General features: G+C 41.1%; 6 protein-coding genes across 15 annotated transcripts; 3 read left to right on the forward strand and 3 right to left on the reverse strand.

Annotated features, from left to right (window-relative positions):
• The first annotated feature begins 7,334 nt into the window (after positions 1-7,334).
• Positions 7,335-98,680, forward strand: cttnbp2 (cortactin binding protein 2). Its single transcript, XM_010739159.3, has 23 exons — positions 7,335-7,868; positions 16,377-16,484; positions 51,775-52,005; positions 58,762-60,196; positions 64,113-64,421; positions 70,447-70,546; positions 73,046-73,196; positions 73,981-74,181; positions 74,851-74,968; positions 77,262-77,552; positions 82,793-82,888; positions 86,291-86,370; positions 87,109-87,195; positions 88,499-88,598; positions 90,120-90,281; positions 91,019-91,191; positions 91,521-91,699; positions 92,652-92,890; positions 93,022-93,216; positions 93,954-94,005; positions 94,197-94,296; positions 95,774-95,881; positions 97,125-98,680. The coding sequence occupies exons 1-23, from the start codon at positions 7,740-7,742 to the stop codon at positions 97,500-97,502; spliced, it is 5,022 nt and encodes a 1,673-aa protein (XP_010737461.3). The 5' UTR covers positions 7,335-7,739; the 3' UTR covers positions 97,503-98,680.
• Positions 98,681-100,019: 1,339 nt separating this feature from the next.
• cftr (CF transmembrane conductance regulator) lies at positions 100,020-133,398 on the reverse strand. The gene is made up of 27 exons (XM_019261484.2): positions 133,059-133,398; positions 131,744-131,854; positions 128,270-128,381; positions 126,995-127,210; positions 126,369-126,458; positions 124,942-125,105; positions 124,684-124,809; positions 123,376-123,622; positions 123,137-123,229; positions 120,606-120,782; positions 120,218-120,409; positions 116,672-116,766; positions 114,715-114,801; positions 113,278-114,067; positions 112,997-113,125; positions 112,873-112,910; positions 112,069-112,355; positions 111,438-111,517; positions 111,137-111,287; positions 109,015-109,242; positions 107,685-107,785; positions 106,384-106,614; positions 105,357-105,512; positions 104,765-104,854; positions 104,312-104,484; positions 103,658-103,763; positions 100,020-102,691 (listed from the first exon to the last, which is right to left on the reverse strand). The coding sequence occupies exons 1-27, from the start codon at positions 133,109-133,111 to the stop codon at positions 102,476-102,478; spliced, it is 4,539 nt and encodes a 1,512-aa protein (XP_019117029.1). The 5' UTR covers positions 133,112-133,398; the 3' UTR covers positions 100,020-102,475.
• A 2,702-nt stretch (positions 133,399-136,100) lies between these two features.
• asz1 (ankyrin repeat, SAM and basic leucine zipper domain containing 1) lies at positions 136,101-165,234 on the forward strand. 4 transcript variants are annotated; one of them, XR_003463075.1, is made up of 14 exons: positions 136,105-136,372; positions 138,973-139,075; positions 140,156-140,278; positions 145,168-145,279; positions 150,243-150,354; positions 150,503-150,637; positions 150,821-150,939; positions 152,679-152,751; positions 153,225-153,281; positions 153,821-153,933; positions 158,720-158,825; positions 159,306-159,419; positions 160,262-160,418; positions 164,808-164,918. XR_003463075.1 is itself a non-coding variant. In XM_010739162.2 (13 exons), the coding sequence occupies exons 1-13, from the start codon at positions 136,268-136,270 to the stop codon at positions 164,973-164,975; spliced, it is 1,440 nt and encodes a 479-aa protein (XP_010737464.1). In that variant the 5' UTR covers positions 136,111-136,267; the 3' UTR covers positions 164,976-165,234. The 4 variants fall into 4 exon arrangements, 3 of the variants coding, with proteins under 3 accessions (XP_027139597.1, XP_010737464.1, XP_027139596.1); XM_010739162.2 differs by lacking the exon at positions 160,262-160,418 and having other exon boundaries at positions 136,111-136,372; positions 164,808-165,234; XM_027283795.1 differs by lacking the exon at positions 160,262-160,418 and having other exon boundaries at positions 136,366-136,413; positions 164,808-165,234.
• An 83-nt stretch (positions 165,235-165,317) lies between these two features.
• Positions 165,318-182,626, forward strand: wnt2 (wingless-type MMTV integration site family member 2). 2 transcript variants are annotated; one of them, XM_027283797.1, is made up of 5 exons: positions 165,318-165,628; positions 168,331-168,551; positions 173,451-173,728; positions 173,920-174,184; positions 181,684-182,626. In XM_027283797.1, the coding sequence occupies exons 2-5, from the start codon at positions 168,335-168,337 to the stop codon at positions 181,887-181,889; spliced, it is 966 nt and encodes a 321-aa protein (XP_027139598.1). In that variant the 5' UTR covers positions 165,318-165,628; positions 168,331-168,334; the 3' UTR covers positions 181,890-182,626. The 2 variants fall into 2 exon arrangements, with proteins under 2 accessions (XP_027139598.1, XP_010737463.1); XM_010739161.3 differs by lacking the exon at positions 165,318-165,628 and adding an exon at positions 167,285-167,412.
• A 2,882-nt stretch (positions 182,627-185,508) lies between these two features.
• Positions 185,509-236,554, reverse strand: LOC104925523 (suppressor of tumorigenicity 7 protein homolog). Of its 6 annotated transcripts, none has more exons than XM_027282733.1 (16): positions 236,223-236,554; positions 222,934-222,969; positions 204,627-204,709; positions 202,141-202,300; positions 197,574-197,628; positions 196,787-196,902; positions 196,179-196,254; positions 194,701-194,855; positions 194,401-194,498; positions 194,052-194,181; positions 192,331-192,403; positions 191,485-191,587; positions 190,378-190,528; positions 190,127-190,219; positions 188,498-188,637; positions 185,509-185,969 (listed from the first exon to the last, which is right to left on the reverse strand). In XM_027282733.1, the coding sequence occupies exons 2-16, from the start codon at positions 222,953-222,955 to the stop codon at positions 185,874-185,876; spliced, it is 1,551 nt and encodes a 516-aa protein (XP_027138534.1). In that variant the 5' UTR covers positions 222,956-222,969; positions 236,223-236,554; the 3' UTR covers positions 185,509-185,873. The 6 variants fall into 6 exon arrangements, with proteins under 6 accessions (XP_027138534.1, XP_027138533.1, XP_027138537.1 ...); XM_027282732.1 differs by having other exon boundaries at positions 188,498-188,640; positions 236,223-236,553; XM_027282736.1 differs by having other exon boundaries at positions 194,052-194,166; positions 236,223-236,552.
• Positions 236,555-237,591: 1,037 nt separating this feature from the next.
• Positions 237,592-256,782, reverse strand: LOC104925524 (capping actin protein of muscle Z-line subunit alpha 2). The gene is made up of 10 exons (XM_019261500.2): positions 256,629-256,782; positions 245,006-245,069; positions 243,610-243,661; positions 243,327-243,390; positions 242,104-242,310; positions 240,732-240,811; positions 239,568-239,646; positions 239,240-239,311; positions 238,984-239,046; positions 237,592-238,751 (listed from the first exon to the last, which is right to left on the reverse strand). The coding sequence occupies exons 1-10, from the start codon at positions 256,668-256,670 to the stop codon at positions 238,611-238,613; spliced, it is 864 nt and encodes a 287-aa protein (XP_019117045.1). The 5' UTR covers positions 256,671-256,782; the 3' UTR covers positions 237,592-238,610.
• Positions 256,783-267,842: the final 11,060 nt, after the last annotated feature.

The following is a 267,842-nucleotide window of genomic DNA, read 5'->3' on the forward strand; positions in this document are numbered from 1 at the left end:
TGCCCTGTGACTGCGTAGATCAGCAGTCAGGCCAGTTACAGCAAACATAATTGACCACATTTGGTGTTCGGTTAGATCAAGTGAGTGAGATCAGTACTTCCCCTCAGCTGATTGTAACTAATACAGTCTGCATCTGAGGTCACTGACAGTGTATGCTGACTTTGACAACGGAAGGACACAGGTCAAGATGTGATCTAATAATGGAATGAGTATGGCAGAAGTCCCATCATACAAAAAACACAAATCTTTAAAACTGGGTCTCAAAGCTCCTTTGTGTAACTTCTATAAAAAAACCTTCACTGATATTGGTGAAACTGGATCATATTTGGAGAAAATGTTTTCTGGTTTTCCCTCTAAAACCGTGCTTCAACTGATTTACAGAGTTTTACTGATGGACAGTAAAATAAACTGCTGCAAACTATAGCTGCTGTTAGTTCAGTTTGTTAGCCAGGATGTCTTCACTATGAGCTCAGTGCACCAGGGGAGTGTTAGTGTTTGTACTACAGGTGTTTTGGGCCATCAGGTAGAAGGGGTTTTCAGGCCCAGGGTACAGGGGAATGCTGACCGGAAATGGAGCCAGATCCAAAGCTTGGGAATGTAATCTGACTAAGCAGGCTGTATAGACATAATAACAGAGGCAAAGACGCCAAAGAGGACGGAGTAAGTTAAGTTGGGAAAAGGATAAAGTGACCTCCAAGAAAGCAAGAAACCTCCAAACAAGAGTAACTCTAGGACTGACTTATAGTCACTGGCAAGAGTTTGTGCAACTGTTCAAATTCACATACTAATTACCAGGCACGGACTGATAATCTGGCATACCGTGCATTTGCCCGGTGGGCCAACGTGCTATTTGGGCTGACAAGTCCCGATATATATATATAACCAGTAGATCACACAGCCCAAACACACTGTTGGGCCGGTCTTAGCTATGGGCAATGCGGGCGGCCGCCCAGGGCGCAGTCTCCGTGAGCCCGCGGAGCGCACGGCTGGTTGTGGGCTGGTCTGGTCCAAAATGCCAGTGCCGATTTTTTGTCCTAGTCCGCCCCTGCTAATTACATAAGACTTCCTACGTAATGTTGCTTTAAATATATAATTTTATTTTAAAAAGTTTGATAGAACAGCAGGCCACTTGTCTAGCAAACATTTCTTAATCAGGAGTACACTGTGCATTTATTTTCTAGTGGATTAATATACATTTGGTGCTCCAGTGAGTATTTGGAGCAGCAGGATGGTGCAGTGAGTTTGTTTGTGTTCATGGTAATGAATAAACATGTCACCCAGCCCAGCAATACCTGGGGTAAATTAATTTTGTTAGTTTTCATAGGATTGTGTCCATACTGTAGGTCTGAGAGTTTCCCTCTGTCTGTGTTTATGAGCAACTTGTCATGATTGTTACAGTTGGCTCCAGCCCACTGACTGTGTGAACAGGACCAGGCAGGTAGAGAAACCTGAGCCTACACTGGAGATAAGGTTCAACCCAGCTCAAGTTACTGTACAGAAACCGAGTATATTTACAGGTAATACAGTCCTGTACTCACAACATATTAGAGTTAGATCATAAGAAATACATGTTTAAAAAATAGAAATATGAATTTCCGTTCTTCATGGTTGGACCTGCCTTTAGCAGACGCTTTTACGCCGATGATCAGAATGCAGTAACACAGGAAAGACCTTCACATTTCTTTCTGTTTCAGGTGTGTTAGCATGTGTTCAGCATGACATCAAACATTAGACAGCTGACATGCCAACTTGTGTTTCTGGCCCAACTACTCATTTATATTTCTGTGACTTCAGTGCCTGCCAAGAATATATTATGTTGCACAAGTATCAGTAATACTCCCAACAGCAGCATGACTTTGACAAAATAAAACAGTTGACTTGTGGTAAACTGTCATTCTCACACTAGTTTCAAGTCAGTGCTTGTTGATTTTCAAAGTGCAAAGAAGTCAAAGAAGAGCCCAGTAATAATCCAAAGCACAATTAAATTAAACCATACAAAAGCAATTGTGTAGAGGTTTAAGTTCATTCTAACACTTTCCACTCTAACATGGTCCCCATGAACTGAAAATAGATGTTTAAGTGTTTTTAATCACGTGTCTTGTGCTATATGTCAATATATCTGGTACAACACTAACAAAAAGAAAGTCAGAGAGGAGTTAATAAGACCACTCTACAATCACCCTACAAGTGGGACCACTATTGATGCATGGTGGTAGGGGGGTAACACACATTTGCCAATTTGCTAATCAATATCCACAAAAGATATCCCATTCGCTGCCTGTTTTTGGGGAAACATAAAAATGTGGAAGCAATAAACGTTGCTAGATGTTCCATGGGAACTGTACAATAGTTTCCTTTGTACAAAGGAAAATAGTAAAAACAAATAACACCACTAATCATCCACTTCTTAGTGACACAATGTCCCCTTCCTGAACTCCAGTGCATCTGGAAAAATAGCTTTTCGTTTCCAATGTCTCTTTTTAAAAGAAGGATTTCTTACTCACATCATATCAGGTTATATTCTTTGTGCAATTCAACAAAAGATACCAAAATGTTCAAATATTACCAACATTAGTCTGTCAAAGCAGCGTACCGGCAGAATATCAGCTTTTATTTCATCTTTTTCAGTAATTTTATTGAATTTTTTGTAACTATAAAACATTTATTCAACCTTATTTGCCCATTTCCATCTAACCATGTGAAACACTCTCAAAAGGTTTTTTAGAGAGAGAGACTTTTTTCAAAGACTTTTTTGAAATACGTGGTTCTCACAGGGCAGCGATGCTTCAAATATGATGATCTTATAGACCATGATGCACTGCTGTATATTAAACTAGCCAACAGTGTATAAAGTAGTTAAAATGATCTCAACCTTGAACATCCACAGCAGCAAAATACACACTGTACTCCAGTGAGTAAGTATTAGCGATTATTATTAGCCAGTGAGTTACTAAAGTAAAGGGTCTGAATTCTTCTTCCAACACTGGCTTTTACATGCTTGTCCCTCCAATGTTACTGCATTCATTCATAACACGACCATACAGGCATTTCCCCTGAGATGTTACAAGGTCTTAAGGTGGGAAATTGGAGGTACAGATTCCACTGAATATTGATTAATGTCCCTATTCACAGACAACCCTTTACAGAAAATGTTCCTGAACATTTCATGGATAGACTGCATGTGTGAAATGGGTCGAAGGGACCAAAATCAATACGAATCTCAGCAATCTAAAGAATGAATCTTTAAACTGATTTTTACAGCACATATTATACATTGTCCCCCAGGTCAGTTGGTATCCCATATATTTCTTGCCTTTGCACAGGTAGACAATGATATGCTTCCAGTCCTAACTACCATACAGTCTGATAGAAGACATTATTTTCATGTTTTGGTAGAGAGCCTCAATTTTTTCTGTAAAAAACTTGAGTAACAGTCGCAGTGAGAAATCAGTTGTAGAAAAGATGCCGTTAGAAACCAATTTCTTCATTCACAGCATGAAAGAAAAAAAAGGTCAGAACGCAACACGGCCTCAAGACATGTACTGTCTGTTCAGTAAAGGGGCATGACTTTTTCTCAGCTTTCTCTCCTCTCATCACTTTCGCTGTTGCACAGAGAGACTCTTTCTCCGGGAAGCTCTCAGGAGAATGTTTTCACCAAAACAGCAAATTACTACGGATAATCAGAAAACTTCCTGGAAGTCACTGAATGAATGTGTCTCAGGGGGAAACTTTTTCTTTTAAGGTCACACAACTTCAGCTGAGGAGCGGAGGAGGAGGGGAAGGAGGGGAGGTGGTTGTTTCCAAGCTACATCTCCGGAGTCCCCCCATAATCACCGGCTAATGACAAGCTTCCTTTCAGAGAGGAGGATTATCTCCACATGACAGCTCCATCTCTGCCGATCTGACTCAAATTTAGTCATGGGTATGGGATTTGACACATGACAAGACAGTAAGAAAAACAGATCACTGTGGGAAAAAAGGAAATTCACATCTGAAATGGATGAAATTTCTGTGGATAATGGAAAATTCACATCTGAAATGGATGAAATTTCTGTGGATAATGGAAAAATTAGATATAATATAAAAGTGTGGGATCAAGGGAATGTAACAGCATATATAATATAAAAGTGTGGGATCAAGGGAATGTAACAGCATAAGAAAAGATTTTGAAAGCATTGAGCTCTTTACACTTTTTTTAATTTTTACATCGGTGCTACAATACAGCTGTTGCAGGTCAAAGATGTGAAAAGATCAGGAAGCAAGAACACTGCTTTGTCCTTATCCTAACCGCTGTGGATTTCTAAGTCAGAAACATCTTCATGAATGTTGGGAAAGTTGTTTTTTATTAACCCTCAGAAAGCTAAAAAACACTACAAACAGCACATTTTATTGTAAATGCAGTCAGGTCAACCACATGTTGCCATTACACAATGTGTAGAGTTTACTATCCCAAATTCCAGAGTGCAGTATCACTGTCGTAAATATGGGCCGCTGTACACGTCTATTTGTCTTGATTACATTATTTATGATTAAAAAAATGAATGTGTTGACAACTCAAACAGAAAACAGCAAGAAGCCCAGGTTGGCGTCTGTTTTTCAGACTTTTATTTCACCAAGCTTTCGTCAATGACTAAAGGTCTGTCCCAGATTTACTCTTATTCAACGGCCTGTTCTCGGTCATTCTCTCATTTTCTCTTCTCAGCTTCCTCCGTCATGCCTCTTCCGGTGTCATGCCAGAATGGGCTCTGCTGCCTGTTAGTATTTCCCTGTGCCCAAGGCCTGAAAACCTTCTCTCCTGGTGGTCATAAATGCCTGTGGTACACACAAAAACTAACCATCACTGCTGCTTTCAGCATTCAGGGCAGCCCAGCTAACAAACTGAGCTAACATCTGCTAACAGCAGCTGTAATTCACAGCAGTTTTCTTAACTGTCTATCAAAAATCTCTAACCAGCTGGAGGACATTAGAGGGAAGCCAGTTTCATCATAATCATAATCAGTGAAATAGTTGGTGCTGTGTGACTTAAAGCTTTATAAAGTTCTCCTGGTGATTGTACCCAGAGTACAACGTTACATAGTGCAGAAACAGGTGCGAGGAGCACAGAGTGGCTATGACACCATTCACCTGATTACAAGTCAGTCTAACATCAAAATGATTTAAAATATCTTATTTTATGTTGAACAATGTTGCCTTAAATCATCAAGCAGTTTTGTTCTCTCATTGTTGCCAGTGAATGTGGACCATGCAACATTTGACCTAAATAGGGACTTAATAACCTCATTCTGAATGACCAGGCCGGATCAGCGTCAGTTAATCCTAAATGCCACATCTGGGAGCTGAGAGGGCCCCTATCCTTGCTCTGGTTTTCTGGGATAAACAGACCCAGAGCTGAGAGATTTGAACTCTGAGCATCGACTCGTGTAAGATCAACACTGGGCTTTTGGTTTGAAACCTTCGCTTTTTGGTCTCAGTTTATAGATGTAGGCTGTCCCATAACTTGACCCGCAATGTGAGTTACAAAAAGACGTCTTGTTGAAGGATGCATTTTCAGATATCCATTAAAAACCTACATGAATGTTTAGCTATAATGGGTTATGACAGGAGGTGCCTGTCATAGTTTGACCTGGTTCGATGCCATCTGATGAGATATGTGATTACATGATGTGAGGTTTTAAGTTTCTATGAAAGCACAGATGAGGAAATGCTCTCAGACTTTTGAACAAAACAATGAAACACGTGTGTTTTTTATTTTTATTGTGATGAAGGTGCCCAGTAAAATTGCCTGCATTGACAGAAAATAAGACAATAGGGGAATGTAACTAAGTGCATACTACAGTAAAACGTTGAGGTCAAATCAATTGATTATTCAGTTGTTAGCAGGATGGGAAAAAATAGCTACCAACTAAATGGTTAAATGTGAGAGTGGCTGGTTTTTCAGACACAAAATGATGACTTGTGAGTAATACTTCTACTCCACTGAAAAATTGCTGTGGCTATTTTGTTTTGAAGATTCTACACATAAAACCTATAATCAGCTATTAATATATGATGCATTGTTAAAGCTTAAACTATCCAACAGAGTTAAAAAAAGATTAGGTCCACCCTGATTTGCAGCCACTTTATGGCTATCCTTGTTTTATTCATTTAGATTGACCTCTTATCTCATCATCTCTCTCTTTCCTTAGTCTCATCCTTTTCCTCTTAATTCTTTCTTTCTCACATTTATTGATGATGATGATGATGTACCACCACAGATAACCATCCTCCCACTCAATCGATTAGTAAAACACAATAGCTCAGTCTGCAGTTTGGGTTTGGGGAGCCGGAGGATGGGAGCGCTGACCACAGTATGGAGCATGTGGTATCTGGAGAGGTGCCAGTTCACCTCCCTGGCACTGCCTACAGGTAGCTTCTCACAGGGCGCCTCTACATGGCAGCCCATCACTCTACCATCTCTCCACAGTAGGATGTCTATAAGCCCTGTGCCTGTGTGTGCGTGTGTGTGTGTGTGGTCGTATTTTGTTCATATGTATGTAAAAAAGAGGATTAATAAAGTTAATCTTCTACTGGAGGTGTGTAAGCTACTGCTGACACTGACCCTGATAAACACTTTTAGGTCATTTAAAAACATTAGCGTAAAATAAAAGTATTTTGTCCAAACCTGACAGTGTGCCTTAAATAGATTTTGAAGGAGACTTTTTGTGACACCTTATTTTACCCATGTAATCAGCCTTTCACAAGATGGAATAAGCAACGCATATGAAGTATCCAAAGAGCTCCTTCTACTTCTCCTACTCCATGTCTTCAGTATTGAAAGGAGCTCCACCTCAAGTAAATTAAAATGTAGGCTATAATTATTTCTTACAGGTTACATTAATGCATCAGTAACAACAACTTTACTTTGAACCAACATACTGCAACATGCATAGACAGAAAGGGGTGTGCTTTTATTTTGAAGTAGATTCTGATGGTGATGCTTATTTGTATGGGACTATTTCTTACCTAAATGAAAAAGTTGAATTCCTCCTTTAAAAGGATGCTGCCCCTCAAAAGCCTGTGATGCAGTCAGTTGCTTGTCTGTTGATACAGGTGCCATTCTGTGTATTCATGGAGTAGATATTTGTAGAGAAAGGAGTCATCATTTTGTTTTCGGGCGCATGACTTCAGTATTTCTAAAACACTGGCTACGACGTTGCATGATTGCTTTAATAAGCTAAATGAAATGAAATAAAGAAACAACAACGGGAGTGTGTGATTTACAATAAAAGGCTCCAAGACATTCAAACAACGTCCTTTGAACATGTTTTATTCACATATTTTGAAATCACATTTTTTACCTTTGTCATGTTATTGGTGCAGCGGTCCCTGAAGGCCCATGAGTCACAGTTTTGATACCGCTCACCGGCTTATTTTCTAGCTACAGAAGCCGACAAATGCTGTTGTCAATCAGCCTGTCGAGACGCACCTCCTTTCCAGTTGGGAGCGCACCGGGGCTTCGCATCTGGATTTTACGCGTCGGTCGGTCCACGCCTACAAAGACTTGTCGCCTCCCCCGCTGCAAGCCCGCACACTCGGCTCCGGGCTTTTTCACGGCGGAGACCTGTCGTCCTCTCCCCCACCCCTCTCCTCCTCCTTCCTTTTTTTTTTCTTCTACATCTCCTTTAATTTGTCAAATCTCGTCTCTCTTTCCGTTCAATGGCCGTCCGTGGCGTGATTTGCATTCAGCAGCGCAATAGTTAATGAGTGCCGGATGCGCCCTCACTCCAGCAGACCGCTACAGTACGAAGATGGCGTCGGAGGGAGCCAGCGGAGAGCAGCCTCCTCCGGTACAAACACTGGCAACCGCCGTGCTGGGAAGTGTCGACACGGTAAGACATGAGGGTTCAATAAAACGCAAAAGCGGTGCGGGTGTTTTTGTCGGTGTGGCGGTGATGTAGTCTCGAGCGGGGAGCGGGAGAAATGCAGTGCGCATCTATTTCGCTCGTGAAGCAACAGCGGTGGCCAGCGGGAGCCTCGCGACACTGTCTGGAGAAAAACAAGAGGCTCGTGTTCGTTTTTTTTTGTTGTGTTTTTTTATGGGGTTGATAAATGAGTCAGAAATGCGCTGCCACGGCTCCCAGCCAGGCAGACTGAGGTGTTTTCTTAAATATGAACATCACTGCTGATTCTTTTGTTCGCCTCCACCGGCTGCTTTGAGCAGTCATCCCGCCGTTGTAGCGTTTATCCTGCGCCTGCTTTGGAGAGGAACCGTCGCTGGCTACACACAGGTTGTAGCTCATACAGTAAATGGGTTAATACGCAGAGACTTAAAGCGAGCCGGCTGCAGGGGGGTTAAATCTGACAGAGGGTTTCTGAAGGCTGCTGGTTGATGTATGCACCCTAAAGGTGAAATCCCAGCTTTTTTTTTTTTTTTTTTGGAAATGTTATAAATGATATTCACCTGGCCTGCGGGGCTGATGCTGGCATTAAAATGGTTAAATGGTCCATCTCCATCACTGAATCTTACATGGGTGCGATTCCTTCCACAGTTTTACACTGATGGTCAGTATTTCTTTCCAATGAGTCCTATTGTGGTCACTAACTTGGTTGACTTCACTTGTTTATACACACCTACTTGTGATGTCTCACACTTTGACCTTTCGCAGGTTGCAGCCTCCTCCTCACTCGCCACTTCCTCTGTGCAAATTGATCAATCTGTCGCCCAAATCGCCGGGAGGTCACAGAACCTTTTCCTTCCCGTGGCCGGCACCCATGATGCAACCTGTCACACTGTTGTTATCGACCCGTAAACCCAATGCAAATTGGGCCGTGACGCTTTTGAGTTTTTGTCCCCGCTCTGCTTTATTGAACTTAACCTCCGCATCCCTGAAATAACAACAACAACAACCAAAAAAGAAAGCACTTGTTTGGATGTGAGGTTGAAGAGGTAGGCTGGTGTAAATGCCTGGTGGAGGTTCTGGAGTAGAAAGCAGCCACAGTCCATGAAGTAGGTGGGTGGTGGTGGTGTGGGTGTCGAGGTGGGGAGGGTAGGTTTGAGCGGTGAGCTGAGGAGATGGTAGAGAAAGAGGTGGGAGAAGAGCTGCGGGGGTGGATGGAGGGCAGAGGCAGCATGGTGGAGGACGGTTGGGTGGGGGAAGTGGAGGCCCTGTTCACCAGACACCTTTCTAAATTGGTCTTAATTTCAGTGACTCAGCTGGCATAGCTGGGAGTACCGTGTCAGCCCCCCCCCACCCTCCTTTCCTGAGCGCACTCAGAACTGCCTTGAGGCTGCTTTACATGTAGCGTTGAGGTGAACAGGTGCTCCAGAGACATGGGAGCTGGGCAGCCTCCTCATCTCACCCGTCGCTCTGCCAGTGCACTCTTCCTTCTCCAAACGAAAGGGGGCTTCCGTCTCCATGGCCACCCGCCCCCCCCCAACCATCATGCCTGCAGTGGTTAAATAAAGCACTTTGCTCTTTGCTCACCCCTGTCAGACTCTCTGTTGTTGGCCCGAGGTGGGGGAAAGTTTCTCGTTTGTGAAAACTCTGAAGGACCGACCCCTCATGGTCCATGGGGGGGTCACAGGTCGGTGAAAGGCACTCAGCTTGTCACCTCCCATCCATTTACGATAATACATGTGTGTGTGCCACCCAGCACGTTTGCAGGCTGTTCTGTTCAAGTTAAAGGGAAACAATCTGGATATTAGTTTTGAGATTTGAGACCTGAGGATGTGGCAACAAGATGATGAAACATGGTGTAAACAAGCCTCTAGTTAGGGATGGGTTTGGCGGCATTTATCAGGTTTAAAAACAACTCACTGTTTACAACGTTACTCAAAGATGTCTGATCATCTGGTGTTGGATGAGAAGGCAGAAACTGTTTTTAATGTATGTTCCTATAACTTGAAGATGTAGGAATGTTAATTAAATGTATCTGACACATTAGAATAACAACTGTACTGACCAGCTACTTACTCCAAATGCTGAAGATCTTGATTCAAGATCTGATATGAACCCCTAGAGAAGTTGGTCTCTGTTGAACTGCAAAAACACACATTCGTGTTACAGAATGCCGTGTCTTTTCACTCACTAATACTCTTTGGCAGAACACCGCTGAGAGAGAACAGACAAAGGCTTTGTTCAGACCGTCTTGAAGATCTGATTTGGGAAACAAATCTTATTTGCCTGCAGACCGTCCACACCGTTATCACTGTGAGTGCGGTCACATCGGATTTGTGTATCCAGGCATCACCAACCTCAGCATGGGTGGTTGTTGTAACGATGTAGGTGTCAATAACTACGGTACTCTGATTCTGTCACTCTGGATTTTGTATTGCAATTGCGTGTTGCATTGCGAGTGTCGATTCCATTGTCAGGTCTGTTTGGAATCACATTTCAACTCTATAAACGTGGCTTTGATTTGCAGAAGTCCCATTTCATGTGTTCTTTCTAAAAATCAATCAATGCCAAAAAAAACAGCTTTGGCTGAACAAGGCCCCTGATATCTGTCAGCAACGGCTAAAATATAAAGCTGCTACCGCTGTTTTCCATTGCTCTTTGCTCATAAAAAGAGTGACGAGAGAAAATGCTTGATTAAAGTGTTGTTGCCTAACAAGTCCATGTATCTTGCTGGATCCAAAATGAAACTAGATATTGGAACCATTCCTTAGTGTAAACAGTTACCAAGTTTAGCCATATTTAGGTGAAACAACAAGTGAGCTGCCCCAGTTGGGTCAATCTGTGTGTGCACACAACTAACAGTTTTCATTTTTACTCTCGATTTCACTTCCACATAAGTTCATCAATATAGCACTATCATAACAGATAGGAACGATTGGTAAAACTCACACTCTGTGAGAAAACAGACCTTTAAATGTCGCTGAGCTTCTCGCTCTGCTCCATCTTAAGACCTTTCTTTAATGTCTGGCAGGACTATTGTGTAATGGAAGCCTGAGAGTGGTCACCGGTGGTTATGTGGGCTATGCTGCCATGTTGGAGGAGTGCCATCAACATGAGTGGCTGTAATGTCACCGCTTCATCTTCCTGACAACAAAATTTCTGTGCCCAGATACAGGGGGGGTTCAAATGACCGTGTAAACAAGTTGGAGAGGTCAATGAAGAAGATTAATTATAATTGAACAAGTTAATTAAAGGTCGGTCACCCAAATGAAAGAAAAATGCATCTTTTCAAATTCACCCCTCGTGCTATCTAACCCTGCAGAGCAATTTTTGCTTTAATATGTCCAGATTTAGAGATACGTCTCTGATAGTAACACTGCCACCACAATACAATGGAGGTGAATGGGGTTTTATTTGCTCTCATACAATGGTTGGTGTTGGTGCTGATGCTAACAGGATTAAGTGGCTTGGGTATCGGCCATGATGTAACTGATTGCATTCATTTATTCAGTTGCACTCATTCATTTAGAGAGGACTAGTTTTTAGTAGGTTTGGAAAATTCCAAGAACTTTCAAAGTTAGAAACTTTCCATGGGAATTAATGGGAATTTAGGGTAATTAATGGTAATAAACAGGAATGAACTGGAAATTTGAAGGTTGGCCCTTAACAGGGAATATAAAAATATATTTTAGCACAATCTTGAAAAAAAAACAACCAGATTTCATGCAAGTACACTTAAATAACAATGCTATTCCTCAATCACATGCGCATAGCGTACTGCTTACTGCAGGGCTATTGAGGCCATCAATCTTCTCTTATGATGCTAGCTTACTGCCAATTGCTAAAGTATCCCCAATTTCCAGTTAATTCCCATAAATTCCCATGGAAAGTTACTGGAAATTTGCTACCCCTTTGCAACCCTAGTGATGAAGCAATCCCAAGTCTGGTCATGTTCCTTATGTCAAAATTGCTCTAATGAAGTATTCACATTTTGTATGTGTTATTCTAGAAACAACGGTGGGAAAGTGTCTCAAAACCTGGACGAATTAAATCAAACCTGCCTGCACCAGGCTGGCCTCTAAAGAAAACAGTATATTTCATGGTAATTTAGTTAAAATGAAATGAACTTGGTGGCATTTCCCTCGTAACCATTGATAACCCCTCACAGTTGTCTATTTCCAGGCTGTCATATCACACAGTTTTGTGCTCGCAGTAGCAGGACGAGTGTGTGAGGAACTTACAGGCCAAAGAAAGCCAGCAGAGCACAGTAGAGGAGGAACTTGCACAGAGCGAGCGGTACCCTTCCCTCATGGCTCAGAGTGAAATGACACAGGCCTTATTAAGTGGACCGGGGCTAACAGCGAGCCTCTGAATGCTGGCCAGGCTGTCCGTGCCCTTGGCGCACGGCACATGGCTCATGGAACAAATTAGTGCTCGCTTCCCTCACCTGCTCACTGTGCAGAAATGCCAGAGAGAAGCAGCCCTCCACCACCCACCCCCCACCCTCCATTCACCTCACCTCACCCACCACCCGAGGCCCCATGACAGGACAGCGTAGCTCAGGGTTGCCGTCCATCAAGGCTGTCTGTGTCGTGTAATTCTCAGAGTGGTGAAAATGCTGCCGGGAAAAAGAGGGGGCTCAGGGATCGATTGGAAGGCTCGATGCGAATGAATCAATCCCTTGGAATCTCTCCTGCTTTTATTTCCAGACTCGGTGTGATGGCATCAGAATAAAAACGTGGTTTGACTAAACTGAAACATGTGATTGACGCAACACTTTCCAGCTCCTTCTTCTGAAAAGAAAAGGGTCCATATTTGAGACACAGACACAAATCTTCCTTTGTCTGAGTCTGAAGATAAAAACGTGAAGTGATTTTTCAGCACCTGTCTCCAGCTCTGGCTTTTCTGGCTAAAAAAATTCAATTTCTAAAGAAAAGCTTTTAAAGTAGAGAGTGTCCATCTGTATGTTCATGTGGATTTATTACTTGTGTTCTCGTTGTTGAGCATGAACTTTTCCCCCCTCACTGTGAGACGTCACAGGAGCATATAAAGGGCATGTAGAAGGCAGCAGCTTGTTGAATTCTCACAGCGGACTGTTTAAAGTTATATTCTGTGCCTTGGACCTCTGGAGACATGCAGGACTCCTTGATAAAATGGAATAATTCTGGCTGAGGTTTTGATGTAGGCTTAAATCAGACCTAAATAGCCGTCTGACAAGTGAATATTACCAGAACGAGCAGGTAGCAATCCGGCTGATGTGCACCAGAGGCCGGCCGCTCTTCGCCTCCTCCATTTGCTTCTCCCATCTTTGGCTTATTAAGGTTTTATTGAACAAATAGCCTGGTGAAAAGCTTCCAGATATTGGTAATGCAGCTGGATGTGGCTTTCCCAGCAGATGGCTGCAGTAGTCGCCAACACAGTAATTGGAAATTCTTCTTCTGCTGGGCTTGAGTGTTATCTTTTGGCTTCTCTATGTGAAGTTACATCATTTTTTTTTATTTTTTTTTTCTTCTACTGTACAGCCAAGAATTTCACTCATTTTCCTCACTTAGGTTTTGCTTTGAATGAGTACAGTCCCTTTTAAAGGTCCCTTAACACAACAATTTGACGCTGTGCTTTGGAATGCTGACTAACCAGACGCTGTTGTGAGATGTTCAGGGATGTGACAGGGGGAAAAAAAGCTGTCTTACTCTTAGGATACGGAGATGAATAAGATTCACTGCATTCTCTCAAAGTCATGCTGTCTTGAGAAAAATACCCTCTTGGTTTATTGTTGAATTTTACATCTTAACTCTAGAAAAGCCAAGCTGTCAAATTTCTATTGTTTTGAGTTAGTCACTAAACTCTTTGTCTATTTTTAGACCCATACACGCCATTTTAAACTCTAATCTTATTCTTTAAATTAACAACTAAACACTTATACAACAACTTGGTATTGGCAGTACTTGTTGCAAAATTAAGTGAAGGTAGCAATACCAAAACGTTATATTGTTATGTAGTTTCTGAAAACATGTGAAAAGACTTCACCAGTTTTCAGTCCCGGATTTTGTGGGCCGTCCTAAAAGGTGGCTTGATGACACGTTGACGCCACCCTGAGCATACCCCTGCACCCCTAGCAGAGAGATAATTAAGATTAATTCATCTCACTCAGTGTTTCAAAATTAGTCATGTCATTTTCTGAACTCATCTGATACGTTTCACTCACTTCAAAATGGCTGCTTGACTGCTCCTGTGTCAGTAAAACACATTTTTACTGATTTTTGACAGCTAATTTTATAAACTTATATTTTTTAATTTAAATTTGTCTGGGTTGTTAATAACACTTTCTTCTTTGGTCTAACAAACTCAGAACACATTTATTCTCTCATGGACTTGAAATGATTGTCATTATCAGTTATTGATATACTGGTGGTTTCACGTCTACATCTTGAGTAATTATTGTTGGTGAATTAACATGTAAGAAGTCTTTCAATGCAGATGGAACAATTTCTCATGTCTCACTATATACTTTTGAGAGTTGAGCTACAATAATGCAGCATTCTTATAAGCTAACCATGTTTGTTATGTAAAGTCGTAACTTGCAGAATAACTACTGACTTAAATTGTCACACACTATTACACACAAAACTGGCAGCCATAGAGATGTTTAAAAAATGTGGCTATGCCCCTCAAAATCTAATTCTGTAAATACATTTACTGTATTGTTATTGCAGAGTCAACATGTAAAGTCAGATGAAAAGAGAAATTTGGAGATCAAATTGACTTTACCCAAAAGAAGTCATGCCTTTGTCCTGTGACACACATACCAGAGGCAACACAGCCATTTTGCTTTTCATAAGTAGACCGGAAAAAGCTTTTAATTGACATGAAAGGAAGCACGAAGTGGTCTGGTCACTCCCAATTACAGTCATCTCCACTCGCTAGCCCTGTGGTTGCAACTGACCAAATAGGTGCTTAATGACCTAGCTTAATGTAATTAGACCTTAATAGCTTCGAGGAAGGACGGGACATCTAGCCAAATCTGAGGGCTGTACAAGTGAGACTGGTGGAGAATATGTGGTGCATGTAAGCAAATTTTCTTTGTGTTTGCTGGTGGAGGCTACCCATCATGGGTGCAGTATTTGTAGTTGTACAATCATTGTGTACAGTGTATAAGAATTTTAAGTGTGATGGGCAAATCTTTGAAATCAGACACTTGAGAGATAAAACACATACAAACTAGCCTCTGAATAGGACGTAATTTTTAGCAAGTGTCATGGCTGCAGGCCTCTGGGTTTGTTAGTTGGTTGATGACATAGTCCATAGTTAATTTGGTAGTCTTACATTTTGGTCCAAAGCGAAATATCTTTGAAACAACTAACGGATTGCCATGAAACTTTGAACATTCATAATCAAAAAAGGATGATCCAATTACATTTTTTTTTTTTTAAATGTTAGCATGGTGCACACCAGCAACAAAAGTTTAACTGTAACTGTTTAAAATACTTCATGAGTGGAAATAAATTCAATCTTTATTCAAAAATCTTTTTTTTTAATCCCTGCATCCTAAAACCTGGATATGCTCCAGAACAGTCATGGACAGCAGCACAGACAAACATAGTACTGTTTAATCTGCGTTGGGTTCTTGTGCGCAAACATTTCACTCAGGTGCCGTCAGCACATATATTTTATATTGTACAGACAGTAGCAAGGATGTTGTTCTAATAATACAAGCTGTAAGCATATTAGCGTGCTAATTTTAGCATGCCAATGAGCTAAATGCCAACATGTTAATGCAAGTTGTATAATATCAAATTAAAATGTAGCTGCAAGCAGCGATGGGGGGCCTAGCAGCATAGCAGGCCAGCCTATGCCTGCTCAGGAAGGTGTCATGAGTCCATACACCAAGTTTCGTGTCGATACATCAAGGCATCGCACAGATATTGGCGTACTTCCTGTTTGGCAGCTTTTCCAACGATTTGGATTGGCTGCTACGGGCAAACAGAAGTGAAATGAAAAGATCCACATGATAACTTTTGTGCGGCTTGGTCTGAAGATTCTATGTGTCAAGTCTCGTGGAAATCGGACAATGCTTTTAGAAGGTTTTTTGATAAAATTCAAAATGGTGGAAAATCCAATATGGCGCAAATCGACGTCATAGAGTTCGCTGAACTCGTCTTGAGCCAAGAATTCCAACGGTACCTTATTGGACCAATGGATCCAAAGTTATGAAGCTGAATGCACATGCACTAGAGAGTTCAATGTATGGGCATGACAATTCTTGAGGATGAATACGTGTGCCAAAACTTTTCACCATGGCGTTCTAGGGGCTGCCATAGACTTCAATTGCAGCGGAAATGGATCAATAATAATAATGATAATAATAATAATAGGAAAAGATACTAACACAATAGAACAGTTAAAAACTCAACGCAAGCTATATCTAATTAGAAATGAACTGTTGGTTGTCCTGTATTGTCCTGTATGAGTCTGACTATTTGCTTCTGGCCGGTTTTGCAGAAATGTGAGTTCAACATGGATAACCTGAGCAAGCCAGAGCTGCTCACCCTGCTGAGTATCATGGAAGGAGAGCTGGAGGCCCGCGACCTGGTCATAGAGGCCCTGAGGGTGAGTCCAGACAACACACTAACACACTTCTGTACTCATTAGCTCAGCCTCCACCGTCTTAACCTTTTGTTTGGTTAAGTAAAATACAAGCCATTGGAGGAGCCTGCCTTTGTGAAACGCTTGAGATGAGACGATTAGCTGCAATTGTGACCCAGAATTGAGTTGGTATCACTTGGTTTAATGAATGATGAATGGTCACGACTGCCGCCAAATGAATGATATCAGAAAATCTGAATTGCTGGCTTTTCCCCAGAAATGTGCAGAATACTTGTGTGATCACGATGAAAGGCTCTGTCCCACTGTTTCTTTTTTTCCCTTTGTAATTACCCGCTGATAAGCAGACTCTCTAATTGCCTTTGTTGAATGGGAGCTGGCTGAGCGACTGGTTAGCATTTAGTTTCTTGCCAGAAAGGCCAGTGTGATCAAATGCTCGTGTCCACCCAGCACCACCTGCTTAGATAGCAGCGATAAACGGATGATTGATGTCCCTGGTCTTGACTCTTGTTGTTCCTCTGTGACTATTGAAAACCAATTAGGGAGGTGATGCTAGAAGGTGAAATAGTGTTTATTTGTGGCGAATGTTTGTCTGATAAACAAGGAAAGTTATTAACACTGCGATCACTGCTAAACTGTGTTTAGAGAATTCTGAGGATGGTAAGTTGATGCAAAAGTTGATGAGTTTAGAGAATTAAGAGCTGCAGCAGCTGATCCATAAGATTGACTTTTTTTACCCTTTTACCCTTTTTTTTTGGTTTCCAAATGTTTTATAGATTATTTTTGGGGCTTTTGAACCTTTTTTTTTTTTAAGATTATTTTTTTGGCCTTTTTATGCCTTTAATGATAGTACAGCTGAAGATAGGCAGGAAGCAGGGACAGAGAGAGGGGGGATGACACGCAGTAAATGGCCGTCCGATGCGCGATTCGAACCGGGGCCAGCTGCGGCGAGGACTGTGGCCTCCACACACAGGGCGGCCGCTTAACCCACTACGCTACCGACTTCCCTGCTTTTGAACCTTTTTAATTTAGATAGTGACAGCAAGGTAAGGAGAGAGGGGGGTGACATGCAGCAAAGGGCCACAGGTTGGAATTAAACCTTTATACATGGGGTCCAAACATGTTTCTAAATGTTTTAGCCAGTTTGACCTGTCTTAGTTGTTTGAGGATGACTTGCAGAACATCATAAGTCTTATACCAGGTGCAGCACTAAGTATTTTGAACTGCAGCAGATAGCACTAATAAAATGTCTTCAAATTCAGCAATATTGTGACAAGCCACATCATCTTTACCAAGACAACATTCCTACTTTTTAATTAGTTGAAGTTGCAGAAACACCTGTAGGACGTAGGATGATTAGAATCAGGTTTATTGCCAAGGACATTTTCACATACACAGTATTTGCCTTTTGGTGTATGACGATGAACTAACTTCAGTCATGGTTTTAAAGCAGAAATCCAACATCCTGCCCCAGTGTCACATCTTTTCAGTCATCATCCTAATCACTCCTTCTTGGTCCCAGGCCGATCTCCAAACCTTTATAAATGTTTAGACACCAGACCTGTAGGACAAATAAGAAATTGAAGCAGATGGTGTCATCAGAGCTTCCAGTGGTCACACATTGCAGGCCGAGGTGAGTGTTGAACTAAGCAGCTGACAGTCGGCAGGTGGACTTCCTCTCATTATGCTGTAGTCAGCTCTGCGTGGCGCGTTCTGCACTTCGTTTAAAACGTGTGAAATAAGACATGACCTGCTGTTAGTGCTGTCAGACTGCGACGTTATGAGAGCGTCTGAGTATTTACTGTCTACTGTCTTGGTGACTGAAGCCATTCTGCAGCGTGTGTGTGTATGTGTATTGAACGACCTACATAATGGCAGAGCGATGAAGGTTGGGATGAGTTTAGATGGATGATGTATCGATCTGTGAATGCTGATGTCACACAGGGGATGACTCCGTGGCGTCCTGGAGAGCCTGCGTGGCCCTCGTGTTAGAGGTTGCACGTTCTCCGAGGGGCGGGAATGCCGAGTTATTTCCGAACAAACTCTTGCATGTCTCCTCTCTCTCTGCAGTTCTGTATTTAGGTCAGGATCTGCGCCTCAGTTTGTCCACGCTCTACTTTAAGGCTGTCCTCTCAGGCTTTTTTTAATAGGCTGTTAATGTGCACTTGTTCAGAGAGACGTTCTTCTCAAATGCTACACCTTCTGTTTGAAGGATTGCTGCCTCAGTGTCTTAACTTTAACCACTATACACATGTTGTAGGGGTCGAACGGGTGACCTTTTGGTTGCATAACAGCAGTTCAAAGCTGTCCCTGCCTTGCAGACATTTTATTACAGTTTTCTTAATATTGAGCCCATGTGTGGCTTTACAGTCATCGATCTTGCTGATATTGAACAGCACTTTCTTTCTACAGCTTCTGCTTCAGGCAGTGAATTAAATCTTTATACTTTCTTTCTCACTTGTTTGCTCGCCCTTCTTTTTTCACTCAGGTTTATCTGTCTGTCCTTTTCGTTGCCTCGCTTTATTTAGATTTAGGACAGTCTGTGCCCTGATGTCACCTCTTTCAGGTCCCTTTGTGTTTCTGGTATTGGTTGTTTTTCTGTTCCACCCTCACCGCCACTTCACCCATGTTTTCTGCCGGCATTAAGAATCCCTGCAGACCTCATCTCCCCCGTGAATGGATATCCTATCCAGGTTTCAAAGAAATAAGCCTCCTCTCTGTGCCCTGACGGCTCTCACAAACACAATGAGCCTGTTTGTTCTGTCGCTGATAAGCCCCATCTGAAAGCGGGAGAGACAGAGGCAGGCAGGCAAGCAGGAGGAGGGACAGGGGATGAAGAATGGGGGGTAGAGAAATGAGAGAAAAAAAAAAAGCTGAGTTCAGAGTTATGTATATCTAGAGTGGGATGGCCAGATCGTCGGTTCAAATCAGAGCAAAGGTGATGGAGGGGCGGTTGAGATCCAGAACGAGAGGGTGAAAAACGGAGGCCTGATATCGTCTCTGACAAAGCGGGACAGTGTGTCAGAGACGATTAAACAGACTTCCTCATCCACTCGCTTTCCAGTTCTCTATCCACCACCACCCCTAAATAGCCAAAAGGAAAGCATCATCTGGCCACCAGCTGCAGGCATATCACTGTCACTGCACAGTGCTGTTCCTTTTTATATAATACAAATCAAAACCACAAATCAAGCTGTATAGCCTTATTAGTCAGCAAGTCCAAAGCACCTTGCAGTGGCACAGTTGCACAGAGCTACTCGGTGAACCGAACCATCAGGCCTGACAGTTTTATTGCAGGTCCTCAATCTGTAAACCAATTACCCCACCGTACCACTTTACCCCCCCACACCAAAAGCTTGGACCAAACTTTCATGGCTTGGCATGATCACAGCGATTGTTTGTTGTGGCGTTGGGGCTTTTATTAGTAGGCTTTGGTGCTGCAGATTAATTAGCGTGCGTGGCTAGAGCTGAGCTACCGTATCAGGTCTCATCCTAGAGAAAAAAGAAAGCCTGTAAGCAGATTAGCCAAACGACAGCGATATCACATGATTAGCACGGCCGACGGCTACACAAGTCACCCGTTCTTCTGTACCAAAAGAAAACATCTTTCAGATCAGTTTAACTTGTGTCAACAAGTCATACTTTTGAGGTGCATTTTCAAAATGCATGATTCAGGTGCAGATTTTGATTGTGAGTGATGGCTGATTACCCGCTTGAGTCTCAGTGGATAAACTCGCCAGCCAGAACCAAGAATAAGCCTTTGGCTGGTGGCCAATTACACAAAGAAATAGTTAGTAAAAGACGTGTGTGAAGCCTCTTCAGTGTTGATGTTGTGCAGAGAATAAAAGGAGAAAATCTCAAGGTCATTAAAGCTCTTTTTTTTCTTCATGTCCTTGATATTACAAAGACTCTGCCATTCCCACACAGACGAGAAATAAATCTTTGTAAGCCACTGGGGAAAAAATAGCCACCAGTCAAGTAACATTTTGCTCCGCACAAACATTTGTCCTTTTCTTCACCAGTTAACTCTTTACTTCTGCTGTCGGCTTTGTTCTCAGGTAGTTGAGTTGTCTGCCCTGGCATGCTTGAGATGTCCCCCTTTAATTCTATAGGGGAGGGTTGAAAGCTTTGAGGTTCAACCAAACAGTCGATGTGCAGATGAAGAACCAAAACAACAAGCTAATAGAAGCTAAAAGATACTAAAAGCCAGAAAGGGCTGCAAACATTGGTGTTAATTTTCACTGAGGTCAGGATTCCAATCATTTCATTGAATTATAATATATAAAAATGAAACTTAAGGGAGGTATAACAAATGATCTAAGCAAACTAAAACACAAACTGTGCTTTAAGATGTCCTGCACAGTTGGACAGTTTGTAGGTGTTGGGTAGTTATGTTCTGTGAGCCTTGGTCTCAGTAGGAGAGGAGAACCGTACAGACGGAGGTGTCCAGATTGGACGTCTGTGCTTTTGTGAAAAAGACCTGATGGGATGATTTCACTGGCAGGGAGTGTTCAGTGGAAGGCCAGTGGAAATCATCTTGTCTGTAGACGAGCACTAGATGAGATACAAAAAGGCAGCCTCTTGCCTTGCATGAGCTCAAAGCTTTGTGTTGAGCACATCATTTCCATACTTATTTACATCATTACACATGGTGCAGTTATTTTCTGACTTCGCCTATATGCTGTCGCACGATGGCGCAGTTGATTAGATTTGGAGGCCATTAGACGATCAGCCTTTCCACCATTTTGTTTTTCAGACCTTTTAGATGTAGTATTCGGAGGAGCCGGTAATATGGTTTGTCATGTTTAGAGCTGAAACTGACAATTATATTTAGTATCAAAAAAATCTGTTGACTATTACTTTAATTAATTGTCAGAAAATCGTACAAAAACGCTTGTCACAAGTTCCCAGAACCCAACATGACGTCTTTAAATTGGCCCAGTTGGTTGTTGCCCTGCTGTTTCTCTAAAATTGAATCTTTCTTGAACATCCCGTGCCCCTCATGTCCTTGAGAAATAATGCGCAGCGCCACTACTTGATGGATGGCATCTTGTTGCATTTCCAGTACATTAATGGTTCTGTTCAGCTTGACAAGTAGCAATAAGCACTTTCAGCAACACTGTATTGACTATATAAAGTACTGGTAACTGTGCAATGGTTGGCGGTAGCATTTTTGTTGCAAGTGCATGCTTGATATATTACAGCCAGTGTTTTTAGTCCTGAATAAACCATAAACAAATGTGTTTTCTCTGTCTTGAGGTGCATTGGGGTAACATCCCCACAGACTGGGAATCCAGATGGTCCAGGTCAGTGTTTATGCCCACCAGCGGGCAGGCCTCCACGGGAGATCATGTGATCCGCTATATGACGACTCAAAGAGCCTATGGAGCTGCTGTCAGCACGGTGCTTGTACACGCTTAGCACAACACAACACATGCCCCGAGCCATCAGGCTTTCTCCAGCGTCACGTTATCTCCGACCATCTAGCTATTTAAGGCATGCCCTGTTGCTGGGCTTTTCCAGCTCTACCACCCCCTCCCAGCAAACACACACTCAGCAATGTTTGACTTCTTCTATATCTCTTGTTCATCTCTTTTTGTTCCCGTAAGTCTTTGTTTTTTGGGCGCCGTGCTTTCACTCAGCGTTGCTTACTCCCTCTTTCTTTCCGTCTGTCTGTTTTATCTCATCGGGCAGACAGAGTGGCAGCTCATTGCTCATCATTACCGTCTTTCTTGCGGCCTCTCTTCTGCCACATAAATCTTTTGAATCTTCTCTTGCTGTATCTCTCTCCCTTTCTCTGGGCTGCACAGCTAATCCGAAATATATTAAAAAAAAATCACAGTGCACTCCCTGAACCACAAGACGCTGCCATTTTTTTTTTCACTCTTGTAGAGAGGGATGTTTTAGAGAGTTCAATCATGTGCTGTGCAACATCTGCGACCCTCCAGAAAAAAATCTTCTCATTTCATTCAAACATAATACCGAGCAATGTTATCATCATCCACACCTGACCCATCTTTTTGGGGAGATTTTGGAAATGAAATTGGGATGAGAAAGCCCTTCAACCGAGACCTTATGTCTGCTCCCTGGAAGGGAGTGTGTTATGATTTCTAGTCAAACTATTGTCAAGGTAGTTTGCCAAGTAGATTTTTACTGTTTGACAATTTGGAATAATTTTGTTTTCAAAACCTGACACTAAGAGCTCACGACTATCAATATCTGTATATCTGAACATGCAAATTCTTACATAAAAGACGTCCTTTGTACACATTTATGTGCATCTTTGGCCTTCTCTTTTTGTCGTCTTTATGGTCCAAAACCAAGTCTTCACTTCTTGGATTAACCCTCTCTCCAGACACACACACAGGCCAATCAGCATCTTCCTCTGATCGGTCAGCTGCCTAGCAACCAGACCCCCTCTCAGCCTTCACAAGCTCCTAGGCTCGTGTTTCACTGCCACCCACTGACATGACACTAAGGAATGAGGCTACAAAGACTCAGAGAGTCAGCCCCCCCCCCAATTTTCAGGGGGAGTGGTGCGAGCCGTTAGTGGACGTCTCTGGAAAACCCGTTTTCTGTCTTTTCTTTTCGGTGGGGTGGTTTTTCAAGTGCTGTCAGTCAATTCAGAAGACGGGATTAGTCCCAGTGGGGTGGACTGTCTCAGAGTTGAAAGAGCATGTCTGAATGTGGGTATGTGAGTGTGTGTTTGTGTGTGTTTGATACATGTATAATGCATGTTGGGCTGCAAGGATTATTTTCATATTGGTAAATCTGTCTGTCTCCACAGGGTTGTGTGGTGGTGTGGGGCGATGCTGGGTTGTGTTTTTTTTTTTTTTTTTTTTTTTTTTTACTGCTATGAAACAATGAGAAAACAACTTTATTTCTCCAATTTTCCCTGACCTTTGCGATATCAGAGCTCCCTCACTCTCATTCGCTGTTTACATCGCTTGACCACCACTCTGTCTCTTTCTCTCTATTTTGCAGCACTAACTGTGAGCCAGACACTGACGGCAAATTAAAGGCAATTAAAAACATTTATGAATCTTAGCTCAAACTGTCAAACCAGGCGGTGTTCATCAATCATGAATCAAGATTCTGTTACTGCATTAGTTAAGAACTCTCCTCAGATGTGCACAGCTACAGTGCACTGTTTGATGGTGCCATCCTTAATGTTTAACTCAGGGTATTAAAACGGTTGTCCGCAAACCAGACATGAGGTTTGGACCAAGTCTTCTTAATTTTGACGCCATATTTCTGCTTTATATTTTGTGACCATTGCAACAGAAATAATTGTCACTCTAAAAACTTCAGTTAATATTTGTGTCTCATCAGCCTTCAGACTCTTTGATCTGTTACTCAAAGTGGATTTTCTTGATCCTGTTTCATTGCCCCACCGCAATCAACACGCTGCCATTGCTGCAGCCTTTCACATTATTTTAACATGATGTTGTTTTTTTGCAGTATGTGTATGTGGCTGCAAAAATAATGGTTCTTCAGGCACTCTGAGGCAGAGGTAGGAGAAAAGGTATACTATAAAGTCTTTATTAAGTCTGTTGCTCAGGGAGCCAAACAAATTTGACGCTTCATATGTGGGCATGTTTGAAGCAAGAAATAAATTGTTATCTATAATTATTATAAACAGCAAATTGCTATTGCACCTGTTTCTGGGATGGCATCATACTGTATGATATCAAGTGGTAATGGTTATTTATTTATGATGCTCATTACATTAATGTGCAATCCATCTGTTTAAATTATCACCACCTTGACGAGGACTTGGTGTGTTCTATACTGGATGGCATTTTAAACCATTAACCTGCTCGACTGGATAAAAGCTTCGACGTAATTGACTTTCTCTTCGCTCAGCGTACAAGTGCCTGAAGAACGTTTCCTGTGACTCATTTTTTTCATCTCAGAGAGCAACCGAAGGTTCTGAAAGACCGCAACATCTCCCCTCTGTTTATTTATATATATATATATATATATATATATATATATATATATATAATATATATATATATATTATATAATATATATATATTATAAATATATATAATATATATATATATATATAGTATATATATGTGTCCATGCTATGTGTGTGTCCTGTCTAAAAATCTTCACCATGAGTCGAAAGGATTGGTGAAGTGCTTAGGAAGTAGGTCATAGCAGCCATCTCTCTTAATCCTCTCTCTCTGACTGTAAACCCCCCTCCTCTCCCCTTTTTATAGAGGCCTATATTTCACTCTTCAGCCTCCCCTCTCTCTCTCTCTCTCCTCATTGCTGACATAATTATATAACATGTGCCGTTAGGTGGAAGCTTTTATCTTAAGTGCCTCACGGTGCTGCGAGTGCACACGTCTATAAACATGTGTGGCCCCGGTGGGAATCGAACCCCCAACCCCGACAGCAATCAACGCTTTTTGCTCTGCATGTTTTCCTCACACGGGGAATCTGTGGCACCTGACTGTATGTTTCTGTGTTTCTGGGTCAAAAATAAAATGAAGCACAGGAGTTTTTCCGGCCGGTTAGTTCTTTCAGAAAAACATTCACAGCGTTGTTGGTTATTTACTGTCGGAGGGAGAGCAGCAGCAGCAGCAGCAGCAGGAGGAGTAATGTGCTATGATCTGTCATGTTTAGAGCTGAAACTGACAATTATATTCAGTATCAATAAATCTGTTGATTAGTGCTGTAATTGTCAGAAAACCCAACATGACGTCTTTAAATTGCTTGTGTTGTCCAAAGTCGTGAAACAGAAAAGCAACAAATTCAACAGTTCTGGTCGGAACAAGCCTGAAAAAAGAAAAGAATCAACAACAAATGAGTGATAATTGATAAATACTGTCCTGTTGATTAACTAATTGATTAATCAACTCATTCTTTCCTTTAATAATCGAGTTGAAAGCTGCTATTTTGAGCATCTCTGTGGAAGAAAGTGATTATAGAAAGGACGTGAGAGCACCAATTTATAGGATAGAATAGGATTAACGCAGGGGAACCTATTGCGGGACAGAGTTGATACGACATTGTTTGGCCGACTTTCCTGAAGGTAGTTTTGATTTGCATATTTGATTGTTAATTATATTATCTGCTGGTCTTGAAAGTACCCTACATTTGAATCTAGTACATGATTAATGACTTTGAAGTAACACAGTTTGATTTAATGTTTGTGATATAGTATCTTAAATATTGTATTATTTCGTCATTCTGCTCAGCTCTTGCTCCTCATCTTTACATAGTGGATATTTTGATTTTTTTTGGGGGGATTTATTTCATGAAGCAGTCCACTTTTCTTTCTCGTCTTCCTCTTTCATCCTCTACCACTCTCTGTAACCCCCCTCCCTGCTTCTCTCTCAGAGTCTCTCGGCCAGTTGATTTAATGACATGGCTGCTGTTTGATGTGGGCTGAAAGCGCCATGAACACTCAAACTTACACACACACACACACACACACACACACACACACACACACACACACACACACACACACACACACACACACACACACACACACACACACACACACACACACACACACACAGCAGCTCCACGTGATGAGGGTGGGAATGAAACGGGAGATGGTGACACAGACGCAGAAATAGTCAGCTCTGCTTGCCTTACCTGATCCTGTATTATTGGAGCAAAACCTCTGAAGTACTCGTACAATGGAGTTTAAAAAATCGTGGAAAGAATTTGCACTCCTGTGAGAGGCATGAAACTGAATTTGGAAGATCTGGCCTGATCTAACCACTTTATTAGATCCACCTGTACAATGTAATGCAGTACAGTACAGCAGCTCTGCAAGAAGGTCGTATCTCAATGGTAACCCTAGATTTGTACACATTATTTCTGCATGTGGGAGAAGCCTGCTTTCAGCTCTTACTGCCAGAAAGCTGCTGTTCGTGTCCCGTGTCCCGCCAGGACATGAACCTGAGTAGTCTCGCATTTTCTCCTCATATGACTGCAGAGGCGCTTCAGACTCAATTAGATGAATATTTTGAAGCAGCTCCTGGTACTGCCAATCCAGTGGAGTGTTTCTGTGCAGAATCAAGTGCACATGCACAAGACCATCTAGCCACGAGCGTGCCACATAGCCTTTCTTTATGAAGCTTATAATGTTCAGTCTTTGTTAGAACTTTCTGAGAGGTGTTATTTCAACTAGTTTATAACTGAGGTTAAAGTTTGTTATGGCGTTGAACTGGACTACAAACGTGTTTCAAATATATTGACCCTTTCTAAATGGGGTTAGAAGAGTATCTCTGGAAGGCTGAGCCCCCAATAAAGTGGCCACTGAATGTATATCTATCACATAGCTCGACCCCAGCAGGTCCCATTTCAATTTTAGCTACTGTACATTTTGCTGCGGTGTGACTGACTGGTATACAGGAAGTAGTACAGGAATACTGTGAACACACACAGTGTAAAAATTTACTCACATCCATTTACACTCACTCCCTCACTCAAACACACTAGTACACAGTGCCTTTTAAGAGTGTGTGTGTGTGTGTGTGTGTGTGTGTGTGTGTGTGTCAGTCACACACTAATAGAGTGTGGGTGTTCAGCTGGAGCAGAATGAGAGCAGCAGCTGTGAGTGGCGGACTTCAAGTTACCAGAGAGAGAGCGAGAGAGAGGTGAACACTAAAAATATGAGGGACCCCGTTGTTCAATTTTTTAAATTTTTTTTTAATCTTTTCAGTGCGATCCTCTTTTCTTTTCATGATTTCTGCACATGAAATAATATTTGGTTGATCTGCTCGGCCTGTCCACCTGCTGCTGATGTTGCCAGAGGCAGCAGAGAGGAGCGTGGGAGTTTTCCAGCTGCAGCAGGAGCAGCTCAAAGGGAACACGGCAGATAAAACTTGACTGCTGTTAGTCATGGCAGAAATGAGAACAGATGCAATTAATATATAATCGTAAAATAAAACCTACTGTGACACTATGTCTGTCTGTAATGGTGTCACTAGTGACACAAGTGAGGTTTATTGCACCTCAAATGCAGCGTGACTGTATGTCTGATTGAATCTTTTCAGCTCAGCATCCCGTTTCCAATTACAATTTTTATTTATAAACACATTTCCAGATTAGTTTGAAGGGTTGTTAAACATTGATGTTCTAATTATGTATTATATGTTCTATGAATTGGAATAATTACCATAGAGCTAATCTGATGATCTGGCCGATGTACAAGTGTCTTTGTTATAGTTCTTTAATGAGCAAATTGAAGAAATTCTCAGTAAATAATCAGCCTGTATGTAGTACTTCGGGGTCAGCTTTACATGTTCAGTCTCTACACTTTACTGCAAATCACCTTTTTCAAATCTGTGGATTGCTTTATGGCACAAAACAGGAAGAGGAGGCCGTTTGTCTTAAGTAAAGTTTGTCTGAAGAAGTCATGGAGCTGATCATCAGTATACACATTTTTCAGTAACTGCAAATGAGGAGGCAACATCTTTTTTTCATGACTGGATATGCCGAGGATTATGGGAAATGTGCTAGGCCATAACAATGGGGGGTTAGGATTAGTACTGAGACGGTACCGATTTGTCACCCCTAACACATATCAGTCACGTGTAGCTGTAATTAAAATCAAAATGTTATGTTTTTTGTTTTTGCCAAAGCTAAAGGTTTCATTCACATGAGAGTCTAAACAAAATACACTTGTTAGATAATCTGTCATTTGTTCAAGTGCAGCATTTGTTCTAATCGCTGTATTAAGATAAACATGCTTTGGATATGTAATTTTAGCTGACTGGAAGCTATCCTAACTCGTTTTGTTACTTGATTCCTGTTTACAGACGGTTTCCTTAAATGATATCACAGATAATATCAAGGAGTAGTAGTCTTTTTATGCCTTAACTTTTTCAATAATGACCTCGTTTTCACAAACCTAAATGAGGACTGGATTCTTAGTTTTGTTCATAAAAAATCATCTCAATGATTTGGTGATGTTTCTTGTGCAATCGTTAGAGGCTTAAAATAGACGGGGAAATGAGAGAGTCTTGTGAAAGGTATACTTCAGGGGCTCTCAGCCTGCATCTGTTATCAGGTTCAAATGTTCATCCTCATCCCTGTTAAAGTGCCTCAGAGCACAAATGACCTGAACCGCCCACCCAGAAGTAGTCTAACACCTCAGGTGAATGTACTGTTTATGTGTGTGTCACAGAGCGGTTTGCCAAGAAGCACATTCGTTGAGTTTGTGTGTGAGATGGCGGCTGAGTCTCAATGTGTGAAATGATGGGAGGGTGTGTGTGTGAGGCTGCGAGAGGAAGAGATGCTCTAATCTAAATGTCAAAGACCGGCTTTGTTTCATTTCAAAATGGAGGATGTCACTGGTGTGGACTAGTGGGCTGAAGCCAGGTGAACACAGGATGTTCAATAATATGAAGTCTTTAAGCAATGCTAGCAGCCTGGCTGAAGGGATCCATCACTTTGGTTCAGGGTGAAATATCACAGCAGCTGTTGAGTGGATAATCATAACAGATATTCATGTATTAGCATATCTTAGCATGTCAACATGCTGTGTTAAGATGGTGACATCAGCGTGGTAGCATTAGCCTCACGGAGCGTTCCTGTTTAAGCATCAAATTCCCCCCAATATTTCTTTTGTTATAGCAGCTCCAAATCCCACAATTGACCCTTCCTTTGTTGCTCAGTGTTCCAATCACAGTGGAGCAAGCCACGGCATGAATCTCGGTCAACCTTCTCCTTTTCTGTACTTGGATGTGCTGCGTGCTAGACTCATCTGTGTATCTGAAAATACAACTGGATTTTCCAAAACGGAACTGAATCAAAACATTAGAGTCCCCAAATATATGGCCATATGGCCCCAAAATAAATGTGGTGGCACCAAAACGGTTACTTATTATAATCCAGAAATTTGTCAGAGCAGTACAAAGTCCCATCCACTGTGGTCACTTTGGTACAGTGTCACGTTATTGTACCAAACTTCCATATAACGCTCACAAATACGAAATGACTGAATTAAAGCATGTAACCTGATTAAAAAACTGGGTAAGTGAATCTGCTTAAATGTGACATGAGCTGTGGTTTACAAAGAGCACTCAGTAAAACAGACTAAATGTTGGACGCATGTTCAGTTTCTAGGATACTCAGCAGTGTTTTAACCACCATCGAATCCTGAGCTTTAGTTGAGTCAGTATGGGAACAAGGGCCTCTACCTCTTTTTCCTTTTCAGCCATTAATCGATTACACCTCCCTCCAGCACGGCTTACTCTCTCCCTGTTGACTTCACAGTAATGCATTGTAGCGAAAGCAATTAAGTTTACAAGCATTCAGCAGCTACTACAGCACTTCATCTGCGTTTCTTTGCTCTCATATTGGCCAGGCCTCTCCAAGGCAACCGCAATAACAAAACACCCTGCCCTCCTCTCCAGCTCCACTTTTTTTTTCGTGGTGCGATGTCTGTACTATTCTGTTCGGGGTGAACCGGAGTACTTCGCTCTGGGAAGGGGCGGGGACTGGAGGTTGTGACTTATGTGGGTGAAGAAAGTGCTGTCGAGGGGGTTGTGAGTTCTGCTTCAACACAGCTACTGCTTTGTCTAGACGTCAGGATCCTGAGAAACATTGGCTGCTCTGTTTACGCCCTTGACAGCAATTTCTGGACAAAATCGACAGAAAACGAGGTTTGTGCATGGAAAAAATGCACTCCTACGTATCTCTAGCTTCCCATCCTGAAGTATTTGTACCTGACATCAGAGATTGGGGGCAGTGGGTCACACCTCTTGGACTGTTTAGACCCGGGTTTGTCTTCTTGGTTACATTTTCACCCAAAACAATTGAAATACAAATAAATATTGAGGCGTGAAATAAAGAAAACTAGCAGATCCTCATACTGGAATTGGTGCATGTTGGACCTTTTGCTTGATACTTGACTTTAAATAATGAATCAGTTTGGAAAGTTGTTAATATTCTGCTCATCAGTGAATTAATTAATGCAGTCATTGTTGCAACAAATGCTGAAAGCAGGCAGTTTTGATAATACCCAGTAAATTTCTCTTTAGCTACATTCCTTTTTAGATCGAATGTGACATATCTGAGCAAAATCATCCAATCTCTGTGCTCCATTTCTTTAAGACAGTCGTTCTCGTCCTGGTGTCATTGAGGCCTGACTGTGCACCGGCTTTTATTCCATCCAACTCATTTCGCTAATTAGTTCTTTCTCCCTGGATGAGGACTCGCTAATCAGCAGAATCAGCCACTGTGGTGGTTTGTTGGAATGAAAACCTGCAGACTCCGAGGGCCTTAATGGCACAAAATAATTGTTTTAGAGAGTGCCAGCTCTTCTCTGTACAACAGACGCAGAATAGAGGGCGTCCCTGCTGCTGCTGCCCTGCCGGTGTGCCAGTGACCCTCTGTTTCACACCAGAGCCGGTTCTCACCTCGCCAACCGGACACGTGGCAGGACCGGACTGTGCCAGAGTTGTTTAGATTCCCAGGTCCTGGCAGTAGTGTGAAAGAAGTCCTTCATCCTACGGGAACAGTTTGAACCCAAAATGAGATGAGACACACTTTTTGGCAGAAAAAGGGCAGATGAGGCATATTTTGAGTTTGGCTTTTAAAAATCAGAAATCACCTCAGAACATTTTTGGAGATAAAATCTGCTAATACTGCTAATATTTAAGGTTTATTCTTAATGCAAGAGTTGGCACCAGTGGTCAAGTATTAATGCAGGAGATGGCTATGAAAATAAACTATATATCAATAGGAGTTAAAGTAGTAAAAGCACCAAATTAGTGCTGAAATGATGGTAGATTAACATTCATATGTGTTTATGTAACTATATGGATTTTTTTTATCAAACAACTCTGATAATTTATGAATTGGTTAAGTCATTTATGAAGCAGTGTTTTCATCTCAAATGTGAGAATTTTCTGTTTTGACGATAAGAATGTAAAGGTTTCCTGCAGCTGCACACCAAATGCCTTTCTATCTATAATATACACTCAAGGCAATATGAAACATTTATGATCTAACAGACCCAGATCTAATCAAATTGTTCTCCATGTTTACTGTTTTCCGTCGAGCTGAATTCTGGAGAAGACGTTAAAACCAGTTTATGGTCGAGCCAACGCCTTTTTACTGCTCCGTTTACACCGCAGGCCTTCATCGGTGGGGTTGGTTTCATTCAGCCCTTCCCAGGCTGTTTTAATTCAGCTCTGCGAGATGTTGTTTTTAACAGAGCCAGGAGGCACCGCGTCATTACAGCGCGGCCTCTTTATGGGAAGCCCTGGTATGTACATTAGAGGTTTTGGGAAGGGAGGAGGCATTAGAAAGGGATGAGGGGGTGTTTGGAGCTCATGTTGAGTTAATATTGAGTCACCAAGGGTTGTCTTCTGCGTGTGTGTGTGTGTGTTCCAGTATTCCTATTAGATTAGGTGGAGGTACATAATGTAAAGTTGTGGTTGTAAGTAAAAGAATGAAAGTTGCCGGAGAGTGAGTTTTTCCAGAGTCGTGGTCATAACAATGTGTGTGTTATGCATGGATGATGAAAAGTGTGGTGACACAGAACACATTCATACAGCATGTACTAATTAGTCTTTTCCTGAAAATTATGCACTTTACTGAATGTGTTTAACCCTCCTTTGACCTTATTCATATGTGGCAGCTGCCGCAAGCCATCATGTAGAAATGTAGTTCCACACACGTCACTGCTAAAACAAAACATTACATACAAATCACTTCATTTGAAGAATAGTTTTCAGCTTAACGTCACGTCATCTCACTGCTCACTTGTGTATGTTCTAAGTCTTCTGTCTGCGTGTCTCCATAGTACAATGTTCACCAGAGATGACAGGTCTTATTCAGGGGGTGTCACGTTTAGACTTCATGCTATCACTTCCGGTTGGATTTCTAACCAGTATGGAAACCACAGCACTCTAGCTACCTGTTGAAATGGTTTGAATGTGTCCAGTCAGTGTATCTCCAGACTACTACAAAATATTTTCCCATATGGACCCGTGTTTGGCTTTACCTAGATTTGTATCTAGTGGAGGATATCCATGATGGATGCACTCTTTCATTAGAATGTTTTTAGTGGCCTGAAGAGGTAAAACTACAGTCTTTAGCTACAAAAAAAGAGCAAAGAATAGCAGTCAAATCTGATCTATGATTTGGTGGAGTTATTCATTTTTTTATGATTTCCTACTTGAGAAATCAGTTTGTGACCAAAAAAATAAATAAGAAAATACAGAAATTTTTGAGGAGCCCAAATCAGAAAATTTGGACATTTCTTCTATCAAAATGACTCAAAAGATGAATCGGCTATAGGAATAGTTTTTTTTACAGTATAAGGTGTCAAAACTCCACAAAATACTGACAACAACACTACACAAACAAAATGTGATCTTCTCTATTGATTTTATGATCTTGTATCCGGCTCAAATATTCAGCTGACATGTGATATAAGTTTAAGAAGCACCCTCTCCCTCATCCAGTCTTCTTTTCTCTCCTTTTGTGTTGCATTCAGATTTCAGCTCAGTCACACTTGGCTGACCAAACCAAACTTCTTGTCCAGCAAAAAATCCTCCCCAGTTTTGAGCCCTTTTACACTTGAGGAGACTCTGACAGAGTGACCTCTCCTGAGGATGGAAAATGTTCTTCTGTCTGCACACTTCATCTCTCGTACTTCCTCTCTTCCGACTCTAATAACCCCTTATCTGAGAACAAAGAATCCAGTCCTCTGCTGTTCTTGCTTTTATCCCTTGTCTTTGTACTGCTTTATCTTACATGGTCATTTTAGTCTAGTCTTATGTCCTGATTTCAATCTAGTGACGGAAGCATAATCTACTATGGCACTCATTAGCAGTTATCACGAATTAATCTGTTAATTAACCTTAAATATTCACCTTTTTCCTCATATATTGTATATCTAGTTGGAAAAGTCTCTACTTTCCTACTTAGTGTTGTTTGTCTTTTTGTTTTATAGGTGTCCTCTGGGCTAATATTTGACATTTTCTGAGAAGCTGGAAGGGACATTGGGGTCTACTGAACAGTGCAGTGATGTGTAGAAGTGATGGTCTAGTCTCTTTCATGTTGAGGACACACAAAGCTGCAGAAAATCCTGCTTTTAAAGATCGGTTGAGAATTAACCTTTTTAAGCGCAAGTACTGATTCACTGAGTTTGTAAATGATCAACCACCTTTATTTGCCACTTTAGTGAGCTGCAGTCAGCTGTTCTCTCTCACTTAAGAATCATTCACATTGTTTTTTTTACAGATCAGAGGCCTCATTACAGAACAAAACATCAGAATAGCTTGACCTATCATAACTCAAGTTTCAAAGATAGGATTCCAGAAGTAATTCCTAAAGTTGTAGCAGTGTCCTATCTTAATAAATCTAACTGTCAAACTGTAAACTAAATTTATTGAGACTTCCTGTATCCTTGACAACGGATGTCTTACTTCACTTGTCGCTAACTAGCTGGTTTGTTAAAATGAGCAGATTGAGTTAGCACTGTGAAGTCAGCAGCTAATAGTTTGTTTCCACCAATGAGAAAGAATGGACAGCATATACTGTATGTGATGTTAACCACGGGTTTCTGAAGAGCTGCTTCTTCTACCTCCTGGCTAATCTAAGAAATGGCCAAAACGTGGATCATCAGTGGACCTGAGGTGGACTGACTGACACCTTGGTGCTCAAACAAGCCATCTATACCGACACTTAGCTGTCAGTCAAAGTGGCCCCATTGTGCACAACTTTAAGCCTCACTATAATTTGAACGGGTGAGATAAATAGAAACTCAGGGAAAATTAGCTATAGACACCAAAAAACAGTGTTTTTGTACCAGGCTGTGAACATTTCTGCTGTGAAGTTGGACATTTTAACATGGGAGACTTATTCTGTAGCCAGCCTCAAGTGGCCGGGTGAGGAACTGCAGTTATTGACACTTCAGAGGTTATTGCTTGGTTTCCACATAGTAAAGGAAATACTGTATACACCTTTTAAGTATGAGCACATGTTGATTCATGTTAAGCATGTAAAGCAAAGTAGATGTTTTAGCGCTATAGCGCTTTCCATAAAGGTAATTCCCATTACATGTTAACATCCAGCTAACACACTAATAATTATAAAATAATTCCTAAAATATAAAAAAAAAACCTAACCTCCTCCCACACCTACTTACAACAGTGGTGCTAGTTCTGGCAGTTTTAACTTAGGTAGTTCATCAGTCAGGACACTTCAATAATGGCCAATTCCTATCATAGGTCCGATTGTAAATGTCATCCTAAACTGAGATGAAACAAAATTTCAGACTTGTAGACTCTGTAATGAGGCTCCAGGTAAATTTGATTCTGGTGGGGAAAAAATCTGAATTCTGCGCCCTGATGACGACCAAACGATTCCAGGGCAACAAACCCTGTGAAGCTCACATCTCCTGAACTCCTGCAAATGTGTTTATGTATAACTAAAAGGCAAATATTCTACCAAAGTGATGTCTTTGTGAGTGCTCGCATTCCCAACTTGCTTGATTTGTCTGAGTGGGCGGACGGTTATGGACACAGTCAGTTCAAAGTGTTTCATTTCATTTCAGTCATTATCTCAGCCTTCAGCCCACGATACACTGCTGCTCTTTTCTCTGACTTGTAACTCATTGACTATGTTTTACAGGTAGCGTAATGATCTGTCAGTTTCACCGGTTTTCATTTCATCACCAAAGAACTGCAAACTTCTCTGAGCCAATAATCTGAATTTGCTTCCTCGAGAGCCAGCGTAAAAGCAGTGAAATGGCTTGAATGTAAAAGGCTGGTGGATAATCCCGTCAGTCCACATGAGAGCAGGCAGGTTCTGTAGAGTCGGTGTCTGTTCAGGTCTGTCTGTCACTGGGAACTTCAGCAGGAGACCACACCTGTTGCTCCAGACATATCATGGCTAATAGCTGAAAGGGACTGAACCAGACTCTCTTTTATGGTCTTTCTCTTATGACACAGTTCCATGGTGAGCCGGAGAATCCTCTTGATTTCATCAGTGGGTTACAAACAGCCAGCAGCTAGAGGATCACACAGCCGTTGTTTGCTGATTAAATACTGCACAAAGGAAAGGTTTTATAAAAGGCTCTTAAAGTCCAGGGCATTTGTGTTTGTGCTGGTGAAGATTGTTGTGATTTACTGAATGAATTCAGAAAATGTTACAAAATAATTAGCAAACAGACTAAGAATTAGTCCTGAGTTTAAATTTATTTTGGATATTGCATCACCTCTCTGATAAATACATGGTGTTTTTCACAAGTTTAATAAATGTCAGTATTTCATTAGCTCTTTATTTCACACACCTTGACTGCAAAAGTCTGCAGGAAACTCTTGTAAATTATAGACTAAATGATTCATAAACAAATGAATCAGCAGATCACTAATGGAAACAATCATTACTCACTGCCCCTCGAAGAATCTTACCAATCATCCTGCTGTTATTTGCTGCTGTAGACACTTTCTGATCCGTACTTAAAAAGCTGATGTTCACGGCCCTCCTGCTGGGAATCGAACAGTGATGACACACTCAGGCCTCAGAGCAGTTTTGAACACACAGTGTTTCCCAGGGTGAGAAGTGACCACTAACCATAACTAATTGTTCTATAAAAAGAGGTCGGTTGTGGCTGTGGCATTTAGTAATCCCTTTGGCAAGTGGTGCGTCATTCAGATGCCCGGTTTTCTTCCAATTGTCATTTCTGGTAAAATTGTCAAAAGGCCTCAGTAGTCCGTAAACACTCAAGTTTGACTAACTATTTCACCTCCAGACAAGACCCCTGCAATAGACCATATTCTATATAGGCCTGTTGTGTTTCATCATTTTAAAATGTTTCATGAGTATTTGTTGGATAATGTATCATAATGTCCTAATTTTATATTTGAAACACAGTTGTTTCAAATTTTACTGTCTAAGACAAATATTAACCGGATTTCGATTTGGAAAAATGGATAAGCATGAAACTAGGAAATGACACGTTAAGGCTTTACCCATAGACCTAATGATAGAGTCACCATTGAAATGAGCAAAGCTTCAGTGAAACAATATCTAGATCTGCCGAACGATCAGTATCGGAACTTTGAGCAAAAAACAGACGGAAAGAGGAATGCGTGGCCTGAAAGCTAAGCTTAATGAGGCTCAGGTAAAAAAAAAATGTCCGGTCATTAGAGGAAACTGGCGATCTGAGATCTGTCAGTGTTGCTGCAGTAAGCTCAGTGTGAGCTTGAGCAGCAGACCTCTAATGGCAAGGATTTTGACAACAAACCAGACAAACTAAAGACAGAGAACGAGGCCCTTCAAAATGATCTGGCATTGGAGAGGAATCGTGTCAAGAAGCTGGAGGAGAAATTGAGCACAGTGGAGGAAGCTTTCCGAAAGCAGGTAGAGGAAGCTAAAAACACTCTGGAGCAATCTCAGGCTTCTCACGAAGCTCACTTGGTAGGGCTGTAGCGATACACTAATCTCGATACGATACACGATATTCAGCTCACGATATGATGCATATCACAATATAATTTGATACACTTACATCATTTTCTGACAGATTTTAAAGGGACAGTGTGGTTTTGGTGACATCTTGTGAGTGTCCCATTGACTTGAAATGAATTAATTGAACTGAAAACTGAAAGCATCAATTACACAATATATGGCTCTGACTGGGCGGAGAGTGTCCTGTAAATGGAGCGCCTCTGTCTAGAGTAATAGACAATCCTCCTGGAAGAGGCCGAAAAATCAAAAGCTTTCCTTGTGGCTCAGCTTTAGGAGCAGAAACAGGTGAACAACACTGTTGTTGTAATGAGTGGCAGAATGACAAGACTTCAATCATTCTGGCCTCAGACGCCCTCAGGAAGAGTCTTCAGGAAAAGGAGGCAGGGTGGAGGGTAGATAAGGAAGTTGCCCTGAGGACCGATATTCAGGAGCTCCTGGACTATATTGCCAAAGTAGTGGTGGAGAACGTTTTTTAATACCCACATTTACAATTCTACTATCACGAACAGAGGCATACACAAACATCAATGCACATTCTTGCGTACACCCAGCCATCTCTCTTTGAATTGCCTTTCCCGAGGTTTCTTCCCAAGCAGAGTTTCTCTTCGTCATCTTAGAGAGTTTGGTCTGGGAACCTGTCCGTGATCGGAGTCTGGGTCAAAAAAAAAAAAAAAAACTAAAGTAGACACACGTCATCTCCATGCATGGACAGGGCATGGCCTAAATAGCCCTGCAGTAAGCAGTGTGCTCTGTGCATGTGATCGAGGAATAGTATAGATAATTTCATTTAGCTGACGCTTTTATCCAAAGAGACATACAGGGAGCAATTTGGGTTCAGTATCTTGCCCAACGACACTTCGACATGCAGACTGGAGGAGCTGGGGATCGAACCCCAGATCATCTTATTAGTGCACGACCCGCTCTACCTCCTGAGCCACAGCCGCCCAATATTCAAGGGTACTTGCATGAAATCTGTTTGTTTTTTTTCCCCAACTATATGTAAGTTCCCTGTTAAAGGCCAGCCTTCAGTTTTGTAAATTCCCAGTTTATTCCCATAAATTCCCATAAATTCCAGATAATTCCCATAAATTCCCATTAATACCCAGGGAAAGTTTCCAACTTTGTCTGTGTATGTGTGTGTGCGTGCATGTGTGTGGTCAGGTGTCCAGGGTTGCTGAGCTCTGTGATTTTTAACTGATGCGTGATATTAGAGGAGCTGTTGGATACGAGCCCTTTTGGCTCGTACTTCTGCCTTTTTCATCTCCCCTCTCTTGCCAAGCCAGTGGTAACACACACGTTCAGGTTCTGTGTGTGTGTGTGTGTTTACATCTACTGAGGTGCGTGTGGTTGTGTACTAGCTCCTGCTTAGTACCTTAAATTTCATATTTATTCTCAATCCAGCCATGAAACATTTCCTTATTTTATTGTCCAATTGCTGCATGTATTTGCATGTTTCTGTGTGTGTGTGTGTGTGTCCATGCTAGCAGGGGGTATCCACTGTTTTTTGGAGTTTTAGAGTGTGCGTTCATGTCAGTGTGTGTGTCTGTTTTTGTGCTTGCAGGATTTTTCTTCCAGCATGGGGTTAAATCAGCCGGATATAAAGTGCTGACACACATTTAATCAGAAAAATAGATATGCATGCACATGACTGCACAGCACAGCGTGACACATGTGCACGAACACACGCACGCATGCATGCATGCACACACACACTAGCTTGAGAGTAAGTCATAAACACACTTGCAGCCTTATCAGATGTTAGGGGGCTTTTTGTGTCTCTGCCCAGAGGGACTATGAGGTTTAATCAAGCAGCGGGCCGTGTTGGTTTACTGTGGCATTAAGGCTAAAAAATAGGCTGCAAGGAGCTGACTCGACTGGACAGCACAGCCACACAGAGAACGGCAAGCCAGCCCCTGAGGACTACCCACTGTTCAGAGGCGTCAACCTGGCTGATGGCAAGTCAGTAACCAGCACCAACCAGTTTGTGACTGGTTGAGATGACACGATTGGGGTTGTGTGTGTGTGTGTGTTGATTGAAATGTATGTTTATGTGCTTACTCTGAAACGTTTGTCTCAGTGTGTTGTTTCTGAAGTCTTTCCAACACTGTGTATTTAATAATAAAAATATTAGCACGTAGCAGAGAGACTAAAAAGTTCTTAATGTGTTTGTTGATCTATGTGTGTTTTTATGTGTTTGTCTGTTTGTGTTTGTGTCTTTGTGTTTGTGGTAGTGTGTGTTTGTGTGTAGGTGGTTTGTTGTAGAGCCTGAAGGGCAGATATGCATGAAGAAATCTATATCTTACTTTATGTGATTCTATATTTATCTATTGAAGCTGTTCTCTTATTTACTGTTGGATAGTATAGAGTATCATTTGATTTTTCATATCTGTGTGTCCTCTTATCACAGAGCCACTGTGTTTCTACAGAAGCCCAGAAAGGACGGACAAACTAAAGACTAACTCCAGAGAGAGCCTGTTGTGTTTGTGCACCATAGTGCCACTTGAGGCTGGCTACGAAACAAATCAGCCTCCATAAGCCTCCATGTTAAAATGTCTAACTTCACAACTTCACAGCAGTAATAAACATGTTCACAGCCTGGTACAAAAAACTGCTTTGGTCTCTATAGCTAATTTCCCCATGCATGACAAATATACTGAGGAATATATTTTTTTTTAATAGGTGGAAGAGGCAGGACTCTTCAGAAACCTGTGGAGGATGTCACGCATATTGTGGCGCCCATGCTAACTGACCATTAGTCTGCGTTTCCCTCCTGTCTGGGAAAAGCTGCTGTAACAGCACTCAGACCATCACGGGACACTCGGCACATTCACCTCTGAAGGCTGGAGCCATTTAAAGAGCATGACCAACAAAAAGTCGAGTTGAAGGAGGAACCTCCGTCTGAATCAGTGGGTGATTGGCTGATATCCAGTGTCTCATAGGAACCCAGAACCATTCAGATTTATTGTGCGTGTTGCATTGTGTGTCAGCGAGAGATTTAGGATAGGAGGGTTAGGAAGTCCTGGGAATGTTTGAATGGTGATTTTCATTGTCTGTTACTGTGTGTAGGAGAGAGAGGCTTGGTGTGACAGATGAAACCTCACATGACAGTATAAAGTGGGTCTCTGTGCTCATCCACACGAGGATTACTTATCATTAGATCATAAGCTACTTTTTCATACAGCAGATAACTCAGCATCAGGCTCTGCGAATATGGGTTTGTGTGTGTGTGTGTGTGTGTGTGTGTTTTCTGTCCCCTGTGGCTCTTTGAATTGTGTTATGTTTTCCTGTGTGCGTACGTATGTGTGTCTATACTGTGTGTGTGTGTGTGGGCATACAGTATCTGGGACTTCATCAAACTTTCATTGAGGCTGTCAGCTGAGCTCATTAAACATGAGTGGAGAAAACTGCCACAGCGTGGGATTCTGGGTAAAAATATCACCACATTAGGCCTCTCTCAGCCTCTAGTCTGCATAGTAACACATAATCAGTAGAAGTGTGTGTGTGTGTGTGTTTGTACTGTTTTTAAGCCAGTGTCTTTATGGAAGGAAGGAAAGGAAAATCCTCAAAGATGAGAACATCTGGCAGCTTCTTACTTATGAATCTTTCTTTGTTTGTTTTCATATTTCTGACACAGAATAATGTTTTTGATAAACCTCACTGACCTGCACCGTTAAATTATTAAATGATAAAATCTATAAATAATAATAAATATAATATTATTCTATTGTTACCCATAGAAACCAAAGAAAAGCTGCAAATTCTCACAGCTCAGAAGCTGCGACCAAAGAATGTTTGACATTTATCATCTTTGAACTTTGATTTCATTTTTTAATTCTTTCCCCTTCAAGTTGAGAAGATGTGGCTTCTTTTCATCTTTTTGAAAAAGAATCCGTCACAAACTGAACACTGACTCTGCATCGGGCCTTTCATGTTTTTTGTGTTTTGTGGCCACTGTATTTTCTCCTTCACTTTTGGATGTGTCGTGTGAGTGGAAGAGTAATGGCTAGTAATCTTTATTTTGCTTCTAGTAACCCTTCAGGTACGAGAACACCTTTTGTGCCTGTAAATAAAATATTAAATTGAAGTGATCATTCACACTTTGATGGCCTCAAAAGCTGAATTAAAGCTGGAAACATCAGGAGTGAACACCTCCTTTCATGTTGTTGGGTTGGTTATATAACAAATGTCCTGGTTCATCACTGATGTCAGAGTGATGTCTGTGCCTCTACCGACAGCACCAGTGCCTTCCGGGGCTACACACTGACCGATTCCTCCTACCACAGACACAGAAAGATAAATGACTGACCACTAGTGGGGGCGATCAAGTTTAACAGTTTGCAGACGTGACGTCACAAGCCTGCACTGAGGTTTTAGACTGTACAGCCCGACCACCACCATGACGGAAAAGCAACTGTTTTACAGTATACTGTTTGTTTTTCTTTCTTTTTTCTTTTAGAAAAGCAGTTCGACTTCTGGCTACAACATTTACTTAATCTAGAAAATCTAGTATTTGTGTCCTGAAGCTGAATTTCTTGAGCTAGACGCACTGAGTGCTATGTCTCACTTTTCCACTCTCACTGAGAACATTCTGTCAATACTAATCCACTGCATTCACTACAAGGAGAGTTTGGTGGATATTATCGTGAGTTTTTCGCATCCTGTTTAGTCTGAGGTCAGGATGGGGTTTAGTTTATTGAGTCAGTCTGGTCAAAGAGAAATGCATGTGCTACGCATCACGGGAGAGTAGCAGAGTTTTGAGTTTTTGCAGAGCCGCAAAGAGATGACTTTTCTTTTATGAAGCAGGTGAAGGTTGTTTTGATTTGCCGTGACGGGTGGATGAATTCACGTACATACCTAAGCTGAACTGTGTGATACACACAGGCACTGACCGTGGTTTTGGTGAACCTCAAACCTCCATAATTGTCGCAGCAGTACACACAATTATGTTTTGGTTTTTGACATGTCGTATGCAGCTCTACACTCGCACTTTATTTATAGCAGCCAAAAGTGAGCACTGCAATTAAAAGCCAAAGGCTGTTCGCTATTCACATTCAACTACAGTGGAGGAAAGTAAATATAGTACAGTAGGTAGCATACAGGCAATCTGTGTGATCATATATCCAACAGCAAAATGTGCGCCAAACAATATATAGAGAGGATGAACAAGCATTTCTCAGGGATGTGTGAAGATCATGACAACAGCTGTACTGCTGGTTTTTCAGGAACTGAGGGTGGACCCGTTAACTGAACACAAACTACAAAGAATTTTATTCAGAATCCTTACCGCAGTGACCCGGGTTTGATTCCAGCCTGGGTCCTTTGCTCCACGTCATCCCTTCTCCATCTCCTCTCTCTGATTTCCTGTCTATCTCTCTAACTGTTGCCCTCTAATAAAAAGCAGAATATCGTGGTGTGTGTAGTTAAACCTGTTAAATCTGTTAATGGGGGTGGCATGCCTTGCTCAAGGGCAACTCAATAACTGTGGGAGTGGAGTCAATTCATTGAATTTTAGTAATCAATCAACGAATAAAGTTAATTATGTATGAAGCAAAAATGCCACATTTGAACTGATTCCTTTCCCGCAAATGAAATGAAATGATCTCCGTGTTGGACGAGTTTTGGGTGATTAAAAAGATGATGCCGTTCAGGCTCGGTGACACTTTTGAAGCGTCAACTCGTTGCGTAACGCTGAGAGGGTCGTGCGTGAACGCTGCTTGGCAGAGGAGGCAGTAACTATCTGTTCTGCTCTTTCTCACCTTTCATTCCCCCTTTCTCTCGCTCATCCATTTCCCCCGCTCTCTGACAGTCTTTCCTGGCCTTTTTCTTTCTTCCTGCCCCCCCCTCCTCTCTGAACCTCTGTTCTTTTCTTTTATCTCGATCTAATTTATACCGTGCCTCCCCCTCCCTTGTCCATACTGTAGCTCACGCTTGGTTATCCGTTTCTCTTTGTCAAATCAAATCCTTTTGCTGTTATTGATCCTTCCAGCAGAGTGAAATCCCTCAGTGATTGCAGGTCATTGAGTGTCAGATGCTCTCTTTCACTCACTGCCGGGATAGATGGATGGGTAGATAGATATCTGATTCACTGTTACAGTAACCACCAGCCATCATCACTCTGCATACTGATGGAGATTTATGTGATGTGTTTGAGAGGTATCCCTCACATTTGAACACACAATGTGTTCTGCACCTACGTATTGCCTACTGCTGTTATCATACATGAAACAACTGTTAAATAACACTATATTATTATTTCTCTATATTGTAAATTAATGTCATGGTATATTTTAGTGAATACTATTTATATGTTTACTAAGCTGTTGAAATACTAAAGTCATATACAAAGAACAGCATAGAAATAACTAATTGTGATCAAATATATATTGACTTTTGTTGTAGTTGCTTCGCATTGTGATGATACGTGGCCAGATTTACCCGTTAGTGGCAACTGGAACTAAACTGATCACAGTGACTGAGGAATAGAGCTGTAACTAACCATTCTTTTTATTATCGATGAATATGAAGATTATTTTTTGATAAATCAATTAGTTCTCCGGTCTATAAAATGTCATAAATTGGTGAAAAATGTTGATCAGTGTTTCCCAAAGCCCAATTTGACAAATGTTTTGTTCACAACCTAAAGAGCTCCAGTTCACTGTCATAGAGGACTACAAAAAAAAACAGAAAATAATCACACCTGAAAAGCTGAAATTGGATAATTTTGACACTTTTTTCACAGGAAATTATTCAAAGTGTGGATTAATTTAATAGTGGACAACTAATCTTAGCAGCTCTATGCAGGAGTGTGTAGTAATGTTATGCTTTGTAAGTGATTCATCCGCTCACTCTGTGCAGGTTTTCTAAGAACTACCACTATTGTTACTGTAGTTTGACCTGCTGATTTGGGTCATTCACCAACACCGTCAGCAGTTGGAGCTCCAGTAAAAGCGGTGGCAGCTCAGAGAAATAATTAGAGGGCCTTTAGCACTTAGTGTGTGGTAATTCCAGGCCCTGTTTTTTCAGGATTAGTTAACAGTATACGAAGTGGGTATACTTGTCAGTCCTGTGTCTGAGGTTTGTTTTTATGTTTATTGAGTTTAAATGTCACTGGGGATCACAGCTCCCTGACTGATAATTTGGGAAAATGCGCATCAAAGCGAAGAGGGGTTAATTGGTGTGTGTGCGCATGTGTGTAAATGACAGATGGGGGCTGAGGATGGTTGCCACCATCCTCAGGGTCAGAGCATCCTGCGGGACTAACCACCCCCTGCTAAGACACACACGCACAGACCGAGAGAGTCCTCCAATGTTTTGAAGGCTTTTATATCTCTAGAGACCAGTAATGGATCCAAAATGATCACCCCGCCCTCCACCTCAGCCAATCCCTGCTCTTAATTCGCTCCTCGATCGATGCTGTTTGTCAACTTGTCGTTGCCCTGACCTAGAAAACCAAATCAGGATTGGAGTCAATGAGGAGGCACCTTAAGAGTGCAATGTAAATCAGGTCGGTTATGATGCAGAGAAGATGCAGAGTGTTGATGCTCTGATGTGTCATTTCTTACATTTGTACCCTGAAATTTTCTGTGGTCGCGATGGCACAGTTTGTGAGTATGTGGAAGTCTGTAAGTTGAGCATTAAGAGGGTGCGCTGAATTGTTCCCTGTATATATGGCGAAGCAGATTATGCACTTTGTCTTTTATTTTCAACTGAAAGAAACAAACTTTTTTTTATTTCAGTCAGGAAATTGAGGACTATACAATATACAGTATAATATACAATTTGAACTATCACATGGACAAAAGTTTAACTTGTGATGCAAGGATATAAATCTTTCATGATTCTATCTCTGCACCTCTCACAGTATCTGTATTCTTTAGTTGAGTCAAGTGTATTTGTACCTGTAACTGAGTTAAACAACCTCACCCCTCAATGAAAAGAAAAAAAAATCTCTCAGCAATAACGTGAATAACAGCACTTGAGCGAATGTTCAAATGCCAAGTGTCCTTGAGCAAGGCGAGCCCCGCAGACACACTCCATCGGTCACAACACATCACAAAAAAAAAAAGACAGATGTGAGAGCTGCTCCAGCTTGAAGGTAGGGGTTAGGCTGAACGGTTGACAACCTCGTCACACTGACCCGACCCATGTGCGGCTGAAACAGGAACCCACAGAGGGAAAGGTCGATATATATTGACGCGACTGGCAGCACAGCGAGGCTCGGCAACAAAAGCGACCGGCAGCACAGCAACTGACAGGAAGTGTTGATTAAAAAGCCCAGCAGCAGGAAACTGGCACCGCTTATGAAAAAACACTTAAGCTTTAGTCGCTGTGATTAGGCTTCTCGGGGCACACATGCATTCCCAAAATATTCAGGACATTTACAGGCTCTTAAACAAAATAAAAGAGTCAATACTCTGAAAGAAATATGGCAATAACTTCAGTCTAATTTAGATTACTTTGCACTTGTAGATATACCATGATGCTGAACCTCTACACACACGTTAACACATGCACTTTCAAGATATTTGTACCAATGTGTACCCAAGATAAAGTCCTGAACATTTCTCTGGCTGAGCGAATAAAAAAACACTTGTGTAATGAACTACCGGCTGCTGGCAGAGAGAAGCAGGAAACTGATGTCGAGGTGTGATTCATCAGAGCGTCTGTTTGGAACGAAACACCTATTAGACTGAGTGCGTCTCAAGTTACGACCGTCTTTATGCTTCCTGCATACACGACAGTAAGAGCAAGTTGCTCCTCCTCACCTCATTTCTTAATTATTTTCTCTTTAATCATTCGGAGCAGAGCCAGCTGACCGTGAACACTCCGTCAGCAGCGTTCCTCTCATCACTTCGAGGTGTTTTCCTCATTTCAAGGATTTCTCAAAACGTTCCAGCTCTGCTGTTGGACACTGAACTAAGCATCAGACCACTTGAATCGAGCCCCCTCGAGCGCAGGCTTCTCTTGTGATCTGATGTTTGCTTGTGTGTTTTTCCCGGACATGAACAGCTCCTCTGTTTGATCTGATGATTTCTGTATCTGTATCGGAGCTGTATTGGCACACAGCCACTGACTTGACATTCACACAGTCCCGAATGGAGTCAAATGAGACACTTGAATACACGCTGCTCTTTTCTCTGCCATGTGAAGTTTGGAGTACCCTCCGCTTCTTTCTGATGAGGGCCTTTCTGTGCCTTTCGGTTGCTAGGCATTTTTCTGCTCCACTGCTCTCTCTTTCCTTTCTCTCTGATTTTATTTGTTGTTGCCGTCCTTCCTCGCAGCGTTTGTCATTTCTCCACCTCTATCATCCGTCTTCCACTTTCTTCCATCTCCTGCAGAGATTTATCTTTTTGCTTTTCTGCAAAGACAAACTGCGTTTCTGGCTGCTTTCCCTGAACCCTCTCACCCACTGAGTGCAGCATGCCTGTAAAGGTTGATGCTAATAATACTTGGGTCTCTCTCAGAAGCCTCCACCACTGCTGCACTTGTAAATACTATAGTATTACTATAGTATTACCGTTGCTCCTCTTGTAATACAGTACCTTCCCTCCAAACGAGTAGGTAAACATCTTTTTAAATCTGTTATTGCCGGAGGCCTGCGGTGAAACTGAAACGTGGGCATGTTGAACTTAAATCCTCTCTCTTAAAATCTGACCTTGATCAGAAGTATGTGGGCCAAAGAAATGTAATGTTAAGTATATCTGTTTAAAATTGTGCTGATAAGGCGACAGGTAATATAACTGTATATCATGTAACGGTGGAGGTTTGGCAGTGCAGTGTTGTCATGTGAGGTAGTTGTTTTTGTTTCACGTGTTGATGTGTGGTTATTTTAAACAACTTCTTTATTGAATTCAAAGAACAGTTACTGTATCACAATGCCGTTATCACAATAGAAAAGTACGTATACTGTGACAGATTTTGGTCGTGGCACCCAAGTCCTCGCATCCTTGAAACGGTAATTTTGTATGTTAATGCAAAGTCTAAGCGCCAAACACCTGCCTCATGTGATTACACGGTGTTACGTGACACCCGTAGCGGATACGTTACACAGACAGCTTTTATAGTCAAGATGAGTGAATGTGATAAAACTGGGAGAAAAAGACAGTAGTGTGTTTTCACACATAATAAATCAGATGCGTTCACGCCAACGTATCCTTTCTCAAGTCCTGAAGCTGTAAAATACTACAAAAAAGGGGGGACACAACAATAAAAACTCACTTGTGATCATCAGTCACTCTGTCAAATTCCGGGTTCTTTAAATTGATGAATGGGGAAGTCAGTTAATAAAGTTTAACACAAATGATTGACAAAGAATTTAATTTACCCGATAGATGAAGCTTTCTAAAATGAATAAAAAAATGTCATGGTCTGTTTGTCTAGCTTTGTTTTCATTCAAATGTCTCAATTCACCTGTGAGAATCTCAGGACGAAAAAAGAAAATGGATATTATAAGATGATTTCATTAACATAGTATCCCTACGCACACATCAGTAAGATCAAATATAAAGAAAATAAAAGCAGAAATGAAATGAATTAAACTCCACTCTGTGTGCGCTGTAGCTTTCTTCTAACAACAACCAATGGATCTATGGGATCAATAGAGCCTTAGGGGATCTCAGCGCCTGACAGCTGATGAGGTCTCAAAGGATTTATCTGTAACCCGGACGCTGTAATAGGATGACCCATGACCCTGAGCCTCACAACCAGGAAATATTGACGAACCTTTCCATAGCTCCAAACAGGAAGAGAAACAAGGCAAGCTAAACAAATGGAGAGGTTTAATTATGCATATAGAATGGAGGATCAGAAGGGATTACTGTAATAGCAGTGGATAACAGAGGTTAAACTTTTAATAATTAGATCTACATAACATGAAAACAAGAAAGGAAAAAACAGGAGTGGGCTAGTATGACGAGTTGAGGCCTGTAAGATTTTTTTTTTTTCCTTCTCTTTGTATATTCACCCAGGAATACACTCAACCAAAAACCTTCAATCTGATAAGTGTTCACCCTAATGTTAAAGCTGAAGAGCAGCAGCCGGCTGATTGAGAGCTGTAATGGTCTCTGGTCCGTTGTAAATATTTATGTGAAGATCCCGGGAGGTGAAGGCCAGTTTAAAGATGTCACCGCATTATTTACTCCAGAGATTTCCAGATTTCCTTCAGACGCTTCAGACGGTGCCTTCAGGGGATTTGTTGAGGGATCTATCTGTTGAGTTTAGAGCTGAGAAGTTGATGAGTACTTTGATAATGTAATATTCGTATCGAGGATTGACTTGTTTTAATGCAGTGGTTCTCAAAATGTGGGGTCAGCCACACTGGTGGAGGCAGGAAATATTATGTAGTGATACTAGCCACACTGGTGGAGGCAGGAAATATTATGTAGTGATACTAAGTTAGATGAATATGACTTATGTTGGGGGAAAAAACTAACAAAAAGAGTGTTTTAATGTTGTTCTGCTGAGCTTTGTTTTAACCAAAATTCAAAACACCGATCCTTTTACATTCAAAATAATTATTAATTATTGATTTCAGCTTCTGAATTTCTTTCTTTTTTCTTTTTTTTTACTTTTATTGGACAAAGGTGTGTGTGTGTGTGTGTGTGTGTGTGTGTGTGTGTGTGTTTACGACTCCAATTGGATTCCCACCTTTCCGATCTTTCAACACCGACTTTTTCTTCCTCAGCATCTATCTTTCCTGTTGTTCCTCTCTGTCACTCACACATGCACACCTTTCCTCTGCGGTGTGTTTATGTTGGCCTGCTCACAGTCAGCCATCACCATCAAAGAGCTGCCTCAGGTCTTCTCTGGATTCACCATCAATCTTTCTGCTCTGTGTGTGTGTGGTGTGTGTGTGCGCGTTTTGTTTGACTCTCCAAACTCCATCTCCTTCTTTGGCAAAGCATCTCGAAACACCTTCCTGTCCGTTCCTCTCTTTGTCCCTGCTGTCTGTTCTTCAGTCTCTCACACTCTCTGGCTCTTTGTCTTCTTTTCTCGCCTCCACATTTAATTTAAAATGTCTCTCTCCCGGTTATTAAATATTCCTCCCTCACCAACCTTCTGCTACTGATAGATATGAATCATGACTCTTTAAATACAGTCCTCTAAAACCGTTTAATATCCACGCCTGCAGTGGACATTGTGAAAGAGAAAGTGGCTCAAAGATTAAATATGTGTTATAATATAATAATATAGACACTTTATCTCCATATCAAAGCTAGGTGAAGTGTTTCCTGCAGGTTTGTAGCTGGTTTATCTCACTATATTATTCTTCTCATACTCCTATAAATTGTGCCTTTCTGTTTTGGATATTTTAGAATCATCACACTCTCATCTTCTTTCTTTCTTTCTTTCTTTCTCTCTTTCTTTCTCTCTCTCTCTCTCTCTCTCTTTCTTTCTTTCTTTCTTTCTTTCTTTCTTTCTTTCTTTCTTTCTCTCTCTCTCTTTCTTTCTTTCTTTCTTTCTTTCTTTCTTTCTCTCTCTCTCTCTTTCTCTCTCCACTTATAGTCAGAGGGTTTGGTCTCCCTCCGTGCAGCTGCTGTGCCACAGCCAAGTGGGTTTTGGTCTGGTATTATTTGACCGTTGGATTAAGGCGAGTGGTCATCTGGTTGTGGTCAGAATGATTAAGAGCAGAGGTTTGACGAGGCAAATTTTACTGTAGCTGTACTGATGGGGCCAACCGATGTCAGTTTGAAGCTGCAGTTTGGATAACACTGGACTTTACGGCGGCTTTATCCCATTTACTAATCCAGTGGATCTGATGAAACGATCCCTTCAGCTGTTTACTGCAAGCACCTATCTAGGAACCTGGCTGGGGTGAAGAGTCGGAGGTTGGCGAGTTGGAGAGTGAATATGTTGTTGTGGTATCCAACCAGCAGGACAAAATAATTCACCTATTTTAATACTTTTATCTTCAAAAAAGACAAGAAGGGATATTAAATATCTACTGCTTTAAGTCAAATAAATGTTTATTCTAAAACAAACCAGTCATGTTTTTTGACACAGTACCAATCTCTGCTATAGTTGGTATTCTGCCGACTTGAAAACATTAATCCTGATCTTTTAATAATATTTGATGATTCATATGATGTGGACAATTAATCTGTGCATGTAAATGCAGGTTTGGGTATAATTTAATTCAGCTTTATCATCAATGAAATACAACACGCTACAAATATATCTGGCACTAGACAAGAGTAGACCCGTTTTAAAGGTTAAACATGCTCATTTGATCCACACAGTGGATGTCGGTTTTCATCTTCTTTTGTCTGTCGATCTTTGTCATGTTTGTATTTTGACGGCGGAACACCTGCTGTGCGTCGCCACATGGAGATGTTGTAAACCTTCACCCAAACGGCAGCATCCAGTCATCTGAGGAAGATGAGGGGCGGTCTGCATGAACTTATGATGCCGCTCATGGTGTTCAGCCCAGTGAATGTGTAAAATCACAGAAAACCAAAAGGCTCAGTGTGGTTGATATTGCGTATAAACACATATGAATGCAGGAAAATTAAAGTGAAGTTTGATTCTCCACTAAAAGTTGTGTGTGCCATTTGCTGTTTGGAATGTTTGCCACCCCGTGCTTCCGGTTCATCTGCTGAACATCGTTCTATTTACATTCTCTTGGAAGTCAAAGCAAGAAGATGAATGATAAACATCAGAGGCTGCAGCTGTGCAGCTCAAGATTTTTCATCCATGGTGGAGGTTTACAGTCAGTCGAGACTTGTGTAGTTAAATTAAGCATTTTGCAGGTAAAAAAACACGATATACGATCTGGCTGTGATCCCCATTTTGAACATTTTGCTGTGATCACACCACCTCTGACCAGCTCTGAGGACTCCATCTCCCATTGCCATCTGTCTGTGTAACCTGAGAGCAGCCCTGCCTTCTGCAGTGTTGAGTGGTTGTGGAGTCAGGCAGGCGGTCTCACAGCGGTGGTGGTTGGGGGGGCGTTCAGGGTCCGCAGCATGGTCTGATGGACCGGACTTCCTCTTAAACTACAAAGCATTGGGAGGGAGTTGAGGCCAGAGGCATGAGGGCGAGGCAGGGTGCTGATGCTGCAGGGACTAGTAGAGTAGTAGCACTGTTAAAGCCTGATTATAGCCACAAATATCGCTCGCTCTGTCATTATTGGTTGTTTGATGTCAAGAGATGCTCTTCTGCAGCTGTTCGGGAACCTGAACCTTTCTTGAGCTAAAGCTGGGTGAAGTCCAGAAACTTAAGTGTATTGACTGCCTTGAATAGCTTTTGTACTATGAGCGATGGGATTCCACATGAACACACCTCTGTCAACGTTCATATAGTTTTAGATATTCTACATTAGACGCATCTCTCTATGGTCATCTCACTGTTTTGTAGTTTGCAAGGTTTAATCAGAATTAAGCAAAGTTTGAATCATTTTATTAAACAATACTTTTAACATTATTGTTGCTGATTTAGTCCTGAATACTTCAATCCTGAAGACACATTTTCTGAGGGCTATAAAACGCAGCAATGTCTTGCCTTGTTATTCCTCATTGACCATATTCTTTGATTAGTTGTGGGCAGTTCAGCTAAAGAGAAATTTTTTCCTCTTAGTTCATCTCACTTGAATGATTTTTAGAGTTCTGCAGATAAAACAATCCATCCAGAAAAATTCAATAATTGGAGAAAGTTCAGTTGCAGTATATCACACAAACACTTATACTGGCGTAAGTGATGAGCAGGTTCTGAAACATTGTGCTCCTTGTTTATTCCAGTTTGATGTGGTGATACAAATTTTTAGGATTTATCGTCTTCATGGAGTCAAAATGAACCCTGTTTGATTCTCCCCTCCTCTTTTCTTCTCTAGGCTCAGAGGAAGGAGGTGTTCCTCCAAGAGCGGTACGGCCACTACAGCCTGACCGACCCCTTCCTGGCACTACAGAGGGACTTTGAATGCGGGGTCCCCGGAGGAGACAAAGAGCGGCGGCCCCTGGGCTCCAGCCCTATCTCTGTCCTGGAGGCCGTCATGGCCCACTGCAGGAAGATGCAGGAACGCATGTCAGCCCAGCTGGCTGCTGCCGAGAGCCGCCAGAAGAGAGTAAGACCCCGAGGAGGAGGGAGGAGGAGGGTTTCTATTGGTGCATGTTACTTTGATTTGTGAACGAAAGACACTAATATTGATTTTTAAATTGACATTCGTCGAGTAATCCCTGCTGTGTTTAAGACTTCATTCATATATTGTAGTCAAGGAATATTAGTTTCCCATAATGCTGTTATTAGTCAGTGGACACTCAGTTTTCAGTCTATGACCAACAAATGCACTGCAGGTTCAGGCAGGCACACACATTACAACCATTGGGTCAATAATTATTATGCTTTGGCGCCACGACTGCACTGACTAAGATGGCTAGAATCCGTTAGAGTCTGGACCAGTTGGGACTGAGTCTCAGCAGAAAGAAATCATGTAGTATGTGGTGTTTGATCATTTGTATGATTTGCCTTCTGATCCAGTCACTGCCCAGCGTCCTTATCAGATCATTTTAAAAAGTATATAAATTAGAAATGACTGTCCCTTTTGAAATCCGAAAATTTGAATCATCAGTTAAATACCTGTCAGTCGACTGAGATTCTTCAAGTGGAGCTGTGTGGTTTTATTTATTTATTTATTTTTTTGAAGATATTTGGGGTGCACACTCCACCAGGTGAGCTATCAGGGGAATACTTCAGTCCTTATTAGTAGCTGCAAAGTGAGCGCTCATCGCTTTTTACTCTGCCCTCTGGGTAACATCAGGTTGTCCTCTCCTGGCAGAAGTCCAGTGGAACAGAGGCCTTGTCCAGTCAAGCACTGAGATAACATTATCTTCTGTCTTCTGCTCAGAAATGGTGAAGTTACGGCTCAATAACATCCTACGATATAGACTCTTTTGTTTGATATACTATCATAACTTGGCGTATTTATGATATCACATGACCGTTGCTGTCAACCTGAACGTCTTGCCAAACCCCAGTTCAATAATAAATTGCTTGATAGTCTGTATGGAAAAAATGGGAATGAATAGTTGAATATTCATGTTGAGCAGCCAAATCTGATTCAACTGACAAAATTTGGGTTCAGCCCTAAAATAAACATTTTCGGGGGGGGCGGTCGGTAGCGTAGTGGGTTAAGCGGCCGCCCCGTGTGTGGAGGCAACAGTCCTCGCTGCAGCTGGGCCCGGTTCGAATCGGACCATTTATTGCGTGTCACTCCCCCTCTCTCTGCCCCTGCTTCCTGTCTATCTTCAGCTGTACTATCATTAAAGGCATAAAAGGCCAAAAAAATAATCTTTTAAATTAAAAAAAATTAAAAAAAATTCTGAATGACATCACTTTGTGGAAGATTAATGACGGGTACAAATGGACAGGGGACACAGGGAGTTAATGTCTGAAGCACATAAAGATTCAGATATTCTTTGACAACCTCTGAACTCACATACATAATGTGCCTCTTGACTGCCGAGCTAGTTAGTAAAGTGAATCTTTAAGTGCAGGGGAGGCTGACAGGAGGTGGCGCTAGAGGAAAGTCAGTGAGTCACCACCCCTGTTTATCGTGAATGTATGTACTAGCTTCAATGCGAAACCATTCACAATAGATTTTGCACTCTATATTATTTACAACCATACAGCTAAAATGACTCAACTCAAAAATATATTACATTTTTACCAAATAGATAATTCTGACCTTGTGTTTATGTAAATCAAGCTTAATTGCAGAGAGTCTGATTAAATGAACATAAATAAGACATGACTGAAATGACATACATAAAAGACATCTGGGTGTTTACATCAGCAGGGATTTCCTCTGTTTGACCACAGATTGTGTTTATTTACATGCAAGTCAAATCTCTGTGGTGGAATTTCTCCAGAGGACAATATGGGAAAGACAAAAGTGCATGTTTGTTTGTCTGCATTTGTGTTTTTACAGACTGAATGGGCATTATTGGGTGTGTGTGTGTGTGTGTGTGTGTGTGTGTGTGTTTGTTCCAGGTCTCTTTAGGATTATGCGGCCATGATTAACTGGACAGCCAGATGTCAGCTCTGCCCCATATCTCATTTCTTCTCTCTTCCTCCGCCCCTCTGTGTTGAAGAATATGGATGTGTGAAAGTGTTTGGATGAGAGGCAGGCAGAATGAATGTGGCTGAGTAATAGAAAAGAAAACACTGTGTGTGTGTGTATGTGTGTGTGTGTGTGTGTGTGTGTGTGTGTGTGTGTGTGTGTGTGTGTGTGTGTGTGTGTGTGTGTGTGTGTGTGTGTGTGTGTGTGTGTGTCCCGTCCCTGAACTCTGTAATAATAACAAAGATGATATAGTTTTGAGCCAAATGGAACCTTTAACCACGCACGCACACACACACACTCTCTTACACACAGATGAGAAGGAGGTATGGAAGAAGGAAGGGAGAGGTAGGAAGTGGCTGTTTTGACAGGAAAGCTGGTTAAACAGATTTTGGTGCTGTGGTTTGGTGTGTCATCCATCAAATGTGGATGTACAATATCTCAGCTTTTTTATTCCAGTGACTTCCGGCCTGAGCGTGACCACGTATCATAGTTCTTTCACTACCAAAATGTTTTGTTAACATAGCCTGTGCTCAGTGCATCAATATTAAAGAAGTTAGCCTAATTAAAATATAGCCCAAAGTTAAAAAGTTATTTTGATTAGGAAGTCTGCTCAATAATAAATAAACAAGAATCTGACCAATTATTTGATGCCAACTTTTAAATCTTTTCAATACCTAGCTCTACAGACACATTTCAGTCGATACTTTTGCCAGTGTTAGTAGAGGAATGCTGCAGTTGGACTGTGTTCAGGTGTTTTAAATCACAATAAGCAGTCTGATACAAAGACTTTAAGACTTTTTTGGATATGGAAAAATCAACCGTTATATTTTGAAGGTTTGCTGGATGAGGTTCATCTCAAGGCCAGTTCAGACCAAAGATTCATGATGAGACAAGTAGAAACTTGCAAGTACCTGAACCTGCATTCTGACAGCCTGCCAGTTTAGACCAACGCCACTAGTCAAGATGATGTGTTGTCTGTCTAAAAATGACTTTTTTGTTGTTGTATTTGTAGCATTGATGAAATGGGAGGGTCGAGAATTCAGAAATGTTGCCAATCGGACTTGGTGGTCAATCCAACAAGAAGCTAATATAAAAAAGTGTCATTTCAACCATTTAACTTGTGTTTGGGCAGTGCTTTTACTAGGCGATTTATTTATCCTCAAACTATTTGATTGCCATTTCAGCCAGCTGACAGTTTGTAACTGACTCGATCATCTGACTTCACTACAAGATGTCTAGCTGTTTAAAAAAGGTGCCTTACATTGTAAAACCAACCAATGGAAATTTGACAAGCTGAGTTGCACGCAACGCCAAAAATGGTTTTGTCCTGTTGTGAATCACTTTCAAACTCTGAGGCAATTCAAATGACTTCACAAATTAGAAGAAATACATCAGTGACATTTAAAAACACAAGAAAATATGAAAAATAACATCAAATGAAGTGTTGTGTACAGTATGTTGTATTCAAAAGCAAAAAAAAGACACTAAGCCATACATTATACTGTATGTTTTGTGTTTGCAGACATGGTTCAACAAAAGCATGACTTTCACGAAGTCATAGGATCTGATTTAACCGTGTCCAACAACTGTTTTCTTGTCCACATGTGGATTTTCTCATTTGATTATTGCTCACACAGTGACAATACAATAGGATAATTATGATCTCCGTACAGAAGCAAGTGATCACAGAGACAGCATATTTCTGCACTTCACCATGTCTTATGTATTGTCATTTTGGAAACACTTTATTTTCTCTCAAGTACAACTTGAGAATAGCATTTTTGATTTGGAGAATATCTACAAAGAGCCACTTAGGGACACTGAAAACAAAAACCTGAAATCCTGAGTCAGATGTTTGTTGTTAGGATTATTCAGGGCGCTCATCACAGATCTCACTCTACAATCACTCTCAACAGGGATCAGAGTCACAGCTATGCAAGGCAACTTTGACTTTGGGAGGTTTTGCTTCATTTGACAATGAAAATGTGCGTAAACAGAGAGGCAGCAACCACAAAACAACACTTTACTCTCTTTAAGACACAATAAATCACCATGTCACCACTGATTACACAGTTGTACCTAAATTGTCAACAGCAAGGTACAAACCTGTCAGGCAGGGATAAATGGTTTTGTTGGAACCTTTTTAAAATGACTGAAGGCACAACAACAAAGCAACACTGCTAAAGACAGGCTCAGGGTGCTCAGAGGGATCTTCTGGTTGCTGGGTAGAGTGAATTTCACCAGGATTGTCCGTGCTATCTTTATCCCCACCATCCGTTTCCACTCTTGTCGTTCTCCTGTGAGTAAGTTGTTGAATTATCCATGAGGTCTTAGGCAAGCTGAAGGCAGGCAGTCAGCTCTATGTAACACACTCTGAATCGGTTTATAGGCATAATGAAGACACCCCCACTCCCTCATCTCCTCCTCCATGACGTTGGGAGGAAGCCCCCCTTCAGCAGTGACGAAAAAACCCTGTATTTGTCAGGTTTTGTGGGTAAACATGCTGCCAAAGTGTTGTTGATGTTGTGCTATGAAGCTGAAATTGGAGGCAAGGTCATGACCGCCGGTGCTGAAATTCCTTTATCTTAAAATAGTCTTCAGGCCTCCGCCTTCGCTTCCTTTTTCTCACATCCCCAATCCTTCACAGTAGCTGAATAGGCTACTTCATACTGGGGATAACCCTGGTGCTGCAGTTTATCAGCTGTAAGGTTGGACCTCTAAGTAAAGATTGTAAGCTTTATTTAAATATTTCATTAGGCGGTGGGGGATCCCAGGATCAGGGAGCACCGGTGCTACCTGAGGTGCCTGCAAGGTATCTCCATACAAATGAGTTTAATATCATTATTATTTCACTGTGTAGATGATGGCAGAACGAGCTCATGGATAATAAGTACGAGCAAAGGTTTTACACACTCTGCACTTCAGGAAAAAGTCTGCACAAGAAAGAAGTCTCAGAAGAGGTTTGTCAGACCACAACCACGCTGCTGTCTTGTTCATTTTAACGAGACCACTGGGTTGACATGAAGAATTAAATCTCAGGGTCATCCAGCAAAAGAGCTAATCCTGGCTCGAATTTTTTGAGTTGATCCAGAAAGAAAGACCAAGTAGAACAAAAAAGTGTCAAGATGGAGTTCAAATGACCTCTGCTGTGAAAAAAAGTTCATGCCCTGCTTACTTTTTCATTGCCACACACAAGACCAATCACGGTGGGACGTGGGATGATTGTCGATTATCAGTTTTGGAAAGTTACAAAAATGACTGCACTTAATCCACAAACTGTTCCATCCAATGGGCAATTTTGTTCAAGTGTACTGGTCCCTATTAGAGGTGAAGAAGTTGAAAGCTTTTCCAGCACCACATTTTCGTCATAGCATTTGTTATACTTAATTGCCATATATAATTGAAACTTGTCCTACTCCTGCCTGGTTTAAATCTACACTGCCCAGCGTGTCACCATCTCTACAACATCCCTAAACATGTTCTTCTGAGGCATTAGGCTGACTTACAACAGATATAATCCTCACCCAATTAGCAGCTTGTTTGTAGCACCTCCTTTTGAGTAACGACTGGCGTTCCCTTGGTGCTTCCCATTGCTTATTAACCCTTCGCTCCTCCTCAGCATCAGCTGGTGGTGATATAAACTCCCTGATGGTGTTGGGGAGGTGGTCTCATTTGGGACAGTGGAGGCAGGGGTTGTCGACTCATTTCGTTTGAGGCTCGTTAGAGCGATGGGGTCTTGGCAATTGGGTGGAGAGCCCCGGTTAAGCCTCGTTACCCTCTGTGAAGCCAGCTCTGAGCTAACAATAGCAGCAACACTCCAGATTTAGAAGCCAGGGCTTTGACAAGTCATCGAAATTCAATCGTATACACAGATACTGTGTCTCTCTGAATACACAGATTAAACTCTTTCCCCAAGCCACCTCATGGATTAAGAAAGTGTATTTGTGTACCCATCTATCTCGCCTGTCTGTTTAATCAAGCTATTTTGTCTGGCTCATTTGATTTATCTGGCCCCTCTATAGTCATCTTGAAAATTGTTCCTTTGAGATTCCAGGAATTCCAAAATTCCAGGTAAAGTTGAAACACTGTTTGTGTACCCAAAGTTTTGTGTTATTCGGTTCGATTGACGATATTCTCAGGATTCACGCGATGTCCCATGTGCTATAATCGGCACCATGCTGTGGGTGTTGAAATGTATGAAATATGACTGAGAGATGTTTCACATACATGCAAGCTTCTTAGAGGTCATCGTCAGTGTAGTCGTGCAGGGTGGTTAATTCTTTATGTATGTGCTCACATGTAATGTTAAGGCTAGGGCAGTTAGTTTTAATTAATTGTTTAGTAGATAAAATATCAGAATATTGTAATAAAAGATTGACAGTCATTAAAGAGATTTTTTTTTCATGCAAAGATGGCAGGAAATATTCTTTTTAGCCAATTGTGTTTTTTTTTTTTTTTTACCTGTTTGATCTGGTTGATCATATTAAACTGAACATCTTGACACATAGAAAAGCAAATTGTAGCTGCTGTTAGCTAGTTAACTTTTAGCTGTACCCGGGACTGGGTTGTACCATGGGAGTGTAGAAAAACTGGGATCACACTTTCCTGATATTTTATGGAACAATTAATTAATTAATCCAGAAGACAATCCACAGATGAATCAATAATGAAAATACTGCGTAGTTGCAGTCCAAGCTGTGTGTTTGTGTCTACCAAGCCCAACTCAGATAATCAATGTTCTGATTTCTTTCTTTCTTTCAGCTGGAGATGGAGAAGCTGCAGCTCCAGAGTCTGGAACAGGAGCACCGCAAACTGACGGCACAGCTGAAGGACGAGCGCGAGAAGAACAAACACATTGTCATGATGTTGGTGCGCGAGTGCAAACAGCTTGCCACGCGAGTGGTAGAGGAGTCGCAGCGCTTTGACGAGCTCCAGGCCCGGATGGATGAGGAGAGTCGCACCTCTGGCCGGCTGCAGGAGGAGCTGAGCACGGAGCGGCAGCGTAGCCAACAGATGGAGGCCAAGATGGAAAAGCAGCTGTCAGAGTTTGACACAGAGCGGGAACAGCTGCGTGCCAGACTGGGCCGTGAGGAGGCTGAGAGCCAGAGTCTGCGGCAGCAGGTGGAGCAGCTCAGGACTGAACAGGGTGATGGGAAGGATGGTGCTGCTGTTGCCCAGCGTGCAGCTGCTGCTGCTGCTGTAGCAGAACCTGCCACCAGCCCACCACCCAAACCTAAAGCTTTGACGTCTGTTTCTGTAGCCACAGAGCCCATTAGCTCTCGAACAGCGTCTTGCCAAACGGACATGCCCCCCACTGAGGTAGAGGGTCCCAAGAAGACCCCCCTCACTATACCCGTCAAACCAACCCCTGCCAACTATGTGGGCCTGAGTCTGCCAAAGACAACTGGCCGTGGCATCGTCCACAGCAGCTCAGGAGGACTGGCACAGACAGAGAATGGCTCAGAGGGCCAAACCCCTCATGGCTTGCCCAGCGGAGTGAGCCCCCGTGTCCAGGCGGCCCGCTACAAGTTCCAAGAACAGGACCAAAATGGCACGGCTTCCCAGAGTCCTCCGGCCCGTGACCTCTCCCCCACCAACCGGGACAACTTTGCGGCTAAGCAGCAAGCACGCAACACCGTCACACAGGTCCTCTCACGCTTCACCAGCCCTCCCGCAGGAGGCGTTGGACCTCTGCGTCCAGGCCTGCCCCACTCTGCCTCAGAGGGAGGCCCTTTTCCCGGTCGCCTGAGCCATCCCATTGGCATCAAGTCGCCCACGGTGGCCAGGATCGACCGGGGAAACCCTCCCCCTATCCCTCCCAAAAAACCAGGGCTTTCCCAGACCCCCTCTCCTCCTCATCCACCCATCAAGGTGGTGGGGGACAGCAGCCGCTCTCCTGGGGCAGGGCTAAAACCGGCCACGCCCCAGCTGCCGCCAAAACCCGCCCTGGACCTGGTCCCAGCCCTGACGGCCTCTCAGGTGGGTGCCTGCTCCCCCTCCCGCTCCCCGGGGCCTGGCCGGGGCCCTCAGCGGCAGCCGGCAGCAGCATGTGCAGAGTGCCCCCCAGTCATCAGCCCTGCCACCACTATCAGTAGCCCCTCCTCCATAAACCCCCCCTCCACCTCCTCTTCCATTAGTGCTCCATCCTCCCGTAGTGCCCGTGCCTCAGCAGGCAGCCCCCTGGCAACAGCATCAGGTAAAGGGGCTCCTCCATGCTCCATCTCCCTCCAGTTCTCCCCACTGCCTCTTTTCTTCAACTGTCTTTCTACAGCCTAGCCTAGCGATCAGGTCACAGGGAAACTAGTGTAACCACAACAATGTAATGCAGAGTAGCACATCTATTCAGTTTATGCCACTGACTCTGTCCCTCGACCTTAAATTACCTCACAAGATCCGATGACGCTCACTGCATTCTCTCTCTCTGCTCGTCTCACTTTCTCTGCCCTTAATATGTCCTCCCTCTGGGCACCTTCTATCTATTCTGTCTGTGTTGTCACGTTAGCCCTGTCATCTCTATCAACAGCAGTGACAACATGTCACTAACACGTACCTGACTGTTGCTCAGAAACTAGAGGTTAGCCATGTAAGGGTGCACAGAGGCAGAGCTGTATACACATATTTGTAGGCCTTCCTACCAGTAACCCCCCTATCCTCCTCTCTGAAGCTGATGCCAGAGGCTGCACTCTCCTCCCCTTCCCTTTCCATCCTCCAGTAGCATGCCACCATCACTCTCCTGCTTCCTGCATTCTTCTTGTTTCAGCTTCTACTAACCTGTCCGATCTGCTTCCTGTTACACTGACAGCTCTCTGTACGTAACTGTTGTCTTCATGTAAATGTTGCTGTTTATATCTTGTGATGAGCTTTTAGTGATATGCTCGGTTGTACTGTGTATGATGAATGAATAATAATAATTCCAGTTTATTACAACTGTGATTTTGTTTCCACAGTTTTGGCCAAGTCTGTAATAATGTTGTGCTCACGATGATCTCCCACATATCAGCAAGTGAATTTCTAAGACCAGGAACCATGGCAACAACGGGAAAGAAACATGAGCAGTCAGATGGTCTGACAGGTTTGGAAGAGAAAACATAGGTCAACAGCAAGCACCAAGCAACAGTTTTTTGCAAACTCCCATCGCAGTTTACTAAATTACTTGAGGGATTATTAGTTGCACTCATTTAACAGTGGGCTGCCTGTCATCTGGCTGCTCATGTTTGTTGTCCAGTCTTCTTGTTAGTAATGGTGCTGTACTCTTGTCATTATATCTGAAAGAAATCATCATCAAACTCGGGACAACAAGACTAAGTTGTAATAAAATGGAATTATCCTTAAACGTTCCTCTGAAATGTGACAAAATAGATTTACACATCTGTAAATCCTGTTCTTTGCATGCAGATGTCATGATTTCAAAATATACAACTGCTCTATATAGTCACATGACCAAGAACAAAACAATTTTTTGCATTTTGGTTCCTCTTTCACTGCAATTTACTTACACCTCATAAATCATAAATAAGGACAGCTGCACAGGTGTATTTGTGATGATTATATTACTTCTGATCAAAAACTAGCAAGAACATCAAGTACAACAACACAAGACACAGCAGCCAGCTAATATCCTAGTTCAACAGCAAGAAGCCCAGCTCGGCGTCTTGCTCAGTCACTTTCCTTTTCCCCCTCTGAGTTTCCTCCGTTAATGTCCTCTTCAGTCTCATACCCTCTGCCATTATGTCCATAGAGGCTGATGAGCCCGGTTACGTTACCCAGCTCCTCTTCTTCATGCTGCCAGTGTAAACATAAACACTCCCCCGGTGGTCCATTCACCCAGTCCTGGCAGTACAGATAAAAGCTAACTAGCTAACAGCAGCTACAGTCTGCAGCAGTTACTTTACTGTCATCTATTGTCTACTATCAGGAACCTCCTGAATCACAGAGAGTTGATGTGCAGCAGCCAGAGGACATCCGAGGGAAAACCGCATACTTATTTACTGTGTGTTATTTACTGACATTTTAAAGATTTTGATATTTTAGATGTAACCCTCTGTACTGTACAACCAAAATATTGTTTGTTATTGCACATTGATCTCATGCTTTTGGATTTCATTGCAGTCTGTCTTACAAATCCGATAAAGCTGTGCAGAGTTTTCTGGGAATTCTGCTCCTTCCCAGACTTATTTATCACAAACAGGTCTACAATCTAACCTGCCAGCAGCTAGAAATATTTTTTGTAGCCTTTGTACTTTTCCTATTCCTCACCACCACCCACTCAAAGTGCAGCCATAACGACTGCCATTATCATTATCTACAGAGTGTCCTTGATTTTCACTTTTCCACTTTTTTTTTCACGCTTTCTTTCTCTAATTTCACTCTTTTCAGTCTATGAGCCACTGCACTGAAATTCTCAATTCTGCCTTTTTGTAATTCATTTTTGACTTTCCTTCCCAGTTCAGCATAAAACCATGGTTAAAAGTAGCATGTCTAGCATTTAGCATGGCACCTTTCAGTAGAGCCAAAGCCTAGTTAGTTAGCAGTTTTAGCAAAGTAGTTGGATTTGGTAATTAAGTCTTCTTGTCTGTTCTGTACTTCATCAGTTCGTCTGTTTTGTTGTGTTTAATCATTTCTAATAATGCTGTATAATTGCAGCCATATCCTTTTGAATAATGTATGTATTTTTATTTGTCTACTCAGTGAATATTGTGGATGAATGATTGGACTGAAAGATGAGTGCTATGTATTCATCTCGCTTTTAATAGGATGCGATGACGGACTCTTTTGTCAGCAGCACACTTCACATAAATTAAAAACATTTTATCAGAGGGTTCCTGCATATTGAGAAACCACTTGAAAAGCTTTGCATATCCCAAAGTTCAAAAATATATAGATGGAAAGTACAAATATGAAAGTAAACTATTTATTTTTGGGATTTTATAGTGTTCTAACACAAACTAATTTAACAGTTGAAACTCAAGCTGGTGTTGTGTAATGTCCAAAGGATACCAGATATATCAGGCTGAATAAAATCATAAATAACACATCTTAAATATCTGTTAAATAGTCAGCCGTGAAAAAACATGTCATAAAAGGTTTGAATGTAAACATCACTTTACTTTATTGAAAAATGATATTTAGTGCCCAACATACATGATGCTATGATTCAGTGTGAGATTTATAGATATTAAGCCTTTAAGGAACTTTTAAGGAGCTAATTAAAGAGGTTGAATAAGAGGGGAACCAGAGTTGTAATTTGGATATTATTTTGCCGGAGTTCAGAGTTTTGGTTAAACACATGTTTCTAGCTGCAGATCTGAAGGGGAGAGATAATCTCATTGACTGGGTAAAGTGAGTAATATCTCGACCGCAGCTCTGCCGAGGACTTCCAGCCAAAGCTGAAACAAAACCTCAGTGTGTCGCTTAACCTGTCTACCTATTTTCTCATAATCCTCCCATAATCCTACTGATTTGTTCATAACATAACCAACCAGCACGTGGGATTTAGCCAAGAATAGCTTCAGGCTACACTGGATAGCTTCTTTTTTAGAGCTTTGATATTTCTGTGACTGAAATAAGTGCACACCTCGCCTCATTAGCAGAGCAGTTAGCGACTCAGCACAAATTTATGGATGTTAAAGCCACTCAGGTTTCCTGCTGAAGGGCAATGACAATCTGTGAAATTTCACTGTGATTGCAGTGAGTTTAAGATCAAACCCCAACTGCTTGTTTCTTATGGCTCTATCACATTGTCGATTTCTCTTTCCTCATTTTATAAACACCCAAATTCAGCCTGATACATCTGGTATCTTCCAAACTTTGGGATGTCCGTGACAGTTTAAAACAAAATGATGGGGGTCTAAACAATGTTTGGCTGCACAACATGACTTGTAAATCTCAATTAAACTCAGTCTCTTATTTTACTCCAGCCTGTTGCTCAGACAAACGAGACTGGACTCTACAGTATGTATGAACTGAACTGTGCTCTCCTTCGCCTCTAACCGTCCTACCTCCATACACCCTTCCTCTCCCACGCTCAGCACTTCTAGAAGCTTCCTCTTCCCCCTGCTCTTCCTCCTCCTAGTTTTAACCTGTGCTGCTCCTGCTCCTCCTTCCCCTTGCAGGCTGGTGTCCCTCCGTAGTCTCCTCTCTAAGCGGCGGTGGGCCTGCTGCCCTGGACGGCGGGCGCCCCCTGCTCCCCCAAGCTGCTTCCCAGGGAAATGTCACTTTATTGTCAATGCTGCTTAACCAACCAGACCCGACCACCACCACCATCACCACCACCACTACCACCACCTCCACGTCCACCAATACCACCTCTACCACCACCGCCATGGAGAACAAACCCAATCATCTTGACCAAGACCACCACCTGTACCACAACCACAACCAAACCTCTGCCTTGTTTGCTGCTGCTCAGAATGGACACACGGGTGAGTGACACTTGATTGATTAATGCTGGTTGGCTGGTTGACTTGAGGTGTTTAAAATTCAAGATGCTGTATGTATTGAACATAAAGCTAGAAATAGACATGCTGCTGTCATGATGCAGAGAAGGCTGTAGGACCACAGTGAGGTCATGTCCTCTGGATTTGTTCTGGCCTTTGGGCTCTTTATTTGCGGTTTACAGTTTTAAAGATTTTCAAGCTTTATTTTGATAGAGACAGCTGAAAAGTGACAGGAATATGGAGGGAGAGGGAAGGGGAATGACATGCGGGAAAGAGCCACAGTTCGGATTCGAGCACTGGGCTTCCGCAGCAAGGACTGAGCCTCTGTGTATGGGGCGGCTGCTCTACCAACTGAGCTGAGCACGCCGGATGTGGTTTACACTTTTAAAGGCAGATGCTGCTATTTTTAGTCTCTTTATTGTGTTTAAATTGTTTAGACCAACAGAAATTAAATAAATGATTCAGCATTTTTCCCAAATGATTCAGCATTTTTCATTCCTGACATATTGAACAGAGCTCAATCTGAACGCTTTAGATAGAAAATGGAAAATATGAACATTTCAAATAATAAAAACATGGCACACACTTAAGTTTAGGTAAACAAAGATTTTACCTCTCACAAAGACGCCTCATTTTTCACACTCTTGTATACATAACGTTTGGTTGAATGACATTTTGCGGTCGCAAAAGGGTTCTCTACAGAACTCCAGAGAGGCTAATGAGGGGAAAAAAATCCAGTGATCCATTTTCTAAGTCTGAACCAAGTTGTTGTTTTTTCTTTTGTGACTTTACAAGTTTGCTGGGATCAAGTTCCTTATTATTATTATTTTTTTAGGACCAGAAGCATTTTCATTTCTTCCAGTTGAGTTTTAATTTCTCTTAGCACTGATTTAAGACAAAAGAAAAACATGGCCGAGATATTAGATAGCTTGCTAACACACAGTTCATGTACTGTGTAATGTGTGTAGAGTGCATGGAGATATTAAATGTTTTCACAGATGAAAAAAAATAACGTAGAAATAATGAAAACCTTATATAATAAATCTCCTTCTCACCCCGGCGGGGTGATATCCGTGTCATCCTCAAGCTCGGGTCCTCTACCAGAGGCCTGGGAGTTTGAGGGTTCTGCGCAGTATCTTCGATGTTCCTAGGACTGCACTCTTCTGGACTGAGGCTTCAGATGTTTTTCCTGGGATTTGCTGGAGCCACTCTCCCAGTTTGGGGGTTACTGCCCCAAGTGCCCCCACTACCACGGGGACCACGCAACCCTTGACCTTCCACATCCGTTCCAGCTGCTCTTTCAACCCTTGATACTTCTCAAGTTTCTCATGTTCCTTCTTCCTGATGTTGGCGTCAGCTGGGATCGCCACATCTATCACCACTACCCTCTTCTGCTCTTTGTCCACCACCACTATGTCTGGTTGGTTAGCCAGGACCTGTTTGTCAGTCTGGAAGCTGAAGTCCCACAGAACCTTGGCCCTGTTGTTCTCAGCCACCTTCTGTGGTATGGCCCATCGGGATTTAGGTACTTCTATTCCATACTGGTTGCAGATGTTCCTGTATACTATCCCAGCCACTTGGTTGTGCCTCTCCATGTACGCTGATCCAGCTAGCATCTTACACCCTGCTACTATGTGCTGGACTGTCTCAGGGGCTTCTTTACACAGTCTGCATCTTGGGTCTGGTCTACTCTGGTAGATCCTGGCCTCTATGGCTCTTGTGCTTATGGCCTGTTCTTGTGCTGCCATGATTAGTGCCTCTGTGCTGTCTGTCAGTCCTGCATTATCCAGCCACTGGTAGGATTTCTTGATATCAGCCACTTCCTCTATCTGACGGTGGTACATGCCATGTAGGGGTTTGTCCCTCCAGGTTGTCTGTTCCTCCTCCTCTGCACCCTCATCAGGGTTCTGCTGCCTGAGACATTCACTTAGCAGTTCATCCTTTGGGGCCATCTTTCTGATGTATTCTCGTATTTTCGATGTTTCATCCTGGACCGTGGCCTTGACGCTCACTAGCCCTCGGCCTCCCTCTTTCCGCTTAGTGTATAGTCTCAGGGTGCTGGACTTGGGGTGGAACCCTCCATGCATGGTGAGGAGCTTTCTAGTCTTGATATCTGTGACTTCTAGTTCTCTGTGTATCTTCAGCTGAATCAGGTGCTTCTCTGTGCGAGTTCAGACACGTGTGTGTGTAGGTGAAGCCAGTAGGAATGGAATGGCTGTCTACGGCCGCTGTCAGTGGTTGGCTGGTTGATTTGGAGAGCGTTGGTCAAGCAAAGCCTAGAGGCTCGTATTGACTGATAAAGAGAGTGTTGCATCAAAATACAAATATAGGTTTCATATAAAATATATGATGCATTCCTTACAGGATCTTCTTAGATTTGCTCTACCTGTTAAACCTTTCTCGTGTCTTCGATTATGTTCTTCCACAAACTCACAGTTCTCTTAAAGCAGTGGTCCCCATCAATCAGTACCGGGCCGCACAAGAAGTAATTAGTTATTTCTGTTTTATTTAATACGGTCATTTCGAAATAAAAAAAACGTTTCAAAATAAAAGACCGCTCGACTGGGACTATAATAAAGGGGGACTTACTACTTCATCCACAGTTGGTAGGAGAAGAAGAAAATATTACTTAATACTTAATATTTTCTTCTTCTCCTACCAACTGTAGATAGAGTAGTAAGTCCCCCTCTATTATAGTCCCAGTCTAAGTCGAGTGGTCCGCATTAAAATTGTCAAGCGTTGACCGGTCCGCAGTTAGGAAAAGGTTGGGGACCACTGTCTTAAAGGACTTCTTCACAGCTACTGGTGAGACCTGCTTATGTTGTTGTCACCTCTGTAAATAAATGAATGGCTTTTAATGTCAAATTAACTGCTGTAAACAAACATGTGATAATACTTTCTTACGTAAGCCCATTATTTTTTCCCCCTGTGATAGCAAGTTAATTTGATTTGTTTTTCCAAGCTCAGTTTATTATTTTCTGAATATCTCAAAATAACAGATTTTGGCTTTCCAGGATCTTTTTTTTCCATCTTGTAAATTAAATGAAATATGTCAAGGCTGTTGTGTTCCCTCTACACTGAAGGATGTCATGTAACGAAGAAAAATAATCGTTATCTCAGGAAAATATTCATTTTTATTGTCATACTTCAACAGGCATTTGAATGAAGTGTGATGATGTGATATAAAGGTCATTGCTGAAGAAGAAACAGTTTCTCAGATGATTATTATTAAATGAAGAGTAGGAAGGAGGTTTAAATTGATTAGAGAATAGACTCGATGGTTAGACACTACACGCCTCCACACAGGAGATTTATCTGTTTCTGTCATTTAGTTGTCATGCTGAGTGATACAAGGTTGAATACTGCAAAGAAACATTCAGAAGGAACATGACTCAGATGTCCCAGACATCAAACCTGTGACATTTCTGTTTTTAAGAGACATTTTAACTGCACCCCCGCCACAAACCACCTGACTCACCACCACAACCAAAACAGTCTCAGCAGAACGCGGTCTGACATTGTTATTTCAGCTAAGTCAGACGTGATTTTTAGGATTTTGTTGCTGTTCAATGAGAAGAAAATTTCCCCCTTCATGCAGCTTGATTTGTATTACATGCTGCTTTAGTGAATAAAATTCAATAATGTACGGTACCAGTCAAAATGTTGTAGTGATATTCATTTATTTATTTGTTAAAAATGGAGTTGACCTCAAATCATCTTAAATCTGCAGCAACTGTGTTTTTTCCTGTTACTTTGATGGCAGTGTTAAACTCAGAATTAACAATTTATTACCTTGGAAAGTTGATACGGTTTGCTAATATCATCTGATTTACATATGCAGCACATAATGAACAACATGAGCATCCATTTAGAGTTGCTTTGTGTCCACCTGAAGAATCCAAGTCTGTAGTTTTACCTCTGTTTTGGTCTTTACCAACACTTGCTCAGGCAGCAGGTTTCTGGAGATTTGCAGAAACGACACTGTGAGGGTGGACCAAGACAGTAAAGATGTGGGCCGAGTCTCTGATAATTCTCTGTGGGTTTGTTATGAGGAGCACCGCCTTTCACACAGAAGTAGTCAGGTGATCCAGTGTTTTTAATATTTAAGTGTTGCTTTATAGTAGCTTTATATTAATTTGATTAAGTTAAAAGATTTAGATTAATTAAAAAAGATGAACTTATCTTGCAAAAATGTTCATTGTTTCCTGATTTATGCGACCACTTGAAAACATCTCATGTTATGGTGTAGTCATTGCCAGGCGGTTACCTGAATGTGTCTTTCGCCGCTGATGAAGATGCATTGAGAGGACAAAGACGTTGGTAAACACTGTCTTTGTGCTGTTGTAAATCCTGTAATTGTATGAGCTGCGGCTGATCCCATTATGTTGGCTGCCATTAAATGAGATGGACTGTCATGTCAGGGCTGTAACCTCAGCACGGATCTCGACTATGAGACAAACACACACTCAAAATTACCCACACCGACAGTGCCGAGCATGTCACGCACAGAATAATTAATGCATGTAGACTCATGAACGCACACAGACACACACACACCCACTGCAGGTCTGTCAGGATCTGCATCCCTGCTGAGATGTTTAGTAACACAATGTCAGTCGTGGAGCGTTGATCCATGAACACGACTAATGCAGCTGAAGGACAGCTGTGCTGAAGGCTAATAGATGGACGTACATAGCGAGGACACACACACACACACACACACACACACACACACACACACACACACACACACACACACACACACACACACACACACAGTGTAGTCTTTCTCCCATCAATATTTCATCATCCTTTGCTTTTCCCAAGAGTTTTTCTTCTCATCTGATCCGATTGTCTGAGCCCTGTTCACCTCAAAGATTTGCATAATGATAGAGAAATGTATTTCTATTTTTACTGGACAATGGTTGTCCAACAGCACAACTTTACAAAATGTTGACTTCAGTTTTTTTAATTTTTATTTTATTTATTTTTTATAAAAAAATAAAAATAAAAATCTCATTCATCAGTGAAGTTGTAGTGTGTGGTGGTGTTGTACTGGAGTGCATTGTACTGACAGGTGTTTCTAATATTATGGCCCACTTATGTATATAAATGCAGTAGCCAAAATATTAACAACCACCTCTTAATATAACGCTGTCCAGTTTAACACCACTGCAAACCACAACCTCAATGAAGCATGGTTAAATTTATACCTCTCTGACTGTCAATCAAAACGGAACATTATTATATTTCATAGCAGAGCTGTTGTATTGAAGCACATTAGATTGCACCTAATGGAGTGTACATGTAAAACTATTCCTGTCTGGGTTGATGTCACATGCAGCAGAGAGCTGAAGTCCTGCCTCACTTCTTTTAATGTTGAGTGTAATTCTTCATAAAGGTTGTTTTTTTTGTTTTTTGTTTTTTTTATGAAAAGCTGAAAGATGTTCTTGGGGGTTTCTGTTCATATTCTAAGATGAATGTACTGGAGATGAAATTTTAGACAAGTTGTCGTATTAAAAAAGATAAAAGACCGTGGCTGTAATGGGAACCGTAGCAGTTGAGACTATTATTGCTGTTACGAGAAGGCTGAAATTTTGCTCTCCAGTTGAGAAGCAGATATTTATTTCAAAATATTGAACAGATGAAAAAGCTGCACTGTTTCATGTTTCATCTTTTTAGAAGCACCACTGAAATCAAATCCAGGCCGAGGCAGCTGGAACAGAAGCTACATTAACAAAACGGCACTTTTCAAAAACAACACATGATCTTTGATGGCAGCGTATGCTACGACGTGATTCATAGAAAGCTCTTTCATAAATCGACTTACACAAATTTCGGAGGATTTTGCCCACAGTACTATATCTACTACACTAGTTACAGTATCCATGGCAACAGAAGAAATGGGTTACTCGGCTCTGCTATGTGTGAGTGTGTTTTTGTGTCTATTTTCTCTGACGCAGTTAATTTTCAGACGCCTTCAACGTTATTATCTGTGTTTCTCTGTCAGAATGTGTGAAGCTGCTGCTGTCTTCAGGATCACCTGCTGATGTAACGGATGAAAATGGATTCACGCCTTTACACTTTGCTGCCGCCCACGGCCACAGCAGGTGAGCTCATGAGCATCTCCCTCTTGTGCTGGAACTCCTCCGTCCTCACCTAAAACACACACACACACACACACACTCCACGTTTTTTTTTTTATTTCCCTTCCTACTTCCTGTCATTCCCCAGAGACTTAGAGTAACTGAAACCACTACATGACTAACCCACAGCTATGAGCCTAACCTGAATCTACACTGGGAGAATGCAGAACAATATATGGAGTATGATGGACTAGAATAACACTTTCATTCCTTTCCCAAGGCCTAACCTGCATCTTTTAAATATTTTATAATGATCCTTGGGATGTAGTTCATCCATGAGATGGAGTTGGAGCATATCCTGACCTGACCAACCTCAGTTTTTTCTATGAAGTAGTGAATTATTTAAAATATCAGATTCGTCTAAATAATAAAAGATGCCAATTCAGATTTATAAACTAGCATCTTCAGACCAGCAGTCCAAAAGATATTTAATTCAGGATCACATCAAACAGAAAGAAAATCGTCACATTTGAGAGGCGGGACCTGTTAAATGTAATTAATTGTCAAAATTTAGTTTTGCATATTTTTTCCACCGATTGTCTCATCAGTTAATGAGCTAACTGTTTCATCAGTCTGGGTAGTGACTGCAGCACTAGTGTCTGCCAAAAGCGGAGCAACCTGCAGTGAATAAGTTGAACCGGATCTAACTTTTAGAAGAAGAAAAAAAATTTAGCCAGATGTCACACTGCAGCCGCCAGAACGGTCAAACCTCCACAGTCAGCCTGAAATGTCTGAAACTGAGACTGTCCAGGTGGATTCACAGACTAAACTCTGACACTCTGCCTGTTGTGTTCTGGATTTGTTCATTTCTATACCAGTTTCTGAATCTGAGTCTGACTCGCAATTTACGCTGCAAAACAGAGACACAAAGAAATTTAATTTGCTGCACATCCAATCGTTTGAGAGAGGGAGAAAGCGAGCTTCGATCAAGAGACATGGACAGTAATTCAATCCTTAACTAAAAACCAAGTCTTCTCCTCAGAATACACAGATAACCAAAAGTATCATGGTGTCATGTTCCAACAGGCTAAGTGTTAGCTGGATACCTTCCTGACTCACATTTCGGGCACTTGACCTCTGTTTTCGTGTATCACAGTAAATGTTAGTGATTCTGATGATGTTAGTGACTCATCACATTTCGCTGCGAGCCGAGCACAGCTGGAACCTCCCATGTGTGAAATGTGACCGCTAGACTGATGCCGGTAACCATATTGGGTTACGGTGCCAAAAGCAGTGCCAGCATGTCTGCGTAGTATCAACTGGTGGCTTTGTGGCTTACAGTGCAGACTGTCAGGTCCAGACTAGTTCTGCATCACTTGTGAGACTTTATGGGGTGATTTCCCACAGCTAAAATAATCCCAGTTCATGACTTCAACTGTGCCGATGTCACTGACTTCATTTCCTCTCCTCAAACGTCACCAGAGCTCTCATTATTAATTATTTACAACAAGGGAAGCATCTGCTCCTACACTCCTTCTGATCACACGTATTGATCCCGATGTATCGGTGGGGCGAAACCTCAGAGAGGCTCTGTCAGCTGTGTGTTTGTGTGTCGATGTTGCCAAAAACACGATGTCCAGGACCAGCTGGGGAATGTGCAGTGTTGTAATATCTGATCACAGTGTTATTAATAGAGAGGGAATATCCAGAAGGCATGCTGACACACACACACACACACACACACACACATTCGCAAACACATACCCCCACACTGACACACACACACCGACCCACACTGAGAGTTTATTTTATGGGGTTAACAGTTTTTGCAGGGGTTGTGACTCAGTGGTCGCCTTTGCAGTCGAGCTCAGTTTTCCTCAGATGATCTGCTCTCTTAGGGCTGATTGATGTCTTCCCTTGTCTTTGAACAGGTGCTGCTCAGAGAGTGTGTGTGTGTGTGTGTGTGTGTGTGTGTGTGTGTGTGTGTGTGTGTGTGTTATTATTAAACATATTTTTCTAACGATTTCTCTTGTTGCCTTCGTAAAAGCACTTCATCTTGTTAAAGAAAGTTGTTATTATTATTGTTAGATGACTGCAAATACTGTAAACTAAGTATTATAGTAGACAATTTATAGACAAATTCAGAAAAATATATGAAACTTGAAGGTAGGTTAAGATGAAAATGCATGACTAAAACATTTATTTCTTCAGTTTATAGCACTTTTATTGCTCTGGCATCAGCCCACATGCACACTGATATAGATGACACCAATATCTTTAATTAACGTGCACCTAATTTTAATCCTTGACTTCAGTGAGATAAAGTTGAAAAACACGTCTACTCAGACTCAGTCTGTTTACTGCATTATAATGGGGCATGTCACAACAAATAACAGTTAAAATCACAAACGTTATTGACCACCAATGTATTGTTCAGACTTCCAAATGAGTCCTTATGACTTCATATGTACATCATTATAAGTTTGTTTGTATATGTTTGGTAACGTTGTCCCCGTCCCCCAGCGGTGTGGAGGTGCTGCTGGCTGCAGGAGCTGCTGTGGATTTTGCGGCGGCGGGGGGACAGACTCCCCTCTTCCTTGCCTGTGAGGCCGGCAGGCTGGACTGTGTCCAGGTCCTGCTGAACGCCGGAGCCGACCGCTCACGCACCACCACGGTGAGTCTGTGCCACAGAGGTATCACAGATTTGATCTTTAATTTTAAAAAGAATAAGAATTTCTTGATGATTGTTTATTTCCATTTGATATTATTATAATAAAATAGAGGGAATAAAATGAAATGAAGACACATGACTGTAACTTTGCAATTAAGATTTTTTTGGCTCTTACATTAGTTACCGCCACATGCTCGAGACTTTTGCTGATTTTCACTATTTTTTTATTTTATTATTATGAATTTGAATGCATTTTTTTAGACTATATGAGCAAATACTAGGTAATGAATGTATTACGTTGGCTTTGCTGTGGTGTTTCTCGCACTGTGTCACTCGTCATTGTTTCACACTTTCACTCTGCTTCCTGTTAAGGGTTCGAGTTGTCTTGATTGGTGCAAGCTTTATTGATGCATGGGCTTCCTGGGGTCTCCATGGTAACCATAGGAACCCATTAGTTAGTTGCCATGGCAGCATGTGATGAGACCCTATATTTAGTTACCTGCTTTGTTCTACATTTAGCCTGGCTTCCCTGCTGAGCCAAAGAGCTGCCACAGTCTCTATAGCATATCTGACCTCTTGAGCACAGGTTTATTTTTAGACCGCAGAAAATGTTGGCCAGTGTGTTGAGTCAAACGTAATGATTTAACACAGAGGAGCTTGGTTTAAGAGAGGACAGGCTGAACGTGCAGCACAGAGAACACTGACACCTGCAGTATGAATATCGCGTGTATGATAAGTTGATGGACGCAGCTGAGAAGGTTGTCAATTCACCTTTGTCTTCCTGCAGGACGGCTGCATGCCCCTCCACGCGGCGGTGCGTTCGGGACACGTGGACATGCTTCGTCTCCTCCTCTGCCACCCAACTCGGGGTGACCCCACTGTGACCCCTGACCCCCCCGCCACCCTGGCTCTGCCTGCTGCCCTGCTGAACCAGGCCAATAATGATGGCTGGACTGCTGCACACATGGCTGCCGCCCTGGGCCTCAAGGTGCGAAAAAGCCACCAAAACATGCGATCCAGAAAACTGCCTTCACATTCATCAAATGGAGAAGATCTAAATTAAAACTAATGCTGCTCTGTTAGCCCAGTGTGTGTCTCCTGTCCCCTTGTGGCCAAACATTGTTTAGCGGCTTTAATGCCAGTGGTTCTACATTCACAGACAGGTCAAGCTCCTTTAGCTTTCACTACAGATTTACAGAACTGTGTCTGTGTATATGTGTACACTACACAGACTCTTAATATACACTTATCATGAATCCATTCTGTCTTCCACTGTGTCCAGCCCCGCCATCAGTCTCCACAGTGGCAGGCTAATGGGACAGCTGACCTTGGTGGCTGAAACACCCTGCTCAGCTTTAACGAATGCAGGAGACACCAGACTAGACTGAGAGTGTGACTTGAATATAAATGAACAGCACTCGTGGATGCATGCTTCCACAACACACACACACACACACACACACACACACACACACACACACACACACACACACACACACACACACACCAAAGCCTTTGTTGCAGAAATACTTGATGTGCATGGTTACACATCCTTTGTTATTTTATTGTACATGTTTATAAAGGTAACTAGTCTTTTTGTCTTGTTATCAAATTGTGATCTGTGTGTGTGTGTGTGTGTGTGTGTGTGTGTGTGTAGGAGTGTCTGGAGGTGCTCTGCAGCCACAGTGAACAGGACATCGAGAGGAGGGATAAGTGCAATCGCACCATACATGACGTGGCAACTGATGACTGCAAAGATCTACTTGAAAACCTCCGTGAGTGAGTGTGTCTGTGTGTCTGTGTGTGTATGTTCGCACATGGATTTAAACTTCTGTATTTTCCAGCCTTATTTTCCTGTGTGACTAATGTGGACAGCAAGTTTTGAATTTGGTTCAGTTTTGAGAATTGTATTGATAATTCTGCAGCCTGAAGCCACAGAACAGGCTTCAGTGTAAAACCTTGCGATGTGTGACAGTGTCTGACAAGATTATGGAAAGGACCCTACAGAAAAATGTAACGTTTTCTGTAGCTTTTGCTTGATCCGGTCTGTGAAATCTCCTCCCACCCACAGGAGCTGTCTCTCTCTTTCTCTCTCTGTCCTTTTGGGATCTTCACTTTGTAGTCTTATCTGTATACTCCAGCTCAAATAAGTACAGGCAGCACCTCAAATGAAATGCCCTCATTCCCATTATGAAATCGTCTAAATATTCAGCCCTGACATTGAAGATCTTTTACATAACACTAAACTACACTTTTATACTCCAGCGGAACAAACTTGCCTCACCTCACCTCACCCGAGATTTAATAACAAGACATGTCCTTGAGCGAGACCCGGTTAGACACAGAGTGGATCAAGCGAAAGGAACAGAGAACCTTTGATTTCTCTGCAGGGCTGTGTGGTCAGACACGTATAATAATCTGAGTCGGTCAGGAGAAAAAACAAGCACTTTTAATAGACATATTTGACAGTGTGTAATTGCCCACAAGAAATATATTTGTAGCCTGTTTTGTGGCTGCAGACTGAAGTACTCTCACTCAATGCTGAACCAGATTTAAAACTTGTTGCCCCCATTAGTCCTTTAAAACAAAAACTGAATAAGGTCCAGGTTGAAAAATGTCAAATTTTCCCTTGAAGGATGAATTTTCTATCAGTCTTCCGGGTCACAATATAACTTTACTGACCTTTTGTTGATTTGGGGACATGGCGCTGATGAAATAATTGAACACAGTCCAACTTTGTAACAACATCCGCAACACAAGCAGTCCAACCGATCAGACAGGTTGGGATAGATGTCCACATGCTGAGATCACAGTGTTTGAGTTACGGACATAGTGACAATATGAATCAGGGACAGTGCAATCTTTCACAGTGGTTTGTTAGATGTGTCAATCATCGTCGACGCTGTTTTCGTTTCTCTCTAAACTGTAGTTCATTGAAGCACCGCTCAGTCATTTTGTTTTCTTTTAACAAATACAGCATGAAATATTATAATAAACTGCAACATGGAGATTTATTACATAAAACGGTCCTAATCGATTGTAAACTACTGATCACTGTAAATAACAAGGTAATTACCGTTAAATAACTATCTACAACTCCAGTATCAATTTTATTATCATAACCTAAAGGTCCATTGTATTTAAAGCTATTTAAAGAGCTCTATTCACTGTTTTTACTAATTACTGGTGTTGGATGAAAAACATGCAGCTGTTATTTTTTATTTATTTATTTGGAATCACATATTATAAGCACTTTACACAGTTAGTATTACTTTATAATATTAGAAGTCGATCCAACTTTACACATTTTTATAAAACAAACAAATATAAACAGAACATGGGTGGTTATTTAACACAAAAAATGAGACAGAAAGAGGGGAAAAAAATCAGAAAAAGTTGAACATAAGAGAGATGTTTCAGGGTCAGTTTTCTCAAATTTAAATTTAATCCTACAGTCTCAGGGAGAAGGTGATTCTTTCCATTACAGATTTCATAGATAATATCATACCATTCCACCACAGATGGGCCGTCTGGCTTAAGCCATTATTTTGTAATTGCTTTTCTAGCAGCTGCTCTCCGTATACCAAACAGGTGTTTTGTTTGAATATTTGCAGATGTTAGGTAGAAACCCAACAAGTAGTTCATCCCAACTGAAGCATCGTCACTAATTCTGTGTAGATCTTAAGCCAGAAAACATTTACATTTGGACAGGTCCAGAACAAGTGATAATGGTTCGCTTCCCGGGAACCACATTTTCTCCAGGAACCTGAGTGATGAGTCTCCTGAACCAGTGTAATAAATCTGTTAATATTCTCTAAGAGGCTGAACTAGATATCTAGATAGACATATTATTTAATTTAGCTTGAAGTCCCTTATAAATTATTATCTTGAGATTATTCTATATAAGACAATCACTTCCTGTACTGATCCATTAAAGAAAATCCTTGATTGGCTCCAAACTGGCTCCAATAATTGCAAAGTTTAACACTAAATCACTATTACATGGACATTATTTCATGATTCTGAAGACTTTTCCTCTCCCCCTCGATTCCTTTCTTCTTCCTCCAGACTTGTACCGGGTCCTGGTGCACCTCCAGTGCTCCGGTGGAGGCGGGGCGGGGTCCATGTGTCCCGTGGAGGCCCTGGAGGACGAAGCGAAGGGCGTCACCAGCAGCCAGTTGGTGCTGGGCAGAGTGTCAGTGGACCGGTCGATGCGTTGGTCTCAGCTGAGCTCCACCCTCAGCCACACCTTCACTTCCTACCTCCAGACTCTCTGTGGAGAATCTCAGACTGCCAGGGAGGAGGCGCAACGCCCACCACTGGGCCTCAGCCCTACCAGTATTGCCTCCATTCTTATAGGTGAGGACTCTCTTTCTTGTCCTTTCTGTCCCTTCTCCACCCTTTACTCCTTCCTCTGCCCATCTCTTGCTTTCCTTCTTTCTCATATCTCTGTCACTCATACCTTCCCTTGTCTTGTCGCCCTCGTCCTTCCCTCCTAATCTTTCTTGAATCCTGTCTTTCTCGTGTCTCTCCTTCATTATATATTACTTTTATTATCTCCTTGATAATCCTCCCTCCTTCCTAAGTGACCTCTGTGGGCAGGAAGGACAGATTGAGCCAGAAGCTTAAGAGATTAAGTACATCTGTCTGTTGATGTTTAAGCTGCAACTCTTTGTTTACTCTGAGCATGTGCCTGTTCGCTTACTGTAGCTGACGGCACCTAAATGCGATAAAGAGAAGCATGCATCTTGTTGGCAGCAGTCCACTGTTGTCTCTCGCTCTGTTTACCTACAGGTTTATGATGCCAGCTCCTGTTTGTGCAGTGAGAACCGAGCTCTCTTTAAATCAATGGTCTGTAACGTATAGGAGCCTGCTCCGTATAAGGTAGCCTGCAGCGGCCACCTTAGACGGCTCTTGTAAACAGCCGTGTTTACGTGTTTATGGCTATCACATAGCAATTAGTCCATGAACTGATTAGTTGGTAATCACTAACTTTTTTTATAGAAAAAATATCCAACTGTCTTTAGTCCTCCTATGATGGTAAACTACAAGACAAGTCCTTATACCTATTCAGGAAATCACAGCCATATGTTGATGTGTTGATGCTTAATTATTTGGCTTTAATAATAAATATGGGCTCAACGTTTTAGAAACCAGCATCACTTGAAGCCTCTCTGAAACAGTTTAAACTTCATGAATGCAGGACTGAAGCTGTTGTATTAAAGTGCATTGGTATTAACTAGGTGTTCTTCATAAACTGGCAACTGAGTGAGAGTGTGATGGACTGAGCCAAGTATAACTTATGTTGTTCTCTAGGCAAGAAAAAATGAGACCGAAGTCTAATCCAACCCTTTTCACATTACAGAAACACATCTCCAAAAAAAGAGTTCCTGTGGCTCAATAATCATTAAAGAATAATTGCATCTTTTCAAAAAGTAATCACAATAAGACATTTTCAGTCATACTTCTTCCCACATACTTTTGTGGGCAAGTTTTTCCTCACTCGAACCGAGGGTCTAAGGACAGCGGGTCTCACTCCCTGTACAGATTGTAAAGCCCTCTGAGGCAAATGTATTTTGTGACTTTGGGCTATACAAATAAAATTGATTTGATTTGATTTGACTTCTTTTATTAAAGGTCCAGTTTGCAGGACTTTGTGCCATCTAGTAGGCAGTTGCTGATTGCAGCTCCCGCATTTCACTCTCTCCTTCCTGGTGCAAAAGAGAACCTATGGCGGCTGTAACAGGCGCAAAAAACGTGAAAGGTCCTGTCTAGAGCCAGTTGTTTTGTCCATTCTGGGCCACTGTAGAAACTTTATGGTATAATTGTGGCTTATTCTGAGGTAAAAAACAGAAACAATTCTTAGAAAACATAGTTATGCATATTATATTCAATTTCTGCCGCACTTCCCTAAATCTGACACACTGTGAAGTCATCCCTATATTGATATATTGAGTCAAAAGCACTGTGAAATGTTGTTTTCTCAGTGTCATTCAACTCTGTCTCAGTTATTGTAATGTTATTGAACATTACTGACTGGTTGTAACCAGTTTAAGCTCTACAGTTTGATGTGTCGCTGCTTCCCGTCTGTTCAGCTGTAACAAGACGTGCGGTGTCAGATGAGACGGTGTGTGTTTGGCTGCTGGTCAGAGCTTCACACATGATACTGTTTTTCTTTCTCTTTGAATCATGAATAATTAATCTGTCGGTGCATATGTTGCTCCGGGGTCTTTTTTTTTTCTTTTTTCTTTTTCTGATGATCAAATGTCATCAGTGTGTGCTTGTTATCTTCATCTCGAGGTCGCTTTAGGGTTAGAATTACGTGTGTGTGTTGCAGTGCAGGTCTGTCTGAAACACAGACTGATAACAAGGAAATCAATGTGCAACAGCTACTTCTCTCTCTTCCTCCTGTTTGTCCATTATTCCATTTTTGTGTCACGTTTGCTGTCTCACACTGTTACTGTCTTTTACACACAGCACGTAAAGAGACTGGTGTGTGTGTGTGTGTGTTTTGGGGTTGATAATAAAAGGAAGCACTAGCGTAGGAGGGATGCATAATGAATGAGGGGGATGGGGAGAAGATGAGGAAGATGCCAATTTAGGAGAAAATGTCTGTCTGCTGTGTCAACCCGGGATCAAACTGCAGACATCCAGACACTCTTTGGTGTCTGGCTGGTGTCTGTCTGTGCGTCTGCATGTGCGTCTCATTTGCCTCGGCTTTTCAGCCTATATTTCCCAATATCCTCAGTGTGTGTGCCGCTCAGGACTCTCAGTGGGAATTCTCACTTGATCCATGCTGTTTGATGACAAGCTAGTACAGTGTCCGACACGTTTCAATCAGTGCTTAACCCTGTAGTCAATGAATCAATTAGTTGATCAGCAACAGCTTTGATTTATACTGTAGCTTTATTTATCCAGGAAACGTCCCTTAATAAGACCGAGATAAAAGCAGCACAGAAAACTTTGAAAACATGTTTGAGCTGAAACAATGACCTGAGTCACTGAACGGATAATTTTTTATGATGCACTATGTAGCTCAGACCAGAAAAACTGAACTTAGGTTCTACTTAGGGACTAACGTGAGGATGAATGAAAGTGGTTACAGTCCGTAACTACACAGCTAGATCCCACTAAATCCTACATACTGGCCGTTTGTGCTAAATGTGACTGTAAAACTGCAATGATTAGTCGATTAATCAATCATTCAACAGAAAATGTATCTGCAACTTGTTGTTTTGGACCGTTGTTGAGACAAAAAGGGACATTTGATAACGTTATCTTTCACAGTTTCTAGTGATTTACAAATGAAACGATTGATTACTAATAAAAATAAATGGTCGCTGCAGCTCTCCTGGTTAGATAAAACAAGCAATTTGAAGATTGGCCTCTAGAAGTTCTGATGGGCATTGATTATTCAGCACGGTTGGTTCCAGTGGGAATACAGGCAGCAACTTCTGCTTTAATGACATTTTTACTCTGCGCTCACTTCTTTCAGTAGATGAAGATTTAGTTCTTTGTAGAAAGTTCAGCGTGAGGGTTCATTTTTCAAAAAGTTGGAGGTTCAATTAGTGAGAAAAAACATTTTTCTTTAACAGCCTCTTCTGGGGATGAAACACAAGTGCAATAGTTTGGTAACTTTTCAGGACAAATGGGGACTTCGAGAGAAGCTCTGCCGTAATTCACCTATGCGGAATTGAACCCCTTCTCGTGGAGGCTTTGTGACCTCACTGTAGAGTCTGGAGCTGTCTGCCCTTTTTTTTTAAAACTGCTGGTTTGAGTCATCTATCTGAGCTTCTTGCTGAACCATCAGCCCTTCTGTAGAAATGCCAATTTATTTGAAAAGTGTAAAATTCTACAGCATGTAGAAATGCCAATTTATTTGAAAAGTGTAAAATTCTACAGCATGTGGTGTCTTTTAAAAATATGAACTGTTGAATAAATATAATAATTTGTGTTACTGCACGCAGCAATATATTGAAAACTCTCTGCAAAAGCTGAATATGTTCCTGGTGTGTTAAAGTACAAAGTATACTGTACTGTCACTCTGTGACATCTCTCTCTGTTCAGCTTCCAGGTCAAGCAGAAACTTCCTTTTATTTTTATTCAGTTAGTGTTCTAAACATCCTTCAAAGCAATTCGATTCATTCAAACCCAGACTACGCTTCCTGCTGATCTGATCTAAGGGGATCTGGATAATACTAGAATTGAACCTTGCGAAATCCCGTCTTTTTGGCTCTGTGGTCTAATAATAGTTGAGCAATTTACCCAAAGGAACCAACTTTCTCCTTTCCTGTACTGATATGCCATGTGCTAGACTTGGGATGACTGCCCTGCTCTGCCTCTGATTGGCTTACCCTAATATTCTCACTCATCATAAACCTAATCAACCCAACGAAGGCAACAGATACACACCAGTCAATGGCAGAGTAGCCATTGTTGGGTCATTCTATCGCTAAAATCTTGTAGGAGAAGCAATTTGAAAGGTTGCTCAATGGTTATTGGAGCACAGATTGTAAAGGGCCGGGACTTAAGAAGACTGAGTTGTAGTCAGCACAGCACGTTTCTCATCTTCTGTGACCTGCAAGCACCTGGCAGCTTGTTTCACATCATCCCATGGGCAGCAGTGTGCACTGACTCACTTGTTTTTCTGTGGAGGGAATGATGTGGCCCAAAAGAAGCTGCACGGACCTCTACTGATTAGCATGAGATGTTGAGTTTAGCCTTAAAGTCTCATATACAAGCAAAACGTTTCAGAACCTAAACAGCCGAGCCGCTTTTCAAAACAGACATTTGGGTTTTAGAGCGATTTAGTTATTCTTGTTCCTCCAGGAAGCCTCTGGTTTTCAATCATGTCAGTATGATATTAAACACGAGTGGAAACTGGCTCTAGAATCCATTACTATGAATATGTTTTGTTTAGTTGTTGCATGGCGATGCAGTTGAAAACAGGAACTGTCCTGAAAACTGCTGCCGATGCATCCAGGTGCTCACGGGAAAGCATAAAAAAAACTACTCATGATTTACCTTAAGGTGCAGCGCTCTCATTAAAGAGACTGTTTGATAAGTTTCATGGTAAAAACAGAAAGAAAACAAACTAAATATATAATTTGTGTTTGTTTTCTCAAACTCTATCCTCCAGTTTCATACCGGGTCTACTCTGTTGTAGTGTAGGGACCTGTGCCACTCCAGGAAGTGTATTATACATTTTAATTGCTAAAACACCTCATGATGCACCATCTTCCACGTCCTAATGTGATGTGTATTTGCTCTAATGAGATCCTGTGAGAGAAGTAGTCATACTGTTTCTCTTGCTTCATATATTAGAGGGGAATGTTCTGTGTATGTATGCTTTTGGGTATTCATGAGAGTGTGGCAGAAATAGACTAGATCTGTAGAGATAACCCACAGATAAATGATACATGATGCATATAATTTATGTATGTACTGTATATTGTTTTGTTTTGTTTTTTTAAACCAACAGAATCCTTTGGCATTTCCTTGTTTATTGTGTTTGTTTATGTGCATAAACCTATTTGTACAAGTGTGTGTGTACAGTTGTTCTATTCTAATGTGTCTCTGCCTCTCCTCCTGTCTTCCAGGCGATACCGAGTGGTTGCCAGGTCAGGAGCTGCCTTTATCCCCCTGGGATCTGGTCAGAAAGCCTCTCAGCCAGTGCATCACCATCCGCCTCAAAGGTACAAACCTGGCAACCAGAGTCTGTGCTTGCTTTGCAGCTCCTGCAGCCAAAACCAGAATCACAGCTACCACCACTGATAACAAATGGCATTTGGTGGATGAAAAGGGCTTTACAAATCAGTTTGGAGGCATTTGTAGCGTGGGCAGAGATGATCTGCCTGCTGAGCCACACCACATGAAGGACCATTTAAGTCTTTTGTCGTGTAATTTGACTAAAGAATAATCAGTCTGAATCTGAGCTATATCAAAAATAATGATTGGCCAACACTAACAGTGTCAGTCATGTGACATAGAGCAGGTTTTTCCAACCCCCCTGCTTCAATATCTGATAATGATGCACTGGAGATGAAGTACACTGTGTTATCTCTCGGGAGTCATCTGTAATATTGCGCGATGGATGGTGTGCAGGGATATTTGTATTGGCCTTATCCAATCAAAACAATCTTTGTTTTACATCATTTTTAAAGACGTAACAGGGACCAGAACTGGGCCAGAGATGGAGCCCGAATGACTCCTCAGATGACACCACTGCTAATGATTATAGATGAGTCACAGCACGAGCCCTGAGCAGCAGACAGTCTCTCTCTACAGATATTGAAATAATCTTTCTTACTGTCTGCTGCTGCTGCTTCTGTTTTGCTGCCTTCCTTTATTTGCTTTATCTGCTGCATTTCTTGTCTCAGTGAGTCAGGAGACAAAAAAAAAAGACTAGAGAGAACAATAGTCTGGCACGGTGAAGCTCTCCATCTCTCTCCACCTCCTCTCTTCTGCCTCTCTTGGCGTCTTTCTCCATCTCTGCCTTCGTCTTTCTGATGAGACGACGTCTCATGAAGGGATGGGGAGGGAGGGGGGTTATCTGTATGTAGCGGAGTGTGAAGTCCTGACTCAGAGATCCATATCGACCTGCCTGTCTGTCCACCCACCATCACCGCGAAGATGCTCACAGGCTTCAGGGGGAAAAGAATCTATTAGTAAATGCTATAACAGCTGTAATAAATGGAGACATTTGATGAAGACACTGTTTTCTTCATTTTCGTCTTCTTCATCTCTCAGATTTCCCAGAAAGCAGCCAACTTTAAATTCATGTGGCAGCTCCTGGAAAGAACTATGTAATTCAGAACTAATTACAAGGAAATGAAGACAGTATTCGCCTCCAATTAATTCATTATTATTAATTGCTAGCTTAAGCTGGAGGACCTTTTATTAAGTGCACAGCAGGTCAGCTGAACATGAACAAATGTCTTATTTGTCTACAAGTACGCATTGAACATATAGGGAGGACAAATTTTTCAATCCACAAACAATCCACAATGGCTTATAAACTCAACACAACTGATTCATCTTATTTGTCTCCATTTTCAAAGGAATGAGTGAAGAAAAATAAATGGTTCCCTCCAGAAAGCAGGAAATTACAGACGTGTAAAATGAAACATTACCGTTAAATTTGAGACTTTTTGCAGCATGTTACAAGAAAGAAGTAGTCAGGGTGTCTGAATTGGGACAAATTTGATCAAATTACTGCTTATCTGGAGAGCTGACAAGTGTCACTGGTGGGAAATAGAACAGCGACGTGCGTCAAGCCATTATGACACATTTCAAGGAGCTGTAGGCGTGTGGCTTTCATAGAAAACAATAGATAATTTGACGTAAATGAGACGTTAGTGTCACGTGAAGTCTTATTTTACTTAAAGGGATGGTCCGGGTATTTTGAAGTGGGGTTGTATGAGGTAGTTAACCATAATCAGTGTATTACTAATCTCTATAAGAGGATATCTGCACATAAATGCAGAATCTGTAGGTGAGGGACCAAGAGGCAAACGAGGGAAAGAGGAAAGCATTGGCTGACTGAAATGTCTGACCACAATGTAGCTTTTTATTGCCTATTTTGTCAAAGTTATCTGCATTCAAATGTGGATACTTGTATTTATAGAGATTAGAAATATGTCTTTCTTGCAGATGAAGTTGTTGATCTGACTGCAGAGAAAGTCTTGGCCTGGATATCCACGGGCTACGCCAGAAGCCTTGAAACATTGGTTGCCCTCAAAGGCTAAAACGTTGTCAGACAATAGCCGACGGGGTCCTGGGATTCGTGCATTACCTACAACCCCCAGTTCAGAGATGCAGACAAGGATCCCAGCACAAAACCAACTAACCAACTATGCATTGCTGTAGGCAATGTCCACACCCCTTAAAACAATCAATATCCATCTGAGTGTACGCTACATTAAAAATAACTTGCCGCCAGACAGCTTCTTTCTTTGGCACTAACTTCCAACTGCACCATGCGCTGCATTACGCTGCAGATCAGCTGCGCAGGTCAGAAAGTTGCAAGATCAGACGGAAACCAAAGTTTACATTTTAAAGTTGATTCCGATCCAAACAGCTGATCTGTGCGGTAATGCAGAGCACAGCATAGATGGGCGCTTGCATAGGTTGGGCATATCATTTGGAATGATTTCTACAGTTAGTGGCAAAGAAAAAAGGCTCACAGCCAGGTAAAGAGGTGATAATATTCTTAATATAGTGTCCACTTTATTGGATATTGATTTTTAGGAGATGCACCTTTTTATGTGGCTAATATACATATTTCTGCTAACCCTGTCTACTTGAATGCATAACTCTGATTGTGTATTAGGGCTTCTCTCTGCTTCATGACCTCATACAAACCCACATCAACATACCAGAACTATCCCGTTAAATACAAGCCAAACTTCTGGTGTGTTGTGTTTCAGTGTCTGTAAAGACGGGACTGAGACGTTAAAGGACAAACTGGAGTAAGGAAATGTGAATTCTACTTGATTCTAGCGACAAACGTTATGTGCGTTTGAAGCATGTGAACACATCATATTGTCATATTGCATAATTACATGGAAGATTTGAGGCAGTGGTAGATTGAATGATGTCTCATACTGATGTTCAACGGCGATAATTAGAAAAGCTTTTAAAATCAATGTTCCGACATGATTGTGAGGATCTGAAAACATGTTTAATGGAAGACTTTGTGGGAAGATGAGTGGGTGTTTTTCAATTAGCGCTTATTTCTTCATGAAGCAGTTTAAAACCTCACAGCTGTAATTCATTCTACTCGATGATATAAAGCATTTAGAGCTTTAAAGTGAGTAAATGGCCACACTGGCCAATCCATTCTCTTCTAATTAATCGACAGCAGTGCTCTCATTTTCTTACTTGAAAAGCACAGCTTGTTGAATGCTGTGGGCATTGAACCTGTGGCATTTCAAGTTCTGGGACATCCTAACTACAAGGGCACCTTGAGGTCTGCTGCTGTGTGATGTAATTGAAGAGCTGAAGCTCGCTGTTGTCGGCTGCTGACACCAAGCGTGTAAACCAGAGCGGATTTGAGGATTTAATGTGCGAATTTTGTGTGTGTGTGTTTCTGACAGGTCTGTCTGAGTCGTGTCTGGATGAATTGGCTCTGGAATACCTCTTCCCCCTGCCGCTGCTGCACAACTACGTCCGCCTGGTACACACACGCAAACACACACTCAAGCAAACGCACACAAAGGACTACGAGGGATTGAGGGATTAGATGAGGAGGATGTTGAAAAATAGGGAGGAAGCTAGAAGACTGCAGCAAGTAAGAAAGGCAGAGGAGAGGGAGGTGAAGTGATGGACAGATGAAAGGAGAGAGAGAGAGAGAGAGAGCGAGAGAGAGGGGGGATTGGTGTTTTCTAACAGCTGCAGTGCCCCCTGCTGGCTGTGTCAAGGTGAGGACCTAATGGCTGTAGGGAATCGAGGCAAGATTCTGTCATCAAAAACTGACAGTTTACAGGCAGTAAAACACACGATGACACATGTAGACAAAAGAAACATCAATGACGGTACACACAAAGAAACTGAAGAATTTCAGGGAGGAGATTATTTATCCCAGTAAATGTCTGAAGTACCACTTTATAAGACTGATTTACATTTTAGATAGCAAGTTCATGCTTTGATCCACAGACAGTCGAGAGTCTGACAGTGTTTCACAGTTTAGATCATCGCTGGAATACAACTGCAACCAAGGAATATTTTCATTTGCTCGATTTAATCTATAGTTGTTTGGTCTATAAAATATCAGAAAATGGTGAAAAATGTTCCCAAAGCCCATGGTGACGCAGTGACGCCCTCAAATGTCTTCTTTTCTTTTTTTTTTTTATTTATGGCGTATTCATTGTCACATTATTCTCACTTTCATATTCATCTGTGTGTCTGTGTCCAGGTGGAACAGTATGGGAACCTCATCTTTCATGGGCTTGAAGGCAGCTGTCAGGAGTACATCGCCAATCTGGTGGCTCGCTGCATTAAGGTACGTCCACCAGTAGACAAACACCAATGCAGAACGCTACAAGCTGTAAACGTGGAATGTTAAAGAGAAACATTCACTGCTCCCTCTGCAGCACCAATACAGGAATAAAGAATCCAGAACAAATGGCTCAGACCAGACAGTGTATAGCCCCCTTGGGTAGCTAATATTCACCTAATCTGTTTGAGAGAGGCGTGGTCACAGCTGTATCAGTAATGCAGCATGCATTTACAGGCTGCTGTATGTTTTCTTTGAGATGCACATGAGCTCTTTGTGGTTTAAATAGACAAATATTATAACAGGAGACTGAACTCACATCTCCCAGACAGACAAAACTTCTTCTCCTGACTCAGATTTAAAAAAAACAAAGAGTCAAATTATTGTTTATATATGATGCAATTGTTACATCCAATCACAGTCATGATGTTAGTCAGAGAATCTAGTGATATCCCTGCAGTTGTGGTCTTGACCAGTCTTTAAATAAAACCCAGAGTCCTCTTTGTCTGAGGTCTCAACTGCTGCAACACTGGCAAATACCAGTGACATACCAGTGAGCGGTTCATTTGTTGAACAATGCAACCCTACTGACGCCTCTTCAGCGTCCCACACTGCAAGTGAGAGAGGTGAAGCTGTGAGCTTTTTTCATCTCAGAGGTTTCTGACAATAGAAAGGTTCAGTTTGACTCTGTCACACAGTGTGATGCAATGAAGCAGAAATTGGACGTTAACCGTTATAATATGTATCTCACTTACAACATGCCACAGACAGGTCAGCCACTCGTCCAGTCCTGCTTCAGTTCCATGTAACAGCTCACAGATTCAACGATGACTTTGAGCAGAAATGATCAAACCATCAGTGATGAGTTGATCCTTTTAGAATTAGTCTGACACTAAGCAGGTCTGTTCATGTTTTCATGAAATCCTGTCAGAATCTCTGAAGTGGTTCCTTGATGAAGGCATCAATGGTGTTTTACTGCAGTGAACCAAACGTCTGATATGAGCAGATAAAGAAAATGAAACAGGTTTGATTGATGCACATTGACCTCCTCTTAAAGTGATCATTGCTGTTTAATATGAGCCGTCGTTCACTCGTTACAGTCAACATGAAGGAAGGGAAATTGTGCTCTGTCTAATGGAAGGAAAAGCCCTTTCTGCTCATTCAGATTCTCCTCTTGCTCCATTTCTCTTGGCGCACAGTAGTAGTAGTAGATTTCCTTTGTTTCCATGACAACGTGCTCCCTTCTCACCTCTCCGTCTCATCGCTCGTCTCCACCACCCCTCTCTCTCTTTCTTTCTCCCTCCACCAGTCAAAGCAGGAGATGGGGGGGCTCGGCTGTGACGTGGTCAGGGTGGAGGTGGAGGAGAGCCTGACCAAAGAGCAGCTGCTGGAGACTTTCATCACCTGCGGTACGGCCGTGCACACACTTGCACACGACACGCACACGACACACGCGTATAGTACATGCACAGCATATACAGGTGTCACACAGTGACAGCAACATGATTTTTCTGTTTATTTTTGGATGCATTCATTTAGAGCTGAAACTGTGAGGAGATTAATCAATCAGCTGATCGTCTGAAAGTTAATCTGCAACAATTTTGATAATAGATCCAATCATTTGCCTAAAATAACTGGTTCCAGCATCTGTTCTGGTTCAGATGTGGATATAGATGTAGATTTTTGTGTCCCAACGACTCACAGGGACAACAATTTGGACAACAACTGGTCCTGTATTGATGAGAACGCTGCAGATGGCAGACACGAACCTGACTGCAATCTAGTCATAATGGGTGATTGCGCGCTGTCGAAGCCTGTCGACTAGAGTGCTTGTTTTTGCCTCCGCCAGGCTCAGAAGGGTCTGAAAACATTATGGAAAGGATCCATACAGCTATAAACCTGTTTGTGAAAGAGCAAAATCCTTTTTTTGTTCAACCAGAAACTGCAGTTATCTTGCTGTGTTCAAAGCTCCGCTGACACAACAGTAATTTTACGACAGAAACAAAGTAAAACTCTCCAAAACGTCGGTTTGTTTTTCCACTGCTCTGGTTTGGTCGCTTTATTCACGGAGGTAGATGCGTGACAATATTGGAAGAGGAGCGAGAGGGAGGTTAGCAGCAAGGAGAACTGGAATATTTTCAAATCTAACTGGACAGTTAGTAAGAATGCTGTAATGGCAACACATTAATATCAGACAGATAATAAAATGATTAGCTTTGGCTGACTCACAAGAGGCGAGGGTAGTTAAAACATGCCTCTTAATATTTGCTTGGTCACAGTCAATACAGTCGACTCATGTTGAGAAAGAGCACTTGTGTTTTGTTTTTTTTGTTTGTTTTAAAAAAAGTTTGTGTAGGCGTTAGTAACAGCCAGTTTTCCCACTTGACAGTCCCTCAACAGAGCATCCCTACATGGTAATTAGTATATTAAAAGAAAAACCAGCAGGCCTTAATGACACTCGTGAGGTCCTTACACAAAAGGGTCTGCCGCACACAGTTGTCAGAAATAATATTATGTGCAAGCTAAGAATAAATTGAAGTCTGTCTGCATCAAATGTTTCTCGGGGTACGTTTTTGAAATCTGAAGAAATGTTTGGCGGTTGTGATGTGCCAGTCCATAACTGCCAACTTGTCAAACTGCCTTCTTGTTGCCATGGTGAATTTTTTTTTTTTTTTGGGGGGGGGGGGGCAATCACTCAGAAGAGGAAGTTGTTGTTGTTTTACTGTTGTTACTGAGGGCACACCCTCCTATTTTACATAATTGGTTACATATCATACAGTAGCACTGTAAACGTGTTAAACGATATGCAGTATGTCCACTGTGCTAACTACCACATGACCGTCCCAACATGACTGACACACTTTTAAGTTTTTAGTTCAGGAGTTATTATTAGAAATCTTGCTGCTGGCTCATGACTCTGTCCGTTTCAGGTTTCCTGGTGCCGGCGGTGGGATCTGGGGGTCACATGGGTCACTGTGTGGTCGTGCTGCTGGAGGGACTGGAGAGGGCTTCATCCCTGACAGGCCTGCTGGGAGACCTCTGCCACAGTCTGGACAACAGGGGCTCTGCCTCACCGCTGGTTCTCAACACCGGTATGACTCACTGCAGCCAGGCTTTGACTTGAGCCATAATCAAACAGTTTAAAGCCTTGGTGTGCTATGATTATGTGACTTCAGCATTATGTTGCCAGTGATTACTACACAGGGAATTCAAAATCATATCAATATCACACCAATATCTCTTGCTAAGCCTTTCAGACATAGGTTCTATCCAGGATTAGTATTTGGTATTTATATTTTAAAATTAGAATTATTTTGTGCAACCAGAATTTGGCTTAGTGTTCAGATAAAGCAGGGGTCGGGAACCTTTTTGGCTGAGAGAGCCATGAAAGCCACATATTTTAAAATGTATTTCCGTGAGAGACATATAATATTTTTTAACACTGAATACAAAATAAATGAGTTAATGAAATGAGTTAAAAATCATTTTTAAACAGACAAAGTAGTTTTCAAGACTGCATATTGCTAGCGGATCTATTTTCTGACCCAGAGTGGTTCTGAATGAGGGCTTTATAGCAGGCAGCCGCTCTCTCATCTTCCTAGTACTGCGTACCACCACTGAATGTTTTATTGGTACGTAGTACCAGACCGTACCGGCTTACTTTCTTCCCTCTCTGCGAGCCAGATACAGTCATCAAGAGAGAAACTGTCCTCCTGTGACAGATGTGTCTGGGTAAAATTGTGTTTCCTCTCATAAAACCAGATGACCACGGACAGAATAATGGAAACGTAATCTCCTTCCTGTTCCTCCTTTTTTATTCGTCCCTCAGGTCCCCACCACTTCCGTGAAGGCAGCTTCCTGATCGCCACACTGTCAAAGCCTCGCCTTCAGGGATCAGAGCTCCGGCTCCAGCAGCATTTCCGCTGGGTAACACTACGTTGGGACCAGGAGCCACTGCACGGCCTGCTGGGAAGGCACCTCCGCAGGAAGCTGCTTCATAAGGTCAGTAAGGTGACTTTGTGTTCAATGACCTGCTGACAGCGCTTCAATGAATCTGTCCCTTTTTTAAAAACACAAATATGAACTTTGAAGTTTCATTTTGGCAACTATAGTTTATGATTTTTCTTAATCATCATCATTTATTAGAGTCAAAAACTGTTATGAACACCTCAGACAGCACTGGCTGTTTTAACTGATTTAACGGTCATAGAAATCAATGATGAAGCTCCTTTTTGCTCCATCACTCTCTTGTTTATTGGGTTTTCTATCAGCAAAACCAGAGTAAAAAGTTGAAGCCTTAATCCCTTCCTCCACCACTCCTCCTCCTGCAGATGGGGACTGGAGTTTGGTCGCCTGACGGGGTCATGGAGCGCTCGGTGCTGTGGGTGAGCCAGGTTTGGCAGCAGCTCAACGCCTGTCTGTCCCGTCTGGGTACGCATGAGGCTTTGCTGGGCCCACAGCTCTTCCTGTCCTGCCCTGTGGTCCAAAACAACACACAGGCAATTGTCAGGTGTGTAAAGTGTGTCATAAAACTGCCCATTAGGTTAAACTGCATGTTGCCATAGAATAAATACAGATGGACATATTCATTATTTACGTAAAATACTTTTTTTTCCCCCACAGCAGCCATTTTGACATGAAATAGTCGCGTAAACAAAGGTGTTACCAGTGATACTGATTATGGTCCCGTTCCATTCAGCTCACACAGAGTCAGGGTGCTGCTGTGCTGCATGCTGGCTCAGTGGGAAGTCTCTGCTGCACTAAATGGAACCAAACCTTCATTAGTATCATTGGAAACACCTGTGTTGACCGTTTCATGTCAAAATGGCTGCCGTGAAAACACTTTAGCTAAAATGTTAGCTACGGTCAAAAGCCTGCTCCTTTCCGGACCAAAGCATTTCTCTTATTTCATCAGAGTGAAAATTAAATTTAATCAAAATTCCTTGAAAGGTGTGAAAAAAATAATAATTTGGACTTCATGTGAGAGCAAGTGCCGCTTTATTATCTAGCTGGTTTACAAATGTTAGCAATTCAACTTAGCTAACATCTTAGCTAAGATCTTTTTGATCGTCTCACTCATTAATCGATAAATACAGCAGAGCTGCGACTTTGCTGACGATAACGTGAGTTAACAGTTACGTCTGGACAGGAGCGGGCTTGTGACAGTAGCTTACATGTTAGCTTGGCTTTAAGTAATTGAATCAAATAGTTTATAAAACTGTCACATTAAACATTGAACCAGGGAATTTTTTATTTTTTTACTTTATAGATTACTTCATAATGTGATTGTTTGTCAATTACTTTCTGTTGAACCAGAAACTAGCTTTATCCAACATCTACATTCTTTCTCTGTAAACTTCCTTATTGTAATTAACTCTACCTGTGTGTGTGTGTGTGTGTGTGTGTGTGTGTGTGTGTGTGTGTGTGTGTGTGTGTGTGTGTGTGTGTGTGTGTTCACTCAGGTGGCTGGCTCGTCTCTGGAACGCCGTGGTTGTCCCCCGTGTGGAAGAAGCCATCATCTCCCGGGTAACAGCCAAGCGCTGCTCCTCCTCCTCCTCCTCCTCTTCCTCATCGCCTTTGTTGCAGCGACCATCTCCTAGCAACTGTGGGCTGAGTGCCGGCCAGCAGGCTGTGGTGAAAGCCGCCCTCAGCATCCTGGTCAACAAGGCTGTTCTCCTGGGCTGCCCTCTGCCTCGACATGGTGTGTGTGTGTGTGTGTGTGTGTGTGTGTGTGGGCGATACAGACGACGAGGAGGGTTCATGCACACGTTTTACCACCTGTTGTTTCAGTCGGGACATACTGATGTGTGTTTTTGCTTTGGTTTCCTGCAGAGATTGACAGATACCTGCTGGAGTTCAGAGGCGGGACCTTCCCTCTGTCAGCCATCGGCTCCTATAAAGGAAGTGGCGGCGGTGGAGGAGGTAGAAAAGGACGCGACAGCAGCAAGTTGAGACGATCCAACACCAGCCCTCGGAAGAAGGGGAGCCCCGCCTTAAACTGGAGCTGTGGCGGTTCCTTCAGAGAGGGTAAGACAGCTGCTCTGCCAGCAGTGATGCCGGCTGTGTCCTTCAGATCACCTTAAAGTCACGCTGAACTCACTGCTTCTTCTCCCCAAATGAATTGGCCTAGCCTCGCAGAGACCAGAACTAACGGTGTTTCCAGCCACTCCTAGTTAATTGTCCAAGAATTCTTAGTAGGGTTGGATCGATGTAAACATTTTCCAAACAGCAATACTGACTTTTACTTTTACCAACTAAGTGTTGCACATATGAACATAATTAGAGCTATGATTGAGAGTGGAGTCACAAGTTATTCCAAGGGATTCACTAAAGGAGGGTCCCTGTATATATTCTGTCCATGGCTGCAAGAAATGAAGAAAATGTGGCTTTCAGAGGGTCCAGTCAGAACATGGGACAATGGCTTTGTATCAGCTGTATCCACAAGGGGGCACTATTTGTCAGTTTTAACATGCTGCTGTGAATGGAGTCTCCACCATATTTCAGCTTCAATAATTGACAGAAAGCTCTGTGGATTATTCTGAATGACGAAGACACTGTTTGTACTCACAGCATTGGTTGCTATGTGTCTTTTTAAGATAAACAAGTTATCTTTATCTTGTATTGGGGTGGAGGCAGACATTTGATTAGAGCATGATTTGAGTCCAGTAGGAGTGAGAGTGACGATATGTTTTTGTGATTTGAGTCAGCCGAACTTGGAAATCATGTTTTATTAATAACTTTGTTCATATGTTCTTGTGTTGCAGGTTCACTGTCGAGCACTGATGTTAGCTTCATGGCCAATGGCAAAGATCAGAGGTTTGTATTGTCTTTGTAGTATTATGATGCAGTGATAGCAGCAGTAGCACTGGTCTCACTGTAGCAGAACAGGAGTCAGACAGCATAATAATAAGGATGTTACAAAGCAGAGTTAATTAGTTATTGTGTGACATGTCCGTGTGTTAAAAGCTTAAACTGTGACACTAAATTAAATTTCACTGTGTTTGTAGGGAGCCCGTAGGTCTGTCTGTGTTCTCTGATGATGAGACGGATTTAATCAGAGAGCTGCAGACCATGTGCTCCAGCAAGTCAGAGCCAGACATCAGCAAGGTACTGTCACTCAGAACCACACACACACACACACACGCACACACACACACACACCTTACACACCACTGTCAGCAGCTCTCTGCTCTGTGTGTGATTCAGTCTTTCAAACCTTACAGTGTCCTACAGAACAAAATCTGATGCGTTTAAAATGTGATGGAGAGTATCTACAATAATTAATGACAGCCAAACAGAAAGTCTTACAGCGATGTAGCACAAACACAAGCAGTACAGCATGATAATTAAATGACATTCTTGTGTATTAAAAACATTATTAAAACACTTAGAGTCATCATCTTTATAGTGAGTTTCAACTCATAATTTATCCGTCTGGACCATGACTTCAATGTTTTGGTTCACAGCTCTCATAGCATCGACTATTTAACACAGATCAGCCTAATATCTGGAGTATTGGACTCACGTCCACAGAACTGGATGGAAGACTTTTTTGTTCCAATTCTGGATGTCTGCAAACATATGTTGATGATGTGTCAGTGTTGTGTTCATAGCCTGGTCAAAAAATGTTTGAAGGTTTAAATTCATCAGACTAACAGATCATGGAGACAGTGTTGGAATATTCCCCATCATTAAAGCAGTGTAGACAGTATTATTTATTACTCTAATACTCATGTTTCTTTAATACAAATTCACATAAGTAGATTGCTCCTACGTGGCCTGTTCCCTTCGTAATACATGATAAATACATATAGACGGACCTCTGCCTGTCACTGTGTGCTTCTGTCATCCAGTGAAATACAAAAGAAACCTCAGAAAACTGTTTTTGTGTTCAGAAGCCACTCAGCTCTTAATTACACAGACATTCCAAACACTCTGCTTTTAGCTCACATGTTTTGACTCATTCCCAACGCTTTAATTCGTGGTTGTCATCCCTCCAAATATAGAGAGACCTTGTGTGGCACTGCAGCCCTTCACTGGCTTGGTAATGACACTCACCTTGATCTCGCTCCTGGGCTGTTTGAGGTGACGCCAAATCGGTTTATCGGGTTGAGTTCGCTCTTTGACTCATGAGATTTTAAAACGACTAAACAAGAAATGATACTGCTGTAGTTCCTCAACAGCTTCAGGCGGTGTGAGTCTTTAAAAGCTGCCCTAAAATCTGATCTGAAAGTATTCTGACCTTGGGAGTGTTTCAAGTTCAGAGATATGTTCTGGCAATTCTTGAAAATTGCAAAGATCCCTAAAGATCTACTTTACAAACTATGTCAAAACATCTCGACAGCTTTGTTTTGAAATGATTGTTACCAGAATTGACCCTTTTTAAAAAGTAATCCCCCTAATCAAAGATACTGATGACACCTCTCCACCAACATCCCACCCAGTAATTTCCTTCAAATAATGACCTGCTGTGAGGAGTCCACAGCGCGGCCTGCCACACTTCTTAAGCTGTGTGTTGTTGTTACCCACATTCAGTCAAAGTTTGACCTGCCGCTTAACACTCACCCTCGTTCATCCCACACAGATCTCTCACGCCAAAGACGACTTGATCCTGTTCTCCAGTTCTCCCAGTGAATCGACGCCCCCCCACAAGGCCGAGCAGGAAACCGCCATCCAGCAGCGATCACAGACGGTGAGAACAAAAGAGAGTGCGAGTACATCGATGACACTTATTCTGTGCCAGCAAACAGCGAGACAGAGACAATACGGCAGATAAGATCGGGAACAAGAATAAATCCAAAGTCGATTTAAACATCATCATTATTGCATAATAATTATTAGATAATATAACACAAACACACACTTCACAATTTTTTGTCTGCAGCAGCTCTTTTGGTTGTGTTCAGGTCTATGTATAAAAAAAACAGCACCCTCCAATAATCTGTGCTAATCATCAGTCAGTCCATTAAGTGAGCACACTGAGCCACAAACTGCTGACTCAAATGTAAAATGAACGCTGTGTGATTGTTTTGTACAAATTTGAATCATGTGTCTGCTGTGGTCTGCATTACCTCACACATAACTGACCTGTCCGACACGTCATCACTGCAGCTGTAAAGTTGATACATACATAGCAGCTCAATGGAGCCTTTTTGCCTCTTTTAGCTCCTTGTTTCAGTGTTGCAGCAAATTGATGTCATGATTCAGAACACAATCAGTTGAACTCCTAGCATAGAATATGACTGGAACTGGACATTTTTTAGGATGCTGACTGCCAGGGTGAAAAAAAAAGACAGTTTTTTTTTTCTTCTTTTGACCTGCACTCTTCTGTGATTTTTACTGAATAGTTTTGGAATTTTATGACTTCTTGCTTTGTATTTTGTGTTGACCGCAGGATGAACTGGAGAAACTTCAGTGATTCCAATCACTCTTGTCTGATTGTCTGCAACAATTTATCGATTTAGTTGTTCGTTGTCAGCTATTAAATTAACTGTTAACTATTTTGATGATGGATTAATTTCAGGGTAAATTTTTTTTTAAGAAGACTGTTTTACATGACAGTAAATAGAATATCAGCACACAAGACGTTTGACCTTTCTGACGTTTAATGGACCAAACAAACAATACATTATTTGAGAACAGTTACTGCGTGAGGAGGGCGTGAAGTTGTACAAAGTACTTTGGTCGATCATCATTCTTCATGTTGAATAACATGAAAAAAGCTAGCAATTAAAATTTGGTGGGGTTATGTCTAATCTTTATGAACAGAAGTAGACGAGGGACCAAGGTTTTCACAGCTGTTTCTGCTGCCCCCAGAGGCAAAGTCATTGATAGCCGATGGGTTCAGAGATTGGGTTAGTTTGCATATACAGTCGTGGTGACTAAAACGATTAAATAAAAATGGCTCCAACTCTCCAAACTGTTTCTTTGTACAGGCCGTCGTCCGTCAATCCAGCCGCAGCTCCACCCAGCCAGCCGTCCAGAGCAGTGACCGGCGTTCGGGCCCTCGCGCCAAATCGCAGCTCCCCGTCCCCAGCAGCAGGGGGCCGCAGACACGAGGCTCCACTGCTGCCACCAGCAGCAGCAATAATAACAGCAGCAGCAGCAGCCCCAGCCAAACCCACACGCCCCCATGCCGCAGCAGAACCACCAACAACAGCAGCAGCAGCAGCAGAACAAAGCAGGTTCCACCCAGCCGCAGCAGCAGCAGCAACAATATCTACTACCGCAACAACATTAACGACAACAACCAATCACACGAGGACATCTGGATCCTCCACAGAGACCTGCATGAAAACAACAACAGCAAGTAGACCCCCCCCCATGATTCCGCTGTGAACCTCCCTCCATAATGTAAAGACTAGGTACCTGACGACCTTTGACTCTTAGTATTTGTACTTGTTATCCGTACTTGTTACACTGTACTACAGTTGTGTACTTGGGGACCATAGTTTTATTCTATTACAGTATTTGAAGTATTTGATCGTTTGGTTTGGTAAGATTTAACGTGGGGAAAGAAAAAAAACAAACAACAGAAGGTAATGCAGCAGGTTACTTTACTGTCGCCTTATTCCAGTGATCAACCTGCAGATTATGGGACAGTATCAAGTAGAACAGATAAAGAGTGGAAGAATTTACTGAAGTATGTATTCGCCTGCCTCAAAACAGTGCTGACACAGTATTTTTGTGTACTTGAAGTGAAATACTGTACTCCTCCTCCTGGTATAAGGCCATTGAAGAGTAACTGAAGGTACTTACAGGTGTTACCTTTCAGAGAAAAGTGTTTTTGGATCAAAGAAAGAAATGAGCAGGTTTTTTCTTTTCTTTTTTGTTGTTTTTTGCTATTAAGTATTTTGAGATATTCAAGTGTTTTATCTTTAAATAGTTGCAAGGTTGGATTAAATACTGTTGAAATTAATCAGGGTTTTACCAAATATATTTGTAAATAAGAATTAGTAAGTTTAAATGCTCTATAGATTGTATTGTATGTGGTATGACGCTTGTACAGTGACGAAACCTTAAAGCAAAACTGCTGAAAAAAAGACAACTTGTATATAGTGTTTGTAAGACGAGTTTGTTTCTGAACCCTTCACTTGTTTCAAAGTGGAAGGGGCTGTGGCAATAAGTAATAGAACTGTATAAACACAGGATGTCCTCAATCAACTGTAAGCCATAATAAATATTTTAAATGCCCATCATTTCCCTCGAGTCATCTTCAGTTTGACCCCAGCTGAGCCCGACGGTGTAAGTCATACTTTTGTTTTTGCTTTCCATTATCACTGTGTTCTTCGTATGTTTTTACTTTTAAAAAGGACAAGTTTTATTTTAAGTGGACATTGTTTATATATATATAAATATATATATAAATATATCTATACATATGTACAGGAGAGATTTTAGTCAACCTATGATTTTGATCTGTACGATAGCTGTTTGAGGTTTAAAGAATTGTCTTTCAAGCACAAACATTAAAATGGCACTGTTAAAAATCCCCGGCAGAGTTTTCATTTTTAACGGCACACACACACACACACACAGGACCGTATGAAGCCCTCTACTCAGCTTCCCAGAATGCTTCACCACATCTGCAGAGAAGGAATATGGAGTTTTTACATACAGCTATGAATTTCATTTCACGAAACATTAGCTAACACATCCTAATTCCATATGACATTGCAACACTCATTGGGTATCTAAAAACCTGTTGCTGTCATGCTTTAAGGAAATGAAGGAGCTACTCGCTGCTCGGACATTTTATAAAAACTGCAGATGGTGGTGAGACAGTTCTTGGAAAAACTAAACAGATATTAAGCCTTTTAAAATAGATATTTTACTTTGTTTTGTTAAGTTGATAAGCATTGAACCTCTGAAGTTTGTCATCCTTAAGTGTGTATCTATTTTTATCTTTCATGTCGGTATCAAATGGCAAATGTGTAAACTGTGTACAGCTCTGTCACACATTTGTGCCCTTCTGGCCTTGGGCTGTTGTTCCTAGTTTGGTTTAAGCCCCTCACTTCCAATAAAGAAGAAAAAAAAATTCTACAGCATACAGTGATATTTTAGACAACTGTTTGTGTTCTTTCCTTTCCTTTCAACACGTGCACATTTGTGCCATCAAGAAATAGTTTTCACAGTTCACTGTGGAAGAACTCGACCAGCCTGCACAGAGCCCGGACCTCAACTCCATGGTACTCCTCGGTACTGAAGCTCACTGACATCTGAATGCGATCAAATCCCTGCAACAGGTTCAACATCTGCTGGAAAGACTGAAACTAGAAGAATGGAGGCTGCATGGCTGCTGCACAGCTGCAGTGTTTGGGTGTCTACACACTTTTGGCCATTAAAGCAGGGGCAGTAACATTACATTACAGTCACTAACTTAATCACAAACTAATAGTAAATTCAATCAACCACTAGAGACGCACAACCTCCCTTCCTTCTTAACATCTTTGTAATGTAATAGTAAATTCAATCAACATCAATACCTGCAACAGACAAAAGGGTGTGGAAACACTTTCTGGAGGGGCTGACTCCTGCAGCAGACAAAGGAATGTGAAAGGGGTGTCCCTCAGGTATAAATGTTTAGGTCTCCCCATGCTCGGGGTCTTTCTTCATCTTTGACCGCTCTCGTGTTAACCTTTTCTTCGCAAAGAAAATAAAACCTTGTCGGCCGGCAGAAGTCTCTATTTCATTCTTCAGCATCAGCAGAGAAATTTCCACGACACAAACAAAACAAAGGTATAAAACTATTTTCTTTCAACATAATTGGAGCTCGCAACAAAAATGACATGACCACGGTGAAATTGTCAAAATCTTTAGTTTTACTGGAAATATAATTGATTGAACAAATACATTTATACATTTTAGGACCTGTGTCCTTTCCTATGAGCAAGAAACAACTCTGTTCTTAATTTACTCAGTAAAAAAAAAATCTGTCGTCACAGTTAACACATCAAGGCATTTCTCCACGGTACCTTAATTTTTTATTCAGTATGAAAGGAGCAACACACTCTTCCCTTAACCAAAAAAGAAAGTGATGTTAGAGTCACAATGGTTTCCAGTTTCCAAGGGAAGTACAGACAGAACATGGAAAAAAGGTTTTAAAAAAGAAATGCTAAATGTTTGCGTTTGTACAGCAATGGCTTTGAAAAAATAGACTTTATTTCACGTAGAAAATGTCTTGAATTACCATCTTCATCGAGTAAAAGTAAAAAGCACAATTGTTATCAAAGTCTACACTTCATTTAATGGAGCAACTGGGGAAAAAAAACGTACAGCATTTAATTGATTGACTGTTTCCTTGCTGTGAAAGCGGATGAGTACCTCAGGGTGTCTCTAAAGTGCATTCAGATCGAAAAATAAGGGTATCTGAGTCATCACTCGTTAACAGCGTCATGGTTCCTGTTGATGCGTGTGTTGACGGCAGTCAAGTTACTGCAGCGTCACACCGACTAAACTAAAAACATTAAAAAATATATTCAGGTGAACACATGAACTGCTGTAGAAGTTTCACAAAAACTCTAAACTAAGTGTGTGTGGACTGCAGAATATGTAGGCCAATACGGTGCTTGATTTGTGTCTTATTGTCATGGACAGTCTGGCTGTTATCACACTTTGTTTTAGCACTGTGTCAGTTCTAGAGAACTGTCTGGGTGAAGTCATTGTGGACAGCTTACAACGCATGCCAACAGAGGTGCTCCTTATGACAACACCTGTTGTCACCTTGACACCTTGATTCACTGACAGTGAGTTTTCTTGACATGAAATTTGTCCACACTGAAATATGACAGTGTTTTCACATTTATTCAAACTGTCCAGTTAGCACTACTGAAGCATTTTTCTGTTTAATGTGCAGTGATTCTAACATGGTCCTGATCTGGTCTTCAAATTCTGGTTTACAAGTCTCCACAAGCAGCATTGTGGCACTGTTTGCAGCTGGGTGCTTCCATCATAGAAGATCACAACTGTATGTTCTATACATCATGTGCACTGCAGGAGGTTTGTGTGATTTTGCAGTGTGGGATCAATTCATACATTTGAACTGTGAGAAACTCTCCTGCTGCTGTGTTTGAGTGTTTTGATGTGTCTTCATGTTCACATGGTCGTTTTATTCTCAGTTTGCACGGCGTTATCTGCATTGTTCTTTCCTGTTAGCGATCTGAGGCTAGTTCACTGTGGTGCATATGAGGAGTTAACGTTGTGCTTTCTGAGCTCTCATAGTTACACTTTGTATTCATACAGGAGTAAAACGCCCCAATCTGATCTCACCCTTATGGAAGATAACACAGTGAGTCAGACTTGTGCAGTGGCTGCTGTTCAGTCTGAACTCAAACAAACACAGAAGGCTCCAGTGAAAATGAGCAGGAGAGTAATCCATTACTTCAAACTAATAAAAATATTTTTCCAACAATCCTGCAAAAATCTGTGACGTGATTGGTGCTTTTTCAAAGCAAATGCTTCTTTTTTTCCTTTTTTGCTTCAGAGGAGAAACTTTTTGAACTGAAGGAAGTCTCACACTGTTTGTCCACCTGACTGACTGACCTGTGAAGACACTTTAAACTGTCCTGTCAACCAGACTGAACCATAGATTTTTGGGGGTGTGCTTAATTTACAGTGGCACCTCTCGCTCTGCTCCCAGTGCTTCTGGAAGTAAGATATGCCCTGCAGCTTACGCACACACACAGGTTTATTATTTTTCTAATTCAGTAACAGATTTACAATCAAATCTTCAATTTTGTATCCTGCAGATTTTTTATTCCAGTTGACCTACGTACAGATGTACTCGTATCTTCTCTAAACTATGTTGCACCGTGTTGGTCAACGTGTTGCATACTTGTCATGTGAAGTTTCTGTCCCCTCAGCCTCCACATTCTGCACTGAACACTCTTTCATTTAATTTGTCCTGTGTGCAAAACATCCTCCACCACTTGTGAGCTCCATACATCAGCCTTGTTATGCGACAGTAAAATGGACGTCAGCATCTGTGTGTGTGATCTGTCTTTACATGTGTATAATATACAGTATGTGTATAAGGGTTCGGTCAATATATCAGTCTAAATGTGTTGTTTTATTCGTTTCATGTCACTTAAATTTTTATTTCTCCTCTTGTTGGATAAAATAGTTTGTCTGGTTTCTGGTGATGATTTTTAGTGTCCCACAGTGAGAAAGGCATAATGGCTCAGAAACGTTTATAAAAAAAATCATCAGTATCGAAACATTTGATCCTGTTTTTTGTCCTGTAGGTGTGTGTTTGTGTGTGTATGTGTGTTCTTGTGTGCCTGGCCGGCTAGAGACGAGTGTCGTGAACGTCGTCCTCAGCTTCCTCTGGCAGAGATGAGATCTTGGTGGTGGGCGGTGCCGCCCTCTTGCTGGAGTTGAGGCGGTGGAGCGTTGGGAAGAGGCGGAGCCGGTCGGCGGGGCTCATGGCCTGTTTCAGGTGACTCGTCTCATTCAGCAGCTTCTGAATGGAGTCGTAGCTTTTCATGGAGCTGTCCTCGATCATCTGGACAAACAGGAGCGAGGGGGAGATGTGTTTAACTTGGCTGTAACAACTTCATGACTGGATAAAACTGATATTTGTGATAATCTGCTCAAAATTCATGCATGTCCCTCACTTTACACAAACGTCCTGCAGTTATTAAGTTTATCAGTTGTTCTGTTCGGTTCTTGTGAAAGTGGACCTTGCCTCAGTACTGAGCTACATTAGGTCCACTCTACAACCACAGTCAACAACAAACACACCCATCGGCTGCTCTATGATTGACTTCAACTGTCTCCTCAGTGAAATGAAATGAAATGTTCTCTGTTGGCAAACATCTTTCAGTAAAAAAGGAAGCTGTCAGGTTCAGTTCAGGCAATCTGAAGCAAACAGGTGGGCAAAGACTCTTTTTATGTTTCAGGTTTTCTTGTACAATAACTGTCTAGCATCATGTCTCAACACTTGATGTTTTTTTACATGAAGCAATCGACTGTAGCTCCATGCCGAACACAGATTTACCCTCAGGGACAAACTTTACTCTGCTCCACCAAACACAGAAAGATGAGCCGAGTTGAGACATTGTTAATCAAAATGTTTTTCATACAGTGATTCTATCTATCTATCTATCTATCTATCTATCTATCTATCTATCTATCTATCTATCTATCTATCTATCTATCTATCTATCTATCTATCTATCGATCTATCGATCTATCTACAAATCATACTCTTAGTCCTGGTTCCTCTCTCTCTAGTAACATTAAGGTCACTTCCCTCATGTTACCGTCACGCCGACTGCTTGTTCCAACACAGACCCTCATTAGCAACATGTGAACACTCCAACACACGTTGGCAACCCACATCCAACACAAGGCAATAGAGTTGAATCTTGTATCACTTCATAACAGACTGATAAAGCTTCATGTTTTTTCATCAGCACCTGAGCTTTAAAATGTTGAAGAAGCTCAACGTTTATGAGTCAAATCTCACCAGGAATGATTGACACTCCAGCAGCGGCTCCACTCTGTGTTCTGATAGGATGACGGTACAGCCAGAGAATGCCTGCTTCAGTGTCTTCCTCAGGACCTGTAACGTTCTGCTCACACACACAGACACACACACACACACAGACACACAGACACACACACACACACACACACACACACACATCCATCATCATCTTCATCATCAAAGGCAGTCTCTCTCTACTGTTATCACATTAGCTCAGCGTTCTGTTCCTGTTGAGGCCAACATGAAAGAACCGTCAGCGTTGGCCTCAGGTTAAACTAAGTTGCTCATTATAGGCTTCATTTACCATCTGCACATATGGTTGTGCACACACACACACACACACACACTCCCACATACAATCTGAATTACTGTAAGCACTTCAGATTGTCACCATATGCAGTGACAGGAACACCAAACATGTTGGATCTGGGTGACTTCTGCTGCACTGTGACCTCAGTATGCACACACACACGCACACACACCACTCCTCATGTTGGGACCTCCAAAATATAGAAAAACAAAATCACATAAACTGAGACATACACACACACACACACACACACACACACACAAGTTGGTGTTAACACACACACACACACACACACACACACACAAGTTGGTGTTAATACTGACATGGGGTCAAGGTAGGCAGAGGGTTCGTCCAGCAGCAGGATGCGGGCCTTGCTCAGGATGGAACGGGCGAGACACAGCAGCTGTTTGTGACCGTTGCTCAACACGTTGCCACCGTCTTCCAGCTGAAAGTCCAGCTTGTCTGGAAACTGCTCGATGACTGACTTCAAACCCACCTTAGGACACACAACAGGTTTCATTTAAGAATTCACTCCACTGACCATCATGTAGGGAAACAGAAGGAATGGTGTTTTCATCTCACAAAGCAGCATCTTTGAAGAAATGCAGCGTTGAAGACAGCTTCAATTTTATTGACATTGCAGATTCATTTAAATAAGCTGACACAGCAGGACAGTTTTAGTTTAGATTTGGGTTACCCTAACATGTTACAGGCAAAACATCTGCACATCAAACTGATCAGTATATCAGTGTATTCTTTCGGACAGAGAGCCTCACCTCCTCGGCTACACTCCACAGCTCGTCGTCGCTGTAACGTCCGTGTGGGTCTAGGTTCATCCGAAATGTTCCAGTCAGAATAAAGACTCTCTGTTGAAAACATTTCAATCACATAGTCAAAGGATTGGATTAGAAACGTGAAGTGTAGTCCTGTAATGACAATAATTTGGATCAATTACAAAGGCAGGGAGATGCTTGATGGTGATGGTGAGTCAGAATGATCTTAACTTGGTCAGTGACCTGTTTATGTTGTGCCATGAGTTTTGATGTCCCATTTATTCAGTTTATGTAGTTTTTATAATTTTATTGTTTTGTTATTTATACTTATTTATACTTTAATTATATATTCATAATTTATCAACATTTATCTTATTCAATGTTGTTTTTCTTCACTGATACACTGTAATCAATTGATTTTGAGGAATAATTCATCATTTTTATATTTATTATCTAATCTTATATTGTTGTCTTGATGACTTTACTTTTGGTTGTTTTATTGTGATCTGTCGATCACTTGCTTGGAATTGCATTTGATTTGTTTAAAATAGTGTGCTTGCTGAAAAGCAGCTTGGGGGTCATACTGTAGGCGTACCTGTGGCACCACTCCAAAGGCCTTCCTCCATGTGTGCAGAGAGACGGAGCTCCAGGAGACGCCGTCAATGGAGATTTCTCCGTCAGTGGAGGCGAGGCGCAGCAGAGCAGAGAGCAGGGTGCTCTTACCTGAACCTGTTCGACCCAGCAGACCCACCTACACACACACACACACACACACACACACACCAGCATTTTAAGGTTTTAAGTTGATTAAAAAAGCTTGATTAACTCCCCGTTAATTTCCCCGTTTTTTCTTCTGAGCATGCATCTATATAAGTATGCACACTTACTGTACATATGTACAAATACTGTACAGAGTGCAGTACATACTGTATACTCATGGCATTGTGAAATAAACTGCCTTGAGGTGTTTAGGACTCTAAAAGCTTTGTGTCTTTTCTCCTGTAGCCTCGCAGCAACAATTAGTCCATTTATCAGGAGGCCACAGAGAATCTAATGGGACAAGGCTAAAGTGACTGACACTTATTGAGCTCTGTTGTCCTCCAGGATTCATTATGAGGGGCTCATACAGACTATAATCACTGTCAGAGAGGGAGAGTGGTCAAATTATTACATGTTTTCTCTTTTTCTACTGAAAGCTATTTGGCAACGAAACCCAGATACAGTTCTTTACCAACAACGGCCTCATCTGGAAACGATTGTGAGCGCAATGAGACTGACACAAAACAGTAAAGTTGCAGTCCGATAACAAAATAATGAGCTTAAAGTGAAGCGAAAGAAAACTGCAGAGGCACCAATAACTCCCACAACAAATGTTGTAATATAAGAACAATGATTGTATTAGCTTTAAACAGATGACATGTCAGCACACACATGAGACTGCCAGTCTGCTGTCATGAATGTCACCGTGCTATAACCTCTCTGTGACCCTAATGGCAGCACTCCTCCTGGGCTAATTAGTGTTCTGATGTTTAAAAATCCAATAAAGCAGAGCTAACACACATCACTCTGCCAAGTTTCATTAAAACCCAGTCACACACTCTTCACCATCATTCAAGACTTACACTCTGTCCACCCTCCACAGAGAAGGAGATGTCTTTGAGGACGGCTCGTCCAGCCTCTGTGTATTTCACGGTGAGGCCCTGGACGTCCATCTGGCCACGGTTGGGCCAGCAGTCTTGGGCGTGAGGGTTGTCAATGACAAGGTCGGAGCCTCCTTTCCCACCGGATTTCCCCGGCAGAGGCTCCTCTGATGGAAGATCAATGAACCTGAACACCCGATCCACTGAACGCATCTGAAAGGATGAGAGCAAAGATGAACAGAGCTGTGGGGTTGCTGGGAGTTAGCCAGTATAAATATGATACTACTAATGTAGCACTACTGTTCTCCATTGAGTGGTTGAGGCAGGAATCTCCAGAATCTCTGCACTGTGATAAGCAGTTCCACCAGCCATAATGTGGGTGAGAACAGCTGCTCATGGGCAAAGACTGGAACCTCTTACATGTTACACCTGCTTAGGTGAATCCTGTTTTTGCTGTTGAATAGAAGAGGCCGGTAAAATCCTGTCTCACTGGGGTAGCACATGTCTGCAGTTGGATTAGCAGTGTCAAGTGACCGCAGAGTGGAGTGGATTAGGTTTCCAAACTGTGTAAACGTTTAGGAAGAAATGTCAAATGTCTAAATGAAAAACTGCTTCAGAGGAAGGACTCACAGTGATAGACTGTGATGGAGAGATGGTTCACTGGCCAAGCTTCCAACAACGACTGGGTCTTTGCAACAAACAAATCTGGTGTAATCAAGTTAGTCCAAGATCTGGTCTGTTCAATGACCATACTAAAACTAAAACTAACTAACTAACTACTGTCTTTTTGTCTCTTTTAGGAAATAAGATGTAGCGATGGAATTGAGGCAGTGATTCTTCTGGACTAACTTCAATAGGGGCCGGGACTGAGGTGGCCGAGATGAGTGACCACAGGATCTTCTTTGTGACGGGGCCATCCCTTATCCAGATGGTAGATTTTCTCCATGTTTTTTGAGGAAAGAAGGCTAACGCTAGAATTTTGAATTTCATGTGAACTTCAGTGAAATGATCGGTGAAGTGGAGCACTGTAGGAAAATGTGGGAAGGTTGAAGACCAGATGGGCAGGAACATTGTGAACTGCCTGCAGAGATCTGGTTGCTGACACAGGTGTTAAAAAACGAACCCATACATGTTCAGAAAAACTTCTGATGTGTGTCTTTGTAACGCTTGACACACTTTTGACTGGCCACTGATTGTGTGGTATTTTAATCTAAGTCAGGCATTGCTATGATGCAAACAATGATAGATTTGTGTGTGTGTGTGTGTGTGTGAGAACCACATACCAGTCCATCTACAGTGATGCTGGTGATGACAGCCCATTGGAAAGTCCCCAGTATGAGCATGGCCAGGGCAACGATGATGCCAACCTCCCCTGGTTTGTCCTCTGTAGAGTATACACACACACTCTCATTAGCATTGTCCAATCAAAGCTGCCCTCTCTGATGTCAGAGCAGCACTCAGGTATTGCAGTTCTCCTACTGGCTCTATTAGAAACTAATGAGCTGTGAAATGACCCTTTAATTTGCTCTCAACATAAACACAGGGTATGACGCAGCAACACATGCTTGTTTGTGTGTGTGTGTGTGTATATGTGTGCATGTTCATGCATGTACATCCCATTCATTTAATCAAAAACACACACGCTTCCTTTTGTACATGACATGTTATCCGGTGGGATTCCAACAGTTTTGATCAGTTTTCACAGACAAACTGTCCGTCATGATTCTGATATCTGACTGTAACACACAGATAAGACAGAGGCCTCTTCACTTCACAGGCCCGGTGGAAAAGAAGAAGTTGTTTAGTAACTAACTTACTGGTATTTCAAGATGTTCCTTCCTTGACCCTGGGATTCATGTGTACAAACTACAGCTGCTGCTCTTGTTCCCTTGAAGCAGAGGTGTCAAACTCTGCATGGGCACTGCATAATTACTATAAATAACAACACCTCAAAATTAGCCTTTTTTAGTGTGAAGTAGACTAGCTATCACAACATGCCACGCAGCTGAGTGTCTGAAGTTTCTTTAGAATGCATAGTAGTTAATAATAATAATAGTTGTAATGTGGCTGATAAAGTAGATGAAAAAAGAGGAATCGATGAGACATTAAGTAATACTGATAATCAGGCACGAGAGAAGCATGTGGCAGCAAAGAAAAGATCAGTCATCAGCTTCATGGAAAGTTCATGAAAAAGCACAGTTGGTCTCTCTATTCATCTTTTCCTTCCATGCCCTTATAAAATACATATCAGTCATTTTTGAATATTAAATGTTATTGTGATTGAAACTGAAGTCTAATGCAACCTGTGGTTTGACGCCCTTTTCTTAAAGGCTACACTTACAAAAACAGATTCGTCCTTATGCAGTTTTTTTTTTCAGTTTCACCTCATTTGCATCATAAATCACTGTTTCAAATCAGTTTGTACCAAATTATACAAAAACACACTTTCCTTTTGTACTACATACTGGTTTTTAGCTATTATTTGCTTCACCAAACAGTGATCTCATCATGTCTCAACCTGTGTTGTACTGTAGCAGGTGATAAGGTTAACCACTGAAGGGCAGCCAAGACTGAGATCTATCCTAAATGCATACATGCAATCCCATCACTTACTGTTGGTTCCCACGGCGATGAAGGCGGCGGCGGTGAAGAACAGAACGAAGATCATGTCACAGCGGAAGAGAAACCAACGCAGTGTGGCCAGGTAGTGGAACCAGGTGGCTGTGTGAGTGTTCAGCGCCTTGTGGAAGAGCGTCTCGAAGTAGGTCTGACGCCCAAATGCCCGAATTGTCCATAAACCTTTCAATGAGATGATGAGGTGGGAGAAGATGGGGCTGCGAGCTGCAGGAGAGGAGCAGGGATACGTGTTATAATAATATTACTGGGAAAGGTACAGATTTTTGCTGTTTTTTGTAAGTTTCAAACCTCTTTTTGCTTTCAATAATCCTTTAGAATTGGTCTTTTGCAGGACTATTATTTCAGTAATGTAAATAAAACAAGGCTGCCAAAAAACAAAAACACTGTAATAATCATTTGAGTGACTAATACACATCATTTCCACTGTATATTGTCTGACATGCTGCTTGTGATACATCAGGATGGGGTTGAAGGAAATCCCAGCTCGGATCATCTGTCTAACCCAGACCTGCTGTCGGTGTTCCGGAAAGACCCCGGCGTCATCACCGAAACACGTTTAACAACAGAGTCGAGAGCAGAGCAGGGAGGTATGAAAAACACAGTGGCATCTCTGTCAGCAGTCCAGTCATCTGCTTTCTCATCCTCTGGCTGAACAGAGCTACACTGCTAGCTGACACACAATGACTTCTTAATCTGAATCGATATAGGTTGATCTGATATGATATAGCCTAGAACTATTATGGCAGGATAACACATAAATCCTAACGATAAAGTTCCGGATAAGATCTAGATAAATGTCATAAATACTGTAGATGAATACATTAACTATCAAAAATAATTTGAATAGTGTTTTACAAGCCCAACTTGTCACATACAAGCCGCGCCCACCACAGGGATGCTGCAATTGGCAACCAATGGCTGAAACACCAACAAAATGTCAGAGGATTATTTTATCACCCAGAGAGGAAAATGTATATTAACTAAGGCATTTTTCAGTTGCTGTTGTTAATTGCATTGTTAATTGTGTCTATTGTAACCATCAGTAGAGACAGTGTTTGCTACAGATCTGATAGTTCTGACTGAAACAGCCTCGTCCAGTACAACAATCCACTGTTGCGACAATTGTTTATGTTTCGTTTGAGTGTGTAATGTTTCCCAATAGCCTGCAATCAGATTGAGGAAACTGAATTCAGTAGTGTTTAAGACTTTATGACATGCAGATATCCTGGATCATAAAAAAGATACAAACGTAGATTTTGGTGGTTTGAACTGTAGGAAAACTGACCAATGCAGCTTCCTTCCATGCTCCTCATTGTTGCCCAAACAATGTCAGCAGAGTGACCATTTCTGTAACATATCACTGATTATGAGATGTTCAGTAGTTTCAGAGATTGTCCTAAAAATGTACAGCCAAATATTAACGCCCCAACAAACTCCATAATGTTATGAGATGCTCAAACTAATGGATACAAGCTTTTAATATTTTTTTTTTCTTTTAACATGGATACCGAACTCTTTGCTAATTGGAGGACAGCTCTTATAATTATTATCATTCACCCTGCCTCACTTCCTTTAACTGTTCCCACCCCTCTGTGGCAGCCCATTCATCCTCTCCTTCAACCCTTCCTCTGTCATGTTTTTGTTCTTCATCCTGAACTTTGCCCCCTTGGCCCTGGAACACGCAGCAGCTCTGCCTGCTGACGGGCAGTTACAATGACAGTGGGGTCTGCCCCCAAGTTTCGCTTCCTCTGTTCTCTATTGGTTTTCCTATAACATTTTCACTTTTATTCCTGAACATTTGAACTCTCGTCAGCAAGATGACTGTTCATGTATGTACAGCTGATCTTGGAGAGCTTGTACATTATTGAACTAACCTTACAAATATACGCTTCTGCTGAAAACGCTCTGGATCAAAACAGTATGATTCAGACACCAAATGTATAGTTTTCTTTAAGAGAATGTCATTCTCCTTACTCAGTACTTAACTTCCCATGTAATGCTATGATGGGAAGCAGCATGTTCTTTGCTTCTCCTCTCTGGTACAAAAAAAATAAAAAATAGTGCCATGTCAGACACACAAATTTCTCCCCACTCTCACCTTCAGCCTCCAGTAGCTTGAGTTGCTCTCCAGTTCTTAAAAAGTACTTTCTGAGGACAACAAAGATGAAAGCCAATGGGATGGCAGCGATGAAGATGTAAGGCCGCATGATGGACACAGTGAAGATGGCCCCCAAAACAATTAATGTGAGCTGGTGATGGTGAAAAAAAGAACAAAAGAAAAGAAAAAGAACAATCAGCAGCAGAGATACGTGCCTCACACATGTTTAAAGGATGTACAATGAATAAAAATCAGTAGATTGTTACAGTAGGATATGCCATTCATTGTGTTAGTTAAATACCTGTATTTGGTCAAACAGCACCAGAGGCAGCATGTCATCTATGGTGGCCATGTCCTTGGTGAATCTGTTCATGATGCGGCCTGAAATATTTAATGAAAACTATCATTGTAGTGAATGACTACATTAGTATGGGATTCATTATGGCTAAACACATGTAGTTCTACAGGTAGACACACAAACAAAAACAAGTGAATTCAAGGACGCTGTTCCACAATATTCACAAGATATTTAAAGCTATTTATATAGTTTATATAATCTAGTATTTATATAGTTCTTTATATTTATAGCTAGGATCAGCGTATAGGATTTGCTGATTGCAACTCCCCGACATTCACCCTACCCTTCCTAATGTCAAGAAAAACTACGAGTGAAAGGCCTTATCTAAAGCTAGTGTTTAGTTTGTCCATTCTGGGCTACTGTAGACACATAGAGGACTCTGGAAGAGGACACGTGGCCTGTGTAGATATAAAAGGTTCATTCTAAGGTAACAAAAACAGGATTCTTATTTTCAGGTGAAGGAAATCATAACCATAGCTATGCATATTATATTCCATTTGTAAATTGAGTTGTCAGATCTGAAAGTCAGTCAGAACAGTAAAGCCCAGAGAAATATTAAACTAAACCAAATCACCTGTCTTCATGGTGTTGAGCACAGCCATGGGAGCTCGTATTACAGCGCTAAGCATCTGTTCATGTAGTCTTTTGGACACTGTGAGTAATGTGTGCACTAATGGGAGACCCCTGAAAAATCCCAAGGCCAGCACACTCTCCGATGTGGCCACGTAGATGTAGATGATGTAGTAAGCACTGGTCGGTGTGACGATAACTGCCAGGTGGGTGGGGGGCGATGAGGCGTTCACATGCTGCTCGTCAATGTAGTTGGGCGATGAAGGGTTGGCGCTGTCCCTCCAGATCGTGCTGGTAGAATAAAGCAAATGATTGTGAATAAAACATGGACTACTACCACTACTACTACTACTGAGCAGGATATGCATATAAATCAGATTTTTAAACCATTGTTTAATGTAACAGTTCCCGAAACAGCTAAATGATTTAGATATGCATTAGTAACACTTTACACTTAACTGCTTACAACTTAGAAAATTCAAGATTCAAAATCACAGGTTCCTCAGAAAAACAATAAATTAGAATTTTCTTGACCATTTAAATGTATTTTAACATATATGACATTCATACTGTATATTTAAACATATTGTACATTGTTGTTTTTCTAAGTCTTATAGAAGAGAGATAAAACTACGTACTTTGTACGAGAAATATTTACATGTACCTTATGAAACAAAACTACTTTAACCACCAAATACTTTTCTCAATAAATAAATAATATTATATATTATATTATATTTAGTATTTCTGTTCGGGGCAAATACTGTAAATGCAGACAGTTAATTACAGACTGAATAACGACACTTACTCAGTAATGAGGAAAATGCCAATGACTGACCCAGCAACCTGTTGGTGGAAAGAAAACAAACATTTTTGTTGACTGAATTGACTTAATTTAGAAAACAAGGTAAAAAAAAAGAAGGTGATTTTACCTCAATGATGAAGACAAAGACGATGAAAATCAAGACGTAGACTAAGCTCTTGTTGGTGGTGATGTAGCGAAGGTAAGTGCTCCATGAGGTAGTTTCAAAGATTTTCTCACGTTCATCTGCGAAGCATTGCTGTGAAGAAACAGAATTGCCTCAAATCAACTACTCTGTACATCCAGATATCTTGTCAGGTGAAGAAAACCGTTTGATTCTTCTGATAGTCTAAACATATTTGAGTACACAGTCAGATACATTTTTGTGTCCTGAAAAAGGGGCTGCTCTACCTCCATGTCTTCTTCATCCACTTCCTCACTAATGTCATAGACACTGTCCTTGGACAGGCGCCGGGCATAAATGTCCAGCTCAGACGCCAGATCGCACTGTGGTGTGATGGACAGCTTTTTTCTGAAGGAGGACTGCATCTGCTCTCTGCGATCCTGACCCTGAGAGTTGGTGATGAACGCCAGGACAGACTGGCGCCGCTGCCCGTGGAGGTGCTGCAGCCCATGATGGTACATGTTCCCTCTAGGGAGCACTTCCTCTACTTGATCATCCTCGGGTACTACAGAGAATTTCCTGTCAGAAATTTCACGAACACTGTCCTCTATCGTCATGGACTGGGGAGGATTTGTAGTCTGTTGGGAATTCCCAATGAAGGAAAACTTGCGAGCAGCAGCCAAGGGATTGAGGATGAGGGACTGTTTGCGTTTTTCTGGGTAGCCATCGCTTCCAGAATTGCCTTGGGGTCCAGGGACGATTAGTGGAGGTGGTGGCTGGCGGAATGACTGGCGCATCTGGTCCGGACTCCGGAAGCCAGCGGTTTCATCGATGGAGACCCTGCGGAGGGTTTCTGTGAGGATGGAGCTGCGTCGCTCGGCATTAATGTTGTCATAAGCCTGCAGGCCGAGGAGGAGCGAGCTGAAGTCAGGCCGCTGGGCCTGCAGCTCTGAGAAGGTGCCGTAGAAGTAGCAGTCTCCATTGTGCAGGAGGAGGATTTTGTCTGCTCGTTTCAGATGCTCCAACTTGCTGGTGACGACAATACGCGTCTTGGAGGCCATAAGTTTACAGACACACCTGTGCAGTGACACAGAAAACTGAGATTGTAAAAAAATCAGCTGACAACTGGCTTCTCAGTAGGGATGCAATGATTATACATTTGGATGGATCATTCCTGGTTTCACAATTATAATGGATTAATTTATTTTATAACACTGCAGACTTAAATCACTAATACTACTTTATTGATTGTAAATGACAGAAACCTCTACACAATATTTCAAACTGGGGATAATAGTGAAATTAATTAATCAATTAATTGCTGTATTGCTACTGCTTATATTAAAAAAAAACATTAAAAGTGTGAGGTGTCAAGTCATTAAAGAATAACCAGCGCTCAAAATGAACGTACTACTCTATGTGTTTGTTACCACAGTTATATTTAACTTTAGACTACACAACAAGAAGATCGACTCCACGATTTTGCCTTCTTCTCCCCTTTGAAAGATTGCCAAAGTCCACATTTCATCAAAACATAATCCCCTTTTGCTCAACTTCAAAAAAAAAAAATCCCATTTCCTGAGAAGGTTACAGTGGGACGAGGCAGCCGTAACTCACCAACCCCAGTCTGTCACAACAAGAGACAACCTTGACCTTGAACTTAAAACTGTAGCTCAGCCACCCCCACCTCCTTCACATGAAAGACTCTCTGTTTGGATACACACTTCTCAAAGATCTCTTTCTCCGTCACAATGTCCAGGTGGGTGAAAGGTGCATCCAGTAGGTAGAGGTCTGCATCTTTATACACAGCCCTGAGGGCAAAAAACACAGTGAGTCAGAGCGAAACAGAAAGGCCAAAAGAATGTGTGAGAAACAATGACCTGTACTGAGGAAATAAAAATGTTGAGGTAAGAGAAAATAAGAAAAAAACTGAAAGGAATACACACAGAAAGAGAAAGAGAACAAAACTTTGTTGTTATAGGTTTGTTAGAACATCACAGCTCATCGCTCTCCCTAAAGCAGACACATTTTATTTTTAATTCTCTGCAGTTTTCCTTCTTACATAATAATCACTTATAATCCATCATAAATTCTTTTAAAAGCATGAAAAGGGGCGGCTGTGGCTCAGGAGGTAGAGCGGGTCGTCCACTAATCAGATAACTGGGAGACCGATCCCTGGATCTTCCGGTCTGCATGTCGAAGTGTTCTTGGGCTGAAATGAACCCCAAATTGCTCCTGAAGGCTGTGCCACCGATGTGTGAATGTGTGTGAATGGTTAATTCCTAAAACTGATGCACGGCAGCCAAGGCCATCATTGTATGAATGTTTGTGAATGCGTGAATGAGATATGTAGTGTAAAAGCACTTTGAGTGGCGCTATATAAGTGCAGTCCATTTACCATGATGTATCACACTTTACTTAACACCAACAATGAACCAATGAAGTGTTATGATGAAGCATGCATTATTATAGACAATGATAACCTATGACGCTGCATGGACTGTTACAGCATTGAATGAATTCTTACTACAGTTGATTGTTGAGGTGTGTGTATAGGTGAGTATAGGTAGTCATAATGTGTTATAAGCCCAACCAGTCAACCTGTACAGTAGTTTATGACTAGTCAAGAGCATTTAGAAGACAGTTGAGGTCTATAACGTCAGAAAACATTATGTCTTTGAGTATCGTCATAAAGCATTATGAACGCATTATAATATATAATGCGCTATAGACGTATAGATGTGGTCTACATAAAAAGTGTTATAGAAAACTCTATCATAGAACAAATGAGGAAGCCAGGCATAGTTAGGGATAAATCAAATCCGGTGAGTGTTTACAGAGAAGGCTAGATTCAAAAACCAATAAGTGGCAACAAATTGATGCCACGACACTTAGCCAATAAATAATGCATGGGAATATGAGTCTGTCTGACAACTGCAATCAGGACATAGATTTAATGCAGTAATAAAGTCCTACTGAGGCCGAGGGAGGAAGCACTTACAATGTGTGACCATAAAGACAATAGTAAGTGCAGGCAGACAAACAGATAAGATAGTAGATAGATAGGTGATGGTTATCAGCTTTGGCAGTTTATGATTATGTATAGCAAAGCCTCAATTCTCTACACTGTTGGGAACTAGTACTAAAACTTAAAGCATTGCCAAATATGTCAAATCTGAGATATTTGCATGTTTAGTGGATATTTTTATTGGCTTACTAGGAATGGAACCTCTTACTTTGCAAGCGCCAGTGATGATGATATTGATAGCGATGATTAGTTTATGGCCCTGAAATTGATGTTTGAACTTATTCATTGTGAATTACAGTGTGTTTACAGACCTCTAATGTTGACAAAGGTTGCAGAAGTCAACATGTTGGCATGTTAGTGTATTTTTTTAGTTATTTTTCAGGAGGCCCTCTCTTTGACTCCCATTTCTCACTTAACCATAACATCCCTGAGCTCTAAAACACCACAACAAACAACTAATTGTTTGCTATATCTCTTCATCAATTAGAAACCTGACTCAAGTTCTAAATCATGTTCTACTTTTATCTATTGCAAATCAACATGGTCACATAAAGGTTGGACAAAGACTAATTATGACTCTCAGCAGAGGTAGTCTGCACTAAACAGATCTGAATGAGGCATGTTGACAGATGCTTAGGTGTGACAGGGAGTACCTGGCCAGGCCAAGGCGAGCCCTTTGACCGCCACTGAGGGTCACCCCTCCTTCGATGAGCATTGTCTTGTCTTTCTCAGGCAGATAGGCAAAATCCTAGAGAGGAGAACACATGCATGAGGGATTGTGTGAGAGCAGAAGGCTTCATAAAACAGCAAAAGTAGTCAAACTATCTGTTACTTAACATTTATCACATTCACCTCTTCCATATCAACTTCTGCTTGTTTGTATATCAAAGTAAAACTGATCACTGCTCCTTTCAGATCTTATTTCTTCAGTTCGTTTGTACATACTGAATATGTCAAGTTAAATGCCTAAAATATGACTAAATAGGGAGGTGAGTTGCACCACCAGTGTGCTAAACGCCACAGTTCCTGGAACTAGGTCAATGGTTTAAAGATATTCTGTAAGCAAACGTTTATCTCCTATTTCTGATAACTTTGGAATGAAAACACAACATTAATACTGGGATGCTAGGATAAAGGCCGATGGCTTTGAAGCAGTTGTACACATTGCAACGGTCTTCCTTAATTAGAAAATAAAGATTAAAGCTTAAAGATCAAATACACAAGGCTGCTACATTGAAAACAGCAAAAAGAGAAGCTTTGTTTGTGTCTGCTGCTTTGACCACTTGAATGGTTGAGTGCGTCGCAGGAAGTCTTCTGTTCACATATTTTGAACTGTTCCTTTTGCACTGAATGAGGGCCTGTTGTCGTCGCACAACATCCTTGTTCAGAGTATTGCACTATCACTTTCAGGGGGCAGAAAATGGCTACCCTCTGAAGTTTTAAGTGCTGTTTGTGCAAATGTTTTGTGCATAGAGTGAAACAGTCCAAACTAGCAGCACTATGCAGTTAGTACAGTTTCTACCTACAAAACAAAGGCTGAATTACATAATCATTTCTGCAAGGGCAGTTGCTATTTCAAGCACTTTAAACTAATTTTAGTGATCCTATAGGAGTCTCTCTCTACTAATATGTGCAACATGTTAAATAAGGTTCATTTCTCTCTTTTTTTTTTACCTGGCAATCTAATAATTCATGTTCACATGATCACAAAGTTCAAACCACACAAAAGGCACAAACTGCACATGAAGGGTATCACAAGTGGAGACATATGGTGCATTCGGTGGTAATCGATAATGAAAACAGATGCCCACACCAATAAGGATGAGGTGACAGCACAAGTTTATCATCGTTAAAACTTCCTACCTTTTTAGCGGCAGCTTCCGCTGTCCAGACAGGGGCGCATAGGGGAATCAACAGTTAACATGTTGTTTAACATCTTGTAAAATAAGGCAACATAATGAAAAGACATGTTGTGTGTCTCACTGGGAACAAAAAGCTCCTGCCGGGCCAGCAGAGAGAGGCTGGAGGCAAAAGATGAGTTTACAGTGGGAAGACCACCCATGGCAGTATGTCTGGTGCTTCAGGGGGCAACAATAGTCAGGAGTTACAGGCACAAGCCCACTAAAGGTCTGGTCTCTGTCTGGAGAAATCTGCTCTGGTTTTCACTTCTGGCTGTCAGGGTTGCCTTGGGGATTTTACCTAGAGCAGAAAATCCTCTGCACACTTTCTCTCCTCATTTTAAGTAATCTTTAGCCTCTTGAATGATTTGTAAGGGAAACCATTAAGAAATAGTGTTAAGAACTGTTTACTTATTAACTAACTAATTATTAAGACTAATACAAGACATCGCTTAACATGGCTAAGTACCACAAGTGACAACAAAGAAACAATGCGTCAGCCTCAACACTGTGTGAAGGTGAGCTGCTTTTTAACATTCTGTCTTTGTTTAACAAAACTTCAGAGGAATCTCCTCAACATTCACAATCGAATCACACTAGAAGACTTCCTTGTCATTTCCATACAATATACAGCAGAACTGACAGTGTGACTCCGCTCAGTACTGTTTTCGCTATTTCAGTTTCATGTTAGCATTTGACGCCTCTGCCCAAAGACAAAATGGAGGCTGGTTTTTACAGTATGTGGAGACTTGGAGAGAATATTGCATGCTAGCTCTGTTTGCTGTGACAACATGTCATGTTTTTGTCAAAACCACTGAGGCACTGTCAGGGCCACAGGAGATGAGGCGTGGTAGTAAATAAATGCCGCTGCAATGATTTCAGTATAAATAATACTACTAAACTATATTTAAAATATCAACATAACAACAACTGTAATGTACTGCAGCTTTTATCTTGTATATTTTGTCTTATTCATGTCAAAATGGGTCAATTTTTTTAAATAAATTATTAAGTTTCCATCTAGTGCATGCATGTACAGTCAGTTGGGTTTTTTTTTGTGTCTTTTTACACACTGTATTTTTTTTTAAAAACAATTGTGCATAAAATGTATGTACAGTATATCAAAAATATGACCTCACTTATGGGTTTTGTTTTCCTCCACAGATCTGATTGCCCGTCTGTGTTGGAACGTCTGTCACTGGGAACCAACAAGCTCATATTCCATCCCAGTGACATAACGAGAGATTTCCATGGCAACAGAGGAGACATTATTCTGCTGAGGGGCCGTCACTCAACGCTGTGGCTGATGAGAGTGCGAGTGTGTGCGTCTGTGTATCAGTGTAAGAGGCAGAGAATGTGCAACCATGTGTGTCTTTGTGTGTGTGTGAGATATAATGGGTGTAAATGTGGACTGGGGAAACCTGAACCTTCTTGATGTCTTGCAGAGGCTCCAAACAGACAACTGAGCAGAGAGCATCAGTCCAACAAAAGAGAAACAAACTTGAAGGAAGCTGGCAAAAATGAATTTACGAGAGATATCTGTAATTAGTAATGTTGAGTGACATTTAATAGTAATGTTGCTATTCTGTGTCATTGATTTATAATTAGTCAACATTCATTTTCTTTGCAGTGACACCTCTGGCTTTGTTTTTACTGTTTTTCATTGAGAACGTGGCTGTGGTCAGCTTCAGCTCATGTCAGTTACAATGGATTCCAGTGGTGATGTTTTTATGGCAGCACAAAAGTATCTAAATATCCAACAAACTTCTAAAACTTTTACTTCAGCGTGATCCACTTTGGTTGTTTGTCCACAAAGACATGGAGGCTGGGATAAAGTTTGCTCTCTTTGGCTAAACTGCCCCTCTGGAGGAAAATGATAATTGTTTGCTGTCACAGCTGAATGAAAATGAGTAGGCTACAATTTCTAAAGTTATACCAAATCACCATATCATCCGATCTTCTGTTACTTTTTTTGACAGACATGAGAAGCGATAAAGCAATGTTCAGTGTCCTCTGTCATGTGACTTTTGATATTGTGGAAATGATTAACGATAAAATCTTCACATAAGCCTCTGAATGAATACTGCTGCTGATGCAAAACACTGACCGACTGTACCAATTTACCACTTTAAAAAAAAAAACAATTTCCGGTGAGCTTAAAATTAATAAAATAAAATAAATAACAATAAATAAAGACCACTATGGTTGAACTTACCTACAGAAATCCATTACATCTGCAGAGCAGAAGATATAAAGAGGAAGGGAGGGGAAAAAGAATAAATAATATGATATGAAAGGTACCTCTTCCAGCTGGCAGGCCTTGATGACAGAGGTGTAGCGGTACTCATCATAGGTCAGGCCAAACAAGATGTTGTCCCGAATTGTCCCTGGCATGATCCAGGCAGTCTGCGATGAGAAGGAAATGCGACCGCTGTGTTTGATTTTACCCTCCGATGGCACTAACTCTCCCAGGATCATCATCAGCAGGGAACTCTAATAAAGAGGGAAAAACGTGGTTACACTTTATCCTACTACATTTTTACTCTAAAGCATTAAGCTGTTGCAGCAATGAGTCAGCATGTAAGGTTCCATGCTTTGCATGAGGTCACTTAAACCAAAAATCTGACAGTAGATGGATTCATCAACACTTAACGCAACTTTAGTCTCTAAAAAAATGTCTTTGACGTACCTTCCCTGAACCAGTGGATCCAGCCACCGCCAGCATCTTTCCCTTCTCCAGGTACAGGCTGATGTTTCTGAGGACAGGTGTGATGTAGAGGTTAGTGAAGAAGAGGCCAGCGTCACCGTTTAGGTGTCCGTTTGCTTTGTTCTCCTGCTTGATCTTCTCAAACAGCTCACCAATGCCCTGCAAAAGAGTTAGAAATCAGTGTCTTTTCTGTTTTGTATGGACTGAATGAAACAAGCATATCAGTGCGTTAAAACTTTCTTAATCTAAATATATACATAATCTAAAAAGGCACACAGTTTAGTTTAGTTTTTTGAAGGAAGCAGGTAGTTGAGTAGAACTAGATGCTGATATTGCCTTCTACCTGGACTTTACATTCACATATATCAACATGTTCTGTTTCCTGCTTCCAGTCTACACAGTTCACTGCAGTTTGAAACACACAGGTCAGAATATGCCTTCAGTTAGCAGTGTCACAATATAGCAATACTGACGATAATCGTGATAGTTACAAGTGAAATGTTGTTATTGTGTTAAGAAAACACAATATGATAATATCAAGTAAATAATCCAGTGCCTCTTTGTGGTTCACAGTCCAATATTATATGTGGCAGTAATAAGACAGATATTGCAATATGAGTTCTATGAATTCTTCATCAATATCAACTGATTTTGTGACAGCTCTACTTCTAGTAATAAATGTGAGCAGAGGTGTGGTATGAGATGACCATAACAGCATTACTTTATTTAGCAGTTTATCCAAGTTTGGGGAGGTTTCTTTAGCAGGTAGACTGAAACACACTCCCCAATGTGTGAAACTGTACTGGCATCTTTATAATCAGAAATTCACTTGATCTGTATGACAGATTTTACTGTACTGTATACTATGCCTAAGTGTGCATCATTCTGTTTGTGTACGTGTGCATGTTATGTACCTGATTAGTGTTTTTCGTTTAGTTTACATAACTGCCTGCTTCAGGGCTCAGTGAGCGTGTCTGTCATGCCGTGCTTTCAGTGACACAGGGCCAAACTGCTGTGAGAAACAAGAGATTCTCCAAAGACAGAAGACTCTCACAATGGCCTTATTTCACCTCATCTGTCACCGCCTCTGTAAAGATTAATGGGTGACACATCTCACTGGTAGAAAAGGGGAACTCTGCTTGACTTGCCAGCTTAATCATTGACCCTTGTGACATTTTATGGGTCATCGTTCCTCTAATGCCAGGACTTGCCGCAGTTTGTATACGTTTGACGTGCGATTCTCATTGTAATGAGCTGACGTACATGCTGTCAGCAGTAAAGAAAGGCAACACCCCTCCCATTCATTTGCGAATGGCACATTCCAGGAAGAGGAGAAGGCAAGAGGAGAATCTGGGAATTAGGTGATCAACACGACTCTGAATCTCAAAGGGAGATTCAGAGTGTTCCCAGCAAAGGCAAAGTTTGGTGACGACACTGGGATAATTAATTATGCAAAGTGACAGAAAAAAACACAGTTGGATGTTGGTTTTCTCACGGTATTGGGTGGTCAATGAATCACACCTGTTAGACTAAGTTTACAGTCTCTGCCTATAGATAAGATTATACTACCCACTCCCAGTGATGGTGAGGAATTAACTATTATGCCTGTAGTGCATGGTGGATTTAGTGGTTGTGGACGTTTTAACAGCTTTAAACATCACTCACTCCCTTGCTGTAAATGTCCTATAGCCTGACCAATACTGGATATTTGGGGCTGATACCAATACTGGCACTTGAGAATCAAATGAGCATTTATAGGCTGACAGCTGTTTTGTTGTTGTTGTTACATAAATACATCACATAATCAAGCATCAGTAATTAGTTCTCAGAGGTTAGCATAGATGCTCTGCTCAGAACTGGAGAGTACCTTTGTGTTGAAAGATGAGCACTGATTTGCTGACTTTGGGAAGAGTTGGACTATATTATATAGAACATAGATCTGATTGGTTGAGGTTTGCCCACAATAGATGGTAATAGACAAATGTATCCGATCAAGTTCTTGCGCTTTCACAAACAGTTTCCTACAATGACAAACCATTCGATGCAGTCAGGTTATAATAAACCAATATATGAATCTGGCTGATCCATTTAAAGGCACACAAAGAAATATTACAACCAGTTCAGGCTTTAAATTTGTTATGCTCAGCTTACTAGGCATCTACTGTCTGTCACATGTCACATACAACTACTTAAAATAGAACCTACATCACTTATTATATATTATTGTATCATTGTCACTCCAACCTAAAAGATATTAATGACTGATTAATCAACATTAGGAATTTGATCAATCAAGAAATGCTGTCAAGAGATACAAGGAGTCTATATTTTCTTCTTGATATATCATTCGTGAGCATCTCAGTGTTTATTTTGTTGTTACTTGAGTTTAGGAAACATATTTCTCACCTGGTGGAGGAAATGTAACACTAAACATATAGTACTTGATATAAATGTTCAGTGACTGTTACTTTTAGGTCTCATTCAGTTCTGACACACAGATCAGATGAACCAACCTCATCCCAGGATGCAGACACATTAACCAGCTCCAGTTCAGTGGTGGTCAGGTTGTATTCTAGCACTCTGTATTCTTCTTTCATCAAGAATTCCTGGAGACAGCAAAACACAGGCAAGTACATCAGTCAGTAACGTGTACTGCTCAATTCTGTTTAAAGCCAATACCAAAACTGACATTTTAGGACTGAGTCTGTTGGCAGACTTGACATTTCTAGCAGGTGTGCATTTCTCAACCCACCTCAATCTTCTTGACCAGTGCCAGTGTGTCATACCACATCTGGATGGATCCTGGCAGCTGGCGGGTCAGTGTCATTCGCAGCACCATGCAGTAGGAGGCTGTTGTGAAGATACGACGCAGGATGATGCCTTTACTGAGTGCATGCGGCACGATGGCAGACACGATGACCAAGATGGCGGAGAAGAAGTACGAGGCGCTGTAGAAGTAACGCAGAGACCCGATCTTTCTTGTCAGTGTCATCTCGTCCCTGAGGATGGAGGGAAGTGAGAGAAGAAAAAAGAACATAAGATCATTTTTTGAGTGACTTTTACATTTCAGAAGTAAATATGACAAATATGAACACTTTTATTTAGCAGAGGGACTTTAATGAACCTGGCATAGGGAGGACACCATTTCATTATTCCACAAGTCATTATACATTTGTCATTTGATAATTCATATCAGAAACATAACCAACAACCCAAAAGAGAGCAGCCACTAACTCAAAATGGCTTTTTGGTTAACACCACAACAGTTTTTCATGCTGCTATTATCAGGTAAACGTGAAGTCTGGGCGGCTCCGTGTTAGCTCTGATACATATCAACATATTTCTGCACCATGACACCAAAACTCTGTCCCGTACGTTTATTGTTCTTGTCAATTACACTCATCCTGGCTCCAACTGCCAACAACAATGTCAGCGTGGTTCTGTTGGTTGACCACATGTTGTAACATCTCTCTCTCAATTTTAGCACTAGGTTGATTCAATTCCTACTGTACAATCAAAGACTTTTTGAGTGCGATGTCAACTGACTCTCTTTCTCTGGATTCTTTTTCCTGCTTAGTTTTATTTATTGCAGTCTATCAATGAGATTATCAATACACACATAGTATACAAAAATGTCTTAAATGACTTCAAAGATTATGAGTTGTATACTATATATGTTTAATAAATGTTTCTTTCTTTTACCACAACTGTATAAGAACCTACCAATACTGGACTTCAGGCATTTATCACTTCCTGTTATTTAAAGGCTGTTTCATAATTTTATAAGTACAGTCGCAAACTGCAATGCCCTGGTTTCACCCTCTCATTTCTAACATGAAGGAAAAACTACAGTGACCGCAGAATGAACAAAAGGCACTATCTAATATTTAGTTTGTCTTGAGGACAAGAGGATTTCTAGTATCTATCATTAACCAGCAAAAGTATTGTTACAGTCAGCATGAAGCAAACATGAGTAAACACTGATAAACTTGGATAGGAAAAGAATAACTGTAGTGATTTTCCTTTCGTGATATAGCTGCTGTGTGTTTTAGTGTCTTACTGCCTGATGTTTTTGATGATGGTCTCCATCACCTCCTCCCAACCATATGCTTTCACAGAGTGGATGTTCTCCACAATCTCTGAGGTGAGAGCCAGGCGCCGGTTGATCATCCCTGCTCGCTTCACCCTGTTTACAAGACAAGGTTTTACATGAACAAACTTACGAGTACATCATACATGCATAGAAGCAGATGTACTGTAACATACTGATATATATATATACTATAATATAAGTGTATTTGTGGTAGAGTTTCCTCACCGGTGTGGTCCCATCTTCTGTGAGAGCCAGGCTTGGATGATGCCCAGCAAAGTCAGAGCTGCCAGCGCGCAAAAGCCGTTCACCTCGATCAGCTCCCAAATCAGACCCACGCACAGTATACACTGCAGTGGGGTGATCCATACAAAGTGAGCCAGACCTAAGCTCTGGAACAAACACACACACAGTGACAGTAGTGTACATCGGGTAACTGGAAGATACCGTCTATTACAGGACTAATAGGGAAAATCTTTTCAGTAAGTCATAAATAATTCAGGTTCAAGGAAGACTGCTGAAATATCGTCTCAGTATCAAACTGAATAGATAGCAGGACAGCAGCTCTTCTCTGCTTAAAACCAACATAAACTCAATTTGGAAATGCATTCGTGTGCAACAAAGGTCAAACAGTCAACTACACCAGCAACAAACAGAAACTTTTGAGCCATATTTTTGTGAAAACATGAGGGTTTGCAACACTGAGTATATTCGTATACTGACAGCATAGCACGTGTTTTTTCTAGTCCAGTCCTAGACTGTTATATGAAGATTCACACGTTTATGTAAATGAGTCAAACACAATCTGGGTGAAAAAGATGGTGAGGTATGACTTGACATGATCTGCTACTGTGTAGATCTATCATACTTGCTATAGTGAAAAATGCAAGTACTCTCCAAATCGAGTACTCATGCCCATCATCTAAGCTGTTTGCAGATAGCCTTGCATCTGCATATGATGTGCGTATATTTATGCAACTTTAGTTTCTATTTCTATTCTATTCTGAACAGATTATGTAACTCCAACTGGGCATTATAGGGACAGAGAGGTGCATCCAAGCCAGGTGATAATTGTCTCAAAGCAGGTTGCAGAGTGTTTCCACATTCAACGCCTCAGTGAGACCCAAGGCAAGACTGAGTTCAGTCTACACACACACAGACATACAGACACACACACACACACCCTCCAGCTTTGTTGTCTTGTATAAACACTGATGTTTTTCAAAACTGATTCACAGCTACAGAATACTCTGCTTAGGAACATGTAAGACACACTTACAGTGTGAGTACTGTGCTGTCTGTTTGACTTTAGCCACAATGGGATGCATCATAGTCCACACAATTTGAATGTGAATTGCATATGTGCTTGCAAACTAAACTAAAAACACAATTATAAACGTGTGTTGAGGATTCTTTTATTTCTGTTAGTTTCACTTCAATAGCACATGAAGGCCAGAGTTTTAACTACATAGACGTTTTGATGCTCACTGGCTTTAAACTGAAAGTTTTTGAGTTAAGTGTAGGCCAGTATACGACCAATACTGACACTTGAATTTGGAGCATTAATATTGTCAGAAATGACAGAGATCAGTGCTTTATGGGATTGTGAAATACACTGTACAGTATCAGTTAACAAAAAGCTTGGGATTCCTCACCTCATCCAGCTTGTTGAGGTGGGCAGACATCAGACTAACCAGTTGACCGGTGCTGATCTTATCCAAGACTCTGCTGGACAGCTTCAGGGTCTGAAACGGTCAAAGATCAGGGTTCAGTGGAAGCACAAAGGAAGAAGGTGAATTGTTTGAAAGGAAGCTGGTGACACCAGACTGCCACGGCCCTCTCGGCTGCCTGTGGAACGCATCTCCTGGATTTCCAAATGTGAGAGGCTTTCTGGGAATGTTGTCGTGTCATGAATAAACAAAATGGAAGCATTCAGCTGATCATTCTGTCCAATCTTAAAAATAATCGCAAGACAAAAGCTGACAAGTCTATCTTATCAGCTGGGATGTTTTGTACGGACAACTGTTTGTTACAGCAGTGACTTTAAGTAGTAAGTGTTCAATTCTGAGAAGAAGACCCACCGTGTCATGGACTACTAAGTTTTCAGTGATTGGACACTCTACATTTAAGAGGCAAATATTGTTCTTAATTGTCATTAAAAATGCATTTGAGAATGAGAAAAGATCTTCTTAAAAATATCAACATTTTTAAAATCAATGATTCACCACTAAAAAAACAAGTGAGTCTTAGTTTCATAAGTACACCCTTTGCTATCCCATACCTTCTTGTATATAAGACTGAAAAGGGCGATGCGGATCTGCATGCCCAGGTGATGTAGGCCGAAGATGGCAGGTTGCAGCAGGAGGAAGCGGGCAGTGAAGAGAAGGCAGAGGCCCAGGGCCAGGAAGTATCCCTGGCTCCGCTCCGGAGCATGAAATGGGTCAAAGGAGGCGATGATGCGACCCAGAAGCTGAGGCTGCACCGTCTTGGAGGCCTCCTACACCAAAAGATAGGGCAATAAAAGATGAATCAATTTCATAATATTAATATTAACAACAACAACAATAACAACAACTCTTTATTTCTTTTTCTTTCTGGTTAAGGAACAAAAAGTCAGCTTATCTGTTTCCAGTGTAGAAGGTAGAAGTCAAGTCACTTTTTAAGGTGTGAAAACTAGCTTTACATAAACACTGTTGTAAACTGTTGTTGTAAATGCTGTATTTAAGTACATCAAACAACCAGAAGGAGAACCTTCCCCAAAACGTTTCTGTTTTCCCCACAGAGCCTCTTTAACATATAATAGGCATTCTGGTCGGCATGGCAACCTCCTCCAACTGTACTAACTGACGCAATGGCTGCTGTCACCACCTTCCCAGAAGTCCGGGACAGTGAGACAGGTTTGGGACACTATGGTGCGACATGCTTGTGATGTTTGTGCGTCACGACACTGTAGCTCTATAGGCACCCACCACCACCCAACACTTTAAACACTGTTAGACGTACGGGTGGAGTAACAGCTGTGTGGGACAAGGATTGGTGGTAGCTCTGGGATGTCTTAAAACTAATGTAATCATGAGCTGATATTTGTGTGTTAAGAGTAAATAAAACAAAACAAAAAAAAAACCTAATTTGATTCCTCTATGAAATAAATGTTCATTCTCAAAAAGTGTTTTCAGGATCATGATTTCTGTCACAAATGGAAATGTATATCTACGATGTGTACAGCCATTCTTGCTCTGGAACACGGCTGTATAATCGACCAAATAATACAATTAGATTACATACGCTTGTCATTAATAACAGGGATTGTTACCTTAAGATCCAGCACCACTAAAATGTTTTCCCCAGTCACTGGCTCAAACTAAAGTTTTAATCTCTCTACTTTTATAAACATAACATTGTACAATACATAAGAATCCTAAATGTATATCTGCATCTCAAGGGTATAATCCATCATGGCAGAATTAATACCACACTTTAGTTTTTACATTAAGTTATGACATAAGTCAAGTTATGTCAGATCTGCTTCCTCCACAGATGACAGACTGAGACTCACCCCGAGGTAGAGGAGGATACCAAAGAAGGCGAAAGGGCCGAGGAAGCAGCGGGCCAACGCTCTCATCAGCCTGGGCTGCTTCTTGGCTGACACCACCTCTCTGTCCCATTCTCTGCAGGGAGGACAGAGTTACAACACAGTTAAACACCAGCAGGCAGGGTGGGAGAATAACACATCCACCAGCCAAATGCCAGCAAAGGTTTGGCTGTGGCTGTTCTATTTGACTACTACTACTTTGGCAATAATCCAGCTATCCAGTTTTTAAAAGTCCTTTCTCAAACTTTGGCTGATGATTCAGTCGTAGAGAGGCAGTAGTGTGTTGACTTTCAAATCTTTGGCCATCAGTAGTTTGTTTGGAATGTGATACAGAAAAACATCAGGAGTAAAAATGACTCGTGAAAAAAATGACTTAATTTCTTTGCTCATTTATCAGTGTTCAGTATTTTTATTTTTGGAATTTAATTTAGACAAATATGGCAAATCTATATTTTGGTAGAACTATTGAATCTCAACGTTGTTGTTAAATAATCAGGGTTACACAGCTAGTTAGATGTTTTAACTTATACAATGTTTGTTCCTATTTATTACATGTCTTGAAGGCACTTCCCTTTATTGCTGTTTTCCTGAGACTGGCAGGGTAAGGTAAGGTTCAGGTTAATGTATGAATAGAGGGATTTCAGAACAGAATGGGGGCCAGGGACAGGTCAGAGAGGTGACATTTAGATTGGGGACATACTGGCTACTCATTAGGTGATATGTTGAAGAAAACTGTTTAGATGCTTTATATGCAAATTGTCTGTTAACAATTTGCACTGTGAAACGCTCCTCTTGTACAAGAACAATAAATTCAATTTAAACTTTGATGTTTTGAATCTGATCCTCCTTATTTAAGAGTTTTTCTTTAAAATTCCTGTAACAGTTGTGATGTGTATTATGCAGGTTTTAGTGATTTTTCTAAAAATACTTTGGGTATTGGCTATTGTAGGTTTGAGTTTGTTGCCTTGTTACAACCCTGTTGGATTAACTTCCCACAACTGGCAAGCAGTTACAGCTACAGTAAGTAGCTGCATTGTTCTCTGAGGGTCATTTATAACCAGGGTGATTTGGCTGACCAGTTCAATGGTGAGTGACGGGAGAAAAAGTGGAAAAGGAAGGAGGGGAGACCAATAAGGAAGAACAGAGTATGAGGACAAAGTTTTGAAATATTGATCCTGATCCTGAAGTTGAATGACAATGTTCACTACCAAGCCTGGAAAACTGAGGGGTAAGGTTGTATACTTTTGTACAGTATATTTATCTCAGTTTAAGAGGATTAGATGAGAGATGACCGATCATTGAGTGTTTATATGTTCTGTTACATCTATTTACTCATGACCAGCTGGTAACTGTAGTGCCGTCCAGTAAGGTATACATATTTGTTTGTCAAAAAAAGGAACTAGTGTTGGTACATGCACACACCAGAAAAGATGAAAGCAGGGGAATGTGTTAGAGACACCAACCAATCCAACAATGTCAGCCTAAAGACTGTACACTCAGCCACATTAGGCTGACTAATGGAATTTATTATCATGAGAGCAGAAGTTAGATTGGTGCCTCCTTGAACAATCACTGAATCATACTGCTGGTATATTATTAGTGGCTTTAATGGTTAGCAATGTAGCCTTTCAACAAGATGCTTCTGGACTGAAACCTGACTACTTTAGATACTTAGATTTCTTCCTATACGTTATCAGCTTTTGCAGTATAATGACATCTTTTTCAAACCAGAAAAAAAAACTCATTGAATTGAACTGAGCGGGTGATGAAGGGGCTGACAGTACACAGCATGCTTTAATGGAAGGTAAAGTTCACATTCCCAGAAGCCTTCACTGTTTGCCTGATCGGAATAATGAAAGCAAAATCACCCACCACTGCTCATTCATCAACCGGTGGGCACCAGGCCCTTTCTAAAGGTCGACTTTTTAACACCCATGTACATTAACCGGCTTGTTGGCACCATTCAGCGTGACGCGGGGCCCCTGGGTAACCAAGAGGCAAGGCCAGTGTGACACTGCTGTAGTTGTCAGGCAAGGCAAAAAAAGAAAAGAAAAGAAAAAAAGAGGAGACATGGCTATTTCATTTTTGGGTTAACATCTAACTGAGATGTGGTACTTAATCAGTGAGATAAGAACAGTAAAAGAAAGAATGGAGAGGTGAAAGAAGTGAAAGAAAGAAATGGAAGAAAGTAACACAGACGAAGACGAAAAAACAACAAAAAGGCATTTGCATTTTTCAGAAACAAACAAAAAGGCAGGGAGGGAGAGAAGGGGATAAACATCCTTAAATTTACATGATTCTATCAAGATTCCTAACGACCAGCCGATACCGTCAAGAGTAAATAATGAGAGTGAAACAGGGGTGTACGGCTGCCTCATGGTTAAAGGGGTAGAGAAAGCAAAAAAACTGACAGTCATAGAGATGAAAAGGGAAATACAGTGAGAGAAAGATAAACCAAGTAAGAGAGACAAAGTGAAAGTAGCAATAAGAGTTAACCTTGCCCATCATCTTGGTTGTTTGTTTGGCACACAGACATTCGGTTTATGTCTAGTCCTGCCTAAATGCCAGCCCATATACTTCAACCTGACTCTGAGGGAAAGATGACTACTGTAAACATTTGTAAAGGGCACATATGAAGAACATCACAAGGGTGCAGGCTTCTAGATTCCATTTTTTTTATACAAATTCATCTTACAAGGTTTTACTTTAAAGATTATGAGCATAGCAGATACAGTGTGCTGGGTACATCTGTGTTTATGGTGTATGGCAACAATAATGATTCTTTTCATTATCGATTAATCTGTTAAACATTTTCTAGATTAATGATTAGTTGTTTGGTCTATAAAATGTCTTTTTTTTTTTTTTTTTTTTAAAATGTTCAAGCCCAAGATAACGTCCTCAAATGTGTTGCTTTATCCACAAGCCAAAGTTATCCAGTTTGCTGTCATAGAGGACTAAACAAACTAGAAAAGATTTAAATCAGAGAAAATTTACATTTTTCTGAGACTCAAAATGTTCAAAATTACCAGGTTTGTATTTAGCAAGCAATCTGTGTAAAAAGTGCCACACCAAACAATGCAATGGAGCCATTACAGTTTTTAACATGTTAATATGGGTCTGGATGGATTTGTTTCCCTTTAAGAGATCACCTTACTAACAACTTTAGGGTATCTTGTTCCCTCAAATGACAGAAATGTTACTGTTCTTCAGTATAACATGATCTCCAACCACCAAACAGGTTGAGTGTCATGTCCCTCTTCTTACATAATGGTGGAATTTGATTTACATACTGATTAGGTTATTCAGCATTCCACCAGAACCACACCACAATGAGATCCACTTTGCACAAATGTCATAATCACTGAATCAGGGGAGAAGACTACTGACTATAGGATCTGTTTTACTATAGTCAGGGACACAAACTTGAAGTGCACAAACCTTTCGAGTCTCTCAGAGAGGTTGTCTGCCAGATCATAAGAAGGAGCCTTATAAACATCTGTCAGCTCCAACTTCTTTTTGAAGCCCTTCCTCAGCAGCGGTGACGTCCACCTGCATGAAAACCACAGACAGATTGTTGGGTATCAGCTGTTTAAACCTAGGTCAAATAACTGCTGTGCACTTGAGAATATGTGAGAAGATATGGTCCAACATGTACAAAAACTGGCTATAAAATGTATTTGTATATGCATTGGTTTTAAAATTCACTGCTGAAAGACATTGCATACACACATAGAGTAGTATGAAACACCTATAAAATACATTTTATAGTTAGGGGAAGATATTTAAATGTGTGTGTGTGTGTGTGTGTGTGGTGAGAGGAAAAACTTTGCATAAAAGCCAGCGTTGGGGTGTCTGGAAGCCTTAACGTAAACTGGTGTTAGTTGTAATAGAAGTAATCCCAGAGGTTTCACAGTCACACTAATGACAGAGAGGGGAGATAAAGTCAGATGTTTGCTAGTCCCTGTGACTGAATCATTTAAAGAAAGGCTGTGACATACAATAGTTTACATCATCTGACCTTTTCTGTCTGCTTCTTTCTTTGGAACCTCTCATTAGTGGACAGAGGACATATCAGTGCACACCTATCAGCTCAAACTGAATGTTGTATTATGATTTTATGGAAGTATATTCACAAAAAAAATATTAAAATAAAAATAGATTTTGAACCAGGGAATTTCTGAGAGCAGCACATCTTTAAAAAAATCTAATAATGATCAGTATAGTTGGACTTTAAACCTCAAATTGTAATAATAATGTTGCACTTCATGTAAATGACCGCTCTCTATAAACACTGAGCCTCGAAAGCTCTACCTCCACCTGACACCCTTTTCTAGAACAGTAACCTCATCGGATCACAACTCGCATGTCGCCCACAGTTTGAAACCAGCTGACCGTTTTACGCATTTCTAAGTAAAGAAACAGGACACGAGCAGGGTGCATGGCGGTATATCAGCATTTCAGAATACAGTTGTTTTCTGTGGTTTTATGTTACTTTAATCTCCTCACAGAATAGCCTGTGCCCTGCCTCATCTGCCCAAAGAGACGTAAAGTTTCTTTCGGGATATCCAAACACGCATAGACAAAATAACAATTGGAGCAAGCGGAGACCTCCAAAGTTACCTTTGGTTTTCTCACACTAAAATGTCACCAAATGTTTCAAAGTGTCATTTATTCATTCAAATGTAGCATGCTGAGGTAATCTGCACATGGTCATCCAGAGAAAAACAGCTGCTCAGCTTAAAGCATGTCTTACCAGAAGAAATATTTGGAGAAGAAGTTTGCATCTTCCACTGGTGACTTCTGCATCCTAAGTGCGCCGCCAGTTTGCTTTCTCTGCACCTGAGTCGTTTTCGTGCGCGTCGCTCACATTTGTGTGTCCCCTGAACGGCGCAGTCCCCCCCCAAACACACACATGCACACACACAAACAGAGGGTGCTCGCCTTTTATCCTCCACTTTGTGCCTCCAGTAAATATGCTCTCACTGTTTAGTTATCTCCCTCCGCCCCATAAAAAATCGAGACCGGTATCTCTCGCCTGTGCACGTCTCGCCTGGTCTTCTCTGGTCCCTCTTGCTGTGGCGGCTCCTGTAGTCTTGCTCTGTGGTTCAGTGAGACACTGAGGACAGTCCATCCTTTATGGGCTCGCCAAAACTTACGGAGCACGTCATTTCCACGCCAACGAGCCTCAGGTTGTATATTGTGGCAACAAGCTGAGGAGGTAAAGCCAGCTGATGCCAATGAGGCCACTTTATTATTAGCATATAGATACTGATCCATATACAACATCAGGCAATGCAGGAGAGAATGAGAGTCCAGGGGCCAATATGGAAGATTTTGTTTCACTTTAAACTTCATTTAGGAGGAAACCCACTCTCTCCAACTCCCTAAAGTCTTTGAAACTGATCATAGAAATATGAATTGATTCACAAGTGTCTCACATTTCATCTCTTTCATAGTGTGCAGTGTACAATTACCAATTTACTGTATATAGATTAAAAATGACAACTTTATTATTAGTTTATGCAACCAAAAGCTGATTTCTCTCAAGTCTGGTTGTCAGTTTGGCAACTACTTTTATAGTACATCCATGCACACCTTTTATCTCTGCTTCTAATCGATATCTACCTAACTACTGTATATTCCTACTAAAGTCATACTAATATATATATATATATCCTAGTTTGTTACGCTCTGTCCGGTGTTTCTTGTCAAATTATTTTGTCTTTATGTAGTCCTGTCTGTTTTGTTTCATGTAGCACTGTGGTCCTTGGTGAAACACTGTCTCGTTTCACTGTATACTGTGTATATGGTTGAAATGACAATAAAACCTGACTTGAGTCGACTTGCTCATACAGTGTGTAGGAGGTCTTCTCCAGGTTTTTGTGTCGATGTGAATAACCACATAAACGCTTTGTAGTTTAATCTCACCCCGGAAGCTGTTGCGGGTCTACTCCTGAATGTTCCCAGCAGCTGCTTCACTATCATTCACAAAATAGCAGAAACAGTCCAGGACATCTAAAAGAACTTGAAACTTTCCCTTTTTATCAGTTTCAGGTTGTGCACAGTTTCAGGAGAGGGAGGATCAAAACCTGCAGACATTCCATAAAGGAACTGAGATAACGTGAATATGTGGTAAGCGTTTGGTTCCTGAACATCTCAACAATATCTTTACTGTCAGCACTTCAGCCGTTAGACACAGGCTGGGTAAATCTGTTGGAAGAAACACTATATATTATGTTCATGTTGGTCCCCATCACTATCACCTGTTTGACTGTGAAGCAGGGCAGCCTTTTAGCTTTAGAAACTGTGATATATTAGCATGAGACTGATTCCTTCCACAGCCATGTCCAAAATAAAAAGAAATAAATGTAGTGCGGGCATGTAATGCAATAATCCAATCAGGTTTGTGTTTGAATAGGCATGGTATAATGTGAAGATGAGTGCACATGAACAAAGTCAACACAGAAGGTGACACTGGTATACTGTGTGCCATTGAATAGGCTGAACTGGTTTTATTGAAAACAAAACTGCACACATTTATGTGAAAAAATATAAATATTGCTGAACTGATCTGTAGGGCAAACATGAATCAGAATATTCAATATGCAGTTAAACTTGTTTGATATATAAAAATAAATGTTATATAAAAAAATAAAAATAAGAAGAGTTCTGGTTTGGAAAGAGGAGGGGTGTTATTCAAGAAACCAGAATGTGCTTCAATAAAACCTAAAAGTGCCTATAAAAAATCTGAATACAAAATATTTAATTGAGACAATAAAATAAGAGGGAACAATTAGTTCCTGTTCTAATACTGAATAGGACATGTTCTCCCATTATCCCATATCTAACCAGCAGCTGGTGAGGACTGACTGCATTCAGCAGAGAGCTGTGTCTCTTTCCTGTGTGTTTAAATCCTGGACCTTGGAATTATCTGCGTGTGAAAAGCTGGGCAAAGCTGAGCCTCAGCTTTCTGATAATCTAAATCACATGAAGTGAGATTGACGTTTGCTTGAAATTTTGCTGAACATTTGAATCATTATTGCTAAGAGACACAAAGATTATTTGCCCATTATTTAGGGGAAAGAGGGACCTCTGCTGGACATTTACTCTCTTTGCAGCCAGATTTGATGCACTTCTCATGAGACTTTCACTTATTGACAATTATGGATCAGGATGGCTTTTATCAAAGTATATTCTATTTTAAGACTTAAACCCTGTGAATGGCAATTCATTAGTTTTTTATATATATATATATATATATGATATATATATATCTATATATATATTATATATATATATATACTTACATTATTTAGTAGAGTTAGAGTATACTGATAGAAAATGATACAGGTAAGTGAGGGACATGTCCTTCAGCACCCACAGTGCTGGGAAAGTCTAATCAGGCACATAAGTGAAAACACCTGTGCACCACCGGTGTCAATAATATTAAAACCAGACCATTAGTGGTACCTGTTTTAAGTGTTTAATTGGAAAATATTAATATAAACCAAACATAGCACCACTCGCCTGGCATTTCAGAAACAACCTCAAAACTAGCTGCCTTTTTTACTGCTTTTATCCATTCATTGGCAATATAGCTTAGCAAACCGGCCAACCAATCATATTAACGATCTAGCTAATATAAGTTAACATTAAATAGTCGCTGGTAAGCATTATGAACTAAGTATTTACAAGTTAATATTAGCCTAATGTGACTATACAACAACAGTTAGCGTTCATCTTATACCACACTCTGTAATGTAATGCCATAGCAACGCAAACCTTCATTTACAACAACGAGTAAGCTTCAATCCTCGGAAGCGCTAAATTGTCCGGTTGACTTGGCTGGTACTGTCAAACTCCGCCCACCCGCGGGCTGCACTGAGACGCACAACCAAACACCTTTCGGCTGATTGTCACAGGTGTGCGTTCGGTAAAGTTAGCTTGCGGCTAAAGTGAATTATGGGCAGCAGCTTCGTGGATTATGCCTTTCCAGCTGGAGAAGAAAGCGACGCCAGCAATGATGAGTGGGATAACTGGCCTTCCGAAAAGCCGTCTGGCAACAAGGTCACCCCATGAAAACCTCCGTCTTAACGCTACGTGACTGGGTGACAACATTAGCTAGCAGCAATGAAAATGCTAAAATTAACTTAGCTTTAGTTTTCTGTTTTAAGAAGCCGCCAAATTCCTCTTTATTTCCTGTTTTGTGACTGAGTTGACACAGGAGAAAACCCAGAGGTTGACACAAACTAGTTATATTCAAGTAGTTAAATGTATGTACCTACATAATTGTAGTGAAAATGTAGAGAGTGCCGCTCTTTTTACCCTTCACCATCTTCAAGCAGTGCGCCATAGACGCTCACAGCAGACAAGAACAGTGCTGGTGGAATTAATATCTAATTAAATATGGCCCCAAAACATTTAGGCCACTTTATGCATTTCAATTAAATAGAAAATTTCCATCCATTTGAATTACATAGTTTTAATATAAATGAACTGACAAACTTAATGTGAAACAAGTAGGCTAATACGTATGTAATAGTGCTAATAAACTCAAAATGACTGCATTCATTTTCACTGTTGGGTTTGGCTTTATTAGTATTGAATGCAGAAACCTGGCTACTACTCCAATACTATGTAGTGGAAGCACATTGAGTTTCTTAGTACTATTACATAAATGTTAGTACTTGCTTCGAGGGATGCACCGAAATGAAAAATCTCGGCCGAAACCGAATACAAATTAAATGGTTGGCCAAATACCGAAACCGAATCAGAAATGCGGTTGTTAAATTTTTCACTATTTTTTTCACTATTGCATAAATAGCCTAGAATACATTTGTAGACATGTTTTTTCAAAGAAAGTAAATGTTTATTTAATAACCTTCAAATATTCCAGTAGAACTTCCAGTTAGTATAATTATTTCATTTATACTGTTAGAAAGCCCATGTTGTTTTAATCACTGTTAATTTGTTCTTGAAAGAAATACTATTTAGTTTTATTATATTTCCGGTGAATTTCCATTTTTCCCACGTTCATGAACGCATCATAGTCCTTCCGACGGTCATTGAACGCACCTCACATGTGTGAGTCGCCATAATGTAGAGAGTACTAAAGAGCAGTGTATGATGTATTTCTTGCCTGTGTTTTTCCTATATCCTGCATCGTGGGTTTATTGTGTGTGAATGAGAAAAGAATCAGCAACCCTGGCCAGATCACCGCGCACGTTGTTTCATTGCATCAATTGCGTCACGCCACTATTCGGCCTTACTATTCGGCCACTTCACCGAAAGCCGAAATGCACTTTTGGGCCATTTTCGGCCGAAGATTTTCGGTGGCCGAATTTTCGGTGCATCCCTGCTTGCTTCACGTTAATTTTATTAGTTCATTTATATTAAACTATGTAAATCAAATGTTGGAAAGCATCCTGCATTTTGGCCAAACACTTTTTTTAATGTACTCACTAACATAGCTTACTGGAAAACTTAATGGAACGGACAGTTACACCTGTCCAAATGTTTGCCGTGAAAATGGCCTCTTAGTTACTTTAAGAAGTCTGTTTTTAAAATGACCCAAGTGGCTCCTACCTAGTGTTAAGAAAATGCGTCTTAACACTGAATAAATAATCTTCATATTTCAACTACAAGGACATCTCTGGTTTCCATTTGAATGTTAGAATTTGGAACCATGTGAGTTAAACTCATAAAATAAACAACCTAAACCACTGGGGGTCTGAGACTGTGAGCCTCCCCTCAGACAAAGCTTGGGAAAAGGCCCTCGCCCGTTTACTTGTAGTTTCTCTCAATTCCTGGATGCCTGTGGGATCATGGTTCTGTTATTTGATCCCATAGACACGCAACAGTTGAGCCAAGTTAAGCCTCAGACTACACCAAATTCATAAAAGGTTTGTTCCCAAGGTATTTATTAGATTCTGTCTCTGTGAAAGAGGAAATAACTGTCAATTCCACAAAACTACTGTATCACTGAAGTATCCCTTTAACTAAAGACACACACATTTAGGCTACTCTATCTATCTGCTTTTGATAACTAATGTAATATTTTATCACTTCCATTCACTAAGCCTCCCTTGAAATAGTTTAGAGGCCCCCCCTGGAGAGGCCCACCTCCCACTTTGCAAACCTCTGGCTTACATGGTCCCCCCCCATTCTTTCTGATTCATCACATTGTGATAGTCAACTATAACGCTGTGTCCTAATCCCGTTCTACAAATACATGGTATGCTGATAAAATAAATTGTCAGAATGTTCCTAAATGCAATGGAAATGGAGGAGCTGATCACATCCCAGCAGGAAGAACTTTTGACATATTAAATTGTTTTAAATAAATTATTGATGGAGTAATCAAGAAATCAAAAGATTAAAAAAGTTATCAAAAGATTAATCCATACTGAAAATGTTGTTGTTTACAGTCCTAAGCTTAGTACACAGTGTGCAGTATGAAACTGGGACATAGCACTGGTAATATAGTAATGTAATACCTCGGTATTTGCACAGTATCGTCTTTGTATTTCTGCATTGCTATATCCTCAGAGGGTTTAAATACAGTGAAACATATTTTGGAGTTATGTGTTTGATTCCTTTTATTTTTTTCTCTCTTGGAGTGATTTGTTTTTTTGTAAATTCATTCTGATCTTTCCCCATTGTTACAGGATCCTGATGCTGTTGTGCCAGATGCAGCAGATAATGTGTCGATGTTGAAAAGAGCCATCAGTAAAGGAAACATTGGGGCTGTTGAACAGCTGTTGGACAATGGCAAGTACTCAGATTTTGATACTCACCGATAGTGGGAGTATTAATTGTTTTGGGTCCTCTAATACCAAATAAAGCTACACCACTACACTGCAGGAGGAACAGGTGACCTTATGTGGCAATTTTAGGTGCATACATTAGGATTAGGCTGAAAAGATCAATTCAGGACAGGTTTCTCCAGTTAGGAGCGTTTATTAAATCAGACCTTAACGGACTGTTCATTTATTTATTAATCTCTTGTATTGACCTACTACTGTTAATTTGTTCCGTACTGCTTTTATACACGGAGAGTATAATGAATCAACATATACATGATGTCACCCATTGGTTTCCAAAGAGCTGTTTTAAAGTTAAAAAATATGTGGAGCTGGCTGCCGCCATGTTGGCAGTCCTGCCTCTGCCGCCTCCTGGCAAAGCTAAAAATTGAGCCTCACATAGCTGTTTGAGGAATTGCAGTTTTTGGCCCTTTCCTTTTGTGGTATAGGCAGCCACAGAGGATACTGCTTGATATTATACAATTCTTTTTAATTGTTGTTGTTGTGGTTATTATTATTATTATTATTATTATTATTATTATTATTATTATCATCATTACTTATTTTGTTCCATTGAGAATTTATAGTAGCTCATGGAAAAACATTTGTATTACTTATTTTTGTCATTATATTTGATGAATTAAATGATACACTCATACAAGTGAGCCTCACAGAAAAAAGTAAGTAAGGTTTGAGATGAGAATAACAAAGAAAATGTTCTTGCATGTGGCAATCAGGGTTCTTGTGTGGTACGGAGGCCAACATCATAGATGAGGATGTCTGACTGGTTGAATTGGTGGAAGCGGATAAACTTACTGATCACAGTAGAAATGTATCAACATTTGTCAGGCGGCTGGTAGTGATTGCTCACCCCATTGTAAACAATTTGCCAGAAAGTGATTTTCAAAAATCAAGTGGGATAGTGAAAACAAAAAACAGGATGTCATTCTGTGTGTGTATGTGTGTGTGCCGGAAGGCATTAAGCACATTTGCTGTTTATGTAATTATTTCATTGCCTTGCTTAATTTGATCCTTTTGGTGTGGACAGGCATGGATGTCGAGACCAGGCTTGGCTTTGAATGGACTCCTCTGATGTGTGCTGTTAGTGTGGCTAATTACGACTTGGCCAAAATGCTATTGGACAGAGGTGCCAATGCCAGCTTCAACAAAGGTCAGACCAGTCACTGTGTTTGGAGTGGGAACCTCTAGGTGGTTAGATTTGTTCTCCATTGATTTTGTTTGTTTGTTTACTTTGTAGTATAATGTGAGCTGACAGTGCCTCAATACCATGTCAGGGTGACACCACTGACTACAACTATTTATTTGTAACTATTCAAGGAAAAGATTGGATATAACTTGGAGGTTTGATGCATGAGCAACTCTTGGTATTTTACTATTTCTTCATTGGGAAAATGCAGCATTTACAATAAGCATCTCTTATGAGATGGATGTACAACTTAGCACAGTCCATTGACAGGAAATGAACTGTGCTTATAAAGGATCTCCAACCTGAGATCAGGACGGTCCACCTCAAAATATTTCTTATTTCCTCATCTACTGCCTCTTATTTCAGTCCATGATATTCAAAGTATGTTTGTAGCTTTTAAATGAGTAATGATTGATTAGCGTAGATGCACAATTTATCAGCCAAACATCTGTATCAGATGATATTTGCCTTTTGACAAACAAGGTCACAGTGGTTTAAATGCTGCATTGCAACAGATAAACACTACACTGGCTAAACGTTGTGTTGGTTATTCCTAATTTGTATTTTGGAGAAATAGCCTCTGTTTTCCAGCATTGGCACAAATTGCTTGCAAATTCCAATGTGCTCCATGCACTAGCACAAACAGTGAGTGGCTGTTGCGCCTCACATCTTGGATGAGAAGAGAAACAGGCTGAGCTGCATCAATACAAAGTGTAGATTTCTTTTTCTTTTTTTTTGGCACAAATACACTGGCGTCGGTTATTGGCCAAATGTTACTTTAAACATTGTATCAGCCCAAAATATCCCAATTGATGCATCCCTATTTATTAATAATGCAGTGACAATTGATTCAAGTGATACAAGTCAGAAAGATCATAAAATATGAAAGATGTAAAGTACAATACAGTAGCTCAGGAGGTCACCAATCCAACAGATATAACAAAAGAACAATATTTAACACAGTCGGTCAGTTAATAATTAAAAGGCCAACCATAAGTGATTGACCTGTAAACATGGACAGTAAATATAGAATGAATCCTTAAAAATGAACAATTGTGAGGCGGCGTTTAGCTCAGTTGGTAGAGCAGCCGCCCCATGTGCAAAGGCTCAGTCCTTACTGCGGAAGCCCAGTGTTCGAATCTGACCTGTGGCTCTTTCCCACATGTCATTCCCCATCTCTCCCTCTCCCCCCGCATTCCTGTCACTCTTCAGCTGTCTCTATCAGAAATAAAGCTTGAAAAGGACTCTTTAAAAAAAAGATGATTTAATTTGATGATTCCTAACTTTTAAAATGATGCCAAACATACAATCAATATCTTTAAAAGAGAAGAAATATCACCCCAAAGTTTGACAGCAAACCTTTTAATCACTGTATAGAGGATCCTGGCATCTGTGACCAATCACTCAAAACATTTTTTAAGAACATTAAATATGAATTACCTTCAAACTGAAGTCTGTTTAGACCTTTCTTCTTGGTTCTTTCCTCCAAAACCAAAACTGAAAAAAAAAGAAATGAATCAAATTCATTGTTTTTTGGATAGGTATAATTATGATATACACATGTAGGCTCCACTGATCTCTCTGTGATCCCTCACTCACCCCCTCAGAAAAACAACTAGGACAGATAGTTTGATTAGGCAACACCATTACATTGCTGCCTTCCAGGCTTGGATATCAAACAGCCATACCTAATCCTCCTGACAGTCCCTGTTGCGTTGGTGTCGAGCTATCCTTCCCTGTAGCACCTTTTTTCAATTTCCTCACCTGCTGCAGCCAAAGCATAGGGGACCAATCAGGCCTCTGCACCAATACGCTTCATCTGACATTACTTAATGGCGATGACGCCAAAGAGGAACTCTTGCAGAAACACACCACTGATCGTTTGAGTTGTTTTTAGTTTATGCACACTGCACCCTCATCCCAAAGCAATAGAAATTGAAGGCATCTGTTGGATCGAGGTCAGTCTGGGTAAAATAAGCATGGGGGAAGAACTCTTCCATGTTAACAAGTCTGCGGTTATATACACATAAAACCATGAATCCTGTTGGAAAAAATGCAGTTACAGATCCTCCAGGAACATTGAATGTTTTGTCAGTAGATAAGAGTTTGTTCACTAACACACACAGGGGTAATCTGTGGAGGAAAATTATGGTTAAATGACTCCAGTCAGAATGGGTCTTAAAGTTTTATTTTGTGGCCTTCTCTCACTGAATCACACCGAATGACCAGTCTGTGATCACAGGAATATTATCAGGGAACAGTTTTTGACCTTTGAGCTCTTTGCAGATGGTAATGTTAGTAACATTTACATCTGCTGTTACAGTCACTGTTACTGTCCACGAAAATGAGCAGTGACAAACCAGAGATTAGTCTTGACTTCAAATGAGTGAAGCAACGTCTGTTACTGATACTGAGGACAGATGAGCAATTTGAAGTTGTTACATTGAACTTTGGGAACATATGATTTATACATTACTATTTTGTGACATTTTATAGATGAAATGAGCTAAACCCACAGTTCAGCTAACAATGAATTAGTCCTTATCTCAACTTCAATGGATCCAAGGAAGCAAATAAAAATACTGTGCGGTACTGTCTTCAGGGAATGGACATTGCGGGTGCCAGGGAGTTTGATGGTGGCTCCACTGAGTAATAAAAGTTGGAGAATAATCTGATTTTGTCGAACGGGGCTCTGAAATACTTTTTGGTTTGTTGCCAGTGGTTGGCAAGCTAATCAATCATTGCTCTCAGGAGAGACTGAGCCTCTTTTACTTGTGAATAGAGGAACCCTTTTCAGTTTAAAAGAATCAATGCTGGTGTCACTCTGTATACTGCGAAATACAGAGAGATTTACCTGGTAGTGATAGCCTTAATCAGCACTGAGAACATATTTGTTCAAAAAGAAAAGATTTGCACTCCAGTTTAACAAAATAAAAACATTAATGGGTGACAACAACTGTAGTAACATGTCTAGGTCAATCACAGGTGATTGTAGCTGTTGTCACTTCCTGCTGTGTCTATTTGTACTTAGTGACATTGTTCAAATGAATAAGGTGTAGAGGAAAGTCTGTAGGGATATCTGTTGTGGTTTAGTGCAAATCAGTGCAAACTCATGATGTTAAATAACATGGTGACAAAGAAAATTCCATCGATTTATTAACACTTAATAAGAGCTGGTGTACTTCCTAAAAATGTCCACATCATACATAGCAGCCGTCTCTACACAAAGGGCCACAATGAGAAATTTGCTTAGTCATTAAGGACACAACTCTCAATATGACTAATACGTTAAAGTTTAAATGACAGTAGTGACGGTAAAGTCTTTTATCCCCTGCAGTCCTGTCACTGTTGCTGCTGCGATTATAATAAATAGTTTTGCAGTCTTAATGTTTTCTGTTAGAAAACCCTCCTGCAGCTCCAGCATGTCCCCCAGACCAAGTTTGGAACCGCAGCACTAGTCATGCTGTCGATATCTGATGTCAATTAATTCTCAGTCCAGAATGTCCATTTTAAACTGTGTGTGACTGATTTCACATGGTCTCGGCATCTGATGCTGGAGGCAGGTGAAGGAAGCAATTAAACAGGAGGATGACGTGTGGTCACGTCCTGATGTCTGAGCGGAGGAATGCACGAGTGATTGATAACGGTCACCATGCTGCTATCATACCCTCTCACCAATTCTCAGGCTTCAGATTTATTTACTCCAGTCCTCTCGAGACGCAAACCAGGCTGTCTGGTTTACACCCACACACACATAACATAAACACACACACACACTCACACACACTCACACACAGATATAGAGCCAAACATGCACAAGCCGCAAAGACACAGGAACCCACATACAGATGTAGAGGCCCAGGTATGCATGCACACACACAAATACACACTTAGATACAAGCTGTGATCCACACAGGTTGGGGACTCAGTCATCGGTGGAACAAAACACGATTAGAGTGCATTGCCATGGGTCAGACCGCTCTTATCAGGATAAGATAAGGAGACAACTCTTCTGAAGTCACTCAGTCCCATAAAGGCTGCCACACTTCCTGATGCCAGATAAACGGCTATCCTTCTCCATCACCGGGTTATCGTCCAGATTTTTTTTCTTATCCTCATTACAGCATGATGTATGACTTCATTGTACTAAAAAAATACTACTTCTCTTTCCTCTAATTTATTTTGCTCAATAGTGTACTGACGTTTACCAATAATGATTTCATACCTTTTTATTTGTGTCCGTGAAGTAACTACAGCACCCAAACTAAGTCACTCTGCAGAAGCAAACATGAATGTGGACAGTAAATAATAGGGGCGACACTTTTCCGTTTAGACAAAAAAAGTTTGGAGCTGTGCAGTAGCTGATGGTTTTGTAGTTGACCCAGTTGCATCATTAAGTTTTGACATCACAGTGGCATATCTGTAATGGAGAATGGGCTAATGTCTAAATTCATGGAACACTATGAAACTGATCCAAACTGAACAAAAGAACCCCGTCAAGATCTGTTTGTAGAAGCGCAGGCTACATTCAAACCAAAAATGTCCTCCTGCTTTATTGGACACTTCTTAAAGAATCCTATAGATTTTTACCACCTACATTAAAAATTCCCCTCTTAGCCCTCATGGGACTATCTGCCATGTTTTAGGTGATAGAGACATGATGCACACGGCTTCCTGCAGTGTGACTGTCAGACAATTATTTTTGACCAAACAGTTTCACTGTTAATGGTAATCTCGTTCTATCATGATCTTTTGTGCTGGCATTTTACCCTTTTCTATGTCGTTTTAAAAGTGGATTTTTGAATGGTTGTTGCTAAGCTAAATATTTGAATAATATCAATGTGTGTCCACAGATCATTGGACGGTGCTCATGGCCAGCACCACAGCATCTGCAAGTGAAGACAAAATTGCTCTCTGTGTGGAGCTTCTGCTAACCAGAAACGCTGATCCCAACATGGTGGACAGGTGAGGGGGGGTGTCGGGGGTTTTACAGATGTGCTTCAGACCAAAATGTTTATAGGATTTTCAGCAGCTTGCGCACTGTCACACCCCTATTGATGCAGGCCAAATAAAAACACTCTAGACTTGTCTTGAACAAGGGAGGAAAAAAATAGAGGCGCTGGATCAGATTTCCTTTGATGGTTCTCGTTATGTTTAGCTGCCATGTGGTTGCATTATGCACCAAAGTGCTCCATACAGTGTGTGTATATTTGTGTGTTTTGTTTGGAATGTCCTGTTATGGCATGTGCATGTACGGACGGCTATCAGACAGACAGACAAACAAACACACAGAGTGTAAGGGGTGGGCAGGAGGAGGATTCTAGAAGCTTTTTTACAAGAAGCCTCGGTCCTCACAACAAGGAACGTTCATAGTCTGAACCTCAGCTGGGGCCTCTCGGTGTGTGTGTTCTCCCCATTTCTGCATGGGTTCTCTTTGGGTTCTCCGCAAAGACATGCACTTAACAGTTTAATTGGTGACTCTAAACTGTCCGTAGGTGTGAATGTGAGTGTGAATGGTTGTTTGTCTCTATGCGCCCTGTGATGATATGGCGACTTCCAGGGTGTACGCTGCCTCTTGCCCAAAGTGACCTTGATGAGGATAAACAGTTTCAGATAATGGATTGATGTAAATTATGATGCCAAAATACAAATATATGTAGGTTTTAAATTTTAAACTTCAGGTGTTGCCAGATAGATAGAACCGGAGCCATACTCTCTGTTTGTGTAGATTGAAAAATCTGTAACCTCTGTAATATGAGGGAAATGCTGAAGTGATGCTCCAGAAGCACACACACAGGTGGTGTGAATTGCCCTACAATACACTACCCACACACTGAAGCAGCCATGTTGACAGGTAAGCTAGAGGTTTCTTTTGCATTTTGGACATTATTTCACTACATAAATTAGTAGGGATACAGGGAAAGTTTCAGCCATCGCAGCCAGTGGATATAAAATCTGGTTCCCTGTTTTGTTGAGGAACATGAAAAATTCCAATTCGTGGAAAGGAATGAAGAGAGGTCACTCTTGAAGAACTTTTACTGTTACCATCTGTGGATTTCTGTTGTGTCAAAGGGAGTGCTCGGCCCCCAGTGGCTTTCTTGTTTAGCTTTTCCTAATACCCTGCCACTCTGTCACTGCCAGCATGCCATTACAGGCACGACACACACCGCCTGAAACCCCCTGATGACACACATGGACACACTGGAGCGTTAGGAAATTGATTGGTTCTTTCCCAGACAAAATATTTGAAGCAAGGTAACAAGACACAGGATGATGCAGATGAGGGGAGGTGGTGAGGAGGAGGGACCAACACCCTCTATCATCCAGACTGAAAAGAAGAATATGAGGTTCATGTGGTTGCAGAGGATAAACCTCATCATCGCCTCTTACGTCTGAATATCAAACCATTGATTAACACCAGCTGCTCGTCCCTCCGTTGTAGTGTAAACAAGTATTGTCTGTCGTCTCTCAAAGTTTTGCAGGAGCACGATGTCTCCATGTGTCTTTTTTTTTTTTTTTTTTTTTTTTTTTTTTTAAAAAAAAAAAATCTGTGTTGGCATCGATGTGTTAAGGCTGGAACACGTTTCTCTGGGCTGCATATACAGTAGGTGAAAGTGCATAGACTTAACTTGGACTTGAGATTTAACATCTTTGATATTAGACTCCCAAAAGACCTGACTTAAAATCTTTAAAAGTTTAAACATTCAAAAAGTTTTCACTGCAAACTACAAACGTAATAAGAAAACCAGCCAGTCATTGCATACTTTTCTCATTAGTACAAGTTTGTCAGTCAAATGATCATATTTTTAAGCCTGCATGTAATATATGTGTGTCCGGTGTTTTAGAAGTAATTCTTCATACTGTCCTGAAGCCAGGAACACCCTTTACTGTGAATTGTCTGCATATTGATCGTTTGTTTGGAGACTGGCCAAAATCTCACAGTCTGAAGGACACTCACACAGAGACACAAAGAACACTGAAACAGTATGTGAGTGACCTTGGCAACTGTCTCACAGCAAAAGGCCCTTGGGAAAATACAAAAGCAGGCACATGATATGAAAGCAGAAATTAAGAACATTACCCAACCTGTTCTCCTGAGTCAGAGAGAAATGGCCTCATTAGTGGGCGTAGAAGAATGTCAGTTAAGAAATGGTCATACACGTCATAGTCATTGGTTCATTTGTTTAAATTCACATGGATCATTAACTTTTGATTTCTTGGAATTTGAAAGTTGTTAAAGGATAATGGTGTTCAAAACAAACACAGATTTCCACCTGTCCAAGACAATTTATTGGCAGTACAGCTCAACTCAGAGTGACAAAGCAAAAAAGGAAGTATTGTAAATAGAATTTATGCTTGGGCTGTACTTAGCCCCCTCTTCATAACAGTCCAGTACAATGTATGGGTTACTGCTGAAGCCACATAATGCACCTGTCCATGTCATGCTTATGAACAAAATCCTGTGATAGTTAAACTATTTCACTTTGTGTGAGCAATCTATTACTATTACCCAGCAGAAACATAAAACAAAAAAGACCAACCAATCTTCAACCAGTAATTTTTTGACTTTGAATGTTTACAAGATATATTGTAATTAAGCCTTTGCTGCAACAGATACCGTTAACTTTACTAGCTATCCAGTGTTAGTCCATGTATTAAAAGTCCAAATGTTAAAGTACCTGTCAATCAATATGAGAGTGATAGGCATTTTTTGTTGACTCACTCACCGTGTAGTGAAATGATGAATTACCCTTGGACTCTCCCACCCCTCTAGATTGATGTATTTTTCTCACTTGCTGTGTTAGAGATAGAGGTGATAAGATACAGAGGTACAGAGGTTACCTCTATACAGCTCTTGTTCTAATAGAAGCAAACAATGAAGGCAACAGAGGAATTGCTCATTAGAAAGGTCAGAGTTGTTAAAACCAAGGACCACATGCATAAAACTCTGACCAAAATAAGCATTCTTTTTGTATGTCTGGTTTATAAATCTGACTTTGTGGAAACAGGCACACATGTACACAAACTATCCACTTCCACAGTTATCCATAAATGGATATAGAAACACTCATAATCATATCAATCCGTCATACATACATTGAGAACAACAACAAAGAAGAAAAAATACAATTTAACTAGTTCGCCAACAGCATCAAAACAACTATCATTACATGCAACCATCATGCACACCTGTGGCTATTTATAACACCCATGCCACTAATTCATTATATGTACCTATAAACCATTGTTGTTGGTGATATTACCATTATTATTAAACATCAGAAAGATGATCAATGATTAATTTCTAGAGCTCAGCTCGTATTGAAGTAGACCGTACAAAGTGTTTTGCTATTTAGGATCAAAGGAAAAGATCACTACATAAGGAAGTAATCGCTACAATTTCAATAAAAAGATCAAGTTCATCACTCATAAATATTGATATTAAATGAATCTTTGAGTGACATTTTACAGAACTCCATGGTCCCTGTGAAAATGGTAACCTTTAGTGAAATGAGCCAGCCTGAATAATATTTTAATCTTGGGTTATATCCCTCACCTTATATTTCACGCCATCTCATCAGATGTCTCCTGCAGCTACTGTAAAAACTGTGCGTATGCCTGGTCTGAAGTGTGGGTGAGGTTTACACATTTTCACAGTAGATTCTTCTTTTATGAATACCAGTTTATGTGTGGGAAAAGGTCTATTCAAGTCTTCCATTCAACAACTGTTGGCTGTTGAGATGTGTGTGTTTGTGTTTGATTACAGGATGCTCTGTAACCACTACAGTATATTAACTCATTTTAATTACTTATGTATATTGTGTTTAAAGGAATACTCGGATGGAAATCAGATTTATCAAATACTCAAAACATGGTTTGGAGGTTTGTAGCTCCTTCAATGGCGAAGAGAAAGAGTCAAGCCAGAAAACTTTCCAAACTACTCCTAAAGCATAAACTACCTCTACAATATTGATCTGTATGTTCCAATCTATTGTCCCTTTTCAAACAAATAGCTAATACACTACCTTGGACTGAGGTTTAGACAATATGATGGTAGTTAACACACAAGTTCTTTATTAAGCTCAGTTGGGGAAGAAGTACAATTGGAAGAGGAGTGGTTTAAAAAGTTTGGATAGATGACTCCTGACAGTTAACACGCTAGAACCAGAGAATGATTTACTCAATTCAAAAGGTAACTATATATCAAGACCTCTGATTGAAAATGGGTTCTATAGATACTAATGAGTCTCCCCTTTACAGACATGCCTACTTTAGATTTGTTTTGCATGTAATATACAGTATGTGCATATAGAATGTCTAGTTTTCCTATGCATGATGACAATAAGGAGGTTTCTGAGAAAATAAGTGATTCCTCTAAAATACTCAAATATCAAAACTTTTTTTATACTAATTCACAGTAGCTAGTGGTCTAGATGTAGGCACTCTGTAACATTATCCCTCTACATTAAAAGCCAGTATAGCAGACTGAAATAGCTGCCATGTGCACCTTGATGGTTGAGAAAGCTGTACCCTTTTTAATCAGACCCTGTAGGAATTACTTGCACGCACACGCACACGCACACACACACACACACACACACACACACACACACACACACACACACCACGTATGGTCGTACAAATCCGAGTTGAAGTTGGTGAATAATCTAGTGTTTGTTGCCCCCTGGTGGCTTCTTTCATCATTGCTCCTGTTCAGCCATTTAATGTTCTCATCTCAGGAATAACCTCTTTTGTTCTACCTATACTTTAAAAAAAATATATATATATTATATTTTCCTCGGCTCATTAACTTTCTCTTAATTCCTCTAGCATAATTACCTGTCTTGTGTTTCTCTTCAATATTCTCCTCTTTTATTGTCTTTTATCTTTATCTCTTCCTTACTTTCTTGTCACTTGTTCTTGTCAGGTCTCAGTTGACCTGCCTGATGCTGGCAGCTAGGGAGGGCTACAGTAAAGTCATCAACTTGCTGGTGTCCCATGGGGCAGAAATCAATGTCCAAGATAGCAATGGATTCACGGTGTGTCACACTTTTTCTGTTTTTGTCATCGTAGGTCCCTTCAGTTGAAATGTGAAAGTCACAAAGTACAATTAGTTTGATACGTTTAATATTGATAACCTTTGATACATTTGACATTTTTGTATGTAATACTCATGCTTCCTCTCAGGCTTTGTCTATAGCAGTGCAGTATGGCAGAGTGGAGGCAGTGCTGAAACTCCTCCAGCTGGGAGCAGACAAAACCATAAGGACCAACACTGGCAAGAGCCCTGCTGACCTGGCTGTGACATACAAACACACACAGGTACCTAAAGGTCATTTATGTTTTTTTGTTCAGTTTACTCACAAAAAGGTTTTCTTTTATTTGAGTAAGAAATTGTCATTTAAAATATTTTCCATTGTGACATTAGTGATCAGTACTTTTGCTGTGCTGGACTGACGAGGACATTTTCAACATGAGTATACTCACCCCAGTGTCTTTTCACAGATCAGCAAGATCCTGGCCTCTCTATCTCAAGTCTCTACTCTCGAGGCTTTCAGCTCCATGGAGGAAACCCTCTCAAAGTTGTTCAAGACCAATTCTGAACTGGGACCATCTAGGGAAAGGTAAGACGATCTAAGACTTGCACCTAGTGCCTTCAGGTTTTGAGCAGGTTTGACATACAATGTGTTAACGTGCTCACCACTATCCAGATCATCTACTACTATTTATTCTTCAAGCCTGATGCAGTTAGATGTTATGTCATTTTCCTCTTACTTCAGAGGCAGAAACAAATAATTGCTTGTTGATTATACTGCTGTTGCACTCCACTTTTCTTAAATACATCTCACCTCCGATTATGAGAAATGTAGTATTTACGCTTTACTTGATTTTAGTTAGTCCAGTCCATCACCTCCTAACTCATATACATGCTAGGTGTTGTGTTTAACTCAAAGACTTAAGCTTAAACTAGGTTTTATCATTATGTACAGTATGAAAACATCACTTTTGAACACAGTAAGTGCTATTAAAAGTGTGCATCCTGGTCTTAAAGTCCTAGTGCACCACATACTGTCTCCTCTGCCTGGTTCTGACATGTTCTCAGGAGTTTGGTATAAATGTACCTGGTACTTCAGCCAACTGATAACATTCAGAACATTTTTTCTGGTATATGATGCAAAAAAAACATGCTCAGTGTAATATATTTGTGTCACTGCAACGTTTATCCTGCAGAGTGCACTGCGATTTACAATACTGTGGCAGCAGCACAGAGTAAGAGAAAAACGCAACAGTTAAGAGTGCAGGGTCATGGGTGGTTTATTAAAGCCAAGTTAATAAAGTAGCCCAAAGATTTGAACTCTCTTTGTGATACAGGCACATTTAAGTCCTTGAGTAACTACATTATCGATACGCTTCAGTACTAAAATGAATAAGAGCAGAAACTGTAGTTGTCTGCTCTTTAAGTGTAAATCTGTAAAGTGAATGTAATGGTACTAAACCTTCTCTGCACTAAACAGTTTTTCTAAGTCACTGATAGTCAGCAGTTTAATGTAGATCATTCAGAGATTAAATTGTAATGTATCAGTGATTTTATATCCATTTGTTGTCAACGCAGCATCCCATCATTCACTGTAGCCTGCATTCTTGTTGCCCCCTATTGGATTCTCTGTAAACCAGTGCCTGTGCAGCAGGTGTTGTTGAACCATCATTCAACCAGACATAAACAATAATAAACCACTTGTGTGAGTGTTTAGTCCATTTGGGCACAGCTGGGCAATTATCAGCCAAAAACATTGTATTCCAGCATGTCTGGCACCAGGAATCACAGCCTGTAATCATTTTAGCTGTCAGATACACTGACGTTAAACCCAAGTAAGGCATTTCACATATTTTGAACGTCGTGAGAAGAGACGCATGCTTGTTCATAAAGCTTGTCATATCAACAGTCAAACTGAAGCTGCGTGTACACTGTGGTTACTCTGATGTGTCTGAACTCACTGACACTTTGGGTGCACAGATTTGATCCCCAAAAGAACAAAAGCGTTTCCTTATGCACAGTTATTTCCACGGAACATAAACGGAGGGAGGTCAAAGGTTCAGTTCAAGAACACTGGAAGTGGAAGGTGTGTAGTTTTTGCTTAAGGGCACCTTAGTAGGGTAGATTTACTGCTGCTGCTTAAAACAAGACTTAAAGGATAACCTCCTTTTTCAGTATGCTGTAAGATTTTGAACAAATTAGCATTATTACAACCATGCACTACTCAGGATGCCTCTATTAATCCACATTAATCCAACTCAGTTTGGGTTTACAATATGGAAAAGAAAAGGTCAGTAGTCCTTAAAGGCCAGGTCTCTGCCCCCTCAGTGTAACCAAGCTTGATGAACTTGAGCTCCTCCTACACGGCCTCGATCTCAGCTACCTCACTGACATCATGACTGTAAGTACTGATTAAATTATGTATGCACAGTGCCTTTTTTATTTCTCTTATCTCAATGATGCCAAGATAGTTAGCAGTGATAAAATGTTGCTACACAGTACAATATAGTATTAGAACTATGAGATACAGTGATTCCAAATGTGTCAAGCACAGCTGCATTATTAACAGAATGGCATTTACATGCTTGGGAACATGTCTTGAGATGAGTAGTTTACATATTTTACTCAGTGCTTCATAATGGATCTACTATACTGGATTCTCTTGGCCCGAATTAGAATTAAAAGGGTCAGCTCAAGTAGTCACAATATGGCAAAGCCTTATGCAGGTACATCTGTTTCAGGTGCTGGGTTCTGGAGCAGCTGTAGAAGTTTTGGTTCGGTAAATGCCGAGTGATGTTTTCTCTTTCTTACTCTGTTTTCTCACACACACACACACACACACACACACACACATATATATATATATATGCACAGGAACATGACATCACCTGGAACTACCTGTTGACCATGGAGATGGAGGACCTGGAGAAGGTAGAGGATGACTCTTAACATCTGTTTGTCTGTCAGCTCTTTTGCTCACTGCCAGCCTTCAGAGTGCCCCATAAAGAGACGAGTGTAGCTACTGATGTCATAGCTGTTTAAGGCCACAAGTTCAGTAAAAATAAGGGGGTGAGAGATTAAACTGATAGCCTGTGTATTCCAGGATCATTCTTTCAGTTATATCTCTGTAAACCTCTCTGTAGTTCTCACAGCTGTCATAAAAATGTCAAATTATTGCATCTGGTGCACTTCATCTGGAATATTGCGTTTGTAATAGCTAACTGTTCTAGACTTTCAGACATGAAACATACTTCATTGTGGTAGACAGGTAAACATGTAGGAAATTACATCTCTGCATCAAGAATTTTTCACTTCATTTAGTGGTGCAGTAATGAAAATATATTGGGTTTAACTTAAATATTAGAACTAGAATTCCTGGAGCAAGTAGCTGAAGAATAATGATACAGATTAATCATTTTTGAACATATATCAAAAGAAAGAGAGAGAAATATTTTTCTTACATTTGCCAGGTTGGTATCACAGACCCGGTGGACGTACAGAAGCTGTTGAGCGCTATACAGCAGATGCAACTGGACAAAGTGGACCTAGACAAAATCAGCCAACTGGGAGCTGCGGGCAATGGGTAGGGTACCACATCTTTATTCCCAGAAGGCTTAGGACATACAAAATGCTCTCGAACTGTTCAAGGGGAAAATGTGTTAGTTTGAGCATTACTTTAGGAAGGGGGTATTATAAGATTAGAATGACTAATAACCTGATCAGAGGCTTCATTCTCTGCACTTTAACGTTCCTATCTTATCTTATTATTGTAGATTGTGGTGTCTGACAGAAAATCTGTCAAAAGGTATTTAAGAATCCGTACAGTATTTGAAAACCTTTTTTTCAGTCCACTAGAAATGTCTGATAAAGTGTCAGTTGCAAAAAAAAGGTATTCCACAAACACTGCACAAAGCCAGAAACAAAGTTGACTGTAGTAGCAAAAATTTAAACACTTGTCAGCCACACACCTTAAACCCTCCCCCACATCCAGCCCTCCTCCATCTCCTCGTAATACTCCGTCTGTCCTCCTCCACTGGAAGTCATCCATCAGCCCATGAGCAGTCCATGAGCATCTCACTGTCCTAGCTCTGTAGCCCCCTCCCCCAAATCTCCGTAGCTGAGCCCTGAGCCAGGCCCTAATGGTTTAAGCGGAGCTGTAATGATTTGTAAGGTGAGAGGCGATGGGAGGTTGCAATGAGCAAAGGAGAGCCAGCGGTAGGGGCCAAACAAAGCCATCGCACCACACCCCATCACTTCATGAATCCTCAGCAGAACTAGGCTCTAGTGGTTTCACCCGCCTTCGCCTGCCGGATGAGAGACAGTCCAATAGAGAGAGGGGATGGTTATTGAGAGTGATGGAAGGCTTGATCAATGCCAAACCTCCTTAAGAGCTCCTTCAGGATCCTTATTTCACACAAAAAATGGAAAATAGTAGAAAATTCATCTTAAGAACATTTCCTCTCCTATCCTTCCTGTGGAAAACACAACAGAAGGAAAATTAAGCTTAAAGTAGTCATAAGGGCCGGCGGAAATGCTCCCATACAGTGGTCTAGTGACACTTCATCAGCTTAGTCAACTAGCATGCTACAGCTGATACACGGGGTAAAGCTTGTGCTCTGGAATTTTCTCTAGAATATACAAAACACACCTGGTACCATAAAACTGGTAGACGGGACTGTTAGACAGATCGTCTCTTCATAGCTAAATACGATTTAGCAGCAATTGAAGCATTGTCACCTTATAGCTGAGCACTTAATGGTGGGGCCTGTTGACCCGGGTCAGACTAAGCCAAAAGATCTAACCTAGGCCTGCTGCATTAGAATCTCAGGGCAGGATGGGGACTTGTAATTTGTGGGCCATGTGCAAAGCCAGCTACTTGGAATTCTGGCCATAAAGTCAGTGGTGCCTATCAGGGCTAAAGCTAAAGACACATATCTTCGGGCTTGGTTATCAAAGGGGACTTCTGAATCAAAGACTGGTAGTGGAAGACCATATGAAATGCAGTTACTGGGGTTGCAAAAACAAACAAAAAATGTGTGTGGGAAGAGATTTGTTAGCCAATAAACTAAAGAATGACTTCTGTTTGGCCTTAAAGACATTCTGACAAACTATCAGACAACTCAGAAAGGGGAGACAGGGCCTTGCCCAGGCTATTGGAGAAGAACTGTTGACTCAAAAGGATGCTTTTCCCATCCCATTTTCCCCATGGTTTACCAGTTGTGGATGAGAGTTGCCTAGATGTAATTCTGATTCTGGATGTTGTTGGGTTGTCTTTGTTGATGGGAGTTTCGTGTGCTATGTTGAGAACACTGCCCATTGACTGACAGATGGACGATCCAGTCCACAGAGTTTGGATTGCTTTCTCACAGATTCTGTTCTCTAGTATTTGTTAAGCAAATCTCAAAGCGCTTCAGCCACTTTGCTTTTTTTCAGTAATGGGCAGATAGGAACATGCTGGATAGATCATATATCCTACCCTGATAGGGCTGCTCGATTATGAAAAAAATCAATATCACGATTATTTTGGTCAATATTGAAATCACGTTGAATTATCATCATTGAAATTATTCAAACGATTTTGAGTTTCACAATGCGTTTATTCAGCATTTCTCTCTCTCTCTCTCAAAAAACACTTTGTTATTGATTCTTTAAGCAAAATATTCAAATTGAAAATAAATTTTACAGCTTTACTTTACAGCTGTTTTGCAATGTATAAAGCATTAAATCAATAAAATAAATATACTTTATGGAACATTTATAAGGCATAGAAAAACATACATGTATCCAAAATTAACTATGTATTCAGTTGTTCGGCAATTTCTATATATTTAATGAATAAAATGGCTGCATTATCCGTTGTGATGCACACCATCTTTCCTTCATTTTTATCCCCATTCTGCCAGAGCTTCTCTCAGTCCATCTGTGATATTTTGTCCCGTATGGTCTTCAGGCATGAACGCCGTTTGGAGACACTTTACTTTCAAATTGAATTCTGTGTCTATGAAATGGATTGTTAGGCTGATATAAGGCTCCGTTGTACGACTGGACCATAGATCTGTCGTTGCCGCAAAGTCGTCCACTTTAGACACTTCTTTTGTGACTTCTTCCCGAAATTGTCGATACATGTATGGCAGAACCATTCTGGTGAAATGGTGCCGAGATGGCAACGCATAACGTTTATCAAAGGCAATAAGCATCTTCTTGAAACCCTCACTCTCGACTATATTAATGGGATGCATATCTTTAGCTAAGAAATATCCATTGGCAGCTGTTAATGTCTTGTGCCTCTCCGAACTTGTCGGATAAGTAGTCGCATTAAACAATGTGTCTGTGATCGATGACTGAGTTTGCGTTGACGTCTTGCTGGTTGTGGCACTGGCTTTGTCTTTTTGTTTCTTTATTAATTCATCATGAGTGACTTTGTGCTTTTGTTTGAGATGGTTGAATAAATTTGTAGTGTTACCAAGGAGAGCGGCTATTACCTTGTAGCAAATCTTGCACATTATGTGCTGCTGCTTCTCGTCGGATTCTTCGAATCCGAAGTGTTCCCATACAAGAGGACTTCTTTTACCCTTTTTGGCAACCAAACGACTCTGCCCTCCTTCTGCCATTTCTCAATCTCTTTCGCTTTCAATCTCACTCACTGTTTTTGAACACCAAACGACACACCTCCTCACTCTTCAGCTGCGTGAGGGAGTATGGGCTATCCTGTTAGTCAGCGGGGCCGCGTGAAATGGAATGTATTGCGCATGCGCGTCTCTCAGAAAATCGTGATCAAAATTCGATTAATTGCACAGCCAACCTGACTTGGAAACTCATCAGGACACACCAGGTCGAGCCGGGAGAGCATGGCAGAGCTGCTAACCTCCAGTTTAGCACAAACTGGCAAAGCTTATGAGAAGAAGTCTTTTTTGGTCAGTGCGTGATGGAAGCCCTTGCTGTCATTACACGGTTTGGCCACTATGGCAAATTGGTTTCAAAGGCCACTGCGCTCCCTGGAGGCTTGGTCTGATTTTAACAGGAAAACATGTGCAGTGAAAGTAAATGTGTATCACTCTTCTCCCAGGAGCTGCTAGAAAATGGCAGGTATGCCCAATTGATTTTCCTTGGGAAAAATTAAGTTCACCACAAAGTGGCACACATGCATCCTCTATCAGCATTACCACATAACACAACATAACGTCCTTTCCATCTACAATCCCTTCAACGATCTTCCCACTGGGGGCCCATCATCACTCTCTGCTCCCTAGATAAACTAACAGCGAGGAGAAGGGAGGTGAGGGTGCAGCACAGGCTGACTGACAGTGTTTACTCGCCCCTCTGATAGAGTGTGAGGAGGGCCAGGACGGCTGGCTGCCCAGTCCCCTCACCAAGGGAAATGTACCATTAAGATAAGAGCTATCAATATCCCACAGGACCACGGGATGGGAAGATAGGGACAGAGGGGTTGATGAATATAAATAACTAATCATTTAAGGTGGATGTTTTCAGGGAGGGATGACAGCATGGGTTAGCATGAAGAGGTGGGGGGAAGGCTTGGCCACCTGCTCAATTTTCTATAGAGTTTGGTGAGGTGGTCTCAAGGAAAATGCATGAAGAATGTTAACACAAAGTTTGGTCTGAACTATCAATCTGTCTGCCCTGTCAATGCTCTGCATCTTCAGTAGGCCTTTCCTTGTTTTTTTTTATTTTTACAACTCCTTAGGGCTCACATTTTAGAGAGAGAGGTAAAGCTGTTGACTTCAACTTTAAAGCTACAATGGCATTATCTGTATAAGCTATCTATTATGACTAGGAATGCAGCAACAGGTCTCTTCGACCCTGGCCACCACAGTGTTGAGATATGGTGGCACCTAGTCAAAGACAACAACAACAATTAACACTGCCGAGGACCACAAGACCCACACGTAATCATGTGTAACCTAAGGATAGAAAATTCCATAACACTTAATAGTAGTTGCATTTTTTAAATTTTAGTGATGTAACTAATGATTATATCCATTGTCAATCTGTGGATTCTTTTAATGATTAATCTATCAATTGTTTAGTATAAGATGTCAGGGAATTGTGACAAATGCCCATCACAAGTTCCCAGAGCCCAAAGTTACATCTTTAAATGGCTTGTTTTATCCAAACTATCATTCTAAAACCCAGAGAAGTCATCATGTTTAAGAAGCTGGAACCAACAAGTAATCGACTGATACTCTCACTGCACTATAAAAATGCACATGTACATGCAGTATGTAACAATAAATGATAATTGTAGCTGTTTAAATATTATCTATACAAAAATAAATATAAATATAGTGTATATCTATTTCATTTGTTTTTGTATGATTCCTTGTCAATATTTTGCTTGTGTTTTGCAGGAGTGAGGACCTACATAACTTCTTGATAAGTGTCAGGCAGCAGTGCTTCTACCTGACAGAGGCGATTCAGGATGTCGTCAGCCGCTTCCCCCGCCAAACCTCTCAGGTACATGTCGTCTTTGATGGTGCACTCATTTAGGGCTTACCAGCCAGGTGTCGACGCATTAGCTGCCAGTTTGTGCTAGCTTGCTGACATTTTGGCAACAGTAGCACTTGTGGGCAATTTGTTTGCCGAATGTGGTAAACTATATTAAAGCCCTCGTTTTGAATTGAGTTTAGAATTTTTTTTCGATAAAGGAGCTTATAACATGGAGGACATGTTGGAAGCACAACATGTAGAGTAGGAATAATATTTCGAATGGATAAACCTAAAATAAACTACATTCAATTGCGTATGTATTGCAAAGTTAAGGCTGTACACCAGACACTGTCCCCTCCTGTCACCCGAATGCTGAGGCCAAATACTTTTTATAAATGCATACTCTGTCTGCTAATGTCTTTGTTAGTTGCTCTTTCTATCTCACCTGCTATTCAGCTAGATTCATAAACTAAAATTTGGTCTCTGTCTCTTTGGTTCTCCATGTAGCTGGTCTTCTCACTGGACCCGAAGAAGGAGGCCCTGACAGTCTGCAACCAGCTGCTGGTCCAGACTAAAGACCTGCAGAAGGAAGTCACCTGCCTCCGCAGTCTGCTACACCCGGTCAGTACACAAACTCATACATTGTTTCATCCTTTTTTTTTTTTTTTTAATCTTGAAGCTGATACCTGTAATCTCATTTTACCACTAAATGTAACACTTAAGAAAAACATATACCACATCACACCATGATTGTGTTTTCAGACACTGCAATGAAATATGAGCCCACTAGTATTGTAGTGTACAATCTCTATTTTTTTTCCAAGCAGTGATTGATTAAATTAAAGGGCAGCCTTCTACACACCCCACCACACACAAAGTCACAGCCTTTATTGCCTTTACAATAAAGGCTCTCTCATGCAGAAAGAAATGGATTTCTGGCCTAATATTTGATTATGAAAAAGCTGTAAAAAAACATTTGTGTCTATAAAAATGACAATAATGTTTATCACCAATAATGTAACAGTAAATAAATAATGAACGGTAAATGTAGCAGGAAATTAGATACTTAAATAAAAAAATCAAAATAAGGAATATGAATTTACATAAAAACTGCATATAAATACAGCATATTAAATATTCATAATACTTATTATAATTTATTTTTGCATCTGTCAACATTGACTCTGATATATGTAATAAGCTGCAGCTGCTGATAATGATTCGGGCTCAAACACATTCATACTTAATGGAAGTCAATCTAAATTCTTTTCTCTGTTGACTGTTATTCTGAGAGCTTTCCTTTTACGACTGAGGATTAAAAGCAACATGAACAGAGCACAGTGTGTGTGTTACATGTTGGTGTGTATGAATTCTGGCGAGCTCCAACAGGTATGTGCGGGAGTGCTTGCATGTGTGCACCTGACTCTGTGTGTACATGTGTGTGTTTGCATTTGTATTCCAAGAGGAGAGAGTCGTTCCTGACAGGGCAGAATCCTCACAGCCCATAAGTCAGCACCACTGTGACATCGACCTGTCAGCACACAGACGATGAGGCGGAGGGATGAGGGGGCTGATGGGAAGGCAAGAGTGGGGGCAGAGGGAAGCAAGCAAAGGACGCAGGTTGGCGGGGTGAGGGAGTTTAAGAGGGGAGAAAGGGGATGGGAAGAGGCGGGGGATACAGGGCGAGCAAAGTAGGTGGGTAAGCAGCAGACGGTGTGTGAGTATGTTTATAGTGTAGGTAGATATTTGTGTGTGTTGATATGGTTGGTTGGGGGGGGGGGTTCCTCAATTGTGTCAAACAAGAATCTGACGGCCAACGGAGCCCATTTGGACCCACTGGCTCCCAGCCCGGGGAGAAATGGTCCTACACACACACAATCTAACCTTATCTTTGGAAGCTTTAAAAACACACACACATCTTCAATCATACTATCACTGCATCAGCTGGAGCTCTCAGGCCACAAACTGTGACAAAGGCTTTGGTTGAATTTGGTTGAACTTTTTGGAAAAAGGTTAGTACAGTAACCTAAAGTAATTACTGAAGATTAACATCTAAACCAGAACCAGTAAGGTGAATATGAATGTTGCTCATCACTGCCATCTACTGTTGGCTTTGATAAATATGTGATATTATATAAATTAGTAAGAATATGAAACTGAATTGAAAAGCAGCAGTATACATTAAAAAAGTTATTAAAGTGTAACTTAACTCCCAAACTCTTCTAGCTTCCTCTCACCCAGCAAATTTAGAAAGTGTAACAGAGGACAATCACTATGGTGGCCATGTAGTGTGTGATGCATCAGTAGTTGGAGCGAACCATGATTATCAGCAAGACTCTCTGTGTCCACTTTGGAGTATGCTAGAGCTTTGACAGTCACTGAGTAACTGAAGCACATTTGTTTGTAAATATCTCTGTATAGTAAATGTGTTGTAAGCTTAGCAAAGCTAGCAACTCAGGTAGGCTATATTTCTGGACTGTCTGGGAGTGTCAGTATGGCTACCTAGCAGGCCAGGGAGGTCACTTTGTATATTTATAGCACAGTATGCAGAATTCAAAACTTTAACTGCCTTTTATCAACCTTCATCAGTGAGCGAAAGGAAAATTCCACATTAACAGCCTCCCAGCACAACATATGGTCAAGGGTCAAGTCTCGCATCAGAATCGTAATTCTTAGGGCCGGTCAACAAGAGATGCTGCTTCTCGTCAAGCTGAATAAAGTAAGAATAAAGTAGAACAGATGGCAAAATGATCACAAGCTGGCTGCAGAACTCTGCACTGTGCTCTGTCTGAAAAGCTGAATGAAAGAGGGCAACTCTTCCACCTCCTGTGTGTCCGCAGCGTAAAGCTGCACAAATCATTGAACACTGGATCACATGATCATTATGTCACCACACAGGGAATTATCACCAACTCTGAACCTCTATAGGGTAAGTTTCAGCACTTTGATCACACTTGTTTCCTGCAGCAGCAGGAAGCTGTTGTCAGCAAGCAATATTTGATAAGCCCACAGTACACTACCTGCCCAGTACCCAGCAGACAGACCAACTGGTGAATAAAGCAACGGGGGGATGCAGTCCCTGACCAGAGTTGCATTGAGGGCTCTCGGAGCCACACTCCTCCTGCTCCTTTACAAAGCTGCCAGTGGAAAAGTTTACCTGTACATGAATGTCTGTTAAAGACTGAGATTGTGTCAAATCAGTTAGTTAATGAGCTCAACAGAGTGTTGAGTGTGTTTTTAATGACTATAGGAGATAGGTTTTAGGTTTAGGTTTTAGGAATAAGTGTAATAAAACAGGTCATTTTTATTTTTGCTGCAGTATCACTTGTTTTATACTTTACTCTAACCTGTTTTTGAGTTTAGTTCTGAATTCTTTTACATTGTTTTATGATTTAAGGGTTAAAGTTGAAAAAATAAAGCTTCTTAATGCATAGTCAAATTAAGATTTGATTCAGTGTTGTTTTGTGTTTTCAATGCCTGCAAAAGGATTGAAGTTCTGGACTTTTATACTTAAATACTTATGCATTTTGGGAAAGATAGTTATTTATCAGTTATTTATTATATACAGCGTGAGATGAGCAGATTGATCAAGCTTACAGTTAGACATTGAATGAACAACAGCAAACATGGAATTTGGCTGCTTGTAAAGAGATCAGTGGCACAGTGTGGGTGCCCTTGCGCATGTGCAAAAGACAAAATGAGGACCCACTCATGGAAAAGTTGCTCCACGGCTCTACTAGATGTCAAAAACTGCACAAGGTACCTATAATAATGCCAGTGGTATGTGTTTTTCAGATAGTTGTGAAGCTATAGAAACAATATTCAGTGCTCTGGCAGAGTAAAGGTAAGAGTCATTGACCCAAATCAAAAGTTCTTGTGATGACTTGACTAATGTAGTTTGAAAACCCCTGATCTACTTCCTGGAATGTGAATATACAGAGCACCAAGTTCCAGTTGGTTGTGGGTAGTTTGACTGTGACCGACCTGTCAGGTGTGAACACACACACTGGTTTCCCTCATGCAGGGCTCTACATCAGTTAACGCAACATTGCATACTGTAATTCCCCCAAAGCCCTGATCATAAACAAATGAACCATGGGGCCTGGTTCCCCCTGAACACCATTAACATCATTGCCTATAAAAATTTGACTTGCAATGCTGGTGCCTGAGTCGTAGCACCATCTATTTATTGTTGAGCTGTTGAAATTATGACTAGTATATTGCAGTGTGTGGGAGGTTGTTCAACAGAGCACAGGCTGGAAAATTTGTTTTGATTTCAACAACCATATCAACCATCTGTAGAGAGATTCCAATTATTGAGTGGGTTAGGAGACACTTGAACATCACTGTTCCAGTTCAGTTTATCTTGGAAGTTTCCAGTGAAGCATTTCATTATTTTTTAGTTTTAAACAGCAAGATAATCTGAGAATTAATACGACTTGTATGATATTTGAAGCGTAAATGCAATCGCCAGAAGTAAAAAACATAACGTAAGGCTATTAACCAGCTACACCAATGTCACATGACTTTAACATCACCACCACTAAGCTTTAAGTGTTCGGTGTGATAACGTTTAATGTCCCCAACAACAACCTCTGTAGTGTTATTTAGCCCCTTGTTAGCAAAATCCTTTTTAGGACACATAAAAGCTTAAAAATTCACATGTCATATTTTATGATGCAGAACAAAACTTTAAAATATTTTATGGCATTTTAGGTATCTAATTATAAAACATTCAGTCAGACAAGGGCAAAAGTGTAAAAATGCAAAGTCATTTCCAGGTCTTAATCCTGCAGCACTTTAACTTGTTGTAATTCAGTGTCACACTTAAAGCCACTATGTGTAGACCTTGTATGTAATTATGATTACTTTGTCTGCAAAGGTGTCTTTTTGATACAGCAGGAGGCACCAAAGTCAAAAATGTTCAAATTCTTCTTGGAGAGGCTTTTTTTCCCTTTCTTTTTGCAGTGGCTTTCTTATTTTGAGTCGATTTGAAGATTGTATAAATTGAAATGTTTTAAGCCTCACATCTTTCTATTGTAGGCATACTCCTGATTTAGATTTTTGGTATTTTGAGGTATTTTATTTATGTCTTTATAAGGGGTGAATGAAGAGACAAAAAAAAATGAGGTGAGAGGGGAAGGCCAGTCTGACCCAAAAATCTGGGTATTGTGAATACTGAGTCAGTGACCCAGCAGTTACAGTAGATACTGAAGGTGATCCAGAATCATAAAGCAAAAAAAGTATCAATCTTTCAAAATAGGTTAGAAAACTCTTGCCACCATAATTCACTTCAGTTTAGTTATTGCAAGTGCCTATCTGTGTGTTTTTTAACTTTTTTAACATAGATCAACAAGTTGAAGTTGAAAATTTAAAATGTTGTTACTATTTTGGGCCTGTGGGAATAACGTTTTCCTGGCACTCACTACAAGAAATTCCTTGTTTGTATGTTTATGTTAGAATTCAGGAAGTTGTAGAAATCCAGATTCATTGCCAAACCACAAGTTTACAAATCACATTTACCAGAAGAAGGCTGAACTTGCACACACATCTTCAAACATTCTCATATGACAGGAATTCAGTATGACACTGTGTCACCCTGTGACTTGAGAGTTTATGAGCGGCATTATCCCTCCGTGACTTGACCATGACCAAGACCCAACTCTCCACTTGGCTGATGAATCTTTGAGGATTTGGCACAGGAAGTTTTGGTGACTCAGGTTTGCGAGTCATTCTGTGGCGGTATGATGGGACCAGACATGCCCTCATACTCCAAATGAGCTTGTCTCCAGTTTGATTCCCACCCAACAGTAACTGAACCGATATTTCCCACCCATTCGATGTTTAACTGGCCTGAAACTGTCTAACCAGTAAACTGCTGTAATCCAGACTGGATTAAATTAAAATGACCTGCAGCCCTTTTATTTCCTGCACAAAGCCACGTTGCTCCGACCACAGGATTGTGTGTGTGTGTGTTTCTCATGTGAATCTCCCATTCTCCTCCCTTAGATGGATGAGGCTGGAGATTGCTCTAAGCCTCCTCAACCCGGTTCCCACAGCAACGGGAGGATGCAGTCCCTGACCAGAGTTGCATTGAGCACTCTCGGAGCCACACTCCTCCTGCTCCTCTACAAAGCTGCCAGTGGAAAAGTTTACCTGTACATGAATGTCTGTTAAAGACTGAGATTGTGTCAAATCAGTTAGTTAATAACAGAGTGTTGAGTGTGTTTTTGATGACTATAGGAGATAAGTTTTAGGTTTAGGTTTTAGGAAGAAGTGTAATAAAACAGGTAATTTTTATTTTTGCTGCAGTATCACTTGTTTTATACTTTACTCTAACCTGTCTTTGAGTTTAGTTCTGAATTCTTTTAAGTTGTTTTATGATTTAAGGGTTAAAGTTGAAAAAATAAAGCTTCTTAATGCATAGTCAAATTAAGATTTGATTCATAGTGTTGTTTTGTGTTTTCAATGTCTGCAAAAGGATTGAAGTTCTGGATTTATATACTTAAATACTTATGCATTTTGGGAAAGATAGTCATTTATCACAGTTATTTATTATATACAGAGTGAGATGAGCAGATTGGTCAAGCTTACAGTTAGACATTGAATGAACAACAGCAAACATGGAATTGAGCTGTAGTTTCCAGTAAAGAAACAGCTAGTCAGTCTCTCACTCAAGAGTGAAAAGGTGATGTATAAACTCATTTTAGGGGATTTTGCTTGCTGGAACAATTTTTTGGCAAACAGCAGCTGCAGAAACAATGACTGGCTAGAGTTTGTTGTCACAGTGAAGTTGCCGAGCAACCAGCAATCATTACATTTAGGTTGAGGTATGTATTAATCAAAGGACAATACAACATGTCAATAAGGGAGCTGTAGAGATGTTGGGTGTATTTTTGAATTCAGGCTAGCTGTTTCCCTCTGCTTCCAGTCTTTATGCTAAGCTAAGCTAACTATGCTCTTTAACCCACAGACATGAGTGATATTGATCTTCTCATCTAACTCAGAAATACAGTAACAATATTTAAAAAAAATGTTGGACTGAAATACTTTTTAATTTGTTTTTTTTTGTTTTTTGTATTCAAGTGGTGAATTGTTCAAAAGAGTTTTGGTTCTTTGGGAGTTTTCAGGTGAATTTAGCTCAGGTGACCAGATCAATTAGTCACTGCTCAGGGCTTGACCTGTAATGTTACATGATCAGAAATGACCAGTATTCCTGTTCATAAAACATGCAGAGAAATCATCATGTCGCCACCAGCCTTAATGCGATTTGTTATGGAAGTGAACAAAATGCGCCAATTAAATTGGATTTATAATACAGACGTATTACAACTGCAGCTACTGCAACAACAAAGTCGTGTTCAATGGGTTGAGAGGAGCAGAGCGAGCGCTCTAAATCTCGGTTTTCTTCCACGGGGATCATGGGAAAAATCCAATTTGCCCATTAATCTCATCTGGCCAGGTCTCCGGACCTCCAGATACACCCGGGCCAGATCAAAGATGGAGGAAATAGCGTGTGACAGTGGTACAGATTTCCCCAAGAGACTTCAAAAAGGCCGTGATAGATAATCCAATTGAAATGGACACATCACCTTTAGGTGCTGGTTTGGAAGAATCCGTGCGTAATTTTTCTTCCCCCACCACTTTTTTTTTTTTTTTAGACCATCATTCCTGAGTTATTAGTTAGACTGAGTGATGGTTTGTCTAAGACTGTAAAATAACAATGCGTCATGCTTTGGGGATCAGAAATATTTGGTACCTGTGCGTCAGTGGAGATAAAACCAAAATGTATCCAAAGTCTTATGTTTAAAATGAGAGAAAAGAAACGCCCACAGAGTATAGGTGGGATCCCAAGGGGAGCACAAAGGTGACTGTGGTGTGGGTGTATAATTTAGTATATTATTTATTAAATTACAAAATAATATATCTGTCTCTGAGGCCTGTGTCTTGCGCGTAGAAATCAAACCCTCACAGTCCACCTTTATCTGCTCCATTCTGCGGTCCATATGCGTTTTTTTGGTGACTGACATTGGCTGAGTGCGCAGGCTGAATTCTCCCTGAACGCGTCGGTGCAGTTGGAGTGAAGAGCCCATCAGCTTGGACCACATCTCAGAGCAGTGGAGCTCCGGTCTGGACGCGGGCCAAGCCTGTCTGGTGTCAAACCAGCCTGAACAGATACTCTCAGACATCTCATTTCTTCACCTCATTCCTGAGACGGGACTCTGCCCACCCCTTGTGTAAAGCAATTTAAACCTGATAGCTCATCATCTCCACTGAAAATATTTGCTGCACTATTAGACAGTCGCTCTTTACTTTTTTCCTCATAAGCACTTTGCCACCGTGCACAACCCGAGCCGGTCATGGCTTTTACGCGCAAACCTCCGTTCTCCGACTGTCCTGTGATGATACATTTTTAATCCAAAGTTTGATTTGGAGATTCGACACGTTCTTTCTTCTCTAATGTTTTATATTTTTCTTTCATCCGTGGAAATGCTCCGTCCAGATCCATAAAGGACCAAAGTTTGGTTAATATGAACTTATTGCCAAGTGGAATATGTTTTTATTTATCGGTAGCAATCTGCTGGCGGACGGCCGAGGTCGATGCGTCCTGGTGGTAAGTACAACTTTATTTGAATGCAGTTGTTTAAGCTGGATGCACGGCTTTCTTATTAAACTGGCGCGATTGAGACGCGCAAAATGCGCACAAATACGGTTAAACGTAGTTTAATTTACCCGTAACACGAAGAAAACATGTCACATAATTTTCCTTTTCGTAATGAGACATTTTCCAGATATTTAGTTGCTAATAATCCCTCCACGGATTTCATAACTGTGTTTTTAGAAATACTGAAGTTGAAGACTGAATATTTGGACAGATACGTTTCCAAAATAAAGTCATTCGATATCATTTAATTTCTCTTTATTTGCTGTCTTTCTCTTCAATCTTTTAATGAATATTTGCAAAGGTTCTGTTTCATACAGCCTGTGATACTGAGATGCTGCTTGTACAGATAATTCTCCTCAGTTCTTTTTTTTTTCTTTCTGCTCTGCCCTTTTCTTTAATTGCTGGAGAAAATCCCTGCAGCCTGCAAGTGTTCAAATTCCCTGCCAGTCTTTCATCACCTTGTTCTGCAGGTGGGAGTGTGGACTTGTTGGGAGTGATTTCAACACACGTTTCTCAAGGAGACATGTTTTTTCCTTGTTATTTCATTATCTTTTTAAGTGTCCTACCACCCTACAATGCTTTAATGTCTCCTCTTTGCTTCGGCTACCTGGAGGGGCAGACAGATATTGAGTTATTTGCACCATTGTTGATAGATTAGCTTCAACATTTTCTGTCTTTGAGATCAGTGACAGAATCCAGTGACCAAACTGTCTACTAGTCTTTCATTATCAGATGACTGATCACGTGTTTTTTTGCACACAATAGTTTCCATTTCACACCTTTCCTTTCCTTGATTAATGGTTAAAATGTTTTCCCAGATGTTCACAACTGTTTGCCTTTCTCCTGGTCTGCTCCTCCATTCTGCAGGTACATGGGCACCCTGGGCTCCCAGGTGATGTGTGACAACATCCCTGGTCTGGTGAACAAGCAACGCCAACTCTGCCGCCAGCACCCAAAAGTGATGCAGGCCATCGGGGCCGGGATGAAGGACTGGATCTCAGAGTGCCAGCACCAATTCCGCAACCACCGCTGGAACTGCAACACCACGGCCAGGGATCACAACCTGTTTGGACGCCTGCTGCTACGCAGTGAGTGCAGTTAGAACTGGGAGGGGGGCACTTATCTTATTTAAGTCAATAGAAAATATATTCTGTTTTCTGTCATTATCCTGGAAAATTTGGGACAGCAGGGAGGAACTGTTCTTAATCTACAGGATCTGAAACGTCCAGGTAGCAACCTGCCTGCTGAAGTGAGCTCCAGTGCTGTTCTGTGGTTGACCTCTGACCCTTCAGTATGACAAACGAGAAAAAAAGTTTTGTGGTGTTAATAAATAGAGAATCACATCACTTAGTTTTCCATATGAGCTTTTAGAAAGTAGGCTGTTAAATGCTTGAAATGATACTGTATTCACTTTAAATACCTGCTTCACTTTGTCCCCGTGATTTCTATCTTTAGACATTAAAAAGTTATTAGATTATTAGTAAATTAAGGCTATTTAAATGATAAGAAGTTAACTGAAAATTATAAGATTTTGTTGTAGGAAAATACAAACAATAATTTGCCTCAGTGACATGAGCATAAGCTCAGCATGTCCGTATCGAGGCAGCTCTGTGATAATTACAGCTATATTATGTTTGTCTGTATTGCTCACCCCTGCAGTAAGCTATAGGGTACAGGTGTGCGAGTGTGTATAAAGCATCTTATTCATGAAATGATGACTTCAGGTGCCTTAAACTCTGCACGGCTAAGAATAGAAGGTTACAGACTATATTGCCTGCAACAGTATACAGTCTGCTGGCTTGTGTTTCCAGGTCATTGTGTGCTGCTAGCACCTTTGGAATTGAATCCCTGCATGATCATGTGTGCCGCAGCACAGCGATCTGTTTGCAGCGACAAACATGTTCGACCATATGCTATATATATATATATACTTAATGCTGACAAACCTAAGCAATTGGTCGCTTTTCAAAGCGTATAGATTTATTGCGACTCTGAGGCTTTCTGCGAAACGGATAGTTCCCTCGCAGATATGTTCTCTTTTGCACAGAGGTTGGATCACATTCCACACCTCGTCTCATTTTACAATTGTGCATTTATCACGCCGGTGCAGCCGACTGGTTTCTCTGTCAGTCTGTTCTGGTGTTGGGGGCTAACATGCTGTTTTGTTATAGCAATATTATGACTTCTGGTGTGCTGAAAAGATTCATCAAAGGAAGAAAAAAATAATAAATAACTTTTAGTTTTACTTGAATGTGTTTGGACTTTGGACTGTTGTTTGGACCACCATTTTCTGACATGTCATAAATGAAAGGTTTCATTGAAAATAATTATTATGACCTAAAATATGTTACTTTATATCAGTGTAATTCCGTTTCATTGTAACGATCTTCATGTTTATGTTAGATCCACTTGCTACTGTCTTGAATAACTCTCCACTCAGCTCGTTCAAATGAGAGATAGTCGAAATGTGGTCTTCTTCCAAATAAAAGTAATCCCACCACTTTCAAGATCCACGTCGGGTCATTAGCACTGTTTATCTTCAGTGATCATCAGTCAAGAGACTTGATTTAATGAGCTTTTTCAAAGTCCAGAAGAGACGGGCACATATTTTTTCGGCGGGGGGGGTGCAGGGGAAAATAAATGTTAGGAAGAGTGTGACAAATGACTCCCCTCATGCAATAATTAGTTAATGCAATTAGTAACATGAGAGATGATTAATGAGTAACAATAACCTTCACAGATGTGAGCTCTGGATAGAAGCATCCTGTCATATTTGACGTGTCACTGTTCATCACAGCAGCTAAACTCGATGTGTATCTCCTGTGTGCAACGTGTTATAACAAGTCATAATCTTTTTGCATTGCCACTGGAGGATCACCACGACCCAGGGGCCTGATGTTCCGCTCCCATGCCCTAAGATTTAACCCGCGAGGTGGATCCTTCGACTTAGTCCGTTTCATGTCGGGGCCTCTAATCATCTGTGTGGTATTCAGACCTCCCAGCCAGGCCCCGGCCGTGTCACACAGCGTTATCACGGCACATCGAGGCCCCTGTCAGAAACTCCTTATTGTCAATGTCAGCAGGCTAATTTCAAACAATTACACAGGAGTTTTCTCTCTCCCTGGTGTCGTGTTCTCTCAGCGTTCTCCTCATTAACCTCGTTAGGCACGCTCAACTTAGCTGCTAGACTAGGGCACACACACACACTGATATTACTATTTGTGTGTGTTTCCAGTGCTGGGTGTCATGTTTTTTAATTCATTACCTGAGTTTCAATATCGATACCAAAATGTTTGATCCCTTACTTCTTAAATTAAATACACACCACTCAAAACAAATGTTAAATTTGATCTGAACACAAGCAGCTGTACAACAACTTAGCCTAAATAAGATTGTCTAACATTGGTAAACTTGAGCAGACAATCAGTAAAGTAAATATAGTACTTTATCAACTAAAATATCAAAGTAATCAGTGTAGGTTCAAGTTCCTCTAAAATCTAAAGATTTACAGCTTTTCTCTTGCTGGTTTGGTTTCAGATTTAGGGGAACACTGAACTCTGGATAATAAGACATCAAACTTATTGTGCTTTCCCCTTCTTTAGACCTGATTCTTGATGACAGATAATGTGGTCAAGATTTACAGGGGCTCTATTTTGAAAATAGGGCAAAGTTAGAACATTATGTGTGTTGTCATAAGTGTATAATCACCCGAAAATGATAAGCTTTTTGTTTTTCTTAATAATGAGCCTCTTACATCCACAGCGGGAGCGGGAGTTTCCATGTTGAAACGCCATGTTTCTACAGTAACCCACTGCAGACAAACTAAACACTGCCTCTAGATAGGACTTTTTGTGTGTTTTTCCGCTGTCGTTTCTGTCGTACACAATATGAATTATTTTTCTTCCCTTGATGAACACGCTTGCGTTTGTGTTTTCTGGCCCTCAGCTGGGTCTTCAGGTATCCTTCTCAAGTTGCTCGGCATCCCAAACGAGCTCTACCAATTAGATGTTGCGGGCTGCCTGTATGTGATCTGACAGGAAAAACCCTGAGAGAGAGACTTACTGTTTCTATCAAAGCTTCTTGCTCTGAGTGCATGCTAATAGCTGAGTGTGTATGAGCATTTTTTGTTACTGCTCTCTTCTCTCGTCTGGGTTATGATGACTTGACAGTAAGATGACAGCCAATGGTTGATTTCTATGACACAAGTTATGAATTGAGCAGTTTATCACTCAGACATGTCACTTTTTTCACTGCTTTCATACGTGTCAGCTCTGATGCAGAGGTTGGAGACAAACATACACACCCTTTCCCTCAGCCTTTGATCTCTCTGATCTCTCATCAGTTACATGTGCAGTGAGATAAGGGCTCTCTATCAGGGCACTGCTGGTAAACGTTCGCTGTTTATCCATCTTGGAGGTAGATGAAGCGTTTTTCATTTCATGCCTTGCATGGAATAAAAGCTTCTAGCAGACAACAACAAACACGGGTCATACAGGTAGCAGCAGTGGCCAAACATTTGAAGGATCTCTGTTTGTCATGGCTTAATTGTGTCATCAGCCAGCCTGTATTGGAAAACGCCAGATCCAGATCAATGAGAGATAAAACCTTTATGTTTGGTTCGCATCTCACATCAGTGGAGTTTATTGATGTTGAGTAGCATGCCAGTAACTGTGTTGATGTTTTGTTTTTTTATCTTCTGGTTTTCAGTGAACAACAAAGACTTTGGTGTCAGCCTCTGACCTCACAGTGTAGCTCTTGCTCATTAGCTCCAGTGATGGTAACGTCTGTTTGTGGGTCTAATACTTGGGTCCAGACTGAAATATCTCAACAACTATTGGATGGATTGCCATTAAATAATCTGGTACAGATATTTATTTTCCCCAGAGGATGAACCCTGCTGACTTTGGCGACCCCTGACTTTTCCTCTAACTCCATTCCATTAATTCCATTCCTCTTTCACATTTGTGCTTTTAAGTGAAATGTCTCAGCAACTACTGGATGAATTGCCAAATATGTGGTGGAGGTATTCATGAACTGTAATAACTTGGGTAATCCTCATGTCATAACGGTCATCAGGTCCACATTATGGTAAATGGGAAGTGGTAAGCATTGAACCTGCTCAGCATCAGCATTTTAGTGTTGTCATTTTGAGCATGTTAGCATTTAGCTCAAAGCACCACCACATGCCTGCAGGCTCTCAGTGTTGTTTTTATTACAGTGGTGTAATAGTTTCATGGTTTTATTTTAGGTCACATCATGAAACAGTTCTAATGTTTGGAATTCACTTACAATAAATGCATCATAACTTCATGCTTCATTATTTTTTTTTACCTTGTCCGCTCATACAGTCCACCACTGTACTCCATCTTTACATTTGATGGGTGACTTCTATGAACCCCAAAATCATCCACATGAGGGGTTGACTCAGGGTTGTGAAGCTGGTAGCTGACAGTAGCAGTATTTCTACTGAAGATAATCTAATTTAATCAAATAAAAGGTTCTTTATGTGTTCGTCCAGGGCTGAGTGTGTTGTACACCCGATGTGGACTAAAGTCAGAGTTGGACTTGGACTGCTGTCAGATTTAATTTGCCGGAAACATGACTTCCTAAAGCCTCAAAAGCAACTCATTCAAGTTAAAATACGAACAGTGCAAACAAAACAGTCCTAGATAGAACATGTTAAATTACTGTTATTTGAAGAGTCAGCATTCAGAGACCTGACTGCAACAAAAGACATGACCTGAACTTAAAGCTGTGTTGTAATTTCACTGCAATAGTTGGTATTGTCCTTTTGTAAATATAATTGTTCTGATTAATTTCACAAGATTTTGAGAAATACAAAGAAAATATGTTTCTATCTTTATTTTTAAATCATCAAGGGTTTTATCGAATACGTCATTTGTTTCAGATAAATTCCGATTCTTCTGTTCTGCTTTTGTTACAGGTGTTTGCTTACCTGTTTACAACATTTCATCCTCTCCCCTCAGGCAGCCGCGAGGTGGCCTTCATGTACGCCATCTCCTCGGCTGGTGTGGTTTACACGCTGGCCCGAGCCTGCAGCCAAGGTGAGCTGGATTCCTGCTCCTGCGATCCCACCAAGAAGGGCTCGTCACGGGACGCCAAGGGCTCTTTTGACTGGGGCGGCTGCAGTGACCACGTAGATCATGCCATGCGCTTCAGCCAGGCTTTTGTGGACGCCAAGGAGAGGAAGGAGAGGGATGCCCGGGCACTCATGAACTTGCACAACAACCGAGCTGGCAGAAAGGTTAGAAAGAACGCGTATGAATTAAGGGATTCACGCTTGAAAAACAGTCGCTGGACTAAAAAGGAACTGCCATATTAAAATGTGCTTTTTTATGTGAAAATGGGTGAAAATCATGATCATTGGAACACTATCCGCACACACACAATCTTTTTTGAGACTCACTTCCTGTTCTCTCCGTCTCTTCTTGCCAGGCAGTAAAGCGCTTCATGACTCTGGAGTGTAAGTGTCACGGCGTCAGCGGGTCTTGCAGCGTTCGGACCTGTTGGCTGGCCATGGCCGACTTCAGGCGCACTGGCGACCATCTTCGTAAGAGGTATAACGGCGCCGTGCAGGTGGCCGTTAACCAGTACGGCACTGGGTTCACTGCCGCGCACACACACTTCAAGCGACCCAGCAAGAATGACCTGGTGTACTTTGAGGACTCACCAGACTACTGCATACGGGACCACGAGTCAGGTAAACACCACCCAACATTTGACGCTGTGATGACTAAATGAATCAGTTTCCAGCAAGCACTGATGGAAGATGTGAAGACGTCCTGACATTTGTTCTTGTGATAAAAGGTCTGAGATTTATAATTTTATTTGGTTCCAGCTGAGTTGAAATGGCATTATTCTCACCTAATGAACCAAAGCTCCAGAGTTCAACTGAACCACTTCAACTAACATGGTTGGTTGGTGTGAAAATGCCCTTTAATATAAGGTGTGAACAGATTTATCATGGGGATTATCAAATGCTTGATCACAAACATTTGGTTGAATCAAACAAAACCTTCTTGGCTTCTCAAACCTGCCCCATGTCTGCTCTCGTAACACGTGACAGAACGAGCTCCAATATGTTTCATCATCTTGCAGTGTTGTTCTCGTGCCATGTCAGTTCAGTGGGAGGCAGCGGGGATAATTAGTTTAGCAGCTAATCGCCGGGGAGGCCCAGTGAATCACAGACACAGAAAGCTGATGTTTGCAGTCAAGGGTTGAGCCGGTATTTTACATTCTCAGCTTATTTTAGTCATTCATTATTTAAGAGGGTCTCGTGCTTCTGTTTCACGAGGGAATTGAAACATGCACTGTTTGCATACATCACAGCACTGGGTGACTTTTGAGTCTTTGAGCAGGCATTGTTGTTGCCAGCTTGTTTTCTGTGGTTCAGTCCACAATGAGTGGCATTGTGTGGTTGTCTCCAGTGTGTAAACAGTGGACTGTGCCTGCAGAGGTCTCTCAAACATTTCAGTTGGCAAATCAGATCATGGAAAGGCTAGAAATTTAGAAGTTTTCCAGTTATGGAACTGCCTGGAAATTGCTTAAAATTAACAAGTATCCTGTAAATCTATGATCTGTAATCTATGCTGTCCTGTACTTTAGCCCTTCAATCAGATCACCTACATAAACCAGTGTGTATTCAGTTTACAACTCGATGGTAGGATTAGCTTCAAAGTGGATTTATTAGCCCCCTAATTCACACACTGGCCTTTTTTAAATATGGCTTTTCTGTAAATTAAAATACATTTATGTGATTTTCACTGTTACTTATAGGCTAAGATTGCAGTAAACTATAGTCAGTTTCATTCGGCTGTGGTGAGAACAGACGAGCATTCCACGAAAGCGAGCCAACGCAGAGCGTCCCATAAACGCTGTAATGTAAACCTGTAATGAACCTGAGACACTAAATCATAACCCCTGCCATCTTTAAAGAGGTGTTATATAACTGGGGTTAAATGTGTCAATAATAAATCTCCCACTAAATTATATGACTGTTTTGAGCAAGTGTTCTGTATTGTCAAGAAAAGCTCCTTGAATTTCCTGGAAAAGTCCTGGTAAATGATTTCTTCAGAAGAGTGGACACCCTGATAGTGTAATTATGGAGTCAGTGGGTCCAGCTCGTATTAACTGTGTCCCTGCGACAGTTCTCTGTCCTGCAGATACATAGTGTCGGTGTGTTTGTGTCAGTTAAAATTCCAGCTGTTGGATCGCAATTGTCTGGTTCTTTCTGATGCGATAACTTCCATCAAACTGAGCTCCTAACATTAGAAAGTAGATGTTGCAGCTCCAGTATGAGCTTGTGAAACTCCCTCTGCCCCTCACACATTACGCACCTTACAGCATCTCAACCTGAAGTTTCATTTGTGAGACAGTTTTCATCAGGAAAAGATGCATCACTGAGCAGGTAATGAGACTACAGTGTTACTTTACCTCCAATACTGACACTGGTGACAGGACAGATAAGCCGTTAAAGAAATGTGTATCTAAGTGAGTGAAATCTGTGTTTTTGCATGTGTGTGAGGCTTAGAGCGAGACAGTGTGAGAAGAACAATGTTTGTGTATGAAACTGTGTGGGAGAAAGACAAGAGCATGAGTGTGTGTGTGTATGTGTGTGTGTTCCAGAGGAGGTGGATGCCTGTCAGGCAGCAGATGATCCGTGGCGATCGGGTGTCGGCCAGTTTAAGACCCATTACACACTTCTGTAGGCTGAAACCTTAGAACACCACAGATCACTATAAATCATCACCAGTGGAAACACACACACACACACACGCCTGAGGGCACGATTGGCCTGCAAAGAGAGGCATATTTCAGGGGCAGGTTGGATCACACAACACACACACAGTGGATGAGTTTACAGTGTGTTTTTCCTTCATGACTGAACACTTGAAATAAACGTAGTCAGCTCAGATAAACCTCACCTGAATGTACTTTGATGCTTTTATCAGTTATGTTAAAAAAAATAAGGTTGAAAATGCAGGTTACATTCATGTGTAAACCTTTGTTCAGTCTTCGGTGTTGCACTGCAGTATTTTGGGTAACCAATCATAACCCAGCCTGAAACAAAACGTGGGGTTTGATTTGCACTTTATGGTGTGATAGAGCTGCACGTTTGCATGTTTCTTGTTCATGGACACTTAGGAGTCAAAGAAAACGTTGGCTGTTGTAGAGACTCAAACCTGGAAACTGTCTGTCATGGGAGAGAGTCGTGTATTCTGTGCACAGTAGTAGAAGTTATCAGGCACCGTCATGGTGTTTTAGGTGCGAAGAGAGTTTTATGACCTGAAGAAGCATGGAGAATTTCGAGGGAAGGGCTGTTTGATGTGTGAGGATAAAAGCTATGAGAGTGTCGATTCTTGATCTTTGGGAACTTTCAACTGCATCTCACTGTCTTCTGGAGCTCTGTAGTGTCAGATCTAAAGTTCAACAATTTATTCACTTTTTTTATTTTGTTTTTGCAAGACATGCCCTGGTGGCTCAACTATTAGAACCTTCAGTCCTTCAGCAGCAGCCCTGGTGCGATTTTGTCCTGTAGTCATCCCCTCTCTCTCCCTGCTTTAAAGACATAAACATAAAATATGTGACAAAACAGTTATAATTCAGTTCAAGTCAATTCAATTTTCCATTTTTTTTTTCGAATTTATATCGTGCCAAATAATAACAAAACGTATCTAATGACTTTTTATACAATAAAACACTTTATTCTAGTCAGTACTTTTTAAAATAATATTATCTACAGAGGCCCAACAATTCCCACCGTGAGCAAGCATTTGGTGACGGTGGCAAGGAAAAACTTGATTTAAGAGGCAGAAACCCTGAGTCATGTAGACAGCCATCTGCTGCAACTGGTTGAGTTTAGAGAGGGACCGAGACACAGCAACATAGTATGAATAATAACTACAAATATATGTTTATTAAAAATATGAAAAGTTAAGTTAAAATGTTAATATAATATCAGTAGTAATATATTACTAAAATATTTGTATTAATATATACTAAAGTAGTAGTGGGCAGGACCACGGCAGCAGGCACAATCACAATCCGTGATCTATGCGAAGCCCCAATCCATGAAAACCTGTGAGAACACAAAGAGCAAAGGACACGTTGACATTTATTAATACAGTTATTCATTTATACAGTTTCTTTGGTATCAACCTCAACAAATGTCCCATCATCGTGATCTATCATCACAATCTACAATGCAGTGCAAAAACGATCATTCCCACTAATCGCAAATTATTGCAATATCTGCCAAAATAATTGCAAAAATATATTTTTCTTACCATATCATGCAGCCCTATGAGACCAAACGATTAATGATACAATAAAGAAAATAATCAGCATTGTGTGAACACTGCCTCACTGAGCTCCCTAAATCCTACTGCAATCCCTCTAACATCCTGATGGACCTCTGGAGGTCCTGGGCCCCCTTTTGGGAACAAGTAGAGGCTTCACAGCGGACATGAGGGCTTCATGTGCTGTGTACATGTAAGCGGGGTGAGGTAACACACGAACACACACACAGTGATCACTCTGAGCCTCTCATGAGAACTTAACTCGCTCCCCCGCAACTCCTCTGGGACACAGAGAGAGACAGGCATGCAAACTAACCCTCAATCATGACACCTACTGTACATTGAATCACCCGCTCTCTCTTTTACACACACACACACACACACAAACACACGAAGCACAATCATTCTTGAAACACACACTTTGAGTTATTCACTCTTGTTCTTTCTCACATCACACACACACACACTGAAAAACCTCTCAAAGACATGCAAACTCACCCTCAATCATTCTGGAAACACACAGACTGAATCCATTCTCACAGATAGATGGACACACACACACACACACACACACACAGGCTCAGAGCCCACAGAGATAGTGAGACAGCCCCTCTGTGCCTCTATAAAGTGTGAAATCAATTTCCCTTGGCCCCGGCGAGGCTCAGGTGCTAAACTCATCTCTCGGCGCCCCCTCATCTTAATTCAATAAGCAGAGAGCGAAGACTGTGAGGAAGACTCTGGCCGTGATGTCATCCCTAACGGGGCAGCATACCGCGGATAACGGGCAGGCATGCTGCCAAGGAGGGGCGGGGCTTCAGGTCATGTCAAGACATATTACCTGGCGATGGAATGGCGCACAGACAGTGTGCTCGCAGAGCGAAGCAGAATGTAAACATGAGCAAATTCCAGAACAATGTTCGAGATGGTACTTGAAGCCAGCGCATCATTTTTTCTAAACCTTTATTTATACAGGAGACACACATGTTCTTCTTCAGTAACACTTGTGCTTCACAGTCAGACAGTAACAGTCAGTCACGCCTGCACAGAACATCTGCACCACAGCAGCTTCAGGGCGGGTTTCATCAAGTTCTCAGATTTAAGATTCAAATCTTCAAGATTAGATCCAACCAGTGCAGACTGCAGGCTTAGTGCTGTGGTCTTTAGTTTTTGATCAGTCAAGACCTTTCAATTCATTCTAGTTGATTCATTCATTGATCCATGAAATATCAAATTACCCATCACGTGTCTTAAGTTAATATGTTTTGTTCAAACAACAGTCCACAATCCAAAGAGATTCAATTTTGTATTTCCAAAAAGTTCAAACAAGCAAAGCTTTGACCAGTTTTTCAGTTCCGATAAATGACTGGAGCTGATTGTCGTTGATCGGGGTGTAACTGTGACATCCTTGGTTCAGGTCCAGCTCGGGACCATGTTTTATGAAATCTCCCAGCTTTGTCTTCATCTGTCAGCTCTTCACTGTCTAACAAAGAGAAACACAATGAACTAATAATATACTAAACTAACTAAAATAACTAACTTAATGCTCAAATGGCTGAAATGTGTGTTTGACCAATCACTATACTTTGTTGAAGCCCACAGTTTGCTGCTGTCCATTAGCTTGGTACACGTCTCTGTGTCTGGTGATGTCATAAGAAAACCATTTGGCTGAATTATGATGATTGTAATGAGGCGTGGTCTTCTCACAGTCAGCATTAGAACGCACTGAGTGTAATCTCTGCTGACACAGCACAGCGTGTCATGACTGTTCTGCACAGACAGGCTGAAAACGCTAAAACGCAGCGATGCATAATGCAGACTATTTGTCAGCCAATGCGATAAACCGATACATATATAATAGATTATAATAATATTATAATGGTTTATTCACACCTGAGGGTAATGAACAAAGATGGATGATGTAATATTCCACAACTGACTTGTTTTTTTAACATCATTGTTAAAATTTCATAAAACATAAAGCCTACAAAACATTTTGCACAAGAATTCAAATTTAGTAATTATTCTGCAGACCAATAATTTGTCAGCTTTAATGTCATTTTTGGAATCAATTATTATCATGATTTATCAGCTCTGAACAAATGTAAAAATGTTCTGCTCAGTTGTGCTCACTCAATTATTAATGTGACAAAACAGTTTAATAATTCAAGAACAGATTCAAGAACAGACTTTCCTCTCTGTCACATGCTGGCGTCCGTTGAACAATCGTTCATGTTATGTACATATTTTTTGTGTTTTGCCTTCATGGTGACATTTCACTGCTCTGCAGCTGCAGGACAGTGTCACTGTGAAGTCGTGAAGCTCCACAGGGAGTCACTTGTTGTTGAGACTGAGCTTTATTGCCGTCGTAATCGTGCAATGATTCTGTCTTCAGCTCGACATAACAAGGTTTGTTTTCTCTGAGATAAAAGAATAATTATCTGGAAATCCCAACATGATAGCCCAAACTATCTTGTCACCATCGCCGAGATAAAAACGCGTGAAGTTTCTGATGTGGTTTCTCATCTCAAACGTTATCAGCAGACACTCTCTGCTGGCTGTGATGCTGCTCATATTTAATATCAGCCGATGAAAGTGGCTGACTGGCGCTGGAAAAAGTCTGATGGTGTGTCAGCAGGTAGTTTGAAGCGATCGCTGACAGATTCTACTGACACGAGATCACGATCAAATATGCTCGTACTTTAAAATATCCGTTTTTCTGTAGATATCGCAGTAAAACAAGTTATTTGAAGTGGAGTGCTATGAAGTACGTATTCAGTGTGTTTATGGTAGTCTGCAGTCTGCACACCCCCACACACGATCAGTGTGGCCAGACTGAGGAGAGTGTGTGTGTGTGTGTGTGTGTGTGCGATGGATGTCTCCTCTCAAATGAACAGCTGATGAAGAGTGGGAGTGCAGGCTGACGGCTCCTATCATCAATCTCTCATCTCTCCTCCATCCAGCGTTCATCATCTTACTCACCTACAAACCCCTCTGTCTTATCTGAAGTGTAGTGCCAGCTTTGTACTGCGCTCCCATTGGCTCTTAATTACCAATAAAACTATCCCGATTGGCCATACTGTGGCAGATCCACCCACCGAGTCACATCCTCATTCCACATCGGAGCAGCAGTGTTAAAGGGGCACTTATCGGTGGAGTGTCTTATATCCTGAGTGATTTCCCATGATGCTTCACACCTTTGTCAGCCTGGAATAAGTGTCAGTGTAGGTGTCACCAGGAAATCTCATTTTGGAAGGAAACCCCTGAAATGTGTTTTTGCATTTAGAGAATAAACCTGTTTATTCAGTGGAAAATGAACTGCTGCAGTCAAATGATTCAACTCCAAGAAGCAATTAAGTTCACCCTCTGTCAAACTCACACAACAAAGGGAAGAACATAGTTTATGGATGAAGCTCATAGTTCTCATTATGTCCAGTTTACTACTGAAAGAAACCCAACAGATTGTTCAGATTTTTACAAGACAGATGTAGAAGGTTTTGGCACCATGCAGTGTGAAAGATAAGATGGGGTTGTGATGTGCAGTAACACAACGCTCAAATAGATTTTAAATAATTAATACTAAAAAAATGATTATTGTGTGTGTAAATTTTGATACGTTTTTCTGAAAAACCAACTTCAAAATGTCCAGTGACGTTATGTTAGGACTGTTGTTTTGGATTTTTAAAGGGGAACTTTGATGTTATGAGGTAAAATGAAGATCCCAGTAGAGTCCTTTGCATATTGGCCCCAAATTGTGTTTTTGTGCTGCAAAAAGTTTTCCAGAACATTTGCAGTGAATCATGAGGCACCAAACTAACATTAGTTACCAGCAACTCCTGTGTTTTGCAAGGTGTCAGTAAAAACCTCGCTGACCTTTTCTCTCTCTCTCTCTCTCTCTGCTCAGGGTCGATGGGAACGGGAGGGCGAGTATGCAACCGGACGTCTCGCGGTGTCGACAGCTGCGAGGTGATGTGCTGCGGTCGAGGCTACGACACGTCACGGGTCAGCCGCACCACCAAGTGCGAGTGCAAGTTCCACTGGTGCTGCGCCGTGCACTGCCGAGACTGCCACCAGCAGGTCGACGTGCACACCTGTAAGGGCCAGACGTGACTGAACACTACTGAGCGCTCATAGGAAAACCAGCAAGTCGCACTGGCCACCGTGTAAAAACTACTGCTTTTGTGCTGGGCTGCAGATTCCTCATCTGCCATCAAGCTGTGAGGATATTCACCTCCATCCTCTGGGCTCAGCCCTCAGTTCACTGAACTTCTCAAAGATCACCTGTCAATCAAACAGTAGGGAGTCTGCCTATCTGTAGAAGGCACTCTTTTCTTTGCTGCTCATGCTAATTACTCAACTCCTCTCCTGTTTATTCCAAACAAGAATCACTTCTGTCTGCTAGAGGATGTTTCTGAACGAGCTTCCATGGTTAAAGCAGGAAATGGAAAAGCTTTCATCAGCACGTCACAGGCTAAATGAGTAACAAGCTGTACGTTTATTTAAACAAAAATATATCAGTCAACAAACTAGTTCATGCCACAACTACTTTCTACAGCGAAACCTTGTTCTCAAAGGCTGACTTGCTTAATCAGTTGTAAAAAGTTCTCTCCGGGCAGACATCTCCTCCAGTTTGTGATCTTAAAAGCCACTTTGGGCTCCTGCTGAGCCCACATCAGAGACAGATCCTGATGACTGACTGTGGTTTGGAGGTACAGAGGTCTGAACAAAAATACACTGAAAATATATCTTAAGTTATATAATCTATTGTAGTGTTGTGTTGTCAAATCTCCCAACAGGCAGAGAGAGTACCTGGTTCCATTTAATGCAAAGCAGAACTTAAACGCTCTGAACATAAGCCAGTCACCGGGGACTGTAAGTCTGTTTGACAGATTTTATTTTGATGACTGTAGGATGTTTTTGTCATAGTGTCCCATTCATAACAAACATCACTGTAAAATCAGCATCTGTATGATTTAAATTTGGACTGTCTGCTGGTTTGAGGCTTCCTGTTGAGTTCAGTGAGTATGATTACATGCTTTACTCAGATTAGCTAAAACCTGAGTTGAGAAATTTGTATCTATAAAGAAAAATTCTTTATTCTTTGGCATCGTTCAATGCAAAATCCAAACAATTCTCCACATGGAGCCCCTTAACAAGCCGGACGCTAAACTGCACCACCTACAGGCAAGTTAAAGCACCAATCAGACCTGCAGATGTCGCCTCCTACAGGAAAACAACCAACAACTGCTGCAGTCTTAACTATCGTCACCTGAACATGATGTCTATGTTGATGAAAAATCAAAAATAATGACTTCATATATATTTTTCTTAACACTTCCTTGACCTCGATGGAAAGCGTCTTGAGAAAGACGTGAGGCAGAGCTGAGGACTTTGCTAAGGCTACATGTTTATGTGACTCAAGCTTCCTCTAGTACGTGGAGGAATCTAAAATATTATTTTAAAATGAACTTAAATTCACTTTAATGTCAAAATGTTGCAAACTTTAAAATATGAGATTGCTGGAATGTGTTTTAGAATACGCTGTAGCGTTCACAGATGTCCATGATTAGTTATGTCCTAATCATGACATGAAAATAGTAAAACGAGGTCAATGAATGGTCTAATGTTTGCAATAATGGCTTCTGTGTAAACTGTCTGTAGCTGAATAGTGTATTTTAACATCCGTTTTAACGGTGTTGTGTACACGGCGATGGATGCTAAAAGAAAGGAAGAAGTGAAGCCTCTTTCCTCGACATTTAGAGAAATGGAGCAGCTCAACCGCACATGATTGTTACACATTGTATATTATTTGTTTTCATTTACATGTAACACTCCTCAGAGTGGAGAGAGCTGTAATGATTGACTGCATGAGATGAATAACTGACTGAAAATCAGCTCAAACAAATGAAACCATGTTGAAATTGCAGCAGCTGTTCCTTTCTTTGCCTGTAGGTGGCGACATTAACGTCTTCGTCGGCACACATGGTGGCTCTGCTTTGGCTTTTCTCTGCTTTAATCCACTTGTCTAAATAGTTTCTCATAAAATCCTCTAAATTAATAAATGAATACACTCCCATGGTGTTACATGGCTTTGTGATTTGGGATGAGCCTGTCCTATTCTGTGCATGTAAACACGCTCACTCAGTCACTGTGCGCTCGATGGAACTGGAGGCAATCTGACTTTGAAGGAACACTGCAGCCTGAAGACCAGTCTGAAAACATTCAGTTCACAGTTCAATCGCTGTTCCAACCTGCTGTCACGTCATACAAAGCTGTTCCACTGTATTTATTTACCCTCAAGTGTGTTTGTGAAGTCCCGCCTGAAAAAGATCACTGACCCAGAGTCTGTAACCAACTTACCTGACATGAAACTATAACCTGTACAAGTGCACACACTAAAATAAATCACTCACTGTCACAAACTGCATCCGTATTTAAACACGCGTTCCAGCTGTCTGCAAGTTAATCCAGACAGCACTTTGTTTTTCTGTAAACATGTGGTTGTGTAAATTCAAATCAGATGTATAGTGTATCTGTAACCAATAGTCTTAACACGCCTCACTTCCTCCTGCCATGCAAGCCAATCACAGGACAGTAGTGAACCTTCAGATCACACTAGTTTGACTGCAGACTTGGTTTTAATATTACTTATACTCACCGGGTTAAGATGTTCAACAGGTAAACGACGTTGTTTCCTGTTGACATATTTAGTGATGTTCCCGGAACTGATAAATGAGTGAGGAATATTTTATCATTACCACTTCAAATCCCGTTAAAAAGAACCAAACGTGTGTTCTCATGGCTGAGCTCTCCACCTACAAATCACGTATACTTTGACAGTCTTAGATGTTTGGATGCATTTCCATGCAGACAGTTTTCTATTCATTTCTGTGTGGCATGGAAAACTGTTAAAAACTTGAACGTGAAGTGAAGTCATTAATGTTTGCCAAGATGACATCATGTGATTCAGTTCAAGATTCATTTGTAAAGAGTGCATCAGCTCACACCAGTCCAGACCGAGTTCACCGTTTGTTTCAGTCTGCTCAGGTTCTCATATCATCAGCAGGGTTGGGTAGTAATGGAGCATGTGCAACTATAGTTAGCTCTAATTAGACTACAGTTAAATTGTCAAGGATCACTTGATTTAAAACAAGCGCTCCTCTTTGTGGTGGACCACAACACCGTTGAGTCAAGATGGAAGGTTCAAGCAGCAGCACAAGAAAGTCTGTACACACAAAACATTCAAAAATTTTAAAGTAATCAGATTAGTTTTTCTGTAGTCCAATAGATTACATTCCTAATTCCAAAAAAAAATGCTGTACTTTGTACTCTAACATTTAGAAATGTGTTCTGACCCAACCCTGCAAACACACATCTGAAAACCAACAGCAGAAAAAGTAGCCGTGGTAAAGTATACGTGTTGTAGTAAACAGGCTTAAAATCTAAAAATCTTTGCTCCTTCAATCATATTTCATTTGTTTTTTTAAATTAAAGATCCTCTTTCCCCTCGGCAACACTTGAGACAAAAGCACCTGGTGGATGCAGGTAACACTTCTTCTCCCTGTAGAGAGATGTAAACACAGGAGTCCTCACAAACAGTAAAAACCTACCAGGCTGCTGCTTCAACATCCACTTTTAGAGTCGAGTGGCTCCACAGGAAGCTCGGCTGTGTTCAGACTTCACTCTGATCGAGGCAGTGAAACTGAATCAAAATGGCGGGAAGAAGCCGTCTTGCAGCAATACACAAAAAGTCCTTTATTGTATTTTTTTGTCTTCTCACGTTTTTTAATGATGGCAACTGATCACCTCTTTTTGTACAACAAAAGAACAGCTTTAAATGATTGAAAACCCAAAAAATGCAAACATATCAAATAAAGTCAAAACCAATTCTGGATCCATTGTTTTGCCTTTTTGTTTCATGCCTCCTCCCGTCGTCCTCGTCTGTTCTCAGTTTGGTTTGAACTCGGTAATCTTGGCACAAAGGTGTGTCAGTCCAGTCCAATGCAGCGTTCTGGATTTCAGTTCAGCTGTTTCTGTCTGGATGGAGGTCAGCTCCTGGTCCTGGGTCTGATTCTGGTCCGGTCGGGTCGGGGGTCAGATGCGGGTGAGTTGGTGCCAGAGGCTGGACGGCAGGATGCTCTCCACCTTCTCCATGATGAAGTTCAGAGGAGCAAACAGCGTGCTGAGAAACTGCAGCGAGACAAAGAAAAAACTAATGAAACGACACGTTTGACGGATGAACCAACATCTTCACTCTGTGTCACTCGTTACTAAACACTTCATGACTCTTCCATTAGAAAATACTATCGTTTGAATAAGTTGTTTATTATTTGAAAATGAAGTAATTAACCTCTTCCACTCCAGGGGGAGACAGCAGGCTAACAGTATATACAAAGTGGCATACATCAAGGTCAAGCTCAGCACTGTGCCACAACTTTTTCCAGCCATAAACTGTAATAAACATTGTTTTGTTTAGCTGCCTATTCAAATATTCAAAGTGTACAGTGTATGAGGGCTGAGCACATTATGAGAAAAGTGTACGTTCTATTATGTCTCGTAAGTTGTTGCAGTTTGAGTTGTGTTGTCTAAAGATTTGGTGAAAACCTTTTTTGACCACTTGAAAATATTTCCCCTCAACACACCACATTAAGACCAAAGACCTGAATGATGGAACATGTATAAAGGGCAGGCTTGTTTCCATAGAACCAACGTATATTCAGATACCTTAAGGTGAGAGGTCGAGGGACGCCTTAGAAAACAACAAGGCCAACATTATTTAGCCCAGCATGCTAAATGACGTGGTTGGTGCCAACAGAAAAACAGATCAAACTCCATCTGCTGATGAAGCTCTGAAGGGAACGTTGGTTTCCATCAAATCTACATTTCCTCTTCATGCCTGACTGCAGCGGCGCTGCCTGTGAGCTCAGAGCAGCTCGCTGTCGGGCCTCGTCCTCAGGTGTGTTTTGGCAACAACCGGTGAAGAGGAGGTGAAGAGGAAGGGGTGTTGGGGGGGTAATAGGGGCTCCACCAGAGCAGTGGTGGGTCATAGAGGTTTCCACTTTGTCAGATGGCAGATAAAAACCATGACAGGGTCTGAGGAGAGAGAAAGAAGAGTCTATCTGCTCTCCACCTGCATGTATCTGCCTGGTCATCGACGTCGGCCTCACACATCGTATCTCTGTTCCAGCTTCAAAGAGCACATCAAAGTAAAGGTGTGTGTTCCATGTGTTTGAAGTGTGTGAGAGACCAAAAAGTCGGGACGCAGCACGCCGGTACGCCAGATCTGCGTCGGAACCGACCTCATGAAGTGGATCAGGGTGTCAGTGTGACGTGAACTCCTTCTGATCCACAGTTTGTTCAGTGACTGGCTTTAAAGTTGGACGGAGCTCTGCTGGGGCGACATGAAGTAAAGTGCCGGGAATATTACAGCTGTAACATGTGGCACACTTGCAGATGCAGTAAAGCTAACAGGAGAGTGACTAAACGAGTAATCTCAAACAAACGCCCTACAAGATTTTAATAACTGCACAGCAGAGACTACAGGATGTTATTAGGATGAAGCAATGCACTGATGCACCACCTTGTGTGATCTCATGGGGAAGCAGGTGTAAACACAGACAAGCAGCAGGCTGCAGTCTGGATGACACGACGAGGTTTCTATTCTTCAGCGAGACCTCGAGGTGAGACCTTTAATATCTGTCAATAACAGTGTTGCTCGGCAACACGTCACCTGCTTTGTCTCCTTGTAAACTTGTCTCTGTCGTTAGTTGATGTGGTCCTGCTCAGAAAGCAGTGACGTAATCATGCAGAGTTTAAATATCAAACATGTGATGTTAAAGGGTTAGTGGATGACGGCCTGAACTACAGCCACACATGAAATCTTTGATATGTTCTGTGTAAAATGGTTTCTTTGCGTGTGTGTGTGCAGGGCCGGAGCGCTCAGCAGGTAGATGGTATCTGCTGATAGCGTCACATCGAGGGGAGGAGATGAGCTCAGCCGCATTCCAGGTGAGCAGCACAGCGCTGCAGGCTGCAGGGAGGGGTGGAGTGGAGGAGGCAGCACCCTCCACTGGCTGCTGTGAATACAGGAGGGAAGGCTGACGGAGGCTGGAAGGGGACGCTCAACCTCAGCGGGTTCAGTAGAAATTAATGACCAAAGCTTCTAATCATTAATAAAAGGTTCCTCTGGGGCGAGGTTATCTGCTGGTGTGAAGCCACGGGGGGAGACGCAGAGCAGCGAGATTAAAGCAACAATAATAAAAGCACCGAGGCAGCAAATTAAACAAATCAAGCTGAAGGGCGTCAAATAGAAGTTAAAAATACGCAACAGAGTTCACAAAGGACCAGGATAGAAGAGGGGGTGAAAACACAATGTTTATGGTCACGCCGTCATTAAAATGAAATGAGCTTCACCTCTGTGGAGCAGCTTCCACAGCAATCTGCCCGTTAGGTCATGACGGACACTTTGACCTAAGGGTGGCACACGAAAACCGTCTGATGGGAGGGGGGGTCACCACATATTTTATTCCACGCAGCAGATTTTTATGGAAATGAAGCCATTAACTTTTAAGATCCCCCGTCGTCAACGTCAAAGTGGAGCAAAGTTCCATGTGATAGAAAAGGTCAAACTTTCTGCCTTATCCTGCAGCAAAAGTTCCACATTTTCAATTTGCTTAAAACTGTCCGAAGTTACTCTGCGTGTGTGTGTGTGTACTCACAGCTTTAGCAAACACTCCCATGAGTTCTGGGAACTGGTGTGTGAGCAGAGCCAACATGGCGGTGAAGGAGCAGAGACCGGCTGTGAAGAGGATGAAGAAGGGCAGCTCCTTCTTAGGGTAGACTGACACCTCGTGAAACACTGCTTCCACGTGGGACACGGACACACACAGACACACACACACACACACACAATGTTACTTTAGAGCAAAACATTAACATCACATCAATACATACCAATTTGAATACACCTCCTGAATAGAACGTGGGCTGACCATCGACACATCGAGTTTTTAACTTTCCCCCCAGCGTTTTGAAGTGGTAAAAAAAAAGAAGCTGAAGAAATGACCAAAATCACTTTGGAAATAAGAGAGAAGGAAGCTGCACACTAACTGAAGAGGTACGTTGTGATCAGATGAAAGGTGCTGTAATAACAGAGTTGGAGTTTTCCTTCGTTCGTCCAGTGTTTGTCAAACTTTTTACACCGTGTACCATCAGAAAATATTAGTGTCTCCAAGTTACCTCTGTCAGAGCTGACATTAAATACAGCAGCATAGGTTGACCTTACTCAGCAACAGACTCTGATCTGCACTTCTCTTCCTGATACTTTCCATCTGCAGCCGTGATCACAGTATTTTCAACCCGTTTATTTTACCTCCACTTACTGACTTGATGTCACGTTTTAACTCCTCACTAATTATGCATGTATATTTGCTACGTGAATGAAGGTGACTGTAGTAGGCTGATACTGAACAGTGAAAGCAGTGTTACTGTTCTACAGCCATTACACAGTGCAATCAACATTTACTCTATAATAAGTTCAAACATTAAGTCATCTATTCATACTTTAAAAAGAGTGAACTATTCAAACTTCAGGTTGATGCAGCTTCACTCCTAAACTCTTCCTCTGTGGTGTCACATGTCTGACCAGGTTACTGCTAACATATACAGCTCTATACAGGCTCACATATAAAGACGTGAAGCACACTGCTGCTGCAGAGCTGCTCTCGTTCATGTGTCATCTTGTTTAATGAGGCTGGTAGAATTAGTTCAAACCCCAATTTGATCTTTTCAGACATGAACGTCAGTGCAACTTCAGGGTTTGAGCAGCAGTAACGGGATGTAATGTACAGTGTGTGTACATACATCCACCCAGCAACACACACACATACATACAACCATACACACACACAACCACACAGCACAGTGTGCTGCTGCTGGTGGCTAGAGGCCAACTTAATCAAGTGAAGGTTTGTGTGTGAAGACAGACGAGCTGCTGAGCAGACAGCAGGACGACACACACACACACACACACACACACCCACACACACACACACACACACACACACACACACTCTGCATCAGCTCACAATCATCCACACAAACATCAGCGCTCTGTTAAGGAATTTGTCTCTTCATCATAATTGTTAATGAAAAATGTAAGCGCTCAGTTTGTGTGCCAGGCTTTCAAACGAGAAGAATTATTCCAAATGAAAACACCAGGTCACCGTCAGCTTCATTGATATGGACGATAATCACAGTTTTCCCACAAAAGAACAACAACCTGAAGCTTCTACGACAAAATACACACTGTAGGTGTGTGTGTGTGTGTGTGTCAGGGCGTCTCTTACTGGGTAGCAGCTCTCTGTCGGCTGTCTCTGTGCAGATGGGGTAGGGATAGAACAGGTGACCCTTCTCCAGAGGATATGGGATCATTCTGAATGCTGCAAACACACACACACAGAATGTTTTCATGCAGACAGTCGTTTCATAGTATTTCTATTTGGAATGAGACCTTGAGATATCTAATGACCAATACAGTGTGTGTGTGTGTGTGTGTGTGTGTGTGTGTGTGTGTGTGTGAGTGTGCGCGTGTACTCACTGCCCTCCCAGGTGCAGTGCAGGAGGTTGAGCGCCCCCTCTACCCTTTTCCAGTGCTGCAGGTGAAAGAAGGCGTAGGCGATGGCCTCGCTGTCTCCTCTCTTCAGGATGTGTTCTGGAGGAAGAATCAGACTCTTCATCTCCAGCAGATACTGAGGAGGAGGAGGACAAAGACAGACAATGAACAGGATTAAGTGATGGCAGCAAATCGGAATTTGACACAAATGTTAGACGAGTGCAGAAAAGATTTGTTTTTTTTCTTTATGATCACATTCACACTAATAATGTATCATGAAATTATGAATTTCTGCTGCATTAATACTGATAATGGAGTTTGTCAACAATGCTGCACTGCCCTCATGCTTTAGCTCAGTGTTCTTAAAAAGCCACCAGCAGACGAGGGCAGACACCTCGATATACTCATCTGACCAAAATCTTATGAGTTGGACAATCGATGGTGCTAATTTCATGAGGAGAAAAGTTCTTTTTAATCCATAATCCATATGTATAATGATGTAGAGTTGAACTTGGTTGGAGCTTGGTTGGATGTTGTAATACTGAGAGACACAGTGCTTTCTTACTGCGTTAGCTTTGATATTTTACAGAAGCCTGTTTTGCTCTATGATCTCGTTCGGTGTGTGTGTGACAGAAGAGAGCAGCTCAGAGGACGGCTTATGTGACATGGTGTGTGTGTAATTGCTGTACGTAAATGAACTCAATAGAGTCAAACTGCAGGGATTCATTTGCTTCAGTGTGTTCAGTGCACTGTGGACAGTTTAGGCAGAGAGGATGTGTTTTCACTCTATGAACTAACTCATCTGTCGAAAAGTAGGTAGAGGCGACCAAGATTTTCTTTGGCTACAGCTTATTTTATCATGTTTTATTGTGTCTCGCAGCATTAATTAAAGCCTAAAACATTCATCAGCATTATTATTATCAGAAGCAGAAATACTTTAATAATCCCAGGGGAAAATTATTATCAGCTTTGTTTAACTCGTCACACAGCTGGACACTTTGTCTGGCTGGTAGCTGCGTTACACGGTGAGCGCGTGATCACAGTACGACGTCAGCATGCATGTGGTGTCTGCAGCGTTCGTCCGAGCCTCACTTTGGGGACGTGAGGGTTGAACTCCACCGCTCTGTGGATGGCTTCTACTGCGTTCATCTCTGCTGTGCTCAGCCCTCGTCTGGATGCTGCCTCTGGAGAGAATCTGCACACACAACACACACACACACACACACACACACACACACACACACAGTCAGTAATCTGACTTGGGATTTCTCGTCACTATATGATCAAAGTGTTTCTGAAAATTAGTCCCATAGTGACGAGTAAAGACGCTGAAATCCTGGCTACACACTTGTCACTGACTAGCTGCTGTGTGTAAGAACATCACAGAAAAGATGAAGTGAGGGTACACTTGGGTGTACTCAGATTAACATACATGTGACAGCCGAGCAGGAGAATACTCCAGTACATGACTAATAGTGTGATGTTTCTTCTTTTATAGGATGAATTTGAATAGAAAATCATAGACTGAACAGTGAACAGGAAGCAGATTCGGAGATGAGAGCAATTTTGACACTAAAAAGGCAAAAAAACAATCAAACATGAAATAGAAGCACTCTGTGTGCATGTACGTGCATGTATTCATGGGTACTGTAGGCTTTTATCTGTGCACCACCAGCATGTTGTATTATGCTTTATCATCTGTACCTCTGGCGAGACAGAAACACTCACGTCTCACTGATCAACCCTCAAGGCGGCCCTGTACCAAAGAGCACAATTACCGCTAACCCGCTGTTACTACACCAGCGCTCAGCCCTATTCTCTCACTCACACTAACCAGCTCCCCGGGCTGTTTTCAGCTCTATTTTAAACTCTTAAATAGCAGAGCAAGTATGTCGAGCCCTTGTATGAGCATTGTGGACGATGAAAAGAGATACTCACTTGTCCGATACCGCCCTGGCTTTGAGCAAGGCTGCTGTGTAGCATATTGTTGCAGATTTAGGTAAGCTAATATCTGTGGAGACACAAAGCAGACATGGACAGAGGGTGTTTAGTGAACACAGCAGAAGTTTGGAATTACAGGTGATAGTTAGAAAGGGGCGGGGGACTGCGTTTAATAACAGTGCAGCCGCCCAGAGGCGTTTGTGAATGAAGATAATGAGCTTAGGTTTCAAAGCTTTGGCGCTGTTTTGTTATCAAGTCTTTTTTTCCCCCACTTATCCACTAGTTAAGTGTGTGTGTGTCGACTACAGAATCTACTTTTTAAAAATGAATCCCATATTACAGCTTCATTGTCTGGTCAGAACATAAAGACGGTAGCCCTGAGAGTTTAAAATAACTTTAAAAAAAATACATGCAAATAAACAAAACACAAACTAATGAAAGCAGCAAAGAGCATTCTGTGGACAAAGTTGTAAATGAGTCCACCTCCTCATTTTGTTTGTTTCATGGGGAATAAGACCTAATCCGGCATATGGAAAAAGCCTCGCCAATGGTCTTATTTGTGTATGAAGGTCACATGGAGGCACAGCATTTAGAAATATGGAGAAAACATAACCAAACACAGAAACGCTTCAAGCTGCACAAAGTAGAACAGGTGCACACGCTCAGATATGACTGGGAAACACTTGTACCACCAAACTTACATTTTTAACATCACTTTCAAATAACTATCACAGTCCCAGCCGTGTGCGTCACTTGTCTGTGCTACTTGCAGCATTTCATGTACTTGGGTTGTTTTCTCACTTTCTTTTCCTCTGTGTTGCAGACGTGATGGAGGTGTTTTATCAGTTCATACCTGATGTTTCACTACTATAGTGTGCTGAGCTCTCACGACCACTGTAGATATATCCCCATCACGCATAACCTAAAACTAAAGCGATGTTGTTTTTCTTTTGCTTGTTTTGTCTGACCAGCAGTCCAAAACCCAAAGATAAGACTGACCATCACACAGGAAATAGGACATGTTTGGCATTTACGCTTGAAAAATGACTGAATGAAGAAAAAAATGTACTGTTTTGATTTTCTGATTAATTTCCAATTGACTAATAGATTAATCAGCTAATTGTTTCAGCTCTACTTGGTACACAGTGTTTTGATTATTTGTGTGCAGAGGAAATCCAGGACATTACATGAACATTTTACACAATTCATTGTCATATTTAAGAACTATTTTGCTGCTACAATCTATAGCAGGTCTACATGATTACATTAAAAATAGTGTACCATTAAATGGGAAAGCATTAATATTTAATTTAATAATAATTAATAATTTAATTTATTTAATATTAACATTTGAGGCCCTTGATAGACAGTCATTCATGAATGAAGTATAATGTCAGCTTCAGATTTTGGGAGGTCTAAAGAACAAAATCTCCTCAAGAAAAATGAACACAGACTTCTAATTCATATTGTAATGAGGTGAATGTACACATATTTACTCAAAAAGAGTTCAATTACTCGTTAAGTAACAAACTTTGTCCCTATAATCATTGGCAGTAAGCGATGCTATTGTACCAACACCCTTGGGTGTGGTTTTGTATCATGACAACACATCACATTTATATGACAATAAAGCATTAAACTGTGTGTGTGTGTGTGTGTGTGTGTGTGTGTGTGTGTGTGTGTGTGTGTGTGTGTCTGTGTCTGTGTCTGTGTCTCACCATCGTACTTGGCCAGAACGGCCTGCACGTCGGCGTAGTTCTGGAGCTCTAGTAGCGACTCCAGCAGGTTCTCGTGGATGTTGAACATACTGAGGAGAGGGAACTCCTTCATTAACTGGAAAACACACAACTGTTGTTACATGTAATACCGGACAGGGGGCGACACATGCACAGTCAGCAGACAAGAGCTTTGGGTCATAACTATGCAGTTACATTGTCAAAATTAAACCTTGAAATCTGAGTGAACGTGAAAATGAAATGTGGTGATTCAACTCAAAATTTCTGTGTGTCTTTTTGTTTGTGTGTGTGTGTGTGTGTGTGTGTGTGTGTGTGTGTGTAATGGACTTACATCTCTCATCATTTTAACTGCTTCTCGTGTTCGGCCAAGCTTTCTGGAGCACATGGCCAGTCTTCTCTTTATGTACACCAATACGTTGGTGTCTCTTCCTGGTGGAGACACACAAACACAAGGTATAACACACACCGTTCACTTTTATTGTCTACTGTTATCTCTCTGTTATATCTCTGAAGCTACTTATCAGACATTTAGAAAAGAAATTCCCCTGCTGCAGTCTGACATTTTAAAAAACATTCTTCTTCAAAGCTAATGGAAAAATGATTCTGATTATTAGCAGCGTTGATTACTCACTGTGCTGAGCTTCATACTGTGTACCGTGATGTTGGAGCTGTTGGCTGCGGCGATAGCAGCTCTCTCCAGCTTTTAACGCCTGTTTAAACAAACGTTCAGCCTCCATGATGGTTGTAGCCTCTTCCTCTGCCAACAGGATGTATGCTGTCGCACAACTATAGGAGGAGAGGAGAGGAGCAAGAATCTAATTTTTTTTTTTGTCATATTGTTATGGTTTCATTTATGACTTTATTTATTTCTTTTATTTCTGCACAGTGTGACATGTCTGTGCTACAAAACAGCTTTTACTCCTCATGTATTTGTAAGCGGCATCTCACAGAGCACTGATCAAAGAAGTTTTCCTCGGAGTCAACCTGCTGTCACGGCCTTGATAAGAGCAACATACAACGCTGCCACAATTCATCTGCGCTGCCTTTGTAGTCACAGGCGCTCCTAAAAATAAACCCACACTGCCATGAAAACAATGCTCTCCCCTGTGAAAGATGCAGGTACCCAGAGCACCAATCAATTCTGTGTAAAATACTGGATAGTTTCACGTCTGAAAAATGACTGAAAAATTAATATATAATAAGGATTTGATGATAGGCAGCAGTGTAGTTGGTGAATTCAACCCCCTCGTCTCACCTTCTCTTCCCTAGCATGAAAAAAGAACATGTAAGTTATACTAAGGCAACAAAATCATATTGATTCTTACTTTCAGGTGATTCATTAATGAAAACACAGTTATGGATATTATATTCCATGTCTGCCATGTTCTGTAAATAGAGCCTCCAAAATCTGACACACTGAAAAGACTCTGCTTCATTTTAAAACAAAAAACATAATATAAAAATTATTTAAGATGCCCCTTCATTATGTTTTTGACATTAGATCACAGTGACAACAAGTGATGTACCACCCCTCTATGTTTTGTGAGTTTTGTGTACCAGTCACATCCCAATTTGATGACCTGGTTTGGGATAACCAGCAGAGAAAATCTGCATTACGTTGGCAAGAACCTGGTGTCCCCGTGCCCTTGAACAAGTTCCAGTTAAACGCTTTCTCCACTGCCGGTCAGTGATATATGAATACACTGAACTTCATGAATATAAAGCAGGTCAGAGGTGAAAAAAAAAAGAGGACAAAAATCAATCTGGGTTTTCTGGATGAATAAAAAGTTTTAATAGGAAAATTTAATATTGACGAGGTGTTTTCAATCATTTTGACAGGAACCATATTTCTCCATTTCCAATTTAACATGTCATGTTCTCCAAGGACTGCCTGACTGTTTTACTGGGTATCAGCCACAATTAAGATTAATTGTCACATTTATTAACACAGATGATTTTGCCAGACACATTTGTTTTAATTGTTCTTTTTTTTAAATTGACAACACTCCTAACTGCTAGCCTCAACGAAGACAGTTGTAAAACAATAGAGAGGTGAAACAGAGATGGAGCGAGAGGAGGAGAGGGAAAATAAAGAGGAAGTGAACTCACTCTTCCAGCTCCAGAGCTTCATGTGCTGCAGAGATACGAGCCTGTGGGTTCCTCTCTCTCCACGCCTTCTGCATAACTGCCACCAAACAAACAGATTTAACACGTCAGACATCACCACCTGAGCACCAGTGATTGGCAGTAATTTATTACTTTCACTAGTAACGTGTAGTGGAAGTAACTAATTAGTTATAGTTAGTTATAACATTTGGTAAAGACTCAGATTTAGTATGAATTAAATCTTTAAATATTTAATTCAAAGGGAAAGATTGTCAAATGTAAATGGTGTGCCGGTTGTGGTAATGTTACTCTTTCCATTGTAAAAAACAAACAAAAAAAACAACACACCCTCAAAGCTGCTGAAGCGTCCACTACAACAGCACAACACAAAGCTCACGGTGATACACCACAACACAATTTTTGACTTTTTATGTGGAGAATCAAATGTCTCCACAGAGTCTTTGAGCGAGATCTTGAGAATGTACCAGTCAGAGGTAATACAAGAAAGAAAGTAAAATAATAGTACTTTTGACAAATGAAAGAATGAGCCAAACACTGCTGTACACACACTCATCAAAATGTACTGTTTGCATGACCGTGCAATAGCTTACTGGCGTCAGCAGGCCGGAGGTGGTCTGAGTCGCAGGTAAAGAAGGTCTGATGGTCTTGCGCTGACAGGTTCATGTCATAGTATGTCAGCGGCTCTCGACCTGTTACCCACGTGTACCTGAACACCAGAACAGACACACATTCATAATTAGCAACTAATAAAGTGTCCAAACACAAAATGAAAGCATCCCAATGAAGAGATGAAAGAGCCAAGCTGATTTACTTGCTCGGATAACTGTTAGTGGACTGTGCCGACTTATCGGGAATTGTACTTGACGGAGACTGGCCAAAGTTAAGAGCTGGAGCTCAGCGTGCAGGTTGATAGGTGAAGAAAATGACAGGATAATTATAAGATGAGAAATGGAAAATTGGAGGATGACGGAAGAACAGCAGGTAGACACATCAAAGAGAGAGACAAGAGGAGGAATGTAAGAGAAGAAATCATAAGGGAGAGAGAGAAACGAAATCTGAAAGAGGAAAAGTCGGCGAGAGAAAGCACAAAAACAAAAAAGGACGAGGAAGTAGTTTATGAGGAATGAAAAACAGGATGGTCAGAGGGGAAAATAAATGAAACATGAGGAAGAAGACAGAAAATGCACAGTCACAGAGGAGAAAACACCAAACAGATGACAGAATGAGGTGAAAAAGAAAGAGAAGGAGAAGAACTGGCCTATATCAGAGACAGGAGAGTGAACAAGACAGAGAGACGGTGGAGGCCTGGAGGCAAACTCAAGTCCTCGACCAGCAGAGGGCTTTCCAGATGCAGGTGGCTTAGCTGCTGTCACTTACCGATTATATTCAGCTCCTCGAAATAAATTCAGCGGATTTCTCCATACTTTACATTCTGCAAGAGAGAGACAGAGAGAACAACGGTGAGTTTCAAGGGTAAAGTCGACACTGAGCACATCAAAGAGCTCGACTGCACATTCTACCATCCGCCCTGCAGCTCCCCGACTGGCACACCGACAGGGAAAAGGCCTCAGTGACCAGACATACTTCTACACAGACTCTCACTGCTGTCAGAAAACAGGCACACGCTCATGTTCTGGCTAACAGCGCTGAACAGACAAACGCAGAGTGCAGGATTTAACAATATGAAACGTTGGTACCAGAAATAATTCTGGACTTGTGCTGTATTTCCTAACAGACCATGGGAACTCACTCATTTATCATGAGGAGCTCGACTTTGCAAAAACTGCTGTATAATGTGTTCTCAGATACACGATGATGTAATCGGGGTCACCAGCTTTGGCTAGGGGGAGAATGTATAACAGAAAACCTGTGTCACATACTTGTGGTGTAGAGTTTTAAACCTGAAAGTTGGCCAGAAAAATTTGCATACAAGACGCAATCCAGGTACAATGTGGGAATCAGCAAGTCGCAAACTTAAATAAAATTACTGTAAATCATACTGTAAATCATATTGTTTGTGTTATAGTGTGACTTTGGAGTTTTGACAAGTTGGTTTAAAGCTTTGCTGGTCTGGTGGCTTTTGAAAGAGAAATACAACTGCTTCAGTTTCTGTCTTCAAGGTAGATCAATGAAAATATTCTAATTAAAATGTACACTTGGACCCATATTGACTTTTTTTTTTTTAGGCAGGCTGCCCATCTCATAAAAATCACATGCAACATTGCTTAGCTTCTGGGCTAGGCCTCCTGTCTTTTCCAAACTATGGACGCCCTATTACCATCAGCAGGTCATACACTGACTGTAGGTAAGTACCTCATAAAACCAGAACTATCACTTTAATTGTTTCATTTATAAAATGTCACAAAATATTGAAAAATGCCCACGAAGATCCCAGGGTTTGTTTTGTAAATCCCAAAAATGTTCAATTTCCAATGAAAAAAGAGAAAAACATTTTAAAGGCTTCAACCAGCAATGATAAACTTGATAAACTAAATCAACAAATATTCTGGACTTGTGCTGTGTTTCCTAACAGACCATGGGAACTCACTCATTTATCATGAGGAGCTCGACTTTGCAAAAACTGCTGTATAATGTGTTCTCAGATACACGATGATGTAATCGGGGTCACCAGCTTTGGCTAGGGGGAGAATGTATAACAGAAAACCTGTGTCACATACTTGTGGTGTAGAGTTTTAAACCTGAAAGTTGGCCAGAAAAATTTGCATACAAGACGCAATCCAGGTACAATGTGGGAATCAGCAAGTCGCAAACTTAAATAAAATTACTGTAAATCATACTGTAAATCATATTGTTTGTGTTATAGTGTGACTTTGGAGTTTTGACAAGTTGGTTTAAAGCTTTGCTGGTCTGGTGACTTTTGAAAGAGAAATACAACTGCTTCAGTTTCTGTCTTCAAGGTAGATCAATGAAAATATTCTAATTAAAATGTACACTTGGACTCATATTGACTTTTTTTTTTTTAGGCAGGCTGCCCGTCTCATAAAAATCACGTGCAACATTGCTTAGCTTCTGGGCTAGGCCTCCTGTCTTTTCCAAACTATGGACGCCCTATTACCATCAGCAGGTCATACACTGACTGTAGGTAAGTACCTCATAAAACCAGAACTATCCCTTTAATTGTTTCATTTATAAAATGTCACAAAATATTGAAAAATGCCCACGAAGATCCAAGGGTTTGTTTTGTAAATCCCAAAAATGTTTAATTTCCAAAGAAAAAAGAGAAAAACATTTTAAAGGCTTCAACCAGCAATGATAAACTTGATAAACTAAATCAACAAATATTCAGTAAATAAATTAATCCCTGTAGCACGCACCACAATCTTTAAATGCAACAGTTATGTTGAAATCATACCAAGGATAGCCAACTTTCTTACTCGACAAAAAAAAACTTTCAGCCAATAAATGTGAAAATATATATCATGAAGATGTGAAGCCACATTAGAATCAATCCACACATCTATTGAATTCTTGCCGTCTTTCATCTGAGCAGACCTGTGACTAATCAATCAATCAAGTGACTTTTGTTTCAACTGTCTTCGCCTTCTGCCGTAACAAAGAAAGAGAATATGTTAGACTGTGCAGCTCTGAGTTGAATGCTGGGATTTACACAGAGCAGATTATAAAACAGAAAATGGAGGATTAGTACAGTCGAAATAATTAGACTGCCTTTCTTCTCTCAATCGTAGCTGGTTGATTTAATACAGCGCACGTAATCCTTTTCAATTCAAAGTTGTTTGGCTGAAAACAAAAGCAGGCTGCATCAAGCTTTCACCAAGACGTCAACAACAGGACGCTTTGAAAGAAATGTGCATCACGGTCTATCATTACCATCTGAACTTTACCCTCAGTTTGCCCCCATCGTGATTTTTAGTTGTACAGAAAAATGCTATAAAAAGAGTAATTTAATGTATGCTGCATTGGGTGCAATATATGCATATGTAGAATTAATGTCTTCTCTTATCACCCACAATGGAACCAGAGGAAATCTTCAGCACTGAGACATTTCCTCATTTGAAATGAGTGAATTTCCACGGGGGAGTGAAAACACATTCAAAGGATTAACTATGATCAAAGCGTCACTGATGTAGAACGGACGCCAAGAAGCACTAAGCAGAGCTCACAGAGCGACTGTGGAGGATGTTGCTGGACAGACTTGAACTTCTTGGATGTCCTCTACTGTAGTTCAACAAGTGCACTGTCAAGGTTGACGGTTTGAATGTGACTGTGTAACTACATACGTGTATATGTGGAGTACGGCACGTGAGCACAGATCTCTTCCTAAAACTTTTATCGGCACACAAAGCACATCCTGTTTAGTAACGCTCGTCTTTTTATTGATTTTGTTTAACGATGGTGTTAATTCATTTATAGTTTAAGGCTAATTAATACTGTATGCTTGGTAATATATACAGCTAGTATACACTGGGCTCCACACTAACTTTTAAAAGTGGTTGCCAAGTTTTTTGGTTGCCATACTGAAAATATGCTTGCGATTTTTAGTCATCTTATATTTTGAGCAATTAAGAAACCATGCTGTTATGTCAGCTCAATGTGACACAAAATGATTTATGTATCATTGTCATAAAATACAAGCTACAGCTGTTGTCATGTTCTTCACAGATTCCTGTGAACGCACCAACGCACATGCAGCAATATTTAAACTAACACAACAAATATAAAAATGTATTTATTTTGGATGCATGTTTTACTCTGCCCATTTCTGTATGTTAAAAAGTGGATGCCACTGATGGCAACCCAAGGCCAAGAATTGGTGGCCAATTTCTCAAACTGGTTGCCAATGGTAACAATTACTGTCAAGCTCTGCAAACATGTTTGAGAATGTGTCTAAAAAAGAAAGAAAAGAAGTGACACCATTCCACAGTTTGTGAGGTTGTATTAATTGAAGCAGCGGGGAGATCGATGTGTCATCGAGAGACAAATCCTCTCCGCTTCATAGCAGAGCAGCCCTTTGAACAGTGTGACAGCTCTCTGTGAAGATATATTTTCTGAGTCACAGCTGGGAGCTACACGTTCAAACAAAAACACGCCTAGATGAAACGCCTCAAACACACCTTCCACGTGTCCACATAAATACTCTCTAATTAAGTGTCAATTCTTGATGTCTCTGTGTTAAGACCGGTCTTTATATAAAGCCCCAACATTATTTTAAAAGAGTGAAAGCCTTTCCCAAAAACTACACATTGAAATGCTTTCATTGCCTTCAGCAGGCCGGTGGGATTTGTGTCAGCACGGCTGAAAAATTGCTTTGACATTTTACAATATTTTGGCTGTTTAGTTCTCTTTTTGGAAGTCAACACAGCAGAACCCAACTGAAGGGCTCTCAGTAATGCTGCAACAGTGACCTGCAATGAAATGAGATCTAGAGTGGAACATTTTAAGTGAGCAGGGACTCGGAGCCAGCCCATTGCAGCAATTGAAGAAATAGATGGTGATGATGATGACCATCACAAGACCCACAAAGAGAATTAACATTTAAAGCATCCGTTCATGCTCTTCTTCTGTTTGTGTGGTTCTCATTTTCTGTTGTTTGATGTGAAAAACGGTAGGATAAGGTAAAATAACAGCATCGAAACATTTCTCAAATCCTGTTTATTGATGTTGTGGAGACTTTCCTCAACTTGCTGGTAGAACGTGAACTGAAGCTGTGCCATATATGAACATGTTTTTACTTCAATTTCCTCTGGTGTGAGTGATGGGAAATGTCGACCAACAAACCAACAAACCAACCTCTGTTTTGTTGTTTGACAACAAAACAGGCGAAGTTCTGATCTGCTGCCACCACACTGCTGATAAAATCAGCTGCAGTTTTTTTTTTCTCTCTCTTTTTCCTGCACTGATGCTGCATGCAGCACTATAAAGCGCTCTTTTGTCTCTGGTAGATATTCCATCTATCAGCTCTTACCGGACACACTTTGTCGATTGGAATCGGCCTCCCCATTACTGGTGTTGGAGTTGCTGGGGGAGCTGCTGTCCACTCCGCCCAGCAGGGGGCGCAGGTGGCTCACAGACACCTGCTCTATGAAGGAAGTCCCATATTTCCTGAAATACCACCACTCAAATATCTGTGTGAGAGAGAGAAAAAAAAAGACAGACAGACAGACAGACAGACAGACTTTAATTGAACAGTTCATATGACTCATGATGCGCACATATATGTTTCTCTTTCCTTCTCTTACATTAGCATTTTGTCTCATTCTTAAGTAATTCGAGTCCAGCAAGAGTGAGAGTAAACCCTGAGAAAAACACCTTGTCAGCCAAAGGACTTTACTTGTGCTTAGCTAGTTGCTATTCCCCATCTGCTTTTATCACATTTATAATTTTAATCGCAATGTGGACTAAGCTACTTCAAGCAATTAACTGCATCGGTGGGTCTCAGCCTTGTACCACAAAGGTCCAAGAGAGTGCTTCTGCTGTATTTTACCAATTAGCTCCTTCAGCTAGAGAGGAGGAACTAATCAGTGAGACCTGCTGTTGGGTTGCACTGAAAAAATCTGCAGACTAGCTGGACCATGATGATGTTTGAGACCCACACTCAGATGGCAGAGAGGGCCGTCCAATAATCTGCATGTTGAAGAGTCCCACAGCAAGATGGTGAACCCCAGACCACTCCTGATGATGCCTTGCACAGCAGCTGCACCATGGTGAGTATGTGTTCTGCTGCGCTCTCAGGTTAAAAGCACCGCACGGTGTGAGTGCAGTCCATTTACCTTTATGTATTGCCCCTGTATTGGGTTTTGAACAGCACTCTCCTTTAAATAGCGTTGTCAAACTAAATCTAAAAATAAATTCGTACACACTAGTTTCAAACACGACATCTACCCCCATCACCCGACCCAAAACACAACAATTTCGACGATGCATGAAGCTTGCTGGGAGCTGTGGAGCAGCACAAAAACATACTGAACACAACCCTGTATCTTTAACAATTACAACTAAATTGCCTTTTTAGCTCGGCACACCCAGCTGTGGTGAACTCAAGACTGTGAGGAGAAAGAATGTTGCTCTTAGAACACAGGAAAAGTGACAAGTAAGGGTTGGAAAACATACGGATATAAGAAAGATTCATGGTAACAGTTTGAGAGACTAATGCGTGAGCTACAGCAGTGTGCAGACTTCCGTCTGGTGAAGCCGTCACACTGTCGGCCTCTCTGCTGAGGCTTATCTAGATTTTATCTTCAGTGGAAACCCACCTAATTGGTGCATAAACATCTATTCCAATTACAGAGAAATGACCAGTGTCGCTTCTGTGAAACCAAATGGCTTCCTCGTTTCTTAATCATCTCACAGAGCATGTGCGGAGCTCAACAGCTTTTTCTAAGCAGCCTACACATATTGGCCGATAGCCTGCAGGGAAGAGAGAGCGAGTTAATTAAGAGAGGAGCTATTTTAGAATGCAGACCAAACACTGTTGCACAGTTTGCCGTCTCTCTGTGAACAACTTGAAAGAGAGATAAAATACCTGCATGAGTAGGAACAGCCTTTCCAACATTTTATTTCCATTACACTGCTTCTCTATTTCTTCTATTTATTTTTGAATACTGACGTAAGCAGGCAAGGAATCCTTTGCCAAGCTGGAGACTGAGGATACAAATGCAGTTCACATTTTTGCACTGTTTGCCTTCTATATTTATTTATTTCTCTTTCTCAAGGGCAGCTCAGGATCCACTGGTCACCAGTTGTATGCTAAATGAGTGTTTAATGCACAGAGATCGAGAGCTCTAGATATCTTGATCCATATTCCACACAAATACACCCCGAAATATGTTTTTGGTAGTTTGGAAAGCACTTGGTGTGATAAGGCAGGCGGATACACAGTGAAAGCGCCAGAGGCTGCCTTTTTTTTTTTTCCCCTCATCATCACAGCTCATCTTAAGTGAGACCAAACGAGTATAGATTTCCTCTCTCTTCAGCTCCTCGTGAACTCTGAACCTGTGATTATAGTCCAACAAATTACATCCTGGGCTCATTATGTCACCTAGGGAGTCGGCTCTGAAAATTAATTTTCGCTTTTTAACATTACAAATGAAAATGTCAGGGCGGCGTTTAGCTCAGTCGGTAGAGCAGCCGCCCTATATGTGAAGGCTCGCTGCCCAGGAGGCTCAGGTTCGAAGCCCGACCTATGTGGCCCTTTCCCGCATGTCATTCCCCATCTTTCTCCCCACATTTCCTGTCACTCTTCAGCTGTCTCTATCAAATAAATAAATGTCATGTAAGAGCGCACAGTCCCCAACCTTAAAGTGTGAGTAGAAAGTTGCTCAGTAGAAAGTGTAGGTACTGTAGTTATGACAAAAGTCACACACACATAAATCAAAGAATAATTAGTTTCAACAGGTCATATTAAGAATTAACCTTTTTCTTTTTATTGTTGCCAAAATAAGTGTTTCTTACCAATATGAGTCCTGATATGAGGGAGGAAGTGCCCGTCAGAGCCACGTAAAACTTGGGCGTCAAGGTGTTGAGAAACATGCTTACTGTAGAGAAGACACAAAAAGAAAAAATGGGTTAGAGCTTACTACAGTATGAGATACAAGAAATCCTACTACAATCTACATCAGTGGAGGATACATGAAGCATCAAATGTCGATATAAAACTAGGTCACGTCTGCACAGACAGCTAGTAAAGAAAACGTCAAAAAGACTCAGACGATTCGAGGACATTTGTGATTTCAAGACATGAAACATTTCGTGCTAAAAACACATCATGATGTGACATTAAGCAACAACAAGGGGCCATGGTGAGCCTTTACTATAGAGATGCACTGAGTAGAAAACCATGCAGGAAACAGAGCTCAACTGAAATACAATATTCACAAGGCGATACATAAAATTTCACCGCACAAATGCGACTTTCAGTGTGGAAAACGTCATCTAGAGGGTGTCTTGATGGTTGCAATGGGGCTGATAGAGTGGAAACAGTTATCAATTCACCAGCATTTCACTTCGCAGGTAGTTATTTTTTTAGTTTGTTCTCATTATCAGCTAAGCAAACAGCCATGAAGAATGGGCTTTTAAAAATACAGTGTAGTATTAGAGGTTGAACTGAAAATAAAAATGTCACATCCCAAATTGCTCATCACCCTTCAATTCCTTGACAGCAAAGTCAGGTTTCAGTACGATTTATTTTCTGGTGCAGGTTATACAAGATTCTGTGAACTGGAAAATTACAACACTGAGTCAATGATCCATATCAATTCAAGCCTTAAAGATAAAGCTGGTCCATGCTGCTCTTAAACACCAACCGCCACCATGATCTTATGATTTAGCTATAGTTAGAATGGATTGTACCAGCAGAGTCAAAAGACAATGTATTTATAGTTTATGTAGAAAATTATTGGATGGTTTTCTTTGCACTTCTGTTGACTACATTTAAGATAAGATAATCCTTTATTGACCTCCGTGGGGCATATTCAGGTGCTGCCGCAGCAGAGGGAACGAATAAACAAAGATAAATAGAGAAACTTAAAGAGAATAAATCATCAAATGTTTATAAAGTAAGACTAGAAGATGGAAACTATACGAGAGCAATTAGACACAAAACACAGAATTACAGGCACCTACAGCTCACCCCAACCAGTGTTGTACTTGAACTAAGAGTGTGATGCTGCCTCAAGCAAAGTGACAGAGTGGTGTGATTAGCAGCAGCAGAGTCAGCAAAGTATAGAATAGTCAGGTTTAATTTATTTCTATAGCACATGAGCTCTAGGAATAAATTAAGACATGAGCGGTATATCTAAAAGTATGTTGCAGTGTACGCATGATGTGATTGTAGTCATATTCTGAGTGTATTAATATGGAGATTTAATGTAGTACATAATCCAGTAAACAATAACACAGTGCAGTGTAATGTAGTATCAGCTTTTAGGGTGGTTGTTGCATGTTAGTTTCTTGTCAGAAGGAACAAGTGTGACTAAGGTGTTTTAGCTAGAATACTAGTGACATTATCCTCACAGGATGCAGCAACAAAACAAAGTCACAGAGTCCTCCTCTGCCATCTGTTTCCAATTTGTGTTTCCAATTCCGCAAACATCTTCGAGAAAAATAAATCACTGACTATAAAAGCGGAGCTGTGACCTTTTGTGTTCATTATCTGAGAACTGTACGCGGTTTAGGATAAATACAACACTGGACTCTTTTTCAGTCTTTGGTGCATTATGCTTCTGAAGGACTGCTTTTATGCTTTCATATGGTCACAAGCAATCACCAAGGACAGTGTATAAATAAAGATCTGTTTAGAGAGATTACCTGATAACTGACTTGACACACACACACACACACACACACACACACACACACACACACACACACACACACACACACACACACACACACACACACACACACACACCTTGAATTAGTGATATTCAAATATTGCTGTTATGGTCAGAAGTGGAACCAGGTGAGGCTGCATGGTGCGTTCACTTGCATTCAGTTTATTTTTGAGGGATGTGTGAAGAACATGACAACAGCTGCACAGCTGGTTTTTCAGGATCTGAGGGTGGACCCATTAACTGAAAACACTTATATATTTGAATTCTCTAAAGCATACACACACTATAAAGAATTTTATTCAGTTACTGTAATAAAGCTTTAAACGTGATTTCATGTTACATTTACATCCTTAAGCCGACTTAAACAGCATAGTTCCTTAATTAACCAAATATAAAAGGTGACTAAAAACGGCAAGCATATTTTCAGTTTTGGCAGCTGAAAGCCGATGCCTGGCAACCACTTTTAAATGTCAGTGTAAAGCCCTGTGTATAATAGCTGTATATGATATTAAAAGCTTTTAGCCATAAAACAACACAAACTACAAGAATTATGCACTGCTATTTGTAATAGAATGCATATTTTCATAATTAAGCCGATTTATAACTGCATACTACCTTAATTACTCAAAAGAACAAGTTACATAGTGTGTGTGAGGTGGTGTACATTCCACCTAACCAAAAGATTCATAAATGCTTTTACTTCTAAAAGACGTTATTTAGATACTGTGTTTAAAACCAGTTGAATTTCTCCTGCAGTCTCTGCATCCTTAAATGTCATAGCAGAAAGAAGCAAGAACAAAGTTTATTAATTAATAAAGAGGGACGGATTCAACTGATGTTTGGTCCTGCTGGTGGCTACAGTTGACCTTCCCCTCCTACATTTGGCTAAAAGTTCAGGGCTCCACCATGCTGTAGCAAATGATGTCAGACTGATAGATCATTGCATTTTGGTGGGGCGGGTGCTGAGTTGTCATGTTAATTCCCTAGAAGTCACATTAAGTAAGGGGATGGTGGGACAAAGGCCCCACTCATATGAACCCCAGCCTCATACCCACACAGAAACACACGTGCGTAAACTAAGTGCAGCTGGCCTGCTATTCATCGCTGTGAAGTGCAGGCTCTCGTCCAAGCAGAGGAGGGTCTTTCAGGTTGGCCTGTGGTCAAACAGGCCTAACAGCTGCTGTCAGCCTGCACTGACGAGAGGATACTGCTGTCTGGCTGGCAATGGATGTTCTTATCTTTGTCAAGCCATAAAAGTTCAGCTATAATTGACATACACTCTATTCACATAAAAAAAATAAAAAAAAAACTACAGCAGGGTGGGCAAGAAAGTCACAGTTAATTTCCTGAGCAAGTGATGAAACGATTAGTCAATTAATCGAACAATTTCATCACCCCTGATTTAAATGTATCCTTGGTGATATAGACTTACTGGCAAACAATCAACTTCAGCTCTCTTCCCCATCTGGAGACATTTAACAGACTTAACAAAATAAATAATCAGCCCACGAATCCCCATTTAAAACAATCAGCACTACTTGATTTCTCTTCAGGCAGGACACCTTTAACGGGGTCACATGATTAGAACTCATAACTGGATGTCCTGGCAGCAAGCCCCACGGACAAAAATCATTCATCCCTCTTGTGTAATTTAATTATCCAACATGAATTTCCCATTTGGAGATCAACTGCGTATCAAACTAAATTAAACTAAAATGTAATCAAGCCTCAATGTCACACAATTAACTTTAGAATCAGAATCAGAAGTCTGATGCCAAAACAGATGCTCAGGTGTCATGGCAACGTGGATTTAGAGAGTCCTTTTTATGTGATTTTCTAGAAATTTCTTTGACCTAACTTTGAGATAATGGTCTGAACAGCATAATGGCAAATACACTTGTCCTCTTCTGGCTTCTTTTAATGCGTGATGGTTTGTTCAACTACCGCCGGACACCTGGCTTGTATGCATGCACACACACATTATAGACCAGTGACTCGGCTGTACTTGCGCCATGTATATAACAAGGTCACAAAGACTCAATGTTCCTGTTCCCTCCTTGTGTGCATCATCAAACGAGCCAGTGAAAAGAATCAGGAGTGTGTTTTGCCGGGAGGAGTGGGACTTGTTCCTCAGGACATTTCTCAGTAAATATGTAAAAATAATAATAATAAAAAACTCCTTTATAACTGTCATTTATTTGGTTCTGCACAATAACAGAGTATTTTCACATTCATACAGCTCCACTTCAGCTGCCAACTGTGCAACTGGGGTTCAGTATCATGCTAAAAGGACGTCTTGTTGATTTGTCTGAAAACCCACTGCTTCAAAACACTGACTGTGTGTTCATGTGTCCTGCTGTCATTGAGTAAGTGTCAGCGTATGCTCAGTCAGACCTAGTTTGTAAGATCAACAGTGTTTATAGTCTTTCCGAACGGCCGCACACAAAGGCAGAGTGAAAAGCCGATAGAGTCGAGATACTCGTTATCATTAAGTATTGGAAAAAAATACATTTTTAGGCTGTCTCCACTGGAAGGCTCAGACGCCCCTCTAAGGAGGCCTCTCCCTCCATGGAACCTGATGAGCAGTCAGGTTGTCAGGGGGATTCAGCTCATCTGGTCCAGTGGCAGGAACATACCACATAAACTGGCCACACAGTCTCTCTCCGCTCACTTTTAACCCTGTTTGGTTAGGTAACATTTTTTTTGGTCACTGCAAAACACACTCCTTTTTACTTATAACTCATGTTCTCCCCTCCGTTGTCCGGCTTTGAGCTGCTTTGTCACAAATTGGGGGCTCGTCCAGGATTCATAGTGCTGCTTGTCTGAATGAAAGGTTATAGAAATGGTTGCAAAATACATTTTAAAAAGAGCAAGAGAGACAAGTTGAAACCCAGTGGGTGTGAAGGCTGGATCATGGATCACAGAGATAAGAGATATTGTCAGACAAAGACCCCCACATTTGAAAGGGATGGGGGGAGGGGCTTTTCAGCGCTATTCAACCATCCCACAAGTCATCATTTCTTAATAACTCCGTTATTTTTTCGAATCATCTTTAAATCAATCAAATACCAGGAAAAAAAACACTCTTCACGTTTGCCAAGAACCTTAAGCAGAATCTTCAAATTGGCTCTCTTGTACAAACTAATCCATTTACAATATTATAAGCAGCAAATCCTCACATTTGAACAGCAGCAAAATATTGCCTGATAAATGCTTTAATAATCAATTAGTAAAAATTCAGTCAATTCATTTGCTGTTATTTGAGTAAGTCCAACAGCATTTTTTTTTTATTCTCATTCACAAATTTCTCATTCATGGACAATAAATCAAACTGATGACCCGGTTTATGTCAAAAGTTCACTTCTCTACCTCTTTAGCTGATATCACTCGTGTGAGTTCACATAATATTAGGAGGCAGCCAGAGAGCATGTTGGGAAGATAAAGTGATGAATTGAAGGGACAAATTCTAACAGACAGACTCGGGACTAAATGTCACCGGAGACAACGGGAGATGTGACCTTTACTGAAGAGGGGACGGACGGCAGACTGCTGGCATGACCGGAATGATAAAAGACACACACTGAGATGCACATGAACATGCACACATTCAGACGTTACAATGACTCTCATTAATGCACAGTCACACACACATGGATCCATGTCCTTTAACTTCAAAAGAGAACAAAAGAAATGTCTATTTCATTATGTATTCATGAAAAACTCTTCTGTTTTTAATATCCCACCATATGTCTAAATAGGCTGACACATATTCTGCCTTACAAAACTGGTGGAGAATGACGGCGTTGTTGCGTAGAACCGGAGCTCGGAGCTTAGCAGCGTCTACAGACATAACGGCAGAGGTGAAGAGGATGTGACCGAGTAAGAAACTGTCATATAAGAGTAAATCTGGGACTGACTTTTACTCGTTGATGAGAGCTTTGTAAGATAAAAGGCTGAAAGCCAGACACCGAGCTGGGCTTCTTGTTCTTGGACTAGCAAGTTATTTTAGCTGGCTGCTATGTCTTGTGTTGTTGCTTGATGTTTGGCTGGTTGTCTAGTTTTGGATAAGAAGTAGGTCAAAAGAATTCAATTTATTTATCATTTATTTCATTTTATTTTTTTTTCACTTTAACAAAAACTTATTTAAACTTAAAACTTATTTTCAATATTTATAAATACTTTGCCATCAATAGTTGCGTGTCTCCAACCCATGGACATCAGCAGATACTTTGATGGTGATGCTTTGACAGGCCTGTCTGCAGTTTCACTTCTTCAGTATGGTCTTCAACAAGTGAAACTGTACGTTCAGATCGGATCCCCTTGTTTTAAATGTCTGTGAAATCAAATTCTGAGTGCTATACTGTTTGTTTGCCGATGTGATTGTCCTCAGACACTCTGAAACATCTAAGAATTATCATTTTACTGTGAAACAGTAACTGAAAACATAAAGCCAAAAGTTTGCAGACATGGCTGAAGGACATCAGTGTTAAAGGCAGAATGACAGTTGCAGGTTACACAACATTCAAAGTTGGCCCCTCACTGGCTCAGCAACAATGTTGCTTCCTCTAGGATGTGAGTCGTGTACTTCACTTGTGGGCTCGAGTCTTTGACAGTTTCAGTTTCATGTTTTTGATTGAATAGTACATTTGAATGGTTTCAGAACAACTTAATAGATGTTAAGATGTGAAAATGTGTATTGGACTGTTATCAGACATGAGAAAGTGGTACTGAGCTATTTTCGGAATATTTTTTTTATTTGGTAAAAAACTTCTTTACAGCCTTTGAGAGTAAGCTTCAGAGCAGAACTCAGCCATGGCAGAGAGCCCTGATAAGCCAACTTTGCTTATGAAAACACTATCATGTCAAACATTACCGTAAGCACGTGTGAGTAACATGAGACAAACTGGAGTTCCTACAGGCTGCTGCATCCTAACCTGAGTTGTAAGTCACTCTAGCTCGGCTGCTCATGCCTGAAATGTTTGTTGGCAGAGCCGATTAGGGAGCATCTCATAGAACTGGCTTGTGTGGCCGGCCCTGACTGATGGGGCTGCTAGCAGAGCCTGTCTGGGTCTAACTACCTCTGTTGACCTTTGAGCAAGGCGGCGTGTAGTCAGCATCTGTCACACCGGCAGCAGCAAGTAGCCAGTTTTTGCGTAATGTGTATGGGTATCCTGCGTGTGTTCAAAAGACTTGGTGTTGTGTAGGTTAGTAGGGCAAGCATGTATCTGCAATGGTGTGTAAACACTGCAAGCCATGAAGAAGAATTGACCAGCTATATGAACAACATGCAGATTGATCCCTATCTGGTGCTAACCGCAGACTTACAGCTGATGTCTGTGGCAGAAAATGACTTCTGGGTACTGACACTGCTCATGCTGCTCAACCTCATCTTGAACATGAGAAGGAAATAGACAGAAAGAGAGTGTTAGTGTGTCTTTCAAGGACAGAGAAAGATAAAGGACTACCTCAAAATTGCTCATTTAAAATTCTGGAAATCTATTTTGGGAGCCAGTGGAAGTACTTCGAAACAACAGAGGTAGAGCCGAAATGGTACTTTTTCATTTGTGTGCAGAAACACTGAAAAAGCAGCAGCAACATCTCTGCCAAGCAGAGCAGGAAATCGATCAAACACACAGTCAAATAAGGCAATGCTAAACGTCCTATAACCTACAAATACAGAACCTGGAACCTGAAAAATGAGTCACAGTTGTTTAAAAAAAAATCACAAGACGTCCACTTGAAAGAGAATGACATTAAATCTCAGTTCAAAACTTTTTTTAATTTTATGCTGGACTCTTCTTGCAAAGTGGTATCCAAGTACTCAAAACCCAAATGAAGCATTATCTAAAAGAAGACTTGGCAGTCAGACACAAACAAAGAGATAAAAACAACTGGCTGCCAAGAGAAAAGAAATTTTGTTAAACTGTCACTGCTTTAAAATGTTATTTTGTGTTTGACTCAACAAGAGAGAATATTGTCCTGAACTGGTAATAAAATGTTCCAAGATGTCTTCAATGCTGGATGCTGATGGAAGTGCAGGAATGTTGTGTTTGCTGCGAAGGTAAGGCTTTTGATTCATTTTATCGATTTGTATTTAATTTGGCAGAAAACAGCAACATAATGTAACTGTTCTCCGAGATTAACAACTGTGTTTTCTGTTTTGTTTCTGATTTTTCAATGTCTGTGATGCATTGATTCTAAATTAAATGCACTGGACGAATTGTTTTTTGCATCCCTGAAATGTTTTACTATTATCATCATTTTCCCTTTATGACAACAAAGCAACTGGAAAAGAAAGAGAACGAGAGAACGAGAGAGAGAGAGAGAGAGAGAGAGAGAGAGAGAGAGAGAGAAAGAAAGAAAGAAAGAAAGAAAGAAAGAAAGAAAGAAAGAAAGAAAGAAAGAAAGAGAGATTAAGTTATTATTGCTTTGCTTTACATGCTGGCTGGTGGATAAGGAAGCTCCCTAGCTGTATTATTTTCAAACAAAAACTATGATAATGGGCTGTGACGGCTGACATAATCTGTCAAACCACCTTTAATTTTTAATTATTTTCCAGAACCACAGGGAAGCAAACATATGGCACATCAACAGAAAATAGATACAAAGATTGAATGACGTTCCCTCTACCTGGGTTTAATCTAGCTCTGCTCAACAAGACACTATGTAAACACAGATATCTGCTTCCACTAGTGCATCCACACACACTAACACACACACAAAGAGCCAACAGGCCCTCGCCCACGCGCTGAGCAAACCGTCCACTTCATGAATATCAATACAAAATGTACAGGGCCACCTGCTGTACACGATACAAAGGCCATTTACAAGGGAAAAGATCAGAAACACAGCTACCATGGAGTCCCTGACTACACACACAGCAAACCAAATGAAGCAACACCACATTACTTACCCTCCATTCCACCGAAACATCCACTAGAGCCGCCAACACGCCGGCAACATGCAGCCCTTTCTCCTTTAAAAGAAAATCACCCAGTGATTCAGTCAAAGTGAGATTTTGTCTTTCTTCCAACAGAACTCTAGATTGTGTGTCTCCCCTGGCTGTCCACATTCATACAGCAGTAGCAGCTCGCTGTCTTTCATACAGCACGTTTACTAGTGGGGGCCCCAGTTCTGGTTTGTTTTCGTTGATTGGCCGCTGTCTGTGAGTGACAGCAGGCCAGCACAATTGTAACACAGCTCTGTCCTGCTCTCCTGCTAGTAACCCAGCAGAATAAGTACAGGAGTGGGGGGAGGTATGGGGGGTCTGTGGATACAAGTCCAGCCAATCAATAAGATGGATTTTAATGAAAGGGGGCGGGAGCAGGTGCTCCTTAGCCTCCTCCTGCAGAGGTAACCATGACAACCCCTAAATTACCCTACAGCAGAAGAAGAAGAAGATGAAGGAGCCTCCTCAGTGTAGATTTACAGAGAGCTGAGGCTCAGTCCTTCAGTCCTGTGATTATTGTAATGGAAATATTTTTTATTTATCCAGACAGCCTTGAAAAGAATTAATCCTGCTTTTAGGCAGCTTGTTTGACACTCATTTACCCCTGGTATCAGCCCTGTGCTGCTCCAGTTTTACACAAGGCTACTGGTCAGCTTCAGTGGAGTAACTGGGCCTTACGTGCCTTGCCATCGAGCCCCTCAGCAGAATTTGCCACTTGATCCATTGATTAGATCCAGTGACCTTTTCTCTCTCTCTCTTTTTTTAGCCTGCTGAGATACTAGAGGAGGAGGATGGAGGAGAGTCCAGTGAAATTAAATGGCTGACAAGGTTAGCTCCATCTCTATGTTAACGTTTGAACGTGATGATGACAAATGCAGTGATTTCCCTTTACGAGATCCCACTGAACCGATTTAATTATCATTGCGCTTCCTTGAAGATCAACCATGAAAAATTATGCAGCAGTCTTTACCGACAGCCCCGCAATGAACGCCTTTTCTAGAAGGCACAAGCAACAATATTATAATAAGTAGGGCTGAGAGAGATATTTTTTGGCCTTTTCAAGCTTTTTGTTTTATTTTCAAGACAGCTGAAGAGTGACAGGAATGTGGGAAGAGATAGATGGGGAATGACATGCGGGAAAGAGCCACAGGTCGGATTTGAACCCTGGGCTGCCATGGCAAAGACTGAGCCTTCGTACATAGGGCGGCTGCTCTACCAACTGAGCTAAACGACACTCGAGAGAGACAGTTTTGATCAAGCAAATTCACATTTCTACACTATAATCAGTTAAAATTAAATGTTTTTAAGGACATGGCATTCTTAAAAGCTAAGATTTGCTAAATAACATGACCGGTAATTTCTGTGTTGTTAAATGTTATCCAAGCACGTGAAGAGTGTTCATCCAGGTGTTCACACTTACAACTTCACTAGAAATTTAACAGGCAGGTGTACAGCTGCTACATTAACATCTGAACGGTGGTTCTCGGAGAGTGCAAACAGCAACATGATGACAGACTGAAAAAAAACAGTAAAGACTTGTCAAATCATAGTCTCCATAATTTATTCCTCCCTTTTCAGAAGGCCTATAATTTGAATACAATCATTCAACAGAGAAATTAGACAGGTTTTTTTGTTTTGTCAGGCAGGGAGGAAGAGGTTTCCAAAAATCACAAGCTTTCCTTTCATTAAACTCCAACATGAGTGTTCTGGCCCTTAAATCCACCATCGAATACTCTCCAATAATTCAGGCCTGTATCAGCCAAATAATATTCTGTCCATACCATGCAGCTCCGGGTGTTAATCATATTCAAACTCATTTTGCAAGCTAGCCCAAAAACTGCCTTTTCATCGGTTGCCAAGCACACATAATGATTATGGCTGAGGGAGTATGCCAAGAACAGTGATGTTTTCATTCCTTACCTCTGCCATCCACAGCAGAGGGTCCAACTTATCCAAATGACTAATTGACACTGGTTCACTGCACTCTGGTTTATGTGGTTAGTCGCAATGAGTTCTCTAATCTTTTATCAATTCTACGGTCAGTCCTCTTACTTGCTACGTTATTAGCGAGTGTTATTATGCAGGCAAGCAGGAATTTTACAGCTGAAAGGGTGGGAACCAGCCCCACTGAAATTCCAGAAATGATTGCTCTATGCTTAATATGCTGATCTACAGGAAAATAACTTACTGTATTGTACTCTCAAAGAAATTGGACTATATTCATAGCAAGTCGGGTGAGCGTGCCGAGATTGAATTAAAGAGCAACAGAATGACCTCACCTCCCCTGGATCTGGCCAAGCCTATGATCATTAAAAGTCTCGGCTCTGTTACTGTTGGCACGGGCCGTGGACCGCTGAAGTTATGGATGGCAGCGGCAAATGGCCTGGGAGCTGCTCCTGTTTGCTGAATAGTTTCACAAGCAGTGTTAGATCCATATATGGAGATTTCGATTGCCACTGAAATGACTATAGATGATGTAAAAATGTTCCCAGGTTTTTCTATTAAATAGCTGAGGTCTTATTTGAACACACTGAGCTTGGATTAATCCTAGAATCAGTGAATGGCTATGAATGAACAAGGCAACGGACCATCTTTATTTACGAACAATAAAAAGAAGTAAATTAATCATCATACAAGTATTACACAATATCATCAAGTATTACACAACAAAGCCAAGAGGAAACAATGTCTGCTACAGTCATACCTGAGGTAGCTCCCATTTAATCTAATTGTCAATGAATTTGGCAATAAATACAAAACTGTCAATGAGCAACACCCTTTCAAATAGATTTTGTATGTCTTAAGTATGGATGTCTCCATGAAAACCAATGAGCAACCACATGTAAACAACATCAGCATCACAACAGAGTGCCCAAGCTTCATGCAAAGATGTTATCAGATCTTGCATCTGTTGGGTAAGGATTTAAGGTCAGAGGTTATGATCCGTGGGACTACATCAATGTCTCTTTCATAGAATGTGAGGTAAAGTCCTTACTTGAAGATCTTTTATCTGAATTAAGCCTCCTTCTTGGCTCGCTCAACTTCTAGCCAACGTATGAGCTCAAGAGACAAAAATAGCAGAAGTTACCACAGAAACCTGATCGCTCTGCCGTTTTGCCGTTCATACAGTGTTACCACAGCAACAGAGACAACTGGTTGCTGCCAGAGTGCTGTTTGGCTTTCATCAAATGGCAATTCTCAGTAAGCACCTTATTCTGCTCATAGGCACTGACGATGCAACAAAGAACAACACACAACCTGGAGCTACCTCAGCAAGATAGTTCAAAGCCCATTAGTGGCTTATCACTGCATTGAAAGATGATGTGATCTTGTAAAAGCAATAAGCAACAAAAAAAAAAACAAAAAAAAAAACATAATGGCCACTGATGAAATAGCACTTATACAACATTTGAGTGATATGACTAAAGGTATGGCCTAAAGCAATCCTCCCACAATCAAAACATGCCTCCATTTGCCAATTGCATTTCCCTGAGCTCATTCTTATCATAGTGTTAGTGATGTAACATTAATCTCACGCAGGAATAGTCGGCCTACAATTAGTGTAGTGTTCAGGTTTCCGACAAAGTTTGTGGACTAGCATCACTCTACTTTAAGTTGGGGACACCCCAGAAGACCTTCAAAGTCCTCACTGATCAAAACTGCATTGCTTTCTACATCTACTGCATATTAGATCCTTTAGGCACTAATCTGTAAATATTCTCACAACAGATGAGGAAATAACGATTTCACATATATAATCCTGCTGATGTCAAGAATTGTAATCACACAGGGAGTCATGCAAACCAGTGGATCAGTATTAATAAGTTGCATGTCAATGCAACAGGGTTATGGATTAATATGGATTTAGAAAAAAAAAGAAAAAAAAAAAGGTTATTGTGTAGAACAGGGCTGGAGCAGAGATGTGGCCAATATTTTGTTACTAGTTACAGTGGTGCCAATAGTGAATTTTAAAGCTTATATTTTCTGCAGGACAGAAACCTCAAACCGTTCTCTCTGCATTATTATCAACGTTAAAGGTGGGGTAAGCGATTCTGGGTAATGCAATTCAAATCCATTACACTTTTTGTCAAATTCAGTGAATATCTCATGGTCTGCTAGATTTTCCGACCGAGCCACCACAACACAAGGTACTTTACCTTGTGTTGTGGGGTAAAGTTAAATGAACTGCCCACAGACCTTCAGCTTACTTTATGCTAAGATATGCTGTTGTTGTTCATGTTAGCTATAGTAGCAGGGGAGTTGTGAGTATTGCTGTCTGGAGCTAGTGTGCTGGCTCAGGGAAAATGTCCCATCTTCTCTAAACTACAGCTGCCAGTACTTTAGCCACAAAAAGAGTGAAATCAGCTGGTAGAATTTACCCCATCGTTTTACCCCATCTTTAATATAGCTTAGCCAGTTCACCTCATAGTAAACACACAACTATTTTCTTGGCTTTTGAGAGTCTTTGCTTTTTCATTTCCTGGCATCTCTCAACTGCTGCCTCCCTAATGAAGGCATAAAACACCCAAAGAATACTTAAAATGTATCAGTTCAGGCTGATTCTTCGCATTCAAAGACACTAACTGATATTTATTTCAAGCCCCTGTCCTGGACTAAACCTTACTCATAATTTCCCTAGAGCCGGGGCACAGTCTAGTCGATCTTAAACAGGCCAGAGTGTACGAAGGCCACCAAGAAAAGTGGAGGCCTGGGCTTCAAAATATTTTCTAGTATCTACCACGGTGAAGTGTTGTTACAAAAGAACACTAGTTACAAGCTCCAAAAAAGATGTTCTAAAACTATCAATGCACAATGACAATAAGTATTTGCCTTCTTCCTTCATTCATGTGTAGTGCATTTTGACATGTGCACTGCTTGGTGACGTATGCAACAAACTGTGACAACAAAATCAACAAAAAGATGAACTAGAGGCTAGATTATCATTCAGCATTTTGCCATCATGGGTTTACAAACGCCAATGGAGCCCTCAACCTCAACATCTAAAAACAGAACTGATAGTAAGGGTAACAAAAGAGTGCTATGTCACTGTTGGTCCTTTCAGTTCACATCAGTGATAATAAGACCTCTTTTCCTCCAAGACAATTTGACATCAGACAATCAATAGCCCTGAGGCTGCAGCACTGATTGAATGAGCTGAGATGCATTTCATTTTAACTACACGTCACTGGTTTTCGACCTGAAGTTTTTGTAGTGAGTTATGTAGTTCCACTCTCTCTCACTCTCGGTCAGTGTTTGTTGTGTGCTAATGATAAGGTTTAAATTACTTTAAAAAGGAAAAAATCTATGACCTTTCAAGCAGAAATAAAATCTTCCACCACCCAGAAAACTGCAAGTTCTAACCTCTATTTTGATAAAGTGTAGACTTACTGAATCATCTACTTTTTCCTGACAAACTCCTATAACACAGAGGCCAAAGGAGAGCAAGCAAGATAGAATGCAGTCGCCATTTACCCAAACCTGTGCTGGATTGATTTGCTGAAAAGAGAGATGGGGAGCATGGAGGTGACAGTTGATGAGGTCAAATGTCTCAGAAGGACCTCTGACTGTGTAGCAAGGTAATTACATTTGTCCAGAAGTGTGTGCAGTGGATAATGTTGCTGCTCACAGTGGTGTCTTGAAAATGGAAGGAAATGATTAATAAAGAGACACTTTTTCAAGTCTAATACGAATTAACACTTGGGATGACATTATCATATCTAAAAAAGTCTAAAATACAAAAAAGTACAGTTTGTACATCTTTAGATTTGTTCTATTGTTTTAAAGTAATGTTTAATTTTTTTGTAATGATTAAGAAGAGTCGATATGTTTCAGTAATTGCAATCTTGAAACTCATCAGCTATCGTCAGACAACAGTTTAGCCTCTGGGGACAATGACCAGTGTTTCAGGGGTTCCACTGTAGCCTGCATATATCTGGATAGTGGGTACTTCCTCTGCAGTCCAATTAACAACTTCATACACAAACATGATGAAAAGGACACTTCTGCTAATCTCTATAAGCACATATCTACATATGGATTCAAAGACGATAGCTGATGTGTTACGAAATTATATATTTTTTTTTCCTCTCTTCAAATGTACTGCGTGCAACTAAAGCCTACTCAAACGTAATTGGTCAATACTACTTGAAAGACTAAGAACAGAAAGCAGAACGCTTCCAATACCAAAATGGTCTCTTGCCTACAGACTCTGCATTCATATGGAGATATCTGTTTATAGAGATTAGGTTGACTGTAGTTGAAGTGTAAATTAAACTATCCAATGTGTATTGTTAAATATATAGTAAATATAGTAGTATTCAAACATGTTTTACATTTGTTTTGTCTTGTCTTTGTTTCATCAGCTGTATTTATGTTGGAAGTGATCATCTTAGCTTTTTACTCTCTACCATCTTCCATTAGAGTCGTCTGCGTTTGCTGCCAGGAAGCAATTCACATTTCCCACCAAACCTGAACACTGACCCACAATGTCAAATGTCGCACAAAGGTTGCCATTTTCTTTCTACTTTGACAGTTTTGGCAATCAACACTATTGTCCCAATATGAATGTGGTTATGGCTAACTTTAAGACCCTGTGATGTAAGCAAATATGTAAAAGCTTTTTTATTTTAGACATTCAGATCATTCTACTATCTAGCACTGCAAGAGCAGGGATGAGCAGAAGGGCAGTGCTTGGGAACACCAGCTGTGGGTGTGAGTGCTCGCCAGGTTTTTGTTACTCTTGCCAGATTTTTTTGTTACTCTTGATCTGAAAATATTTGAGACTAGAGTTGGTTTATTAAATACACGAAATCTGACAAGCCCGGGGTACTGGTTGAGTGTCTTCATCAATAAAACATAGTCTGATGGGAAAGATCCGGACAATCCAAAGCCAGCTTGATCTATGTGATTATGATGACGTCAAAACATCTCGAGCATTATATAAAAAAAAGTCTGATACGCTATGAAAAAAATAACATGAAGATTGCAGATGATTAGCACCTCATACAGTGTAAGACGTTTCACTTCGATAAATATATCTTTAACACGGGCTCCATTTCCTGTCTCATACTAAATAAACTTTCTAAATGTGAAATTCATTTCCTGTTGCAGTGTTTGTTGATGCACTGTTTGCTGCTTGGAAATAAACCTGAACCCAAGCTGTTTCCTAGGGAAGCAATTACAATGAAATAGCCTATAAAAAAGGGGCTCCACTTACCTTTCAGTGTTTCTACCAAACACTGGTGAGTTTATTACCTGAACCTAAAGAGTTGAATAGGTAATATGTTTTGCCCTAATCTGTCTGTGTCTATAGAGAAGTTTCAAAAAGCTATGAATGAATTTGCACAAAACTGTGTGGAATAAAGAAACTGCTTATTTTCCATGAAAATCCAACAACAAAGAGGCATTTTCAAGATTGGCGGTGATCAAGCTGAAACTGTTGGTTTGACTAGGTTTCAAATAATATTGTACTGAACCTATGACGTGTACTGTACATACCCTCTAATTCGAGTGGTTTAGTACACAGTATTGTTGTGGTCACACTGAAAACGCCAATCAGCAAGTTAGTTCATCACAGAGCTGAATAATCATGGAAACTGACATGTTGACAGTCAACAAGCTGAGCTGTGAAAAGTTGGTTATAGTTTGTTCATCTGCCACAAACAGTCAATCCAATTTCTTTGAAATGCAGCATTACAAAAGGCAACATGATCAACTTTGGTTGTGTTTTTAGACACTCCTTTAAATCAGATCCCGTAAACTGTGGTTGTGAGTTGCAAACTCATTGGTTCACATTCATTCATTTTCTTTGGAGCTGTGGGCCTTGGTGCAGCATCACTAGCTAGTTTTACATTAAGATGCTGCACAGTTTTTCTAGCATGTCTGTATCAAACTGCATGCATGACAAAATGTCACCGCTTTCATCACTGCCTCAGCTGATGTGTCCATTAACAAACTATTGTTTGATTTTTGGGTGAAATAAAATGAGAATGAGCTCTACTTCAAGTATTTTATGAGTGTGTTACGAGTGTTTTAGTGAAGCAATTCTTCTACACCTTTCTTCCATTCAATTTTTTATTACTGGAGTCTATGCAGCTAAAACAGAATCATCTAAGCAAGGTTTAAAATATAAAGCATAAGAATTTTTTTAAACATTTGAGGGCACGCTTATTGTCTAAATTTATTAAAAAACGACAACTTTTAACATGACATGATCCCAGATTTATTGAATTTAAATCAAAAGACGAGATAGTCTGCAGAAAACAGAGCCAACAAGGTGAAAACATTGAGGACAAGCTGCTGTCAAACTCACTGAGTGAAAACATTAAGGCTGACCCTCAAATGACCCTCAAATTTTGGCAAGTTTAGAGTCTCAGACCACAAGGACAAGACAACCTCAGCTAGGCTTTGGTGAAATGCAAGATGTGATTTTTACCGGGCTGTACTTCCAGAATACTCCACAGTGCCGTCCACTGAGCTGTATGTTTCATAAACAAAGATTACAGCTCAGAGGAGAGGTTCTGCATGACAGCTTTCCATCACTACAACAGCCAGGATGCTAACACACCACAGTCTGTGCTGCTGCCAGCGTACATGCTAGCTCTGATCTGACGTCAAAAAACAAGTTACTTTAGGCACTGACTGTGCGGCCATGACAGAATCAATTAGATCAGCTCAGATTTACATGAAGCACTGAGCAGGCAGTGAAGGGAGGCATCATGTTATTGATAAAAGTGAAAGGTTTTCTTGACAGGGTGGGGTAGAGGGGGAGAACGGGTTTGCCTGGATACGTTTGCCCACCAACAGATCGACACTACAACTCTTTTGGGGGAGGTTATGAGCTGCACGGTGCCCCAAAATGTACACGTGCACAAATACATACACCACAGCAGTATGCTATGTTAGTTCGGAGAGCATCTATGGATGGAAATGCTTCGCTCACACCTTACAGCAATCTGACTGAGCTGGAGACAGAAGACTGGGGAGGCTGATGCTTCTGGAAACGATGCAACTCCAGCGAAAGCATCCATCTTCTGACACTTGCACATAGGCAAAGATGCACAGAGACGCGCTGAAACAGCATTCAACCGGCACGCCATTACACTCAAGAGGACTGGAATACATACAGAGAGGAGATGATAGCACATACACGCACACACAGATACACAGATACACAGTAAAGCTAAGAGTGAGAGAATGCAAGGCAGGCGGTAAGCTCAGCGTGACCAGCTAGCTTGTTGTGCCGACCCTCCGTGCTAAAATGGTAGATCCCAGATTTCTCCCCATGCAACCTGCCACCAGCAACCATGGAGGCAAAACAGGAACTAGAGAGGATAGCAAAGGAGGAATGCAAGAGCAGAGGAAACCTAGCCATTTCATTTCCCACCTCTCCCTGTGATAAGAGCACACGCATCAACATGAAAAGATACATAAACAGAGACAAACACAGAGGAGGCGGGAGGATGTTGGTGGTACTTACATGAGGACTCTGTGCCGAACATGGCTGGGCCGGGAGCTGTGATGGAGAGGAGGAGGAGAAGGAGGAGAAGGAGGAGGAGAAGGAGGAAAGAGAGGAGAGAGAAAGGGGAGGGTGAGAGAGCGAGAGAGGGGGAGAGAGAGAGAGAGAGAGAGAGGGGAGGTTGATGAGCAGGCAGCTACACAGCGGGGTTCATCAAAGCAAAACAATGCAGCCAGCCGTCCGTCGCTGCCTCCCAGACGGCCAGATGCCCCGGCTCCCGCTATCCGTCGCTGCTTTAAAAGCCCTCCTCCACACACACACACACACACACGCTCTGATGGTCCAGCCGCGAAAAAAAAAAAAAAAAAAAAAAGGCCTTGTGGAGGATTAAATCAATAAATAATAAAATAAATAGAAAATAAAACCAAGCAGGGATCCTTCACTGCGAAGGCAAACTGTGGTCAAATCCAGACACAGAGATGTGGCTGTGGCGAGCTATCGCATCTCTCCTCTTTCTGCAGTCTATATCCTGCTATCATCCTCTCCTCTCTGTCACTCTCTCACTTCTCATTCCACTGTAGGATTTACTAATGGAGAGAGAGAGAGAGAGAGAGAGAGAGAGAGAGAGAGGCTTTCCCGGGGAGAGAAGAGAGAAGGATAGGGGGGTGGGAGGGAGTAAGAGACAAAAAATCTGGTGAAGAGCTGCTACCGCTGCTGCAGCCGCTGTAAGACAATAGCTATGCAAACAGAGAGTGACGTCAGAGAGAGAGAGAGAGAGAGAGAGAGAGAGAGAGAGAGAGAGACTGGGGGAAGAGAAAAAAGGAGAAACAGGAGGAAAGGGGAGGGGAAGATGGAGGAGAGCGGAGTGCAAGAGAGGAGAAAAGGAGAGATGGGAGGGCAGAAGCAAAAGGGGGCGAATAAAGGAAGGAAGGAGGGCAAAAAAAGATGCGAGTAAAAGGAGGAGAGGAGGTACAGTAAGGGAAGGAAGGAGGAGGTGAAAGCAAAAGGTGACAAAACAGGGAATGATGGAAAAAAAGAGAGAGTGGGAGGGCAAGATAGAGAAGAGGAGTGGGGGGAAGATAAAGAGATACAGAGGGGGAGGAGGAAGGCAGCTGGGGCTGAGGGGGCATTGGAGGGACGAAGAGGGAACCAGGCCAATCAAAATGATTTGTCTACTTCGGAGAAGGGGGGGTAAGAGAGATACAACGGGACACACACACACACACACAGTGGACGGCGTAATGAGTGGGGGGCACGGGGCCGCAGTCTGTCAGTTGGACATATTGAAACGAGTATGGAGCAGAGCACTGGAGGCTGCTGTGTGTTTAACCGCTGTTAATGTAACACACAGACACACACACAGACACACAGACACAGACACAGACACAGACACAGACACAGACACACACACACACACACACACACACACACACACACACACACACACACACACACACACACACACACACACACACACACACAGGCTGTGCAATTAATCAAATTTTGATCACGGATAGCCCATACTCCTTCACGCAGCTGAAGAGTGAGGAGGTGTGTCGTTTGGTGTTCAAAAACAGTGAGTGAGATTGAAAGCGAGAATCAAAGAATCCGACGAGAAGCAGCAGCACATAATGTGCAAGATTTGCTACAAGATAACAGCTGCTCCTCTTGGTAACACTACAAATTTATTCAACCATCTCAAACAAAAGCATTAAGTCACTCACGACGAATTAATAAAGAAACAAAAAGACAAAGCCAGTGCCACAACCAGCAAGACGTCAACGCAAACTCAGTCATCGATCACAGACACATTGTTTATTGCTACTCCTTATCCGACAAGTTCGGAGGCACAAGACATTAGGCTACGTTTACACATAGCCATGTTGAGAAACGAATCTTTCCCTCCCTCCATTTTTCCAAAATAGCATCGTGCACATAGCATCGTTTTCAAAAAAGTTTTTGTTTACATCAACCTGCATAAATATGCCATGGAGCGCCATCATAACTACACCAAGCCTATGGGCGGCTGCTTCCATGATCATCGTCATAGCAAAAGGTAAACACTGGTCACACTTTTGGCGCATCAGCTGCCTAAAACTCGATTCGTTTTCAGAGGCGAATTCACTGTTTGCGTGTAAAAGATCGGTACAAACGAAGGGAAATGTCTCGTTTTTTAAAATACCCATGTACGTGTAAACGGGGTCTAACAGCTGCCATTGGATATTTCTTAGCTAAAGATATGCAACCCATTAATACAGTCAAGGGTGAGGGTTTCAAGAAGATGTTATTGATGCTTATTCTTATTATTATATTTATTTTGTTCTATAAATAGAATTTGCAGAGCAGCTGGATCCATAGTTTATTTTGGATACATTTATGTTTTCTATGCCTTATTTAATGTTCCATAAAGTATATTTATTTTATTGACTTAATGTTTTATACATTGCAAAACAGCTGTAAAGTACATATTTGTAGCCAAAATGTATTTTTTAATTGTAATATTTTGCATAAAGAATCAATAACAAAGTGTTTTTTGAGAGAGAGAAATGCTGAATAAATGCATTGTGAAACTCAAAATTAATCGTTTGAATAATCCTGATTTTAATATTGACCAAAATAATCGTGATATTGATTTTTTCCATAATTAAGCAGCCCTAACACACACACACACACACACACACACACACACACACACACACACACACACACACACACACACACACACACACACGGCCATCAGGGAGCCAAGCAACACATCTTCTGTTGTAATCATAACATCATCTATCACACCTGCATAAACCCAACATGTACTACTGTAAAAATACTGCAGAAAAATATGGAATAAGAAACACACTGACTCACGTCATATCATATCTCATATGCGCTGCTCACAGAAAAATCCTCATGAGGTGTTAAAATGACTAAAAGCTGCAACCTTCAAATCTTTTAATACCTCATGCATAAGCTAAATATATGAATGTACTGTAGCGCGTCTGAATAGGTTTCCATCCACATGATGCGTACATAGTTAAAGAATATCTCAATCATTTATTGTCTATTCTGTATCTGCATGCTTTCAGGACTTGTGTATGAGCCCTTCTGCTGAATTCAAATCAGAAAAATCAAACCAAAATAATAAGAAAGACATTTCTGCAAGCTGCTCTGCATTCATCTCACAGTGAGCAACATGAACTGAACTAGTATAGGGCTGCAACTAACGATTAGGTTTATTATAAAATGATTAAATTTATTTTCCAATTCATTTTTCAGGACACAGAGAGGCCTTCAGTTTGTCTGACTAACACTAGAACCCTGTAATATTCAATTCATATGACAAAGAAAAACAGCAGATGGTCTCATATGAGAAGAGAATGTTGAAAATGTTGAATTGAAGATGTTTTTTCCTGTTGATCAACAAAGCTTTTTTTTTTTTTTTTTTTTTAAATCGACCAATCATTGCAGCTCTACTACCGTGCGCAAATCATTGCTTGTTGGACGGCCTCTGTGTTCTGGACATGTTTTATGTTTATTTGATTTGATTTTTTCTGCCCCTTTCAGGTTGCATGGATACCCTGATGTGCTTGTAGTGAACACGCTGCAAGTGATAAGTCTCATTATTGATGCACACTGTAAAACTTTAATGAGGCCTGGAGTATGGAGCCTTAAATATAGCAGGTTAAGTGCACGCATAACCCAGTATCTGTGCAGCAGTGGTGCAGGCTGGGCCTGCTTTCAGTGGATGAATGGGTACAGTGGTGAACCTTTCTAACAGTCTGCTAACCTAAATAGACGGGAGGTCAGCCAGACGTCCTTGTGTCCCCCATTGTGAATGGATTGAAGCTAGCTAGCATGTGGATTAGCTCGGTCGCTGAATAGAGGAGTGTGCGCTGGCCGAGGCCGCTGTTCTTTTGTGTCTCATACGTGGCCACCCTCCTCCTCCTCTTCTTCTCCCCACGTCTTTGTCCTGCAAGCACAGGCAAGAGACCCCTTTTCTACTCCTGCTACACTGCAAATAATGTTGGTCTCAAGAAACAAATTCAAATATGTAAAGGAGGCTGTGAGACTGATTCAAGTCCTCTAATGTCGACGATCTGTCGATTCTTATAGTTACTTAAAGAAGTAACTGACACACTTAAACAACAGCTACTTAATCTTTTTTTTTTCTTTATCAAGCTACTTGATCCAAATAATGAAGGTCCTGGTTAAAAAATCTTAAATTTAGATAGAATTTTGAAAAAAAGTTTAAATTATTGATATATGAATTCACTGGGAGAATGCGACTCCTGAAATTGGCACGATGTGATCAGACACCTACTTCCAAAGAGCACAACCATACAACAGACAGGTTAGCCTACATTATATGCTCTGTCACTGGGGATGTTGGTCATATTAACCAGAGAATGTGATGGTCTGCGCTGGCAAACTCTTCTTACTGGTAACTGAATAAATAGACAGAAAAATATGCTGCTACACTACCTGTCAATGCAGCTTCTGCCAAAACACCACATGCTTCGCTGAGGAAACATTTTGAGGCTGAACAGGCGCCCACACACAACCACAAGTATTTTTCTGATCTAAACTAATTTAGTAATTGAATAAACTAATTGGACATCTGATCTGGAAGTGCAGAGTGTGCTTGACGATTCAGGGGTTGGAACACGCATGGAATCACATATCCTGCATCAATGTCACCCAAAGCCTTTTGCATGTTTATTGTATTTGTTCCATAAGACAGCTGTAAGATCTAGAGATGAGAGAACCACTGTCAAACATCAGGATCACGGCAGATTGGGGCCTTATTTAACTGATCGCTGTCAGATATATTAAGCACCAAACTAAGCCTGACCCATTGTTTATATAGCTACAAAAAGTTTTGGAATTGGTCCAGTTGATCGCCGTAGCAGGCAGCCAAAAACAGGCTGCAATGTAATCCTTTGGTGGGGTAATGCACCTGTCAAAGTACTAGGGCTGTCAAAAGTGCTCCAAAATGACGTTCTAAAAAAAAAAAAAACACGTAGGTTTGAAACATTTCAATATCTATATTTGAAATAAATGAACTAATGGCCTGTACCGTAAAACTTTTAAGACACGTAGACCTCTCTACGGAGTCACCCCCCCTCCCTTTTCAATTGTCAAGCATACATTAGATAGATTTTAATAACTAATGTACTTTATGTGTGCCCTGTCCACCTGTATTGGAAGTATCGGATCTGGACACAGTATTGGCAGATATTCAATAATAAAGGACTCCGATCAGGGACAAAACAAACTCAGGACGGCCCTGCTGAGATCTGTCAGGACGGGCTGCAGAACGAGAACACAATCGCTTGTGTTCTGAGAGAGAAGAGCTCCTCACTGTCAACTCCAGCCTCTTTCTCTTCAGTCAGTGTTTCAGTCACACATGACCTATGGCTGCACACCTTGCTCTCTCACTGCCACACTGATAATTAGGATGCAAACCCATTACCATAACAGCAGTAAAGCCCAAGTGAACGGGGCTACTAATTAAGTCCAACACTGAGTAATGAAACAATGCTGTCGTTCAATGAATGCTTTACTTAAAACAGTGCTCCTCACCGCCTCTCTTCAGTGGAGCTGCATTCATGAGCCATTTATTCCTGAACAATGCACACCTCACCCCGCCCCCGCTTTCATCACAAAGTACCACCCCGAAAAAGCATCTCCTCCTGGTTGCTAGGAAACTGAAAATAAGCGTGAGGGGAGTGTGGCCACCCTTCGCCAAGAGGAAAAAAAAATGAGAAGGATAAAAGAGGAGGAGGTAAGGACAGTCTATTAGAGAAAGCCAAGCTGGGATCCTCCACAAGACTTGATGCTGGCAAGAGTGTGTTACGAAGAGCTGAGGTGAGGTGCAAGCTTCAAAAGCAGAACAGCCCAAACAACCAAACTATTCAATGTTGAAATGTGCCATCTGGCTGCTGTGCCACCAGCTACGCATCATCCCATCCTTTACTTGAAAAAGACTGAGCACTGAATTGATGTGAATATGCCAACATATTGAATGGGAGAATCACAGAAGAAAAGCCATTTTGTCCTTTTCACCGTGTCCTCAAATTCACCAGCCTCAAAATTTCCAGCAGTTTCATAGACTTCAGGAGAAGGCCAGGATCTGAAAATCATGGCAGGTTCCCCACCAGTGTTTCTGTTAAGAATTGACAAGCGACCCAACCCAGAGGCGAATTTGCCAATAGTCAGATTTAACATTTAACTAGCGGTCATTTCTTGATTCAGTCGGAATGAATTCACGGCACTCAAAACCAGATGATGTAAAAAATGGATTGTGCTCGCCACATCCACCAGCAGGTACTGGCAGTCTTCACCCAATCACCCAACCATACACACACACACGCCATTTTCTTTTCAGAAGAACTAGAGTCTGCCACAACAGAAAGGTCAGTGAGGCTTTGATTACCTCGACCAGGTCACAATTCAAACGCAGCAGCACCATTTAGCTAACTGGGTCAAGAGCGCTGTGACTGTCGCTGCTGACACCAACTGGTCAAAATGGGGAAGTGTATGTCTCCAGACACCCAGAGCTCCTGTTACTAGCTCAACAATGCACGGACAACCAGCGAAAACAGATGAATTATCGAATGGATGAAACCTATCTATTACAGCTGAAACTGAAGACTAAATGTTCTTTATCATAAAAACTGCTTTACAGCAATAGAAATGCATTAGTGCATGCTGGCTCTGCACCATCAATAAGCGACTTCAGAGACAAAAACTCACTGAAGTGAATGCACAAAGAAAAAAACACTTGATAAGAGACTGGGGCAGTGGGCTGTCACTTCTTCTTCAGCAGTTCCTTTAAATGGTAGAATTAATCTGAATAGGTCCAGACAAGCTGAGCTCAGTTATGGCGGATGATGCAGGAAAGATTAATTTATTTATTTTGAATCTTTATCGAGGATACGTGTAAAGCACATCTTCTCTTGTTCCTGCTTCATACTCACACAGTTAAAGGCTTTTAAAGGCTAAAAAGGAAACTGAATATGTTTATAGGAAAGAACAATATTTCAATTCGGTCTACGAGTTTAGGGAACTCAGACAGCATTTTCTTTACTGAGATCACAGATAGTATTGGTTTTCTTTCAGTGCATTCCAAAACCTGCTATAGATGGGCATACTCGTCTTTTCACTGGAGTCTGACTTATATGGGATTTTTGTGCTGGCAATTCTGAGAATTCTTTCAAAATATATGAAATGTTAGAAAATAGTTGCTAAAAATGTGAAAAAACAATATATTACTGAAATGTGGAGAGGTTAAAACAGTCCAGGATTTTGTGGGCGGTCCTAAAAGGTGGCTCGATGACACGCTGAGGCCACCTTTAGCAAACCCCTAATTAAGATTAATTAATCTCACTCAGTGTTCCAAATTTAGTCATGTCATCTTCTGAACTCATCGGACACGTTTCAGTCACTTCAGAATGGCTGCTTGACTGCTCCCACGAGTGGGTGTGGCTTCAGCACATCCAGCAGACACGCCCCCACAGTGCTGGAGCTGAGAATCATTTTTACCTGATTTTACATTTAAACATGGCAATATTTTTAATAATTCCAATTTGGCTGGGTGCTTCATAACAATTTCTTCTTTGGTCTGATGAACTCACAACACATTTATTCTTACTTCACACTGACTTTAAATAATTTACTATATACACTGTCATCCAATTCTGTGCTGACATGGCGGAGAGCTACTTCTTTTCTCTGAGTCTGTGCTGCTGCCACAGTATTGTAAATCACAGTTTTACTATAAACTTTGCAGTGACACCAATATAGAAAGAAAAGAAAGTTGTCATATTGCTGCATATCAGATAACATATGCACAGATATTGATATGTCTGCAATAGGGCAATATCGGCCAGGCTTTAATTTTCACCCAGCCTCTCTGACACATGCCAGATTTTATTTCATAATTACTGTCCATTTACCCATTCACACTTGGTAGTGTCCATTACAACCAGTGTTTCCCTGATGCAACTAACCAGTTCCACTCTTTGTCAGTTCCTCCTTCCCTCAGTATTTCTCTCTGTCCCACTATGAACAACATAGTGTGCTAAGAAGAGAGACCACTCCTCCAAAAGACTAGTGATGTACTGATCTAATTGGACGAATATATTAGACTGCAGCGTGCTCAGGTTTTACTGCCTGAGGGAGTCTGAAGTAATAAGTAACTTCTGGACTAGAAGTTTGGTAGAATTACAAAATTACACACTAAAAAAAACACCAACTGCAGAATACAAAATACAACTTCAAACCAAAGATGTTATCTAGTGCTACTATACATTTAAATGTGTGATGAAATGTAACAGAACATACCTGATGGGTGCTTCAGGTAGACTGCCTGGTAGTGCGCAGATTCTTTAATCATACAGTTTGCATAGATTCAAATGTGTGCAGGCATTCAAATCTGGAGAATCCCAAGGACATTTGAATACGAGCCACTGGACGTGTCATTCATCAAACTGTCTCTGTATGTAAAGTAGGAAGCCTCGATGAGGAACAGAGGCTGGGGAAATAACAACCACCTGACTGTGGCTGCTAGCCTTGTCTGATTAACTAATCTCTTTGGCATGTAACCAACCAGTGGCTCTGCAGAGTTTTTTTTTCCATTTTGTTATGTCAGTCAGTGTTCTTCTGTGGTGGAATTACACAGGTTACGCCTTTGATGCTAAATTGCATTCCTCGTTAGGTACAGAATAGCTGGCTAACAGCTCCTTTGCCCAAAATTCCCATGGTAACTTGTATACAGTGAAAGAAAGAAATTGCCACAAAGTGTAAATGTGAGATGCACACTGCTGGTCAATTTAGTCATTGTCTTTTAAAAGTCCAATCTGTTTGAAATGTTCAGCTGGTTCTGCAGACAGAGAGGTTACTTGTTGACTGCATGTGGTCATGGTTGATGAGTTCATCATCTAATCAGCTGGTCAGTATTCTCCAACCTTAAAACACATTCAGGTCACACATCCTCTTACTCACCTTTCATCCTCATAGATTTAGTGAGTGGGATCTATATTAGATAGTGGCTTTTACCTTGATTCACCTCATTGCTGTACTTCACTAGCAGAGTGTCTTTGACATTTCATATGGTCCGGGTGCCTGTGTAGCAACTGTGACCTTTCCCTCACTTGGCCAGAGCGCTCACTGGCACGGCGGGTCAGATATTGGGAAAGCCAGATGTGAGAGCTTTGGAGTGTTTGCCTTGAATTACCACTTTGCGTGCTTCAAGGCGCAAAAGGCTAAAGGGTGATCCAGGTTTTCTGATGTGGATGTTCTCAGTGGGTACAGCTGATTGAATGCAGACAGAACGTGGACGAAAAAACAGACTCTGATTGTGGACTTCTTTTTCCAGCCACACCACAGCAGGCCGGGGCAGTCTGCCCTGTCAAAGGTAGGGCAAACATTTCTGGCTGAGATCACATTACCAAAGCGGTGCACAGGTTCTAAATAAAGGTTCTTGACTGGTCTGATCTGGCTTTGTGGTGAATGTGTGCTGTGTGTGTGTGCCACATCATTCACTAACTCACAGGGTTTCTTTATATTCTCCATTTTTTAAAATCAGACTTTTGCACTGAACCTTGATTTTGGATTGGATTGTAACACTTAGGTCAGTGTTCAGTGTGGAAATGTTTGTCTTACAGCACCATGGAATGTTTAAAATGTTGTTTTTGCCTCTTGTGGATTTATTTGTGTATTTTCAAAGAACGTTATCTGTTCCCAGAGCACAGGCGTCACTGCCAGGCTGACAATGGTGAGATCTCTTTCCAGTAAAAACAAAAAAAAAGTCCAGTCTTCAAAGAGATTTTTATTTCTAATGCATGAATTCATTCTCTTGGGAATATGAAGCCTGGGAAAACATGTCCCTGCTTCTGCAGTCTGGACTCACATATAAGTAATCATCACCGCACTTCAAGCCAGAGCCACCATTCTCCACAAAAACATAAAGACACGTCATGTGCCATTTCTTCAATTACAGCACGGCTCCAATGGTCACTGAGGGCTACTAGTGGATGATATGGTACCACAAAACGATCCGTAAATCAGGCCTGTGTGAAATTCAGTCCATCAAACTGAAATTGTGTCTAACAACTCTTTTCCGGTACACCATGATTTATCCATCCGTTTTTGGCTTTACCAGAGTGGTGGGACTTAAAGATACACAAAACATGCTACATGCATGCAGAGTCTATAAGTCACATGACTGATGGGTGGTTTGTATGAAATGAAACTGGAAATAACTTCAGACACTGCACTGCACACTGATGAAGCAGGTCATCTGCAAACGCTTGTGATCAAGCCTGATAAGAGTTGTGCAATGCGTCTTTTTGCTTGACGCTGGTGCAAATGTATGGCCAAAATCTTTTATGTCAGCTAAAACAACATGAAAACAAGTTTCACACCTTTTTGTAAGTAATGAAAGCGACACACCGCTCAGATTTAAAGTTATAATATGTAACATTCCCACATTAAAAGGACTAAGAAAGCTAAACCTAGAATATGTATTTTGTTGAGCAGTGTACTTACATTATCCTAAGTGCTTCCAATAACCCAGAATCTGATTTCATTCCTGTAACAGCGCGTTTCCTTGCTTGCCTCTAGTTGCTATAACTTCAAGCAGACAAACACATCAGCGAGCAAGGAAGGAAGTCAGCGAACGTGATGAATAAACATGATGCGAATAAAAATATTGTCCATGAACTATTTCTTCCTGAGTCATGTCAGATGGATCTTCATTAGCGACGGTCATTCGTTAACAATGATGAAACTCCCGTGATCCCTACTTCACAATGTCAGCTTTTGTTATTGTTTTGATGTGAGCAGCTCCCCACCAGCAGAAATGAATCTCATTTATCTTATGTACCGGAGCTCAATAGAACAGATCACAACTTGCCTCAAGGGCCTTTGTAATCTGTGCAGCTGACAACAACCTCAATCCTCAGGAAGAGCAGCAGAGGAGGGACCCCTGTCCCGGGCCGGACACACATGCACTAGATGTCATGTGTACATCTTGTGAAGATTGTGTGATGTATTTCTGGACCAGAATAGAGAGATGACTTTAGTTAACGATGCAAACATAGATGAAATAGAATCAAAGCAGCAACGAGATGTGCTGCATATTCAGTGAGGGATGATGATTTTCACCATCTTGCTCTTACTGTGTTATTGCTACCTTTGGCAATTCACTCAGTCCTTTAACTCTGCATGATTTATTTGTTTGGTGGGTTAGTAAACTAACCGCAGAGAAAGCTCATTGCAACCTCTCAAACTGTGGCTGAGAGAGTTTGAGGATTGTGACGCTTCGGTTATTTCTGTGGATGAGGCCAAAGAGGCCTGTTACCGTTTCATATCAAACTCGTGATCTGCTTCAGATAATACAAACACATTCATTCAGTCAGATGACACATGACGTTTATACTGGTTCAACACTTCAGTCTGAAAAAAGATCTCCTGTCAAAAAGCTTCAGCTGCAGGAGCTATCATATCTACCAAAATAAGCAATTAACTTAGCATTCAGTTTCATGGAAAAAGAGAAGCCCTGAGATATGTTGGTAGTGAAGGACACGAGTCTTGCTTTAGTGCACAGCCAATACAAAACTGAAAAATACAGCCGTTAGTGAGGAAGAGGAAGTATGTTATCATATATGACCTAAGGTTAGCCCGGGTGCACACATCCCACTATGAAGTGTCACACAATAATAGTTGCAGCAGAGAGCAACTGCCTGCATGACATTAGTCAAATCTGATAAGAGCGGCCATGCTGAAAGTAAACACAAGCGAGGTCAGGAAATAAATAATATGGGCTGGTGTTTAGCTCAGTTAGTGGAGCAGCAGCCCCATGTGTGAAGAAACCCAGGGTTCAGATCCGACCTGTGGCTCTTTCCCACATGTCATTCCCTCTCTCTCTCTCTCTCTCCACAATCCTGTCACTCTTCAGCTGTCTCTATCAAATAAGGCTTGAAGAGGCCAAAAAAAGAAGTAAGATTTTTATTTATTTATTTATTTATTAACGCTGCAGTAATTCACACTTCAGAAGCTTTGTTCAGTGTCTTCATTGAAAACTGACTTAACGAAGTTTAGAATTCAACATGAACTGAACGCTGAGTGCTATTTTGAATGTTGTGATGACAGTTTTGAATGGTGGCATCATCCACACTGGATAAAAACCTCAGCCATAAATCAACAAAGAGGAAGAGAGGCTATTGTGATTTAAGGGCTCGCACATATTTTCCATGTAGAAATGCTGTTTGTGTTTTTCCACTCGGAGACTTTTGTCTATAGTCAGGAAACGGCTTAATAACAGTGAGGTTAGGAAATATGATATCTCAAGAAGCTGGCCGATCATATTCATGAGTGATTGTTTTGATCATTTTGAATCTGTACAATAAAAATCTAGACTTGTGTAAGACTGTGCATTAACATTTTTCTGTGCAAGAAGTGTCATAGTGAGTGGCAGCAGCACATAAAACTCCAACACACATGCTTTTAGTCAGAACTGTGCAGGTCCAACACACACACACACACACACACACACACACACACACACACACACTATGTGTACTATTAGGACTCCTCAACCATCCTACATGTGCCTGAAGGCTCTCTTGCCCTCTCCAGTTGGAGCCAGCTGGCTTTGTGAAAGAGCACATTCTTCCATCTGCTGCTCAGCACACAGTCACAGGAGACTCATCACCGGCTGCTGTGAGCGCAGGGAGACACACAATGCCAACAGAGCCGACACTCAATGCCCAGCAGAGGTAAACACTCGAGGTCCACAAGGCTAACAAGCACCGGTAAACTTAGGGATCCAAGTCGGGGCTTAGGTTCATTATTTTTTAAAAGTCACTAACGTTGCATCCCTATCGGAGGAGACTTCCCTCTGTTAGAGGAGAGGAAACTTGGCAAATAGACACTGACAGCATGGACTAATAACACCGGGACACGGCTGACACTGTGAACTCTGCAGTGCCAGATAGGAGATGTTGGTTTGAATCATTTTGTGGACGATTAAAGCCAACACACCGCGCTGCTCTGCCCTGTCTGACATGGCTTATGAATGCCCGGCGAGGAAAACTAACAACACAGTAGCTCGGAACGTCCTATTACGTTTAACATTAGCCACGCACGTTTCCAAACATGAGGCTTTCCATTTAAACTTGGCCAAGTGTGTTAGCCCCCTCGCACGGCTAGCCGAGTGCTAACTGGCTAACGTTTGCACAAACACAAACTTTTCGTGAGTCGAGGCTCTGCTAAAGGTGAGGCGCGTGTGTGTGAGTGTGTGTGAGCTTTACCTCAATTCGTGTACGCGGGGAAGCCAGTTAAATCCGTATCCGTAGCTGGCATTTCTCCCAGCAGCAGTTCAACATGTGTGAAGTAAAGCCCGGCTGTGTGTAGACGTGTCTGCACGCAAACTGACTGACGTTAGCTTCCACTTACAGTTAGCCACCGGCTCGCTAACCTGGACAGTTAGCTCGCGCCGCCTCCAGGTGTCGCTGTCGCCGGTTTACCTGTCCGTCCTGAGCGCGAGCTCAGCCGCTCAAAACATTATTATTATAGTGTAGTATCACACTTATAAAGCGATATATAAAAGAAAAAAAAGAGTAAAAACACACACATACACGACCGTCAAGACCGCCGAATGTTAAACGTTAAACGTGTAAAACGTTATCCCAGTGCGCATGCGCTCTCATTCTGCACACCGGACCTTTTTATGTTGCCCTGTTTCTATTTATTATGCCATATTTCTAAATGTCATGTCACCCAGGGAATATTTTCTATAAGTTCAATGATAAATCTAACTTGTTTTTTTATTTGCCCTGATATGAGGCCACATTTGTCACCAGGTTTACCATGAAGACTTGTCAAACAAATGCATTATGAATTATTAATTATGAATTCACACTTTTTCTCCACCACACCAAGAATGACTTGTTGCTCTGAAGTTCATTTTGGTCCATCAGGTTCTATGTCTATGCTGTGATGGTTCAGTCTCTCCTCATCCAGATTATACATAAATGTAAGGCTATTTTAGTACATGTTTATAGGAAAGGTCATTTCACTCCTCACATGTGATTCATGGTGAGGTGTGCACATTTTACATAGTATTTTAGATGGATTCTTATTTATTTTTATAGCTATGGCATTATGATGCCCTAACATACTTTAAAATGGTCATACCTTGAAGAATAGGAATGAGTCTCCCAACATCAGTATGCATACATAAAACCACACACAGAAAGTCTTTCTCAGTTTCTCATATGTTCCATTTCTCATAAATAATCATAGTTTTATGAGTTGATAGTTTGATAAGTTGGAACAGGCGTTGACATTTTTACTGGTAAATTACAAACCACTAATCTGAACAGTTGGCAAGTGAGTCAAAGTGTAAAACAAAATCATCCTAATTATTTCCCTAATTAAGTGTGGTTCAAGACTTTTCATTCTCGACCATCAAGGCGATATTTTAATACACTGTTATCTGTTCTCTAAATGTTTCTGTGTAGATCTACCTAACAACTTTTTAAACACAAACTGCAGTGAGTGAATTCTTAGTGTAATGCAGGTGTGAGAAGGTTCAGGACCTTGAAGAACTAAGTTAAAGTCTATGTTTTTTTTCTGTATCACAATAAAGAGGTATCAGAAATTATGAGTGAGTCAGTAAATAGAAAATTTGTCATTTAATGCAACATAATTGTGACTGAATTACAATTAATCTCATGGAAATAAATCACCAAACTGACAGACAGGATGTTTCATACAGGTATATATTACAATGTGCCTTGTTATATAATACAGTCAGGTTCTGTTTTTAATAAAAATAAGCACTGGAGGAGAAAGTGGTACGTTTTGATTTTATTGTAAATTGGACATTATGCACATTACTTAGCGACTGATGACTTTGTTAATTAAGCTTGTTAAGTGGTCACAGAACTCCCTGCGCTGTGTGAGAGTTCAGACAATGTCCAGTCAAAAAGGCAATTTAACTAGGAGCACAGTGAGCTTGAGAACTCACATACAGGACAAACGGTGAGGGAAGTACCAAAATGAGGGAACAAGAACATTGAGTGGCTGACAGTGGTGACTGCTTGTGCCGAAGATACCAGTCAACAAACACAAGGAACTCCTTTTTTTTTTCTCTCGTTGACTGTATGGGACATTGACCGCGATGTGAAGGGAAGCATACTTTTCAGCCAAATATCTGAGCTCTTTTTGTAAATGCGCACAAAATTCTCCCAAAAAAATGATTTTGTTTCACCATCATTGCAAATTCAAACCGTTTTACAGCAAGTCAAATAAAAGGTGTGGTCTCACTGATACAATAAATATTGCACACGTGATATTGTATTTTATAAGGATGTTTTTGCATACAAGTGTCCACTCCCTTTCCTATGTCTTTTAATATTTCCTCGACTTATATTTTCCCAAATACGATTATCTTTATCTTAGATTCAATATACAGAGGAGTAATCAGTGTCTGTATAAAAACAAAATAACATAGCTAAAAGTAGACATCCAATGTGTAATGTGACATCTGGTTGTGAGACCAAACCTTTCTTTGTCCCCGTTTCTCTAATTTCTGTACAAAGACGATACAACTATCCAGTCATGCAACGCTGTTTGGGAGGGGGAGAGGGAGTGTGTGTGAGGGGGAGTTGTCTGTTATGTTCTCCGATGTTTTTTTAAGCGTTCTGCATCTCCTTGCCAATCTTGTAACTCAGGATCTTGTTCCAATCGATCTTGGTACGTGTCACAGGAAGCTGGCGGCGTAAGGCTTTGAAGGTAGTGTCCGACATGGTCTGGTAATTCTCGTTGATGGCCTTCTGCAAGGAATAACAGACAGGCAGAGAGGGAGGGTGAGTAGAAGGTAGAATTCATTTAAATACATTTAAATGATGTCCAGGTTTTGAACGGTCTGGGTGATTTCCCTGCCAGAGACAGAACGATAAGCTAAAATATTAACTTTTGTTTTTTGAAGTTTTAATCTGATTTTCAGATAATACTTTAAAAAACAGCCTAGGAGAGAGAATTAAGGTCTTAAAATAATTTGCATACCTGGTAGTCACTCTCTGCAGCCTCCATTTTCTTGACAAACTCCTTTGCAGTTGAAGCCTCGTTCTGAAAGAGGACCCGATATATAATCAATTTCAAGAGTAGAGGGGGAAAAGACATAGTAGTTGTGTGCTCAAAACTTGAGGCAATATACAAACTAACACTGCAAAAGATCAAAGATAAAGATGAAAGTCAAACCACATTGCATTTCCTCATTTGTCTGTGTGCACATAAAAAAAGTGTGTTCAGTTATACTCACAGAAATTGACATGGACTCCTTGACCTCTTTGTGGCTCACCAGCTGGACGTTGCCATCTTCATAGTAATGAACCTGGAACGATTACAGGTTTAGTTTTTCTCTTCATTGTCAACATTAAATTCACTCTGTAACTGGAAACAATAAAAATAATGAAGAAAAGGTGTGTGGGAGACTAAATCAAACCCCAAGAGCTCTATAAGAACATTACAAAACATATTGTGAAAATAATATCATGGTAAATTAGGAACCAGAGTCTCAAAATATGTCTTGTTTGGAAAGTGAACCCGTTTTTTTTTTATTTCACAGAGTGGAACATTTAAACCAATACCTGGATTTTCATGATTCCTGCCACTTGAGTGGAGGAGGGGGAGATGGTGAACTTCCATTCTGACCTCCAGCGTCCATTCCTGTGCAGAGAGACAGAGGAAAGCCAGACTTCAATCACTTGTCACATCTTTTAATACCATTATGACAACAACACACACACCAGGAGGTTAGCTATAAACTCTAACCCTAACTGCTTTACAGAAATGTCCCATCATGTAAGAATGAACTGAATCTGCAACTAAGAGATAAGAAACACGTTAGGGTGTTCTCATTGAGTTGCCTTATGACACATAATGACACATTCAACATTAACATGTATGCTGAGGATAACTGTAAATTTATATTTTTTAATGTGTCTATTATATTATATCATATACACCTGTCTGTATGTATTATATATTTAGCTCAACACCTGTGGGAACCACAAATAAATCTTTTGGATGGTGGCGTTTTAGCCTTACAGTAACGTTTCAGACAGCAAGGAGCAATGAAGCTCATCTGGGGGTTGATTTTGGCCCGAGCACCTCACCAAGACACCTGTCGGTTTCTCCTGTAATTTATCATTCATCTATACTCACTATCCACCAAAAAGGTAGAGTTAATATGAATTTAAAACTCTACTGCTCAGAGTATATTGTGTCTTTGTCATCTTTATTTTTACAATTGTATCTCAAATCTGCCATTCAGGGTTCTCATTACTTCAGATTTAGCAGATATCAGTGGCAGTCACATACAAAAGGTGTAGGATCATTACACCCAGCAGCCCATAAGCCCAGTAAGACTCAGCAGCAAAGAGGATTGACGCAGTTTTTATCCAATTAGATTAACCCGATCAGAAACGCTTATGAGGTCCAACGGTGTAACCTTCCAGAGTTAAGTGCCAATTAAAGTAATGCCTTTGAAGCGTCTCGTACACATCAAACAGGCTTATTCAGTATTTCAGCATCTTTTTAAAATAACGTTTGATTTAGATACCATCAGTGGGAATTCTACACGATCTGTTAAACTTTATGAAAAGTTTTGCTTCTAAGTAAAAGTGCCAATCTAGGCCGTTATCTTTACTCCATCCTAAAACTGGAGGGAATCGAACATTGCACCACTTTGTGATGCCTTGCCTCTCAGAGAAATCTGTACACCGAATGTCACAGAAACGTCTCAAACATACCAGAAGTTTTTTGGTTGAAACTGATGGCACTCGATGCACACAATGATGGTTTGATTTCCGTCGATGGTTTTCCCATAAATCTGAAAGGAGAAGAGAAAAAAAAAAACATTTCACACGCAAGGATCATTTCAACACACACTTCTCTGCTGCACATGTGATGCAACTATATGAGCGAGTGGTTTGTGGTTAGGAGCTCTAAATGAAGCTGGCCTGCATGTTCTACATACACAACACATTCAGTGTAAATTTGGAAAACCACGGACAACAAATTCACAGCTGCAGCTGTAGAGTTCACTTTGCATTAATAAAATAAGTAGCAAAACAGCAGTGCTATCAAGCTGACTGCAACATTTTACATTACCGGCCGACCATTACTTCCTGCTCTGTGCTGGGTGGGTTGAAAGAAAGACTTGTCCTTGTTGCTCATCATCACATTAGATATATAAATGTACTGGTACGTTCAGGTCTTGGTCAAAAGCAGTTGTCGCACACTCGATCAAAATACTTTTTTTTTTTTTAAAGCTAAGCATGTCCTTGTAATATTTAAAAAAATTCTACAGCTAAATTCTCCTCTCATTAAAAAGATCAGCTACAGAACAGCACTCTGGATCTGGAGAGGACTGACTGTCTTGTTAATAAGGTTTAATGATTGGTGGATGCTTGATGGTAGATTACTAAACTTGATACTTGTATTACCATATTTAGAGGAGAGCGTGAAGCTGGTGAGTGATGTACTGTGTTTGGTTTTGACTGATCTTGAAGCAGGATAGAACGGTGGTCTCACTGGTTATAAACGTATTACACCCAAACTGTGACTAAAATATGTTCCTGAAATCATTTGAGCAGACAAACAATCAGTACTGTAACAGAATCTTAATTCATATTTGATCAGCACTGCCAAGTTTGACAGTTTGATTGGAGTTTCGTGAGCCCGGTGTGTCGTATTGGATGAATCACTTAGAATCACTTTACTAGGAAGGTAGCCACACCCTGAAGCATGCCCTGCTTTATCGTTTATTTTTCTAAATGGGACCAAAATTTACAAAATGAACATCATGCTGTGTGGAAGAGACTTGATACTAGTGACTGATCCCAGAAACTCATGAGGAAACTGTTTACTAAAGTAATAAATCAAGTGAGACCTGCAAAAGGACTTCTTTATTGCATCAGATGGAGCTGCCCCCTGCTGGTCATGATAAAGAATGCATGTTTAAGACACTTGAGCAATGTCTTTTATTTAAAGACCCGGAAGCTCTGTCTACGTATTATACATTGTTAATGGTTTTACAAGCTGACCTACTTTCACTGAGAGAATGTTCCTGTAAGTGACTAAAGGTATATCTTTGTATTAAAGGCGTAGGTTTGGACGTACGGTGCAAACTCCATTGGGATAGTGCTCCTTGACATAGGCCCTGACAGCAGAGTCCACAGCGCTTCTCCAGCCTTCCAGGGAGCCTTCGACATCCTGAGGCCGGGGGTCGCTGGCCTCCTTCCTCAGGTGGTCAAACTTGAAGGAGATCTTGTTCTTGGGGTCCAGGACCCGGCCATTCCCAAGGTCACCATGCTCTGTGATTAAGACCTGAGAGGAATGAAAGAGAAGAGAGAAAGAGATGGAGGAAAAATAGATGAATGACAGACAGAAAAAGTGAACAAAAAGGATATGAATAAACAACAGAGAGAGTAACACAAGTGAAGAAAAGAACAAAGACACAGACAGAAAAATCAGGAGATGAATTAATGAGGGGAAAAAAAGAAAAGGAAAAAGACGTCAGCCTGAACTTTCCATCGCCTGTCTTCCTCCTCAACACTTAGCTCAGCCTGCTGGGTATCAGACAGGGGAATTTCAACCCGTGATGTGGGAACAGAGGGACATGATGACACTTCTACGTAAGACGCTGCAATCATTACGGAAGTGAACACAGCCACATTCATTCATCACAGAAAATTAAACAATAGAAGAACTACTAGTTTGTGATCTTGTGAAGGAAAACACTGGGGACTCGTTTGGTCCTTTAATCCAATCCCCCTCCTCTGAATTAAAGCTCATGAGACCACAATATCAGTCCAACAACAGTACAAACTGAATAAGCCAGTTGCTTGCCTTGTTATGTTCAATTTCAAGTAAACTGTGGTTTAGTTTTCATACTGTGATACTGCACGATTGCAGAAAGCATAAACAAACATTATAGCTCTCCATAAAACTGTTTGTTTTGTTTTTTTTATTTCTGGCCAGTGATATATTTGACTGTTATACCAATATGGATATAGTTTCTAAACTACACATTTATCTCAGATAGAGTTACAATTTGCTCTGACGTGCATCAGCTATAGCAATATAGAATCACGGCTGAAATGATGAGTTTGGAGTTATATGAATCATTTCATTTACTATTGCGTTTGTATACTCCACCGTATACTGTTTTCACAGAAAGCTGTTGTGCTGAACAACACACAATGGCATGTATGATCTTTTTTGTTCTATATTTTTAGACACTTCTAGTATGCCAAAACTATTAGTGAAACCTCACAATATAAAATAGTGACGGGTGAGCAGCAGGAGAACTGGGAGACATAAATCTGTCGGAACAAACTCACCTGATCATCGTAGCCCTCGATTTTCACCGGGGTAAACTGGTCCAAGTTGTACTGTGCAAATGCACTGCGGAGGAGAGACAAAGACTTACTTCATACACTTCAAACTAGGTCTGTATGGCTGACAGTGTTTGGGCAATATGGATGGAGACTGAAGCCATAATAAGTTCATAGCAGAGGACGACAACTACTACCAACTGACAATCATCAGCTGGGTTTTAAGATGTAATATTACTATTTTAATTTTAAAAAAGTCTCAAGACAGGGAAAATAGTGCAAGACTTACTGCGCAGCACCTTCCCTGAGAAGATTGTCATTGCTGAGCAGCAATCGCACATCTGAGGAGAGGAGAGGACGACAGTTACAACAGATTAGCACCACGACATACACCCAGCACAAAGCACAGCGTTTCCTGCAGTCGGTCTTTGCAGCATTTATGCCAGGGGGATGAAGCAGACATGGTAAATTATCTCAGTGGAAAAGGCTGTAAAACCACACAGAGATGAAAGGGGACAAAGTGGCGAGAGGGGACTGTGTTTCAGCGTGTGTAGCTGTCAGGCTGTGATAAGAGGCAGACAGACGACCCGCCGGCACTCCTTCGAGGTGACGACATTTATTGAGGCGGGACGAGGTTTTAACGATGCCAAAACGCGTGTGCACGTACTCTCGAGGGGCGATACTTAAACAGCATGGAGTCAACACTGGAGCTGGAGGGTGAGCTACAGTTTGGCCAAAACGTCATAGTCTCATTTTGCTGTTTGCTAGCTCAGAAATTTGAAGAGGTGAAGCATTTGTTTCCACAGGAGGAATCAGTCTGAATTAACTTTCTGTGTGTGTGTGTGTGTGTGTGTGTGTGTGTGTGTGTTTTTGTTTGAAACTGCTGTAGTCAGTACGTCCTTTTCCATACGTTTCCAGTGACAAAAATAAACTAATGGTTCAACTGCCAAGGGTCACTTGAAAAAAACAAAAGTCTAAGAACCTGTCCAATTCACCTAATGCTCAATGTGTACAACCTGGTACTTCAGAAAAACTACTCAGTGCAGTAGTTAACATAGTTTGTGAATTATTATGCAATAAAAGTTCAAAACCTGTGGGGTCAAAACAACGATGACTGCTTGGTAGTTGAGAAAAGGAAAATGGGAAAGTAAGTCAGTAATAGCACCAACAATGGCTTCATTCTGTTCAGTGAATTGATCAATGTTTGTAGTTCCACCTGCGTTCGACAAACTGTGTATTCCTCTCATTAACTTCGCTGCGCCGTGTCAGGCTGTTCGTTATGTTGACATGCGGATAAACTCCAGTCTACAGCAAAGCACTATTTCGTGGTTATGACAAGTTAATTAAGCTCGAGCTTTGTTTCCATGTCAAACTCTTCCTCAAGAGGGAGGCTAGAGATTAAACCCTGTATTCATACGCTCGGTTTAACACAGCAGTGTCTGACAGCATCCTAAACAGTGTAGTGGGGCAGAGGATCCAGGAGTAATCAAGCTGCAAAAACTAATTAAATCCCCCAAATTAAAATTACATTGTCACCAGCATACCTCGAGGGGGTAAGATGCTGACGACCAGGACATTTAAAACAGAGCCAGCTCTGAGCAATAAGATCCGAATTTTACCAGTAATTTAAAGATTAAAAAGGCACATTATTTAGAGGATAAGAAACTCAGTGATGGAGTACCCACCATTGAAAACTTCGTTGAACTCTCCAGGCGGGGCATGGATGACAAAGTTAGCTGCTATGCGTACCTGCAGACAAAAAAAACAACAAGGTAAATCATCAGACACATGATGGATCCATCTGAAAAACCCTGAGGGTCCACATTACCTTAGGCTCTTGTTTTTTTTATTTCTAATGATTTATAGGCTGTTCCCACTGAACACGTTTTAATCGTGGAATGAAGTTCTGACTCCTGCTGAAGTTTTAGTTCACCTTAGAGCTGGACTGACTGCAAGCACACTCATTTAATGCCTTAACAAACAATGTAAACACTAAATATACGTATGCAACGTGGCCAACAGAGGGTGTAATGTTACCGTGTCACTGGTCTGGAGGGTGGAGCGACGAGCTTCAGTGTGTCTCTTTCGGTCTACAGCGCATCTGAACAGTCATTTTCCCCCTTCCTCACTTCCCTTCTGCTGCTGCACCACAACACTTCCTGTTTCCAGGTCACATGTCAAACTGACAGCGAGACAACGGCCCCTCCCTCCCCCGCATGGTTCACAACCATATAAGGTCATAAAAATGTGCTGAGGACTCTGGTACATATTCTCTCTCTCGCCCTACCTCTATATTTCTCCACCTCTCTCTATCGCTGGCAGGGTACGGCGGCTCAGGCAGGTCCCCCCCCCCTCCCCCTACCCCTCCCAGCCTCACAAGCTGGTGTATCAGGGAAGGTGCTCATATGCATGTGTGTGTGTCAAAGTGTGTGTGTGTGTGTGTTTATTGTGTGTATATCTGTCCCCTGGGCCCTTATTAGCAGTGTGTGTATACAAGTGCTCTGGCACTGGTGCAGAGCTGCAGATTGATTCTTGCTAATGAGCGACGCCGAGATAAAAGAAGACACTTGGGGAGGAACGTGTGTGTGTGTGTGTGTGTGTGTGTGTGTGTGTGAGACGTTCACATCAAAGTTTATCTGCATTTATATAATCCTCTGTCATGAGACAATCATGACCCACTTATGTCTACGATTTATAACACAATCAAGGCATGTGTGTTTGTGCGACACACACGTTGTGTTTATTTGTGTTGGTGACTTGGAGTCCCTGTGGGAAGAGTCATTTGCATTGAGTCTTCCCTCATTACTCTGGATGGCAGTTCACACAGACTTTCCATATTCAGAGCAACTCTCCCAAAGAAGCAGGTTTAGCAGTGAAGCAAATGTATCCGGATCGGTTATCGGATTGGAGCTGATTGAAATCTGCTCAGATCTGTGACGAGTTCTCTTTCTGGGTCTGACTCAGCTGCTTCTTGGAAGACGACATGGGGACAGCAGGCTGTAACTCAAGCTCGCTCGCTTACTCGGATATTTAAAAGCAAACATCAGCTGCGGTTCTCAGGAAGGATGCCAACATTTCTTTCAGATTAGGGATGCAAATTATCGATTAATTCATTAATCGTTAGTTGATTGACCTTATCGATCGATTAACGATTAACTGATAAGCGGCTTTTTTCCTAAGAACATACATTTCTCACGGTGTCTTTAACATAAAGCTAAATATTGCTTATATACTGAATAAAAAATGCATGTTATATTCCTCAACTAATGTTTTATTGTACCAGTTGGGATACGGTACAGATATGGGATTTAACCAAAATAAATTCTGCACAGAAAATTGAAATACATTAAAAAAAAATAATTGTGCACTGGCTCACCTGTTGCATGTGAAACATTAAGCAACATAAAATATTTTTTAAAGCTATACAATATGGGCTTAGCCTACATAATATTACGCCTACATATCATTATCTGGTAAAGTACTTAGATGAAAAACTTGAAACATTAGCAGCAGCACTTATAATCTCCCTTGTTCTGAGAAAGGTCACAGTAAGATTACTAGCCCTGGAAACTTACAGTAACATGTAGTACTGAACACAGCTTCAATCATCCCTGAGGAAGGTGACAGGAAAATTAGAGGGCCTCTATTAAACAATTTCCCGCAGAAATGTTGAGAGTGACGAGTGAGCTGAGCATGTTTATTTACACACAGGAGCAGACAGCGATGACGCACTAGCAATTAGCATGTTAGCATTAGCATGTATTTAAATCTTAGTGGCTAATGCTAATTGCTAGCACGTCAGCTCGGCTGCGGGTTTTGAAGGTGGTATCTTAGTGAACTCGTAGAGCTGCTGAACTTAAACGTAGCACCGCAGAGTTTAACTGAGCGTCTTTGTCATCATTACTTAGTTTGAAATGCTCCATACTCCACTCCGGGTCTGTCGCCGCGTTACGTTCAGGTACGTTCGCTGAAAAAAACTCCTGTGGAAAATGGCCCTAGATTCAGTTAACCAGATTAATTTAATTTAATCGATTAAATTATTTCAACAATTAACCGATTAATCGATTAACTGTTTACATCCCTATTTCAGATTGATCATTTTCAGATAAGATTTACCTTTATTATTAATTCGTAGTTTATCTGCTAATTAAAGTATGGCGTGGCAGTTACACATGGAACTGCTGATAACTATGGGACTATAAAACTATAAAACTCTTGCCACTTCCATTTCTAAGATAAATTGAACATGATAAACTAGCTCAAATATCTGACATGAATTTGAACTCTATGTCCAGACGTGGTTTCAATAAAGCATATTAATAGAGTTTAAGTTCAGCGGGACCGCTGTCACCACTGCTGAACACTGGCTCAGAAATAACAGCATTACACTGCGCTTTCCTTTCTCTCTGAATGTAATGTAATACCGTAATAATATCTAGAAATCGGTTTTCTTAACCTCTTATCTCAAAACAAGCTCACTGGGGGATAACCCAGCATGCAATGCAGGTTCCACCCACTACAGGTAAAGCCAGTCTGTTACAGCCGCAAACAAAAAGACAAACAAAGTCACACCTTCAGGTAAATTCAGTCTTCAATACACCTGCATCAAGAAATCTGAGCTTGCCGTGAGATGACATTTCAGATATTTTTGTCCACCCTGGCAATAACAAAAGGTCTGTGTAAAGGGTTGGGCGTAAAACTGATATAAAGACACTGAACACTGGCTTCGCTGACTGCTAACCGCAGATATTTTCATGCCACTGAGCAATGGTGAGCGACTGTGAGCTCGGACAGACTGCTAAAGACTACAGAGGATCAGACGGGGATGATTTTACAATCGCATCTGACAGCAAAACCACGCTAAGCGTTTTAAAGGTGCGTGCAGATGAGTGGAGAAGCCGGGGGAATGTGATGTGGTTAAAAATGAATCACTGACGGGGAGGAGTAGAGGGGTAGTCCATTAACAGATTATGAGGAAGGCGCTGGCTGTTAAAAGCTAGTTAAGGACAGGGTAATACTTCCTCTACCTCCAAGTACCTCAAACCAGTTCTACTAGAGCGCTGAGACAACAGTCTGCATCCTCCTCCGACAATACACAAGTTCAAACATGAAAGAAGAAGAGCTGCACCCGTCTCTCCATCTTTTCTTGCAGGTTATTTACATGTTAAGCATTGTCTCTCTGTGTTTACAGTGACTAAATATAAATACTGTTGGAGAATCATGGATTTAGCCATATTTGGTTATATTGGTTGCCTGTACTGTTATGGACTGAGGCTAGAATATTCTAATGCTGTAGTGTCTGTAAGATCCTGCCGCTACACCAAGTGGCAAAACCACAATTATATTTTGCAAACAGGACCTATGCAGAGCTTCCCCGAGTCCAAGAAGATGAATGGAAGTGTAAAACCACAGCAAATCCCAAAGAATGAATAACCTTATACAGAGAATTCACTAAACTACGGTATATAAAACTTAAATATCTTAACTAGCAGACAAACTGAACCAAAGTCATGACCTCCTTTTGCCGAGGTAATTACTACAGAGCAGCAGTCTGAACGCTGAGCTGCAAGGTTAAGTGTTCCTTCAAACGGCAGCCTGCTACGCTGGGACAAAGGCTACTGGGACACTTTGGAGCTCTGAGACCTGGTTTTGAGCAACGACTGCCACTGTGGTGCATGAAGGGCCGAGCTCGAGGCAAAGAGTCTCTGTGGGGAATTTTATTAAATGACTCAAAAGTTCTTCATGCTCGCTGTGCTATCAGATAAACTTCCCCGAGTAGTCTGACTAGGCCCCAAAACATTTGATACGAACACTCTGCAACTTGTCAAACCATTGGAGTATCTTGGAAGTGATTTAAAACGACTAGTTGCAGCTTCTACAATGTGAGGATTCACAGCTGTTTGTTCTGTTCGAATGATAAATGAAATAGCTTTGAGTTATGAGCTGGGGACAGTTACTGGGACAACATAAGCTATGTGGAGATGAAGACGCATGTATGGACTCTGGGAACTCTGGACTCCTTTTTTTTTTTTACTTTTTATAGACGATTACTTGGAATTTTCTTGGATTGACTTTTTCTGCTAGGAAGCACGCTGCGCTCTCAATTTTAAAAAGGGCACCAGTCCCAATGAAGCATGCATGTCTATGTACTTTTTCTACTAGAAACCTGTAACTTTTACATATTTATTTATTTGATATTGCATTTCTGTGTGGTAGGAGTTGACGAGGGTTGGGGATCGATTATTTTTGTTGGTTTTTTAAAATTCCTACTTAATTTGAATTCTACTCATAGTTTTCATGGCTTAGTTGTTTTGTTTTTTGCTGTATTTGAAAAAAATAAAACAATTTATTCCAAAAATAATTCTCTGGTGAGTGCTAGTGGTCTAAAATCTGTATCTGGGACTATCCTATGAGAAGATGAGTTTAGGTGCACTAAATGTCAGAGACAAACAGTGGCGGAAGAGAAATAATGAAGCACGTCTTACAGAGGATGCGCTGTGGTTGAGACCTCTCTGAAGTGACACACTTAAACATCCACATAGCTATGTGAAGGACTGACTACAGTTCGGTCATTTCACAGGAACAGAGACACAGCAAGTGAGGCTGACTGTGTCATCGAAGTATGATTTAATCACAGACATCGTCATCCTAAACAACTTTTACTTCCCTAAATTGCCTGAAGCTGTCATGCAGGCGTGAGCTAACCGCAGAGCTGGAATAATAACACTAGAGCTAACTAACACAAAGAGCACGGGACAGTCGCCCCCCGCAGTGTGGGATCCTCGGGTCTTTGTGCGCTCTTGGCCTAGACACCAGCTGGTCGCTTTTCTTTCAACTTGCTAACTGTATATTCATCCTCTTATTACTCAGTGCCCCCTTCTTTTCTTGCAACAGACACTTCCACTGTCCCAACACCAACCCCACCCTGCACACTCTTCGAAAGCACCCTTTCTTAATCCCAAACGCCACCCGCTGACACTGAAAACACATTTATCCTAATCCAGGCATCAAAAATCGCCTTATCACTCCAATCCAGAGGCATGAAAATAATCATAATAGTAAAAAAAGCACAGCAGGAATAAACTGAGGCAATATTTTGGCCCAGGGGCTTGTTAAGCTGTAAGTCTTGCTGAGTTTGATCCCCTTCCCTGGCATAGCTCCATTTCAATATCCTAGATCGAAAGAAAATCTTAAAATGCGACAGCAGAGACGGGGCCAGGTTTAGAGGGAAACTATTCTGATGTGGGTGAATATTGGGGGTGGGTGGGTGATGAGCTGGGGTTGTGGGTGGGATAATTTATGGATTATAAATCTAGAGCGTGGTAGCAGAGAGGATGACGACTGTCAGGCGGCCGTAGGCTAACTACAAATGTTCCTATGTTGTAATCAAAATGAGGAGGTGGTCAGCTCAACATTAAATTGAAGAAAAAAAGAAAAAAAAGGTCCAAAATCTGTGACATAAATACATAAATACAGAGCCAGAAACATATTTATTCAGAGCGGGTTCCCAACAGTAAAGATGACTTTTTTTTAAATCATCTATACCAGCATGTGCTTCATACTCAGACAATGTCACCTGCTCGGCTTTGGGATTTTGTTGCCATGACTAATGACCTTTTCAAGTTTTCAGATTAATTACCTTCCTTCCACACAGCCACCGGTTTCAGTTCATCTCAGCTGAGCATTAATGTTAACTTGTGGAGACTTCAAACTCACTTGGTGACAGATTTTAGTCACAAAATATAAGTAATAACCGATGAATCATCTAACTCAACTTTTTACACCCACCTCAGAAAGTGTTAGGGTTAGTTTGCTCTCCAAGTATCCCCGTTATGACAGGCGTTAAAATACAGTACTGTACACAGGTTGATTTCTTGTTGAACATAGCTGGATCTAGGTTGGTGGAAAAGACGTACTTGTGATTTGCATTTCTCTTCCAAATACTTCCTACTTGAAACTATGACTGCAGTCACGTTTTTTAGCACCAATCATGGATGTTTGCACACTAACAGTCAGCTATTAAACCAAACTATTACAGGAAATACTACACTACATTTAAATTGCATTAGAAATTTGATAGTATCATGTTTTAAATTTATTGAATTTAAAAAAAAATATTTCTCCACATAAAGGAAGGCCACATACCACTAGTGGTGCACGAACCATAGTTTGAAATCATCTAACTATATGACACAAATTGAAGCATGCGTGCTGGATACTTTGGGAGGGATTAAATGACTTTGCAGTGAGTGGACTGGATGGACACTGTGCTGGATAAATATTGAACGTGAATAATGCTGCCTTGTCTGCTTTAGACGTGCATGTGTGTCACCTTCAGCCTACACCGCAATGACTTCTCCTTGCACTGTGCCAGTAAAAGTAGTGTCATTTTACCCAGAGCAGCCAGCTATGCAATATATGGAATATCACCGGCTTGCATTACTGCCTCCAGTATGTGGCCACCACGGTGTAAAGCCACTGGTCTTAACAAATCAACATTAACATTTTATAGGAAATTCTGGAGTCAACCAGGTTCAGTCTGGTTTAACGCTCATTTCTTAAATTTCCTTACAAATGTTATGAGTTTCTTAAGCTTTTACAAAAGCTCCTAAAATGTCTGTCTTCTGGAGACAAAGGTGAGCTTCCCCAAAAGTCATCCAAACAGGTAAAAACGGGCACTGGTTTGTGTCCCTCAAGGCGTGGTTGTCTACCTGAGTGTTCATCTCTTGCATTGCTGCAGCAGGCCCGTGCAGGCAGCATTCCTCTCCCTTTGCATTCTTCTGTTAGAGTGAGATGCCACTAAGTTTTCCAGCATCGGACTACGCTCTGTCCCTATGGTCTGAGGCAGCTGTTCACGAGCCCGGCTGAAGGAGACATATGGGGCTGTTGGGAGTTTCCAATGGCCGTCTACTCAAAACAATGGAGGAGGAAGGTTTCTTTATGACCCTCGTTACCCAGACAGCAATAAAATTTTCAAACTGGAAAAACTGAGCGAATAACTTTATCACATTAGGTCCTGTGGCCTCGAGAGTCCTTAAGCCTGTTGCTCTTTACAAGAACATATATTTCTTCCATCTAGCATCACAAAGACGATTAATTTTATCTCCATTTCTGTTTTATTGTGTTATGTAAATCACTTTGTACTGCGATTGTGTGTGATTTATAAAACATGGATTCTACTGCCAGCCTAATCTTTGTACACATCCATTCAGATGCAGAGTCTAAATACCTACATGGGATTTAGTGGATGCTTTTATCTATAATGCCTTCCTGTACCGTGACTACATGCATTATTTACACGGATGCCCCCAGTAGTATTCAAGCCACTATCCCCGGCAGCACTACGCTCTGTGTTAACTGACTTGTTATGCTAACTTCACCCTCAGCAGTGCCAGTTGGCCGTTGTTGTCCAGCGCTCCTCTTACAATGAAAAAGAACCAACGGTGCTCTTAAATGTATGCAGGACACATCCAGATAATTAAACTGAAGATCACTGCATGCCGTTGGCTTTAAACAGTTGTCCTTACTCTTTCTTCAGCAACCGTCTTATCACATGTATTGCGACATTGCTGTTGACACAAAAAAAATCCTCTGTTGGTTCTCTTGTACGTAATCAACAGTCTCGATCACACAACCATTTACACAAGTACGTGTGACGATAAGTGATAACAACGGTTTTAATAATCGCCCGCTCAGCACTAAAACGTCCTCCTAATCCTTCATTTTACAAAAAAAAAAGAAGGTTTTACGCTCACTTGAGGCGACTTTTCAAAAAAGACAAGTCACATGACTGATCAGCTGTTTCAACTGCTCCCATGGCTCTTTAATCGCTCCACACAGATCTGATCTAACCTTTACTCGTTTTCTGCATTGCTTTTTACGGGTTGAGGTTTTGACTTGCGCTTAATTACGCCATCTTCTTCTGGTTTTCAGACTGGAGGATTGGTTACATCTACTGCTTTCTTCGTGAACCGTATCCGAATATTCAAGACGGTAGTGGACAGAAACACGTATCTGCCGAATTACTTGAATTTCGGCAGAAATTTGCAAAACATTTGGATGGAAACAAGGCTGCTGTATTACAAACATGCTGATAACTCTATTCACTCTACTCTGTGAATTCACAGCGCACTTATCTACATCTTATCCCATCAGCATGAGTATGAACACCATTAACTGCCCTTCAGTATGAATAGCACGTCAATAAAGCTTAGGAGAACGAGAAGTCTATAAATATACTATCGTATTTCTCCTTTTGAACATCAGCCTTTTCGACAACATTATGCATTCTTACCAAACCACTTTCTGCTGACTGAGGTCCACCCCTTTCTGAAACAGGAACTACAGCAGACATCTCGTTCTCTCGAAGTTAAACATACTGCAGCTTCAACAGGGCTAGCAGAAAATTGACCTCTTGTGTAAATGAAAATGAAATGTAGACTATTCCATAGAAGGGTAAGCAATATCGAAACAAGGTGAGCGGCTGCCGAGTGATTACAAATTTAGGCTGTGGGGAGTACGTTTGTCTGTGTTGTTGATCGATTTGTGATTTAGCAGATCCTTATTTCAGGTCTGTTCTTACAGTGACAAACTATCAGGCTGACAGGTAACATGTTATGTGATTAGTTTTCTGGTTCTGGTACCTGCCCAGTCACTGCGAGCACATTGAGTAACAGCAGTTTCCTGTACCCTTGTGTGGTTTCTCTGCTGTAATCAGGAAGCTGGCAGGACGGTTCCCGAATGACTCAAACAGTCTTCGAGCACTAGACTCTTCTTGCTGTTTAATCATTTACAAATGGAAGAGACTCTAGTAAGTCAGATTATCAAGATTGGGGAGCTTTCAGGTCCTTTTTTGGAATGGCAAAGTGACGCTGACAGCAACAGGACACAAATTTCCCAACCCCCTGGGAGACATTTAGGAAGATTTCACTGAGACAAACTATTTACTGTGTTCCACGCAGACCCAGTCCTCCCATCAAAAACAGTGTCTCCAAGCGTCTTCTTCCAAAATAGATTAAACAGCCATCACAGTAATGTCAGATCATAGTAATTCAGGAGCAACTTCACAGATTTGCCATTCAACGTGGGAAAGTACCATCGGCTGCTGGGAGGTTCTGGCTGCGGCTGATCGTTTGTTTCTGGCAGGTCACCAAACATCATTTGGAGTTTGGCTTTTATTCTACAAATTATGACTGTCACTGCGTTAGGCAGGTGAAAATGCTCATTTCCTCCCTCTGAGCAGCACAACACAGGCTGAGGGGCTGGAGCAGATGGCCGACTGCTCTGAGCTAATGCGCCGGAGAGACGGCCTTCGAAAGTACAACATGCAACTGCGGTGTTTGCGCGGAACTGCTCTGCTTTTAACAGTGCAACACACAGCGGATGGATGCAAGATGCAACCCACTTGGCCACACACCAATCATATTCAGAGAAGGAAATGAACAACTTCCACCAGCTATATACTGCACATTGGCTGTGTCTGCTTCTCTACCAGTCGGTCTGGCAAGCGGCCAACCACCAATTCTTTCAGTTCTACAAAATCAAACTGTCTGAAACGAGTTCCTATCCTCCTCACAGCAGCTACATCTGAATCTGTACACCGTTTGACCCCAGCTTCACATCATAAGCACATACCTGAAGTGGAGCCTGACATATAACAAAGTCCAAAGTGGCTATAGTCACCTACACACCCTAGCCCTGTGATAAAATGCTTAGCTAACAGTTGATGTCTGTGTGTTGATGAGCATGACGCAGTCACACCCGCGGGTCAATGAGCTGCCCAAACTCTAAAAAACTTCTGACTCAGACGCCTGTGGAACAGAACAAAATAAACCCAGGCCTTGTTCTAACTCTGAATGGTCCATTACATAACGAGCGAAGAGTTTACAACCGTTTAGAAGGAAGAGTCCTCTTCGTGGTTTAACGGTGATAATAACAAGCTCGGTAGGAATTCTGACTAGGCGAGGTAAGGTCATGGGAACACGTGTACACATGCCTCCATGTATGCAAACCCATCAATAATGATTGACGCGGCCACGGCTTGTTTTTAGGAGATCAACACCTATTTTTGAATTTAACTGTCTGACACACATAAGCCTGGCAGAGATGCTTAAAGTTTGCAGTAAAAAAAAAAAAAGTGTTACATTTACACCGACTAAAACTATTGTAAGCATTACATTCTTAGCATATCCACCAACTGACTGAAACTTCAATGATCAAATGATCAATTAACTTGATTACTGGTTTGAAGCATTAGTGCTTCGAGCAGCAGTTATCCAATTGATCTGCCTCTCTCAAATCTGCTTTCCAGAGGCACACAGAGCTGAGCAGATACTGGACTGTGAAACAGATCTACGGTTAGGAAATAACTGAAACCGAGCAGATCCTTAAAATAAAAGCACAAGCTGGGAGTCATGCAGACAGTTCAGACACACACTGTTCAACTCTGTTTCGGTGTGTGTGTGTGTGTGTGTGTGTAGTCATTTAAGGCAATGAGACACTAGAAGGTGTGTACTGGGGGTATAAAACCGGCTTACAGTATGAACCTGACTACCTTATTTGCATAACAGTGTTGTGATCATACCGTCTGAAACATGATCAATGTTGGTGTGAGGTGTTTAAATGGATAAAGCACGTCTGAACACAGATTCAGGTTATGATCGCTCAGTGTTGCGTTACATGTTGGGTCGTTTCCCTCACGTCGTAGAGCCCATATCTTTTTACTTAGTGAAGCGCTACAGTACAGTTTGCGAGCTAGCCTGCAGAAAGCCAAAGGTTGACGGTCATGGGGCGAATTAAAAGCATGCATATAATATTCAAGACAACCCGCCACTTTGGACATGTTTGTGTAAGGACAGGAGAGCGGTGTGAAACTGCGAAAAGGGCGTGTTGGTGAAGTCGAGCTATGTTAGCAGCTATGCTAAACTAACTAGCTAGCGATGTTTGGTGGACGAAAACTTCCCCAACACGAGCGACCAGAGAGCCGGGGGACAGACAACACGTCCACGGCACGGACACGGTGTGGAGGGGGGGTAAGCTTAGGTCGATTTATAATATGTACACTGTTCCTATTTTCAGTCAGGACCGTACAAGGAGCCTCCGTTTGAGATTCGCAAATGAGCGGAAGTTGAGCTAAAAATAATAAGAGCAGAAGCAGCAGCGGCTGTGCTCAGGCCTCGGCTTTGCTCCTAAAGTCATCCCGCCGGCCGAGGCCGGGATGCACGGAGACACCGACTCTAATAGGACTCGAAAATTCGAGAGCAAGCGCCCCGAGCTGGGCTTAATCAATGATTAAATTCGGTATCTTACCTTTTCCTCTTCGGATAGCTGCTCCTGCTCATGATCCGCCATCTTTTCTTCCGGCACCACCAGCTTGTCAGAGCCCCGTGACGTCACCACATGGGTGGATTCCCAGCTCGGCTGAGCTCCGTGTTCAGAGCTCTGATTGATGCTCCGTCACTGACTCTGACTCCGTCACTCACTCTGACTCCGTCACTCACTCTGACTCTGGTCCACTGCAAGCACAGGCATTTATTTAAAGTCATTTCTAGTTTCTAGTTTCATTTTCTCAAAACTAATTGTTATAAAAATCAGGGTTACACAGCTAGTTAGATGTTTTAACTTATACAATGTTTGTTCTTATATTACATGTCTTGAAGGCACTTCCCTTTATTGCTGTTTTCCTGAGACTGGCAGGGTAAGGTAAGGTTCAGGTTAATGTATGAATAGAGGGATTTCAGAACAGAATGAGGCCTAGGGACAGGTCAGAGAGGTGACATTTAGATTGGGGACATACTGGCTACTCATTAGGTGATATGTTGAAGAAAGTTGTTTAAATGCATTATATGCAAATTGTCTGTTAACAATTTACAGGGGTTGAGACAGCCCATCTTCAAGAAAATGTATAAGAACCAACTGTTAACGCTCCTCAGTGAGCCTTTTCTCCATAACCCCTTTAGTGTGTTGCACTGTGAAACGCTCCTCTTGTACAAGAACAATAAATTCAACTTAAACTTTGATGCTTTGAATCCGATCCTCCTTATTTAAGGGTTTTTCTTTAAAATTCCCGTAACACTAATCTGTGTATACATGTATGTATTATTGCTACTTAGAGTCATTCAAATCCCACCCATTATCCTGATTTCTATTATTACTACAAATGACTATATATTATTATTATTATTATTATTTGTCTTTTGTTTACTACATACCCACCAACCTGAACTCATGTTATATTCATCACTTTATTTTTGTTTTTATCTCATTTCTGACAGTGACTGTTTATGTATTCCTGCACTTGTAACCAGGGGCGCCACCAGGAATTTTGGGCCCCATGACAAAAAAATCTAATTGGGCCCCCTCTGTGCAGCTGCTGTCACCACATCTCTAGGACCTAACTATCCCATCAAAAGCTTACATAACTCTAATTAAAGGCTTGCAACTGTTTTGGGTCTTGTAGTTCAATACTAGTACTAGCACAATATTTACTGCTGGTGATTTGTTCATGCATGCAAGTCTGCATACAGTATGCAGTGCAGTTCACTATTTGATGCAAGATTAAAAGACACCATAAATTTTCATTTAACCTTTACTGCCCAAAACACGTAAAAACAAAGAGTTAATTAATTTCATTAGTATATTTGAAATATATATATATGGTTTAATCATTTTATATTGGTGGTGGTGGGCCCTTGGAATTGTCCTAACTTTTCCCCCCTATACGGCGCCCCTGCTTGTAACTTGTTTGGTCACCACTTTATTGCACAATTGAAAATAAATAAACAATTTAAACCGAGGTATTTGCATAATTCAGTAACTAATTTGAACATGTATATATATATATATTGAAAAAAACTGCACCATTGGTTTTGCACTAACTAACTTTAATTTATGTACACTAGTCTAGTCTCTGTTTTTTGGGGTTGCTGTATGGCAAAGTCTTCCTCATGGTACAACTTATAGATATAAAACAAAGAACACTTTTGTCTATGCTTCGCATTTGTAGTACTCAGTGAGTTTATTGTATAGAGTGACGTGAGTGGGCAAATAGAGGTACAGAGCATGTAGGGTTCCAATCCTTCATATTAGCATGTTTTCTTATTCTGCTTATTTATTTATTATCTCTTTATAATTGGTGTTTTTGCTCAGAATTTCATTTTACAGTGAACTGTGACATGACAATAAAGAGATCTTGAATCTTGAATCAGATGTAATTGAAAAAAAGCATATGTCTTCCAAACAACAAAGAAAATTTGATCATCATCATCAGAAAATTCTGGGAAAGCCCTGTGGTTACCCAGAAATGCTGTCACACTGTGTATGACATGTTTTTAAACACTAGATGGCGAGCTAAGACTGATTTCTAGACCCAACTGTTTTTTTTTTAAAGACTCATCTGCTTGTAAGAGGACACCCATGGTCTTTCACACTGCAAGAAAAAAAAAGATAACATGAAACTTAACTCTCAATAAAAAAAAAACAAAAAAAACACAGAGACGGGTGACATGCAGAGATGGGTAAGAGAGAGAGGTTCGTTAAATATTATCACAGATGGTGAACTAATAAGTGGAAGAAAGTCTGGTTGAAAGGATTCTTTTTGTCACTGAAGTTTTGTTCATTGCTCCTTCCTGATCCATACAGTATAACACATCTACATGTGCAGAAACACACAAATCTTGTTTTAATGTCGTTGGATGTTAGTCAGTATTCTCTGCCTTCAAATCCTTTACTTCAGTAAAAGTACTAATACCTCAATGAATAAAACACAAGTAAAAAAAATCTGTGTACTTTACTTACTTGGTAAAAGTCATGTAATGAAATGCACGTAGTGAAATAAAATGATGAAGTTATATAAAATAGAAACAATGAATTCATTATATTAATTGCCCGCCACTTTGGACTGCTCCAATAACAGTTGAGAAAGCCTCGGTGAAACATCAGTGTTAGATATGCTGTGTGTGTGTGTGTGTGTGTGTGTGTGTGGCTGAATATAGCAAAGCACTACCTAACTAATGATTGATATAGATTAGTTATCTAGATAGTTAGCATTTTGATAACAGTGGATACGTTAAGGTGACTGTGGTATGTGTGTATGTGTATGTGTATGTGTGTATGTATGTGGTTTTCTTTTCAACATAGACCAGCTAGCACATAGTGTATCTATGAACAAGAAGGGACAAAGTTGACAGAGGCTTGCTCAGCTGTTATTGGAGCACAGAGCAAAGTCAGAGCAAAGGATTTAGGAAGGGTCAATTCGCTTGTTACCTGAGCTGAATTCTTTCAAGCTACAACTCAGGGTGTTTTGGAGTCCAGACTACGGAGCTAAATACAAGACAGTGCTGTAAAACAGTAACCTTTTAGTGAAAGCTTTCCTATTAGACTGTTCGCCTCTACTGTAACTTTACAACGCCTACAGCCATATCACAACAACAGGTAGATTTGTGAGGTAACTGTTAAGCCTCCATTTAGCCACAAAATGAGCACTTCAAACTAAACTACTGCCTCACGGCTTAGTTCTTCCCCAATGCCTTGCCCTTTCCTGATTCCTTCAAGACTGTAATTTATACCTTCTTTGAGAAGACTCCATGTGCGTGTGATGCCTAGCAGTAGCTCAGTGTTTGTTTAGGTGGGGTCACTTCAGTACTCATGTTGCCACTGTATTATACCACCACAGCGTAACAGCAGTGAAATGAGGTTCATATGTCTTAGGTTCTATGTCTTACAACAATCCTGTCATTCCGTCACCTTCTCTCTCATCCACGACTCTGCTCATATACCATGATTGTACCCATCATTACAGATATACGGCACTCAATCTGTCTGACACATTTCCAATCATTTTCAGAGCTATTTATTTGATGCCTTACTCTGTTCATGTAGTTTCAGACAAGTCCCATCAAATACAGGTCTAAGCAGTCTTTGTTAAAACTTTGTTATGCTTTACATATCTTGTACTTTTCACTCAGAAACTCAAATTATGATTAATGACCACTGGGTCTTTATCTCCCTCCTTAAGGGGCCCCACCATCAGCACAAGTGGCTGAATAATTGTGCAGCTTGAGACGATGAGGCACACTGGAGAATCATACCCGGATATTTTAAAAGCCCTGTAATCTGCCGAGAAGTTGAATAGCCCGCAGTGCCACCATTGTGTCGACACTGGAGCTACTCATCACCTCTGGGGACTAAAAAGGGCATTGAGAACTCTCTGCATCTGAAAAGGGGGCAGCTCTGTGACTCACCCCCAGCCACTGGTTAGTCATCTCAGATAATCATTACACTGTTCCCACTTAGACAATAATCACCAAGAAGTTTGAAAAGACACAAACTTGAGGTATTAAAGATGCAGAATGATGAAGTGGTATGATAAAAAAAAAGTAGCACAACTTTTGTGCTCCAGTATCATTTTGGTTATATCACACTGAGTGATTGTCTCCCTCTCTGTTCTCCAGCCATCTTAGTATCAGTGTGAGAAATGTCTTCTTGGATGTGCATCAAAGTCGGAGGAGGCAGTGCCATGGGGGCGAGTGAGACTGTATTTCCACACCTCCTGACAGTATCTGAGGTAGTCTACTTTGTGCCAGTTCAATAGCTGCTGTGTTGAAATGTGGGCAGCAGTAATGCAGATGGATTGTTTGCACAGTTGAGCTAAACATGGTTTAAACCTGCAGGTAGGAAACACAGTGTGAAGTCAGGATGTGGTTTTTAGGTATTGTGAGATCATCATATATGCAAGCTGAATACTGAATGTGTTGCTCTGTTTGGCCAAGCACTTTGGTCATGACTTAAATATCTAAAAAACTATTGGATGAACTGTCATGAAGTTTTGTGCAAACATTCATGGTTCCTAGAGGATAAATCCAAGACTTTGGTAATCCGCTGACCTTTCCTATTTGACTAACGTTATCTATCTAATTATCTACAGTTCAAAAAAGTTTTGTATATTCTTGGTTCCCAGACAATCCTACTGACACACAGGTAAATAGATTTTAAATCCTCCATACAATTATTGTATGGCTTTATATTGAATTTGGTTCAAACATTCAAGTATTGTCCATTTTGCAACCCCCCTCCAGATGAATTGTAATCACTTATTTCTTCCTTTATCAGGTCAAAATTTAGATTTTTCAAAATACTTGAGTTTCTGCATAAAATACCTGCAAGACTGAAAAAAAATCACATCAGTCCAAGCTGCACTTTGTGTTAAGTGTTAGTTAGCACATTTTAGCATGCTAAAACAGCCGAACATCAGCATGTTGGGCAGCAACTTGTCCTTACGCACATTGCCATGTTAGCATTAGCCTTTTACTCAAAGCACTGCTGTACAGCCTCACACATGGATGTAGACTCTTAGTCTTGACCTCAGAATTGCAGTCAAAAAAATCTCCAAATGCTCGCTTGTGCTGGAGATATCACATTTTGTCTTTTTTAGTTATTGTTTCCCTTGAAGACACTGTTATCACCTGTCATGTGTGGCTAGAAAATTACTTAAACTTTGCTGGCTGATAATGTTGAGACCCATTGGTTTTTAAACATACCACCACCACCACCACCTCAAACTCTCCACATAGCCTTCTGGGACTTTGGTGCCCCACTAAGCCACAGATATGAGCTTTCAACGCCAGTCTGGCTGTGATCACACTCCCCTGGAATTCCTCGGGAACACCAGCACTCCCAGTCCTGATTATTGGCCCTTTCACAGTGATTATGTTTCTGTGTGAATGATTGTTGAGTTATTCTGGCAAGGAGGCTTCAAACCAAAGTGGTTAGTCAGTGAGAATTTTGAGAACTGAAGTTTACTTTTCTAGATTAACTTCTCAGAAACATGCAAACCATGATGAAATGACAGTTTCATTCTAAATTCCTCATCTATCCAATACTGTATGCTTAAGATTTCTCCTCTCACCTTCAAGAATGTGAAATTGCAACAGCCACAGTCTCAGCAAGTGAAAAAGAAAACATTTCTCAACTACAGGGTCACACAGTAAGATCTGCTAACCTTGGAGAAGATTGAGATGCTGGAATGAACATTTTCAGCCAACAAGCCTGTAGGTCTGAACTCAAGATGAGTACCTGTACCACATGTTGAATTATGTTTTTAGGCCTCACTCTCACAAACACACACACTCATGCATGTACACACACACAGACACACACACACACACACACACACACACATTGCAGTTGAAGGTAACAAATGTGAGGAGCACATTTGAGCTGTTGAAAGAAGAAACAAGTACATGTGTGATGAATAGTTGAAGGAAAAGAAAGAAGATATGTGGCAACTGTAAACACACTGTGATGATTCATTGTGAGGGAAAATACAGAAATCATGTTGCCGACTAAAACATTTGTTGTATCTTTTAAATCCACTTTAAAGGTAATATTTTTAACAAAAAATGTATGAAATAAAAATATGCATGCACCAGAGGACATCCAGATCACACGAGAGAAAACCGCCTGCCTTAAAGGACGAAATGTCACAACTGCATTCTTTTCCTTCTCCTGCACTGAGAAAATTCCTACACGGAGCCTTCAGAAAAGCATCAATGTTAATTCAAAAGCTATCAAACTTTTCAGTTGTTGCGGGGACACAGGAGGTAAGAATCTACACTTGTTGCTTTTCCACAGTAGTTGAAATGTTCAGATCAGATAATTGAAGGCCTTTGATTTAATCCTAGTGTCCGTACAAAAAATTGTTTAGCTGATGATGAGTGTTATCATCACTTGGAATATGGAAGCATAACGTGAGAAGAGACAGATATTACAGGCTGAGCGTACCCATTGGCTTCTTCCCAGTGTGAATGTATCCCTAAAGAGGCTGACGGATGAATCATCAGACTTTCCTCCATTGCTCGAGGCTCCAGTTTTTGTGTTGTATACACCAGGTCCCATGTCTCTGTGTGATGTATTAGGATAGAAGTGGCTTCGTGTTCATTCTTTATGGAGGGGGGTTATGATTCACAGAGGTGCTAATCCAATCCTGTCATGATTACTGTAGCTTCTGTGGCATTTAGAAATGATGTTGTTAGCTGTCTCTCATATCTCCGTCAGTGAGCTGATGTAGTTTCTGTGGCTTATTCTGCCCCCTTATTTAGAGAATGTTCCTCTTGTTATTAGTAATTACCTGGAGATAGGCAAATTTTTTCCACTCATGGCAAAACCACATTTTGCAGCAACAACGATTGTTGTTTGATTGCTGCACTTATTTTGTCAACTTTAAAACACAGCAGAACAATGCTACAGGGCTTGGATCTGATTCCTCACCTGTCAGCACTGACTTCAGACTCTTTGCCCTGTGATCCGCGTCATGTTGTTTTATGAACTCGCATATCAAATCAACAGCTAATTGTAATCTTTTATAACTGATAGTTGGCAGCCAATCAGTGACTCACTGTTCCAGCTGCATCGCAACAATACTTCAAAGTTAAAGTACTTCTCTTTCATGTGGTGTTCCTATTATTTTGTCCAGCACCCATATGCTAGCTAGAGGATTAGGTGTCCATGTAGGTGCAATGCAGCACCAATAGGGGGTGCCAACAATCTAAAGAAAACAACAACATCTGCTGTAAAGTTTCAGCCAAGTAATGTCTAATGAGAATCCTTAATGAGGTAAAAGTATCTCTTTCTCTCTCTCTCTCTCTCTCTCTCTCTCTCTCTCTCTCTATGTGTGTGTGTGTGTGTGTGTGTTTGGGAGGTGATGGGCGTACTTTACCATCCGGTGCCATCTACCTCCCTGGATTCGCATGGGCAAAAACTCATTAACATTTTAATGAGTGAGAGTTGACTCAGCAGATCAGAATTGCAGAATGGTACTGACAGGCTTTAGCTGCTTTATCAGATAATAAGGTTGTGTGTGTATGTGTCTGAATGCATGTCACAGTGATACTCATCCAAGGTCTTTCAAGTACCATGCACTCACCTCCTGTAGAAAAAATCTAACAATGTCTACAGAAAACTTAACATAATCCAAGTCTCCACTGCCTGTCTGTGTACACATTATGCTGAAAATAGGAATCACTGTTGCTGTTTCTACAGTAACACAGAACAAACTAAACATTGGCTTTAGATAGGACCTTTGAAGTTTTTCACATGTTTCAAGGCTGCTATAGTTTCTCCTTCATGACAGGACGGACAGGGTGAGGCGCCAGCGTTGGGATCAGCAGCAACCTTAAAGGTCCAGTGTGTAGGATTTAGTGGCATCTAGCAGTTGAAGTTAACTAAATACCAAAAAAATATTTTAAAAAAATACAAAAAGCCATATCTAGAGCCAGTCTTTACTTTGTCTGTTTTAAGCTACTGTAGAAACATGGTGGTTAAACATGGCAGACTCTATAGAAGAAGACCTGCAGCATCTGTAGATGTAAAAAAAAGTTTACTCTAAGGCAGCAAAAAGACAATGATTCAAAATTTGAGGTGATTATAAACCAATAAAAACATAGTGACGCATATTATATTTCATTTCTGTGAGTAGATCCTCCCTCACATTATATCATTATCTAAAATAACAATAAGAACATAAATAAAAAAATTCACTGCAAAGTATCAAGAGGAAGTTACATTGTGAGAATATTATTAATGAATGTGCATGCAGCTTTTTATGGTTGTGGTTGGTTAAAGTAAAGCATAGTTTGAGTAATGAAATCAGGGGAACTCCACAAATTTTACACACTGAGTTCAGTTTCCATATGAGGAGGAGTGCTACAAAGCCTGTGAAAACAGCTGCATAATATCTTCTGTGACTGTAGCTGTGAGGAAGCTTTCCAAAAAACAAATTGGAAAAAAATGTAAAAATAACCATGATGACATTGTAGTTTGAGGTTGGGGACTACTAATTTATTACAGAAGCCTTTGTTACAAACTGGAGACATGGAGTTTAAACAATTTTGACATTTATCTGCCAGGGAGCGTCCAACAAAAGATGCTATTGAGTTGCATTATGGGAAAAAATGGGAAAGAATATGGTAATAGGATAGGGTAGTATCCAATGGTTTGGGATCTTGATCCGTACTAGAGACTAAAAGTGGGAATATTTCTGCTGCTGCTGCATCGATTTTCACAATACTTTTATATTACGTCTCTCACAACTTCCTTTTTCAACAAATGGAACTACACAAACTTGCTGTCAGATAAAAGTGGCCAGTCGTTGACGTTTGCAAGCCACCTTTCAGTCCACGTATCAGAGCTCACTGATACATGGACTACTTTAACAACAAAATTACAAATACATGTGTGAACATATGCTTACATAGAAATGTGTGAAGTGAGCTCATGAGAGGTGTGAGTGTTTGGTTTCAGCAGTCCCTCTGACATGCATACCAACGCTGCTGAATCACCTGATGACTCTGGTACAAAAACCTGCATCCAGTTTAACTTTTTACTGGTATCCTACCAACAGCCGCACCTGCCCTTTCTTTGAACACACGTGTGGCCATGTTTTTAGTGTCTATCACTTACAATAGGAGACAGGCACACACACACATAGACACAAATACCCAAACCGACACAGGTGGAGAACAGGGGGGTGAAGAATTAAAGGTGGCTGGTGTTGACTTAAGGGGGGGATTAAGGAAGAGGGAGTGGAGAGGTTGACTTAAGAGTGTTTGTAATGACTACACAGATTACATTAACTTGTATGTGTTCGTTATTAAAAGTTTATTATCTGTTAGTAATAGTCACCTTTTACATTAAAGTGCTAAACATTTTCATGTTCTTGTGCATTTTTTGAACGATTTTAGAAAAGAAGTGATTATTACAAACACATAAAAAGCTGTCTTCAAGTGTACACAGCAGCATTGTTTTGAAGCAGAAGTTACTATGGTGACCTTGTCGAATAATGTAAAATGTCTTTCACATGCGTGCAAAAAGCTTCACTGTGTCAAAACACAGTCTTAAACTGCAGATCAGAGACCAGTAGCACTGGAGGCGGCCAAGTGAAAGACTGAGAGTTAAGAGGGATGACAGACAAGACAAGCCTGGTGTGGCAGCCGAGATTGATGCTTCGGAGTGAGATGCAAAGACAGACATGCCTCATGCTCGTGTTAGCTGGGGCTTAACATGGATTTTAGCAGGATAATTTAAGCCCTTGGACAAAGATGCTTCAGCGAGCTGGAAGATAACTCTGTCTGATAGTCCATATTGTCCTGATGGCCTGGAAAATTCCACCTCAGCCTTCTTAGCTTTGCCTGTTCCTCTCCGTCTAGCTACGTAATAACAGTCATAATAATTATTTTTAGACTGTGTGTTACAAACAAATAAAATTGAGTTGAAACTGGTAGGACCTTCAGATCTATGAACCGAATCTAAAGGTTTTGTGGATAGTAAATGCTCTCTAGAAATAAAAAAGACAATGACAATGTTTTGAAAGATCACAGTGGAGAATCTTATCTCAGGTATACAGGTGCTGCTGCTTTGTGTTGATTGATCATGTTGAACATGATGTGACCTTTAAAAAGAGAGCTATTACATGTCAAAACATGTCAGCAGATTTTGTCAACCTGTTGATTGTTAATAAAATTCTCCCAAAAGCTCAGTATAGCTGTGTTTGACCTCTGGCTGTTACTCATCTTATCAAAAGAGACACAGCTGGCCATGCCTTCTATATTGCTGCAGGCTTTCAAAAAGTCTAGACTCCAGAAAATAATTTAAACGCTCACAATTACACCCACATTGCTTTGCATGGAATGTAGGTTTTCAAAGGCCCCAGGGAATATGAGATTTAATTTTGAACAAACCAAAGATCATCAGGTTCAACTGAGATGAAGCAAATGTTGCATAACAAGCAGCCCTCCGTAATCCACCACCATGTTTCTACAAACCAATTACTGGTTTTAAAAAGGGACTTTCATATTTCTTGTGGCTACTGTAGTAATACGCTTGGAAGGTGTGGGTAAGGCGAGGGGTATTCAGTTGGTTGCACTCTACACGATGCCACTAAATCCTACATGCTAAAAATTTTGATTTAAGTTAATTGCAGTGTTTGGTTATATTATGTTTTTAGTATATTCTACAACTATTTCTCTTTAAGATCCAAATCAATTTTGATTGCTTGGTATGATTTTTAACTTTTATCTTTGTACTTCCAGAACAATGGAATGTAAAACAGGGGTTTTGGAAACATTCATTTTCTCTTTTATCTCTTTCAAGAGTCATTTCTCGTGACAACACAAACTTCTTGCACTTATTTGATTCACTATTTGGGTTAATTGTACAGTTTATCAATTGTTCTGTACTGTTATTTGCTGAATATAATATGTCACTTAGTTAGGGGTTGTGAGCCTACTTTATGATAGTGGAGAGTCTTCTCTCAGATATACAGGTGCTGTTGCTTTCTGTTGATTGGTAATTACATGATGTGACCTTCAAAAAGAGAGCTGACTGCTGCATGCCAAAACATGTCAGCAGATGCTGTCAGTCTGATAACTGTGAAATAAGAAAATAAAAAAATCAGTACATTGGATAACTCTTTGCTGTTTTTGACCTGAGGCTCTGACTCAGAGACACTCTGGGCCACGCCTTCTATAA

The sequence above is a fragment of the Larimichthys crocea genome, chromosome X, assembly GCF_000972845.2.
Source record: "Larimichthys crocea isolate SSNF chromosome X, L_crocea_2.0, whole genome shotgun sequence".
Classification (NCBI taxonomy): Eukaryota; Metazoa; Chordata; class Actinopteri; family Sciaenidae; genus Larimichthys; species Larimichthys crocea.

What these genes read in the sequence shown, in the direction of transcription:
- cttnbp2 (XM_010739159.3), top strand. Translation starts at nt 7,740, where the DNA reads ATGAGTGCCGGATGCGCCCTCACTCCAGCAGACCGCTACAGTACGAAG. An exon ending in TGGTCATAGAGGCCCTGAGG is followed by an intron (nt 16,485 to 51,774) that starts GTGAGTCCAGAC and finishes TTTCTTCTCTAG; the next exon opens with GCTCAGAGGAAGGAGGTGTT. An exon ending in CATCACCATCCGCCTCAAAG is followed by an intron (nt 82,889 to 86,290) that starts GTACAAACCTGG and finishes TGTTTCTGACAG; the next exon opens with GTCTGTCTGAGTCGTGTCTG.
- cftr (XM_019261484.2), bottom strand. Translation starts at nt 133,111, where the DNA reads ATGCAGAAGTCACCAGTGGAAGATGCAAACTTCTTCTCCAAATATTTC. An exon ending in AGGCCTGCCAGCTGGAAGAG is followed by an intron (nt 116,767 to 120,217) that starts GTACCTTTCATA and finishes TCTCCTCTCTAG; the next exon opens with GATTTTGCCTATCTGCCTGA. An exon ending in TGGATGAAGAAGACATGGAG is followed by an intron (nt 113,126 to 113,277) that starts GTAGAGCAGCCC and finishes GTTTCTTCACAG; the next exon opens with CAATGCTTCGCAGATGAACG.
- asz1 (XM_010739162.2), top strand. Translation starts at nt 136,268, where the DNA reads ATGGGCAGCAGCTTCGTGGATTATGCCTTTCCAGCTGGAGAAGAAAGC. An exon ending in CTGGGAGCTGCGGGCAATGG is followed by an intron (nt 153,934 to 158,719) that starts GTAGGGTACCAC and finishes TGTGTTTTGCAG; the next exon opens with GAGTGAGGACCTACATAACT. An exon ending in TCCGCAGTCTGCTACACCCG is followed by an intron (nt 159,420 to 164,807) that starts GTCAGTACACAA and finishes CTCCTCCCTTAG; the next exon opens with ATGGATGAGGCTGGAGATTG.
- wnt2 (XM_010739161.3), top strand. Translation starts at nt 167,330, where the DNA reads ATGAACTTATTGCCAAGTGGAATATGTTTTTATTTATCGGTAGCAATC. An exon ending in TGGACGCCTGCTGCTACGCA is followed by an intron (nt 168,552 to 173,450) that starts GTGAGTGCAGTT and finishes CTCTCCCCTCAG; the next exon opens with GCAGCCGCGAGGTGGCCTTC. An exon ending in CATACGGGACCACGAGTCAG is followed by an intron (nt 174,185 to 181,683) that starts GTAAACACCACC and finishes CTCTCTGCTCAG; the next exon opens with GGTCGATGGGAACGGGAGGG.
- LOC104925523 (XM_027282732.1), bottom strand. Translation starts at nt 222,955, where the DNA reads ATGTTCGGCACAGAGTCCTCAT. An exon ending in TCATATCAGGACTCATATTG is followed by an intron (nt 202,301 to 204,626) that starts GTAAGAAACACT and finishes TCTCTCACACAG; the next exon opens with ATATTTGAGTGGTGGTATTT. An exon ending in ACAGTATGAAGCTCAGCACA is followed by an intron (nt 194,499 to 194,700) that starts GTGAGTAATCAA and finishes TGTCTCCACCAG; the next exon opens with GAAGAGACACCAACGTATTG.
- LOC104925524 (XM_019261500.2), bottom strand. Translation starts at nt 256,670, where the DNA reads ATGGCGGATCATGAGCAGGAGCAGCTATCCGAAGAGGAAAAG. An exon ending in ATCCCAATGGAGTTTGCACC is followed by an intron (nt 240,812 to 242,103) that starts GTACGTCCAAAC and finishes TTCTCCTTTCAG; the next exon opens with ATTTATGGGAAAACCATCGA. An exon ending in CAGGAATCATGAAAATCCAG is followed by an intron (nt 239,312 to 239,567) that starts GTATTGGTTTAA and finishes TAATCGTTCCAG; the next exon opens with GTTCATTACTATGAAGATGG.